This window comes from Mobula birostris, chromosome 5, assembly GCF_030028105.1.
Source record: "Mobula birostris isolate sMobBir1 chromosome 5, sMobBir1.hap1, whole genome shotgun sequence".
NCBI classification, from domain to species: domain Eukaryota; kingdom Metazoa; phylum Chordata; class Chondrichthyes; order Myliobatiformes; family Myliobatidae; genus Mobula; species Mobula birostris.
Genome location: NC_092374.1, coordinates 97,941,448 through 98,229,805, shown reverse-complemented (window position 1 = coordinate 98,229,805; position 288,358 = coordinate 97,941,448). Strand labels below are relative to the sequence as shown.

Sequence of the window (288,358 nt, the reverse complement as noted above, 5' to 3'; positions counted from 1 at the left end):
TGTACAGGGACTGCAGTGTGTGTGTGTTTGTAGTGTGCACAGGGACTGTGGTGTGTGTGAGTGTTTGTAGTGTTGTGCACAGGGACTGTGGTGTGTGTGTGTTTGTAGTGTTGTTCAGAGACTGTGGTGTGTGTTTGTGTGTGTGTGTTTGTAGTGGTGTGTACAGGGACTGTGCTTTGTGTGTGTGTTTGTAGTGTTGTGTACAGGAACTGTGGTGTGTGAGTGTTTTTGTAGTGTTGTGTACAGGGACTGTGGTGCATGTGTGTTTGCTGTGTTGTGTACAGGGACTGTGGAGTGTATGTGGTGTGTACAAAGACTGTGGTGTGTGTGTGTTGTGTGCAGAGACTGTGGTGTGTGTGTGTCTGTAGTGGTGTGCACAGGGACTGTGGTGTGTGTGTGTGTTTGTAGTGTTGTGTACAGGGACTGTGGTGTGTGTGTGTTTGTAGTGTTGTGTACAGAGACTGTAGTGTGTGTGTGTTTGTAGTAGTGTGTTCAGAGTCAGTGATGTGTATTTGTGTGTGTGTGTTTGTAGTATTATTTACAGGGACAGATCTCTGTGTGTGTGTTTGTAGTGTTGTGTACAGGGACTGTGGTGTGTGTGTGTTTGTAGTGTTATGTACAGGGTCTGTGGGGTGTGTGTGTGTGTGTTTGTAGTGTTGTGTACAGGGAGTGTGGCGTGTTTGTGTTTGTGTTGTGTTCAGGGACTGTGTGTGTGTGTGTGTGTGTGTGTGTGTGTGTGTGTGTGTGTGTGTGTTTGTAGTGTTGTGTACAGGGACAGTGGTGTGTGTGTGTGTATGTGTGTGTGTGTATGTGTGTGTACAGGGACAGTGGTGCGTTTGTGTGTTTGTAGTGTTGTGTACAGAGACTGTGGTGTGTGTGTCTGTGTGTGTGTGTGTGTGTGTGTGTTTCTGTGTTTGTTGTGTTGTGTACAGGGACTGTAGTGTGTATGTTTCAGTTTGTAGTGTTATGTACAGGCACTCTTGAGTGTGTGTGTGTGTGTGTGTGTGTGTATTTGTGTAGTGTTGTGTACAGGGAATGTGGTGTGTGTGTGTGTGTTTTTAGAGTTGCGTGCAGAGACTATTGTGTGTATGTGGTGTGTAGAGAGACTGTGCTGTGTGTGGGTTGGGTTGTGTGCAGAGACTGTGGTGTGTGTGTGTGTGTGTTTGTGGTGTGTTCAGTTACTGTGTGTTTGTGTGTGTGTGTGTGTTTGTAGTGTTGTGTACAGGGACTTTGGTGTGTTTGTGTTTGTGGTGTTTTGCAGGGACTGTGTGTGTGTGTGTGTGTGTCTGTAGTTTTGTGTACCTGGATGGTGTTGTGTGTGTGTGTGTGTTGTGTACAGAGACTGTGATTTATGTGTGTGTTTGTAGTGGTGTGTACAAGACCTGTGGTTCATGAGTGTTTTTGTAGTGTTGTGTACAGGGACTGTGGTGCATGTGTGTTTGCTGTGTTGTGTACAGGGACTGTGGTGTGTATGTGGTGTGTACAGAGACTGTGGTGTGTGTGCTGTGTGCAGAGACTGTGGTGTGTGTGTGTGTGTTTGTGGTGTGTTCAGGGACTCTGTGTGTGTGTGTGTGTGTGTGTGTGTGTGTGTGTGTTTGTAGTTTTGTGTACAGGGACCGTGGTGTGTGTGTGTTTGTTGTGATGTGTACAGGGACTGTGCTGTGTGTATGTGTTTGTAGTGTTGTGTACAGGGACTGCAGTGTGTGTGTGTTTGTAGTGTGCACAGGGACAGTGGTGTGTGTGAGTGTTTGTAGTGTTGTGCACAGGGACTGTGGAGTGTATGTGGTGTGTACAGAGACTGTGGTGTGTGTGTGTTGTGTGCAGAGACTGTGGTGTGTGTGTGTTTGTATTGGTGTGCACAGGGACTGTGGTGTGTGTGTGTGTTTGTAGTGTTGTGTACAGAGACTGTAGTGTGTGTGTCTTTGTAGTAGTGTGTTCAGAGACAGTGATGTGTATTTGTCTGTGTGTGTTTGTAGTATTATTTACAGGGACAGTTCTGTGTGTGTGTGTTTGTAGTGTTGTGTACAGGGACTGTGGTGTGTTTGTGTTTGTGTTGTGTTCAGGGACTGTGTGTGTGTGTGTGTGTGTGTGTGTGTGTGTGTCTGTCTGTGTGTGTGTGTGTGTGTGTGTATGTGTTTGTAGTATTGTGTACTGGGACTGTGTTGTGTGTGTGTGTGTGTGTGTGTGTGTGTGTGTGTGTGTGTGCGTGTGTCTATGTAGATTGTGCAGGGTCTGTGGTGTGTGTGTTTGTGGTGTTTTCAGGGACTCTGTGTGTGTGTGTGTGTGTGTTTGTAGTGTTGTGTACAAGGACTGTGGTGTGTGTGTTTGTGCATGTGTGTGTGTTTGTAGTGTGGTGAACAGAGACTGTGGTGTGTGTGTGTGTGTTTGTAGTGGTGTGTACAGGGACTGTGGTATGTGTGTGTGTTTGTAGTGTTGTGCACAGGGACTGTGTGTGAGTGTGTGTGTGTGTGTGTACAGGGACTGTGGTGCGTGTGTGTATTTGTAGTGTTCTGTACGGAGACTGCTGTGTGTGTGTGTGTGTGTGTTTCTAGTGGTTTGTACAGGGACTGTGGCAAGTGTGTGTGTTTGTATTGTTGTGTACAGAGACTGTGGTGTGTGTGTGTGTTTGTAGTGTGTACAAGGACTGTGGTGTGTGTGTGTGTTTGTAGTGTTGTGTACAGAGACTGTGGTGTACGTGTGTGTTTGCTGTGTTGTGTACAGGGACTGTGGTGTGTAAGTGGTGTGTACAGAGACTCTAGTGTGTGTGTTGTGTGCAGAGACTGTGGTGTGTGTGTGTGTGTGTGTTTGTGGTGTGTTCAGGGACTCTGTGTGTGTGTGTGTGTGTGTGTGTGTGTGTTTGTAGTGTTGTGTACAGGGACTGTGGTGCGTGAGTGTGTTTGTAGTGTTGTGTACAGGGACTGTGGTGTGTATTTGGTGTGTACAGAGACTGTGGTGTGTGTGTTGTGTGCAGAGACTATGGTGTGTGTGTGTGTGTTTGTGGTGTGTTCAGGGACTCTGTGTGTGTGTGTGTTTGTAGTTTTGTGTACAGAGACTGTGGTGTGTGTGTGTGTGTGTTTGTAATGGTGTGTACAGGGACCGTGGTGTGTGTGTGTGTTTGTTGTGATGTGTACAGGGACTGTGCTGTGTGTATGTGTTTGTAGTGTTGTGTACAGGGACTCTGGTGTGTGTGTGTTTGTACTGTTATGTACGGGATCTGTGGGGTGTGTGTGTGTGTGTGTGTGTGTTTGTAGTGTCGTTTACAAGGACTGTGCTGTGTGTGTGTTTGTAGTGTGGTGTACAGAGACTGTGGTGTGTGTGTGTGTGTTTGTAATGGTGTGTACAGGGTCTGTGGTGTGTGTGTGTTTGTTGTGTTGTGTACAGGGACCCTGCTGTGTGCGTGCATTTGTAGGTTTGTGTACAGGGACCGTGGTGTGTGTGTGTGTTTGTTGTGATGTGTACAGGGACTGTGCTGTGTGTATGTGTTTGTAGTGCTGTGTACAGGGACTGTGGTGTGTGTGTGTTTGTAGTGTTATGTACAGGTCTGTGGGGTGTGTGTGTGTGTGTGTGTATGTGCGTGTGTGTAAGTGCGTGTGTGTTTGTAGTGTTGTGTACAGGGACTGCAGTGTGTGTGTGTTTGAGTGTGCACAGGGACTGTGGTGTGTGTGTGTGTTTGTAGTGTTGTGCACAGGGACTGTGGTGCATGTGTGTTTGCTGTGTTATGTACAGGGACTGTGGTGTGTGTTTGTGTGTCTGTGTTTGTAGTGGTGTGTGTTTGTGTGTGTGTGTTTGTAGTGTTGTGTACAGAGATTGTGGTGTGTGTGTGTTTGTAGTGGTGTGTACAGGGACTGCAGTGTGTGTGTGTTTGTAGTGTGCACAGGGACTGTGGTGTGTGTGTGTGTCTGTAGTGTGCACAGGGACTGTGGTGTGTGTGTTTGTAGTGTTGTGTTCAGAGACTGTGGTGTGTGTTTGTGTGTGTGTGTTTGTAGTGGTGCGTACAGGGACTGTGCTTTGTGCGTGTGTTTGTAGTGTTTTTTACAGGAACTGTGGTGCGTGAGTGTTTTTGTAGTGTTGTGTACAGGGACTGTGGTGCATGTGTGTTTGCTGTGTTGTGTACAGGGACTGTGGTGTGTATGTGGTGTGTACAGAGACTGTGGTGTGTGTGTTGTGTGCAGAGACTGTTGTGCGTGTGTGTGTTTGTGGTGTGTACAGGGACTGTGGTACGTGTGTGTGTTTGTAGTCTTGTGTACAGGGACTGTAGTGTGTGTGTGTGTGTGTATGTGTGTGTGTGTTTGTAGTGTTGTGTGCAGAGACTGTGGTGTGTGTGTGTGTTTGTGGTGTGTTCAGGGACTCTGTGTGTGTGTGTGTGTGTGTGTGTTTGTAGTGTTGTGTACAGGGACTGTGGTGCGTGAGTGTGTTTGTAGTGTTGTGTACAGGGACTGTGGTGCGTGCGTGTGTTTGTAGTGTTTTTTACAGGAACTGTGGTGCGTGAGTGTTTTTGTAGTGTTGTGTACAGGGACTGTGGTGCATGTGTGTTTGCTGTGTTGTGTACAGGGACTGTGGTGTGTATGTGGTGTGTACAGAGACTGTGGTGTGTGTGTTGTGTGCAGAGACTGTGGTGCGTGTGTGTGTTTGTGGTGTGTACAGGGACTGTGGTACGTGTGTGTGTTTGTAGTGTTGTGTACAGGGACTGTAGTGTGTGTGTGTGTGTGTATGTGTGTGTGTGTTTGTAGTGTTGTGTGCAGAGACTGTGGTGTGTGTGTGTGTTTGTGGTGTGTTCAGGGACTCTGTGTGTGTGTGTGTGTGTGTGTGTGTTTGTAGTGTTGTGTACAGGGACTGTGGTGCGTGAGTGTGTTTGTAGTGTTGTGTACAGGGACTGTGGTGCATGTGTGTTTGCTGTGTTGTGTACAGGGACTGTGGTGTGTATGTGGTGTGCACAGAGACTGTGGTGTGTGTGTTGTGTGCAGAGACTGTGGTGTGTGTGTGTTTCTGGTGTGTTCAGTGACTCTGTGTGTGTGTGTATGTGTGTGTGTGTGTGTGTTTCCTGCGTTGTGTACAAGGACTGTGGTGTGTGTGTGTGTTTCTAGTGTTGTGTACAGGGACTGTGGTGTGTGTGTCTTTGTTGTGATGTGTACAGTGACTGTGCCTTGTGCGTGTGTTTGTAGTGTTGTGTACACAGACTGTGGTGTGTGTGTGTGTTTGTAGTGGTGTATACAGGGACTATGGTGTGTGTGTGTGTTTGTTGTGTGGTGTACAGGGACTGTGGTGTGTGTGTGTGTTTGTAGTATTGTGTTCAGAGACTGTGATGTGTGTTTGTGTGTGTGTGTTTGTAGTGGTGTGTACAGGGACTGTTTTGTGTGTGTGTGTTTGTAGTGTTATGTACAGGGTCTGTGTGTGTGTGTGTGTGTGTGTGTTTACAGGGACTGTGGTGCGTGTGTGTGTTTGTAGTGTTGTGTACAGAGACTGTGGTGTGTGTGTGTGTGTGTGTGTGTGTGAGCGCGCGCGTGTGTGTGTGTGTTTGCAGTGGTTTGTACAGGGACTGTGGCGCGTGTGTGTATTTACGTTGTTGTGTACAGAAACTGTGGGGTGTGTGTGTGTTTCGAGTGTTGTGTACAGGGACTGTGGTGTGTGTGTGTGTGTATGTGTGTGTGTGTGTGTGTGTTTGCAGTGGTTTGTACAGAGACTGTGGCGCGTGTGTGTGGTTGTGTTGTTGTGTACAGAAACTGTGGGGTGTGTGTGTGTTTGTAGTGTTATGTACAGGGACGGTGGTGTGTGTGTGTGTGTGTTTGTAGTGTTGTGTACAGAGACTATGGTGTGTGGGTGTGTTTGTAGTTGTGTGTACAGGGACTGTGGTGCGTGAGTGTGTTTGTAGTGTTGTGTACAGGCACTGTGGTGCATGTGTGTTTGCTGTGTTGTGTACAGGGACTGTGATGTGTATGTGGTGTGTAAAGAGACTTTGGTGTGTGTGTTGTGTGCAGAGACTGTGGTGTGTGTGTGTGTTTGTGGTGTGTTCAGGGACTCTGTGTGTGTGTGTGTGTGTGTGTGTTTGTAGTGTTGTGTACAGGGACTGCAATGTGTCTGTGTTTGTAGTGTGCACAGGGACTGTGGTGTGTGTGTGTGTTTGTAGTGATGTGCACAGGGACTGTGGTATGTGTATGTGTTTGTAAGGTTGTGTTCAGAGACTGTGGTGTGTGTTTGTGTGTGTGTGTTTGTATTGGTGTGTACAGGGACTGTGCTTTGTGTGTGTGTTTGTAGTGTTGTGTACAGGGACTGTGGTGCATGTGTGTTTGCTGTGTTGTGTACAGGGACTGTGGTGTGTATGTGGTGTGTACAGAGACTGTGGTGTGTGTGTTGTGTGCAGAGACTGTGGTGTGTGTGTGTATGTGTGTGTCTGTTTGTAGTGTTATGTACAGAGACTGTGGTGTGTGTGTGTTTGTATTGTTGTGTACAAGGACCGTGGTGTGTGTGTGTTTGTAGTGTTGTGTTCAGAGACAGTGTTGTGTGTTTGTGTGTGTGTGTTTGTAGTGCTGTGTACAGGGACTGTGCCTTGTGTCTGTGTTTGTAGTGTTGTGTACAGGAACTGTGGTGCGTGAGTGTTTTTGTAGTGTTGTGTACAGGGACTGTGGTGTGTGTGTGTTTGTAGTTTTGTGTTCAGAGACTGTGGTGTGTGCTTGTGTGTGTGTGTTTGTAGTGGTGTGTACAGGGACTGTGCTTCGTGTGTGTGTTTGTAGTGTTGTTTACAGGAACTGTGGTGCGTGAGTGTTTTTGTAGTGTTGTGTACAGGGACTGTGGTGCATGTGTGTTTGCTGTGTTGTGTACAGGGACTGTGGTGTGTATGTGGTGTGTACAGAGACTGTGGTGTGTAAGTTGTGTGCAGAGACTGTGGTGTGTGTGTGTGTTTGTGGTGTGTACAGGGACTGTGGTACGTGTGTGTGTTTGTAGTGTTGTGTACAGGGACTGTAGTGTGTGTGTATGTGTGTGTGTGTTTGTAGTGTTGTGTACAGAGACTGTGGTGTGTGTGTGTGTTTGTAGTGGTGTGTACAGGGACTGTGGTGTGTGTGTTTGTAGTGTTGTGTACAGGGACTGTGGTGCGTGAGTGTGTTTGTAGTGTTGTGTACAGGGACTGTGATGTGTATGTGGTGTGTAAAGAGACTTTGGTGTGTGTGTTGTGTGCAGATACTGTGGTGTGTGTGTGTGTTTGTGGTGTGTTCAGGGACTCTGTGTGTGTGTGTGTGTGTGTTTGTAGTGTTGTGTACAGGGACTGCAATGTGTCTGTGTTTGTAGTGTGCACAGGGACTGTGGTGTGTGTGTGTGTGTTTGTAGTGATGTGCACAGGGACTGTGGTATGTGTATGTGTTTGTAAGGTTGTGTTCAGTGACTGTGGTGTGTGTTTGTGTGTGTGTGTTTGTAGTGGTGTGTACAGGGACTGTGCTTTGTGTGTGTGTTTGTAGTGTTGTGTACAGGGACTGTGGTGCATGTGTGTTTGCTGTGTTGTGTACAGGGACTGTGGTGTGTATGTGGTGTGTACAGAGACTGTGGTGTGTGTGTTGTGTGCAGAGACTGTGGTGTGTGTGTGTATGTGTGTGTCTGTTTGTAGTGTTATGTACAGAGACTGTGGTGTGTGTGTGTTTGTATTGTTGTGTACAAGGACCGTGGTGTGTGTGTGTTTGTAGTGTTGTGTTCAGAGACAGTGTTGTGTGTTTGTGTGTGTGTGTTTGTAGTGCTGTGTACAGGGACTGTGCCTTGTGTCTGTGTTTGTAGTGTTGTGTACAGGAACTGTGGTGCGTGAGTGTTTTTGTAGTGTTGTGTACAGGGACTGTGGTGTGTGTGTGTTTGTAATTTTGTGTTCAGAGACTGTGGTGTGTGCTTGTGTGTGTGTGTTTGTAGTGGTGTGTACAGGGACTGTGCTTCGTGTGTGTGTTTGTAGTGTTGTTTACAGGAACTGTGGTGCATGAGTGTTTTTGTAGTGTTGTGTACAGGGACTGTGGTGCATGTGTGTTTGCTGTGTTGTGTACAGGGACTGTGGTGTGTATGTGGTGTGTACAGAGACTGTGGTGTGTGAGTTGTGTGCAGAGACTGTGGTGTGTGTGTGTGTTTGTGGTGTGTACAGGGACTGTGGTACGTGTGTGTGTTTGTAGTGTTGTGTACAGGGACTGTAGTGTGTGTGTATGTGTGTGTGTGTTTGTAGTGTTGTGTACAGAGACTGTGGTGTGTGTGTGTGTTTGTAGTGGTGTGTACAGGGACTGTGGTGTGTGTGTTTGTAGTGTTGTGTACAGGGACTGTGGTGCGTGAGTGTGTTTGTAGTGTTGTGTACAGGGACTGTGGTGCATGTGTGCTTGCTGTGTTGTGTACAGGGACTGTGGTGTGTATGTGGTGTGTACAGAGACTGTGGTGTGTGTGTTGTGTGCAGAGACTGTGGTGTGTGTGTGTTTGTGGTGTGTTCAGTGACTCTGTGAGTGTGTGTGTATGTGTGTGTGTGTGTGTGTTTGCTGTGTTGTGTACAAGGACTGTGGTGTGTGTGTGTGTTTCTAGTGTTCTGTACAGGGATGTGGTGTGTGTGTCTTTGTTGTGATGTGTACAGGGACTGTGCCTTGTGCGTGTGTTTGTAGTGTTGTGTACACAGACTGTGGTGTGTGTGTGTGTTTGTAGTGGTGTGTACAGGGACTATGGTGTGTGTGTGTGTTTGTTGTGTGGTGTACAGGGACTGTACTGTGTGCGTGTGTTAGTAGTTTTGTCTACAGGGACCGTGGTGTCTGTGTGTGTGTTTGTTGTGATGTGTACAGGGACTGTGCTTTGTGCATGTATTTGTTGTTTTGTGTACAGGGACCATGGTGTGTGTGTGTTTGTAGTGTGTACAGGGACTGTGGTGTGTGTGTGTATTTGTAGTGTTGTGTTCAGAGACTGTGATGTGTGTTTGTGTGTGTGTGTTTGTAGTGGTGTGTACAGGGACTGTTTTGTGTGTGTGTGTTTGTAGTGTTATGTACAGGGTCTGTGGGTGTGTGTGTGTGTGTGTGTTTACAGGGACTGTGGTGCGTGTGTGTGTTTGTAGTGTTGTGTACAGAGACTGTGGTGTGTGTGTGTGTGTGTGTGTGTGTGTGTGTGTGCGCGCGCGCGTGTTTGTGTGTTTGCAGTGGTTTGTACAGGGACTGTGGCGCGTGTGTGTATTTACGTTTTTGTGTACAGAAACTGTGGGGTGTGTGTGTGTTTCTAGTGTTGTGTACAGGGACTGTGGTGTGTGTGTGTGTGTGTGTGTGTGTGTGTTTGCAGTGGTTTGTACAGGGACTGTGGTGCGTGTGTGTGGTTGTGTTGTTGTGTACAGAAACTGTGGGGTGTGTGTGTGTTTGTAGTGTTATGTACAGGGACAGTGGTGTTTGTGTGTGTGTGTTTGTAGTGTTGACTACAGAGACTGTGGTTCGTGAGTGTTTTTGTAGTGTTGTGTACAGGGACTGTGGTGCATGTGTGTTTGCTGTGTTGTGTACAGGGACTGTGGTGTGTATGTGATGTGTACAGAGACTGTGGTGTGTGTGTTGTGTGCAGAGACTGTGGTGTGTGTGTGTGTTTGTGGAGTGTTCAGGGACTCTGTGCTGTGTGTGTGTGTTTGTTGTGATGTGTACAGCGACTGTGCTGTGTGCGTGTTTTTGTAGTTTTCTGTACAGGGACCGTGGTGTCTGTGTGTTTGTAGTGTGTACAGGGACTGTGCTGTGTGTGTGTGTTTGTAGTGCTGTGTTCAGAGACAGTGATGTGTGTTAGTGTGTGTGTGTTTGTAGTAGTGTGTACAGGGACAGTTCTGTGTGTGGTGTTTGTAGTGTTGTGTACAGGGACTGTGGTGTGTGTGTGTTTGTAGTGTTATGTACAAGGTCTGTGGGGTGTGTGTGTGTGTGTATGTGTGTGTGTGTTTGTAGTGTTGTGTACAGGGATTGCAGTTCGTGTGTGTTTGTATTGTGTACAGGGACTGTGGTGCGTATGTGTGTCTGTTTGTAGCATTGTGCACAGGGACTGTGGTGTGTGTGTGTTTGTATTGTTGTGTACAAGGACCGTGGTGTGTGTGTGTTTGTAGTGTTGTGTTCAGAGACAGTGTTGTGTGTTTGTGTGTGTGTGTTTGTAGTACTGTGTACAGGGACTGTGCCTTGTGTCTGTGTTTGTAGTGTTGTGTACAGGAACTGTGGAGCGTGAGTGTTTTTGTAGTGTTGTGTACAGGGACTGTGGTGCATGAGTGTTTGCAGTATTGTGTACAGGGACTGTGGTGTGTATGTGGTGTGTACAGAGACTGTGGTGTGTGTGTTGTGTTGTGTGCAGAGACTATGGTGTGTGTGTGTTTGTGGTGTATTCAGGGACTGTGTGTGTGTGTGTCTGTGTGCGTGTGTGTTTGTAGTGTTGTGTACAGGGACTGCAATGTGTCTGTGTTTGTAGTGTGCATAGGGACTGTGGTGTGTGTGTGTGTTTGTAGTGTTGTGCACAGGGACTGTGGTATGTGTGTGTGTTTGTAGTGTTGTGTTCAGAGACTGTGGTGTGTGTTTGTGTGTGTGTGTTTGTAGTGGTGTGTACAGGGACTGTGCTTTGTGTGTGTGTTTGTAGTGTTGTGTACAGGAACTGTGGTGCATGAGTGTTTTTGTAGTGTTGTGTACAGGGACTGTGGTGCATGTGTGTTTGCTGTGTTGTGTACAGGGACTGTGGTGTGTATGTGGTGTGCACAGAGACTGTGGTGTGTGTGTGTATGTGTGTGTCTGTTTGTAGTGTTGTGTACAGAGACTGTGGTGTGTGTGTGTTTGTAGTGGTGTGTACAGGGACTGTGGTACGTGTGTGTGTTTGTAGTGTTGTGCACAGGGACTGTGTGTGAGTGTGTGTGTGTGTACAGGGACTGTGGTGTGTATGTGTGTCCGTTTATACCATCGTGCACAGGGACTGTGGTGTGTGTGTATTTGTATTGTTGTGTACAAGACCGTGGTGTGTGTGTGTTTGTAGTGTTGTGTTCAGAGACAGTGTTGTGTGTTTGTGTGTGTGCGTGTTTGTAGTGCTGTGTACAGGGGCTGTGCCTTGTGTCTGTGTTTGTAGTGTTGTGTACAGGAACTGTGGTGCGTGAGTGTTTTTGTAGTGTTCTGTACAGGGACTGTGGTGCATGAGTGTTTGCAGTATTGTGTACAGGGACTGTGGTGTGTATGTGGTGTGTACAGAGACTGTGGTGTGTGTGTTGTGTTGTGTGCAGAGACTATTGTGTGTGTGTGTTTGTGGTGTATTCAGGGACTGTGTGTGTGTGTGTGTGTGTGTATGTGTTTGTAGTGTTGTGTACAGGGACTGTGGTGTGTGTGTGTGTTTGTAGTGTTGTGCACAGGGACTGTGGTGTGTGTGTGTGTTTGTAGTGTTGTGTTCTGAGACTGTGGTGTGTGTTTGTGTGTGTGTTTGTAGTGGTGTGTACACGGACTGTGCTTTGTGTGTGTGTTTGTAGTGTTGTGTACAGGAACTGTGGTGCATGAGTGTTTTGTAGTGTTGTGTACAGGGACTGTGGTGCATGTGTGTTTGCTGTTTTGTGTACAGGGACTGTGTTGTATATGTGGTGTGTACAGAGACTGTGGTGTGTGTGTTGTGTGCAGAGACTGTGGTGTGTGTGTGTATGTGTGTGTGTGTTTGTAGTGTTGTGTACAGAGACTGTGGTGTTTGTGTGTTTGTAGTGGTGTGTACAGGGACTGCAGTGTGTGTGTGTTTGTAGTTTTGTGTACAGGGACCGTGGTGTGTGTGTGTGTTTGTTGTGATGTGTACAGGGACTGTGCTTTGTGCATGTGTTTGTAGTTTTGTGTACAGGGACCGTGGTGTGTGTGTGTTTGCAGTGTGTACAGGGACTGTGGTGTGTGTGTGTGTTTGTAGTGTTGTGTTCAGAGACTGTGATGTGTGTTTGAGTGTGTGTGTTTGTAGTGGTGTGTACAGGGACTGTTTTGTGTGTGTGTGTTTGTAGTGTTGTGTACAGGGACTGTGGTGTGTGTGTTTCAGTTTGTAGTGTTATGTACAGGCACTCTGGTGTGTGTGTGTATGTGTGTGTGTGTGTGTCTGTGTGTGTGTGTGTGTGTTTGTAGTGTTGTGTACAGGGACTGTGGTGTGTGTGTGTATGTGCGTGTGTGTTTGTAGTGTTGTGTACAGATACTGTGGTGTGTGTGTGTGTTTGTAGTTGTGTGTACAGGGACTGTGGTGTGTGTGTTTGTATGTGGGTGTGTGTTTGTAGTGTTCTGTACAGAGACTGTGGTGTTTGTGTGTGTTTGTAGTGGTGTGTACAGGGACTGTGGTGCATGTGTTTGTAGTGTTGTGTACAGGGACTGTGGTGCGTGAGTGTGTTTCTAGTGTTGTGTACAGGGACTGTGGTGCATGTGTGTTTGCTGTGTTGTGTACAGGGACTGTGGTGTGTATGTGGTGTGTACAGAGACTGTGGTGTGTGTGTGTTGTGTGCAGAGACTGTGATGTGTGTGTGTGTTTCTGGTGTGTTCAGGGACTCTGTGTGAGTGTTGCGGTGTGTGTGTGTGTGTGTGTGTGTGTGTGTGTGTGTGTGTGTGTGTGTGTGTGTGTGTGTGTTTGTAGTGTGGTTTACAGAGATTGTGGTGTGTGTGTGTGTTTGTAGTGGTGTGTACAGGGACTGTGGTGTGTGTGTGTTTGTTGTGTTGTGTACAGGGACTGTGCTGTGTGCATGTGTTTGTAGTTTTGTGTACAGGGACCGTTGTGTGTGTGTGTGTTTGTTGTGATGTGACAGGGACTGTGCTTTGTGCATGTGTTTGTAGTTTTCTGTACAGGGACCGTGGTGTGTGTGTGTTTGTAGTGTGTACAGGGACTGTGGTGTGTGTGTGTGTTTGTAGTGTTGTGTTCAGAGACTGTGATGTGTGTTTGTGTGTGTGTGTGTTTGTAGTGTTGTGTACAGGGACTGTGGTGTGTGTGTGTTTGTAGTGTTATGTACAGGGTCTGTGGGTGTGTGTGTGTGTGTGTGTGTGTACAGGGTCTGTGGTGTGTGTGTGTGTTTGTAGTGTTGCGTACAGAGACTGTGGTGTGTGTGTGTGTGTGTGTTTTTTTCAGTGCTTTGTACAGGGACTGTGGCACGTGTGTGTGTTTGTAGCGTTGTGCACAGGGACTGTGGTGTGTGTGTGTGTTTGTAGTGTTGTGTACAGGGACTGTGGTTGGTGTGTGTGTGTGTGTGTGTGTGTGTGTTTGTAGTGTTGTGTACAGAGACTGTGGTGTGTGGTTCTGTTTGTAGTCGTGTGTACAGGGACTGTGGTGCATGTGTTTGTAGTGTTGTGTACAGGGACTGTGGTGTGTATGTGGTGTGTACAGAGACAGTGGTGTGTGTGTTGTGTGCAGAGACTGTGGTGTGTGTGTGTGTTTGTGGTGTGTTCAGGGACTCTGTGTGTGTATGTGTGTGTGTTTGTAGTGTTGTGTACAGGGACTGTGGTGCATGAGTGTGTTTGTAGTGTTGTATACAGGGACTGTGGTGTATGTGTGTTTGCTGTGTTGTGTTCAGGGACTGTGATGTGTATGTGGTGTGTACAGAGACTGTGGTGTGTGTGTTGTGTCCTGAGACTGTGGTGTGTGTGTGTGTTTGTGGTGTGTTCAGGGACTGTGTGTTTATGTGTGTGTGTGTGTGTGTGTGTGTGTGTGTGTGTGTGTGTGTGTGTGTGTTTGTAGTGTTGTGTACAAGGACTGTGGTGTGTAACTGTGTACATGTGTGTGTGTGTTTGTAGTGTTGTGTACAGAGACTGTGGTGTTTGTGTGTGTTTGTAGTGATGTCTACAGGGACTGTGGTGTGTGTGTGTGTTTGTTGTGTTGTGTACAGGGACTGTGCTGTGTGCGTGTTTTTGTAGTTTTCTGTACAGGGACCGTGGTGTGTGTCTGTGTTTGTAGTTTTGTGTACAGGGAACGTGGTGTGTGTGTGTTTGTAGTGTGTACAGGGACTGTGGTGTGTGTGTGTGATTGTAGTGTTGTGTTCAGAGACTGTGATGTGTGTTTGTGTGTGTGTGTTTGTAGTGGTGTGTACAGGGACTGTTCTGTGTGTGTGTGTTTGTAGTGTTGTGAACAGGGACTGTGGTGTGTGTTTGTTTGTAGTATGTACAGGGACTATGGTGTGTGTGAGTGTTTGTACTGTTGTGCACAGGGACTGTGGTGTGTGTGTGTTTGTATTGTTGTGTACAAGGACTGTGGTGTCTGTGTGTTTGTGTTTGTAGTGTTGTATTCAGAGACTGTGGTGTGTGTTTGTTTTTAGTTTTGTGTACAGGGACTGTGGTACGTGAGTGTTTTTGTAGTGTTGTGTACAGGGACTGTGGTACGTGTGTACGTGTGTGTGTTTGTTGTGTTGGGTACAGGGACTGTGTGTGTGTGTGTGTTTGTAGTGGTGTGTACAGAGTCTGTGGTGTGTGTGTGTTTGTTGTGTTGTGTACAGGGACTGTGCTGTGTGCGTGTGTTTGTAGTGTTGTGTACAGGGACTGTGGTGTATGTGTGTTTGTAGTGTTATGTACGGGGTCTGTGGGGTGTGTGTGTGTGTGTTTGTAGTGTTGTGTTCAAGGACTGTGGTGTGTGTGTGTTTGTAGTGTGGTGTACAGAGACTGTGGTGTGTGTGTGTGTTTGTAATGGTGTGTACAGGGACTGTGGTGTGTGTGTGTTTGTTGTGTTGTGTACAGGGACTCTGCTGTGTGCGTGTGTTTGTAGTTTTTTGTGTACAGGGACCGTGGTGTGTGTGTGTGTTTGTTGTGATGTGTACAGGGACTGTGCTGTGTGTATGTGTTTGTAGTGTTGTGTACAGGGACTGTGGTGTGTGTGTGTTTGTAGTGTTATGTACAGGTCTGTGCGTTGTGTGTGTGTGTGTGTGTGTGTGTGTGTGTGTGTGTGTATGTGTGTTTGTAGTGTTGTGTACAGGGACTGCAGTGTGTGTGTGTTTGTAGTGTGTACAGGGACTGTGGTGTGTGTGTGTGTCTGTGTGTTTGTAGTGGTGTGTACAGGGACTGTGGTACGTGTGTGTGTTTGTAGTGTTGTGTACAGGGACTGTGGTGCATGTGTGTTTGTTGTGTTGTGTACAGGGACTGTGGTGTGTATGTGGTGTGTACAGAGACTGTGGTGTGTGTGTTGTGTGCAGAGACTGTGGTGTGTGTGTGTGTTTGTGGTGTGTTCAGGGACTCTGTGTGTGTTTGTGTGTGTGTTTGTCATGTTGTGTACAAGACCTGTGGTGTGTGTGTGTTTGCAGTGTGGTGTACAGAGACTGTGGTGTGTGTGTGTGTTTGTAGTGGTGTGTACAGGGACTGTGGTGTGTGTGTGTGTTTGTTGTGTTGTGTACAGGGACTGTGCTGTGTGCGTGTGTTTGTAGTTTTGTGTTCAGGGACCGTGCTGTGTGTGTGTGTGTTTGTTGTGATGTGTACAGGGACTGTGCCTTGTGCGTGTGTTTGTAGTTTTGTGTACAGAGACTGTGGTGTGTGTGTGTGTTTGTAGTGGTGTGTACAGGGACTGTGGTGCGTGCGTTTGTAGTGTTGTGTACAGGGACTGTGGTGTGTGAGTGTGTTTGTAGTGTTGTTTACAGGGACTGTGGTGCATGTGTGTTTGCTGTGTTGTGTACAGGGACTGTGGTGTGTATGTGGTGTGTACAGAGACTGTGGTGTGTGTGTTGTGTGCAGAGACTGTGGTGTGTGTGTGTGTTTGTGGTGTGTTCAGGGACTCTGTGTGTGTGTGCGTGTGTGTGTGTGTGTGTGTGTGTGTGTGTGTTTGTCGTGTTGTGTACAAGGACTGTGGTGTGTGTGTGTGTTTGTAGTGTGGTGTACAGAGATTGTGGTGGGTGGGTGTGTTTGTAGTGGTGTGTACAGGGACTGTGGTGTGTGTGTGTGTGTTTGTTGTGATGTGTACAGTGACTGTGCTGTGTGTATGTGTTTGTAGTGTTGTGTACAGGGACTGTGGTGTGTGTGTGTTTGTAGTGTTATGTACAGGTCTGTGCGTTGTGTGTGTGTGTGTGTGTGTGTGTGTGTGTGTGTGTGTGTGTGTTTGTAGTGTTGTGTACAGGGACTGCAGTGTGTGTGTGTTTGTAGTGTGTACAGGGACTGTGGTGTGTGTGTGTGTTTTTTAGTGTTGTGCACAGGGACTGTGGTGTGTGAGTGTTTGTAGTTTTGTGTTCAGAGACTGTGGTGTGTGCTTGTGTGTGTGTGTTTGTAGTGGTGTGTACAGGGACTGTGCTTTGTGTGTGTGTTTGTAGTGTTGTGTACAGGAACTGTGGTGCATGAGTGTTTTTGTAGTGTTGTGTACAGGGACTGTGGTGCATGTGTGTTTGCTGTGTTGTGTACAGGGACTGTGGTGTGTATGTGGTGTGTACAGAGACTGTGGTGTGTGTGTTGTGTGCAGAGACTGTGGTGTGTGTGTGTATGTGTGTGTTTGTTTGTAGTGATGTGTACAGAGACTGTGGTGTGTGTGTGTTTGTAGTGGTGTGTACAGGGACTGTGGTACGTGTGTGTGTTTGTAGTGTTGTGCACAGGGACTGTGTGTGAGTGTGTGTGTGTGTACAGGGACTGTGGTGTGTATGTGTGTCTGTTTGTAGCATCGTGCACAGGGACTGTGGTGTGTGTGTGTTTGTATTGTTGTGTACAAGGACCGTGGTGTGTGTGTGTTTGTAGTGTTGTGTTCAGAGACAGTGTTGTGTGTTTGTGTGTGTGTGTTTGTAGTGCTGTGTACAGGGACTGTGCCTTGTGTCTGTGTTTGTAGTGTTGTGTACAGGAACTGTGGTGCGTGAGTGTTTTTGTAGTGTTCTGTACAGGGACTGTGGTGCATGAGTGTTTGCAGTATTGTGTACAGGGACTGTGGTGTGTATGTGGTGTGTACAGAGACTGTGGTGTGTGTGTTGTGTTGTGTGCAGAGACTATGGTGTGTGTGTGTTTGTGGTGTATTCAGGGACTGTGTGTGTGTGTGTGTGTGTGTGTGTGTGTGTGTGTTTGTAGTGTTGTGTACAGGGACTGTGGTGTGTGTGTGTGTGTTTGTAGTGTTGTGCACAGGGACTGCGGTGTGTGTGTGTGTTTGTAGTGTTGTGTTCTGAGACTGTGGTGTGTGTTTGTGTGTGTGCGTTTGTAGTGGTGTGTACACAGACTGTGCTTTGTGTGTGTGTTTGTAGTGTTGTGTACAGGAACTGTGGTGCATGTGTGTTTTGTAGTGTTGTGTACAGGGACTCTGGTGCATGTGTGTTTGCTGTGTTGTGTACAGGGACTGTGTTGTATATGTGGTGTGTACAGAGACTGTGGTGTGTGTGTTGTGTGCAGAGACTGTGGTGTGTGTGTGTATGTGTGTGTGTGTTTGTAGTGTTGTGTACAGAGACTGTGGTGTTTGTGTGTTTGTAGTGGTGTGTACAGGGACTGCAGTGTGTGTGTGTTTGTAGTTTTGTGTACAGGGACCGTGGTGTGTGTGTGTGTGTTTGTTGTGATGTGTACAGGGACTGTGCTTTGTGCATGTGTTTGTAGTTTTGTGTACAGGGACCGTGGTGTGTGTGTGTGTTTGTAGTGTTGTGTTCAGAGACTGTGATGTGTGTTTGAGTGTGCGTGTTTGTAGTGGTGTGTACAGGGACTGTTTTGTGTGTGTGTGTTTGTAGTGTTGTGTACAGGGACTGTGGTGTGTGTGTTTCAGTTTGTAGTTTTATGTACAGGCACTCTGGCGTGTGTGTGTATGTGTGTGTGTGTCTGTGTCTGTGTGTGTGTGTGTGTGTGTTTGTAGTGTTGTGTACAGGGACTGTGGTGTGTGTGTGTATGTGCGTGTGTGTTTGTAGTGTTGTGTACAGATACTGTGGTGTGTGTGTGTGTTTGTAGTGGTGTGTAAAGTTACTGTGGTGTGTGTGTTTGTATGTGTGTGTGTGTTTGTAGTGTTGTGTACAGAGACTGTGGTGTTTGTGTGTGTTTGTAGTGGTGTGTACAGGGACTGTGGTGCATGTGTTTGTAGTGTTGTGTACAGGGACTGTGGTTCGTGACTGTGTTTGTACTGTTGTGTACAGGGACTGTGGTGCATGTGTGTTTGCTGTGTTGTGTACAGGGACTGAGGTGTGTATGTGGTGTGTACAGAGACTGTGGTGTGTGTGTTGTGTGCAGAGACTGTGGTGTGTGTGTGTTTGTGGTGTGTTCAGGGACTCTGTGTGTGTTTGTGTGTGTGTTGTCATGTTGTGTACAAGACCTGTGGTGTGTGTGTGTTTGCAGTGTGGTGTACAGAGACTGTGGTGTGTGTGTGTGTTTGTAGTTTTGTGTACAGGGACTGAGGTGTGTGTGTGTGTTTGTTGTGATGTGTACAGGGACTGTGCCTTGTGCGTGTGTTTGTAGTTTTGTGTACAGAGACTGTGGTGTGTGTGTGTTTGTAGTGGTGTGTACAGGGACTGTGGTGGGTGTGTGTGTTTGTAGTGGTGTGTACAGGGACTGTGGTGTGTGTGTGTGTTTATTGTGATGTGTACAGGGACTGTGGTGTGTGTGTGTTTGTAGTGGTGTGTACAGGGACTGTGGTGGGTGTGTGTGTTTGTAGTGGTGTGTACAGGGACTGTGGTGTGTGTGTGTGTTTATTGTGATGTGTACAGGGACTGTGCTGTGTGTATGTGTTCGTAGTGTTGTGTACAGGGACTGTGGTGTGTGTGTGTTTGTAGTGTTATGTACAGGTCTGTGCGTTGTGTGTGTGTGTGTGTGTGTGTGTGTGTGTGTGTGTGTGTGTATGTGTGTTTGTAGTGTTGTGTACAGGGACTGCAGTGTGTGTGTGTTTGTAGTGTGTACAGGGACTGTGGTGTGTGTGTGTGTGTTTGTAGTGCTGTGCACAGGGACTGTGGTGTGTGTGTGTTTGTATTTTTGAGTTCAGAGACTGTGGTGTGTGCTTGAGTGTGTGTGTTTGTAGTGGTGTGTACAGGGACTGTGCTTTGTGTGTGTATTTGTAGTGTTGTGTACAGGAACTGTGGTGCGTGAGTGTTTTTGTAGTGTTGTGTACAGGGACTGTGGTGCATGTGTGTTTTCTGTGTTGTGTACAGGGACTGTGGTGTGTATGTGGTGTGTACAGAAACTGTGGTGTGTGTGTTGTGCAGAGACTGTGGTGAGTGTGTTTTTGTAGTGGTGTGTACAGGGACTGTGGTACGTGTGTGTGTTTGTAGTGTTTTGTTCAGGGACTGTGGTGTGTGTGTGTGTATGCGTGTGTGTTTGTAGTGTTGTGTACAGAGACTGTGGTGGGTGTGTGTGTTTGTAGTGGTGTGTACAGGGACTGTGGTGTGTGTGTGTGTTTATTGTGATGTGTACAGGGACTGTGCTGTGTGTATGTGTTTGTAGTGTTGTGTACAGGGACTGTGGTGTGTGTGTGTTTGTAGTGTTATGTACAGGTCTGTGCGTTGTGTGTGTGTGTGTGTGTGTGTGTGTGTGTTTGTAGTGTTGTGTACAGGGACTGCAGTGTGTGTGTGTTTGTAGTGTGTACAGGGACTGTGGTGTGCGTGTGTGTTTTTTAGTATTGTGCACAGGGACTGTGGTGTGTGTGTGTTTGTAGTTTTGTGTTCTGAGACTGTGGTGTGTGCTTGTGTGTGTTTGTTTGTAGTGGTGTGTACAGGGACTGTGCTTTGTGTGTGTATTTGTAGTGTTGTGTACAGGAACTGTGGTGCGTGAGTGTTTATGTAGTGTTGTGTACAGGGACTGTGGTGCATGTGTGTTTGCTGTGTTGTGTACAGGGACTGTGGTGTGTATGTGGTGTGTACAGAGACTGTGGTGTGTGTGTTGTGTGCAGAGACTGTGGTGTGTGTGTGTTTGTAGTGGTGTGTACAGGGACTGTGGTACGTGTGTGTTTGTTTGTAGTGTTGTGTTCAGGGACTGTGGTGTGTGTGTGTGTATGTGTGTTTGTTTGCAGTGTTGTGTACAGAGCCTGTGGTGGGTGTGTTTGTTTGTAGTGGTGTGTACAGGGACTGTGGTGCGTGTGTTTGTAATGTTGTGTACAGGGACTGTGGTTCGTGAGTGTGTTTGTAGTGTTGTGTACAGGGACTGTGGTGCATGTGTGTTTGTAGTGTTTTGTTCAGGGACTGTGGTGTGTGTGTGTGTATGCGTGTGTGTTTGTAGTGTTGTGTACAGAGACTGTGGTGGGTGTGTGTGTTTGTAGTGGTGTGTACAGGGACTGTGGTGTGTGTGTGTGTTTATTGTGATGTGTACAGGGACTGTGCTGTGTGTATGTGTTTGTAGTGTTGTGTACAGGGACTGTGGTGTGTGTGTGTTTGTAGTGTTATGTACAGGTCTGTGCGTTGTGTGTGTGTGTGTGTGTGTGTGTGTGTGTGTGTGTGTTTGTAGTGTTGTGTACAGGGACTGCAGTGTGTGTGTGTTTGTAGTGTGTACAGGGACTGTGGTGTGCGTGTGTGTTTTTTAGTATTGTGCACAGGGACTGTGGTGTGTGTGTGTTTGTAGTTTTGTGTTCTGAGACTGTGGTGTGTGCTTGTGTGTGTGTGTTTGTAGTGGTGTGTACAGGGACTGTGCTTTGTGTGTGTATTTGTAGTGTTGTGTACAGGAACTGTGGTGCGTGAGTGTTTATGTAGTGTTGTGTACAGGGACTGTGGTGTTTGTGTGTTTGTAGTGGTGTGTACAGGGACTGCAGTGTGTGTGTGTTTGTAGTTTTGTGTACAGGGACCGTGGTGTGTGTGTGTGTGTTTGTTGTGATGTGTACAGGGACTGTGCTTTGTGCATGTGTTTGTAGTTTTGTGTACAGGGACCGTGGTGTGTGTGTGTGTTTGTAGTGTTGTGTTCAGAGACTGTGATGTGTGTTTGAGTGTGCGTGTTTGTAGTGGTGTGTACAGGGACTGTTTTGTGTGTGTGTGTTTGTAGTGTTGTGTACAGGGACTGTGGTGTGTGTGTTTCAGTTTGTAGTTTTATGTACAGGCACTCTGGCGTGTGTGTGTATGTGTGTGTGTGTCTGTGTCTGTGTGTGTGTGTGTGTGTGTTTGTAGTGTTGTGTACAGGGACTGTGGTGTGTGTGTGTATGTGCGTGTGTGTTTGTAGTGTTGTGTACAGATACTGTGGTGTGTGTGTGTGTTTGTAGTGGTGTGTAAAGTTACTGTGGTGTGTGTGTTTGTATGTGTGTGTGTGTTTGTAGTGTTGTGTACAGAGACTGTGGTGTTTGTGTGTGTTTGTAGTGGTGTGTACAGGGACTGTGGTGCATGTGTTTGTAGTGTTGTGTACAGGGACTGTGGTTCGTGAGTGTGTTTGTACTGTTGTGTACAGGGACTGTGGTGCATGTGTGTTTGCTGTGTTGTGTACAGGGACTGTGGTGTGTATGTGGTGTGTACAGAGACTGTGGTGTGTGTGTTGTGTGCAGAGACTGTGGTGTGTGTGTGTTTGTGGTGTGTTCAGGGACTCTGTGTGTGTTTGTGTGTGTGTTGTCATGTTGTGTACAAGACCTGTGGTGTGTGTGTGTTTGCAGTGTGGTGTACAGAGACTGTGGTGTGTGTGTGTGTTTGTAGTTTTGTGTACAGGGACTGAGGTGTGTGTGTGTGTTTGTTGTGATGTGTACAGGGACTGTGCCTTGTGCGTGTGTTTGTAGTTTTGTGTACAGAGACTGTGGTGTGTGTGTGTTTGTAGTGGTGTGTACAGGGACTGTGGTGGGTGTGTGTGTTTGTAGTGGTGTGTACAGGGACTGTGGTGTGTGTGTGTGTTTATTGTGATGTGTACAGGGACTGTGGTGTGTGTGTGTTTGTAGTGGTGTGTACAGGGACTGTGGTGGGTGTGTGTGTTTGTAGTGGTGTGTACAGGGACTGTGGTGTGTGTGTGTGTTTATTGTGATGTGTACAGGGACTGTGCTGTGTGTATGTGTTCGTAGTGTTGTGTACAGGGACTGTGGTGTGTGTGTGTTTGTAGTGTTATGTACAGGTCTGTGCGTTGTGTGTGTGTGTGTGTGTGTGTGTGTGTATGTGTGTTTGTAGTGTTGTGTACAGGGACTGCAGTGTGTGTGTGTTTGTAGTGTGTACAGGGACTGTGGTGTGTGTGTGTGTGTTTGTAGTGCTGTGCACAGGGACTGTGGTGTGTGTGTGTTTGTATTTTTGAGTTCAGAGACTGTGGTGTGTGCTTGAGTGTGTGTGTTTGTAGTGGTGTGTACAGGGACTGTGCTTTGTGTGTGTATTTGTAGTGTTGTGTACAGGAACTGTGGTGCGTGAGTGTTTTTGTAGTGTTGTGTACAGGGACTGTGGTGCATGTGTGTTTTCTGTGTTGTGTACAGGGACTGTGGTGTGTATGTGGTGTGTACAGAAACTGTGGTGTGTGTGTTGTGCAGAGACTGTGGTGAGTGTGTTTTTGTAGTGGTGTGTACAGGGACTGTGGTACGTGTGTGTGTTTGTAGTGTTTTGTTCAGGGACTGTGGTGTGTGTGTGTGTATGCGTGTGTGTTTGTAGTGTTGTGTACAGAGACTGTGGTGGGTGTGTGTGTTTGTAGTGGTGTGTACAGGGACTGTGGTGTGTGTGTGTGTTTATTGTGATGTGTACAGGGACTGTGCTGTGTGTATGTGTTTGTAGTGTTGTGTACAGGGACTGTGGTGTGTGTGTGTTTGTAGTGTTATGTACAGGTCTGTGCGTTGTGTGTGTGTGTGTGTGTGTGTGTGTGTGTGTTTGTAGTGTTGTGTACAGGGACTGCAGTGTGTGTGTGTTTGTAGTGTGTACAGGGACTGTGGTGTGCGTGTGTGTTTTTTAGTATTGTGCACAGGGACTGTGGTGTGTGTGTGTTTGTAGTTTTGTGTTCTGAGACTGTGGTGTGTGCTTGTGTGTGTTTGTTTGTAGTGGTGTGTACAGGGACTGTGCTTTGTGTGTGTATTTGTAGTGTTGTGTACAGGAACTGTGGTGCGTGAGTGTTTATGTAGTGTTGTGTACAGGGACTGTGGTGCATGTGTGTTTGCTGTGTTGTGTACAGGGACTGTGGTGTGTATGTGGTGTGTACAGAGACTGTGGTGTGTGTGTTGTGTGCAGAGACTGTGGTGTGTGTGTGTTTGTAGTGGTGTGTACAGGGACTGTGGTACGTGTGTGTTTGTTTGTAGTGTTGTGTTCAGGGACTGTGGTGTGTGTGTGTGTATGTGTGTTTGTTTGCAGTGTTGTGTACAGAGCCTGTGGTGGGTGTGTTTGTTTGTAGTGGTGTGTACAGGGACTGTGGTGCGTGTGTTTGTAATGTTGTGTACAGGGACTGTGGTTCGTGAGTGTGTTTGTAGTGTTGTGCACAGGGACTGTGGTGCATGTGTGTTTGTAGTGTTTTGTTCAGGGACTGTGGTGTGTGTGTGTGTATGCGTGTGTGTTTGTAGTGTTGTGTACAGAGACTGTGGTGGGTGTGTGTGTTTGTAGTGGTGTGTACAGGGACTGTGGTGTGTGTGTGTGTTTATTGTGATGTGTACAGGGACTGTGCTGTGTGTATGTGTTTGTAGTGTTGTGTACAGGGACTGTGGTGTGTGTGTGTTTGTAGTGTTATGTACAGGTCTGTGCGTTGTGTGTGTGTGTGTGTGTGTGTGTGTGTGTGTGTGTGTGTTTGTAGTGTTGTGTACAGGGACTGCAGTGTGTGTGTGTTTGTAGTGTGTACAGGGACTGTGGTGTGCGTGTGTGTTTTTTAGTATTGTGCACAGGGACTGTGGTGTGTGTGTGTTTGTAGTTTTGTGTTCTGAGACTGTGGTGTGTGCTTGTGTGTGTGTGTTTGTAGTGGTGTGTACAGGGACTGTGCTTTGTGTGTGTATTTGTAGTGTTGTGTACAGGAACTGTGGTGCGTGAGTGTTTATGTAGTGTTGTGTACAGGGACTGTGGTGTTTGTGTGTTTGTAGTGGTGTGTACAGGGACTGCAGTGTGTGTGTGTTTGTAGTTTTGTGTACAGGGACCGTGGTGTGTGTGTGTGTGTTTGTTGTGATGTGTACAGGGACTGTGCTTTGTGCATGTGTTTGTAGTTTTGTGTACAGGGACCGTGGTGTGTGTGTGTGTTTGTAGTGTTGTGTTCAGAGACTGTGATGTGTGTTTGAGTGTGCGTGTTTGTAGTGGTGTGTACAGGGACTGTTTTGTGTGTGTGTGTTTGTAGTGTTGTGTACAGGGACTGTGGTGTGTGTGTTTCAGTTTGTAGTTTTATGTACAGGCACTCTGGCGTGTGTGTGTATGTGTGTGTGTGTCTGTGTCTGTGTGTGTGTGTGTGTGTGTGTTTGTAGTGTTGTGTACAGGGACTGTGGTGTGTGTGTGTATGTGCGTGTGTGTTTGTAGTGTTGTGTACAGATACTGTGGTGTGTGTGTGTGTTTGTAGTGGTGTGTAAAGTTACTGTGGTGTGTGTGTTTGTATGTGTGTGTGTGTTTGTAGTGTTGTGTACAGAGACTGTGGTGTTTGTGTGTGTTTGTAGTGGTGTGTACAGGGACTGTGGTGCATGTGTTTGTAGTGTTGTGTACAGGGACTGTGGTTCGTGAGTGTGTTTGTACTGTTGTGTACAGGGACTGTGGTGCATGTGTGTTTGCTGTGTTGTGTACAGGGACTGTGGTGTGTATGTGGTGTGTACAGAGACTGTGGTGTGTGTGTTGTGTGCAGAGACTGTGGTGTGTGTGTGTTTGTGGTGTGTTCAGGGACTCTGTGTGTGTTTGTGTGTGTGTTGTCATGTTGTGTACAAGACCTGTGGTGTGTGTGTGTTTGCAGTGTGGTGTACAGAGACTGTGGTGTGTGTGTGTGTTTGTAGTTTTGTGTACAGTGACTGAGGTGTGTGTGTGTGTTTGTTGTGATGTGTACAGGGACTGTGCCTTGTGCGTGTGTTTGTAGTTTTGTGTACAGAGACTGTGGTGTGTGTGTGTTTGTAGTGGTGTGTACAGGGACTGTGGTGGGTGTGTGTGTTTGTAGTGGTGTGTACAGGGACTGTGGTGTGTGTGTGTGTTTATTGTGATGTGTACAGGGACTGTGGTGTGTGTGTGTTTGTAGTGGTGTGTACAGGGACTGTGGTGGGTGTGTGTGTTTGTAGTGGTGTGTACAGGGACTGTGGTGTGTGTGTGTGTTTATTGTGATGTGTACAGGGACTGTGCTGTGTGTATGTGTTCGTAGTGTTGTGTACAGGGACTGTGGTGTGTGTGTGTTTGTAGTGTTATGTACAGGTCTGTGCGTTGTGTGTGTGTGTGTGTGTGTGTGTGTGTGTATGTGTGTTTGTAGTGTTGTGTACAGGGACTGCAGTGTGTGTGTGTTTGTAGTGTGTACAGGGACTGTGGTGTGTGTGTGTGTGTTTGTAGTGCTGTGCACAGGGACTGTGGTGTGTGTGTGTTTGTATTTTTGAGTTCAGAGACTGTGGTGTGTGCTTGAGTGTGTGTGTTTGTAGTGGTGTGTACAGGGACTGTGCTTTGTGTGTGTATTTGTAGTGTTGTGTACAGGAACTGTGGTGCGTGAGTGTTTTTGTAGTGTTGTGTACAGGGACTGTGGTGCATGTGTGTTTTCTGTGTTGTGTACAGGGACTGTGGTGTGTATGTGGTGTGTACAGAAACTGTGGTGTGTGTGTTGTGCAGAGACTGTGGTGTGTGTGTGTTTGTAGTGGTGTGTACAGGGACTGTGGTACGTGTGTGTGTTTGTAGTGTTTTGTTCAGGGACTGTGGTGTGTGTGTGTGTATGCGTGTGTGTTTGTAGTGTTGTGTACAGAGACTGTGGTGGGTGTGTGTGTTTGTAGTGGTGTGTACAGGGACTGTGGTGTGTGTGTGTGTTTATTGTGATGTGTACAGGGACTGTGCTGTGTGTATGTGTTTGTAGTGTTGTGTACAGGGACTGTGGTGTGTGTGTGTTTGTAGTGTTATGTACAGGTCTGTGCGTTGTGTGTGTGTGTGTGTGTGTGTGTGTGTGTGTTTGTAGTGTTGTGTACAGGGACTGCAGTGTGTGTGTGTTTGTAGTGTGTACAGGGACTGTGGTGTGCGTGTGTGTTTTTTAGTATTGTGCACAGGGACTGTGGTGTGTGTGTGTTTGTAGTTTTGTGTTCTGAGACTGTGGTGTGTGCTTGTGTGTGTTTGTTTGTAGTGGTGTGTACAGGGACTGTGCTTTGTGTGTGTATTTGTAGTGTTGTGTACAGGAACTGTGGTGCGTGAGTGTTTATGTAGTGTTGTGTACAGGGACTGTGGTGCATGTGTGTTTGCTGTGTTGTGTACAGGGACTGTGGTGTGTATGTGGTGTGTACAGAGACTGTGGTGTGTGTGTTGTGTGCAGAGACTGTGGTGTGTGTGTGTTTGTAGTGGTGTGTACAGGGACTGTGGTACGTGTGTGTTTGTTTGTAGTGTTGTGTTCAGGGACTGTGGTGTGTGTGTGTGTATGTGTGTTTGTTTGCAGTGTTGTGTACAGAGCCTGTGGTGGGTGTGTTTGTTTGTAGTGGTGTGTACAGGGACTGTGGTGCGTGTGTTTGTAATGTTGTGTACAGGGACTGTGGTTCGTGAGTGTGTTTGTAGTGTTGTGCACAGGGACTGTGGTGCATGTGTGTTTGTAGTGTTTTGTTCAGGGACTGTGGTGTGTGTGTGTGTATGCGTGTGTGTTTGTAGTGTTGTGTACAGAGACTGTGGTGGGTGTGTGTGTTTGTAGTGGTGTGTACAGGGACTGTGGTGTGTGTGTGTGTTTATTGTGATGTGTACAGGGACTGTGCTGTGTGTATGTGTTTCTAGTGTTGTGTACAGGGACTGTGGTGTGTGTGTGTTTGTAGTGTTATGTACAGGTCTGTGCGTTGTGTGTGTGTGTGTGTGTGTGTGTGTGTGTGTGTTTGTAGTGTTGTGTACAGGGACTGCAGTGTGTGTGTGTTTGTAGTGTGTACAGGGACTGTGGTGTGCGTGTGTGTTTTTTAGTATTGTGCACAGGGACTGTGGTGTGTGTGTGTTTGTAGTTTTGTGTTCTGAGACTGTGGTGTGTGCTTGTGTGTGTGTGTTTGTAGTGGTGTGTACAGGGACTGTGCTTTGTGTGTGTATTTGTAGTGTTGTGTACAGGAACTGTGGTGCGTGAGTGTTTATGTAGTGTTGTGTACAGGGACTGTGGTGCATGTGTGTTTGCTGTGTTGTGTACAGGGACTGTGGTGTGTATGTGGTGTGTACAGAGACTGTGGTGTGTGTGTTGTGTGCAGAGACTGTGGTGTGTGTGTGTTTGTAGTGGTGTGTACAGGGACTGTGGTACGTGTGTGTGTTTGTAGTGTTGTGTTCAGGGACTGTGGTGTGTGTGTGTATGCGTGTGTGTTTGTAGTGTTGTGTACAGAGACTGTGGTGGGTGTGTGTGTTTGTAGTGGTGTGTACAGGGACTGTGGTGTGTGTGTGTGTTTATTGTGATGTGTACAGGGACTGTGCTGTGTGTATGTGTTTGTAGTGTTGTGTACAGGGACTGTGGTGTGTGTGTGTTTGTAGTGTTATGTACAGGTCTGTGCGTTGTGTGTGTGTGTGTGTGTGTGTGTGTGTGTGTGTTTGTAGTGTTGTGTACAGGGACTGCAGTGTGTGTGTGTTTGTAGTGTGTACAGGGACTGTGGTGTGCGTGTGTGTTTTTTAGTATTGTGCACAGGGACTGTGGTGTGTGTGTGTTTGTAGTTTTGTGTTCTGAGACTGTGGTGTGTGCTTGTGTGTGTTTGTTTGTAGTGGTGTGTACAGGGACTGTGCTTTGTGTGTGTATTTGTAGTGTTGTGTACAGGAACTGTGGTGCGTGAGTGTTTATGTAGTGTTGTGTACAGGGACTGTGGTGCATGTGTGTTTGCTGTGTTGTGTACAGGGACTGTGGTGTGTATGTGGTGTGTACAGAGACTGTGGTGTGTGTGTTGTGTGCAGAGACTGTGGTGTGTGTGTGTTTGTAGTGGTGTGTACAGGGACTGTGGTACGTGTGTGTTTGTTTGTAGTGTTGTGTTCAGGGACTGTGGTGTGTGTGTGTGTATGTGTGTTTGTTTGCAGTGTTGTGTACAGAGCCTGTGGTGGGTGTGTTTGTTTGTAGTGGTGTGTACAGGGACTGTGGTGCGTGTGTTTGTAATGTTGTGTACAGGGACTGTGGTTCGTGAGTGTGTTTGTAGTGTTGTGTACAGGGACTGTGGTGCATGTGTGTTTGCTGTGTTGTGTACAGGGACTGTGGTGTGTATGTGGTGTGTACAGAGACTGTGGTGTGTGTGTTGTGTGCAGAGACTGTGGTGTGTGTGTGTTTGTGGTGTGTTCAGGGACTCTGTGTGTGTTTGTGTGTGTGTTTGTCATGTTGTGTACAAGACCTGTGGTGTGTGTGTGTTTGCAGTGTGGTGTACAGAGACTGTGGTGTGTGTGTGTGTTTGTTGTGTTGTGTACAGGGACTGTGCTGTGTGCGTGTGTTTGTAGTTTTGTGTACAGGGACCGTGGTGTGTGTGTGTGTTTGTTGTGATGTGTACAGGGACTGTGCCTTGTGCGTGTGTTTGTAGTTTTGTGTACAGAGACTGTGGTGTGTGTGTGTGTTTGTAGTGGTGTGTACAGGGACTGTGGTGGGTGTGTGTGTTTGTAGTGGTGTGTACAGGGACAGTGGTGTGTGTGTGTTTATTGTGATGTGTACAGAGACTGTGCTGTGTGTATGTGTTTATAGTGTTGTGTACAGGGACTGTGGTGTGTGTGTGTTTGTAGTGTTATGTACAGGTTTGTGTGAGTGTGTGTGTGTGTGTGTGTTTGTAGTGTTGTGTACAGGGACTGCAGTGTGTGTGTGTTTGTAGTGTGTACAGGGACTGTGGTGTGCGTGTGTGTTTTTTAGTATTGTGCACAGGGACTCTGGTGTGTGTGTGTTCGTAGTTTTGTGTTCTGAGACTGTGGTGTGTGCTTGTGTGTGTGTGTTTGTAGTGGTGTGTACAGGGACTGTGCTTTGTGTGTGTATTTGTAGTGTTGTGTACAGGAACTGTGGTGCGTGAGTGTTTATGTAGTGTTGTGTACAGGGACTGTGGTGCATGTGTGTTTGCTGTGTTGTGTACAGGGACTGTGGTGTGTATGTGGTGTGTACAGAGACTGTGGTGTGTGTGTTGTGTGCAGAGACTGTGGTGTGTGTGTGTTTGTAGTGGTGTGTACAGGGACTCTGGTACGTGTGTGTGTTTGTAGTGTTGTGTTCAGGGACTGTGGTGTGTGTGTGTGTATGTGTGTGTGTTTGCAGTGTTGTGTACAGAGACTGTGGTGGGTGTGTGTGTTTGTAGTGGTGTGTACAGGGACTGTGGTGCGTGTGTTTGTAGTGTTGTGTACAGGGACTGTGGTTCGTGAGTGTGTTTGTAGTGTTGTGTACAGGGACTGTGGTGCATGTGTGTTTGTTGTGTTGTGTACAGGGACTGTGGTGTGTATGTGGTGTGTACAGAGACTGTGGTGTGTGTGTTGTGTGCAGAGACTGTGGTGTGTGTGTGTTTGTGGTGTGTTCAGGGACTCTGTGTGTGTTTGTGTGTGTGTTTGTCATGTTGTGTACAAGACCTGTGGTGTGTGTGTGTTTGCAGTGTGGTGTACAGAGACTGTGGTGTGTGTGTGTGTTTGTAGTGGTGTGTACAGGGACTGTGGTGTGTGTGTGTGTTTGTTGTGTTGTGTACAGGGACTGTGCTGTGTGCGTGTGTTTGTAGTTTTGTGTTCAGGGACCATGCTGTGTGTGTGTGTGTTTGTTGTGATGTGTACAGGGACTGTGCCTTGTGCGTGTGTTTGTAGTTTTGTGTACAGAGACTGTGGTGTGTGTGTGTGTTTGTAGTGGTGTGTACAGGGACTGTGGTGCGTGTGTTTGTAGTGTTGTGTACAGGGACTGTGGTGTGTGAGTGTGTTTGTAGTGTTGTTTACAGGGACTGTGGTGCATGTGTGTTTGCTGTGTTGTGTACAGGGACTGTGGTGTGTGAGTGTGTTTGTAGTGTTGTTTACAGGGACTGTGGTGCATGTGTGTTTGCTGTGTTGTGTACAGGGACTGTGGTGTGTATGTGGTGTGTACAGAGACTGTGGTGTGTGTGTTGTGTGCAGAGACTGTGGTGTGTGTGTGTGTTTGTGGTGTGTTCAGGGACTCTGTGTGTGTGTGCGTGTGTGTGTGTGTGTGTGTGATTGTCGTGTTGTGTACAAGGACTGTGGTGTGTGTGTGTGTTTGTAGTGTGGTGTGCAGAGACTGTGGTGGGTGTGTGTGTTTGTAGTGGTGTGTACAGGGACTGTGGTGTGTGTGTGTGTGTGTTTGTTGTGATGTGTACAGGGACTGTGCCTTGTGCGTGTGTTTGTAGTTTTGTGTACAGAGACTGTGGTGTGTGTGTGTGTTTGTAGTGGTGTGTACAGGGACTGTGGTGGGTGTGTGTGTTTGTAGTGGTGTGTACAGGGACAGTGGTGTGTGTGTGTTTATTGTGATGTGTACAGAGACTGTGCTGTGTGTATGTGTTTATAGTGTTGTGTACAGGGACTGTGGTGTGTGTGTGTTTGTAGTGTTATGTACAGGTCTGTGCGTTGTGTGTGTGTGTGTGTGTGTGTGTGTGTGTGTGTGTGTGTGTGTGTGTTTGTAGTGTTGTGTACAGGGACTGCAGTGTGTGTGTGTTTGTAGTGTGTACAGGGACTGTGGTGTGCGTGTGTGTTTTTTAGTATTGTGCACAGGGACTCTGGTGTGTGTGTGTTCGTAGTTTTGTGTTCTGAGACTGTGGTGTGTGCTTGTGTGTGTGTGTTTGTAGTGGTGTGTACAGGGACTGTGCTTTGTGTGTGTATTTGTAGTGTTGTGTACAGGAACTGTGGTGCGTGAGTGTTTATGTAGTGTTGTGTACAGGGACTGTGGTGCATGTGTGTTTGCTGTGTTGTGTACAGGGACTGTGGTGTGTATGTGGTGTGTACAGAGACTGTGGTGTGTGTGTTGTGTGCAGAGACTGTGGTGTGTGTGTGTTTGTAGTGGTGTGTACAGGGACTGTGGTACGTGTGTGTGTTTGTAGTGTTGTGTTCAGGGACTGTGTTGTGTGTGTGTGTATGTGTGTGTGTTTGCAGTGTTGTGTACAGAGACTGTGGTGGGTGTGTGTGTTTGTAGTGGTGTGTACAGGGACTGTGGTGCGTGTGTTTGTAGTGTTGTGTACAGGGACTGTGGTTCGTGAGTGTGTTTGTAGTGTTGTGTACAGGGACTGTGGTGCATGTGTGTTTGTTGTGTTGTGTACAGGGACTGTGGTGTGTATGTGGTGTGTACAGAGACTGTGGTGTGTGTGTTGTGTGCAGAGACTGTGGTGTGTGTGTGTTTGTGGTGTGTTCAGGGACTCTGTGTGTGTTTGTGTGTGTGTTTGTCATGTTGTGTACAAGACCTGTGGTGTGTGTGTTTGCAGTGTGGTGTACAGAGACTGTGGTGTGTGTGTGTGTTTGTAGTGGTGTGTACAGGGACTGTGGTGTGTGTGTGTGTTTGTTGTGTTGTGTACAGGGACTGTGCTGTGTGCGTGTGTTTGTAGTTTTGTGTTCAGGGACCGTGCTGTGTGTGTGTGTGTTTTTTGTGATGTGTACAGGGACTGTGCCTTGTGCGTGTGTTTGTAGTTTTGTGTACAGAGACTGTGGTGTGTGTGTGTGTTTGTAGTGGTGTGTACAGGGACTGTGGTGCGTGTGTTTGTAGTGTTGTGTACAGGGACTGTGGTGTGTGAGTGTGTTTGTAGTGTTGTTTACAGGGACTGTGGTGCATGTGTGTTTGCTGTGTTGTGTACAGGGACTGTGGTGTGTATGTGGTGTGTACAGAGACTGTGGTGTGTGTGTTGTGTGCAGAGACTGTGGTGTGTGTGTGTGTTTGTGGTGTGTTCAGGGACTCTGTGTGTGTGTGCGTGTGTGTGTGTGTGTGTGTGTGTTTGTCGTGTTGTGTACAAGGACTGTGGTGTGTGTGTGTGTTTGTAGTGTGGTGTGCAGAGACTGTGGTGGGTGTGTGTGTTTGTAGTGGTGTGTACAGGGACTGTGGTGTGTGTGTGTGTGTTTGTTGTGATGTGTACAGTGACTGTGCTGTGTGTATGTGTTTGTAGTGTTGTGTACAGGGACTGTGGTGTGTGTGTGTTTGTAGTGTTATGTACAGGTCTGTGCGTTGTGTGTGTGTGTGTGTGTGTGTGTGTGTGTGTGTGTGTGTGTTTGTAGTGTTGTGTACAGGGACTGCAGTGTGTGTGTGTTTGTAGTGTGTACAGGGACTGTGGTGTGTGTGTGTGTTTTTTAGTGTTGTGCACAGGGACTGTGGTGTGTGTGTGTTTGTAGTTTTGTGTTCAGAGACTGTGGTGTGTGCTTGTGTGTGTGTGTTTGTAGTGGTGTGTACAGGGACTGTGCTTTGTGTGTGTATTTGTAGTGTTGTGTACAGGAACTGTGGTGTGTGAGTGTTTTTGTAGTGTTGTGTACAGGGACTGTGGTGCATGTGTGTTTGTAGTGGTGTGTACAGGGACTGTGGTACGTGTGTGTGTTTGTAGTGCTGTGTTCAGGGACTGTGGTGTGTGTGTGTGTATGTGTGTGTGTTTGTAGTGTTGTGTACAGAGACTGCGGTGGGTGTGTGTGTTTGCAGTGGTGTGTACAGCGACTGTGGTGTGTGTGTGTGTTTGTTGTGATGTGTACAGGGACTGTGCTGTGTGTATGTGTTTGTAGTTTTGTGTACAGGGACTGTGGTGTGTGTGTGTTTGTAGTGTTATGTACAGGTCTGTGCGTTGTGTGTTTGTGTGTGTGTGTGTGTGTGTTTGTAGTGTTGTGTACAGGGACTGCAGTGTGTGTGTGTTTGTAGTGTGTACAGGGACTGCAGTGTGTGTGTGTTTGTAGTGTGTACAGGGACTGTGGTGTGTGTGTGTGTGTTTGTAGTGTTGTGCACAGGGACTGTGGTGTGTGTGTGTTTGTAGTTTTGTGTTCAGAGACTGTGATGTGTGCTTGTGTGTGTGTGTTTGTAGTGGTGTGTACAGGGACTGTGCTTTGTGTGTGTATTTGTAGTGTTGTGTACAGGAACTGTGGTGCGTGAGTGTTTTTGTAGTGTTGTGTACAGGGACTGTGGTGCATGTGTTTTTGCTATGTTGTGTACAGGGACTGTGGTGTGTATGTGGTGTGTACAGAGACTGTGGTGTGTGTGTTGTGTGCAGAGACTGTGGTGTGTGTGTGTTTGTAGTGGTGTGTACAGGGACTGTGGTACGTGTGTGTGTTTGTAGTGTTGTGTTCAGGGACTGTGGTGTGTGTGTGTGTATGTGTGTGTGTTTGTAGTATTGTGTACAGAGACTGTGGTGGGTGTGTGTGTTTGTAGTGGTGTGTACAGGGACTGTGGTGCGTGTGTTTCTGGTGTTGTGTACAGGGACTGTGGTTCGTGAGTGTGTTTGTAGTGTTGTGTACAGGGACTGTGGTGCATGTGTGTTTGCTGTGTTGTGTACAGGGACTGTGGTGTGTACAGAGACTGTGGTGTCTGTGTTGTGTGCAGAGACTGTGGTGTGTGTGTGTTTGTGGTGTGTTCAGGGACTCTGTGTGTGTTTGTGTGTGTGTTTGTCGTGTTGTGTACAAGACCTGTGGTGTGTGTGTGTTTGCAGTGTGGTGTACAGAGACTGTGGTGTGTGTGTGTGTTTGTAGTGGTGTGTACAGGGACTGTGGTGTGTGTGTGTGTTTGTTGTGTTGTGTACAGGGACTGTGCTGTGTGCGTGTGTTTGTAGTTTTGTGCACAGGGACCGTGGTGTGTGTGTGTGTTTGTTGTGATGTGTACAGGGACTGTGCCTTGTGCGTGTGTTTGTAGTTTTGTGTACAGAGACTGTGGTGTGTGTGTGTGTTTGTAGTGGTGTGTTCAGGGACTGTGGTGCGTGTGTTTGTAGTGTTGTGTACAGGGACTGTGGTGTGTGAGTGTGTTTGTAGTGTTGTTTACAGGGACTGTGGTGCATGTGTGTTTGCTGTGTTGTGTACAGGGACTGTGGTGTGTATGTGGTGTGTACAGAGACTGTGGTGTGTGTGTTGTGTGCAGAGACTGTGGTGTGTGTGTTTGTTTGTGGTGTGTTCAGGGACTCTGTGTGTGTGTGTGTGTGTGTGTGTGTGTGTGTGTGTGTGTGTTTGTCGTGTTGTGTACAAGGACTGTGGTGTGTGTGTGTGTGTTTGGAGTGTGGTGTACAGAGACTGTGGTGTGTGTGTGTTTGTAGTGGTGTGTACAGGGACTGTGGTGTGTGTGTGTGTTTGTAGTTTTGTGTACAGGGACCGAGGTGTGTGTGTGTGTTTGTTGTGATGTGTACAGGGACTGTGCTTTGTGCGTGTGTTTGTAGTTTTGTGTACAGGGACCATGGTGTGTGTGTGTTTGTAGTGTGTACAGGGACTGTGGTGTGTGTGTGTGTTTGTAGTGTTGTGTTCAGAGACTGTGATGTGTGGTTGTGTGTGTGTGTTTGTAGTGGTGTGTACAGGGACTGTGGTGTGTGTGTGTTTGTAGTGTTATGTACAGGGTCTGTGGTGTGTGTGTGTGTGTGTATGTGTTTGTGTGTATGTGTGTGTGTGTTTGTAGTGTGTACAGGGACTGTGGTGTGTGTGTGTGTTTGTATTGTTGTGCACAGGGACTGTGGTGTGTGTGTGTTTGTATTGTTGTGTACAAGGACTGTGGTGTGTGTATGTGTGTTTGTAGTGTTGTGTTCAGAGACTGTGGTGTGTGTGTGTTTGTAGTGGTGTGTACAGGGACTGTGCTTTGTGTATGTGTTTGTAGTGTAGTGTACAGGGACTGTGGTGTGTGTGTGTGTTTGTAGTCTGGTGTACAGAGACTGTGGTGTGTGTGTGTTTGTAGTGGTGTGTACAGGGACTGTGGTGTGTGTGTGTTTGTAGTTTTGTGTACAGAGTCCGAGGTGTGTGTGTGTTTGTTGTGATGTGTACAGGGACTGTGCTTTGTGCGTGTGTTTGTAGTTTTGTGTACAGGGACCGTGGTGTGTGTGTTTTTGTAGTGTGTACAGGGACTGTGGTGTGTGTGTGTTTGTAGTGTGTACAGGGACTGTGGTGTTTGTGTGTGTTTGTAGTGTTGTGTACGGGGACTGTGGTGTGTGAGTGTTTGTAGTGTGAACAGGGACTGTGGTGTGTGTGTGTGTGTGCATTTGTAGTGTCGTGTAGAGGGACTGTGTTGTGTGAGTGTTTGTAGTGTGTACAGGGACTGTGGTGTGTGTGTGTGTTAGTAGTGTTTTGTACAGGGACTGTGGTGTGTATGTGTGTGTGTGTGTTTTAGTGTTGTGTATAGGGGCTGTGGTGTGTGTGTCTGGTGTTGTGTACCAGGACTGTGATACGTTTAGTGTGTACCGGGACCATGGTGCGTGTATGGTGATAGTGATGTGAGTGTTGTTTACAGGACTGTGATGTGTGTTGTTGTGTACAGATACTGTGATGTGTGTGTGCAGTGTTGTGTACATACGATATGTTTGTGTGCTGTGTAAAGAGACTGTGATTTGTCTGTGGAGATGGTGATGTGTATGTGGTTTTGTGCACAGGTTTGTGATGTGAGTGTGTGGGGTTGTATAGAGGGACTGTGACGTGTGTTTTTGTCTCTTTGTGTTGTTGTGTATGGAGACTGTGGTGTGTGTGGTGTTGTGGACAGGGACTGTGATATGTTTGTGTAGGGATTGTGTGCAGAAATTGTGATGTGTCTGTGTGGAGATTGTGTGTGTGTGTGTGGTGTTGTATATAGGGACTGGATAGGTGTGTGTGTCGTTGTAGTGTTGTGTACAGGGACTATGATGATCGTGTGAACGGTGTTGTGGACAGGGACTGTGGTGTGTCCCTCTTTCCCCTCCTCAGCCCTACTCGCCGTAACCTTTGATGCCATGTCCAATCAATCTCTGCCTTAAATAGACCCAGCATCCAGGCCTCCACAGCTGCATGTGGCATCAAATGCCACAAATTCACCACCCTTTGGCTAAAGGAATTTCTCCACGCCTCTTAAATAGCTGCCCCGCTATCCTGAGGCTGTGTCCTTTTGTCCTAGACTCCCCCACCATGGGAAACATCCTTTCCACATCTCCTCTGTCTAGGCCTTTCAACTTTCGAAAGGTTTCAATGTGATCCCCCTCATCCTTTTAAATTCTTGTGAATACAGGCCCAGAGCTATCAAATGTTCCTCTTAAGATAATCTTTACATTCCTCGAATCATCTTTGTGAATCTCCTCTGAACCATATATAACCATATAACAATTACAGCACGGAAACAAGCCATCTCGGCCCTTCTAGTCCCTGCCGAACTCTTACTCTCACCGAGTCCCACCGACTTGCACTCAGTCCATAACCCTCCATTCCTTTCCTGTCCATATAGCTGTCCAATTTAACTTTAAATGATGACTTCGAACCTGCCTCAACCACTTCTGCTGGAAGCTCGTTCCACACAGATACCACTCTCTGAGTAAAGAAGTTCCCCCTCATGTTACCCCTAAACTTTTGTCCTTTAACTCTGAACTCATGTCCTCTTGTTTGAATCTCCCCCACTCTCAATGGAAAAAGCCTATCCACGTCAACTCTAACCCTGTCCAATGCCAGCACAACTTTTCTAAGATGAGGAGCCCAAAACTGTTTACAATACTCAAGGTGAGGCCTCACCATCACATCCCTGCACTTGTAATCTGGACACTGACTCTACCTGCAAGTCAACCTTTAGGGTGTTTTGAACAAGACCCTTTGCATCTCAGATTTTCTCCCTGTTTAGAAAATAGTCTGCACATTTATTTCTACCACCAAAGTGAATAACCATGCATTTTCCAACATTGTATTTCATTTGCCTGTTTCTTGCCATTTTCTCCTAATCTGCTTCAGTCCTTCTGCAGCTTTCCTGTTTCCTCAACACTACCTGCCCTTCCACCAATCTTTGTATCATCTGCAAACTTGGCAACAAAGCCATCTATTCCAGCATTTAAATCATTGATATACAGCATAAAAAGAAGCAGTCCCAACACCAACCCCTGCAGAACACAACTAGTCACTAGCATTCAACCAGAAAAGGATCCTTTTATTCCCACTCACTGCCTCCTACCAATCTGTCAATGCTCTAATCATGCCAGTAGCTTTCCTGCATTACCAATGTCTCTTAACTTGGTAAGCAGCCTCATGTGTGGCACCTTATCAAAGGCCTTCTGAAAATCCAAATATACAACATCTACTGCATTCTCTTTATCTGTTCTATCACCCCTCCCACAGAGTGACCCTCCCTCAGTACCACCCCTCCTAGTGTGACCTTCCCTCAGTACCACCCCTGCCACAGTGTGACTATTCCTCAGTACCACCCCTCCCACAGTGTGACCCTCCCTCAGTACCACCCCTCCCTCAGTGTGACTATTCCTCAGTGCCACCCCTCCCACAGTGTGATCCTCCCACAGTACCACCCCTCCTAGTGTGACTATTCCTCAGTACCACCCCTCCCACAGAGTGACCCTCCCTCAGTACCACCCCTCCTAGTGTGACCTTCCCTCAGTACCACCCCTCCTAGTGTGACTTTCCCTCAGTACCACCCCTCCCACAGCGCGACTCTCCCTCAGTATCACCCCTCCCACAGTGCCACCCCTCCCTCAGTAACACCTCTCCCACAGTGCGACTCTCCCTCAGTACCACCCCTCCCACAGTGTGATCCACCCTCAGTACCACCCCTCCCACAATATAACACTCCCTCAGTACCACCCCTCCCACTATGTGACCCTCCCACAATACTCACCATTCCACAGTGGAGCCCACCCTTTGTACTGCCCCTTGTTTTTAACAAACATGCAAAAGTTTATTTACATAAAAATTTATAAAGTACAAACAATTAGTATTTACAAGATGGTGAATAAATTCAAGTTAAAATATGATTACTACTGTCTATAAGACAGTCAATTCCCTTGGCAGGGCTCACTGCCCCCAGAAATCCCCCACTGTATCCATTGTGACCACGTGCTCCCTCTCCAAGGACAGCTGGGCACGAACATATCCTCGGAAGAGGGGCAGGCAGTCAGCCTGGGCACAGCCCTCCACTTTCCGCCAACTAGACCCGTGAATGGCCATCTGAGCCGGGCCCAGGAGCAAGCCCACCGGTAGATCCTCCTCGCCACCTACCCCCTTCCGTACTGGGTGCCCGTATATGAGGAGCGTGGGGCTGAAGTGATCCAGAACCTGAGTAGCAGCAGCCCCTTCAGACACTCAAACAGGGACTGCAACCTCTCACACTCTGTATATGTGTGGTACACTGACTACCCCCCGCCAGCCACAGAATGGACAGGTGGGTGGGGTGTCAGTGAACCTGCTTAAAGACCTGTTGTACAGTACAGCCCTATTCAACACCTTCCACCACAGATCCCTAACGGGCAGCGGACCGAACCGACATTCCTACAGCGTGGCCCTCTATAACACCCCAAAGAGCTGCGGTGTTTGGCTCATTCATTTCTCTCCTCTCGGACAAAAGTGGCTTCAAGTTCAAGTTTAATGATCATTTAACCGTACATGAATCCCATGAATGCAGCCGAAGGGAAAAGCGTTACTCCGGTAGCAACAGTCACACACAACACAAAGTACATAAAAGATAACAAGCAGACATAAGGTATCAGTAAAATATGGTCACACACGCTAAACAATTCAAGATTCTGAGCCCATGAATGTTGCGAAAATCCGCGGCAGTCAAACACAATTCGCTTGTCTTCTGCCGAGGTAACACTGGGGATCGTCACTGACACCAGCTTGGATACTGCCCCACATAGCCTTGAAAGAGCATACCGACTCCCACACATTTCTCCTGGGCGGTTGTAAACAAGCGATACTGTGATTTGAGGCCTAGGCCTCTTTACGACTGAGGTCACGCAGTCTCCACCCCCCATCCTCCCGCCGTTCGCCAATAAATCAGTGAATCGGACCTCCACATTTCACTGGTGAACGCAGCAGGCCAAGCAGCAACTTTGATGTGTGTTGCTTGAATTTCCAGCATCTGCAGAATTCCTCACGTCCACATTTCACTGATGTCCAACAGGGCTCTGTGATTACAAGAAAAGTGGCTCAGAAGATCTCTGCCTGTTCGAATGCACATCGCCTTCACGCAGCGACACCTCCCTGTCGCAGGCAGGAGGACTATCTGCACCAAGTCCAGCTCCTCCAGTTTCTTGGCCAATCAGCAACTCGTTGATGCGGTAGACCTGCACTACTTTAAGTTCTTAATATCCAGCAGGATCTTGCACTGGGCCTCTGTCGCAAAGGAGTGGTTTGTACTTTGTACACCATGCCTGCAGTTCCACTGTAACACGATCCCTTCACATGTATAGGCCTCGGCCAAGGATCACCCACTCTGCCAAATCCCTGTGGACCCCGCACAACTCCATCCCAGGAACCCCAGTCTGAGTCTGTCCTCCAGAACTGACCGTCTGTGTAGAGTCTGCACGCTTTTCCTGCGGGTTTCTCCCACAGTGCTCCCATTTCCCCCCCCCATCCCAAAAACAGCCAGGCTGGAGAATTAATTGACTGATGTAAATTGCCCCAAGTGGAGAGAATGTACAAAGTCAAGTGGTAGCGTATCGGTTAGCATAGAACCTTACAGCAGATGTAAGATTGGGGGTTCAATCCCTGCTGCTGTTCCCCCTGTAACAGTGTGGACTTCCTCCGGTTGCTTTGCCTACCTCTCAGATCCCAGAGATGTACTGGTTAGGGTTAGCAAGTTGGAAGCATGGTGATGCTTGTAGGCTGTGTTGGTCATTGACGCAAACAATGCATTTCACCGTGCATTTTGGTGTACATGTGACAAGCAAAGCTTCAGTGTGTGGGTGGGTGGTTAGGGAGGTGAGCTTGTTACTGGGCATATGCGAGAGAACAGGTGAAATACACAAGGGGATGGCAGAATCTGAAAGGGTCAAAGGGCCTCCTGTCCAAAGGAAAAGAGAGATGGTGGGCTTTGCAAGGAATTGGGTTGTTATTGTCACATGTACAGTGAAATGTTTGTAGACTGTTGACTGTTGAAGACTGTTCATACAGATCTGATCATTATACAGTGTGTTGAGCTAGATTAAGTTCAAACTATAATAATAGACAATAGGTGCAGGAGTAGGCCATTCGGCCCCTCGAGCAAGCACCACCATTCACTGTGATCATGGCTGATCATGCACTATCAGTACCCTGTTCCTGCCTTCTCCCCATATCCCTTGACTCCGCTATCTTTAAGAGCTCTATCTAACTCTTTCTTGAAAGAATCCAGAGAATTGGCCTCCACTGCCTTCTGAGGCAGAGCATTCCACAGAACCACGACCCTCTGTGTGAAAAAGTTTTTCCTCAACTCCGTTCTAAATTGTCTACCCCTTCTTATTCTTAAACTGTGGCCTCTGGTTCTGGACTCCCCCAACATCAGGAACATGTTTCCTGCCTGTAGCGTGTCCAATCCCTTAATAATCTTATATGTTTCAATCAGATCCCCTCTCATCCTTCTAAATTCCAGTGTATACAAGCCCAGTCGCTCCAATCTTTCAACATATGACAGTCCCGCCATCCCTGGAATTAACCTCGTGAATCTACGCTGTACTCCCTCCACAGCAAGAATGTCCTTCCTCAAATTTGGAGACCAAAACTGCACACAATACTCCAGGTGGGGCCTCACCAGGGCCTTGTACAACTGCTGAAGGACCTCTTTGCTCCTATACTCAACTCCCCTTGTTATGAAGGCTAGCATGCCATTAGCTTTCTTCACTGCCTGCTGTACCTGCATGCTTACTTTCAGTGACTGATGAACAAGGACACCCAGATCTCGTTGTTCTTCCACTTTTCCTAACTTGACATCATTCAGATAGTAATCTGCCTTCCTGTTCTTGCCACCAAACCGGATAACCTCACATTTATCCATATTAAACTGCATCTGCCATGCATCTGACCTCTCACCCAACCTGTCCAAGTCACCCTGCATTCTCATAACATCCTCCTCACATTTCACACTGCCACCCAGCTTTGTGTCCTCGGCAAATTTGCTAATGTTACTTTTAATCCCTTCATCTAAATCATTAATGTATATTGTAAATAGCTGCGATCCCAGCACAGAGCCTTGCGGTACCCCACTAGTCACTGCCTGCCATTCTGAAAAGGACCCGTTAATCCCTACTCTTTGTTTCCTGTCTGCCAACCAATTTTCTATCCGTGCCAGTACCCTACCCCCAATACCATGTGCTCTAATTTTGCCCACTAACCTCCTATGTGAGACCTTATCAAAGGCTTTCTGAAAGTTTGTTGAGAATAATGCAGAATGAAGTATAAAAGCTACGGTAAGAGTGTTGTGCAGGTAAACATTAAAGTGTGAATTTAAGGTGCCACGGTACTGTAGTGGTTAGCACAATCCTATTACAAAGGGGCATCAGAGTTCAGAGTTCAATTCTGGTGCAGTCTGTAAGACGTTTGTACGCCCTTCCTGTGAGTGCGTGGATTTCCATCCAGTGCTCTGCTTTCCTCCCACAGGTTAGTAGGTTCATTAGTCATTGTAAATTGTCCTGTGATTGGGCTGGGGTTAAACCGGTGGGTTGCTGGGTGGTGTGGCTTGTTGAGTCAGAAGGGCCTGTACCACAGGATAAAAAAAGAAATCAAAATGAGGTGGATTGTGAAGCCAGAGTCCATCTTGTAGTACCGGAGGTCCATTCACAAGTCTGATAACAGCTGTCCTTGAGCCTGGTGGGACGTGCTTTCAGACTTCTTCATCTTCTGCCTGATGGAAGAGGGGAGGAGAGAGTGTCCGGGGTGGGTGGGGTCTTTGATTGTGCTGGCTGCTTTACCGAGGCAGTGGGAAGAATAGACACTGTCCATGGAGGTGGTACTGGTGTTGGTTTATCATTGTCGCATGTACCAAGATACAGTGAAAACATGTCTTGCACACTCTCTGTGCAGATCAATTCATTACACAGTGCATTGAGATGGAATAAGACTTAATCGTCCCTCAGCCTCGCCCACTGTCTAACGTGTTTCCACAGAGCAGGTTCAAAATGGAAGCTGCATTGAACACTGAAGGTTGAAGCCTTGGTCTTCCAAACTACCTCATCGTGGTGCTTGTGTTTATCGACACGCTTTGTATCTGTAACACTATATCCTGCATTCCTTCCTTTTTACTGCCTCAATGTACGGAATGATCTGCATGGGTGGCATGTAGATCTGTTTCACTGTACCACAGTACACGTGACCATAACAAACTGATCCGATTACCATTTGGCCTTTTCTGTGCTCGATGGACTCACAAATCTGTTGTGGTAACCCAGTCAGTCTAAATAGTGCAAAAATCAAATGACCATTCAGAAATCTGATGACAGAGGGGCAAAAGCCATTCCTGAAACAGTAAGTGCTGTGCGTTCAGGCTCCTGTACCTGCTCCCTGATGGTAGTAATGAGAAGACAGCATGTCTTGGTGGTGCAGGTCCTTCATGATGGATGCCTCCTGCTTGGGACGCTGCCCTGATACTTAGGAGGCGAGTGCCCACAATGTTGCTGACTGAGTTTACAAGCCTCTGCATCTTTTTCCCAATCCTGTGCATTACTGCCTCTATACCAGGGGGCGATGCAACCAGTTAGAATGTTTTCTACAGTGCCAGTTGCCTGTCATATCCAACGATGACAGGAAACCTGTGTGGGAGAATTTTTAAAGTGGAAAAGCCATTGCAGCGGGGCAGTTCCACAGTCTTGACCTCAGAAGTCTGAGTCCATTGGTATGAACAAGCACCACAATCTGGGGTCTTCCTTCGTTGCAGTGGATGACCATGGCATCTTCTGTGCTTTGTCATGCCCTTCGCTCTCCAGAGTGATACAGTACCACCTTTCTGGCCAATGGATCTGATTTTGTATGCTGGGACAGGCATGTCTCTAACTCACTGGGCTATGAGGGTGTTGGCTCCCCTCAGCTGCTTTGGCTCACCTGCCGAAGTAGTGTACCTGGATGTGGTGGCTGTCATGTGCAAACAGCTACCTGGAGCCCCAGGTGAGAGCTGAGTGTCCTGTAGGGTGAGTGAGCTGCCCCACAATGGACACGACAAGCCACCTTCAACAGAGGCACTACCCCTCCCTGGACAGCCCCTACACCCCATCTCTATGGCACATCTGTAGAAATTTGCTAGTCTTTTATGCCACTGCCATGTCTTCTTTGTGATTGCATCAATGTTGGGCTGAAATCAGATAAATCATTGCGGAGGTTCACCACCCTCGGGGAGGCATTCCAACACACCTCAGGTTTAAATGAGCAGCCCATTATCTTGAAGTAATTTCCCTTTGTTTGAGACTCTCCCACTAGTGAGAGCATCCTGACATCCATCCTGTCAAACACCCTTTGGATCTCATATGTTCAAATAAGACCATAATACACAGGAGCAGAATTAGGCCATTTGGCCCATTGAGTCTGCTCATCAAATAACGTCACCTCTCATTCTCCTAAACTCCAAGGAATATATACCCAAACATCTCATTCCAAGAATTAGCTCATTGATCTGGTAAGGGGGCTAAAACCATGTTTGAATTCCAATATCCCACTAATACTCAGCACATTCCAAAAAAAACACTCCAAACCAGCAGAAAGTACAGAACCCTTAGGTCCAACAACACCAGAATTAGGAACAGTTATTACCCTTCAACCATCAGCTACTGAACCAGCATAGGTAACTTCACTCACCTCAACTCTGAACTGATTCCACAACCTTTGGACTCATTCTACAACTCCTGTTCTCCTTATTATTTATTTATTTGCACAATTTGTCTTCTTTTGCACACTGATTGCTTGCCAGTTTTTGTTTATTTATAGTTTTTCATAAATTCTATTGAATTTCTTTACTTTCCTGTGAATGCCTGCAAGAAAATGAATCTCAGGGTAGTACATGGTAACACATATTGTACATACTTTATATAATAAATTTACTTCGGCTTTGCATTTTTTAGCTCAGCATTTAATATTTCATTCCCTCAATCCTGATTGAGAAGTTGCAGAACCTGGGCCTCTGTGCCTCCCTTTGCAATTGGATCCACGACTTCCTAGCCAGAAGACCACAGTCTGTGTGGATTGGTGATGACATATCCTCCTCGGTGACGATCAACACTGGGGTATCTCAGGGGTGTGCTTAGCCCATTGCTCTATTCTCCATGACTGCGTGGCTAGGCACAGCTCAAAGACCATCTATAAATTTGCTGACGATACAACTATTGTTGGTAGAATCTCAGGTGCTGATGAGGGGGCGTACAGGAGTGAGATATGACAACTAGTGGAGTGGTACTGCAGCAACAAATTGGCACTCAATAAGATGAAAGAACTAATTGTGGACTTCCAGAAGGGAAAGGTGAAGGTACACATACCAATCCTCATAGAGGGATCAGGAGTGGAGAGAGTGAACAGTTTCATATTCCTGGATGTCGAGATCTCTGAGGATTTAATCTGGTCCCAACACATCGATGCAGTTATAAAGAAGGCAAGACAGCGGCTATACTTTATTAAGAGTTTGAAGAGTTTTGGTTGGTGGCATCCGTTAATCTCGCGAGACTATGGATCTCCGCCTGGAAAGTCTTGCTTCAGTCTGTGGTAGAGCAGTGTCTGTTGTGGCTGTAGAGTCCCACACGGGAATGACGGTCTCGGCCCTGTCCCCCAGTGTTGTCTTGGTGCTGTTTTTCCGATGAGTGCGCTTTTCTTCAGCAGCAAGCCTTAGCTTCTCTCCTCCTCTTTTTAGACCTCTGCGTAGTTCCAGCCTCCAACAAGAGTGATCACTTGCAAAGTCTTCTCAACTCTTGACATTCATGTTCAGTGACTTCATGTCTCTCTTGCAGACAGCTTTGAAACGAAGATGGGGCTACCCTTGTGCTCTCTTGCTGGAGGCCAGTTCCCCGTACAGCAGGTCTTTCGGGATCATCTCGTCTGACATGCGGTGTACGTGGCCCAGTCAGCGGAGACGGCATTGTTGGAGCAGGGTGAAGAGGCTGGGTATCTGGGCGTGGGCCAGGACTTCATTGTTGGTGACTCGGTCAGTCCACGTGATGTCCAGGATGCGTCTCAGGCTGCGAAGGTGGAAGGCGTTGAGACGCCGCTCTTGTCTGGAGTAGAGGCTCCAGGTCTCGCTGCCGTAAAGCAGTGTGCCGAGGACACAGGCCCTGTAGACTGCAACCTTGGTGTGTGTCGTCAGCTTTCTATTCTCCCAGACTCTCTTTGTCAGCCTGGCAAATGCTGAGGCTGCTCGTCCGATCCGTCTGTTGATCTCGGGCTCTAGGGAGAGACTGTCCGTGATGGTGGAGCCAAAGTACATAAACTCGTGAACTACCTCCAGCTCGCAGTTGTTGATGGTACCCACTACATCATCATGTGCCAATTTCCAACCACCTAAAATCAAGGAAAAGGTTTGCTACAGTGGAGGAACTTCAGCACGGAACATCTCCCCAAACATACAGGATTGACCTCTGACAACAAACAGCAGCCAGAACCTCAATCAGTACAGTGCAAGACCCCACAGAAATGTTACCAGACAGGGCACTGCTTGACAGACGGAAGTGGTGCACTCTCAACAGAGCGAGAGCAGGAGTTTGTAGGACGGGAGACAATATGGTGAAGTGGGGTTTAAAGACCAGCGAATCCTGTGAGTGCGGCGAAAGGGTGCAGAACATTGAACACGTTCTGTGCAACTGCCCACTCTCACCTGATTTAGCTGACACTGACCTGCTCAACGTCAACCAAACAACACTAGAGTGGCTGGCTGTCTGGTGTGTTAAGCTATGATGAGTTGTTGATGGTAATGGCAGAGGTGTACTCAACACCTTGGCCCAACACATTGGTCTTCTTCAGGCTGATGGTGAAGCTGAAGCCCTGGCAGGCTCTTGAGAAGCTGTCTGTGAGGTGTTGCAGTTGCTCTTCAGAGTGTGTTGCCAGTGCCGCGTCATCTGCAAACAACTATCCCTGATGAATACTTCACGAACCTTGGTTTTCGCCCTCAGCCGGGACAGACTGAACAGCCTCCCGTCTGATCTAGTGTGGCAGTAGACACCATCAGTTGATGTTCCAAATGGTGTGCTTCAGCATGACGGCGAAGAAGATGCTGAACAGGGTGAGGGCAAGCACACAGCCCTGCTTCACACTGCTGCGGATGTTGAAGAGATTTGGTATGTCAACAAATACACTCAAAAACTTCTAAAGATGTACCGTGGAGAGCATTCCAACAGGCTGCATCACTTTTTGTATGGGGGGGCAGGGGGGTGCTACTACACAGGACCAAAAGAAGCTGCAGAGGGTTGTAAATTTAGTCAGCTTCATCTTGGGTACTAGCTTACAAAGTACCCAGGACATCTTCAAGGAGCGGTGTCTCAGAAAGGTAGTGTCCATTATATTAAGCACCTCCAGCACCCAGGGCATGCCCTTTTCTCACTGTTACCATCAGGTAGGGGATACAGAAGCCTGAAGGCACACACTCTGCGATTCAGAAACAGCTTCTTCCCTTCTGCCATCCGATTCCCGAATGGACATTAAACCCTTGGACATGACCTCACTTTATTTTAATACATAGTATTTTTGGTTTTTGCACGATTTTTAATCTATTCAATATATGTATGCTGTATAAAGTATACTGAATAAGACTTTTTTTTCTAGATCATGCGTTGTATTGAACTGTTGCTATTAAGTTAACAAATTTCATGTCACATGCCGGTGATAATAAACCCGATTCTGATTCTGATTCTGAACTCTTCTGTAAACTCTTTGCTGCCCAATAGAGGTGTAATTCAGAATTAGGCTGACACATGCTCCTACACCACTTGCCACAAGCTTGGCAAGACTCTGCAGGTCCCGCATTGGAGGTACACCTCCCTCCACTACCTCAGACCCTACTGAGGATCAGAGGTGGAGAGAGGTAGCAACATTAAATCATTTTGGAGGACCTGTAAGTGCAATTATCAAGAAAGCATGCCAGCATCTCCTTCCTTAGGAGGTTGCGAAGTTTTGGCATGACAAGTATAACTTTGACAAACTTCTATAGGAGTGTGGTGGAGAGTATATTGACTGGTTGCATCACAGCCTGGTATGGACCAGTCTGTCACAGGTAAAGCCCTCCCCAACCAATTGAGAATATCTACATGAAATGCTGTCGTAGGAAAGTAGCATCCATCATCAGGGACCCCCACCATCCAGACCATGCTCTCTTTTCACTGCAGCCATCAGGAAGATGGTACAGGAGCCTCAAGACCCACGCTACCAGTTTCAGGAACAGTTACTACCCCACAACCATCAGGCTCTTAAACTATAGAGAATAGCTTCACTTGTCCCATCACTGAACTGTTCCCACAACCAATGAACTCACTTTTTGGGACTTCATCTCATGTTTTTGATATTTATTGCTTATTTATTTATTTTTTATCTTTTTGTATTTGCAGTTGTTATCTTCTGCTCTCTGGTTGAATGCCCTAGTTGGGTAGTCTTTTATTGATTCTGTTCTGGTTATTATTTTACAGATTTATTGAGTAATGTCCGCAAGAAAATGACTCTTAGGACTGTATATGGTGTCATATATGTACTTTGATAATAAATTTACTTTGAACTTTGAATGGGAAGAGTCATTGTTGATTTCATGGGACAGCCTGAAGATCTTTTCTTTTGTACAGTATAAAAATCATATAACCATATAACAATTACAGCACGGAAACAGGCCATCTCGGCCCTTCTAGTCTGTGCCGAACTCTTACTCTCACCTAGTCCCACCGACCTGCACTCTGCCTATAACCCTCCATTCCTTTCCTGTCCATATAGCTGTCCAATTTAACTTTAAATGACAACATCGAACCTGCCTCAACCACTTCTGCTGGAAGCTCGTTCCACACAGATACCACTCTCTGAGTAAAGAAGTTCCCCCTAATGCTACCCCTAAACTTTTGCCCTTTAACTCTCAACTCATGTCCTCTTGTTTGAATCTCCCCCACTCTCAATGGAAAAAGCCTATCTACGTCTACTCTATCTATCCCCCTCATAATTTTAAATACCTTTATCAAGTCCTCTCTCAACCTCCTATGTTCCAAAGAATAAAGACCCAGCTTGTTCAACCTTTCTCTGTAACCTAGGTGATGAAACCCAGGTAACATTCTAGTAAATCTTCTCTGTACTCTCTCTATTTTGTTGACATCCTTCCTATAATGCGGTGACCAAAACTGTACACAATACTCCAAATTTGGCCTTACCAATGCCTTATACAATTTCAACATTACATCCCAACTCCTATACTCAATGCTCTGATTTATAATGGCCAGCATACCAAAAGCTTTCTTCACCACCCCATCCACATGAGATTCCACCTTCAGTGAACTATGCACAATTATTCCTAGATCCCTCTGTTCTACTGCATTCTTCAATGCCCTACCATTTACCATGTATGTCCTATTTTGATTAGTCCTACCAAAATGTATCACCTCACATTTATCAGCATTGAGCTCCATCTGCCATCTTTCAGCCCACTCTTCTAACTGGCCTAAATCTCTCTACAAGCTTTGAAAACCTACTTCATTATCCGCAACTCCACCTATCTTAGTATTATCTGCATACTTACTCATCCAATTTACCACCCCATCATCCAGATCATTAATGTATATGACAAACAACATTGGACCCAGTACAGATCCCTGAGGCACACCACTAGTCACCGTCCTCCAATCTGACAAACAGTTATCCACCACTACTCTCTGGCGTCTCCCATCCAGCCACTGCTGAATCCATTTTACTACTTCAATATTAATACCTAATGATTGAACCTTCCTAACTAACCTTCCGTGTGGAACCTTGTCAAAAGCCTTACTGAAGTCCATCTAGACAACATCCACCGCTTTACCCTCGTCAATTTTCCTAGTAATCGCTTCAAAAAATTCAATAAGATTTGTCAAACATGACCTTCCACGCACAAGTCCATGTTGACTGTTCCTAATCAGACCCTGTCTATCCAGATAGTTATATATACCATCTCCAAGAATACTATCCAATTTATCCACCACTGACGTCAAACTCACTAATTGCTAGGTTTACCCTTAGAACCCTTTTTAAACAATGGAACAACATGAGTAATACGCCAGTCCTCTGGCACTATCCCCGTTTCTAATGACATTTGAAATATTTCTGTCAGAGCCCCTGCTATTTCCACACTAACTTCCCTCAAGGTCCTAGGGAATATCCTGTCAGGACCCGGAGACTTATCCACATTTATATTCCTTAAAAGCGCCAGTACTTCCTCTTCTTTAATCATCATAGTTTCCATAACTTCCCTACCTGTTTCTCTTATCTTACACAATTCAATATCCTTCTCCTTCGTGAATACTGAAGAAAAGAAATTGTTCAGAATCTCCCCCATCTCTTTTGGCTCCACACATAGCTGTCACTCTGATTCTCTCAGGGACCAATTTTATCCCTCAATATCCTTTTGCTATTAATATAACTGCAGAAACCCTTTGGAATTATTTTCACCTTACTTGCCAAAGCAACCTCATATCTTCTTTTAGCTTTTCTAATTTCTTTCTTAAGATTCTTTTTACATTCTTTATATTCCTCAATCACCTCATTTACTCCATGCTGCCTATATTTATTGTAGATATCTCTCGTTTTTCAAACCAAGTTTCCAATATCCCTTGAAAACCATGGCTCTCTCAAACTTTTAACCTTTCCTTTCAACCTAACAGAAACATAAAGATTCTGTACCCTCAAAATTTCTCCTTTAAATGACCTCCATTTCTCTATTACATTCTTCCCATAAAACAAATTGTCCCAATCCACTCCTTCTAAAACCTTTCACATCTCCTCAAAGTTAGCCTTTATCCAATCAAAAATCTCAACCCTGGGTCCAGACCTGTCCTTCTCCATAATTATATTGAAACTAATAGCATTGTGATCACTGGACCCGAAGTGCCCCCCCAACACAAACCTCTGTCACCTGACCTATCTCATTCCCTAACAGGAGATCCAACACTGCCTCTTCTCTAGTTAGAACCTCTATGTATTGCTGCAAAAAACTATCCTGCACACATTTTACAAACTCAAAACCACTAGTCCCTTTACAATATGGGCTTCCCAGTCTGTGTGTGGAAAATTAAAATCTCCCACAATCACAACCTTGTGCTTACTACAAATATCTGCTATCTCCTTACAAATTTGCTCCTCCAATGCTCGCTCCCCATTTGGTGGTCTATAATACACCCCCATAAGTGTTACTACACCCTTCCCATTCCTCAGTTCCACCCAAATAGCCTCCCTAGACGAGCCCTCTAATCTATCCTGCCAGAACACCACTGTAATATTTTCTCTGACAAGCAACGTAACACCTCCCCCTCTTGTCCCTCCGATTCTATCATACCTGAAGCAATTAAATCCAGGAATATTTAGTTGCCAATCACACCCCTCCTATAACCATGTTTCACTAATAGCTACCACAGCATCCTCCCAGGTATCAATCCATGCTTTAAGCTCATCCACCTTTCTTATAAAGCTCCTAGCATTCAAATAAATGCATTTAAGAAAATTTCCACCTCTTACTCTCTGCTTATCACTAACGATGCAAACAACTTTACTATTTTCTTTTTCTTCCTTCTCCCCTACATCTGTTCCTGCACTCTGGTTCCCCTCCCCCCTTGTATCTAGTTTAAATCCACCAGAGCCTCTCTAGCAAACCTACCTGCAAGAATATTTGTCCCCCTCCAGTTCAGATGTAAACCGTCCCACCGGAACAGGTCTCACCTTCCCTGGAAAACTGCTCGAGACAAAAAAACTCGGCCAAGTGGTTAAGGTGTTCGTCTGGTGATCTGAAGGTCGCTAGTTCGAGTCTTGGCTGAGGCAGCATGTTGTGTCCTTGAGCAAGGCACTTAATCACACGTTGCTCTGCAACGGCACCGGTGCCAAGCTGTATGGATCCTAATGTCCTTCCCTTGGACAACATCATTGGTGTGGAGAGGGGAGACTTGCAGCATGGGCAACTGCCGGTCTTCCATACAACCTTGCCCAGACCTGCACCCTGGAAATCTTCTAAGGCGCAAATCCATGGTCTCACGAGACTAATGGATGCCTATAAAAAATCCTTGAGACAAAAAAAAACTTGTGTGCAAAGATTTCCACTCCCTCTCACCACCAATATTACCCGATCAGATCACTAGTGTTCACAAAACACCTGTTTCTTTGACCAAGGAGATAATCTCACACTCTCCCACACTCTGAACCTACGAGGTTACACTCAGTAGGTTTCCCCAGATCCCTGTCACTAGTCATATTCCCAAAGATTCGTGTCGCTAGAGTGATAGTTATGACGCTTCAGTTAAGTTGTGATCTAGAAGTGATGATTAAGGTCAAGTTTATTGTGATATGCACAAGTACAAACCAGAAAAATGTGAATTGATTCACTTTGGAAGGTTGAATTTGAAGGGAGAATACTGGGTTAATAACAGGATTCTTTGCAGTATGGATCTTGGGATCCACATCCATAGATCCTTCAAAGTTGCCTGGCAAATTGGCAGGGTGGTTAAGAAGGTATATCAAATCAAATTAAATCAATTTTAATTATCATTTAAACCATACATAGATACAGCTGAATGAGACAGCATTCCTCTGGGGCCAGGGTGCAAAACATTCCATATAGCAAGCAAACATTCAAAAATCATGAATAATTCAAAATACTGAGCAAACAAGCATATTCACTCAAAAAAAATCATATATCTGGTCCAGGATCCTGAGTGACAATGTCTAGCAATCAATTGTACAATCACCCTGCAGTGTGCAGACACACACAATCCAGCCTGTCATTCCACCACTCAAACACGGGAGGACCCCACCAATAAATGAGGCCAGGCCCCAGCAGAGCTCAACTACGCTGAAGCACTTCTGGATCTCTCACCTGGTCTGCAGTAGCAGGCAAGCCCAAGGCTTGAGGCCTAGTTCTTAGTACAACAGAGGCCACACAGCTCCCATGTCATCTGTCCCCACCCCCACCCCACCAGACAAAGGTAATCTTCCATAGTTATACTGCACCAACTCTGATGCTTCTGAGTAGCAGGCAGCATGGACTGCAGCCAGGTCAGCTCCTCTGCATCCAAACTGGTTTCTTTGATACCTCGGCGGGCTCTTCCGATAACCCAATCAGCTCTATAACACCCTGGTTAGACCTCATTCGGAGTATTGAGTTCAATTCTAAGCACCTCATAGTAAGGATGTGGAAGCTTTAGAGAGGATGCAGAGAAGATATAGCAGGATGCTGCCTGGACTAGAGGGCATGTCTTATGAAGATAGGATGAACAAGCTAATATTTTTCTCTTTGCAAAGAAGGATGAAATGTGACTTTATAGAAGTTCAAGATGATAAGAGGCATAGACAGAGTGGCTTACCAGAGACTTTTTCCTAGGGCAGAAATGGCTAATACAAGGGAGCATAATTTTATTTTAGAGTTCAGTTTTTACAGAGTGGTGGGGGTGGTGCGTGAAACGTCCTGCTGGGGGTGGTGGTAGAGGCAGATACATTAGGGACATTTAAGAAACTCTTGGATAGGCAAACTAATGATAGAAAAAAGGATGGTTATGTAGGAGGGATATGTTAAATTGATCTTAGAATAGGTTAAAAGGTTGTCACAACATTGTGGGCTGAAGTGCCTGTACTGTGCAGTAATGTTCTATGTTCCAAGAAACGTCAACTGTTTATCCGCAGATGCTCCTGACCTGCTGACCCTCCAGCATTTTGTGTGTATTACTCTGTATTTATGGCATCTGCAGAATCTCCTGCGCTTATGACTCACTCAGAATCTTTGGAAATTCTCTTCCTCAGAGGATGTGGAGCTCAGTCACTTAGGAAACTATGTACCTTCTGTCACAACCACGGACTCAGCTTGCAGTTGGGCAGCTGAAAGGGGTTGGCCATCATGCTTGTGAGAATACACATTCCAGCCAATATGGTTTTCTCTGTGGTTGCATTTACCTCCCTTCCTTTCATTTCAGTCTTGTCCAGTCAGAATCAGGTTTATTATCACCGGCATGTGACGTGAAATTTGTTAACTTAGCAGCAGCAGTTCAATGCAATACATATGTAAGGGGGTTTCGATTTTTATGTTACTGCGGAGGCGAATTAAAATGGCGTCTTTGTTATGTTAATCTGGGGAATGCGGCTTTGTTGTCTTAAACGCTGAGAAAGTTTGCGCTAGCAGCTTGTTGTGGTTTAGAGGGTGATAAGAAATACGTTATTAACCAATTGGGATAGTTGTTATGGTTTTGGTGTATTTGAAGATACTGTTTGCGAGGGGTTTTGGGGCAGAAGGCGGGAGAGCGAGACAGAGGATGGACGAGGTTCTGTGAGTCCGCTAACGGGGTCGGACCCCGAGCGGGACGTTCGGCGAGGAGACGGAGATGGACTCGTGTGGAGCGTCTGGTTGACCACCGTTGTTGGTCCCAGGCGGCCGGTCGAGGTGGTCCGGGGGAGTCGCAGGGTGAAGAAGAAGGTCCTTGAGCTCCAACTGTTTGTGCACGAAGAGATTGAACTTTGATAAGTGTGGCGCCTTTTATTTTCCTTTTATATTTTAATATCTATTAATTATATAGTTCCAGTAATGTCTATAAACTGTAAATCATTTAATTGTATCTGGTGTAATGTCTGTTATTTGGGTGGGGTGGGGTACCTCACACAGCATCCACACAAACTAATTACCCAGTTTGCCGGGGCTGAGGCTGTTTCCCTAGGCGACAGCGAGCCGAATGACCCTGAGGGTGGCCAGGGGGGCTACACATAATATAAAAAAAATGAAATAATATCAATCATAAGTAAATCAATTACAGTATACGTATGTTGAATAGATTAAAAAAGTGCAAAAAAACAGAAATACTGTATATTAAAAAAAAAGTGAGGTAGTGTCCAAGGGTTCAATGTCCATTCAGAAACTGAATGGCAGAGGGGAAGAAGCTGTTCCTGAATCGCTGAGTGTGTACCTTCGGGCTCCTGTACCTTCTACCTGGTGGTAACAGTGAGAAAAGGGCATGTCCTGGGTGCTGGAGGTTCTTAATAATGGACACTGCCTTTCTGAGACATCGCTCTCTGAGGATGTCCTGGGTACTTTGTAGCCTCGTACCCAAGATGGAACTAATTAAATTTACAACTCTCTGCAGTTTCTTTTGGTCCTGTGCAGTAGCCCACCCCCCTACCAGACAGTGATACAGCCTGTCAGAATGCTCTCCACGGTACATCTTTAGAAGTTTTTAAGTGTATTTGTTGACATGCCAAATCTCTTCAAACTCCTAATAAAGTACAGCCACTGTCTTGCCTTCTTTATAACTACATTGATATGTTGGGACCAGAACTTGAAACTGCTCATTCTCTCCACTTCTGATCCCTCTATGAGGATTCAGGAAGGGCGTTCCTTCGTCTTACCCTTCCTGAAGTCCACAATTAGCTCTTTTGTCTTACTGACATTGAGTGCCAGATTGTTGCTGCGGCACCACTCCACTAGTTGGCATATCTCACTCCTGTACACCCCCTCGTCACCACCTGAGATTCTACCAACAATGGTTGTATCATCAGCAAATTTATAGATGGTATTTGAGCTATGCCTGGCCACATAGTCATGTGTATATAGAGAGTAGAGCAGTGGGCTAAGCACACACTCCTGAGGTGCACCAGTGTTGATCGTCAGTGAGGAAGATATATTATCACCAATCTGCACAGATTGTGGTCTTCTGGTTAGGAAGTCGAGGATCCAATTGCAGAGGGAGGTACAGAGGCTCAGGTTCTGCAACTTCTCAGTCAGGATTGTGGGAATGATGGTGTTAAATGCTGAGCTAGAGTTGATGAACAGCATCCTGACATAGGTGTTTGTGTTGTCCAGGTGGTCTAAAGCCGTGTGGAGAGCCATTGGGATTGCTGTGGATCTATTGTGGCGATAGGTGAATTGCAATGGTTCCAGCTCCTTGCTGAAGCAGGAGTTCAGTCTAGTCATAACCAACCTCTCAAAACATTTCATCACTGTCGATGTGAGTGCTACTGGGCAATAGTCATTAAGGCAGCCCACATTATTCCTCTTTGGCACTGGTATAATTATTGCCTTTTTGAAGCAAGTGGTAACTTCCGCCCATAGCAGTGAGAGGTTGAAAATGTCCTTGAATACTCCCGCTAGTTGGTTGGCACAGGTTTTCAGAGCCTCACCAGTTACTCCCCTCACTGGGAAGGTCAGATCACAACCTGGTGCATCTAAAACCCTGCTACGTGCCTCTGGTGAAGATTAAACCTGCAACCTCGAGGACAGTGAGGAAATGGTCAGAGGAGGCTTTTGAGTCGCTCCAGGGTTGTTTTGAGGTGACAGACTGGCAGATACTCTGTGAGCCACATGGAGAGGATATTGATGGGTTCACAGAATGCATCACTGATTACATCAACTTCTGTGTGGACTGCAATGTTCCGACAAGAACTGTCCTTTGTTATTCAAATAACAAGCCATGGGTGACAAAGGACATTAAGGACATCCTGAACGCTAAAAAGAGGGCGTTTAGAGATGGAAATAGGGAGGAGCTGAGGGCAATACAGAGGGACCTGAAAGCCAGGATCAGGGAGGCTAAAGACAGGTACAGGAGGAAGTTTGAGTGGAAACTCCAGCAGAACAACATGAGAGGGGTCTGGAGGGGGATGAGGACCATCACTGGGTTCCGGCAAACTAGCAACAGAGGAGCTGAAGGCAGTGTGGACAGGGCCAACGAATTTAACCTGTTCTTTAACAGATTTGACATTGTGGGCCCTGCCCATCCCCCACGAGTCATCTGTTGTCGGCCCCCAATCAACACATATTCCACTCTCCCCTCCTACTCCTCCTCACAGTCCCCCACCCTGCTCTCATGACTATACCCCTTCCCCACACAAAACCACCACGGTGGGCTTCACGGCTGAACAGGTGAGAAGACAGCTGAAATGTCTCAACCCAAGCAAGGCTGCTGGACCGGATGGTGTCAATACCAGGGTGCTCAAAGCCTGTGCCCCTCAGCTATGTGGAGTACTTCGCCATGTATTCAACCTGAGCCTGAGGCTCCGGAGGGTTCCTGTGCTGTGGAAGACGTCCTGCCTCGTCTCTGTGCCGAAGACGCCGCGCCCCAGTGGCCTCAATGACTACAGACCGGTGGCATTGACTTCCCACATCATGAAGACCCTGGAGAGACTTGTTCTGGAGCTGCTCCGGCCTATGGTTAGGCCACACTTAGATCCCCTCCAGTTCGCCTACCAGCCCTGACTAGGAGTTGAGGATGCCATCGTCTACCTGCTGAACCGTGCCTACGCCCACCTGGACAAGCCAGCGAGCACTGTGAGGGTCATGTTTTTTGACTTCTCCAGTGCGTTCAACACCATTCGCCCTGCTCTGCTGGGGGAGAAGCTGACAGCGATGCAGGTGGATGCTTCCCTGGTGTCATGGATTCTTGATTACCTGACTGGCAGACCACAGTATGTGTGCTTGCAACGCTGTGTGTCCGACAGAGTGATCAGCAGCACTGGGGCTCCACAGAGGACTGTCTTGTCTCCCTTTCTCTTCACCATTTACACCTCGGACTTCAACTACTGCACAGAGTCTTGTCATCTTCAGAAGTTTTCAGATGACTCTGCCATAGTTGGATGCATCAGCAAGGGAGATGAGGTTGAGTACAGGGCTACGGTAGGAAACTTTGTCACATGGTCTGAGCAGAATTATTTGCAGCTTAATGTGAAAAAGACTAAGGAGCTGGTGGTAGACCTGAGGAGAGCTAAGGTACCGGTGACCCCTGTTTCCATCCAGGGGGTCAGTGTGGACATGGTGGAGGATTACAAATACCTGGGGATACAAATTGACAATAAACTGGACTGGTCAAAGAACACTGAGGCTGTCTACAAGAAGGGTCAGAGCCGTCTCTACTTCCTGAGGAGACTGAGGTCCTTTAACATCTGTCAGACGATGCTGAGGATGTTCTACGAGTCTGTGGTGGCCAGTGCTATCAAGTTTGCTGTTGTGTGCTGGGGCAGCAGGCTGAGGGTAGCAGACACTAAAAGAATCAACAAACTCATTTGTAAGGCCAGTGATGTTGTGGGGATGGAACTGGACTCTTTCACGTTGGTGTCTGAAAAGTGGATGCTGTCTAAGTTGCATGCCATCTTGGTCAATGTCTCCCACCCACTACATAATGTACTGGGTGGGCAGAGGAGTACAATCAGCCAGAGACTCATTCCTCCGAGATGCAGCACAGAGCGTCATAGGAAGTCATTCTTGCCTGTGGCCATCATACTTTACAACTCCTCCCTTGGAGGGTCAGACACCCTGAGTCGATAGGCTGGTCCTGGACTTATTTCATAATTTACTGGCATAATTTACATATTACTATTTAACTATTTATGGTTCTATTACTATTTATTATTTATGGTGCAACTGTCACGAAAACCAATTTCCCCCGGGATTAATAAAGTATGACTATGACTATTCATTGGGACCTTCTGCCCTGTGAGGGTTCACCCTCTTTAAAGACAGTCTAACATCGGCCTCTGAGAGAGAGATCACAGGGTCATCAGGTGCAGCAAGGATCTTCACAGCTGTAGATGTGTTTTCCCTTTCAAAGCGGGCATAGAAGACGTTGAGTTCATCTGGTAGTGAAGCATCGCTGCCATTCATGATATTGGGTTTCGCTTTGTCAGAAGTAATGTCTTGCAAACCCTGCCAGAGTTGCCACACATCCGATATCGCCTCCAACCTCGTTCGAAATTGTCTCTTCGCCTGTGAAATAGACCTCCCACAAATCATACCTGGTTTGTTGGTATAGGCCTTGAACGCCACAGATCTAGCCTTCAGCAGATGATGTACCTCCTGGTATATCCATGGCTTTTCGTTTGGGAATGTACAGTAAGTCTTTGTAGGCACACATTCATCCACACAGGTTTTAATGAAGTCGGTAACAACTACAGCATACTCATTGAGGTTCAGAGATGAATCCCTGAATATAGTCCAGTCCACCGATTCAAAGCAGTCCTGTAGGTGCTCCTGTGCTTCCCTTGTCCATACCTTCTTGGTCCTCACTACTGGCGCTGCAGTCTTCAGTCTCTGCCTATACTCAGGGAGTCTTGACCGAACACTGCAACAGCAAGTCTCCCTCCTTACCTTAGTCCGCGTTCTGGGAAGGGTGGCTATAATTTAGATTGATACTGTAAAAGTAATAATTTAATATTAAATTACATCTTTTGAGCTGCAGTGTCGGTGTTATATTTTAGGTTGAGAGTTTTAGTTAGTAGCCCTGTTGGCTTAGTGCTTATTATTTTCCTTTACTTCTGTATGGTTCTTATTATAACTCAGTGAACTGTTGAATCTGCTTCAGTCTCTCTCTCTCTCCCTCCCTCCCTCCACTTGGGTCATTACCTTGTCAGCCAGACTCGACCATCAAAATGGACTCAGCAGAGAGAGAACTGCTGACTATGGCCCTCAAATTCATTGGTCAGGTAGGAGAGAAGTTAAAGTCGGTGGAGCTTAGGTTGGCAAAAGTGGCTCATACATTGCAACAGCTACTCTCAGAGCAGCAAGCCCAGCCCAAACCAAAACTCGATGGTCAGATGGAGAAGTTAAAAGTCATTGGAGACTGGGTTGGCAGAAATGGTTCATGTAGTGTGACAACTACTTTCAGATTGGCAACCCAATCCAAGCAGGAAGAACATGTGTCAGCACTCTCAATAATGTTTCAGGAACTCATTGCAGACAGTTGGAATCAGGTGGCAGCCATCCCTGCTCTCACTGCCAGAATCCGGTCACTGTTTTCCAGCGTGGTTGAGCAGAGGGCTCTGGCAGGAGATTGCAATGCCTAATGAACAGGATAGCTTGGACGATCTGATAAACCTGGCCATTCGAATAGACAACTGGGCAACCAATGCAGAAAGAGAGAACACCATGAGTCTTCTACTCTTTAGATCACCATCTGTTTTCACCAGTGACCAGTACACAGCCCATGAAGGAGGCCATACAGTTGAAGGACCTGCACCTATCTCAGGAGGAACAAGATCGGTGTTCACATTGCTGTCTCTACTGTGGCTCTCCAGGGCACTTCCAGGCATCACGTTCCAAGCACCCAGTAAAAAAGGATACTCATCAGCAAGAAGGAGAATTCTGATGAGTTGATTCTTCCTGCAAGCAACTTACCCTAAATGAGTAATACTCTCAGCTTCCCTGGCTTGTGGGTCCTAGATCCATGAGCTTCAGGCATTTATTGACTCAGGTACATACGGGAACCTCATGGATATCTCTCTGGCTCGAAGGTGGGAAGTTTCCACTCAATAATTGAGAGAGGATATTGACATCGGGGCTCTGGATGGTTGGTATCTGGGCACTGTCAGGATCCTCTTTTCCACAGTATCCTCCAACTTGTGCTAGAGGCAACCATAGGGAACAGCTCTCCTTGTGCCTTGTTGATTCATCTTAACTGACATAACCCATGGATCGATTGGTCCCTGAGGGTGCTCCAAGAATGGGGATCTGAAATGTCTGTCTACCTGTCTGGATCCAGCTCAAGTCCATGTCAACATATCTCCTTCAGAGTCAATTGCTAGTGTGGACCTATCTGGTGTTCCAGCTGAGTATGCTGGCCTTCTTGAGGTCTTCAGTAGAAGAAGACTACCTCCCTGCTTCCACACCGGCCATACAACTGAGCTATTTATCTCATACCCAGTTCTAGTCCTCCCTGGGGCTGACTCTTTCAACTCTCTCATCTTGAAATGGTGTCCATGGAAGAATACATCATGGCGACATTGGCCTTGGGGTTTACCTCACCAGCAGGATTCTTTTTTATGAGCAAGAAGGATTGCAAGCTCCATCCTTGCATTGATTATTGGCCCTAAACAACATCACAGTGAAGAACTGCTACCCTCTTCCCATGCTTGCCTCTGTGTTTGAACATTTCCAGGGAGCAACTATATAATCCAAGACAGATCTTGCCCAATGCTGGTTTGCATCATAGAAGAGGACAAGCAGAAGACAGCTTTCAACTCTTCCACTGACCACTATGTGTGCTCTGTGATGCCCTTTGGTCTGGCCAATGCCCCAACTGCTTTTCAAGTCCTGGTCAATGATGTCCTACAGGACATGTTGAATCAGTTTGTTGTAGTGTATTTGGATGAAGTTCTGATCTATTCCCGGTCTTGCCAGGAACATGTCCAGCAAGGTTCTGAGAAGGCTCATTGAGAACAACCTTGAAGTCAAGTGAGTTCCACAAAGAGCAGGGTGTTGTTCTTGAGCTATATCTTTACCCCTTCCAAATATGTTCAAATATACCCATGTAAAGTTCAGGCAGCCACAGAGTGGTCCAAACCATCAACGGTCAAACCATGTATGGCGAGGTGTTTTATGGGGTTTGCAAACTTTTATCACCACTTTATCTGAAACCTCAATTTCACCGCAGCTCCCGTAAGTGCATTCACCAAGAAGACCTCTGCAGGATCCTATGGACCAGTGACGCAGACCAAACATTCTCAGAGCTAAAGTAATGCTTCACCACAGCCCCAGTGCTGCAACATGCAGACCCATCCTGTGCATCCACCGTCCAGGTTGATGCATCAGATGTCAGCAGTGGAGCTGTACTGTCCCAGCACTCTTCTGTAGCTAATCAGCTGCACCTCTGTGCTTTTCTTTCCTGTCACTTGACTCCTGCAGAATGTAACTATTATTTCAGGAACTAAGAACGTCTGACTGTTATAGAGAAGAGCTTGAAGCATGGCAACACTGGCTGGAGGGGGCAGAGCACCCTTTTCTGCTACAGGCAGAACAAAAAAACCTTTTCTATATTTGTGATGCCAAGAGACTCAACTGCCATCAAGCCCCTTGAACACCCTTCTTCACCTGGTTTAATTTCACCCTCACTTCCTGTTCTGGCAGCAAGAATACCAAGGCCTCTCTCCCACCAGTTTGACATCTGAGGACAACACCAGTCCAGAGCCCATCCTTCCTCACTTCTGCATAGCTCTTCTAGTGATTTTGGGAATTGAGACGGAGGTGAGGGCTGCTCAACTGTTGGATCCAGACCTGGGTGGGGGACCTTCCAACCAGCTGTTTTCCCCTGCCACTATTTACCCCAGGCTGTTGGTGTGGGGTCACTCTTTCTGTCTAGTTGGCCATCCTGGGATCAATGGACTCTGGAATTTATAGGTACAACTTTGGTGGTCGACCACATTCCAAGATGTCCTTGACTCCATATATGCCTGTCCCAGGGGGATGGGGGTGGGGGAGAGAGGGGTGGAGGGGGAATGGTGATGAAGGTTGGGGGGTGGCTGGGTTAAACGGTCAAATGTAATTGGCAATTGGTTGTATTACTACCTCAGCTATACCTCTTCCCACCCTGCATCATGCAAAAATGCCATTCCCTATTCCCAGTTCCTGTCTCCACCACATCTGTTCCCAGGATGAGGTTGTCCATTCCAGGACATCTCAAATGTCCTCTTTCTTTAAGGATCGTGGTTTCCCTTCTGCCGTCATCAATGATGCCCTCACCCGCATCTCCTCCATTTCCCACACTTCAGCCTTCACCCAATCCTCCCATCACAACAACAGGAACAGACTTCCCCTTGTCCTCACCTACCACCCCACCAGCCTCTGGATCCAGCACATTATCCTCCGCAACTTCCACCACCTTCAACAGGACCCCACTACTAAGCACATCTTTCCCTCTCCACCCCTCTCCGCTTTCTGCAGGGATCATTCCCTCCGCGACTTCCTGGTCCACATGTCCCTCCCACGGATCTCCCACCTGGTACTTATCCCTGTAAGCGTAAGTTCTATACCTGTCCCTACACCTCCTCTCTTGCCAGCATTCAGGGCCCCAAACAGTCATTCCAGGTGAGGCAACACTTCACTTGTGAGTCTGTTGGGGTCATCTACTGCATCCGGTACTCCCGGTGCAGCCTCCTCTACATCTACATCGGTGAAACCCGATGCAGATTGGGGGACCGCTTCGTCGAAAACCTCCGCTCCGTCCGCCACAACAGACAGGGTCTCCTAGTAGCCACCCACTTCAACTCTGCTTCACATTCCCATTCGGATATGCCCATACATACCCTCCTCTACTGTCATAATGAGGTTGGAGTAGCAACACCTCATATACCATCTGGGTAGTCTCCAGCCCCTTGGTATGAACAATGAATTCTCCAACTTCCGGTAATTACCCCCCATCATCCCAGTTTCACGCTGCCCCCTCCCCCAGCTGCCTATCACCTCCCTCATGGTTCCCCCTCCTACTACCCATTGTGCTTTCCCCTATTCCTTCTTCACCTTTCCTGCCTATCCCCTCCCCCACCCCTTTCTCTTTCCCCTTACTGGTTTTTCACCCGGCACCTACCGGCCTTCTCCTTCCCACCCTCCTCCCACCCTCTTTATAGGGACTCTGCCCCCTCCCTCCTCAGTCCTGACAAAGGGTTCCGACTCAATACGTTGACTGATTGCTTCCATGGATGCTGCCTGACCTGCTGAGTTTCTCCAGCGTGTTGTGAGGGTTGTATTGAATGTAATTTGTTGGTGTTGCAATAAAAAAATCAGCAATAAAAAATATATATGCCTGTCCCACTTGCGTCCAGAATAAGATGTCATGTTAGCACCCTGCTGGCCTGCTCTGCTGCTGCCTGTGGCTCATCAACCTTGATCACACATCTCAGTGGATTTCATCACAAGTCTACCTCTGTCAGATGGAAACACTACCATTCAGGTAATAGTGGACCGGTTCTCTAAAGCAGGCCATTTCATTGCTCTCCCCAAACTCCCATCTTCCACCCTTATAGTTCAGCAAGTGTTCAGGCTGCAAGGCTTCCCTCAGGACATAGTGTCTGATCAAGGGCCACAGTTCATGTCCCATTTTTAGAAGGCTTTTTGTTTTCTTTTGGGAGCCAGAGTCAGCCTTTCATCAGGTTTCCACCCCAAACTAAAGACCAGACTGAGAGAGTGAATCAGGAACTGGAAACAACCCAGTGCAGCCAACCCCATGACCTGGATTGGTTTGGGCAGAGACTACCCACAATAACCTCCAGTTGTCCTCCACTGGCATATCCCCCTTTGCATGCCAAAATGACTTCCAGCCACCACTCTTTTCTGACGTTGGAGCTCCTGCCACTGAACAGTTGATCCAATTTACCTACAATAGACCAGGCAGTATACACTAATTTTTGTCGGTTCTGTCACAACCACGGAGTTGGCAGCGCAGCAGATTTGGCAAATGTGCTCGTGAATATGCACATGTCAGCTAATTATTATTTCTTTCTGATAGTATTTAACTCCATTCATTCCGTCATAGTATTTGTCGAAACTTGGACACAGCAACGCTTCACTGCCTGCTTGCGTTCCACCTTGCCTGAGAACTTGGACTGTCGAGTCAACTGACTCTAAAGACTAGCGCTATTCATTTTATTCATAGTTCTTTTCAGCTTCAGCGTAGGCTTCATTTTCCATTTGAGAGTTTCAGTTAACGGCCCTGTTCAGCCTAGCATTTTTTTGTTTTCTTTTCCCTTTAACACTGTTCTCATTAAAGTCTATGAACTATCGACCTGCTTCATTGTCTCTCACTCCGCACTTGGGGCCATATCAGAATTTGGTGACATTTTCCATTCAGGGGTGTTGGTGTTTCCTTACCAGTCAATATACTCTCCACCAAACATCTACAGAAGTAGATCAGTTTTAGATGACATGCCGAATCTTTGCAAACCACCAAGTAGATGCGCTGTTATGCTTTCTTCATAATTGCATTTATTCACTAGGCCCAAAATAGTACAATAATATCCCCTCCCCCTCTGATCCTTCGATGAGGACTGGCTCATGGAACTCTGGTTTCCTTCTGAAGTGAATCATCAGCTCCTTGATCTTGTTGACATTGAGTGAGAGGTTGTTGTTGTGGCACCACTCAGCCAGATTTTCAATCTCCCTCTTATAAGGTAGAGATAGACCATTGAACGGCAGAACAGGCGGGAGCCGCTTCTGCTCTCCTGCCAGGGCTCCCTGTGGGAATCCCACTGGAAGTCCTTTACTAGCATTAGCTGCGGTGGGACGCCTCTAAGCGTGGGTCCTGGGAGTTGACAGTGAACAGGGTCCGGTGGTAATGATAGGCAGTGAAGGTGCACTGGGTAGATGCATCTGAGTGCGAGCAAAATGAGTGTCTGAGTCACTGAGGCTACAGCGCTCCGAGTCCAAGGAAGAGGCCGATACTGCCGGGTCTCTGCCCGCTCGGTGTTGAGTCAATCTCTGCACGGTGACGGAGCGCCTGCCGGCGGGAAACAACAAGTCCTACAGCCGGCAGTCACTCCTCCCGTCAGCCGGCAGTCACCCCTCCCGACCGCCCGCAGTCACCCCTCCCGTCAGCCGGCAGTCACTCCTCCCGACCGCCCGCAGTCACTCCTCCCGACCGCCCGCAGTCACCCCTCCCGACCGCCCGCAGTCACCCCTCCCGACCGCCCGCAGTCACCCCTCCCGTCAGCCGGCAGTCACTCCTCCCGTCAGCCGGCAGTCACTCCTCCCGACCGCCCGCAGTCACCCCTCCCGACCGCCCGCAGTCACCCCTCCCGTCAGCCGGCAGTCACTCCTCCCGTCAGCCGGCAGTCACTCCTCCCGACCGCCCGCAGTCACCCCTCCCGACCGCCCGCAGTCACCCCTCCCGACCGCCCGCAGTCACCCCTCCCGTCAGCCGGCAGTCACTCCTCCCGACCGCCCGCAGTCACCCCTCCCGTCAGCCCGCAGTCACCCCTCCCGTCAGCCGGCAGTCACCCCTCCCGTCAGCCGGCAGTCACTCCTCCCGTCAGCCGGCAGTCACTCCTCCCGTCAGCCGGCAGTCACTCCTCCCGACCGCCCGCAGTCACTCCTCCCGTCAGCCCGCAGTCACCCCTCCCGTCAGCCGGCAGTCACCCCTCCCGACCGCCCGCAGTCACCCCTCCCGTCAGCCGGCAGTCACTCCTCCCGACCGCCCGCAGTCACTCCTCCCGACCGCCCGCAGTCACTCCTCCCGACCGCCCGCAGTCACTCCTCCCGACCGCCCGCAGTCACCCCTCCCGTCAGCCGGCAGTCACCCCTCCCGACCGCCCGCAGTCACCCCTCCCGACCGCCCGCAGTCACTCCTCCCGACCGCCCGCAGTCACCCCTCCCGACCGCCCGCAGTCACCCCTCCCGACCGCCCGCAGTCACTCCTCCCGACCGCCCGCAGTCACCCCTCCCGTCAGCCGGCAGTCACCCCTCCCGACCGCCCGCAGTCACTCCTCCCGACCGCCCGCAGTCACCCCTCCCGACCGCCCGCAGTCACTCCTCCCGACCGCCCGCAGTCACCCCTCCCGACCGCCCGCAGTCACTCCTCCCGTCAGCCCGCAGTCACCCCTCCCGTCAGCCGGCAGTCACCCCTCCCGTCAGCCGGCAGTCACTCCTCCCGACCGCCCGCAGTCACTCCTCCCGACCGCCCGCAGTCACCCCTCCCGACCGCCCGCAGTCACTCCTCCCGACCGCCCGCAGTCACCCCTCCTGTCAGCCGGCAGTCACTCCTCCCGACCGCCCGCAGTCACCCCTCCCGACCGCCCGCAGTCACTCCTCCCGACCGCCCGCAGTCACCCCTCCCGACCGCCCGCAGTCACTCCTCCCGACCGCCCGCAGTCACCCCTCCCGACCGCCCGCAGTCACCCCTCCCGACCGCCCGCAGTCACCCCTCCTGTCAGCCGGCAGTCACTCCTCCCGACCGCCCGCAGTCACTCCTCCCGACCGCCCGCAGTCACCCCTCCCGTCAGCCGGCAGTCACTCCTCCCGACCGCCCGCAGTCACTCCTCCCGACCGCCCGCAGTCACCCCTCCCGACCGCCCGCAGTCACCCCTCCCGACCGCCCGCAGTCACCCCTCCCGTCAGCCGGCAGTCACTCCTCCCGACCGCCCGCAGTCACCCCTCCCGACCGCCCGCAGTCACTCCTCCCGACCGCCCGCAGTCACCCCTCCCGACCGCCCGCAGTCACCCCTCCCGACCGCCCGCAGTCACCCCTCCCGACCGCCCGCAGTCACTCCTCCCGACCGCCCGCAGTCACCCCTCCCGTCAGCCGGCAGTCACTCCTCCCGACCGCCCGCAGTCACTCCTCCCGACAAAGACGATGACGTGAAGCCAATTCCGGCCGCGTGATGAGCGGAAAATCGTGATGTGAACGTCGACGTCACCCGAGTCCTCAGAGGGACCGGTAGGTGGCGCCGGCAGTGGAAAGGGGAGGGTGTGAGGGGGAGGAGGATGTGAGAGGGTGAGGGTGGTGAATAAGGAGTGGGGTGAGGGAGGGGGAGTGTGGTGAGGGAGGGAGAGAGGGTGAGTGAGAGGGAGGTAGTGAGTAAAGGGTGAGGGGAAGTGGTGAGTAACAGGTGAGGGAAGGAGAGGGGGTGAGTAAGGACTGAGGGAGGGGGAGGTGGTGAGTGAGGGGTGAGAGGAACGTTGTGAGTAAGGGGTGAGGGAGGGGGAGGTGGTGAGTGAGGGGTGAGAGGAAGGTGGTGAATAAGGGGTGAGGGAGGGGGAAGGTGGTGAGTAAGGGGTGAGGAAGAGGAAGGTGGTGAGTGAGGGGTGAGGGAGGGGGAGTGTGGTGAGTGAGGGGTGAGTGAGGGGGAGTGTGGTGAGTGAGGGGTGAGGGAGGGGGAAGGTAGTGAGAAACGGGTGAAAAGAAGGTGGTGAGTAAGGGGTGAGGAAGGTGGTGAGGGAGGGGGAGGCAGTGAGTAAGTGGTGAGGGAGGGGGAATGTGGTGAGTGAGGGGTGAGGGAGGGGGAGGTGGTGAGGGAGGGGGAGGTGGTGAGTAAGGGGTGAGGGAGGGGGAAGGTGGTGAGTAAGGGGGAAGGTGGTGAGTGAGGGGTGAGGGAGGGGGAGGTGGTGAGTAAGGGGTGAGGGAGGGGGAAGGTGGTGAGTAAGGGGGAAGGTGGTGAGTGAGGGGTGAGGGAGGGGGAGGTGGTGAGTAAGGGGTGAGGGAGGGGGAAGGTGGTGAGTAAGGGGTGAGGGAGGGGGAGGTGGTGTGTAAGGGGTGAGGGAGGGGGAAGGTGGTGAGTAAGGGGTGAGGGAGGGGGAGGTGCTGAGTAAGGGGTGAGGGAGGGGGAGGTAGTGAGTTAGGGGTGAGGGAGGGGGAGGTAGTGAGTGAGGGCAGAGGGGGAGGTAGTGGGTGAGGGAGGAGGAGATGGTGAGTAAGGGGTGAGGGAGGGGAAGGTGGTGAGTAAGGGGTGAGGGAGGGGGAGGTAGTGAGTAAGGGGTGAGTGAGGGGTGAGGGAGGGGAAGTGTGGTGAGTAAGGGGTGAGGGAGGGCGAGGTGGTGAGTAAGGGAGAGGTAATAAGGGGTGAGGGAGGTGGAGTGTGGTGAGTAAGGGGTGAGGGAGGGGGAAGGTGGTGAGTGAGGGGTGAGGGAGGGGGAAGATGGTGAGTAAGGGGTGAGGGAGGGGGAAGGTGGTGAGTAAGGGGTGAGGGAGGGGAAGGTGGTGAGTAAGGGGTGAGGGAGGGGGAGGTGGTGAGTAAGGGGTGAGGGAGGGGGAGGTGGTGTGTAAGGGGTGAGGGAGGGGGAAGGTGGTGAGTAAGGGGTGAGGGAGGGGGAGGTGCTGAGTAAGGGGTGAGGGAGGGGGAGGTAGTGAGTTAGGGGTGAGGGAGGGGGAGGTAGTGAGTGAGGGCAGAGGGGGAGGTAGTGAGTGAGGGGTGAGGGAGGAGGAGGTGGTGAGTAAGGGGTGAGGGAGGGGTAGGTGGTGAGTAAGGGGTGAGGGAGGGGGAGGTAGTGAGTAAGGGATGAGTGAGGGGTGAGGGAGGGGAAGTGTGGTGAGTAAGGGATGAGAGAGGGCGAGGTGGTGAGTAAGGGAGAGGTAATAAGGCATGAGGGAGGTGGAGTGTGGTGAGTAAGGGGTGAGGGAGGGGGAGGTGGTGAGTAAGAGGTGAGGGAGGGGAAGGTGGTGATTGAGGGGTGAGGGGGGAGGTAGTCAGTAAGGGGTGAGGGAAGGGGAAGGCAGTGTGCAGGGGGTGAGGGAAGGGGAGTTAGTGAGTAATGGGTGAGGGGGGGAGGTGCTGAGTGAGGGGTGAGAGGAGGGTGGTGAATAAAGGGTGAGGGGGGTAGGGTGATGAGTAAGGGTGAGGGGGGGAAGGTGGTGAGTAAGGGGTGAGGGAGGGGAAGGTGGTGAGTGAGGGGTGAGAGGAAGGTGGTGAACAAGGTGTGAGGGATTGGAGGTGGTGAGTGAGGGGTGAGGGACGGGGAGGTGGTGAGTGAGGGGTGAGGGACGGGGAGGTGGTGAGTAAGGGGTGAGGGAGGGGGTGTGTGGTGAGTAAGGGGTGAGGGAGGGGGAAGGTGGTGAGTAAGGGGTGAGGGACGGGGAGGTGGTGAGTGAGGGGTGAGGGACGGGGAGGTGGTGAGTAAGGGGTGAGGGAGGGGGTGTGTGGTGAGTAAGGGGTGAGGGAGGGGGAAGGTGGTGAGTAAGGGGTGAGGGAGGGAGAGCTGGTGAGTGAGGGGTGAGAGGAAGGTGGTGAATAAGGGGTGAGGGAGGGGGAAGGTGGTGAGTAAGGGGTGAGGAAGAGGAAGGTGGTGAGTGAGGGGTGAGGGAGGGGGAGTGTGGTGAGTGAGGGGTGAGGGAGGGGGAAGGTGGTGAGTAAGGAGTGAGGAAGAGGAAGGTGGTGAGTGAGGGGTGAGGGACGGGGAGGTGGTGAGTGAGGGGTGAGGGACGGGGAGGTGGTGAGTAAGGTGTGAGGGAGGGGGTGTGTGGTGAGTAAGGGGTGAGGGAGGGGGAAGGTGGTGAGTAAGGGGTGAGGGACGGGGAGGTGGTGAGTGAGGGGTGAGGGACGGGGAGGTGGTGAGTAAGGGGTGAGGGAGGGGGTGTGTGGTGAGTAAGGGGTGAGGGAGGGGGAAGGTGGTGAGTGAGGGGTGAGGGAGGGGGAGTGTGGTGAGTGAGGGGTGAGGGAGGGGGAAGGTGGTGAGTAAGGAGTGAGGAAGAGGAAGGTGGTGAGTGAGGGGTGAGGGAGGGGGAGTGTGGTGAGTGAGGGGTGAGGGAGGGGGAAGGTAGTGAGTAACGGGTGAAAAGAAGGTGGTGAGTAAGGGGTGAGGAAGGTGGTGAGTGAGGGGTGAGGGAGGGGGAGGCAGTGAGTAAGTGGTGAGGGAGGGGGAGGTGGTGAGTAAGGGGTGAGGGAGGGGGAAGGTGGTGAGTGAGGGGTGAGGGAGGGGGAAGGTGGTGAGTGAGGGGTGAGGGAGGGGGAGGTGGTGAGTAAGGGGTGAGGGAGGGAGAGGTGCTGAGTAAGGGGTGAGGGAGGGGGAGGCAGTGAGTGAGGGGTGAGAGGAAGGTGGTGAGTAAGGGGTGAGGGAGGGGGAAGGTGGTGAGTGAGGGGTGAGGGAGGGGGAAGGTGGTGAGTGAGGGGTGAGGGAGGGGGAGGAGGTGAGAAGAGGGTGAGGAAGGGGGAATGTGGTGAGTAAAGGGTGAGGGAGGGAGAGGTGCTGAGTAAGGGGTGAGGGAGGGGGAGGCAGTGAGTGAGGGGTGAGAGGAAGGTGGTGAGTGAGGGGTGAGGGACGGGGAGGTGGTGAGTGAGGGGTGAGGGACGGGGAGGTGGTGAGTGAAGGGTGAGGGAGGGGGAAGGTGGTGAGTAAGGGCTGAGAGGAGGGTAGTGAATAAGGGGTGAGGGAGGGGAAGGTGGTGAGAGAGGGGTGAAAGGAAACTGGTGAGCAAGGGGTGAGGGAGAGGGAGCTGCTGAGTAAGGAGTGAGGGAGGGGGAGGTAGTGAGGGAGGGGGAGGTGGTGAGTAAGGGGTGAGGGAGGGAGAGCTGGTGAGTAAGGGGTGAGAGAAGGGGAGGTGGTGAGTAACGGGTGAGTGAGGGGTGAGGGAGGGGAGGTGGTGTGTAAGGGGTGAAGGAGGGGAAGGTGGTGAGTAACGGGTGAGTGAGGGGTGAGGGAGGGGAGGTGGTGTGTAAGGGGTGAAGGAGGGGAAGGTGGTGAGTAACGGGTGAGTAAGGGGTGAGGGAGGGGTCAGGTGGTAAGGGGAGGGGGAGTGTGCTGAGTAAGGGGTGAGGGAGGGGGAGGTGGTGAGTAAGAGGTGAGGGACAGGGAGGTGGTGTGTCAGGGGTGAGGGAGGGGGAGGTGGTGAGTGAGGGGTGAGGGAGGGGGAGGTGGTGAGTAATGGGTGAGGGGGAAGGTGGTGAGTAAGGGGTGAGTGAGGGGTGAGGGAGGGGAGGTGGTGAGTGAGGGGTGAGGGAGGGGGAAGGTTGTGAGTGAGGGGTGAGGGAGGGGAGTTGGTGAGTAAGGGGTGAGGGAGGGTATGAGTAAGGGGTGAGGGAGGGGAGGTGGTGAGTGAGGGGAGGTAGTGAGAAAGGAGTGAGAGGAAGGTGGTGAGTGAGGTGTGAGGGAGGGGGAAGGTGGTGAGTGAGGGGTGAGGGAGGGGAAGGTGGTGAGTGAGGGGTGAGGGAGGGGAGGTGGTGAGTGAGGGGTGAGGGAAGGGAAGGTGGTGAGTGAAGGGTGAAGGAGCGGAGGTGGTGAGTAAGGGGTGAGGGAGGGGAGGTGGTGAGTAAGGGAGAGGTAATAAGGGGTGAGGGAGGTGGAGTGTGGTGAGTAAGGGGTGAGGGAGGGGGAGGTGGTGAGTAAGAGGTGAGGGAGGGGAAGGTGGTGATTGAGGGGTGAGGGGGGGAGGTAGTCAGTAAGGGGTGAGGGAAGGGGAAGGCAGTGTGCAGGGGGTGAGGGAAGGGGAGTTAGTGAGTAATGGGTGAGGGGGGGGAGGTGCTGAGTGAGGGGTGAGAGGAAGGTGGTGAACAAGGTGTGAGGGATTGGAGGTGGTGAGTGAGGGGTGAGGGACGGGGAGGTGGTGAGTGAAGGGTGAGGGAGGGGGAAGGTGGTGAGTAAGGGCTGAGAGGAGGGTAGTGAATAAGGGGTGAGGGAGGGGAAGGTGGTGAGAGAGGGGTGAAAGGAAACTGGTGAGCAAGGGGTGAGGGAGAGGGAGCTGCTGAGTAAGGAGTGAGGGAGGGGGAGGTAGTGAGGGAGGGGAAGGTGGTGAGTAAGGGGTGAGGGAGGGGGAGGTGGTGAGTAAGGGGTGAGAGAAGGGGAGGTGGTGAGTAACGGGTGAGTGAGGGGTGAGGGAGGGGAGGTGGTGTGTAAGGGGTGAAGGAGGGGAAGGTGGTGAGTAACGGGTGAGTGAGGGGTGAGGGAGGGGAGGTGGTGTGTAAGGGGTGAGGGAGGGGGAGGTAGTGAGTAAGGGGTGAGGGAGAGGGAAGGTGGTGAGTAAGGGGTGAAGGAGCGGAAGGTGGTGAGTAAGGGGTGAGGGAGGGGGAGGTAGTGAGCGAGGGATGAGGGAGTGGAAGGTGGTGAGTAAGGGGTGAGGGAGGGGAAGTGTGGTGAGTAAGGGGTGAGGGAGGGGGAGGTAGTGAGTAAGGGGTGAGTGAGGGGTGAGGGAGGGGAAGTGTGGTGAGTAAGGGGTGAGGGAGGGGAAGTGTGGTGAGTGAGGGGTGAGGGAGGGGGAGGTGGTGAGCGAGGGATGAGGGAGTGGAAGGTGGTGAGTAAGGGGTGAGGGAGGGGAAGTGTGGTGAGTAAGGGGTGAGGGAGGGGGAGGTAGTGAGTAAGGGGTGAGTGAGGGGTGAGGGAGGGGAAGTGTGGTGAGTAAGGGGTGAGGGAGGTGGAGGTGGTGAGTAAGGGGTGAAGGAGCGGAGGTGGTGAGTAAGGGGTGAGGGAGGGGGAAGGTAGTGAGTAAGGTGTGAGGGAGGGGGAAGGTGGTGAGTGAAGGGTGAAGGAGGGGAGGTGGTGAGTAAGGGGTGAGGGAGGGGAAAGGTGGTGAGTGAGGGGGAAGGTGGTGAGTGAGGGGTGAGGGAGGGGAGGTGGTGAGTTAGGAGGAGGTAGTGAGTAAGGGGTGAGAGGAACGTGGTGAGTAAGGTGTGAGGGAGGTGGAAGGTGGTGAGTAAGGGGTGAGGGAGGGGGTGGTGGTGAGTGAGGGGTGAGGGAGGGGAGGTGGTGTGTAATGGGTGAGGGAGGGGAGGTGGTGAGTGAGGGGTGAGGGCGGGGGAAGGTGGTGAGTGAGGGGTGAGGGAGGGAAGGTGGTGTGTAAGGGGTGAGGGAGGGGAGGTGGTGTGTAAGGGGTGAGGGAGGGGAGGTGGTGAGTAAGGGGTGAGGGAGGGGAGGTGGTGAGTAAGGGCTGAGGGAGGGGGAGGTAGTGAGTGAGGGGTGAGGGAGGGGAGATGGTGAGTAAGGGCTGAGGGAGGGGGAAGGTTGTGAGTAAGGGCTGAGGGAGGGGGAAGGTAGTGAGTAAGGGATGAGGGAGGGGGAGTGTGGTGAGTAAGGGGTGAGTGAGGGGGAGGTAGTGAGTAAGGGGTGAGGGAGGGGGAAGGTGGTGAGTGAGGGGTGAGGGAGGGGAGGTGGTGTGTAAGGGGTGAGGGAGGGGAGGTGGTGAGTAAGGGGTGAGGGAGAGAGAGTTAGTGTGTGAGGGGTGAGTAAGGGGTGACGGAGCGGCGGTGTTGAGTAAGGGGTGAGGGAGGGGAGGTAGTGAGTAAGGGGTGAGGGTGGGTGACGGTGGTGAGGAAGGGGGAGGTAGTGAGTAAGGGGTGGGGGAGGGGGAGTGTACTGAGTAAGGGGTGAGGGAGGGGGAGGTGGTGAGTAAGAGGTGAGGGGGTGAGGGACAGGGAGGTGGTGTGTCAGGGGTGAGGGAGGGGGAGGTGGTGAGTGAGGGGTGAGGGAGGGGGAGGGGGTGAGTAAGGGGTGAGGGGGAAGGTGGTGAGTAAGGGGTGAGTGAGGGGTGAGGGAGGGGAGGTGATGAGTGAGGGGTGAGGGAGGGGGAAGGTTGTGACTGAGGGGTGAGGGAGGGGGAGGTGGTGAGTAAGGGGTGAGGGAGGTGGAAGGTGGTGAGTGAGGTGTGAGGGAGGTGGAAGGTGGTGAGTGAGGGGTGAGGGAGGGGAGGTGGTGAGTGAGGGGTGAGGGAAGGGAAGGTGGTGAGTGAAGGGTGAAGGAGCGGAGGTGGTGAGTAAGGGGTGAGGGAGGGGAGGTGGTGAGTAAGGGAGAGGTAATAAGGGGTGAGGGAGGTGGAGTGTGGTGAGTAAGGGGTGAGGGAGGGGGAGGTGGTGAGTAAGAGGTGAGGGAGGGGAAGGTGGTGATTGAGGGGTGAGGGGGGGAGGTAGTCAGTAAGGGGTGAGGGAAGGGGAAGGCAGTGTGCAGGGGGTGAGGGAAGGGGAGTTAGTGAGTAATGGGTGAGGGGGGGAGGTGCTGAGTGAGGGGTGAGAGGAAGGTGGTGAACAAGGTGTGAGGGATTGGAGGTGGTGAGTGAGGGGTGAGGGACGGGGAGGTGGTGAGTGAAGGGTGAGGGAGGGGGAAGGTGGTGAGTAAGGGCTGAGAGGAGGGTAGTGAATAAGGGGTGAGGGAGGGGAAGGTGGTGAGAGAGGGGTGAAAGGAAACTGGTGAGCAAGGGGTGAGGGAGAGGGAGCTGCTGAGTAAGGAGTGAGGGAGGGGGAGGTAGTGAGGGAGGGGAAGGTGGTGAGTAAGGGGTGAGGGAGGGGGAGGTGGTGAGTAAGGGGTGAGAGAAGGGGAGGTGGTGAGTAACGGGTGAGTGAGGGGTGAGGGAGGGGAGGTGGTGTGTAAGGGGTGAAGGAGGGGAAGGTGGTGAGTAACGGGTGAGTGAGGGGTGAGGGAGGGGAGGTGGTGTGTAAGGGGTGAGGGAGGGGGAGGTAGTGAGTAAGGGGTGAGGGAGAGGGAAGGTGGTGAGTAAGGGGTGAAGGAGCGGAAGGTGGTGAGTAAGGGGTGAGGGAGGGGGAGGTAGTGAGCGAGGGATGAGGGAGTGGAAGGTGGTGAGTAAGGGGTGAGGGAGGGGAAGTGTGGTGAGTAAGGGGTGAGGGAGGGGGAGGTAGTGAGTAAGGGGTGAGTGAGGGGTGAGGGAGGGGAAGTGTGGTGAGTAAGGGGTGAGGGAGGGGAAGTGTGGTGAGTGAGGGGTGAGGGAGGGGGAGGTGGTGAGCGAGGGATGAGGGAGTGGAAGGTGGTGAGTAAGGGGTGAGGGAGGGGAAGTGTGGTGAGTAAGGGGTGAGGGAGGGGGAGGTAGTGAGTAAGGGGTGAGTGAGGGGTGAGGGAGGGGAAGTGTGGTGAGTAAGGGGTGAGGGAGGTGGAGGTGGTGAGTAAGGGGTGAAGGAGCGGAGGTGGTGAGTAAGGGGTGAGGGAGGGGGAAGGTAGTGAGTAAGGTGTGAGGGAGGGGGAAGGTGGTGAGTGAGGGGTGAGGGAGGGGAAGGTGGTGTGTGATGGGTGAGGGAGGGGAAGGTGGTGAGTGAAGGGTGAAGGAGGGGAGGTGGTGAGTAAGGGGTGAGGGAGGGGAAAGGTGGTGAGTGAGGGGGAAGGTGGTGAGTGAGGGGTGATTGAGGGGTGAGGGAGGGGAGGTGGTGAGTTAGGAGGAGGTAGTGAGTAAGGGGTGAGAGGAACGTGGTGAGTAAGGTGTGAGGGAGGTGGAAGGTGGTGAGTAAGGGGTGAGGGAGGGGGTGGTGGTGAGTGAGGGGTGAGGGAGGGGAGGTGGTGTGTAATGGGTGAGGGAGGGGAGGTGGTGAGTGAGGGGTGAGGGCGGGGGAAGGTGGTGAGTGAGGGGTGAGGGAGGGAAGGTGGTGTGTAAGGGGTGAGGGAGGGGAGGTGGTGTGTAAGGGGTGAGGGAGGGGAGGTGGTGAGTAAGGGGTGAGGGAGGGGAGGTGGTGAGTAAGGGCTGAGGGAGGGGGAGGTAGTGAGTGAGGGGTGAGGGAGGGGAGATGGTGAGTAAGGGCTGAGGGAGGGGGAAGGTTGTGAGTAAGGGCTGAGGGAGGGGGAAGGTAGTGAGTAAGGGATGAGGGAGGGGGAGTGTGGTGAGTAAGGGGTGAGTGAGGGGGAGGTAGTGAGTAAGGGGTGAGGGAGAGGGAAGGTGGTGAGTGAGGGGTGAGGGAGGGGAGGTGGTGTGTAAGGGGTGAGGGAGGGGAGGTGGTGAGTAAGGGGTGAGGGAGAGAGAGTTAGTGTGTGAGGGGTGAGTAAGGGGTGACGGAGCGGCGGTGTTGAGTAAGGGGTGAGGGAGGGGAGGTAGTGAGTAAGGGGTGAGGGTGGGTGACGGTGGTGAGTAAGAGGTGAGGGGGTGAGGGACAGGGAGGTGGTGTGTCAGGGGTGAGGGAGGGGGAGGTGGTGAGTGAGGGGTGAGGGAGGGGGAGGGGGTGAGTAAGGGGTGAGGGGGAAGGTGGTGAGTAAGGGGTGAGTGAGGGGTGAGGGAGGGGAGGTGATGAGTGAGGGGTGAGGGAGGGGGAAGGTTGTGACTGAGGGGTGAGGGAGGGGGAGGTGGTGAGTAAGGGGTGAGGGAGGTGGAAGGTGGTGAGTGAGGTGTGAGGGAGGTGGAAGGTGGTGAGTAAGGGGTGAGGGAGGGGGTGGTGGTGAGTGAGGGGTGAGGGAGGGGAGGTGGTGTGTAATGGGTGAGGGAGGGGAGGTGGTGAGTGAGGGGTGAGGGCGGGGGAAGGTGGTGAGGGAGGGGAGGTGGTGTGTAAGGGGTGAGGGAGGGGAGGTGGTGTGCAAGGGGTGAGGGAGGGGAGGTGGTGTGTAAGGGGTGAGGGAGGGGAGGTGGTGAGTAAGGGGTGAGGGAAGGGGAGGTGGTGAGTAAGGGCTGAGGGAGGGGGAGGTAGTGAGGGAGGGGAGGTGGTGAGTAAGGGCTGAGGGAGGGGGAAGGTAGTGAGTAAGGGATGAGGGAGGGGGAGTGTGGTGAGTAAGGGGTGAGTGAGGGGGAGGTAGTGAGTATGTGGTGAGGGAGGGGGAGGTAGTGAGTAAGGGGTGAGGGAGGGGGAAGGTGGTGAGTGAGGGGTGAGGGAGGGGAGGTGGTGTGTAAGGGGTGAAGGAGGGGAGGTGGTGAGTAAGGGGTGAGGGAGAGGGAGTTAGTGAGTGAGGGGTGAGTAAGGGGTGACGGAGCAGAGGTGTTGAGTAAGGGGTGAGGGAGGGGAGGTAGTGAGTAAGGGGTGAGGGTGGGGGACGGTGGTGAGGAAGGGGGAGGTAGTGAGTAAGGGGTGAGGGAGGGGTCAGGTGGTAAGGGGAGGGGGAGTGTACTGAGTAAGGGGTGAGGGAGGGGGAGGTGGTGAGTAAGAGGTGAGGGAGGTGGAGGGGGTGAGGGACAGGGAGGTGGTGTGTCAGGGGTGAGGGAGGGGGAGGTGGTGAGTGAGGGGTGAGGGAGGGGGAGGTGGTGTGTAAGGGGTGAAGGAGGGGAAGGTGGTGAGTAACGGGTGAGTGAGGGGTGAGGGAGGGGAGGTGGTGTGTAAGGGGTGAGGGAGGGGGAGGTAGTGAGTAAGGGGTGAGGGAGGGGGAAGGTGGTGAGTAAGGGGTGAGGGGGAAGGTGGTGAGTAAGGGGTGAGTGAGGGGTGAGGGAGGGGAGGTGGTGAGTGAGGGGTGAGGGAGGGGGAAGGTTGTGAGTGAGGGGTGAGGGAGGGGAGGTGGTGAGTAAGGGGTGAGGGAGGGTATGAGTAAGGGGTGAGGGAGGGGAGGTGGTGAGTGAGGGGAGGTAGTGAGAAAGGGGTGAGAGGAAGGTGGTGAGTGAGGTGTGAGGGAGGGGGAAGGTGGTGAGTGAGGGGTGAGGGAGGGGAAGGTGGTGAGTGAGGGGTGAAGGAGGGGAGGTGGTGAGTGAGGGGTGAGGGAGGGGAGGTGGTGTGTAAGGGGTGAGGGAGGGGAGGTGGTGAGTAAGGGGTGAGGGAGGGGGAAGGTGGTGAGTGAGGGGTGAGGGAGGGGAGGTGGTGTGTAAGGGGTGAGGGAGGGGAGGTGGTGAGTAAGGGGTGAGGGAGGGGGAATGTTGTGAGTAAGGGGTGAGGGAGGGGGAGGTAGTGAGTAAGGGGTGAGGAAGGGGGAGGTAGTGAGTAAGGGGTGAGGGAGGGGGAAGGTGGTGAATAAGGGGTGAGGGAGGGGTGTGAGGGGGAGGTAGTGAGTAAGTGGTGAGGGAAGTGTAGGTAGTGAGTAAGGGGTGAGGGAGGGGGTAAGTGGTGAGTAACGGGTGAGGGAGGGGTAAGGTGGTGAGTAAGGGGTGAGAGGAGAGTGGTTAAGGGGTGAAGGAGGGGGAAAGTGGTCAGTAAGGTGAGGGGGTGAGGGACAGGGAGGTGGTGTGTAAGGGGTGAGGGAAGGAGAGTGTGGTGAGTGAGGGGTGAGGGAGGGGAGGTGGTGAGTAAGGGGTGAGTGAGGGCGTGCGTGGTGAGTAAGGGGTGAGAGGGGGGGAATGTTGTGAGTAAGGGGTGAGGGAGGGGGAGGTAGTGAGTAAGGGGTGAGGAAGGGGGAGGTAGTGAGTAAGGGGTGAGGGAGGGGGAAGGTGGTGAATAAGGGGTGAGGGAGGGGTGTGAGGGGGAGGTAGTGAGTAAGTGGTGAGGGAAGTGTAGGTAGTGAGTAAGGGGTGAGGGAGGGGGTAAGTGGTGAGTAACGGGTGAGGGAGGGGTAAGGTGGTGAGTAAGGGGTGAGAGGAGAGTGGTTAAGGGGTGAAGGAGGGGGAAAGTGGTCAGTAAGGTGAGGGGGTGAGGGACAGGGAGGTGGTGTGTAAGGGGTGAGGGAAGGAGAGTGTGGTGAGTGAGGGGTGAGGGAGGGGAGGTGGTGAGTAAGGGGTGAGTGAGGGCGTGCGTGGTGAGTAAGGGGTGAGAGGGGGAGAGTGTGGTGAGTAAGGGGTGAGGCAAAGGGAGCGTGGTGAGTAGCAGGTGACGGACGAAAAGGGGGGTTGGGATGAGGCGAAGGGTAGGGTAGAAAAAAATAGAAGGAGGGGAGAGGATGCGAAGGGGAAGGAGAGGAGGGAGATGTGGAGGGAGAGAACGGAATATGGAGAAGGATGGGAAGAGGGAGGGAGGGGAGGGGATGTGGAGAAGGATGGGAAGAGGGAGGGGAGGGGATGTGGAGAAGGATGGAAAGAAGTCGGAAGCGAAGGAGAGGAGGGGTTGTGGAGAGGGATGGGAAGGGGAGGGGGATGTGGAGAAGGGGGAGGATGGGAGAGGGAGGAGGGGGATGTGGAAAAGGATGGGAAGGGGAGGAAGAGAAGGAGAGGAGGGGGATGTGGAAAAGGATGGGAAGGGGAGGAAGAGAAGGAGAGGAGGGGATGTGGAGAAGGATACAGTCCATGCTGACTTAGTAAGTGTCTTTCCTGCCCTTTCACCCTCAGGAGTCAAGAGCAGACTGGAGATTTGGGTGTTGAGTGAGGGAAGTAGGAGCAGGGTGTTGCTGAAGGAGATGGGGGAGGATGGGCTTCACTGACCCTTTCAGGGTACTGCCTCGTCACTCATCATCTCCTATGTCTGCCCACCTTCACTGGTTCGTTGACTTCTGCAGGGAGGGCGAGACAGAGACTCACATGTTGGGAAACCTGTGTGATCACTGAAGGTCTGGTGGCTGGAGTCAGAGGGGTCATAGAGTATAGAAACAGGTCCCTATTATGTCACTTCGTCCCATCGACCTGCACGTCGATTGTAGCCTTCTCATTCATGTACTTACACAAACTTCTCTTAAATGTTGAACCACATCCACCACTTCCACTGGCAGCTTGTTCCACACTATCACCACTCTCTGAGTGAAGGAGTTCCCACTCATGCTTCCCTTAAACCTCTTGTTCTACCTCACCAACCTCAGAGGAAAAAAAACCCGCTTGCACTTACCCTATCTATACCCCTCATAATTTTCTATGCCTCTATCAAATATCCCTTTCTTCTCCTTTCATAGTCATAGTCATACTTTATTAATCCCGGGGGAAATTGGTTTTCATTACAGTTGCTCCATAAATAATAAATAGTAATAGAACCATAAATAGTTAAGTAGTTATATGTAAATTATGCCAGTAAATTATGAAATAAGTCCAGGACCAGTCTATTGGCTCAGGGTGTCTGACCCTCCAAGGGAGGGGTTGTAAAGTTTGATGGCCACAGGCAGGAATGACTTCCTATGACGCTCAGTGCTGCATCTCGGTGGAATGAGTCTCTGGCTGAATGTACTCCTGTGCCCACTCAGTACATTATGTAGTGAATGGGAGACATTGTCCAAGATGGCATGCAACTTAGACAGCATCCTCTTTTCAGACACCAGTGTGAGAGAGTCCAGTTCTATCCCCACAACATCACTGGCCTTACGAATGAGTTTGTTGATCCTGCTGGTGTCTGCCACCCTCAGCCTGCTGCCCCAGCACACAACAGCAAACATGATAGCACTGGCCATCACAGACTCGTAGAACATCCTCAGCATCGTCCGGCAGATGTTAAAGGACCTCAGTCTCCTCAGGAAATAGAGACGGCTCTGGCCCTTCTTGCAGACAGCCTCCGTGTTCTTTGACCAGTCCAGTTTATTGTCAATTCGTATCCCCAGGTATTCTACCACCAGCTCCTTAGTCTTTTTCACATTAAGCTGCAGATAATTCTGCTCACACCATGTGTCAAAGTTTCCTACCGTAGCCCTGTACTCAGCCTCCCTTGCTGATGCATTCAACTATGGCAGAGTCATCCGAAAACTTCTGAAGATGACAAGACTCTGTGCAGTAGTTGAAGTTCGAGGTGTTAATGGTGAAGAGAAAGGGAGACAAGACAGTCTCCTGTGGAGCCCCAGTGCTGCTGATCACTCTGTCGGACACACACTGTTGCAAGCACACGTACTGTGGTCTGCCAGTCAGGTAATCAAGAATCCATGATACCAGGGAAGCATCCACCTGCATCGCTGTCAGCTTCTCCCCCAGCAGAGCAGGGCGAATGGTGTTGAACGCACTGGAGAAGTCAAAAAACATGACCCTCACAGTGCTCGCTGGCTTGTCCAGGTGGACGTAGATACGGTTCAGCAGGAAGACGATGGCATCCTCAACTCCTAGTCGGGGCTGGTAGGTGAACTGGAGGGGATCTAAATGTGGCCTGACCATAGGCCGGAGCAGCTCCAGAACAAGTCTCTCCAGGGTCGTCATGATGTGGGAGGTCAATGCCACATGCCTATGCCTTTGCCTATGCTTGAGCAAATAAAGTCCTAACCTATTTGAACTTTCCCTATAACTCAGGTCCTCAAAAAAGACCTGGCAACGTCCTTGTAATTTTCTCTGTTCTCTTTCAATCTTATAGATATATTTCCTGTAGTTAGGTGACTAAAACTGCACACAATATTCTAAATTAGGCCTCATCAACATCTTGTACAACTTCAGTATACCATTTGCCTGATGCCGGCCTCCGAGACCTGAGTTGACGTAGTAGTAGCAGTAGTAGTATAACATCCTATCACCTGTTCTGAATACTTTGATTTATGAAGGTCAATGTGCCAAAACCTTTCCTTACTGCTCTATATAACTGTGTACACAACTTTCAATAACTTATGGACCTGTAGTCCTGGATCCCTTTGTTTGCCACACTCCTCAGTGCCCTACTGGTCACTATGTAAGGCTGACCCTGGCTGGTCCTACCAAGGGCAACATCTCACACTTGTCTTCATCGCCATTTTTCAGCCCATTTTTTCCAGCTGGTCCAGATCCTGCTGCAAGCTTTGATAGCCTTCCTCCCTGTCCACCTTTCTCCTCAATCTTGGTGTCATCCGCAAATTGGTCGTGGTCAATGGACTAGTTTGGTCAGCTGGTGTGACCCCTGACTGTATTTGCTGAAGGCAATTGCTGGAGATGTGTGGTAGGGCCTGGCTGATGTCTGGCTGTTGTGATTAATGCCCTTCTCGGGGACTGAGGAGAGTCAGGGCCTCAGACCTTTCCGCACACCTCGGCCTCACTGCTTACTCAGTCGCCAAGCTTTGTTTTGTCTCGAATTAAGATTGAAGGAAGATTACTTTTATTTGCCATATTTACATCGAACCGTGCAGTGAAATGTGTCGTCTGCATCAACCTTTGACATAGTCACAGTGCTGCAGGCAGCCCACCAGTGCTGCCACACTTTCAGCACCAACATAACATGCCCACAGCTCACTCACCCTAACCCATGTGGGAGGAAACCAGAGCACCCAGAGAAAACCTACCTGATCATGGGGAGATTGTACAAACTCCTTACGGACAGCGGGGGGAATTGAACCCCAGTCTTAGGGCTGGCACTGTAAAGACACCATGCCAGCCTATGCCCTGTCCCCATGTCGCCCCACTCCATGCCTGATAACAAGATTCCCAGGAGCTCAGCTTGACCCACTAAATATATTTTGATACTAAATTAGGGGTTCTTGTTGATAGTGAAGCAGGTTACAATGAATTGCAAATAGATCTTGATCAGTTAGGGAGATGGCTGAGGAACGACAAATGGATTTCAACTGAGAAAAGTATGAGGTGATGACCTTGGACTGTCAAACCAGGGTTGGACCTGTACAGTGAACGAGTGTTGTGGATCAGAAGGGCCTGGGAGTACAAGTTCTCTGTTCCCAACAAGCAGTTGTTCAAGTAGACAGGATGGTGAAGAGGGCATTTCGTATGCTGGCCTTCATTAGTCGGAACATCAAGGAATAGAGACATTATGTTACAGTTATGTAAGTTGTCAGTGAGACTGCACTTGGAGTATCTTGTACAGTTTTGGTCCCCTGTTATTGGAAAGACATTGTCAAGCCGAAGAAGATGCAGAACAGATGCTGCCTGAACTAGAGAGCCTGAGATATAGGGAGAGGTTGGCCACGCTGGATCTTTATTCCCTGGAGTGCAGGAGAATGGAGGGTGACTTCAAAGTTCAAAGTACATTTATTATCACAGTACATACAGTATATGTCACTGTACAATCCGGAGATTCATTTCCTTGCAGGCGTACTCATTAAATCTAAAATAGAATAATAATCATATTAGAGTCAATAAAAGACCGCACGAACTTGGGTGTTCAACCACTGAACAAAAGACAACTAACTGCAAATACAAAAATAAATAATAATAAATAAATAAGCAATAACTATCAATAACATGAGATAAAAAGTCCTAGAACTTTACGAAATCATGAAAGGGTATGGATAAGGTGAACAGTCATAGTCTTTTTCTTGGGGTTGGAAAGTTCATGCACAGATACAAGACAAGAGGGGAGAGATTTAAGAGAGACCCGAGAGGTAACTTTACAAAAAGGGTAGTGATCTGGAATAAGCTGCCAGAAGAAGTGTTTGAGTTAGTACAAATGCAACGTTTGAGCAGCGTTTGGATAGATAAGTGATGGCAAGGGGCTTGGATGACAACTGGGAGGATGGTGTGGTTGGCATGGAAGAACTAGGTGTTTTCATGCTCTATTACTGTATGCTTCTCTGACACTCAGTTCAAATCTTTCCTTTTCCTGTTACTGCACTCAGTTACATCAATGCTACAGCATCCCTTTCATGCCATGTTCTCAGTCTGTGTGACAAAGCCTTTCATTCGGCCAATCTGTCTCTTTCATTTCCTGGCCTTCTCCCCCTTCCTCCACCTCACCCTGTTGAGCATCCCACCTCTCTTGGGCTTTGCCCTCTGATTCCACCCACTCTCCATTGCAGTCTATCTCTGTTACACTGTTTCTTCCCCTTGGTATCTACTTCTCAGAATCCTGTCTTTCATTTCTTTCCCCTCTTCCCTCCTCCCTCTCCCTTCCTCCCTCCCTAACCTCTCCCCTTTTATGTGTCCGTTCTATTGTGATAATTTCTCTCCCTTTTGTTTCCTGCAGCTCCAATGAGTCAGCAGTTCTGGACGCCGTGGAGCCTCCAGGAGAACTGTGGAGAGGGGGATGATTTCATTCCATTTGTGACGTATGTTGTTGTACGCTTCCTAAGAAAGTGGAAGAATTTGGGCCTTCAGTTAATACTGCTGCCCAGTGGATGAGACACTGAGCACGATTTAGGCTCCCCAATGCTGTGTTGGGTGGGGAATCAGCCAGGTTTCCTACCCCCCCCCCCCCGCCCCAGCTCATTCTCAGAGGCAGTGTGGAGGGAGTGCTGTATTGTCAGAAATGCCAGCCTGTGGCTATGGCTTTTCTCTTTACATTATTCTCAAGTGTACCAAGGTACAGTAAAAAAAAATTGGGAAGTATTCACAGAACGTTGAATGGAATCAGAATCAGGTTTAATATCACCAGCATATGTTGTACAATACATGATCATAGATTTAAAAAACTGAATTGCGGTAAATATCTACATATGAAAAAATTAAAAAGTAGTGAGGTAGTGTTCATGAGTTGAACGTTCATTTAAAAATCTGATGGCAGAGGGGAAGAAGCTGTTCCTGAATTGTTGAGTGTGTCTTTGGGCTCCTGTACCTCCTTCCTGAAGGAGTTAACAGTGAGAAGGATGCATGACCTGGGTGATAGGGGTCCTTAATGATGGATGTCATCATTTTGAAACATTGCTCCTTGACGATGTCCTGGATTCTATGGAGGCTAGTGCCTTTGATGGAGCAGACTAATTTAACAACTCTCTACAGCTTACTTCGATCCTGTGCTGTGCACACCTCCCCACCCCCGTACCAGACGATGATACACCTGTACACTTTGTGAGTGTTTTAGGTGACCTCCTCTCTCCCCCCTCCCTGTCCCCCTCTCCCCCCCCCGTCCCCCTCTCTCATGTGTAGGCGTTCCAGGACGGTGAGCCGGTGCAGATCCTCATCTGCCTCTGTGTGGTGGTGTTCTTCCCCTATGGGGGCCTGGAGTGATGGGACGGAGGTGGAGGACCTGACCCAGCGTGGGAGGTGAGTTCAGGAGTTGGGGGCATGAGGGCTGAGACGCAAGGCCATGAACCAATCTATCTACCCACCTGCGGTGGGGGTGGAGGCTCAGAGAGAGATGGGGTAGGGTATCAGGGAGGGATGGGGAGGGGGTCAGGGTCAAGGAGAGACAAAGGGGTCACTATGCTTTTCCAGGACACAGTCCCAAGGATATGGGCTTCCCCTGACCAGGACCAGGGTGTATTGATATTGGAGGTGCAATGAGGTGGGGTAATGAGGCCAGGAGTGTAATGAAGATGAGGGGGTGAGTGGCTGATAATACTAGGGGTGTAATGGGGTCGGTGTTGAGACGGGTTAATGGGAAGGACCTTCCCGAAACAGCTGCTCCCTGCCCTGCGATGTTTGGAGGGATTGTGCTGTTCCTGCACCTTGAGATGGCGGGGGGAAGGAGTGGTGAGTGTGTCTCCGTGCAGAGGTGCACAGGGGTAGTAGGAGGGGTGAGAGGGTGTTACTGTACTGGGATGGGAAGAATAGGAGGGTGTTTCTGTGCTGGGTTGGGAGTGTCTCATCCTGTGGGTATAACCTGCCTCTGCTTCCATCCCCTTGTGTTTTGCAGTGCTGGTTGGATGGAGGTGTACGAGGAGGCTTCCCCCTGGCTGGTAGGTGAGATGTGTGGATCTCATTCCCAACTCGGAGTGTGGGTGCTGTGGGAGGAGTGGCGTTCAGCTGAGGGCTGCGATTGGCAGGGAACAGGGCTCGGTGTGTGGGGAGGGTGGGCTGAGCCGTTGCTTTATACTTTTAATTGTGAGGACCTTGTGCCTGATCTGTTGGACAATTCACCGGAAGACACCTACGGGATCACCAGCTCCCCCTATGGGGAATGGTTCTGAGGTGTCAGGATGGCTGTTTCTGAGGTGGACACCAGGGGGCAGTGCTGACCATGTTTACAACATACAACATACCTCACTGGAACAGGCCCTTCAGCTCAGCATGTCTGTGCTGAACACAATGTCAAATTAAACTAAATCCCTCCTGCCTGTACATTATCCATATCCCATTTTTCCCTGAGTATTCACGTACCTGTCTAACATCCTCTTAGATACTTCCATGTTGTATAATCCCCTCCCCCACTGGACTTTGCAGGCACCCACCGCTCGGTGTCAAAAAAAAACTGCCCTATACAAAAACCTTTAAACTTTAACCCTGTCTCTTTAACTGTCAGGTGTTAGTTCCACCCTGAGAGAAAGATACTGAAGGTCCTCTCTCTCCCTCCCGTAATTTGTTAAATGATATTTCATGAGCTTTATCAACCTGCTCATGGCCGCAGGGTTCCAGCCCAGGGGCTCCAGCAACTCAGCTTCACTTGATCCGTCCACCCCGCACCCGCATGTTTCTCCCTCTGCTTCCAGCTGCACCATCCTCCCCTGCTCCAGACACTCACTCCTGACCCCTCGCCTCCCCCAGCCCCCTTCACCCTCCTCCCATCCCTTACCTCACCTGCCCCAGTCCCCCATTCACACCTCTGTCACCCTCAGTAATCTTTCCCCACCCCCCTTTAGTGCCAGCTCCCCACCACCCTCTCACATTCTCCCCCTGCCCCAGTAGCAGCTAGCTGACTCCTCGCTCTTCTCTCTGCTGCAGCTGAGCGGTCAGGCAGTGGAGAGAATGAAACCTACATCACCCTCAGGTCTGGGGCTGGACAGGCTGCCCTCCCCCAGAGAACTGTACGGCCGGAGGAAGGGCCAAAATCGGAGACGGAGACGGCCACGGGTACACAGCCCCAGCACGGCTGTCCTCGCGCACCTCGAGGAGCTGAAGAAGAGACAGAACTGCATCAATCAGTAGGGAGTGACAAACCCTCAGAGTTGCCCTAGCCTCACTGTTCCCAACTGTCCCTGTCCCCCCTCTATCTCCCAAGCTATCGCTCACTATCTGTTCTCTCTCCCCCCTCTCTCCCTCCCAAATCTGTCTCTCCACCAGTCTCTCTCCCTCCCTCACAAACTCTCACTCTCTTCCTCGCTCTCTCCCTCCCAAACTCTCTCACTCTTTCTCCCTCTCTCTGCTCTCCTTGTCCCCTCCCTCTCATTATCTCCCCCCTTCCCTCCTTCCCCTTCCCTCTCCCCCACTTCCTCTCCTGCTTCCCTGACCTTCCCCCCGGGGAAGGTGATGAACTGCAGATCTGGGGGTGGGTGGGGTATGGGTGGTATCTGAAACCTGGGTGAACGCACTGTGAGTGCGGGATTTGGCCCCTGGGTGCCTCCTTTCACACAGGGAAGGGTGGGGGAAGCTTCCCATCCCCTCATTTAGAGCCCATCTGTGTTCAGGCTCCCGTTACCATAGGGCTCTGCATGTTGTGATCCCTGCAACTGAGGTGCTTGTCAGCCCAGGGCACTGTGGAGAAGGTGAACTGTGTGGGATGGGAATCACAGGCAGCTCCTGTTCAGGTCATGGTGGGCATGGGGAAGAGGGTGAACTGTGTGGGATGGGGATCACAGGCAGCTCCTGTTCAGGTCACGGTAGGCATGGGGAAGGGGGTGAACTGTGTGGGATGGGGATCACAGGCAGCTCCTGTTCAGGTACATGGTGGGCATGGGGAAGAGGGTGAACCATCCGCAACGGGAATCACAGACAGCATGGGTTCAGGCATGTGGTGACATGGGTTTCCTGTGTTCAGACTGAAGGGTCCAAAATGGGGCAGCAGCAGATCTCAAGGCTCGGCATTGGACACAGACGAGAGCCTGATAGATCAGGAATGGCAGCCGGTCGAGTGTTCTAGCAACACAACGGAGACATACAGCTCCAATACGGAGGCCCAAGAACCGGTAATGTCCATCAGGTCAGCCATCACGGCTTGGGAGCAGTCTATAGTGGAGGGACCTACACTCTGTGTCTGACCCCGGGAGTGTGTGATGCAGACATCCCACCTCTCCCGGAAGTTCCGGGAGTCTCCCGCATATGAATAGTGGCTCCCTGATGCCAGCAAATTATATACAATGTCACGGAAATCAATTTTTTTGAGAGCGAGCGAGAGAAAGCAAGAGAGAGCCCGAGAGAGAGAACAAGCGAGAGCGCGAGAGAGAGAGAGCGCGCGAGAGAACGAGAGAAAGCAAGCGCGAGCAAGAGAGAGAGAGCGCGAGAGCAAGCAAGCGAGAGCGCGCCATGGCAGTGTTCCAAAAAAATATAAAACGTACGTCACCCCTGACTACACTAAAGTGTACCCCTGCCTAATAGGGGTCAAAAATAATGACAGTGTTGCTCGCTGCACTGTTTGCAACAGTGACTTTTCTATTGCCCATGGCAGGTTAAGACTGTAAAAGACATGTTGAGGTGTCATTCGTTCATTAGCATAGCTAACGTTATTTCAACTAGCTGGCTAGCTGCTAAGGAGCTACTCTATTGCAGACATCCCACCTCTCCTGGAAGTCTCCCGCAAATTGATGGTGCTACCTCCCTGAAATGAGTTTTTGCAGGGTGGGATGTCTGGTGATGAGATGATGTGGAGGGAACTTCACTCTGTGTCTGACCCTGGGAGTGTGTGATGGGACAATATAACATAGAAACGTAGAAAACTTACAGCACAATACAGATCCTTCGGCCCACAAAGTTGTACCGAACATGTCCCTACCTTAGAAATTACTAGACTTCCCCATAGCCCTCTATTTTTCTAAGATCCATGTACCTATCCAAAAGTCTCTTAAAAGACCCTATCGTATCCGCCTCCACCATCGTTGCCGGCAGCACATTCCACACACTCACACTCTGAGTAAAAAAAACTTACCCCTGATATCACCTAAAACCTATGTCCTCTTGTGACAACCATTTCAGCCCAGGGAAAAAGCCTCTGACTATCCACACGATCAATACCTCTCATCATCTTATACACCTCTATCAGGTCACCTCTTATCCTCTGTCGCTCCAAGGAGAAAAGGCCGAGTTCACTCAACCTATTTTCATAAGGCATGCTCCCCAATCCAGGCAACATCCTTGTAAATCTCCTCTGCACCTTTTCTATGGCTTCCACATCTTTCCTATAGTGAGGTGGCCAGAACTGAGCACAGTACTCCCAAGTGGGGTCTAACCAGGGTCCTATATAGTAGAGGGAACTTCGCTCTGTCTCTGACCCCAGGAATGTGTGATGGGATGATGTAGAGGGAACTTCACTCTGTGTCTGACCCCGGGAGTGTGTGATGGGACGATGTAGAGGGAGCTTCACTCTGTGTCTGACCCTGGAAGTGCGTGGTGGGACGGTGTTGGCCTTGTGTCTGATGCACGGAGTGTGTGATAGAATGGTTTAGAGGGAGCTGCACTCTGTAACTGACCCCAAGGGTATGCAATACTGCCTGTGGTTATGTTGCGTGTTCATTCTGTGTTAATCCATCTCTTGGGTCTAATCTCTTTTTGAAGCTTTGAGCAATGTCTTGTGTGTGGAATATTCTGGGTTTTGAAGGGGAGTTTGAACCTGGACTGGAACTGCAATGCTCTGTGAATAAGAAGAAAGAACATCACAGCATAGTACTTGGCCCTTCAGCTCACGATGTTGTGCTGATGTTTTAACCTATTCCATGGTCAATCTAATCCTTCCCTCCTGCAAAATCCTCCATTTTTCTATCATCCAAGAGCACAAGAGTCTCTTAAATATCCCTAATGTATCCACCTCCATCACCATGCCTGGCAGTGCATTCCACACAATGATCGCTGTTTCTGACATCCCCCCCCCTATACTTTCTGCCAATAACCTTAAAAATATGGCCCCTGGTATTAGCCATTTCTGCCTTGGGAAAAAGTCTCTGGTCCACTCAATTTATGCCTCATCATCTTGTACACCTCTAGCAAGATGCCTTTCATCCTCTTCTTCAAAGAGAAAAGCCCTAGCTCACTCAATTGATCCTATAAGATATGCATCCTGGTAAATCTCCTCTACACCCTCTCTAAAGCTTTCACATCCTTCCTATAATGAGGTGCCTAGAACTGAACCCTTCTTTGTTACCAGTTCTGATGAAGGTCTCAGCCCGAAATGTTGACTGTTTGCTCTTTTCCATAGATGCTACCTGACCTGCCTGGTTCCTCCAGCATTTTGTGTGTGTTGCTTTGGGTTTCCAACATCTGCAGATTTTCTCATGTTAGTGACAGTACTTCAAGTGTGGTGTAACCAGAATTTGATCGAGTATTGTCATCAATTTGTTTTGTCACATCCTAATGGGGTAATTCTATGTGCGTCTGTCTGTAGCTGTTCCGGCCACGGTGGAGTTTCGGGATGCAGGAGCAGTGCCCAGTTTTTCCTCACACCAGCGACCCAGAGAAATCAGCTGGGGAGAAGCTTGGTCACCGGGAATCCGGGACAGATCCGATCCGGGGTGGATGTGTCCTGTGGGGAGTGGGACACCTGGCCAAGGAGTGAGTGACCGGCAGGTCGTGACACCATGGATAATTGTTATTGAGTGTGCATTTTTATTGACTATTTATTGCTGGGGCTGTGGGGCTGGAGGTGAGTGAGTGAGTCTCTCAGACTGTGTGTTCTCCCTCTGACGTACTGGGCAGTGTGGGATCAAATCTCTGGAACGGACCTATCGTCTCTGTGGCCACTGTCCCTCTGCATATTGCGGTGGGATGGAAGGGTCTCTGCTGTCTGATGGGCAGCGTCGTGGAAGGCAGAATGCTGGGCCACTGAGGGACAGGAAGAGTGTTTCTGTAAGCCTGGGGGTGGCCACACTCTCCTTAGGTCTGCCTACCTCAGGGCAGGCAGAGGTTGGGACAAGCTGACTGCACAGCACCCAGTATGTCCCTGTAGAATGGGTGATTATCACTCACACCTCATCCTGTGGCCAGGATGGTTGATGCCCCTCTCCGACCTCATGCTGGGTGTCTGAAAAACTCCCCCCCACTCCCACAACCCCCGTCTGCTTCGATATTCTTATTGTTAGAATTCAATTTCTTTGACCAGTGTTGGTTGGGTGTATGGTTTATGGTCTTCTTGCTAACAAGTGCGTGTTCCCAGATGACCCATCCCCAGCCTGTTGGCGTCAGTGTGTGTGGGGGGTGGAGATGAACTGGGTGTGACATAGGGGAGGTGGTCAGGGGTTTTGAGACAAACCTTAGCCTCCATTCAGCACCTCTGTCCTGACCCACATACCTAACCCGAGCCTCCACTGCCAGGCTTGGCTCGTGTTCCCACAGGCTTCAACTGTTTCATGGTCCGCCTTGTCCCCGCCACTCCCCGTCTTGTCCTCACCTTGTCCCCTCCACTCCGCACCTCATCCTCACCTCTTCTCTTCCACTCCCCACCTTATCCTCACCTCCTCTCTTCTCCACGCCACTACTTGTCACCCCTCCACACCCCACCTCGTCCTCCCCTCCACTGTCCAATGCCGTTGGTGATGTGCACTGGGTGACAGTCTGTGATGATCCTCAGGCAGCTGAGAGTTTATGCCTTTTAAGTTGTTACTGTCCTGAGGTTCTGCATTTTCCTGGCAATGTTCCTGAGCAGCAATGGGCTGCTTTAACCACTTAATCTGTTATCGCATTGACTGCCATCTGTGGCCATCATTCCAGAGGAAAATAAACCTGGGTGTAAATTGATTGTCCTGGCTGGTCTTGTTGTGTGATCAGAGTAACTAGCCAATCACAAAGTGCATCACACACAGCCCTGGAAAACCAATGCAAACTTTCGGTAACTTGCAGGGTAAAAAGTGAATGCTATCTGTAGAAATTTGCTGGAATGGGAACAGTCTGTGAGTTATCAGAAATTGTTCAACGATGTGGGATGAATGATGCATGGAGAGATGTTAGACACTGTACTGGGATGTGAATTGGATGCTTGAAGTCCAGTCACCTAAAATCAGAACAGAAAAGACAACCTGCAGTTTCCATCTGCACGTACTCCGGCACCCAATAATGACCTGCAGCAGTACATATTCCCACACTCCCACAGCCTGTCGTGTCCCTCAGTACGTACTCCCGCACCCTGTGGTGTCCCTCAGTACGTACTCCCGCACCCCGTGGTGTCCCTCAGTACGTACTCCCACACCCCGTGGTGTCCCTCATTACGTACTCCCGCGGTGTCCCTCAGTACGTACTCCCGTACCCACAGTGACCCTCGGTACGTACTCCCGTACCCACAGTGACCCTCGGTACGTACTCCCGCACCCTGCGGTGTCCCTCAGTATGTACTCTCGCGGTGTCCCTCAGTACATACTCCCGCACCCTGCGGTGTCCCTCAGTACGTACTCCCGCGGTGTCCCTCAGTACGTACTCCCGCACCCCGCGGTGTCCCTCAGTACGTACTCCCGCACCCCGCGGTGTTCCTCAGTACGTACTCCCACGGTGTCCCTCAGTACGTACTCCCGCACCCTGCGGTGTCCCTCAGTACGTACTCCCGCACCCACACTGTCCCTCAGTACATACTCCCGCGGTGTCCCTCAGTACGTACTCCCGCACCCCGCGGTGTCCTTCAGTACGTACTCCCACACCTCGCGGTGTTCCTCAGTACGTACTCCCGCACTCCCGCGGTGTCCCTCAGTATGTAGTCCTGCACCCCGTGGTGTCCCTCAGTACGTACTCCCGCGGTGTCCCTCAGTACCTACTCCCGCACCCCGCGGTGTCCCTCAGTACGTAGAATCATAGAACACTACAGCACAGAAAACAGGCCATTCAGCCCTTCTAGTCTGTGCCGAAACTTTATCCCGCGAGTCCCATTGACCTGCACCCAGTCCATAACCCTCCAGACCTCTCCTATCCATGTATCTATCCAATTTATTTTTAAAACCTAAGAATGAGCCCGCATTTACCACGTCAGATGGCAGCTCGTTCCACACTCTCACGACTCTCTGAGTGAAGGAGTTCTCCCTAAACCTTTTCCCCTTCACCCTAAAGCCATGTCCTCTTGCATTTATCTCTCCTAATCTAAGTGGAAAGAGCCTACTCGCATTTACTCTGTCTATACCCCTCATAATTTTGTAAACCTCTGTCAAATACCCCCTCATTCTTCTACGCTCCAAGGAATTAAGTCCTAACCTGTTCAATCTTCCCCTGTAACTGAACTCCTGAAGACCCGGCAACATCCTAGTAAATCTCCTCTGCATTCTTTCAATCTTACTGATATCCCTCCTATAGTTAGGTGACCAGAACCACACACAATACTCCAAATTTGGCCTCACCAATGTCTTATACAACCTCACCATAACATTCTAACTCCTATACTCAATACTTTGATTTATGAATGCCAGGATGCCAGAAGCCTTCTTTACAACCCTGTCCACCTGTGACGCCACTTTCAGGGAATTATGTATCTGAACTCCCAGATCCCTTTGTTCCTCGCACTCCTCAGCACCCTACTATTTACTGTGTATGTCCTACCTTGATTTGTCCATCCAAAATGCAACACCTCACACTTGTCTGCATTAAGTTCCATCTGCCATTTTCTGGCCCATTTTTCCAGTTGGTCCAGATCCTTCTGCAAGCTTGGAAAGCCTTCCACGCTGTCCACAACCCCCCCAATCTTAGTGTCATCAGCAAACTTGTTGATCCAATTTTCCGCATTATCATCTAGATCATTGATATAGACATCAAACAACAATGGTCCCAGCACAGATCCCTGAGGCACACCACTAGTCACAGGCCTCCAGTCTGAGAAGCAATCATCCACCACCACTCTGTCTTCTCCCACACAGCCAATTTCGTATCCAGTTTACAACCTCTCCATGGATACCTAGAGTCTGAACCTTCTGAACTAACCTCCCATGTGGGATCTTGTCAAAGGCCTTACTGAGGTCCATGTAGACAACATCCACAGCCTTTCCTTCATCTAGTTTCTTGGTAACCTCCTCGAAAAACTCTACAAGATTTGTTAAGCAAGATCTACTGTGCACAAAGCCATGCTGACTATCTTTAATCAGCCCTCAGCTGTCCAAATACATGTATATCCGATCTCTCAGAACACCTTCCAATAATTTACCTACTACTGATGTCAGGCTCACCGGCCTGTAATTACCTGGTTTACTTTTGGAGCCTTTTTTAAACAATGGAACAAGATGAGCGACCCTCCAATCCTCCGGCACCACACCCGTGGCTAAGGACATTTTAAATGTTTCTGCCAGGGCCCCTGCAATTTCTACGCTAGTCTCTCTCAAGATCTGAGGAAATAGCATGTCAGGCCCGGGGGATTTATCTACCTTTATTCGCTGTAAGGCAGCAAGCACCTCCTCCTTTTTAATCTCTATATGTTCCATGACACTACTGCTTGTTTCCCTTCCTTCCATATGCGCTATGGCAGTTTCCTGAGTAAATACTGATGCAAAAAAAACTGTTTAAAATCTCCCCCATCTCATGAGGCTCCACTTATAGACAACCACTCTGAACTTCTAGGGGACCAATTTTGTCCCTTACTATCCTTTTACTTTTTTCTTTCTTTTTAAATCTTTTTATTAATTTTTCCAAAGTTATAAACAAAATAACAATGTTGATACAAAGAGATTGGAATAATCTTATTATTAATAAACATATACAGAAAAGATTTCTGATAACACAGGTATAATAGACTTCCAAACTCATGATGTAATTAATCGTAGAACCCTTTACTCTTAATATACTTGTAGAAACCCTTTGGGTTTACCTTCACATTATCTGCCAGAGCAACCTCATGTCTTCTTTTTCCCTTCCTGATTTCCTTCTTCAGTATTTTCTTACATTTTCTATACTCTTCAAGTACCTCATTTGTTCTTTGTTGCCTTTTTTTAAAATCGGAGCAAGAGGCTGAGAGTGAAGGAGTAAAGGAATCTCGGAGAGAAGTCTTTTTTTTAAACACTGCCCAGGGAAAATAGGCTAGACAACGCAGGCGCATGACGTAGAGCGCCAAAGGTTAAAAAAAACACCATATACAGCGGGCAGCAGAGTGAGGGGGAGCAGAGTGGGATGGCTTTGACTCAACAGGCTTCAGCGTGAACAGGTAGAAGCGAGGGTAGGTTTCAGTAAGTTTTGTCTTGTTTGTTTAGAGTAGAGAGAATGCCAGGCAGGATGTTGGAACGCTTCTCTTGCAGGATGTGGGAAGTCAGGGAGGCCTCCAGTCCCCCCCATCCCTCCCCACTGATCTCCCTCCTGGCACTTACCCTTATAAGCGGAACAAGTTCTACACATGCCCTTACACTTCCTCCCTTACCACCATTCAGGGCCCCAGACAGTCCTTCCAGGTGAGGCGACACTTCACCTGTTGAGTCGACTGGGGTGATATACTGCGTCCGGTGCTCCCGATGTGGCCTTCTATATATTGGCGAGACCCGACGCAGACTGGGAGATCGTTTTGCTGAACACCTACGCTCTGTCCGCCAGAGAAAGCAGGATCTCCCAGTGGCCACACATTTTAATTCCACATCCCATTCCCATTCTGATATGTCTTATCCACGGCCTCCTCTACTGTAAAGATGAAGCCACACTCAGGTTGGAGGAACAACACCTTATGTTCCGTCTGGGTAGCCTCCAACCTGATGGTGTGAACATTGACTTCTCTAACTTCCTCTAATGCCCCACCTCCCCCTCGTACCCCATCCGTTATTTATTTTTCTACACACTTTCTTTCTCTCACTCTCCTTTTTCTCCCTCTGTCCCTCTGACTATACCCCTTGCCCATCCTCTAGGTTCCCCCCCGCTTCCTTCTCCCTGGGCCTCCTGTCCCATGATCCTCTCATATCCCCTTTGCCAATCACCTGTCCAGCTCTTGGCTCCATCCCTCCCCCTCCTGTCTTCTCCTATCATTTTGGATCTCCACCTCCCCCTCCCACTTTCAAATCTGTTACTAAATCTTCCTTCAGTTAGTCTTGACGAAGGGTCTCTGCCTGAAACGTCGACTGTACCTCTTCCTAGAGATGCTGCCTGGCCTGCTGCGTTCACCAACAACTTGGATGTGTGTTGCTTGAATTTCCAGCATCTGCAGAATTCCTCTCGTTTGCCTTACCTACAATCCTCCTTGCATTGAAATAGATACACCTGAGAATATTTCTATCATGTGCAAAACCTTTGATTTCTGTCTATACATGCAGTCGTCACATGACCTTTATTCTCCTCCACCTCACTATCTGCTCTAACACTCTGGTTCCCCTCCCCCTGCAAATCTAGTTTAAACCAACGGAGCAGCACTAGAAAATCTACCCGCAAGGATGTTAGTCCCCCTCCAGTTCAGGTGCAAACTGTCCCATCGGAACTGGTCCCACCTTCCCTGGAACAAAACCCAATTGTCCAGAAACATGAAGCCCTCCCTCCTGCACCATCTCTTTAGCCACGTATTTAGCTGCATTATCTTCCTATTTCTAGCCTCGCTAGCACGTGGCACGGGTAACAATCCTGAGGTTGCAACCTTGGAGGTCTTGTCCTTCAACTTTGCACCTAACTCCCTAAACTCTCTTTGCAGGACCTCCTCCTCCTTCCTATCCACATCATTGGTCCCTACATGAACCACGACATCTGGCTGCTCACCCTCCCTCCTGAGAATACCGAGAACTCGATCCGAGATATCACGGACCCTGGCACCAGGGAGGCAACAGACCATCTGGGATTCTCGATCTCTCCCACAGAACCTCTATTCTGTCCCCCTAACTATCGAATCCCCTATCACTACTTCTCTCCTCTTTTCCGTCCTTCCTTTCTGAGTTGGGGGTCCAGTCTCGGTGCCAGAGACGCAACCACTACAACTTGTCCCCGGTAGGTTGTCCCCACCAACAATATCCAAAACGGTATACTTATTGTTGATGGGAACGGCCACAGAGGTGCTCTGCTCTTTCTGTCTGTTGCCCTTCCCTGTCCTGACAGTCACCCAGCTACCTGCCTCCTGACTTTTAGGGGTGACCGTCTCCCTGAAACTCCTGTCTATTTCTGCCTCTGCCTCACGAATGATCTGAAGTTTATCCAGCCCCAGCTCCAGTTCCCTAACTCGGTTTGTCAGGAGCTACAGCTGGATGCACCTTTTACGGGTGTAGTCATCAGGGACAATTGTGCTGTCTCTGACTTCCCACATACTGCATACGGAGCACTCAACTGCTCTAACTGCTTTCTCCATTATCTACTCCTAAGTTAATTAAATTAATTAAAGGAACTTACCGGGCATCACATCACTGGGAGCAAGCTCGTCCTCAGCCTCTGCTCACCGAAGCCTCTCGACCCAAAGCCTCAAAGCTCCACTCCAACCCCAAGCCATTCACACACCAACCTTCAGTTACCCCTCCTTTTATTTGTCCCTGTCAATTATCTCAAGTACTCATTCCCTCTGATCAACTAATCAACACTCAGTTTAACCCTTCGGTTGCCCTCCATGCTTCTATTAAAGCACACTCCCCTCAGCTCCTCAGCTGCTTCCCAGCACTCAGTGCTCTCCCGAGCCCCTTGCTCCTCTTCCTGTGATGGTCCCGCGATCACACTGCCCGATCCCCGCTCCGCGCTGCTTTCAAAGCACACTCATCTCAGCTCCTTACCTGCTTCCCAGCACTCAGTCCTCTCCCGAGCCTCTTGCTCCTCCTCCTGTGATGGTCCCGCGATCACACTGTCCCTGAGTACGTACACCCACACCCCGCACTGTCCCTCAGTACGTACTCCTGCACCCCATAGTCTCCCTCAGTACGTGCTCCCGTACCCACAGTGTCCCACAGTACATACTCCCACACACCGCACTGTCCCTCAGTACGTACTCCCACACCCCACAGTGTCCCTCAGTACATACTCCCGTACCCACAATGTTCCTCAGTACGTACTCCCGTACCCACAGTGTCCCTCAGTACGTACTCCCACACCCGACACTGCCCCTCAGTACATACCCCCGTACCCACAGTGTCCCTCAGTACGTACTCCCGTGCCCCACACTGTCCCTCAGTACGTACTCCCACACCCCACACTGTCCCTCAGTACATACTCCCGAACCCACAGTGTCCCTCAGTACATACTCCCGCACCCCACATTGTCCCTCAGTACGTACCCCATACCCCACACTGTCCCTCAGTACGTACCCCGTACCCCACACTGTCCCTCAGTACGTACCCCCGTACCCCACACTGTACCTCAGTACGTACTCCCGCACTCCATACTCTCCCTCAGTACGTACTCCCACACCCCACACTGTCCCTCAGTATGTACTCCCACACCCCATAGTCTCCCTCAGTACGTACTCCCACACCCCACAGTGTCCCTCAGTACGTACTCCCGTACCCACACTGTCCCTCAGTACGTACTCCCGCACCCCACACAGTCCCTCAGTACGTACTCCCGCACCCCATACTGCCCTCAGTACGTACTCTCGTACCCACAGTGTCCCTCAGTACGTACTCACACACCCCACACTGTCCCTCAGTACGTACTCCCGCACCCCATAGTACCCTCAGTACGTACTCCCTCACCCCATAGTCTCCCTCAGTACATACTCCTGCACCCCATAGTCTCCCTCAGTATGTACTCCCAGACCCCACACTGTCCTTCAGTACGTACTCTCGTACCCACAGTGTCCCTCAGTACGTACTTCCACACACCACACTGTCCCTCAGTACGTACTCCTGGACCCCACACTGTCCGTCAGTACGTACTCCCACACCCCACACTGTCCCTCAGTACGTACTCCCACACACCACACTGTCCTTCAGTATGTACTCCCGTACCCACAGTGTCCCTCAGTACGTACTCCCACACCGCACACTGTCCCACAGTACGTACTCCCACACCCCACAGTGTCCCTCAGTACGTACTCCCATACCCCACAGTGTCCCTCAGTACATACCCCCGTACCACACACTGTCCCTCAGTACGTAATCCCGCGTCCCACAGTGTCCCTCAGTACGTACTCCCGAACTCACAGTGTCCCTCAGTACGTACTCCCGCACCCAACAGTGTCCCTCAGTACGTACTCCCACACACCACAGTGTTCCTCAGTACGTACTCCCACACCCCATAATCTCCCTCAGTATGTACTCCCACACACCTCACTGTCCCTCAGTAAGTACTCCCACACCCCATAGTCTCCCTCAGAACGTACTCCCACACCCCAGACTGTCCCTCAGTACGTACTCCCGCACCCCACACTATCCCTCAGTACGTACTCCCACACACCACAGTGTCCCTTAGTACGTACTCCCGCACCCCATAGTCTCCCTCAGTACGTACTCCCGTACCCACAGTGTCCCTCAGTACGTACTCCCACACCCCACACTGTCCCTCAGTACGTACCCCACACTGTCCCTCAGTACGTACCCCCGTACCCACAGTTTCCCTCAGTACGTACTCCCGTACCCACAGTGTCCCTCAGTACGTAATCCCGCACACCATAGTCTCCCTCAGTACGTACTCCCGTACCCATACTGTCCCTCACTATGTACTCCTGTACCCACAGTGTCCCTCAGTACGTACTCCCACACCGCACACTGTCCCACAGTACGTACTCCCACACCCCACAGTGTCCCTCAGTACGTACTCCCATACCCCACAGAGTCCCTCAGTACAGACCCCCATACCGCACACTGTCCCTCAGTACGTAATCCTGCATCGCACAGTGTCCCTCAGTACGTACTCCCGAACTCACAGTGTCCCTCAGTACGTACTCCCGTACCCACAGTGTGCCTCAGTACGTACACCCACACCCTATAGTCTCCCTCAGTACGTACTCCCACACCCCACACTGTCCCTCAGTATGGACTCCCGTACCCCACACTGTCCCTCAGTAAGTACTCCCACACCCCATAGTCTCCCTCAGAACGTACTCCCACACCCCACACTGTCCCTCAGTACGTACTCCCGCACCCCACACTGTCCCTTAGTACGTACTCCTACACCCCACAGCGTCCCTCAGTACGTACTCCCACACCCCATGGTCTCCCTCAGTACGTACTCCTACACCCCACACTGTCCCTCAGTACGTACACCTGTACCCCACAGTGTCCCTCAGTACGTACTCCCGTGGCCCACAGTGTCCCTCAGAATGTACTCCAACACCCCACACTGTCCCTCAGTACGTACTCCCGCACCCCACACTGTCCCTCAGTACGTACTTCCACACCACACACTGTCCCTCAGTATGTACTCCCACACCCAATAGTCTCCCTCAGTATGTACTCCCACACCCCATAGTCTCCCTCAGTAAGTACTCCCACACCCCACACTGTCCCTCAGTACGTACACCTGTACCCCACAGTGTCCCTCAGTACGTACTCCCGTGGCCCACATTGTCCCTCAGAATGTACTCCAACACCCCACACTGTCCCTCAGTACGTACTCCCGCACTCCACACTGTCCCTCAGTACGTACTCCCGCACCCCACACTGTCCCTCAGTACGTACTTCCACACCCCACACTGTCCCTCAGTATGTACTCCCACACCCAATAGTCTCCCTCAGTATGTACTCCCACACCCCATAGTCTCCCTCAGTAAGTACTCCCACACCCCACACTGTCCTTCAGTATGTACGCCCGTACCCCACATTGTCCCTCAGTACGTGCTCCCACACACCACACTGTCCCTCAGTACGTACTCCCTTACCCACAGTGTCCCTCAGTATGTACTCCCACACACCATAGTCTCCCTCAGTACATACTCCCACACCCCACACTGTCCCTCAGTACATACTCCCGCACCCCATAGTCTCCCTCAGTTCGTACTCCCACACCCCACAGTGTCCCTCAGTACGTACTCCCGTACACACAGTGTCCCTCAGTACATACTCTCGCACCCCATAGTCTCCCTCCGTATGTACTCCCGTACCCACAATGTCCCTCACTATGTACTCCTGTACCCACGGTGTCCCTCAGTACGTACTCCCGCACCCCACACTGTCCCTCAGTATGTACTCCCGTACCCACAGTGTCCCTCAGTACGTATTCCCGCACCCCACACTGTCCCTCAGTACGTACTCCCGTACCCACAGTGCCCCTCAGTACGTACTCCCGTACCCACAGTGCCCCTCAGTACGTACTCCCGTACCCACAGTGCCCCTCAGTACGTACTCCTGCACCCCACACTGCCCCTCAGTACGTACTCCCACACCCCATAGTCTCCCTCAGTACGTACTCCCGTACCCAGTGTCCCTCAGTACGTACTCCCACACCCCACACTGTCCCTCAGTACGTACTCCCGCACCCCATTGTGCCCTCAGTACGTACTCCCTCACTCCATAGTCTCCCTCAGTACGTACTCCCGCACCCCATAGTCTCCCTCAGTACGTACTCTCGCACCCCATAGTCTCCCTCAGTACGTACTACCGTACCCACAGTGTCCCTCACTATGTACTCCCGTACCCACAGTGTCCCTCAGTACGTACTCCCACACACCGCACTGTCCCTCAGTATTGACACCTGTCCCCCACAGTGTCCCTCAGTACGTACTCCCACACCCTATAGTCTCCCTCAGAACGTACTCCCACATACCACACTGTCCCTCAGTACGTACTCCCACACCCTATAGTCTCCCTCAGAACGTACTCCCACACACCGCACTGTCCCTCAGTATGGACTCCCGTCCCCCACAGTGTCCCTCAGTACGTACTCCCACACCGCATAGTCTCCCTCAGTACGTACTCCCACACCCCACACTGTCCCTCAGTACGTACTCCCGTACCCCATAGTCTCCCTCAGTACGTACTCCCGTACACCACACTGTCCCTCAGTACGTACTCCCGTACCCACAGTGTCCCTCAGTACGTACTCCCGTACCCACAGTGCCCCTCAGTACGCCCTGCACCCCACACTGTCCCTCAGTACGTACTCCCGTACCCACAGTGTCCCTCAGTACATACTCCCACACCCTATAGTCTCCCTCAGTACGTACTCCCACACACCGCACTGTCCCTCAGTATGGACTCCCGTCCCCCACAGTGTCCCTCAGTACGTACTCCCACATCGCATAGTCTCCCTCAGTACGTACTCCCACACCCCACACTGTCCCTCAGTACGTACTCCCGTACCCCACACTTTCCCTCAGTACGTACTCCCTCACCCCATAGTCTCCCTCAATACGTACTCCCGCACCCCATAATCTCCCTCAGTACGTACTCCCGCACCCCACAGTGTCCCTCAGTACGTACTCCCACACACCACACTGTCCCTCAGTACGTACTCCTAGACCCCACACTGTCCCTCAATTCATACTCCCACACCCCACAGTGTCCCTCAGTACGTACTCCCGTACCCACAGTGCCCCTCAGTACGTACTCCCACACAGCACACTGTCCCACAGTACATACTCCCGTACCCACAGTGTCCCTCAGTACGTACTACCGTACCCACAGTGTCCCTCAATACGTACTATCGCACCCCATAGTCTCCCTCACTATGTACTCCCGTACCCACAGTGTCCCTCACTATGTACTCCCGTACCCACAGTGTCCCTCAGTACGTACTCCCGTACCCACAGTGTCCCTCAGTACGTACTCCCGTACCCGACACAGTCCCTCAGTACGTACTTCCACACCCCACACTGTCCCTCACTACGTACCCCCGTACCCACAGTGTCCCTCAGTACGTACTCCCGTACCCCACACAGTCCCTCAGTATGTACTCCCGTACCCACAGTGTCCCTCAGTACGTGCTCCCACACAGCACACTGTCCCTCAGGTTGTACTCCCGCATCCCATAGTCTCCCTCAGTATGTACTCCCGTACTCCACACTGTCCCTCAGTACGTACTCCCGCACCCCACACTGTCCCTCAGTATGTACTTCCACACCCCACACTGTCCCTCAGTACGTACTCCCACACCCAATAGTCTCCCTCAGTATGTACTCCCGTACCCACAGTGTCCCTGAGTACGTACTCCCACACCCCAAACTGTTCCTCAGTACATACTCCCACACCCCACACTGTCCCTCAGTACGTAATCCCACACCCCACACTGTCCCTCAGTACGTACTCCCACACCCCACACTGTCCCTCAGTATGTACCCCCGTAACCACAGTGTCCCTCAGTACGTACTCCCGTTCCCACAGTATCCCTCAGTACGTACTCCCACACACCGCACTGTCCCTCAGTACGTACTCCCGTACCCACAGTGCCCCTCAGTACGTCCTGCACCCCACACTGTCCCTCAGTACGTACTCCCGTACCCAAAGTGTCCCTCAGTACATACTCCCACACCCTATAGTCTCCCTCAGTACGTACTCCCACACACCGCACTGTCCCTCAGTATGGACTCCCGTCCCCCACAGTGTGCCTCAGTACGTACTCCCACACCGCATAGTCTCCCTCAGTACGTACTCCCACACCGCACACTGTCCCACAGTAGGTACTCCCACACCCCACAGTGTCCCTCAGTACGTACTCCCACACCCCACAGTGTCCCTCAGTACATACCCCCGTACCGCAGACTGTCCCTCAGTACGTACTCCCACACACCGCACTGTCCCTCAGTATGGACTCCCGTCCCCCACAGTGTGCCTCAGTACGTACTCCCACACCGCATAGTCTCCCTCAGTACGTACTCCCACACCGCACACTGTCCCACAGTAGGTACTCCCACACCCCACAGTGTCCCTCAGTACGTACTCCCACACCCCACAGTGTCCCTCAGTACATACCCCCGTACCGCAGACTGTCCCTCAGTACGTACTCCCACACCCCATAATCTCCTTCAGTATGTACTCCCGCACCCCATAGTCTCCCTCAGTACGTACTCCCGTACCCACAGTGTCCCTCAGTACGTACTCCCACACCCCACACTATCCCTCAGTACGTACCTCCGTATCCACAGTGTCCGTCAGTACATACTCTCGTACCCACAGTGTCCCTCAGTACGTACTCCTGCACCCCAGAGTGTCCCTCAGTACATACTCCCGCACCCCACACTCTCCCTCAGTACGTACTCCCACACCCCACACTGTCCCTCAGAACGTACTCCCACACCAAACAGTGTCCCTTAGTAATGACTCCCCCACCCCATAGTCTCCATCAGTACGTACCCCCGTACCTCAGTACCCCACACTGTCCCTTAGTACGTACTCCCGCACCCCATAGTCTCCCTCAGTACGTACTCCCGTACACCACACTGTCCCTCAGTACGTACTCCCGTACCCACAGTGCCCCTCAGTAGGCCCTGCACCCCACACTGTCCCTCAGTACGTACTCCCGTACCCACTGTGACCGTCAGTACATACTCCCACACCCTATAGGCTCCCTCAGGACGTACTCCCACACACCGCACTGTCCCTCAGTATTGACTCCCGTCCCCCACAGTGTCCCTCAGTACGTACTCCCACACCCTATAGTCTCCCTCAGAACGTACTCCCACACACCGCACTGTCCCTCAGTATGGACTCCCGTCCCCCACAGTGTCCCTCAGTACGTACTCCCACACCCCACACTGTCCCTCAGTATGTACCCCCGTAACCACAGTGTCCCTCAGTACGTACTCCCGTTCCCACAGTATTCCTCAGTACGTACTCCCACACACCGCACTGTCCCTCAGTACGTACTCCCGTACCCACAGTGCCCCTCAGTGCGTCCTGCACCCCACACTGTCCCTCAGTACGTACTCCCGTACCCAAAGTGTCCCTCAGTACATACTCCCACACCCTATAGTCTCCCTCAGTACGTACTCCCACACACCGCACTGTCCCTCAGTACGTACTCCCGTACCCACAATGTCCCTCACCATATACTCCCGTACCCACAATATCCCTCAGTACGTACTCCCACACTCCTCACTGTCCCACAGTACGTACTCCCGTACCGACAGTGTCCCTCAGTACGTGCTCCCACACACCACACTGTCCCTCTGTACGTACTCCCGCACCCCACACTGTCCCTCAGTATGTACTCCCGCACCCCATATTCTCCCTCAGTACGTACTCCCACACCCCACACTGTCCCTCTGTACGTACTCCGGCACCCCATAGTGCACTCAGTACGTACTCCCTCACCCCATAGTCTCCCTCAATACGTACTCCCGCACCCCATAATCTCCCTCAGTACGTACTCCCGCACCCCACACTGTCCCTCAGTACGTACTCTCATATCCACAGTGTCCCTCAGTACGTACTCCTGCACCCCACACTGCCCCTCAGTACGTACTCCCACACACCACACTGTCCCACAGTACATACTCCCGTACCCACAGTGTCCCTCAGTACGTACTACCGTACCCACAGTGTCCCTCAATACGTACTCTTGCACCCCATAGTCTCCCTCAGTACGTACTACCGTACCCACAGTGTCCCTTACTATGTACTCCTGTACCCACAGTGTCCCTCAGTACGTACTCCCGTACCCACAGTGTCCCTCAGTACGTACTCCCGTACCCACAGTGTCCCTCAGTACGTACTCCCGTACCCGACACAGTCCCTCAGTACGTACTTCCACACCCCACACTGTCCCTCACTACGTACCCCCGTACCCATAGTGTCCCTCAGTACGTACTCCCGTACCCGACACAGTCCCTCAGTACGTACTTCCACACCCCACACTGTCCCTCACTACGTACCCCCGTACCCACAGTGTCCCTCAGTACGTACTCCCGTACCCCACACAGTCCCTCAGTATGTACTCCCGTACCCACAGTGTCCCTCAGTACGTGCTCCCACACAGCACACTGTCCCTCAGTACGTACTCCCACACCCCACACTGTCCCTCAGGTTGTACTCCCGCATCCCATAGTCTCCCTCAGTATGTACTCCCGTACTCCACACTGTCCCTCAGTACGTACTCCAGCACCCCACACTGTCCCTCAGTATGTACTTCCACACCCCACACTGTCCCTCAGTACGTACTCCCACACCCAATAGTCTCCCTCAGTATGTACTCCCGTACCCACAGTGTCCCTGAGTACGTACTCCCACACCCCAAACTGTTCCTCAGTACATACTCCCACACCCCACACTGTCCCTCAGTACGTAATCCCACACCCCACACTGTCCCTCAGTACGTACTCCTACACCCCACAGTGTCCCTCAGTACGTACTCCCACACCACGCACTGTCCCTCAGTACGTACCCCCGTACCCACAGTGTCCCTCAGTACGTACTCCCGTTCCCACAGTATTCCTCAGTACGTACTCCCACACACCGCACTGTCCCTCAGTACGTACTCCCGTACCCACAGTGCCCCTCAGTGCGTCCTGCACCCCACACTGTCCCTCAGTACGTACTCCCGTACCCACAGTGTCCCTCAGTACGTACTCCCACACCGCATAGTCTCCCTCAGTACGTACTCCCACACCGCACACTGTCCCACAGTAGGTACTCCCACACCCCACAGTGTCCCTCAGTACGTACTCCCACACCCCATAATCTCCTTCAGTATGTACTCCCGCACCCCATAGTCTCCCTCAGTACGTACTCCCGTAACCACAGTGTCCCTCAGTACGTACTCCCACACCCCACACTATCCCTCAGTACGTACCTCCGTATCCACAGTGTCCCTCAGTACATACTCTCGTACCCACAGTGTCCCTCAGTACGTACTCCTGCACCCCAGAGTGTCCCTCAGTACATACTCCCGCACCCCACACTCTCCCTCAGTACGTACTCCCACACCCCACACTGTCCCTCAGTACGTACTCCCACACACCACAGTGTTCCTCAGTACATACTCCCGTATCCCACACTGTCCCTCAGTACGTACACCCACACACCACACTGTCCCTCAGAACGTACTCCCACACCAAACAGTGTCCCTTAGTACGTACTCCCCCACCCCATAGTCTCCATCAGTACGTACCCCCGTACCTCAGTACCCCACACTGTCCCTTAGTACGTACTCCCGCACCCCATAGTGTCCCTCAGTACGTATTCCCGTACACCACACTGTCCCTCAGTACGTACTCCCGTACCCACAGTGCCCCTCAGTACGCCCTGCACCCCACACTGTCCCTCAGTACGTACTCCCGTGCCCACAGTGTCCCTCAGTACATACTCCCACACCCTATAGTCTCCCTCAGTACGTACTCCCACACACCGCACTGTCCCTCAGTATGGACTCCCGTCCCCCACAGTGTCCCTCAGTACGTACTCCCACACCCCACACTGTCCCTCAGTACGTACTCCCGTACCCCACACTTTCCCTCAGTACGTACTCCCGCACCCCAGTCTCCCGCAGTATGTACTCCCGGACCCACAATGTCCCTCACCATATACTCCCGTACCCACAATATCCCTCAGTACGTACTCCCACACCCCACACTGTCCCACAGTACGTACTCCCGTACCGACAGTGTCCCTCAGTACGTGCTCCCACACACCACACTGTCCCTCTGTACGTACTCCCGCACCCCACACTGTCCCTCAGTATGTACTCCCGCACCCCATATTCTCCCTCAGTACGTACTCCCACACCCCACACTGTCCCTCTGTACGTACTCCGGCACCCCATAGTGCACTCAGTACGTACTCCCTCACCCCATAGTCTCCCTCAATACGTACTCCCGCACCCCACACTGTCCCTCAGTACGTACTCTCATACCCACAGTGTCCCTCAGTACGTACTCCCACACACCACACTGTCCCTCAGTACGTACTCCTAGACCCCACACTGTCCCTCAATTCATACTCCCACACCCCACAGTGTCCCTCAGTACATACTCCCGTACCCACACTGCCCCTCAGTACGTACTCCCACACACCACACTGTCCCACAGTACATACTCCCGTACCCACAGTGTCCCTCAGTACGTACTACCGTACCCACAGTGTCCCTCAGTACGTACTCCCGTACCCACAGTGTCCCTCAGTACGTACTACCGTACCCACAGTGTCCCTCAATACGTACTCTCGCACCCCATAGTCTCCCTCAGTACGTACTACCGTACCCACAGTGTCCCTCACTATGTACTCCTGTACCCACAGTGTCCCTCAGTACGTACTACCGTACCCACAGTGTCCCTCACTATGTACTCCTGTACCCACAGTGTCCCTCAGTACGTACTCCCGTACCCACAGTGTCCCTCAGTACGTACTCCCATACCCACAGTGTCCCTCAGTACGTACTCCCGTGCCCACAGTGTCCCTCAGTACGTACTCCCGTACCCACAGTGTCCCTCAGTACGTACTCCCGTACCCGACACAGTCCCTCAGTACGTACTTCCACACCCCACACTGTCCCTCACTACGTACCCCCGTACCCACAGTGTCCCTCAGTACGTACTCCCGTACCCCACACAGTCCCTCAGTATGTACTCCCGTACCCACAGTGTCCCTCAGTACGTGCTCCCACACAGCACACTGTCCCTCAGTACGTACTCCCACACCCCACACTGTCCCTCAGGTTGTACTCCCGCATCCCATAGTCTCCCTCAGTATGTACTCCCGTACTCCACACTGTCCCTCAGTACGTACTCCCGCACCCCACACTGTCCCTCAGTACATACTCCCACACCCAGTAGTCTCCCTCAGTATGTACTCCCGTACCCACAGTATCCCTGAGTACGTACTCCCACACCCCAAACTGTTCCTCAGTACATACTCCCACACCCCACACTGTCCCTCAGTACGTAATCCCACACCCCACACTGTCCCTCAGTATGTACTCCTACACCCCACAGTGTCCCTCAGTACGTACTCCCACACCCCACACTGTCCCTCAGTATGTACCCCCGTAACCACAGTGTCCCTCAGTACGTACTCCTACACCCCACAGTGTCCCTCAGTACGTACTCCCACACCCCACACTGTCCCTCAGTATGTACCCCCGTAACCACAGTGTCCCTCAGTACGTACTCCCACACACCGCACTGTCCCTCAGTACGTACTCCCGTACCCAAAGTGTCCCTCAGTACATACTCCCACACCCTATAGTCTCCCTCAGTACGTACTCCCACACACCGTACTGTCCCTCAGTATGGACTCCCGTCCCCCACAGTGTCCCTTAGTACGTACTCCCACACCCCACAGTGTCCCTCAGTACGTACTCCCACACCCCACAGTGTCCCTCAGTACATACCCCCGTACCGCAGACTGTCCCTCAGTACGTACTCCCACACCCCATAATCTCCTTCAGTATGTACTCCCGCACCCCATAGTCTCCCTCAGTACGAACTCCCGTACCCACAGTGTCCCTCAGTACGTACTCCCACACCCCACACTATCCCTCAGTACGTACCTCCGTATCCACAGTGTCCCTCAGTACATACTCTCGTACCCACAGTGTCCCTCAGTACGTACTCCTGCACCCCACAGTGTCCCTCAGTACATACTCCCGCACCCCACACTCTCCCTCAGTACGTACTCCCACACCCCACACTGTCCCTCAGTACGTACTCCCACACACCACAGTGTTCCTCAGTACGTACTCCCGTATCCCACACTGTCCCTCAGTACGTACACCCACACACCACACTGTCCCTCAGAACGTACTCCCACACCAAACAGTGTCCCTTAGTACGTACTCCCCCACCCCATAGTCTCCATCAGTACGTACCCCCGTACCCAGTACCCCACACTGTCCCTTAGTACGTACTCCCGCACCCCATAGTCTCCCTGAGTACGTACTCCCGCACCCCACAGTGTCCCTCAGTACGTACTCCCACACCCCACACTGTCCCTCAGTATGTACCCCCGTAACCACAGTGTCCCTCAGTACGTACTCCCGTTCCCACAGTATCCCTCAGTACGTACTCCCACACACCGCACTGTCCCTCAGTACGTACTCCCGTACCCACAGTGCCCCTCAGTACGTCCTGCACCCCACACTGTCCCTCAGTACGTACTCCCGTACCCAAAGTGTCCCTCAGTACATACTCCCACACCCTGTAGTCTCCCTCAGTACGTACTCCCACACACCGCACTGTCCCTCAGTATGGACTCCCGTACCCAAAGTGTCCCTCAGTACATACTCCCACACCCTATAGTCTCCCTCAGTACGTACTCCCACACACCGCACTGTCCCTCAGTATGGACTCCCGTCCCCCACAGTGTCCCTCAGTACGTACTCCCACACCGCATAGTCTCTCTCAGTACGTACTCCCACACCGCACACTGTCCCACGGTAGGTACTCCCACACCCCACAGTGTCCCTCAGTACGTACTCCCACACCCCACAGTGTCCCTCAGTACATACCCCCGTACCGCAGACTGTCCCTCAGTCCGTACTCCCACACCCCATAATCTCCTTCAGTATGTACTCCCGCACCCCACACTGTCCCTCAGTACGTACTCCCATACCCACAGTGCCCTTCAGTACGTCCTGCACCCCACACTGTCCCTCAGTACGTACTCTCGTACCCACAGTGTCCCTTAGTACATACTCCCACACCCTATAGTCTCCCTCAGTACGTACTCCCACACACCACAGTGTCCCTCAGTACGTACTCCCACACCGCATAGTCTCCCTCAGTACGTACTCCCACACCCCACACTGTCCCTCAGTACGTACTCCCGTACCCCACACTTTCCCTCAGTACGTACTCCCGTACCCACAATGTCCCTCACCATATACTCCCGTACCCACAATATCCCTCAGTACGTACTCCCACACCCCACACTGTCCCACAGTACGTACTCCCGTACCCACAGTGTCCCTCAGTACGTGCTCCCACACACCACACTGTCCCTCTGTACGTACTCCCGCACACCACACTGTCCCTCAGTATGTACTCCCGCACCCCACAGTCTCCCTCAGTACGTACACCCATACCCACAGTGTCCCTCAGTACGTACTCCCACACCCCACACTGTCCCTCTGTACGTACTCCGGCACCCCATAGTGCACTCAGTATGTACTCCCTCACCCCATAGTCTCCCTCAATACGTACTCCCGCACCCCATAATCTCCCTCAGTACGTGCTCCCACACACCACACTGTCCCTCAGTACGTACTCTCATACCCACAGTGTCCCTCAGTACGTACTCCCACACACCACACTGTCCCTCAGTACGTACTCCTAGACCCCACACTGTCCCTCAATTCATACTCCCACACCCCACAGTGTCCCTCAGTACGTACTCCCGTACCCACAGTGTCCCTCACTATGTACTCCTGTACCCACAGTGTCCCTCAGTACGTATTCCCGTACCCACAGCTTCCCTCAGAACGTACTCCCACACCCCACAGTGTCCCTCAGTACATACTCCCACACCCCACAGTATCCCTCAGTACGTACTCCCGTACCCACAGTGTCCCTCAGTACGTACTCCCTTACCCACAGTGTCCCTCAATACGTACTCTCGCACCCCATAGTCTCCCTCAGTACGTACTACCGTACCCACAGTGTCCCTCACTATGTACTCCTGTACCCACAGTGTCCCTCAGTACGTACTGCCGTACCCACAGTGTCCCTCAGTACGTACTCCCACACCCCACACTGCCCCTCAGTACGTACTCCCGTACCCTACACTTTCCCTCAGTACGTACTCCCACACCCCATAATCTCCCTCAGTATGTACTCCCACACCCCATAGTCTCCCTCAGTACGTACTCCCATACCCACACTGTCCCTCAGTACGTACTCCCACACCCCACAGTGTCCCTCAGTACGTACTCCCACACCCAATAGTCTCCCTCAGTATGTACTCCCGTACCCACAGTGTTCCTCAGTACATACTCCCACACCCCACACTGTCCCTCAGTACGTAATCCCACACCCCACACTGTCCCTCAGTATGTACTCCTACACCCCACAGTGTCCCTCAGTACGTACTCCCACACCCCACACTGTCCCTCAGTACGTACTCCCGTGCCCACAGTGTCCCTCAGTATGTACTCCTACACCCCACAGTGTCCCTCAGTACGTACTCCCATACCCATAGTGTCCCTCAGTACGTACTCCCGTACCCACAGTGTCCCTCAGTACGTACTCCCACACCACGCACTGTCCCTCAGTACGTACCCCTGTACCCACACTGTCCCTCAGTATGTACTCCTACACCCCACAGTGTCCCTCAGTACGTACTCCCACACACCACATTGTCCCTCAGTACGTACTCCCACACCCCACAGTGTCCCTCAGTACGTACTCCCATACCCATAGTGTCCCTCAGTACGTACTCCCGTACCCACAGTGTCCCTCAGTACGTACTCCCGTACCCACAGTGTCCCTCAGTACGTACTCCCGTACCCCACACAGTCCCTCAGTACGTACTCCCGTACCCACAGTGTCCCTCAGTACGTGCTCCCACACATCACACTGTCCCTCAGTACGTACTCCCGCACCCCACACTGTCCCTCAGTATGTACTCCCGCACCCCACACTGTCCCTCAGTACGTACTCCCGCACCCCACACTGTCCCTCAGTACATACTCCCGCACCCCATAGTCTCCCTCAGTTCGTACTCCCACGCCCCACAGTGTCCCTCAGTACGTACTCCCGTACCCACAGTGTCCCTCAGTACATACTCTCGCACCCCATAGTCTCCCTCCGTACGTACTCCCGTACCCACAATGTCCCTCACTATGTACTCCTGTACCCACAGTGTCCCTCAGTACGTACTCCCGCACCCCACACTGTCCCTCAGTACGTACTCCCGCACCCCACACTCTCCCTCAGTACGTACTCCTAGACCCCACACTGTCCCTCAATTCATACTCCCACACCCCACAGTGTCCCTCAGTACATACTCCCGTACCCACACTGCCCCTCAGTACGTACTCCCACACACCACACTGTCCCACAGTACATACTCCCGTACCCACAGTGTCCCTCAGTACGTACTACCGTACCCACAGTGTCCCTCAGTACGTACTCTCGCACCCCATAGTCTCCCTCAGTACGTACTACCGTACCCACAGTGTCCCTCACTATGTACTCCTGTACCCACAGTGTCCCTCAGTACGTACTCCCGTACCCACAGTGTCCCTCAGTACGTACTCCCGTGCCCACAGTGTCCCTCAGTACGTACTCCCATACCCACAGTGTCCCTCAGTACGTACTCCCGTGCCCACAGTGTCCCTCAGTACGTACTCCCGTACCCACAGTGTCCCTCAGTACGTACTCCCGTACCCGACACAGTCCCTCAGTACGTACTTCCACACCCCACACTGTCCCTCACTACGTACCCCCGTACCCACAGTGTCCCTCAGTACGTACTCCCGTACCCCACACAGTCCCTCAGTATGTACTCCCGTACCCACAGTGTCCCTCAGTACGTGCTCCCACACAGCACACTGTCCCTCAGTACGTACTCCCACACCCCACACTGTCCCTCAGGTTGTACTCCCGCATCCCATAGTCTCCCTCAGTATGTACTCCCGTACTCCACACTGTCCCTCAGTACGTACTCCCGCACCCCACACTGTCCCTCAGTACATACTCCCACACCCAGTAGTCTCCCTCAGTATGTACTCCCGTACCCACAGTATCCCTGAGTACGTACTCCCACACCCCAAACTGTTCCTCAGTACATACTCCCACACCCCACACTGTCCCTCAGTACGTAATCCCACACCCCACACTGTCCCTCAGTATGTACTCCTACACCCCACAGTGTCCCTCAGTACGTACTCCCACACCCCACACTGTCCCTCAGTATGTACCCCCGTAACCACAGTGTCCCTCAGTACGTACTCCCACACACCGCACTGTCCCTCAGTACGTACTCCCGTACCCAAAGTGTCCCTCAGTACATACTCCCACACCCTATAGTCTCCCTCAGTACGTACTCCCACACACCGTACTGTCCCTCAGTATGGACTCCCGTCCCCCACAGTGTCCCTTAGTACGTACTCCCACACCGCATAGTCTCCCTCAGTACGTACTCCCACACCGCACACTGTCCCACAGTAGGTACTCCCACACCCCACAGTGTCCCTCAGTACATACCCCCGTACCGCAGACTGTCCCTCAGTACGTACTCCCACACCCCATAATCTCCTTCAGTATGTACTCCCGCACCCCATAGTCTCCCTCAGTACGTACTCCCACACCCCACACTGTCCCTCAGTACGTACTCCCACACACCACAGTGTTCCTCAGTACGTACTCCCGTATCCCACACTGTCCCTCAGTACGTACACCCACACACCACACTGTCCCTCAGAACGTACTCCCACACCAAACAGTGTCCCTTAGTACGTACTCCCCCACCCCATAGTCTCCATCAGTACGTACCCCCGTACCCAGTACCCCACACTGTCCCTTAGTACGTACTCCCGCACCCCATAGTCTCCCTGAGTACGTACTCCCGCACCCCACAGTGTCCCTCAGTACGTACTCCCACACCCCACACTGTCCCTCAGTATGTACCCCCGTAACCACAGTGTCCCTCAGTACGTACTCCCGTTCCCACAGTATCCCTCAGTACGTACTCCCACACACCGCACTGTCCCTCAGTACGTACTCCCGTACCCACAGTGCCCCTCAGTACGTCCTGCACCCCACACTGTCCCTCAGTACGTACTCCCGTACCCAAAGTGTCCCTCAGTACATACTCCCACACCCTGTAGTCTCCCTCAGTACGTACTCCCACACACCGCACTGTCCCTCAGTATGGACTCCCGTCCCCCACAGTGTCCCTCAGTACGTACTCCCACACCGCATAGTCTCTCTCAGTACGTACTCCCACACCGCACACTGTCCCACGGTAGGTACTCCCACACCCCACAGTGTCCCTCAGTACGTACTCCCACACCCCACAGTGTCCCTCAGTACATACCCCCGTACCGCAGACTGTCCCTCAGTCCGTACTCCCACACCCCATAATCTCCTTCAGTATGTACTCCCGCACCCCATAGTCTCCCTCAGTACGTACTCCCGTACCCACAGTGTCCCTCAGTACGTACTCCCACACCCCACACTATCCCTCAGTACGTACCTCCGTATCCACAGTGTCCCTCAGTACATACTCTCGTACCCACAGTGTCCCTCAGTACGTACTCCTGCACCCCACAGTGTCCCTCAGTACATACTCCCGCACCCCACACTCTCCCTCAGTACGTACTCCCACACCCCACACTGTCCCTCAGTACGTACACCCACACACCACACTGTCCCTCAGAACGTACTCCCACACCAAACAGTGTCCCTTAGTACGTACTCCCCCACCCCATAGTCTCCATCAGTACGTACCTCCGTACCTCAGTACCCCACACTGTCCCTTAGTACGTACTCCTGCACCCCATAGTCTCCCTGAGTACGTACTCCCGCACCCCACAGTGTCCTTCAGTACGTACTCCCGCACCCCACGCTGTCCCACAGTACGTACTCCCACACCCCACACTGCCCCTCAGTACGTACTCCCGTACCCCACACTTTCCCTCAGTACGTACTCCCACACCCCATAATCTCCCTCAGTATGTACTCCCACACCCCATAGTCTCCCTCAGTACGTACTCCCATACCCACAGTGTCCCTCAGTACGTACTCCCACACACCACACTTTTCCTCAGTACATACTCCCACACACCACACTATCCCTCAGTACATACTCCCACACCCCACACTGTCCCTCAGTATGTACCCCCGTAACCACAGTGTCCCTCAGTACGTACTCCCGTTCCCACAGTATCCCTCAGTACATACTCCCACACACTACACTGTCCCTCAGTACGTACTCCCACACCCCACAGTGTCCCTCAGTACATACTCCCACACCCCACACTGTCCCTCAGTATGTACTCCTACACCCCACAGTGTCCCTCAGTACGTACTCCCACACCACGCACTGTCCCTCAGTACGTACCCCCGTACCCACACTGTCCCTCAGTATGTACTCCCACACACCACATTGTCCCTCAGTACGTACTCCCACACCACGCACTGTCCCTCAGTACGTACCCCCGTACCCACAGTGTCCCTCAGTACGTACTCCCACACACCACATTGTCCCTCAGTACGTACTCCCACACCCCACAGTGTCCCTCAGTACGTACTCCCGTACCCATAGTGTCCCTCAGTACGTACTCCCGTACCCACAGTGTCCCTCAGTACGTACTCCCGTACCCACAGTGTCCCTCAGTACGTACTCCCGTACCCCACACAGTCCCTCAGTACGTACTCCCGTACCCACAGTGTCCCTCAGTACGTGCTCCCACACATCACACTGCCCCTCAGTACGTACTCCCGCACCCCACACTGTCCCTCAGTACGTACTCCCGCACCCCACACTGTCCCTCAGTACGTACTCCCGCACCCCACACTGTCCCTCAGTACATACTCCCGCACCCCATAGTCTCCCTCAGTTCGTACTCCCACACCCCACAGTGTCCCTCAGTACGTACTCCCGTACCCACAGTGTCCCTCAGTACATACTCTCGCACCCCATAGTCTCCCTCCGTACGTACTCCCGTACCCACAATGTCCCTCACTATGTACTCCCGCACCCCACACTGTCCCTCTGTATGTACTCCCGCACCCCATAGTCTCCCTCAGTACGTACTCCCGTACCCAGTGTCCCTCAGTACGTACTCCCACACCCCACACTGTCCCTCAGTACGTACTCCCGCACCCCATTGTGCCCTCAGTACGTACTCCCTCACCCCATAGTCTCCCTCAGTACGTGCTCCCGCACCCCATAGTCTCCCTCAGTACGTATTCCCGCACCCCACACTGTCCCTCAGTACGTACTCCCATACCCACAGTGCCCTTCAGTACGTCCTGCACCCCACACTGTCCCTCAGTACGTACTCTCGTACCCACAGTGTCCCTTAGTACATACTCCCACACCCTATAGTCTCCCTCAGTACGTACTCCCACACACCACAGTGTCCCTCAGTACGTACTCCCACACCGCATAGTCTCCCTCAGTACGTACTCCCACACCCCACACTGTCCCTCAGTACGTACTCCCGTACCCCACACTTTCCCTCAGTACGTACTCCCGTACCTACAATGTCCCTCACCATATACTCCCGTACCCACAATATCCCTCAGTACGTACTCCCACACCCCACACTGTCCCACAGTACGTACTCCCGTACCCACAGTGTCCCTCAGTACGTGCTCCCACACACCACACTGTCCCTCTGTACGTACTCCCGCACACCACACTGTCCCTCAGTATGTACTCCCGCACCCCACAGTCTCCCTCAGTACGTACACCCATACCCACAGTGTCCCTCAGTACGTACTCCCACACCCCACACTGTCCCTCTGTACGTACTCCCGCACACCACACTGTCCCTCAGTATGTACTCCCGCACCCCACAGTCTCCCTCAGTACGTACACCCATACCCACAGTGTCCCTCAGTACGTACTCCCACACCCCACACTGTCCCTCTGTACGTACTCCGGCACCCCATAGTGCACTCAGTATGTACTCCCTCACCCCATAGTCTCCCTCAATACGTACTCCCGCACCCCATAATCTCCCTCAGTACGTGCTCCCACACCCCACACTGTCCCTCAGTACGTACTCTCATACCCACAGTGTCCCTCAGTACGTACTCCCACACACCACACTGTCCCTCAGTACGTACTCCTAGACCCCACACTGTCCCTCAATTCGTACTCCCACACCCCACAGTGTCCCTCAGTACGTACTCCCGTACCCACAGTGTCCCTCACTATGTACTCCTGTACCCACAGTGTCCCTCAGTACGTATTCCCGTACCCACAGCTTCCCTCAGTACGTACTCCCACACCCCACAGTGTCCCTCAGTACATACTCCCACACCCCACAGTATCCCTCAGTACGTACTCCCGTACCCACAGTGTCCCTCAGTACGTACTCCCTTACCCACAGTGTCCCTCAATACGTACTCTCGCACCCCATAGTCTCCCTCAGTACGTACTCCCGTACCCACAGTGTCCCTCACTATGTACTCCTGTACCCACAGTGTCCCTCAGTACGTATTCCCGTACCCACAGCTTCCCTCAGTACGTACTCCCACACCCCACAGTGTCCCTCAGTACATACTCCCACACCCCACAGTATCCCTCAGTACGTACTCCCGTACCCACAGTGTCCCTCAGTACGTACTCCCTTACCCACAGTGTCCCTCAGTACGTACTCCCACACCCCACAGTGTCCCTCAGTACGTACTCCCGTACCCACAGTGTCCCTCAGTACGTACTCCCGTACCCCACACAGTCCCTCAGTACGTACTCCCACACCCCACACTGTCCCTCACTACGTACCCCCGTACCCACAGTGTCCCTCAGTATGTACTCCCGTACCCCACACAGTCCCTCAGTATGTACTCCCGTACCCACAGTGTCCCTCAGTATGTGCTCCCACACAGCACACTGTCCCTCAGTACGTACTCCCACACCCAATAGTCTCCCTCAGTATGTACTCCCGTACCCACAGTGTCCCTCAGTACGTACTCCCACACCCCAAACTGTTCCTCAGTACATACTCCCACACCCCACACTGTCCCTCAGTACGTAATCCCACACCCCACACTGTCCCTCAGTATGTACTCCTACACCCCACAGTGTCCCTCAGTACGTACTCCCACACCACACACTGTCCCTCAGTACGTACTCCCGTACCCACAGTGTCCCTCAGTACGTACTCCCATACCACACACAGTCCCTCAGTACGTACTCCCGTACCCACAGTGTCCCTCAGTACGTGCTCCCACACATCACACTGTCCCTCAGTACGTACTCCCGCACCCCACACTGTCCCTCAGTATGTACTCCCGCACCCCACACTGTCCCTCAGTACGTACTCCCGCACCCGACACTGTCCCTCAGTACATACTCCCGCACCCCATAGTCTCCCTCAGTTCGTACTCCCACACCCCACAGTGTCCCTCAGTACGTACTCCTGTACCCACAGTGTCCCTCAGTACATACTCTCGCACCCCATAGTCTCCCTCCGTACGTACTCCCGTACCCACAATGTCCCTCACTATGTACTCCTGTACCCACAGTGTCCCTCAGTACGTACTCCCGCACCCCACACTGTCCCTCAGTACGTACTCCCGCACCCCATTGTGCCCTCAGTACGTACTCCCTCACCCCATAGTCTCCCTCAGTACGTACTCCCGCACCCCATAGTCTCCCTCAGTACGTATTCCCGCACCCCACACTGTCCCTCAGTACGTACTCCCATACCCACAGTGCCCTTCAGTGCGTCCTGCACCCCACACTGTCCCTCAGTACGTACTCTCGTACCCACAGTGTCCCTTAGTGCATACTCCCACACCCTATAGTCTCCCTCAGTACGTACTCCCACACACCACAGTGTCCCTCAGTACGTACTCCCACACCGCATAGTCTCCCTCAGTACGTACTCCCGTACCCACAATGTCCCTCACCATATACTCCCGTACCCACAATATCCCTCAGTACGTACTCCCACACCCCACAATATCCCTCTGTACGTACTCCCGCACACCACACTGTCCCTCAGTATGTACTCCCGCACCCCACAGTCTCCCTCAGTACGTACACCCATACCCACAGTGTCCCTCAGTACGTACTCCCACACCCCACACTGTCCCTCTGTACGTACTCCGGCACCCCATAGTGCACTCAGTATGTACTCCCTCACCCCATAGTCTCCCTCAATACGTACTCCCGCACCCCATAATCTCCCTCAGTACGTGCTCCCACACCCCACACTGTCCCTCAGTACGTACTCTCATACCCACAGTGTCCCTCAGTACGTACTCCCACACACCACACTGTCCCTCAGTACGTACTCCTAGACCCCACACTGTCCCTCAATTCATACTCCCACACCCCACAGTGTCCCTCAGTACGTACTCCCGTACCCACAGTGTCCCTCACTATGTACTCCTGTACCCACAGTGTCCCTCAGTACGTACTCCCGTACCCACAGCTTCCCTCAGTACGTACTCCCACACCCCACAGTGTCCCTCAGTACATACTCCCACACCCCACAGTATCCCTCAGTACGTACTCCCGTACCCACAGTGTCCCTCAGTACGTACTCCCTTACCCACAGTGTCCCTCAATACGTACTCTCGCACCCCATAGTCTCCCTCAGTACGTACTACCGTACCCACAGTGTCCCTCACTATGTACTCCTGTACCCACAGTGTCCCTCAGTACGTACTGCCGTACCCACAGTGTCCCTCAGTACGTACTCCCACACCCCACACTGCCCCTCAGTACGTACTCCCGTACCCCACACTTTCCCTCAGTACGTACTCCCACACCCCATAATCTCCCTCAGTATGTACTCCCACACCCCATAGTCTCCCTCAGTACGTACTCCCATACCCACAGTGTCCCTCAGTACGTACTCCCACACACCACACTGTTCCTCAGTACATACTCCCACACACCACACTATCCCTCAGTACATACTCCCACACCCCACACTGTCCCTCAGTATGTACCCCCGTAACCACAGTGTCCCTCAGTACGTACTCCCGTTCCCACAGTATCCCTCAGTACGTACTCCCACACACTACACTGTCCCTCAGTACGTACTCCCACACCCCACAGTGTCCCTCAGTACGTACTCCCACACCCAATAGTCTCCCTCAGTATGTACTCCCGTACCCACAGTGTTCCTCAGTACATACTCCCACACCCCACACTGTCCCTCAGTACGTAATCCCACACCCCACACTGTCCCTCAGTATGTACTCCTACACCCCACAGTGTCCCTCAGTACGTACTCCCACACCATGCACTGTCCCTCAGTACGTACCCCCGTACCCACACTGTCCCTCAGTATGTACTCCTACACCCCACAGTGTCCCTCAGTACGTACTCCCACACCACGCACTGTCCCTCAGTACGTACCCCCGTACCCACAGTGTCCCTCAGTACGTACTCCCACACACCACATTGTCCCTCAGTACGTACTCCCACACCCATAGTGTCCCTCAGTACGTACTTCCGTACCCACAGTGTCCCTCAGTACGTACTCCCGTACCCACAGTGTCCCTCAGTACGTACTCCCGTACCCCACACAGTCCCTCAGTACGTACTCCCGTACCCACAGTGTCCCTCAGTACGTGCTCCCACACATCACACTGTCCCTCAGTACGTACTCCCGCACCCCACACTGTCCCTCAGTATGTACTCCCGCACCCCACACTGTCCCTCAGTACGTACTCCCGCACCCCACACTGTCCCTCAGTACATACTCCCGCACCCCATAGTCTCCCTCAGTTCGTACTCCCACACCCCACAGTGTCCCTCAGTACGTACTCCCGTACCCACAGTGTCCCTCAGTACATACTCTCGCACCCCATAGTCTCCCTCCGTACGTACTCCCGTACCCACAATGTCCCTCACTATGTACTCCTGTACCCACAGTGTCCCTCAGTACGTACTCCCGCACCCCACACTGTCCCTCAGTACGTACTCCCGCACCCCATTGTGCCCTCAGTACGTACTCCCTCACCCCATAGTCTCCCTCAGTACGTACTCCCGCACTCCATAGTCTCCCTCAGTACGTATTCCCGCACCCCACACTGTCCCTCAGTACGTACTCCCATACCCACAGTGCCCTTCAGTACGTCCTGCACCCCAGACTGTCCCTCAGTACGTACTCTCGTACCCACAGTGTCCCTTAGTACATACTCCCACACCCTATAGTCTCCCTCAGTACGTACTCCCACACACCACAGTGTCCCTCAGTACATACCCCCGTACCGCAGACTGTCCCTCAGTCCGTACTCCCACACCCCATAATCTCCTTCAGTATGTACTCCCGAACCCCACACTGTCCCTCAGTACGTACTCCCATACCCACAGTGCCCTTCAGTACGTCCTGCACCCCACACTGTCCCTCAGTACGTACTCTCGTACCCACAGTGTCCCTTAGTACATACTCCCACACCCTATAGTCTCCCTCAGTACGTACTCCCACACACCACAGTGTCCCTCAGTACGTACTCCCACACCGCATAGTCTCCCTCAGTACGTACTCCCACACCCCACACTGTCCCTCAGTACGTACTCCCGTACCCCACACTTTCCCTCAGTACGTACTCCCGTACCCACAATGTCCCTCACCATATACTCCCGTACCCACAATATCCCTCAGTACGTACTCCCACACCCCACACTGTCCCACAGTACGTACACCCATACCCACAGTGTCCCTCAGTACGTACTCCCACACCCCACACTGTCCCTCTGTACGTACTCCGGCACCCCATAGTGCACTCAGTATGTACTCCCTCACCCCATAGTCTCCCTCAATACGTACTCCCGCACCCCATAATCTCCCTCAGTACGTGCTCCCACACCCCACACTGTCCCTCAGTACGTACTCTCATACCCACAGTGTCCCTCAGTACGTACTCCCACACACCACACTGTCCCTCAGTACGTACTCCTAGACCCCACACTGTCCCTCAATTCATACTCCCACACCCCACAGTGTCCCTCAGTACGTACTCCCGTACCCACAGTATCCCTCACTATGTACTCCTGTACCCACAGTGTCCCTCAGTACGTATTCCCGTACCCACAGCTTCCCTCAGTACGTACTCCCACACCCCACAGTGTCCCTCAGTACATACTCCCACACCCCACAGTATCCCTCAGTACGTACTCCCGTGCCCACAGTGTCCCTCAGTACGTACTCCCTTACCCACAGTGTCCCTCAATACGTACTCTTGCACCCCATAGTCTCCCTCAGTACGTACTACCGTACCCACAGTGTCCCTCACTATGTACTCCTGTACCCACAGTGTCCCTCAGTACGTACTCCCGTACCCACAGTGTCCCGCAGTACGTACTCCCACACCCCACACTGCCCCTCAGTACGTACTCCCACACCCCACAGTGTCCCTCAGTACGTACTCCCGTACCCACAGTGTCCCTCAGTACGTACTCCCTTACCCACAGTGTCCCTCAATACGTACTCTCGCACCCCATAGTCTCCCTCAGTACGTACTACCGTACCCACAGTGTCCCTCACTATGTACTCCTGTACCCACAGTGTCCCTCAGTACGTACTCCCGTACCCACAGTGTCCCTCAGTACGTACTCCCACACCCCACAGTGTCCCTCAGTACGTACTCCCACACCCCACAGTGTCCCTCAGTACGTACTCCCGTACCCACAGTGTCCCTCAGTACGTACTCCCGTATCCCACACAGTCCCTCAGTACGTACTCCCACACCCCACACTGTCCCTCACTACGTACCCCCGTACCCACAGTGTCCCTCAGTATGTACTCCCGTACCCCACACAGTCCCTCAGTATGTACTCCCGTACCCACAGTGTCCCTCAGTATGTGCTCCCACACAGCACACTGTCCCTCAGTACGTACTCCCACACCCCACACTGTCCCTCAGTACGTACTCCCGTACCCCATAGTCTCCCTCAGTATGTACTCCCGTACTCCACACTGTCCCTCAGTACGTACTCCCGCACCCCACACTGTCCCTCAGTATGTACTTCCACACCCCACACTGTCCCTCAGTACGTACTCCCGCACCCCACACTGTCCCTCAGTATGTACTCCCGTACCCACAGTGTCCCTCAGTACGTACTCCCACACCCCAAACTGTTCCTCAGTACATACTCCCACACCCCACACTGTCCCTCAGTACGTAATCCCACACCCCACACTGTCCCTCAGTATGTACTCCTATACGTACTCCCGCACCCCATAGTCTTCCTCAGTACGTACTCCCGTACCCACAATGTCCCTCACCATATACTCCTGTACCCACAATATCCCTCAGTACATACTCCCACACACCGCAATGTCCCTCTGTACGTACTCCCGCACCCCACAGTGTCCCTCAGTACTTACTCCCACACTCCACACTCTACCTCTGTACGTACTCCGGCACCCCATAGTGCACTCAGTACGTACTCCCGCACCCCACACTGTCCCTCAGTACGTACTCTCATACCCACAGTGTCCCTCAGTACGTTATCCCACACACCACACTGTCCCTCAGTACGTACTCCCGTACCCACAGTATCCCTCAGTACATACTCTCTCACCCCATAGTCTCCCTCCGTACGTACTCCCGTACCCACAATGTCCCTCACTATGTACTCCTGTACCCACAGTGTCCCTCAGTACGTACTCCCGTACCCCACACTGTCCCTCAGTACGTACTCCCGCACCCCACACTGTCCCTCAGTACGTACTCCCATACCCACAGTGCCCTTCAGTACGTCCTGCACCCCACACTGTCCCTCAGTACGTACTCCCGCACCCCACACTGTCCCTCAGTACGTACTCCCGCACCCCATTGTGCCCTCAGTACGTACTCCCTCACCCCATAGTCTCCCTCAGTACGTACTCCCGCACCCCATAGTCTCCCTCAGTACGTATTCCCGCACCCCACACTGTCCCTCCGTACGTACTCCCGTACCCACAGTGCCCCTCAGTACATCCTGCACCCCACACTGTCCCTCAGTACGTACTCCCGTACCCACAGTGTCCCTCAGTACATACTCCCACACCCTATAGTGCCCCTCAGTACGTACTCCCACACACCGCACTGTCCCTCAGTATGGACTCCCGTCCCCCACAGTGTCCCTCAGTAGGTACTCCCACACCCTATAGTCTCCCTCAGAACGTACTCCCACACACCACACTGTCCCTAAGTACGTACTCCCACACCCTATAGTCTCCCTCGGAACGTACTCCTACAAAAAGGAACGGTCCCTCAGTATGGACTCCCGTCCCCCACAGTGTCCCTCAGTACGTACTCCCACACCGCATAGTCTCCCTCAGTACGTACTCCCACACCCCACACTGTCCCTCAGTACGTACTCACGTACCCCACACTTTCCCTCAGTACGTACTCCCGCACCCCATAGTCTCCCTCAGTACGTACTCCCGTACCCACAATGTCCCTCACCATATACTCCTGTACCCACAATATCCCTCAGTACGTACTCCCACACCCCACACTCTCCCTCTGTACGTACTCCGGCACCCCATAGTGCACTCAGTACGTACTCCCGCACCCCACACTGTCCCTCAGTATGTACTCTCACACCCACAGTGTCCCTCAGTACGTTATCCCACACACCACACTGTCCCTCAGTACGTACTCCTAGACCCCACACTGTCCCTCAATTCATACTCCCACACCCCACAGTGTCCCTCAGTACGTACTCCTGCACCCCACACTGTCCCTCAGTACATACTCCCGTACCCCACACTGTCCCTAAGTACGTACTCCCACACCCCACTGTGTCCTTCAATACATACTCCCACACCCCACACTGTCCCTCAGTACGTACTCCCACACCCCACAGTGTCCCTGAGCACATATCACCATACACTACACTGTCCCTCAGTACGTAATCCCGTATCCCACAGTGTCCCTCAGTACGTACTCCCGAACCCACAGTGTCCCTCAGTACGTACTCCCACACCCCACACTGTCCCTCAGTACATACTTCCACGCCCCACACTGTCCCTCAGTACGTACTCCCATAGCCCATAGTCTCTCTCAGTACGTAGCCCCGTACCCCACACTGTCCCTCAGTACGTGCTCCCACACACCACACTGTCCCTCTGTACGTACTCCCGCACCCCACACTGTCCCTCAGTATGTACTCCCGCACCCCATAGTCTCCCTCAGTACGTACACCCATACCCACAGTGTCCCTCAATACGTACTCCCGCACCCCATAATCTCCCTCAGTACGTACTCCCGCACCCCACTCTGTCCCTCAGTACGTACTCTCATACCCAGAGTGTCCCTCACTACGTTATCCCACACACCACACTGTCCCTCAGTACGTACTCCTAGACCCCACACTGTCCCTCAATTCATACTCCCACACCCCACAGTGTCCCTCAGTACTTACTCCCGTACCCACAGTGCCCCTCAGTACGTACTCCTGCACCCCACACTGCCCCTCAGTACGTACTCCCACACACCACACTGTCCCACAGTACATACTCCCGTACCCACAGTGTCCCTCAGTACGTACTCCCGTACCCACAGTGTCCCTCAATACGTACTCTCGCACCCCATAGTCTCCCTCAGTACGTACTACCGTACCCACAGTGTCCCTCACTATGTACTCCTGTACCCACAGTGTCCCTCAGTACGTACTCCCGTACCCACAGTGTCCCGCAGTACGTACTCCCGTACCCACAGTGTCCCTCAGTACGTACTCCCGTACCCACAGTGTCCCTCACTATGTACTCCTGTACCCACAGTGTCCCTCAGTACGTACTCTCGCACCCCATAGTCTCCCTCAGTACGTACTCCTGTACCCACAGTGTCCCTCACTATGTACTCCTGTACCCACAGTGTCCCTCAGTACGTACTCCCGTACCCACAGTGTCCCTCAGTTAGTACTCCTGCAACCCACACTGTCCCCCAGTACGTACTCCCACACCCCATACTGTCCCTCAGTACGTACTCCCGTACCCAGAGTGTCCCTCAGTAGTAGTCCCACACCGCACACTGTCCCTCAGTACGTACTCCCGCACCCCACACTGTTGCTCAGTACGTACTCCCGCACCCCACATTGTCCCTCGGTGCGTACTCCCACACCCCACACTGTCCCTCGGTGCGTACTCCCACACCCCACACTGTCCCTCAGTACGTACTCCCGTACCCACAGTGTCCCTCAGTACGTACTCCTGCACCGCACAATGTCCCTCAGTACGTGGTCCCGTACCCCACACTGTCCCTCAGTACGTACTCCCACACACCACTGTGTCACTCAGTACGTATTCCCACACCCCACACTGTCCCTCACTACGTAATCCCACACCCCACACTGTCCCTCAGTACGTACTCCCGCACCCCACACTGTCCCTCATTATGTACTCTCGCACCGCATACTCTCCCTTGGTAGGAACTCCCGTACCCACAGTGTCCTTCAGTACATACTCCCACACACCACAGTGTCCCTCAGTACGTACTCCTGCACCCGACACTGTCCCTCAGTACGTACTCCCGTACCCACAGTGACCCTCAGTACGTACTCCTGCACCCCATACTGTCCCTCAGTACGTACTCCCACACACCACACTGTCCCTCAGTACGTACTCCCACACCCCCGTACCCACAGTGTCCTTCAGTACATACTCCCACACCCCATAGTCTCCCTCAGTACGTACTCCCACACAGCAGACTGTCCCTCAATATGTACTCCCACACCCCACAGTGTCCCTCAGTACGTTCTCCCGTACCCCACAGTGTCCCTCAGTACATGCTCCCGCACCCCACACTGTTCCTCAGTACGTACTCCCGCACCCCACACTGTCCCTCGGTGCGTACTCCCACAGCCCACACTGTCCCTCAGTACGTACTCCCACACCCCACACTGTCCCTCAGTACGTAGTCCCGTACTCCACACTGTCCCTGAGTACGTACTCCCACACCCCACTGTGTCCCTCAGTAGGTACTCCCGCACCCCACAGTGTCCCTCAGTACGTACTCCTGCACCCCACACTGTCCCTCAGTACGTACTCCCGTACCCACAATGACCCTCAGTACGTACTCCTGCACCCCACACTGTCCCTCAGTACGTACTCCCGTACCCCACACTGTCCCTCAGTACGTACTCCCACACACCACACTGTCCCTCAGTAAGTACACCCGTACCCACAGTGTCCCTCAGTACATACTCCCACACCCCATAGTCTTCCTCAGTACGTACTCCCACACACCACACTGTCCCTCAGTACGTACTCCCACACCCCCGTTCCCACAATGTCCCTCAGTACATACTCCCACACCCCATAGTCTCCCTCAGTACGTACTCCCACACACCACACTGTCCCTCAGTACGTACTCCCACACCCCACAGTGTCCCTCTGTATGTTCTCCCATACCCCACAGTGTCCCTCAGTACGTGCTCCCACACCCCACACTGTCCCTCAGTACGTGCTCCCACACCCCACACTGTCCCTCTATACGTAGTCCCGTACTCCACACTGTCCCTCAGTACGTACTCCCACACCCCACTGTGTCCCTCACTACGTACTCCCACACCCCACACTGTCCCTCAGTACATACTCCCACACCCCACAGTGTTCCTCAGTACGTACTCCCACACCTCACAGTGTCCCTCAGTACATATCCCCGTACCCCTCACTGACCCTCTCTACGTATTCCCGCATCCCACAGTGTCCCTCAGTACGTACTCCCACACCCCATAGTCTCCCTCAGTACGTACTCCCACACCCGACACTGTCCCTCAGTACGTACTCCCACACCCCACATTCTCCCTCAGTACGTACTCCCACACCACATAGTCTCCCTCAGTACGTACCGCCGTACCCCACACTGTCCCTCAGTACGTACTCCCGCACCCCAGACTGTGCCTCATTACGTACTCTCGTACCAACAGTGTCCCTCAGTACGTACTCCTGCACCCCACAGTCTCCCTCAGTACGTACCCCCGTACCGCACACTGTCCCTCAGTACATACTCCCGTACCCACAGTGTCCCTCAGTACGTACTCTTGCATCCCACACTGTCCCTCAGTACATACTCCCGTACCCCACACTGTCCCTCAGTACGTATTCCCACACCCCATAGTCTCCCTCAGTGCGTACTCCCACACACCACAGTGTCCCTCAGTACGTAGTCCCACACCCCATAGTCTCCTTCAGTACGTACTCCCACACCCCATTGTCTCCCTCAATACATACACCCCCACCCCACACTGCCCCTCAGTACGTACCCCAGTACCCCACACTGTCCCTCATTACGTACTCTCGTACCAACAGTGTCCCTCAGTACGTACTCCCGCACCCCACAGTCTCCCTCAGTACGTACCCCTGTACTGCACACTGTCCCTCAGTACGTACTCCCGTACCAACACTGTCCCTCAGTACGTACTCCCACACCGCACAGTCTCCCTCAGTACGTACTCCCACACCCCACGGTGTCCCTTAGTATGTACTCCCACACCCCATAGTCTCCCTCAGTACATACCCCAGTACCCCACACTGTCCCTCAGTACGTACTCCCACACCCTACAGTGTCCCTCAGTACGTACTCCTGCACCCCATAGTCTCCCTCAGTACGTACTCCCACACCCCACACTGTCCCTCAGTATGTACAGCCACACCCCATAGTCTCCCTCAGTACGTACTCCCACACCCCACACTGTCCCTGAGTACGTACTCCTGTACCCCACACTGTCCATCAGTACGTACTGCCACACCCCATAGTCTCCCTTAGTATGTACTCCCGCACCCCATAGTCTCCCTCCGTACGTACTCCCGTACCCACAGTGTCCCTCACTATGTACTCACGTACCCACAATGTCCCTCAGTACGTACTCCCGTACCCCATACTGTCCCTCAGTACGTACCCCCGTACCCCACACTGTCCCTCAGTACGCATTCCCGTACCCACAGTGTCCCTCAGTATGTACTCTTGCACCCCACACTGTCCCTCAGTACGTACTCCCACACCCCACACTGTCCCCCAGTACATACTCCCACACCGCATACTGTCCCTCATTACGTACTCCCGTACCCACAGTGTCCCTCAGTACGTACTCCTGCACCGCACAATGTCCCTCAGTACGTGGTCCCGTACCCCACACTGTCCCTCAGTACGTACTCCCACACACCACTGTGTCACTCAGTACGTATTCCCACACCCCACACTGTCCCTCACTACGTAATCCCACACCCCACACTGTCCCTCAGTACGTACTCCCGCACCCCACACTGTCCCTCATTATGTACTCTCGCACCGCATAGTCTCCCTTGGTAGGAACTCCCGTACCCACAGTGTCCCTCAGTAGGTACTCCCACACCCCATAGTCTCCCTCAGTACGTACTCCCACACCCCACACTGTTCCTCAGTATGTACTCTCGTACCCACAGTGTCCTTCAGTACATACTCCCACACACCACAGTGTCCCTCAGTACGTACTCCTGCACCCGACACTGTCCCTCAGTACGTACTCCCGTACCCACAGTGACCCTCAGTACGTACTCCTGCACCCCATACTGTCCCTCAGTACGTACTCCCACACACCACACTGTCCCTCAGTACGTACTCCCACACCCCCGTACCCACAGTGTCCTTCAGTACATACTCCCACACCCCATAGTCTCCCTCAGTACGTACTCCCACACAGCAGACTGTCCCTCAATATGTACTCCCACACCCCACAGTGTCCCTCAGTACGTTCTCCCGTACCCCACAGTGTCCCTCAGTACATGCTCCCGCACCCCACACTGTTCCTCAGTACGTACTCCCGCACCCCACACTGTCCCTCGGTGCGTACTCCCACAGCCCACACTGTCCCTCAGTACGTAATCCCACACCCCACACTGTCCCTCAGTACGTAGTCCCGTACTCCACACTGTCCCTGAGTACGTACTCCCACACCCCACTGTGTCCCTCAGTAGGTACTCCCGCACCCCACAGTGTCCCTCAGTACGTACTCCTGCACCCCACACTGTCCCTCAGTACGTACTCCCGTACCCACAATGACCCTCAGTACGTACTCCTGCACCCCACACTGTCCCTCAGTACGTACTCCCGTACCCCACACTGTCCCTCAGTACGTACTCCCACACACCACACTGTCCCTCAGTAAGTACACCCGTACCCACAGTGTCCCTCAGTACATACTCCCACACCCCATAGTCTTCCTCAGTACGTACTCCCACACACCACACTGTCCCTCAGTATGTACTCCCACACCCCCGTTCCCACAATGTCCCTCAGTACATACTCCAACACCCCATAGTCTCCCTCAGTACGTACTCCCACACACCACACTGTCCCTCAGTACGTACTCCCACACCCCACAGTGTCCCTCAGTATGTTCTCCCATACCCCACAGTGTCCCTCAGTACGTGCTCCCACACCCCACACTGTCCCTCAGTACGTGCTCCCACACCCCACACTGTCCCTCTATACGTAGTCCCGTACTCCACACTGTCCCTCAGTATGTACTCCCACACCCCACTGTGTCCCTCACTACGTACTCCCACACCCCACACTGTCCCTCAGTACATACTCCCACACCCCACAGTGTTCCTCAGTACGTACTCCCACACCTCACAGTGTCCCTCAGTACATATCCCCGTACCCCTCACTGACCCTCTCTACGTATTCCCGCATCCCACAGTGTCCCTCAGTACGTACTCCCACACCCCATAGTCTCCCTCAGTACGTACTCCCACACCCGACACTGTCCCTCAGTACGTACTCCCACACCCCACACTGTCCCTCAGTACGTACTCCCGCACCCCAGAGTGTGCCTCATTACGTACTCTCGTACCAACAGTGTCCCTCAGTACGTACTCCTGCACCCCACAGTCTCCCTCAGTACGTACCCCCGTACCGCACACTGTCCCTCAGTACATACTCCCGTACCCACAGTGTCCCTCAGTACGTACTCTTGCATCCCACACTGTCCCTCAGTACATACTCCCGTACCCCACAATGTCCCTCAGTACGTATTCCCACACCCCATAGTCTCCCTCAGTGCGTACTCCCTCACACCACAGTGTCCCTCAGTACGTAGTCCCACACCCCATAGTCTCCTTCAGTACGTACTCCCACACCCCATTGTCTCCCTCAATACATACTCCCCCACCCCACACTGCCCCTCAGTACGTACCCCCGTACCCCAGTACCCCACACTGTCCCTCATTACGTACTCTCGTACCAACAGTGTCCCTCAGTATGTACTCCCGCACCCCACAGTCTCCCTCAGTACGTACCCCTGTACTGCACACTGTCCCTCAGTACGTACTCCCGTACCGACAGTGTCCCTCAGTACGTACTCCTGCACCCCACACTGTCCCTCAGTACGTACTCCCACACCGCACAGTCTCCCTCAGTACGTACTCCCACACCCCACGGTGTCCCTTAGTATGTACTCCCACACCCCATAGTCTCCCTCAGTACATACCCCAGTACCCCACACTGTCCCTCAGTACGTACTCCCACACCCTACAGTGTCCCTCAGTACGTACTCCCACACCCCACACTGTCCCTCAGTATGTACAGCCACACCCCATAGTCTCCCTCAGTACGTACTCCCACACCCCACACTGTCCCTGAGTACGTACTCCTGTACCCCACACTGTCCATCAGTACGTACTGCCACACCCCATAGTCTCCCTTAGTATGTACTCCCGCACCCCATAGTCTCCCTCCGTACGTACTCCCGTACCCACAGTGTCCCTCACTATGTACTCACGTACCCACAATGTCCCTCAGTACGTACTCCCGTACCCCACAGTGTCCCTCAGTACGTACTCCCACACACCACTGTGTCCCTCAGTACGTATTCCCACACCCCACACTGTCTGTCAGTATGTAATCCCACACCCCACACTGTCCCTCAGTACGTACTCCCGCACCCCACACTGTCCCTCATTATGTACTCTCGCACCGCATAGTCTCCCTTGGTAGGAACTCCCGTACCCACAGTGTCCCTCAGTAGGTACTCCCACACCCCATAGTCTCCCTCAGTACGTACTCCCACACCCCATAGTCTCCCTCAGTACGTATTCCCACACCCCACACTGTTCCTCAGTATGTACTCTCGTACCCACAGTGTCCTTCAGTACATACTCCCACACACCACAGTGTCCCTCAGTACGTACTCCTGCACCCCACACTGTCCCTCAGTACGTACTCCCGTACCCACAGTGACCCTCAGTACGTACTCCTGCACCCCACACTGTCCCTCAGTACGTACTCCCGCACCCCACAGTGTCCCTCAATATGTACTCCTGCACCCGACACTGTCCCTCAGTACGTACTCCCGTACCCACAGTGACCCTCAGTACGTACTCCTGCACCCCAAACTGTCCCTCAGTACGTACTCCCGTACCCCATACTGTCCCTCAGTACGTACTCCCACACCCCCGTACCCAACAGTGTCCTTCAGTACATACTCCCACACCCCATAGTCTCCCTCAGTACGTACTCCCACACAGCACACTGTCCCTCAGTATGTACTCCCACACCCCACAGTGTCCCTCAATACGTTCTCCCGTACCCCACAGTGTCCCTCAGTACGTGCTCCAGCACCCCACACTGTCCCTCAGTACGTACTCTCGCACCCCACACTGTCCCTCGGTGCGTACTCCCACACCCCACACTGTCCCTCAGTACGTACTCCCACACCCCACACTGTCCCTCAGTACGTAGTCCCGTACTCCACACTGTCCCTCAGTACGTACTCCCACACCCCACTGTGTCCCTCAGTACGTACTCCCACACCCCACACTGTCCCTCAGTACGTACTCCCACACCCCACAGTGTTCCTCAGTACGTACTCCCACATCCCACCGTGTCCCTCAGTACATATTCCCGTACCCCACACTGTCCCTCAGTATGTAATCCTGCATCCCACAGTGTCCCTCAGTACGTACTCCCACGCCCCATAGTCTCCTTCAGTACGTACTCCCACACCCCATTGTCTCCCTCAATACATACTCGCCCACCCCACACTGCCCCTCAGTACGTATTCCCACACCCCATAGTCTCCCTCAGTGCGTACTCCCTCACACCACAGTGTCCCTCAGTACGTAGTCCCACACCCCATAGTCTCCTTCAGTACGTACTCCCACACCCCATTGTCTCCCTCAATACATACTCCCCCACCCCACACTGCCCCTCAGTACGTACCCCCGTACCCCAGTACCCCACACTGTCCCTCATTACGTACTCTCGTACCAACAGTGTCCCTCAGTATGTACTCCCGCACCCCACAGTCTCCCTCAGTACGTACCCCTGTACTGCACACTGTCCCTCAGTACGTACTCCCGTACCGACAGTGTCCCTCAGTACGTACTCCCGTACCCACAGTGACCCTCAGTACGTACTCCTGCACCCCATACTGTCCCTCAGTACGTACTCCCACACACCACACTGTCCCTCAGTACGTACTCCCACACCCCCGTACCCACAGTGTCCTTCAGTACATACTCCCACACCCCATAGTCTCCCTCAGTACGTACTCCCACACAGCAGACTGTCCCTCAATATGTACTCCCACACCCCACAGTGTCCCTCAGTACGTTCTCCCGTACCCCACAGTGTCCCTCGGTGCGTACTCCCACAGCCCACACTGTCCCTCAGTACGTAATCCCACACCCCACACTGTCCCTCAGTACGTAGTCCCGTACTCCACACTGTCCCTGAGTACGTACTCCCACACCCCACTGTGTCCCTCAGTAGGTACTCCCGCACCCCACAGTGTCCCTCAGTACGTACTCCTGCACCCCACACTGTCCCTCAGTACGTACTCCCGTACCCACAATGACCCTCAGTACGTACTCCTGCACCCCACACTGTCCCTCAGTACGTACTCCCGTACCCCACACTGTCCCTCAGTACGTACTCCCACACACCACACTGTCCCTCAGTAAGTACACCCGTACCCACAGTGTCCCTCAGTACATACTCCCACACCCCATAGTCTTCCTCAGTACGTACTCCCACACACCACACTGTCCCTCAGTATGTACTCCCACACCCCCGTTCCCACAATGTCCCTCAGTACATACTCCAACACCCCATAGTCTCCCTCAGTACGTACTCCCACACACCACACTGTCCCTCAGTACGTACTCCCACACCCCACAGTGTCCCTCAGTATGTTCTCCCATACCCCACAGTGTCCCTCAGTACGTGCTCCCACACCCCACACTGTCCCTCAGTACGTGCTCCCACACCCCACACTGTCCCTCTATACGTAGTCCCGTACTCCACACTGTCCCTCAGTACGTACTCCCACACCCCACTGTGTCCCTCACTACGTACTCCCACACCCCACACTGTCCCTCAGTACATACTCCCACACCCCACAGTGTTCCTCAGTACGTACTCCCACACCTCACAGTGTCCCTCAGTACATATCCCCGTACCCCTCACTGACCCTCTCTACGTATTCCCGCATCCCACAGTGTCCCTCAGTACGTACTCCCACACCCCATAGTCTCCCTCAGTACGTACTCCCACACCCGACACTGTCCCTCAGTACGTACTCCCACACCCCACATTCTCCCTCAGTACGTACTCCCACACCACATAGTCTCCCTCAGTACGTACCGCCGTACCCCACACTGTCCCTCAGTACGTACTCCCGCACCCCAGAGTGTGCCTCATTACGTACTCTCGTACCAACAGTGTCCCTCAGTACGTACTCCTGCACCCCACAGTCTCCCTCAGTACGTACCCCCGTACCGCACACTGTCCCTCAGTACATACTCCCGTACCCACAGTGTCCCTCAGTACGTACTCTTGCATCCCACACTGTCCCTCAGTACATACTCCCGTACCCCACAATGTCCCTCAGTACGTATTCCCACACCCCATAGTCTCCCTCAGTGCGTACTCCCTCACACCACAGTGTCCCTCAGTACGTAGTCCCACACCCCATAGTCTCCTTCAGTACGTACTCCCACACCCCATTGTCTCCCTCAATACATACTCCCCCACCCCACACTGCCCCTCAGTACGTACCCCCGTACCCCAGTACCCCACACTGTCCCTCATTACGTACTCTCGTACCAACAGTGTCCCTCAGTATGTACTCCCGCACCCCACAGTCTCCCTCAGTACGTACCCCTGTACTGCACACTGTCCCTCAGTACGTACTCCCGTACCGACAGTGTCCCTCAGTACGTACTCCTGCACCCCACACTGTCCCTCAGTACGTACTCCCACACCGCACAGTCTCCCTCAGTACGTACTCCCACACCCCACGGTGTCCCTTAGTATGTACTCCCACACCCCATAGTCTCCCTCAGTACATACCCCAGTACCCCACACTGTCCCTCAGTACGTACTCCCACACCCTACAGTGTCCCTCAGTACGTACTCCCACACCCCACACTGTCCCTCAGTATGTACAGCCACACCCCATAGTCTCCCTCAGTACGTACTCCCACACCCCACACTGTCCCTGAGTACGTACTCCTGTACCCCACACTGTCCATCAGTACGTACTGCCACACCCCATAGTCTCCCTTAGTATGTACTCCCGCACCCCATAGTCTCCCTCCGTACGTACTCCCGTACCCACAGTGTCCCTCACTATGTACTCACGTACCCACAATGTCCCTCAGTACGTACTCCCGTACCCCACAGTGTCCCTCAGTACGTACTCCCACACACCACTGTGTCCCTCAGTACGTATTCCCACACCCCACACTGTCTGTCAGTATGTAATCCCACACCCCACACTGTCCCTCAGTACGTACTCCCGCACCCCACACTGTCCCTCATTATGTACTCTCGCACCGCATAGTCTCCCTTGGTAGGAACTCCCGTACCCACAGTGTCCCTCAGTAGGTACTCCCACACCCCATAGTCTCCCTCAGTACGTACTCCCACACCCCATAGTCTCCCTCAGTACGTATTCCCACACCCCACACTGTTCCTCAGTATGTACTCTCGTACCCACAGTGTCCTTCAGTACATACTCCCACACACCACAGTGTCCCTCAGTACGTACTCCTGCACCCCACACTGTCCCTCAGTACGTACTCCCGTACCCACAGTGACCCTCAGTACGTACTCCTGCACCCCACACTGTCCCTCAGTACGTACTCCCGCACCCCACAGTGTCCCTCAATATGTACTCCTGCACCCGACACTGTCCCTCAGTACGTACTCCCGTACCCACAGTGACCCTCAGTACGTACTCCTGCACCCCAAACTGTCCCTCAGTACGTACTCCCGTACCCCATACTGTCCCTCAGTACGTACTCCCACACCCCCGTACCCAACAGTGTCCTTCAGTACATACTCCCACACCCCATAGTCTCCCTCAGTACGTACTCCCACACAGCACACTGTCCCTCAGTATGTACTCCCACACCCCACAGTGTCCCTCAATACGTTCTCCCGTACCCCACAGTGTCCCTCAGTACGTGCTCCAGCACCCCACACTGTCCCTCAGTACGTACTCTCGCACCCCACACTGTCCCTCGGTGCGTACTCCCACACCCCACACTGTCCCTCAGTACGTACTCCCACACCCCACACTGTCCCTCAGTACGTAGTCCCGTACTCCACACTGTCCCTCAGTACGTACTCCCACACCCCACTGTGTCCCTCAGTACGTACTCCCACACCCCACACTGTCCCTCAGTACGTACTCCCACACCCCACAGTGTTCCTCAGTACGTACTCCCACATCCCACCGTGTCCCTCAGTACATATTCCCGTACCCCACACTGTCCCTCAGTATGTAATCCTGCATCCCACAGTGTCCCTCAGTACGTACTCCCACGCCCCATAGTCTCCTTCAGTACGTACTCCCACACCCCATTGTCTCCCTCAATACATACTCGCCCACCCCACACTGCCCCTCAGTACGTATTCCCACACCCCATAGTCTCCCTCAGTGCGTACTCCCTCACACCACAGTGTCCCTCAGTACGTAGTCCCACACCCCATAGTCTCCTTCAGTACGTACTCCCACACCCCATTGTCTCCCTCAATACATACTCCCCCACCCCACACTGCCCCTCAGTACGTACCCCCGTACCCCAGTACCCCACACTGTCCCTCATTACGTACTCTCGTACCAACAGTGTCCCTCAGTATGTACTCCCGCACCCCACAGTCTCCCTCAGTACGTACCCCTGTACTGCACACTGTCCCTCAGTACGTACTCCCGTACCGACAGTGTCCCTCAGTACGTACTCCTGCACCCCACACTGTCCCTCAGTACGTACTCCCACACCGCACAGTCTCCCTCAGTACGTACTCCCACACCCCACGGTGTCCCTTAGTATGTACTCCCACACCCCATAGTCTCCCTCAGTACATACCCCAGTACCCCACACTGTCCCTCAGTACGTACTCCCACACCCTACAGTGTCCCTCAGTACGTACTCCCACACCCCACACTGTCCCTCAGTATGTACAGCCACACCCCATAGTCTCCCTCAGTACGTACTCCCACACCCCACACTGTCCCTGAGTACGTACTCCTGTACCCCACACTGTCCATCAGTACGTACTGCCACACCCCATAGTCTCCCTTAGTATGTACTCCCGCACCCCATAGTCTCCCTCCGTACGTACTCCCGTACCCACAGTGTCCCTCACTATGTACTCACGTACCCACAATGTCCCTCAGTACGTACTCCCGTACCCCACAGTGTCCCTCAGTACGTACTCCCACACACCACTGTGTCCCTCAGTACGTATTCCCACACCCCACACTGTCTGTCAGTACGTAATCCCACACCCCACACTGTCCCTCAGTACGTACTCCCGCACCCCACACTGTCCCTCATTATGTACTCTCGCACCGCATAGTCTCCCTTGGTAGGAACTCCCGTACCCACAGTGTCCCTCAGTAGGTACTCCCACACCCCATAGTCTCCCTCAGTACGTACTCCCACACCCCATAGTCTCCCTCAGTACGTATTCCCACACCCCACACTGTTCCTCAGTATGTACTCTCGTACCCACAGTGTCCTTCAGTACATACTCCCACACACCACAGTGTCCCTCAGTACGCACTCCTGCACCCCACACTGTCCCTCAGTACGTACTCCCGTACCCACAGTGACCCTCAGTACGTACTCCTGCACCCCACACTGTCCCTCAGTACGTACTCCCACACCCCACAGCGTTCCTCAGTACGTACTCCCACATCCCACCGTGTCCCTCAGTACATATCCCCGTACCCCACACTGTCCCTCAGTATGTAATCCTGCATCCCACAGTGTCCCTCAGTACGTACTCCCGAACCCACAGTGTACCTCAGTACGTACTCCGACACCCCATAGTCTCCCTCAGTACGTACTCCCACACCCCATAGTCTCCCTGAGTACGTACTCCCACACCCCACACTGTCCCTCAGTACGTACTCCCACACCCCAGTCTCCCTCTGTACATACTACCACACACCACACTGTCCCTCAGTACGTACTCCCACACCCCACAATGTCCCTCAGTACGTACTCCCACACCCCATAGTCTCCCTCAGTACGTACCCCCGTACCCCACACTGTCCCTCAGTACGTACCCCCGTACCCCACACTGTGCCTCATTACGTATTCTCATACCAACAGTGTCCCTCAGTACGTACTCCCGCACCCCACAGTCTCCCTCAGTATGTACCCCCGTACCGCACACTGTCCCTCAATACATACTCCCGTACCCACAGTGTCCCTCAGTACGTACTCTTGCACCCCACACTGTCCCTCATTTCATACTCCCGTACCCCACACTGTCCTTCAGTACGTATTCCCACACCCCATAGTCTCCCTCAGTGCGTACTCCCACACACCACAGTGTCCCTCAGTACGTACTCCCACACCCCATAGTCTCCTTCAGTACGTACTCCCACACCCCATTGTCTCCCTCAATACATACTCGCCCACCCCACACTGTCCCTCAGTACGTACTCCCGTACCGACAGTGTCCCTCAGTACGTACTCCTGCACCCCACACTGTCCCTCAGTACGTACTCCCATACACCACACTGTCCGTCAGTACGTACTCCCACACCCCACGGTGTCCCTTAGTATGTACTCCCACACTCCATAGTCTCCCTCAGTACGTACTCCCACACCCCACAGTGTCCCTCAGTTCGTACTCCCGCACCCCATAGTTTTCCTCAGTACGTACTCCTACACCCCACACTGTCTCTCAGTACGTACCCCCGTACCCCACACTGTCCCTCAGTACGCATTCCCGTACCCACAGTGTCCCTCAGTATGTACTCTTGCACCCCACACTGTCCCTCAGTACGTACTCCCACACACCACTGTGTCACTCAGTACGTACTCCCGCACCCCACACTGTCCCTCATTATGTACTCTCGCACCGCATAGTCTCCCTTGGTAGGAACTCCCGTACCCACAGTGTCCCTCAGTACGTACTCCCACACCCCATAGTCTCCCTCAGTACGTACTCCCATACACCGCACTGTTCCTCAGTATGTACTCTTGTACCCACAGTGTCCTTCAGTACATACTCCCACACACCACAGTGTCCCTCAGTACGTACTCCTGCACCCGACACTGTCCCTCAGTACGTACTTCCACAGCCCCGTTCCCACAATGTCCCTCAGTACATACTCCCACACCCCATAGTCTCCCTCAGTACGTACTCCCACACACCACACTGTCCCTCAGTACGTACTCCCACACCCCACAGTGTCCCTCAGTATGTTCTCCCATACCCCACAGTGTCCCTCAGTACGTGCTCCCACACCCCACACTGTCCCTCAGTACGTGCTCCCACACCCCACACTGTCCCTCTATACGTAGTCCCGTACTCCACACTGTCCCTCAGTACGTACTCCCACACCCCACTGTGTCCCTCACTACGTACTCCCACACCCCACACTGTCCCTCAGTACATACTCCCACACCCCACAGTGTTCCTCAGTACGTACTCCCACACCTCACAGTGTCCCTCAGTACATATCCCCGTACCCCTCACTGACCCTCTCTACGTATTCCCGCATCCCACAGTGTCCCTCAGTACGTACTCCCACACCCCACATTCTCCCTCAGTACGTACTTCCACACCACATAGTCTCCCTCAGTACGTACCGCCGTACCCCACACTGTCCCTCAGTACGTACTCCCGCACCCCAGACTGTGCCTCATTACGTACTCTCGTACCAACAGTGTCCCTCAGTACGTACTCCTGCACCCCACAGTCTCCCTCAGTACGTACCCCCGTACCGCACACTGTCCCTCAGTACATACTCCCGTACCCACAGTGTCCCTCAGTATGTACTCTTGCATCCCACACTGTCCCTCAGTACATACTCCCGTACCCCACACTGTCCCTCAGTACGTATTCCCACACCCCATAGTCTCCCTCAGTGCGTACTCCCTCACACCACAGTGTCCCTCAGTACGTAGTCCCACACCCCATAGTCTCCTTCAGTACGTACTCCCACACCCCATTGTCTCCCTCAATACATACTCCCCCACCCCACACTGCCCCTCAGTACATACCCCCGTACCCCAGTACCCCACACTGTCCCTCATTACGTACTCTCGTACCAACAGTGTCCCTCAGTATGTACTCCCGCACCCCACAGTCTCCCTCAGTACGTACCCCTGTACTGCACACTGTCCCTCAGTACGTACTCCCGTACCGACAGTGTCCCTCAGTACGTACTCCTGCACCCCACACTGTCCCTCAGTACGTACTCCCACACCGCACAGTCTCCCTCAGTACGTACTCCCACACCCCACGGTGTCCCTTAGTATGTACTCCCACACCCCATAGTCTCCCTCAGTACATACCCCAGTACCCCACACTGTCCCTCAGTACGTACTCCCACACCCTACAGTGTCCCTCAGTACGTACTCCCACACCCCACACTGTCCCTCAGTATGTACAGCCACACCCCATAGTCTCCCTCAGTACGTACTCCCACACCCCACACTGTCCCTGAGTACGTACTCCTGTACCCCACACTGTCCATCAGTACGTACTGCCACACCCCATAGTCTCCCTTAGTATGTACTCCCGCACCCCATAGTCTCCCTCCGTACGTACTCCCGTACCCACAGTGTCCCTCACTATGTACTCACGTACCCACAATGTCCCTCAGTACGTACTCCCGTACCCCACAGTGTCCCTCAGTACGTACTCCCACACACCACTGTGTCCCTCAGTACGTATTCCCACACCCCACACTGTCTGTCAGTACGTAATCCCACACCCCACACTGTCCCTCAGTACGTACTCCCGCACCCCACACTGTCCCTCATTATGTACTCTCGCACCGCATAGTCTCCCTTGGTAGGAACTCCCGTACCCACAGTGTCCCTCAGTAGGTACTCCCACACCCCATAGTCTCCCTCAGTACGTACTCCCACACCCCATAGTCTCCCTCAGTACGTATTCCCACACCCCACACTGTTCCTCAGTATGTACTCTCGTACCCACAGTGTCCTTCAGTACATACTCCCACACACCACAGTGTCCCTCAGTACGTACTCCTGCACCCCACACTGTCCCTCAGTACGTACTCCCGTACCCACAGTGACCCTCAGTACGTACTCCTGCACCCCACACTGTCCCTCAGTACGTACTCCCACACCCCACAGCGTTCCTCAGTACGTACTCCCACATCCCACCGTGTCCCTCAGTACATATCCCCGTACCCCACACTGTCCCTCAGTATGTAATCCTGCATCCCACAGTGTCCCTCAGTACGTACTCCCGAACCCACAGTGTACCTCAGTACGTACTCCGACACCCCATAGTCTCCCTCAGTACGTACTCCCACACCCCATAGTCTCCCTGAGTACGTACTCCCACACCCCACACTGTCCCTCAGTACGTACTCCCACACCCCAGTCTCCCTCTGTACATACTACCACACACCACACTGTCCCTCAGTACGTACTCCCACACCCCACAATGTCCCTCAGTACGTACTCCCACACCCCATAGTCTCCCTCAGTACGTACCCCCGTACCCCACACTGTCCCTCAGTACGTACCCCCGTACCCCACACTGTCCCTCATTACGTATTCTCATACCAACAGTGTCCCTCAGTACGTACTCCCGCACCCCACAGTCTCCCTCAGTATGTACCCCCGTACCGCACACTGTCCCTCAATACATACTCCCGTACCCACAGTGTCCCTCAGTACGTACTCTTGCACCCCACACTGTCCCTCATTTCATACTCCCGTACCCCACACTGTCCTTCAGTACGTATTCCCACACCCCATAGTCTCCCTCAGTGCGTACTCCCACACACCACAGTGTCCCTCAGTACGTACTCCCACACCCCATAGTCTCCTTCAGTACGTACTCCCACACCCCATTGTCTCCCTCAATACATACTCGCCCACCCCACACTGTCCCTCAGTACGTACTCCCGTACCGACAGTGTCCCTCAGTACGTACTCCTGCACCCCACACTGTCCCTCAGTACGTACTCCCATACACCACACTGTCCGTCAGTACGTACTCCCACACCCCACGGTGTCCCTTAGTATGTACTCCCACACTCCATAGTCTCCCTCAGTACGTACTCCCACACCCCACAGTGTCCCTCAGTTCGTACTCCCGCACCCCATAGTCTCCCTCAGTACGTACTCCTACACCCCACACTGTCTCTCAGTACGTACCCCCGTACCCCACACTGTCCCTCAGTACGCATTCCCGTACCCACAGTGTCCCTCAGTACGTACTCCCACACCCCACACTGTCCCTCAGTACGTACTCCCACACACCAATGTGTCACTCAGTACGTACTCCCGCACCCCACACTGTCCCTCATTATGTACTCTCGCACCGCATAGTCTCCCTTGGTAGGAACTCCCGTACCCACAGTGTCCCTCAGTACGTACTCCCACACCCCATAGTCTCCCTCAGTACGTACTCCCACACCCCATAGTCTCCCTCAGTACGTACTCCCACACACCGCACTGTTCCTCAGTATGTACTCCCGTACCCACAGTGTCCTTCAGTACATACTCCCACACACCACAGTGTCCTTCAATACATACTCCCACACACCACAGTGTCCCTCAGTACGTACTCCCACACACCACACTGTCCCTCAGTACGTACTCCCACACCCCCGTACCCACAGTGTCCTTCAGTACATACTCCCACACCCCATAGTCTCCCTCAGTACGTACTCCCACACAGCAGACTGTCCCTCAATATGTACTCCCACACCCCACAGTGTCCCTCAGTACGTTCTCCCGTACCCCACAGTGTCCCTCAGTACGTGCTCCCGCACCCCACACTGTCCCTCAGTACGTACTCCCACACACCACACTGTCCCTCAGTAAGTACACCCGTACCCACAGTGTCCCTCAGTACATACTCCCACACCCCATAGTCTTCCTCAGTACGTACTCCCACACACCACACTGTCCCTCAGTACGTACTCCCACAGCCCCGTTCCCACAATGTCCCTCAGTACATACTCCCACACCCCATAGTCTCCCTCAGTACGTACTCCCACACACCACACTGTCCCTCAGTACGTACTCCCACACCCCACAGTGTCCCTCAGTATGTTCTCCCATACCCCACAGTGTCCCTCAGTACGTGCTCCCACACCCCACACTGTCCCTCAGTACGTGCTCCCACACCCCACACTGTCCCTCTATACGTAGTCCCGTACTCCACACTGTCCCTCAGTACGTACTCCCACACCCCACTGTGTCCCTCACTACGTACTCCCACACCCCACACTGTCCCTCAGTACATACTCCCACACCCCACAGTGTTCCTCAGTACGTACTCCCACACCTCACAGTGTCCCTCAGTACATATCCCCGTACCCCTCACTGACCCTCTCTACGTATTCCCGCATCCCACAGTGTCCCTCAGTACGTACTCCCACACCCCACATTCTCCCTCAGTACGTACTTCCACACCACATAGTCTCCCTCAGTACGTACCGCCGTACCCCACACTGTCCCTCAGTACGTACTCCCGCACCCCAGACTGTGCCTCATTACGTACTCTCGTACCAACAGTGTCCCTCAGTACGTACTCCTGCACCCCACAGTCTCCCTCAGTACGTACCCCCGTACCGCACACTGTCCCTCAGTACATACTCCCGTACCCACAGTGTCCCTCAGTATGTACTCTTGCATCCCACACTGTCCCTCAGTACATACTCCCGTACCCCACACTGTCCCTCAGTACGTATTCCCACACCCCATAGTCTCCCTCAGTGCGTACTCCCTCACACCACTGTGTCACTCAGTACGTACTCCCGCACCCCACACTGTCCCTCATTATGTACTCTCGCACCGCATAGTCTCCCTTGGTAGGAACTCCCGTACCCACAGTGTCCCTCACTATGTACTCACGTACCCACAGTGTCCCTCAGTAGGTACTCCCACACCCCATAGTCTCCCTCAGTACGTACTCCCACACCCCATAGTCTCCCTCAGTACGTATTCCCACACCCCACACTGTTCCTCAGTATGTACTCTCGTACCCACAGTGTCCTTCAGTACATACTCCCACACACCACAGTGTCCCTCAGTACGTACTCCTGCACCCCACACTGTCCCTCAGTACGTACTCCCGTACCCACAGTGACCCTCAGTACGTACTCCTGCACCCCACACTGTCCCTCAGTATGTACTCCCGCACCCCACAGTGTCCCTCAATATGTACTCCTGCACCCGACACTGTCCCTCAGTACGTACTCCCGTACCCACAGTGACCCTCAGTACGTACTCCTGCACCCCAAACTGTCCCTCAGTACGTACTCCCGTACCCCATACTGTCCCTCAGTACGTACTCCCACACCCCCGTACCCAACAGTGTCCTTCAGTACATACTCCCACACCCCATAGTCTCCCTCAGTACGTACTCCCACACAGCACACTGTCCCTCAGTATGTACTCCCACACCCCACAGTGTCCCTCAATACGTTCTCCCGTACCCCACAGTGTCCCTCAGTACGTGCTCCAGCACCCCACACTGTCCCTCAGTACGTACTCCCGCACCCCACACTGTCCTTCGGTGCGTACTCCCACACCCCACACTTTCCCTCAGTACGTACTCCCACACCCCACACTGTCCCTCAGTACGTAGTCCCGTACTCCACACTGTCCCTCGGTACGTACTCCCACACCCCACTGTGTCCCTCAGTACGTACTCCCACACCCCACACTGTCCCTCAGTACGTACTCCCGCACCCCATACTGTCCCTCGGTGCGTACTCCCACACCCCACACTGTCCCTCAGTACGTACTCCCGCACCCCACACTGTCCCTCAGTACGTAGTCCCGTACTCCACACTGTCCCTCAGTACGTACTCCCACACCCCACTGTGTCCCTCAGTACGTACTCCCACACCCCACACTGTCCCTCAGTACGTACTCCCACACCCCACAGCGTTCCTCAGTACGTACTCCCACATCCCACCGTGTCCCTCAGTACATATCCCCGTACCCCACACTGTCCCTCAGTATGTAATCCTGCATCCCACAGTGTCCCTCAGTACGTACTCCCGAACCCACAGTGTACCTCAGTACGTACTCCGACACCCCATAGTCTCCCTCAGTACGTACTCCCACACCTCATAGTCTCCCTGAGTACGTACTCCCACACCCCACACTGTCCCTCAGTACGTACTCCCACACCCCAGTCTCCCTCTGTACATACTACCACACACCACACTGTCCCTCAGTACGTACTCCCACACCCCACAATGTCCCTCAGTACGTACTCCCACACCCCATAGTCTCCCTCAGTACGTACCCCCGTACCCCACACTGTCCCTCAGTACGTACCCCCGTACCCCACACTGTCCCTCATTACGTATTCTCATACCAACAGTGTCCCTCAGTACGTACTCCCGCACCCCACAGTCTCCCTCAGTATGTACCCCCGTACCGCACACTGTCCCTCAATACATACTCCCGTACCCACAGTGTCCCTCAGTACGTACTCTTGCACCCCACACTGTCCCTCATTTCATACTCCCGTACCCCACACTGTCCTTCAGTACGTATTCCCACACCCCATAGTCTCCCTCAGTGCGTACTCCCACACACCACAGTGTCCCTCAGTACGTACTCCCACACCCCATAGTCTCCTTCAGTACGTACTCCCACACCCCATTGTCTCCCTCAATACATACTCGCCCACCCCACACTGCCCCTCAGTACGTACCCCCGTACCCCAGTACCCTACACTGTCCCTCATTACGTACTCTCGTACCAACAGTGTCCCTCAGTACGTACTCCCGCACCCCACAGTCTCCCTCAGTACGTACCCCTGTACTGCACACTGTCCCTCAGTACGTACTCCCGTACCGACAGTGTCCCTCAGTACGTACTCCTGCACCCCACACTGTCCCTCAGTACGTACTCCCATACACCACACTGTCCGTCAGTACGTACTCCCACACCCCACGGTGTCCCTTAGTATGTACTCCCACACTCCATAGTCTCCCTCAGTACGTACTCCCACACCCCACAGTGTCCCTCAGTTCGTACTCCCACACCCCATAGTCTCCCTCAGTACGTACTCCTACACCCCACACTGTCTCTCAGTACGTACTCCCGTACCCACAGTGTCCCTCAGTACATACTCCCACACCCCACACTGTCCCTCAGTATGTACAGCCCCACCCCATAGTCTCCCTCAGTACGTACTCCCACACCCCACACTGTCCCTGAGTACGTACTCCTGTACCCCAGACTGTCCATCAGTACGTACTGCCACACCCTATAGTCTCCCTTAGCATGTACTCCTGCATCCCATAGTCTCCCTCCGTACGTACTCCCGTACCCACAGTGTCCATCACTATGTATTCATGTACCCACAATGTCCCTCAGTACGTACTCCCGTACCCCATACTGTCCCTCAGTACGTACTCCCAGATACCACACTGTCTCTCAGTACGTACTCTCGTACCCACAATATCCCTCAGTACGTACTCCCACACCCCATAGTCTCCCTCAGTACGTACTCCCACAGACCACACTGTCTCTCAGTACGTATTCCCACACCCCACACTGTCTCTCAGTACGTACTCTCGTACCCACAATATCCCTCAGTACGTACTCCCACACCCCATAGTCTCCCTCAGTGCGTACTCCCACACACCACAGTGTCCCTCAGTATGTACTCCCACACCCCATGGTCTCCCTCTGTACGTACTCCCACACCCCATAGTTTCCCTCAGTACGTACTCCCCCACCCCACACTGCCCCCAGTATGTACTCCCGTACCCCATACTGTCCCTCAGTACTACTCCCACACCCCACAGTCTCCCTCAGTACGTACTCCCACATACCACACTGTCCCTCAGTACGTACTCCCGCACCCCACACTGTCCCTCAGTACGTACTCCCACACCCCATAGTCTCCCTCAGTACGTACCCCCGTACCCCACACTGTCCCTCAGTACGTACCCCCGTACCCCATTACCCCACACTGTCCTTCAGTACCTACTCCCGCACCCCACACTCCCTCAGTACTTACCCCCGTACCCCACACTGTCCCTCAGTACGTACTCCCATACTCCATACTGTCCCTCAGTACGCACTCCCACATACCACACTCTCTCAGTACATTCTCCCGTACCCACAATATCCCTCAGTACGTACTTCCACACCCCATAGTCTCCCTCAGTGCGTACTCCCACACACCACAATGTCCCTCAGTATGTACTCCCACACCCCATAGTCTCCCTCAGTACGTACTCCCACACCCCATAGTTTCCCTCAGTACGTACTCCCCCACCCGACACTGCCCCTCAGTACGTACTCCCGTACCCCATACTGTTCCTCAGTACGTACTCTCACATACCACACTGTCCCTCAGTACGTACTCCCGTACCCACAATGTCCCTCAGTACGTACTCCCGCACCCCACAGTCTACCTCAGTACGTACCCCGTACCCCACACTGTCCCTCAGTACGTACTCCCGCACCGCACACCGTCCCTTAGGACGTACTCCCGTACCCCACACTGTCCCTCAGTATGTACTCCCACACCCCACAGCAATGAGAAGACGGCATGGTCTTGGTGATTGGGACCCTTAGTGATGGACGCTGTCTTTTTGAGTCATCATTCCTTGCAGAGGTCTTCGAAGATGGGAGGCCAGTGCCCATGATGGAATTGACTAAGTTTACAACTCTCTGCAGCTTTACTTTGTTACTGTGCAGTCGATCCCCCCCCACCCATACCAGACAGTGATGCAATCAGTTAGAATGCTCTCCATGGTACGTCTGTAGAAATTTGGGAGTGTCTTTGATGACATACCGAATCTCTTCAAACTCCTCATGAAATATAGCTGCTGTCTTGCCTTCTTTGTAGCTGCATGGACATGTTGGGCACAGGATAGATCTCACCTTTTCCGCTTCTGATCCTTGTATGAGGATTGTTGTATGTTCCCTGATCTTACCCTTTCCGAAGTCCACAATCAGTACTTTGGTCTTACTGATGTTGCTGTGACACCACTCAATTCACTCATATTCTACACCACCTTGTCACAGTCTGAAAATCTGTCAACAATAGTTGTGTTGTCACAACTTGGGAACCATCCATTCTTTGTCCTAAATAATCAAGAAGACTTCCCACCCCAGACATTCTTTTTTTCTCCCTATTTACATTGGGCAGAAGATACAAAGCGTGAAAGCACAGAACCGGACTGAAGGACAGCTCCTGTCCCACTGTCACCAGACTACTGAATGGACCTCTTGTGCAGTACCACGGACTCTTGGCCTCACAATCTACTTCATTATGATCTTGCACTTTAGAGTTTTTTTGGTAGTTTTTACACTTTATTCCGCGGTGTTATTGTTTTACTTTATTCTATTTCAATACACTGAGAATACACCTATTCTGTGTAAAGTGTGCAAGACAAGATTTCACTGTATCTCGGTACACGTGATAGAAATAAACGTATACAAAATATTCATAATATACAGTATTTAGGAAACAGCGCAAAACTCCTTAGAACATACAAAATACAAGCAAATGCTAGGGGAGCTCAGCAGATCAAGAAGTATCTATGGAAATTAATAAACAGTCGACGTCTTGAACAGATACCCTTTAGGACTCATCCTTGGTGTCGTCTTGTTCATACGTTCAGTGCTTTTACGCGACACCATTGCCGCTCGTGTGTCCCGGGAGTGAAACAACCTTCCGTTGTTCCAATTTCGCCCACTCAGTGTCCAGTGGTGGAACAAGCCCAGACTGTGGTCCTTCCTCATAGAATCTCTTGCGTAGGGTGCCCCCCACCACCACATCCTCCTGCATCTCCGACTATGGCAGTCGGCAGCGTTCCCTTACAGACGTCTCGCTTCGCTGGGTGACCCAACAGGGTTGGTGCAGACCTTTACCGTGCTGATGACCCAATCGCAACTCTGGACCTGGGTTTCGTTGTGTATCCCCGGCAACAACCTGTTGATCAGAGTCCGATGTCGCGCAGCAGCTGGGTAGTGAACGAGGACATTGACCTTTGTCTGCGTAGGTGGGTGACCGTCTCTTCCCCACCGCACCCTACAGTGGGATAGCAGCCGTTTGGCCCATCGTGCGTGGCCGCGCCCGACACAGACTGTATCTCAGCTGAGAAACTTCTCTCTCGTTCCCGGGCCCCGGGCTGACAGCAGACTGATGGTCTCCCATTTGTCCCGCCTACTGTGCCCTAAATGGGCGGAATGTATGATTGAGAGAACCTTTGTTCAATGACAATGCAAACACAGAGTCCGCTGTCTTTGATTGGGTCACGTATTGATCAATAGCGTCGTCAGCTTGCTTTGATCGATCGCTTATCCTACCAATGAGGGTACAGCCAGTGTTGGGTGCGGCGACGGGCGTGGCCTAGAGCCAATGGGAGTCGGAAGTAAAATGGCGGCCATCATGAAGCCGGAAGGTGGGTACGCGGCGCGGGGCCTGGGAGGGGGAGAGCTGGTCCAGGTTACCGGGGAGTCCCCGAGCACCAGGATCGAGTATCGGGAGGACAGCGTCTACCTGAGTTCGGTTATCAGGAGCGCGGGGGCCATGCTTCACTTCCTGACATCCTGGGGGCAGCCGAGAGACCCGCCCCCCTCCGCGGTCCCTGGTCCCGCCCTCTGCCCCCACCCTCCTCATCCTAAACTCTCACCTCCTACCCTCCTCACCTTCTCCCCCCACCCCATCCTCATTCCAACTTTCCCTTCGCTTGTCTTTCTTCACGCCTCTGACCCTCAACTCTCACCTTCTCTCTCACCTCTCATCCTCCTCACCCTCATTCCACCTGCCCATTGCCCCTCATCCCTCATGCTTCTCACCCGCAAATCTCAACATTCTCACCTCTCATCGTCCTCACCCTCACCTTCTCCATCACCCTTCCTTCCTCACTGCCCCTCAGCCTCACTCTGCTCCTCCCCTCAACTCCTACTCTCCTTGCCGTATTGTCCCTCACCCTCCCACAGTCCTGTTCCTCTCCTGCTTCTACCCTTCTCATCCTCTATCTCACCCCTTTCCTCATCCTCCTAACTAACTCATCTTCACTGCTATTTCTCTCCCCCCGGGCACTGCCTTTGCTTTCTCACCTCCCTGCACACATCCAACACCTTTCCACAGAACCCTCTTGATGTTGTTGTTTGCCTGTTCCAGCACTCCTGGTAGCTTGCCTCTCCTATTTCTAGTGCAGCATCCTCTTCAATCTGTCCCTTGATGATCACCAGCCTCTAGTGTCCTGCTGATGCTGCTACCTCAGCGTGAAACACCCAGTTTCAATCCTCACCTCTGGTGTGGTCTGTGTGGAGCTTACTTGTTTCCCCGTGATCATGTTGGCTTACTCCCATATCTTGAAGGGGTATAGATGGGTAAATGCCATTGTAAATTGTCCCGTGCAGATATTGTGATACAGTCTGGGGTTGTCCCGTGCAGATGTGATACAGTATGGGGGTGGTGTTAATTATTACAACCAATGGAAACACACTGCTCAGTGTGGAAATTCACCAGGATCAGTAAGGATTGGTTGAACTGGCCGGTAGCATAAACTCAATGGGCTGAAGGGCCTGTTATTTGTGCTCTGGGGCGCTGTGTCAAATGGTTGTTGTGCTGCGTGCTGTGGCAGTGTAGTGGGTAGTGCTTGTCGCTGTCTACTGCTGGCTAGCAGTCTCACGAAAAGGAGAGCTGAATGTGCAAGTCTCTCCCTGCCAGTACATAGCCTCTCCAACAGCAAGCCTCACGTAGTGCCTCTTTGCCAGTGACACACGGAAACTGAACTCCTTTCGGACTCGGGCTGAACTACAGAGGACAGGGAGGAGGTCTGGCCCTTGCCCATGTAGCATGCAGGCCCACTAGGGTGTGGACACGCCCAGGTGCTCGTAGAACCAAATACCTAGCCTTGGATAAATAGTTCTGCCACCATGTGGACAGCCTTGGGAGAGATGAAGGCTATGGGAGTAAACCCAGACAGCAAATCCGGAGTGGAGCCCCTAGGGCGGCTGGTCGTCACTGAACTGCTTTCCGGCAGCTCCTGCAGCCAAGCTGGTTTCAAACGTATTGGTTCATAAGCTTTCCTTTGGACTACACCGGTCAGGTCGAGAGGGCGATCTTGATCACTGGGCATCCGAGGATTTCCATACCTTCCGCCCAGGTGCACGTAGCACCCACTCCATTGTCCTTCAAGACAGACGGATGCCATCATTGTGGTTTGTTGTGATATTCATCAACTCCCCTGCTGCAGTGGTCACCATGTCCTTGCCCCACCCAGACACTTGCTCATGTCTGACATCCCCCCCGGGTGCACTTAGTTCTTCGGTGTGGCACACTCTCCAATGCCAAGCCTGCCCCATGTTGATGCACACCATCCAGTTTTTCCACTCAGCTGACAATTGTGGCTCCCCCCCCACCCTTGATGTCTGACTGTACCCTAAGCTCCAGTTTCCTTCCCAACATCCACTCCTCCCCGCCCCCCCACCCCAATCCCATGCCATGTCATGGAGCTTTCCAGTTGGACTCTGGTTGTTTACTCATTTACCGGTAGGTGCTGACATCAGCAATCCAACTAGTGGGTCTGGGTGTGATGGACTGTGCCAGTGCAAAGTACCAGTCTCTGTCAGTGGTCCCACCTCTGGAAGAGGGGCAGTATAGGGGGAGCGTCACACTGTTGGAGAGGTGGTACTGAGGGATGGTCACACTGGGCGAGGTGGTACTGAGGGAGGGTCACACTGGGAGAGATGGTACTGAGGGAAGGTCACACTGGGAGAGGTGGTACTAAGGGAGGGTCACACTGGGAGGGGTGGTACTGAGGGAAGGTCACACTGGGAGGGGTGGTACTGAGGGAGGGTCACTGGGAGAGGTGGTACTGAGGGAAGGTCACACTAGGAGGGGTGGTACTGAGGAAGGGTCACATTGGGAGAGGTACTGAGGGAGGATCACACTGGGAGAGGCGGTACTGAGGAAGGGTCACACTGGGAGGGGCAGTACTGAGGGAGGGTCACACTGGGAGAGGTGGTACTGAGGGAGGGTCACACTGTGGGAGGGGTGGTACTGAGGGACGGTCACACTGGGAGAGGTGGTACTGAGAGAACGTCAATGTAGAAGGGTGGGGGTGTGACAGAATTTTTGTGTGTTGTGCAATTTGCCAGAAAAAGTGCTTCACGTGTGCCCCTGAAACCTGGAAGCTGAGGAAGAGATACTGGATGTACTCAGCAGACCAGGCAGCATGTGTGTATGAGAGAGAGGGAAATGGGGAGGGGGAGAGAGAGAGTGAGTGAGTTGATGTTTCAGTTCCAAGCCTATGTCAGAATGGACACATTAACTGTTGTTCCCTGATCCCAGTACGTATTTTCCATTATAGCCCGTACCTCTCTCCTGTCCATCTCTCCCCTTCCTTCGCACATTATCCCTATCCTTGCCTGGATCCCCAGTCCTGAGCGATCCCCCAAGTTCTTCTGTCTGTGAAGAGGGTGTTTAGGCAGTGTTGTGGATTTCTAGGAGTGCAGGAGGCAGGATGTGCTGCTGAGCCTGTGGTGATGTGTCCCTCTGGGAGCCGGGCAGGGTGGAGCTGTTGTTTATTTGTGTGTCACTCTGTCAGCCGTGTTTGCATGTATAACAGAGGCAGCTTGGCACCCAGCATGAACTGAATCGCTCTGGATCGTACAGTGGCACTGTGCAGGTGCGGGCTTCTCCTGATGGTGTCGGATCGTGGAGGCTTAACCTCTGACCTGTCCATACGGTGGAGTCCGCAGTCCTTCGTGTGCTGTATGGGCAGAGAGCGCTTGGTGCTCTCCAACCCCTCCCCCATGGCACAGGGACAGTGCACTGGTACCCACTCTGACTGCAGGGAGTGGGTCTACATGAGGCCTGTGGCACTGCGTGACCCCATGAGAAGTACTCTGATCAGCCTTCTCAAGGTTGTAAAGTAGCTGTGTAATGAGAGCTTGTCAGGATGATGCCTTGTCGAGCAGTGCTTCCCTGCAGGTGATGCTGCTGCCTTAGCTCCTTGGCATGAGAGTGTGGCAGCAAGGGCCAGCGTGTCAGAGCAGAGCTCAATGGATGAACACCACAAGCACCGTCCAGTAAGTCAGGACAGTTTCGTCGTTCACAGTCTGAGAGCCACATGTACAGCAGGGTACAGTACTGGTGGGAATGGCTCTGTCACGGTATAACACTGGAGTAAAGTACTGGTGGAGACAGTTCTGTCACTGTATAACAGGAGTATGTTACTGGTGGCGATAGGAATGTCACTACGGCATTGGTTGGGATGGGTTTGTTGCTGGGGTACAGTACTGGTGAGGACGGATCTGTTGCTGGGGTACGGTACCAGTAGGGATTGGTCTGTCACAGGTACAGTACTGGTGGGGACGTGTCTGCCCCTGGGGTACAGTACTGGTAGGGATGGGTCTGTCGCTGAATGGTGCTGGTGAGGATGGCTCTGTCCCTGGGGCACGATACCGGTGGGGACGGGTCTGTCTCTAGGGTACAGTACTATTGGGGACAAGTTTCTCACTAAACAGTACTGGTGGGGATGGGTCTGTCACTGGGTTACAGTACTGGTGGGGAGGGGTCTGTCCCTGGGGTACGGTACCGGTGGGGACGGGTCTATCCCTGGGGTACAGTACGGGTGGGGATGGGTCTGTCTCTGGGGCACGGTACCGGTGGGGACGGGTCTGTCCCTGGGGTATGGTACGGGTGGGGACGGGTCTGTCCCTGGGGTATGGTACCGGTGGGGTGGGTCTGTCCCTGGGGTACAGTATTGATGGGGACGGGTTTGTCCCTGGGGTACGATACTGGTGAGGATGGATCTGTCCCTGGGGTACAGTACCGGTGGGGTTGGGAGTGTCACGGGTAGGGTATGTGGGGACAGGTGTCACTGAGGTACACTACGCGTGGGGATGGGTCTGTCATTGTATAACACCCGATTAGACAGGTCTGTCACTGTACAACGCTGGGTGAGACTGGTTAGTCACTGTACTTCACTGTATGGGACAGGTCTGCTGAACGACAACACTGGATTCGATGGGCCTGTCACTGTATAAGCGCTGGACGAGGCAGGGCTACTACTGTATAACACTGGATGAGACCGGTCTACCACTGTACAGCACTGGATGAGACTGGTCTACCCCTGTGTAACACTGGATCAGTCTGGTCTACCACTGTATAACACTGGATGAGGCAAGTGTGTCACAGCGTAACCCTGGATGAGACAGGTCTGCCACTGTATAACACTGGATGAGACTGGTCTGTCACTGCATATCACTGGACGAGACGGGTCTGTCACTGTTGTATTCAGTACGCTGCATCATTAAGACAACATGAAAATGACTGCTTCAGCACATCGTCTATCTGTGTTGTCACTCTCAGGGATTGGTGTACTATTTGCGCTTGTGTTCTCCAAACCAGCCCAACGCCTTCCTGTGTGAGTTCTGCCCTGGATGAACTCTGTGACTCTGGTCACATAGAGCTGGTGATGTCTGTGTTACTTTGCATCTGATTTGCGAGTAGTGCTGTGTTGTAGTGGAGCTGGGAGGGGCATTTGAACTCAGGCAGAGCAGTCACCAGCTGGAATTTGACTATTAGTGATTATGCACTGTGTCACAAGGTGTTGTAAACCTGGTGTGTTTCTGTGTTTGGGTGTGACTGGGTAATGTTGGTTAATTGGGTACTGTTGTTGGACTTTTCCAGAGTGGATGGGTTGGGTCTACATTTGATCTCTTCAGCATTTCCCAAAGGTGTTGGGCTGCAAATGATCTGGCCCATCCATTCCTGGTTGTTGTTTTCTCAAATGCCATCTGTTGCTTGGTTCAGTCTTCAGTTGGTCTCCAGCTAGCAGCAGATCTGCATAGTTGAGTGGAGAATGAAGCCAGGCTCTTCTGGAAGTGGCTGGGATATGGCTGTCTTTAAAAAGCATCTCACAGCACCCCATCCATAACCTCAGTATCACCTCAACCTAGCAACCAATGTCTGAGGTTTGGTTTGTAACCTAAAACACTCAAACCTTCAATAGAAGTACTCTGGAGAGCATTCTGACAGGCCACATCATTGGTATGGTGGCGGGGGTGGGGGGGTGTGCAGGACCGAAAGGAGCTACAGAAAATTGTAAAATTAGTCAGCTCCATCTTGGGTACTAGCCTCTTTAGTTTCCATGACATCTTCAAGGAGCGGAGCCACAGAAAGGTGACATCCATTATTAAGTACCAGGACATGCCCTCTTCTCATTGTTACCATCAGGAAGGAGACACAGAAGCCCAAAGGCACACACTCAGTGATTCAGGAACAGCTTCTTCCCCTCTGCCATCCGATTCCTAAATGGACATTCAACCCATGAACACTACCTCACTTTTTTAATATACTATTTCTGTTTTGGATTATTTTTGATCTAACTGTCATTGATTTACTTATTCATTTTTTCTTTCTATACTATGTATTGCAATGTACTGCTGTTGCTAAGTTAACAAATTTCACAACGTGTGCTGGTGATAATAAACCTGTTTCTGACTCTGAAACAAGGCTTCTGGAACGTGAGTTTGAAACACGTCAGAAAAATATTTCTGGCTCAAGTTTACAACCTGATCTCCTTTGCTTGGAGGTTCTTGGAGCCACCTGATATGTAACTTGCTTCAGGAAAGGGAACTCTGGTTCCCATCATTACAGAAGGTTGTCCTCCTGTCTGCCACAGGGGAAAACCAGTGCCCAGGCCATCTGTGTTTCCTGCAAGAGTGGTGGTGCAAATGCCTTTCATCAGGAAGTACTGGATGGTTACATTTCTAGTCCTTCCAGTGGATGTGGAGGGCTTTGCTGAGGTGGGTGGGTCTCCCCCCAGTGCCCTGAGCTTCTTGTTGTTTGCTGAACCCAGGGGTTGAGTCGGGTGTCAGGCACTGATCTTCGGGCATCCCTTTCCTAAGTTAGCCACAGATCATGCTGCTGAATTTTGTCATGGGTGTCCATCTTCCGAGTCTGATCAGTGGTCCCGTTATCTGGGATGCCACTGTGAGTTGTTGTATGTTTGTAAGAAAAATAACATTTATTGTAAATTCAAACTACTACGGGACTATAGTATAATCATATTACCAACAAAACCAGACAAATGATGACTAACACAGACTTAACTATCACATTCCTCAGCAAGGATGGCATTTTATGCCCTGTGGTACCCAATGGTCTCAAAACACCTCTATATTATCAGTGGACATTGTTCTGGGCACGAAGATGCCTCCAAATATTGCCAGGTAGTCAGCCTGGGCAGAGCCCTGTGCAGCCCATCTCCATGAAGACAGGCAGACTTAGGAGCAGATTGACTAGGACATCCTCCTCCCTCTCTACTGGATGACCAAAGATGAAGAGGACTGGGCTAAAATGTAGCCACAGGTGACAGCAACCCCCTCAGATATCTGAATAGCAGCTGCAGCCTCACACACTCCATGCATATTTGATACGTGGTCTCTTCTAGCCAGCAGAAGCAGCAGACGTTGTATGGCTGGTGGCAGTGGATAGGTACGGTGTAAGATTTGTCATTCTGTGGCTTCAGTGAATGCCGGTGGTGTTTCAGCCTCTGAGAATACACTGGTGTCAGCGTCCTCTGCATTTGACAGCTTGACAACCTATTTCCGGAGTCACCGTAGCTTGGGCAGTCCCCAGTAGTTGCAAAGATCAGCCACTGTCATGCAGGAAGTCTGCAGCTGCATCGTCGTTGCGGGAAAGATTGAGAAGAGTCTGGGCTGCAATGCAGCTTTCTGTGTCAGGCAGAGCCATCGAGGCAATTGGACAGTTGATCTTTTAGATCCAGCTGCAGCAACTCAGTGAAGGATCCTAACCAGAACTGTTACTCCACAGTCCAACATCTGCGGTCTCTCAAGCTTCCTCAGTGATATGGCTCCTTTGAGCCTGGTCTTCACTGACAGATGTTTGTTACAGCAAACACAGCGTGGAGACCGTCACGTTTTGTAACTCCAGAACATAAAACTAATTGAAAGAAGACCTCGGAGCCATGTACGTTCTTACTTCAGTGAGGCGTGCACGTGGAATGACATACCCATGTACGTTCTTACTTCAGTGAGGCGTGCACGTGGAATGACATACCCATGTACGTTCTTACTTCAGTAGGCGTGCACTTGTGACATACGCCATTCACATACAGTTACATGTTTAGACTTTTTTTATTGAGGTACAGCACAGAACAGGCTCTTCCTGCCCTTCAGGACACACTGCCTGGCAACTCCCGATTTAACCCTAGTCTAATCTCAGGACAACCTACCAACCAGTACATCTTTGGAGTGTGGGAGGAAACCAGAGCATTCGAAGGAAACCCACGCGATCATGGGGAGAACATACAAGCTCCTCGCAGACAGCGATAGGAATTGAACCCATGTTGCTGGTATTGTAAAGCGTTGTGCTATGCTACCGTGCCGCCCGAACCCAGAATGAATTATGTAAGCATCAAAGAATGCTTAATAAAAGCATTATGTTTACAATATTGCTCAAATATGATAGAAATATTAAATGTACTATACTCCCCTACATTGTAGTTGTATTCTATAGTATACTGTGTATGTATCTATATATCTATGTGAAACAGTATATTATATAATACAACTATTATATACAGACATTCACAACATAGAAAATTTTAAATTGTCCCATTCAGGCCTAAAGATTTAATTGCTGTGGAGAATCTCTTACTGTTGTGGGATAATGTCTTTCCTGACAAGGGGTCTCTCCGCTTGACAGCTGAGACTTGTGGCTGTGAAACAATCTCAGGTTCTGGGGCCGCCTCCGTGGTGGTTGTAGGAGTTGACTCTGGGACTGAAGGAAGTGGTTCTGACAGCTCTGGATACCTCTCGCAAGTGACTCTGCTCCGAACTGTTCGATGTGTCGTCTCCAAATGATACCAGATGCAATCTCCACTGTGCAGGAGAGTGGTCCAGTTCTGTCCTTAATCTTTCCAAGTACCCACTTTTGATCACCTCTGTAGTCCCTCTCTAGGACTGCTTGACCAGGAGTAAAACATCGAAGCTCCTTGTTTGAGAAGCCCTCAATTTGTCTCAGCTGTTTGTCCTTCATACTGCTTCTGTGACTGGGTTTGAGGAGATCCAAGCATGAGCACAAGGGTTGACCCTGGAACTGCGTAACTGGTGAGTTGTTGGTTGTGGACTGTGTTGCAAGGAGGAGCTTCTGAATTGGTGTCAGTGTAGTGTGTTCCACTGGCATCGCTCACACTGTGTTCTTTAGACTGGACAAACCTTTCTGCCAAGTCATTTGTTGCTGGGTGGTATGGTGCAGGTAAAATGTGTCTTTTTTCATTCATTTTCAGGAATGATTGAAACTGTTCCACAACAATCTGTTGCAATATCACTGACTAAGTGTTCTGGAACATCGGTCCTTGAGAAGAGGCTTCTCAGCACATCAACATTCTGCAAGGCTGTAGTGGATGCTATTGGGAACACTTTTGGCCTCTTTGTAGCTGCATCCACCAAGAAATTTGTGCCTACGAGTGGTCCAGCAAAATCCACACACACCTTCTGCCAGGGCAATGCAGGCCATTTCCCAGAGGTGGAGAGGTGCTGCCTTTGGCATCTGGATGTGTTGGCATCCTGAACTGTGCATGACCAGCTGCTCAATCTGCTGATCTCTCCCAGGCCATCAGACAAAGCTTCAAGCCAATGCTTTTCATCTTGATGACTCCTAGATGAGTACTGGCATGTAGCTTCCCCAACACTTTAGCTGTCAGCTTGGATCCTGATTGTACGTCTCTCAATCCCACACAAGGCAACCTCTGTCAAGGGCAAGTTCATCCTGGCACTGATAAACATGTGGGAAACTGGAACTTCTGCTACACATTCCAGCCATTTTGTAGACCCGAGACAGTGTGGCGTCTTTTCTTGTTTCTCTTTGGATCATCTCTGGCGTAATAGGGAGAATTTCGATTTGCATTAGGGAGAATATGTCAAGAGGAGTGCCCTCTTCTGGAAATATTTCAGATATTTCTTCTTCCAAGGATAAACGGGACAATTCATCAACATTTTCAAGATTCCAGCATGTTCTTTTGAAACAGGGCCCATTTCTGCATTCCTGCTGCTGTTAGTGGAACACTCTTCTGCGGGTTGAAAATGGACACTTGTGGTTGATGATCAGGAATGAGGGTAAACTCTCTCCCATACAAGCACTGTTTGAAATGTTTTACATCTAAAACCAGACTCAAGGCCTCTCTGTCAATCTATAAGTAAGTTTTCTCTGCAGCGGTAAGGGAATGGGTGCAAAGGCTACGGAGTATTCACTTCCATCACTCATACCAAACAGCAAGGCGTCACTGGCAAGATTCACTGTATGATGTGGATCGTAATGTTTCAGTACGCTGTTAGACATAATCATTTCCTTTGGCTAGTGGACAGCCATTTCACACTGATTTGTCTATTGCCATATCTTGCTGCACTGTAGTCATGAGTTCAAGGGGTGGAGCTCAGTAGCCAGGTTTGGCAGGAACTAGTTATAGTAATCAACAAATCCTAAAAAGGAGCAAAGCTGTAGGGCATCCACCACTGCTTGAATTTTCTCAGCGCACTTGTGTAAGTGATGATTGGTTTAAAGAATTCATACTTGTGTTGTGCTGTGAGCCTGTAATCTAATCTTCTAATCTGTTTAACACTTGAGATTTTGGAAATATTCTTAGTCATCTTCACTGCTAGCAACGATGTCATCCAGGTAACACTGAGGCCTGGGCAGCTTTGCAGCGCCTGGTCTATAGCTTTCTGCCAGAGTGCAGGTGCAGATGCTACTCCAAAAATATACCTATTATAGCGATAAAGCCCTTTGTGAGTGTTTATGGTGAGAAACACTTTGAACTCTTCTTCCATCTCCATCTGTAGGTAGGCCTCAGCTAAGCATACTTTGCTGAATGGTTTCTCCCCAGGAAGGTTTGCAAAAAATTCCTCTATCCTGGCCAGAGTGTATTGATCTACTTTCAGTACTGGGTTGATGGTGACCTTAAAATCACTACAGATCCTGACAGACCCATCCTTGGCTACTGGGACTACTGGCATTGCCCGTAGGCTCCACTTAACCTTGGTAAGAATTCCTTCAGCCTCCATGTGATCTAGCTCACTGGCTACTTTAACATGGTTGGTATAAGGAACTGGATGGGTTTTGTAAAACTTGTATGTGGCATTTTCATTTAACACCTTTTTACCCTTGATATGTTTGAGTTTTCCAAGGCCATTCTTACACACTGCTGTGGCATCATCCAGTACCTTTCTGAATTCACTTTCAGTCAATTCTTGCGGGGAATGAGGCATGCAAATGACGGATGGATCTCCAGTCAAGTTGTAGTTACCTCAGCCAATCACAACCTGACAATGCCAGCCCTTGTGTTCTTACCAATGTGGCTTGTTGGTTGTTGTATTTTGATGATACAAATGCCATTCCCACAGGAGTTGTCTTTTCTCTAGTATAACTTAGTGGATATCTGCAGGCTTTAGTTCAGTATCTTTGAAATACTGTTCAAACTCAGTTTGTGGAATGACTGAAGCAGCAAACCAGTGTCCAATTTCATTTTAATTAATTTGCCATACCCTTCTGGTGTAAGCCATATTGCTTGTGTTTTGTTTGTTTTTATATTGTAAATTTGAAGGCTATGCAGTCCTTTGTCACTCTCATCATTATCAGATTTTTCATTAACTGCATGCAGATTAGTGCTCTTTTTGAAACTGAAACTTGACTTTATCTTTTTCTCTTCCATGTGCAGTCGATATATTTTTGTCTGCCTGACATGCTGTTTGTATGTGTCCTACTTTGTTTCATTTTCTGCAAATTTTGCCTGTAAACCTGCATTAGTCTGATGTATCTGAGCCCCTGCCACAATGATAACGTAATTTGTTCAGTCAGGTGGATTTCTGTTTAGACATTGCAATTTTGTTCACGTTTATTTTCATTCCTGACTACAACTCATTTGTGTCTCTGGCTGCTGGCCATTGATACAGTGATTTCAACTGCCCTTTTAAATTTAAGTTGTGATTCACTTAGGAGCCATTTTTAAATGCTTTCTTGTAAGATTCCACAAACTAAATGATCTCTGTGCATCGTTAAGCCCATCACTGAACAGACAATGCTCAGATAGCTTAAATTCAGCTATGTAAATGGGCTCCCCTTCTTTTTGATTCTGCTTATGAAACCTAAAGAGTTCTACAATCAACAATGGGTTTGGTTCTACATGTTCCTGTATTACTTTAATGATATCAATAAAGCTAATTTCAACTGGTTTGATTGGGGCAGTTAAACTTCTAACCAAACTGTATGCTCTTTTAACAGTTGTACTTATTTCTCATTGGCTATTTAATTTGCTTCAAAATACTGTTCATTATACCGGTTATCCCTTGTGCAATTGGATGCATCTATCTTTTCCATGTAGCAAGCCATTTCTGCTTTTTTAAAATTTATGATTATTATTACCCGGTGCTCACTGTTTACAAACCCATGAACTTAGTCCATTTTCTGCCTTTTTTTTTTTACCTTGACCATCTTTCTCTCCCCTCATTAAAAAAAGTGCTGTTTTTAAACTTGATTTTTGCTGCACTTCAACAAATAAGTAGTCATCATGGATTTATTTAAAAGGTCCTTGTCACCACTACTATGCTTTGTAACTAACTGAATGAAAAACACTGAGCCAGGGATAACTCATGTAGGTTCTTACTTTGATGAGGCGTGCACTTATGACATAGTGGCATAATAACGTATGTCATTCACATACCTTTACATAAACCTGTAATGATCAGGTTTATTATCACTGGCACGTGTCGTGAAATTTGTTAACTTAGCAGCAGCAGTTCAATGCAATACATAATCTAGCAGGGAGGGGGAAAAAAAATAAAAATAATAATAAATAAACAAGTAAATCAATTATGTATATTGAATAGATTTTTAAAAAGCATACGAAAACAGAAATACTGTATATTTTTAAAAAAGTGAGGTAGTGTCCAAAGCTTCAAAGTCCATTCGGGAATCGGATGGCAGAGGGGAAGAAGCTGTTCCTGAATCGCTGAGTGTGTGCCTTCAGGCTTCTGTATCTCCTACCTGATGGTAACAGTGAGAAAAGGGCATGCCCTGGGTGCTGGAGGTCCTTAAAATTAAATGCTGCCTTTCTGTGACACCGCTCCTTGAAGATGTCCTGGGTATTTTGTAGGCTAGCGCCCAAGATGGATCTGACTAGATTTACAACCTTCTGCAGCTACTTTCGGTCCTGTGCAGTAGTCCCTCCGTACCAGACAGTGATACAAGTGATGCAGCCTGTCAGAATGCTCTCCATGGTACAACTGTAGAAGTTTTTGAGTGTATTTGTTGACATGCCAAATCTCTTCAAACTCCTAATGAAGTACATCAGCTGTCTTGCCTTCTTTATAACTACATCGATATGTTGGTACCAGCTTAGATCCTCCGAGATCTTGACACCCAGGAACTTGAAACTGCTCACTCTCTCCACTTCTGATCCCTCTGTGAAGATTGGTATGTGCTCCTTCGTCTTACTCTTCCTGAAGTCCACAATCAGCTCTTTCATCTTATTGATATTGAGTGCCAGGTTGTTCCTGCAGCACCACTCCACTAGTTGGCATATCTCGCTCCTGTACGTCCTCTCGTCACCACCTGAGATTCTATTAACAATGGTTGTATCGTCAGCAAATTTATAGATGGTATTTGAGCTATGCCTAGCCATACAGTCATAGAGAGTAGAGCAATGGGCTAAGCACACACCCCTGAATCAAACAATACATTTACAATATTACTCAAATATTTCTGAAATATTAAATACACAACAGAGATGGACTCTCATGAACAGCCAAATTAGAGGAGGGTGTTCCATGATAGATTGTGAGGGGAAGGGTTAAGAGACTGATAAAAGCAGGATGGAAGCTATTCCTGAGCGTGGTGGTACCTGCTTTCAACCTTCTCTCTAACAGGAGGGGGAGAAGAGAGAACGTCTGGGGTGGGTAGTGTCTTTGATAATGCTGACTGATTTTCCAAGGCAGCGACAAGTGTAGGCAGAGTTGTTGGATGGGCGGCTGGTTTGTTTGATGTGCTGAGCTGTGTTCTTGCAGACACGAGTGGAGCAATTGTCATACCAAGCCATGATGTACCTGGATTTTATGGTGCACTTGCAAAACTTGGTAAGGATAATTGGGACATGTTAAATTTCCTTAGTGCAACCGAGGAAGCAGAAATGCTGATGAGTTTACTGGGCAGTTAGATCCACATGATTGGGCCAGGACAACTGTTGCTTTCAGAACTCCAGTTGGTTTACTGAACCTTCTTATGTTTTAGATGCTTTATGGTCTCAGTGGTTCTTGTGGCCAACAGTGATGCGATCGAATCAGTTGCAGCATAGAGTCGAGAGTGTACACTCGAGACTAATCATTATCAGTTTGGGAGGCTGTGAGCGTTGGGACAGGCAGCTACCCTGCTGGCCCTGCAGCAGATAGATGGAGCTGCAAGTTCTGCCACTGGCACTTCTGTGTGGAATGTCTCCAGGAGTACTGATGTAGCTGGAGGCTGTATGGTAGTTTCTACTGGTATTCTCAACCTAACCACTCCTCATAAACACTAGACATTTGGCAGATGCTGGAAATCCAGAGTAACACATGCAAAACACTGGAGGAACTCAGCATGTCAAGCAGCATCTATGGAGAGAAATATGCTGCTTGACCTGCTGAGTTCCTCCAGCATTTTGTGTGTTACCAACCATGGCTCAGCTAAGGCTGTGTCTGCCTATGGCATTACTCTTGACCCCTCTTCCAGTGGCCTGAGGGATTGTGGGGAAATCTAGAGCCAAGGTGCATAAGATACAGGAACAGAATTGGATTATTCAGCCCATTGAGTCTGTTTTGTGATCAATCATGACTGATTTATTCTTCCCTCTCAACCCCATGCTCCTGCCTTTCCCTGTAACCTTTGACTCCTTTACTAACTAAGAGAAACAACGCCTCGTTCCGCCTGGTAGCCTCCAACCTGACAGCATGAATATTGATTTCTCCACCTCCTGGTAATTTCTCCCTCCTCCTTCTCTTTTTGTCCATTTCCCATTTTGGCAGTCCTCTCACCCCTGCTCTTTACCTGCCCAACACCTCCCTTTAGTGCCCCTCATTCCCTTTCTCCCATAGTCCACTCTCTTCCATCAGATCCTTTCTTCTTCAGCCCTTCACCTCTTCCACCCATCACCTGCCAGCTTCTCACTTCATCCCCCTACTTCACCCACCCACCTTCCTCCTTGCTTAGTCTCATCAATCACCTGCCAGCTTCTCACTTCATCCCCCTACTTCACCCACCTCCCCACTTACCTAGTCCCACCTTTCACCTGCCAGCTACTATTTCTTCCCTTCCTCCCACCTCCGTATTTTGGTTTCTGCCCTCTTCCTTTCCAGTGTCGACTATTTATTCCCCTAGATGCTGCTTGACCTGCTAAGCTCCTCCTGCATTTTGTGTGTGTTGCTCTGGATTTCCAGCACCTGCAGAATCAAGAACCTATCAGCCTTCAATTTGATTGTACCCAGTGAGTGGGCCTCCACACCCATCCGTGGCAGTGAATTCCACAGATTCACCACCCTCTGGCTAAAGAAATTCCTCCCCATCTCTGTTCTAAAGGGACGTCCCTTTATTCTGAGGCTTACAGTGATGCATTGACTGCTGAGATGAGGAAAAGTTACTCCCCAAAAGTCTAAGGGTCTTTTAAGAGACTCTTAGATAGGTACCTGGAGCTTAGAAAGAGAGCAGGCTGTGCTTTAGGGAAATTCTAGGCAGCTTCTAGAGTAGATTACAAGGTTGTCACAATATTGTGAGCCGAAGGGTCTGTAATGTGCTGTAGATTTCTCTGTTTCAAAGTGTGGTGAAGCACTTAGATAGGTTAAATAGGGTCAAGAGGGCTTGTGTATTGTTCCTGTTCCTGAAGAGACAAGAGATGAGGGACAAAGCTGGGATGAAGGACTGAGTTCAGCAAGTCAGCACCAAGATAAAGTGTCCAGCTGCTGAACCAGGGTGGTGATAAGAGGCAGATACATTAGGGACATTAAGAAACTCAGATAGACACAGGAACAAAAGAAAAATGTGGGACTATGTAGGAGGGAAGGGTTAATTTAGGTGACAGAGCAGCCAGTCTATACATAGAACATCAAACAGTTAGACAGTTAAGGCCCTTCAGCCGACAATGAATTTTAACCTACTCGAAGATGAATGCAACCCTTCCCTCCTACATTGTCCCCTATTTTTCTTTCATTTCTGTGTCTATCTTAAGCGTTTCTTAATATCCCTAATGTATTTGCCTCTTATGACCACCCTGGTACAGTCTGTCCCTCAGTGTGATCCTCCCTCAGTACTGTCCCTCCCAAAGTGTAACCCTACCTCAGTACCAATCTCCCACCGTGTGACCCTCCCTCAGTATCAAACTCCCACAGTGTGACCCTCTGTCAGTTCAGCCCTTCCTACAGTGCAACCCTCCCCTTCTAATGTACTGCCTCTCTCACAGAATGACCCTCCCTCATACCTCCGCTTTTTCCCTCAAAAACTACGAATGTTTATTCACACAAAAGTCCGTGAAATATAAACATCATATATTAACAAGACAGTGAGCAAATTCAGATTAAAATAGGATCATTAATGTATATTAAATAGTCAATTCCCTGGGGGTGGCACCATTCATGGAAATCCCCTACTGTACCCATACTGTTTGTATACTCCCTCTTCGAGGACAACCTGGCACAAATGTAGCCCTGGAAGAGGGGCAGACGGTTGGCTCAGGCAGAGCCCGTGACAGCCCACTGTCCAGACCTGTGAATGGCCACCTTGGCCAGGCTCAGGATCAATCCTGCCAGGATATCCTTTGAGTGACCCTGTTGCCCTGTGCAACACCCTCCACCCCAGGCCCCCAATGTACAGAGTCAAAACCCCGCATAGAGAGACGTTCACTGAGGCTCCCTTTCACCGCCTGATGGTAAGATGTATTTGAATGGCAGGTGAGGGCAATGGAGTGAAAATTGTGCAAGAACAGCCCGTATAGGAACCATCTCAGTGCGATACAGAATGGCACAGTGGTGGCTCATGTGTGGCACTGTGTAGGATCTCAGGGTTCGGGTCTCATGGGCATCTCCAGCTGAGTAGGATTTGCTGCAGCTGGAGGCATACCACAGCCTCGATTCACCCGCACGCCCACTGTGAAGGGATGGAGAACAACCTCCCCTGCAGCCCGAGGAGTATTCTGACCGGAGAAGGTCCAAAGGCTAGACCTGGAATAGCTCCTGGTAAAAACCTGGCAAATCCCGCATAGTGGTGTAGCTGATGCTTGCCGCTATGAGCTGTGTGCCCTCCTGAAGGCAGTGCCCATGGCGAAGAAAGTGTGTCGCCAGCGTGAGCTACTTTGGAGGGTGCTCAGTGTTAATGTAGTTCTGCAGGGTCCTGAGGTGTAGAGCCATCACCTGGGTACGTACGTACACCAGTGACTGACATCCCTTAGCGATCGGAATATTCAGGACTGCAGCAGAGACCCAATGCTTCCTGGTGCCCCAGAAGTCCACCAGCTTCCTCTGGGTCCTGACGACAAATGCAGTGGGTGGGACTAGCAAAGCATGGAGGCTTCCAGTGGTTAATGATCAACGTCCTGACCCGGTACAAGATTGCGTGGAGTAGACCTGACCAGCGTCCCAGCCTGGCAGAGACCTTTGTCTCTAAGTCCCGCCAGTTTGCCAGCCACATCTCTGTAATGAAGTTTAGGTAGACTCCCAGATAGAGGCGGTGGGTGGTGCTCTACACAAGTGGTCTTAGCTCCTCTGACAGGGAGTCCAACCCCCACTGACCCACTGAAAGACCAGAGCACTTTCCCCAGTTGACTCTGGCAGAGGATGTGGCTGGCAGTTTCACATCCTCAGGGTGGATCACAAGGAGGATATCATCAGCAGAAGCCGAAAGGACTGCCTTCATCTGCGGCTCGTGCAGAACCAGACCTGCCAACCACTTCTGGCGAAGGCACGGGAAAGGCTCTGTGTAGACAGAATACATTTGCTCCGACGCTGGGCAGCTCTGCTGTAACCCTCCCCTCCCGAAGCAAAAAGATCCATTAACCCCCGTCAGTAGTGTACATCAAATGGACATGGGTACCAAAATGGGTCCGAGTCTGAGCATACACAGAATACCGAGAAGGTAGTTATGATCCACCCTGCCAAATGCCTTCTCCTGATCGAGAGAGAGAAAGGCGACTAACAGCCCAGCCTTAGGGGATAGATGGATCAGGTCTTAGAGGAGGTGGATATTGTTTTGAATGGACTGGCCTGGGACCGCGCAGGACTGGTCTGGGTGGATCATTTGGGACAGCATGGAACCCAGGCGAGTAGCCATTGCCCAGGCAAAGATCTTGTATGTGGTGCACAGGAGAGACACTGGGTGCCAGTTCCTCAGATGGCAAAGATCTGCCCCTCTTTGGTAGCAGGACCATGACCGTCCTATGCCAAGAGAGGGGCATCTTGTCTCTCGCCAGGCTTTCGCTCAAGACCCTTGTGTGGTCAGCACCCAGTATGTTCCAGAAGACCCAAAAGAATTCCACAGTCAAGTCGTCCAATCCCGATCAACCTGCCTCCCCGTAGTTGGTTGAGGGCGCTGGTCAGTGCAGGGTCTCAGGATTAACCTTTGGCAGGTCCTCCCACAACACTCCCTGTGCCTCCTCACTTAACTGGTCCAGCGAGAACAAGGTCACATAAAATGAGCAAACTTTGTGAGTGGTTCTTGTGGGATTCCTGATGGAGGAGCCATCTCTATCAGTAGCTCCACAAGTTGCCTGTGCACACCCTTCCCTTTCTCCAGAGAGTAAAAGAAAGGTGAGGCATTGTGCAGATCTTGTAATAGCTGGATCTGTGACCTCACAAACACACCTTGGGACACCTCGTGTTGCAGGTTCCTCCATGCTTCCTTCATCTCCTGGTACCTCTGCCAAAGGAGCGCGTCCCCCTTGTTGGGTTCAGCTGAGACTCCAGATTGAATGGCTCTTTCTCGAGCCACTCCATCTTGGACTGCAGCTTCTTGGTTGCCCCTTGAGCGTATTCCTTGCAAAAGGTTCACCCACGTCCCACCACGCCTCAGTCGCTCTGCTCTCCCTGCCACGTTTCCCAGAACAGGTGGAACATGACCTGCAATCGGCCATCCTCTGGCAACCAGTTGTTAAAATGCCATTATGCAGGCACTGCCCAGGTAGCAGACAGTTAAGCTCTACTCACACCAGGCAGTGGTCCACGAGTGGCACTGGCCCCATGGAGGTTGATGACACGCGGGAGATCTGCGCCCGAAAAATGTACATTACTTTTGTCGCGAATCTCCTTCTCCTCCTGTCATCCTGGAGAAGGCACAGGAGTCAGGACGGAGGTTCCACTAGACATCAACCAAATCGCAAGACCTAACCAGCTCCCTCAACAGTTGCACTGATGTTCCACTGCCCTGAAGACCAGAGTGATCCCGCTCCTCGAGGGTTCCGTTGAAACTACCCCTGAGGACAACGCACTAGCCTCTGTCAATGAAGCCAACAGTGCATCTGTCTCATGAAACAAGCCTGCATTGGGCCGGGCTTGGGGGCATTCATTTTAGCGAAGAGTGGCAGTACCCCATCCAAGTGCCTGGCAAGATGTTGCAAACAGCCTGGCTCAAGCTCGTTTACATTCAATATTTCCAACTGAATCACCTTCCTACTTCAACTGGAGCTGAGATGACTCATGTAGACCCTCCCACATCCCTCCAGGAGCCAGGTGGATTCATCTCCCAGAACGAGATGGGTTTCCTGCAGGAAGCTCGCTGAATATCTCCATTCCCTGATGACCGAGAGATGATGGAACCTGTAGTAAGACTCCCTACAACCACTGGCAGTAATATTCACTACTATCACCTTTATGATAGTGCTGCATCTTAGAAACATAGAAAACCTACAGCACAATACAGGCCCTTTGGCCCACAAAGTTGTGCCAAACATGTTCCTACCTTAGAAACTACCAGATTTCCCCATAGCCCTCTATTTTTCTAAGCTACATGTACGTATCCAGGAGTCTCTTAAAAGACCCTATCGTATCCGCCTCCACCACTGTTGCTAGCAGCCCATTCCATGCACTCACTACTCTCTGACTAAAAAACTTTCCCCTGACATCACCTCTGTACCTACTCCCCAGCACCTTAAACCTGTGTCCTCTTGTGGCAACCATTTCAGCCCTGGGAAAAAGCATCTGACTATCCACACGATCAATGCAAGATCTCATCATCTTATACACCTCTATCAGGTCACCTCTCGTCCTTCGTCGCTCCAAGGAGAAAAGGCTGAGTTCACTCAACCTGTTTTCATAAGGCATGCTCCCCAATCCAGCCAACGTCCTTGTAAATCTCCTCTGCACCCTTTCTATGGCTTCCATATCCTTCCTGTAGTGAGGCGACCAGAACTGAGCACAGTACTCCAAGTGGGGTCTGACCAGGGTCCTGTACAGCTGCAACATTACCTCTCGGCTCCTATATTCAATTCCACAATTAATGAAGGCCAATACACCATATGCCTTCCTACCTACAGTGTCAACCTGCGCAGCTGCTTTGAGCGTCTGATGGACTCGGACCCTAAGATCCCTCTGATCCTTCACACTGCCAAGAGTGTTACCGTTAATACTATATTCTGCCATCATATTTGACCTACCAAAATGAACCACTTCACACTTATCTGGGTTGAACTCCATAAGCCACTTCTCAGCCCAGTTTTGCATCCTAACAATGTCCCGCTGTAACCTATGACAGCCCTCCACACTATCCACAACATCTCCAACCTTCGTGTCATCAGCGCAAACTTATTAACCCATCCATCCACTTACTCATCTAGGTCATTTATAAAAATCGTGAAGAGTAGGGGTCCCGGAACAGATCCCTGAGGCACACCACTGTTCACCAACCTCCATGCAGAATATGACATAAGCTGTAATAAATCTAGTCATGAAGAGAAGTAAAGCTTACAAAAGGTTCAGAGAGTTAGGTAATGTTAGGGATCTAGAAGATTATAAGGCTAACAGGAAGGAGCTTAAAAAAGAAATTTGGAGAGCCAGAAGGGGCCATGAGAAGGCCTTGGCGGGCAGGATGAAGAAAAACTCCAAGGCATTCTACAAGTATGTGAAGAGCAAAAGGATAAGACGTGAAAGAATAGGACCTATCAAGTGTGACAGTGGGAAAGTGTTTATGGAACCGGAAGAAATGGCTGGGGTAGTTAATGAATACTTTACTTTATGACCCGTCTACAACCACTCTTTGCCAGTTCTGGATCCACAAAGCAATGTCCCCTTGAATTCCATGCCTCCTTACTTTCTCAATAAGCCTGGCATGAGGTACCTTATCAAATGCCTTGCTGAAATCCATATATACTACATCGACTGCTCTTCCTTCATCAAAAAATTCAATCTGGCTCGTAAGGCATGACCTGCCCTTGACAAAGCCATGCTGACTATTCCTAATCATATTATACCTCTTCAAATGTTCATAAATCCTGCCTCTCAGGATCTTCTCCATCAACTTACCAACCACTGAAGTAAGACTCACTGATCTATAATTTCCTGGGCTATCTCTACTCCCTTTCTTGAATAAAGGAACAATATTTGCAACCCTCCAATCCTCCGGAACCTCTCCCGTCCCCATTAATGATTCAAAGATCATTGCCAGAGGCTCAGCAATCTCCTCTCTCGCCTCCCACAGTAGCCTGGGGTACATGTCATCCGGTCCCAGCGACTTACCCAATTTGATGCTTTCCAAAAGCACCAGCACATCCTCTTTCTTAATATCTACATGCTCAAGCTTTTCAGTCTGCTCCAAGCCATCACTACAATCACCAAGATCCTTTTCCATAGTGAATACTGAAGTAAAGTATTCATTAAGTACCCCTGCTATTTCTTCCGGTTCCATAAACACTTTCCCACTGTCACACTTGATAGGTCCTATTCTTTCACGTCTTATCCTGTTGCTCTTCACATACTTGTAGAATGCCTTGGGGTTTTCCTTCATTCTGCCTGCCAAGGCCTTCTGATGGCCCCTTCTGGCTCTCCTAATTTCTTTTTTAAGCTCCTTCCTGTTAGCCTTATAATCTTCTAGATCCCTAACATTACCTAACTCTCTGAACCTGTTGTAAGCTTTTCTTCCTGACTAGATTTATTACAGCCTTTGTATACCACCGTTTCTGTACCCTACCATAACTTCCCAGTCTCATTGGAACGTACCTATGCAGAACTCCACACAAGTATCCCCTGAACATTTGCCACATTTCTTCTTGATGAAGATGTTCTTTTCCCTGAGAACATCTGTTCCCAATTTAAGCATCCAATTTCCTGACTGATAGCCTCATAATTCCCCTTACTCCAATTAAACGCTTTTCCAACTTGTCTGTTCCTATCTCTCTCCAATGCTATTGTAAAGGAGATAGAATTCTGATCACTGTCTCCAAAATGCTCTCCCACTGTGAGATCTGACACCTGACCAGGTTCATTTCCCAATACCAAATCAAGTACTGTCTCGCCTCTTGTAGGCTTATCTTCATGTTCTGTCAAGAAACCTTCCTGAACAAACCCAACAAACTCCACCCCATCTAAACCCCTTGCTCTAGGGAGATGCCAATCGATATTTGGGAAATTAAAATCTCCCATCACGACAACTCTGTTATTATTACACCTTTCCAGGATCTGTTTCCCTATCTGCTCCTCAATATCCCTGTTACTATTGGGCAGCCTATAAAAAACACCTAGTAAAGTTATTGACCCCTTCCTGTTCCTAACCTCCACCCACAGAGACTCTGTAGACAATCCCTCCATGACGTCCACCTTTCCTGCAGCCGTGACACTATCTCTGATCAACACTGCCACACCCCTACCTCTTTTGCCTCCCTCCTTGCCTTTTCTGAAGTGTCTAAAACCCAGCACTTGAAGTAACCATTCCTGTCCCTGAGCCATCCAAGTCTCTGTAATGGCTACCACATTATATCTCCAAGTACTGATCCATGCTCTGAGCTCATCCACTTTGTTCACAACGCTCCTTGCATTAAAATAGATGCGCATCTAACCGTCCATCTGAGCGCGTCCTTTCTCTATCACCTGCCTATCCTCCCTCACATGCTGTTTCCAAGCTTTCTCTACGTGTGAGCCAACCACCTCTTCCCCAGTCTTTTCAGTTCGGTTCCCACCCCCGAACAATTCTAGTTTAAACTCTCCCCTGTAGCCTTATCAAACCTCCCCGCCAGGGTATTGGTCCCCCGGGATTCAAGTGCAACCCGTCCTTTTTGTATAGGTCACACCTGCCCCAAAAGAGGTCCCAATGATCCAGAAATCTGAATCCCTGCCCCCTGCTCCAATCCCTCAGCCACACATTTATCCTTCACCTCATTCTATTCCTATACTCACTGTCGCGTGGCACAGGCAGTAATCCCGGAATTACTACCTTCGCGGTCCTCCTTCTCAACTTCCTTCCTTAACTCCCTGGAATCTTTTTTTCAGGACTTCTTCCCTTTTCCTACCTATGTCATTGGTACCAATGCTCTGGCCAGTCGGAGCAGGCTTCCTTTCCGAGTGCCTCTGCACCCTTAACACAGCTTTCAGGGGCTCCTGAAACAAAGTAGCTCCCCCAAACCACTTCCAAAACTTTTGGAGGATGCTGTAGACGGATTGCATAATTCCAGGGGGGTCGATCTGCTGCTCAGCGGCTAGTTGGGGTTTATGTTCTCTGTACCGACAGTCAGATAAGGACTCCCGAATTTCATTTCAATAAGCGCGTTTCAATTCAATTCTTGCACAGTAACAGTCCAAGGTGTGGGCACGTGGCCAAGTGGTTAAGGCATTGGACTACCGACCTGAAGTTTGTGAGTTTGAGCCCCAGCCAAGGCAGCGTGTTGTGTCCTTGAGCAAGGCACTTAACCACACAGTGCACTGCTCTGCGACGACACTGGTGCCAAGCTGTATCGACCCTTGCCCTTCCCTTGGACAACATCAGTGTTGCGGAGAGGGGCGACTTGCAACATGGGCAACTGCTTGTCTTCCATACAACCTTGCCCAGGCCTGTGCCCTGGAGAGTGAAGACTTCCCAGGCGCAGATCCATGGTCTCGCAAGACTAACGGATGCCTTAACAGTCCAAGACTCACTGCCGGGATGAGCTCCTCTGCCATCTTGGCATTAGAAGCATCCTCCTAGTCCCCGTCACTTCATCCCAAATCATCCTCACTGTCCCGTTCCCACTTGCTACCTCCACACCTGAAACATCCTCATCCTCACTTTCCCAAAGTCCACCACCGAAAATATCCTCATCCTGACTATCCCATTTCCACACCCTCACCCCACTGCCGGAAACATCCTCATCCTGACTGTCCTGCACCCACATGCACACCCCACTACTGGAGTCAGCATAGTCGAGCAGCCTCACCGTGGACCTGGTACCAAGCTCATGAGCAGTCCTAGGGGCAGACACACTATCCCTGGATCGTCAGTAGTACCCACGGCCTGTTCCGGGGGAGGGGAAGGCTGGCCACCTACTTGCCACTACTGATCTCTACCATGCCTTATCCCATTAGCCTCCTTGGTCTGAAAGAAGGGCTTGACCCTCCTTGGCTTGCCTACCTCCACACCTGGGTGGCCTTGATCACCCATCCTCGAGTAATACATGCAGCACTCTCGATCTCCTCACCTATCACGACCCAGGCACTCCGCTCCTTCGGGGAGGACGGTGATGCAGTTCTCCGGATCCCATCAGACCCCGGGGACCGATGACCTCCAGAAGGGCAATTTGCTTCTGTGGACTCTACAGTCCAAGAGATAAACCCCATGGACTACCCCCTTGCCACAAGCAAGTGCTGTTCACCAGCATCAGTCCCCTTCCCAGTGGACGTGTGGTCCAAGCACACTACTCCATGCGATGACAAATCAGCCCCTTGTGCAAGCCCCTGTTTGGTAGGGGTACCCATCAAACTAGAGGTTGCAAGCTCAGGTGAGTCAGCCACAGCAGAGAGTGAGTCCCTTTCCACCGATATCCCCTGAGTACTGGGACCATCCTTTGCTCCAGGGAGACGTGCCCCCTAGCATCCAGCCTTTTTCATGGGTAAATCTTCCCCCTTAGTCAGTTCCCTATCTTCAGATTCAGGGGCACGTACTGCCTTTTCCTTCTGCCAATGTGGGGGGGTGGGGGAGACTGTGACCTCCATTTTGGAGGAGGTTTCGGTCCTCAGCACCAAATCCTTCCTCATGGCTTCTCCAGACCCTTGCTGAGCCACAGAGATATCTGCACCTTCCTGTCTAGATCTCTGGAAAATCCCTGGCTCCTTCTCCTGTGGCAGAGAGGCCTGGAAATGTTTGTTCTTCCCCTTTTCCTTTTCCTGTCCTTTACCTCAACCCACCCCTACTTGCTATTCGTGGCGTGTTTGTCCCTGCCACCCTCTGCTGCAGGATCAGGAAGGACCACGGATGCAGGCGGTAAAGGGTAATGGGGAAAGGCCTTGAGGTGACCCCCTTTGCTGCCATGATGGAGTTACTGGCCTTCTTACGAAACTCCTCGCAGGCGTGGCACCGCGGCTGGCCCGTTGCTTAGCAGATCTCGTAATGCTCCTTTCCATGCCTTCTGTGAAAGTTCTCCCCGCATCCCCTGGCCGTTGCTGCTCCGTAAATACCTCAGGGTGGAGGGTAAGCATTTGTCTCAGATGACCTCTCTGGCTTGAGGAGTATATGGGTGACCAGCAACTTCACCTCTCCCTGAGAACGCAGCTGAGGAAGGAGGTCCACTTCATGGGAGGTGAAACTGCACTTTATAGAGAGGGTCACTTTCTGTATGGGGTCTGTCACTGTCTCTACCGGCACGAAGACCCCTTCCACTTTTAAATGCCCCCCCCCCACCCCATCATGCCAGAGACACCTCTCTAACAGACCGTAGGTAGAAATGGGACTTTTAGTTCATTTTACCAATCTCCACCCACAGATACACCCGTAGTGACTAGCTTCTTCTCAAAAAAAAAAAGCGCTTTTTTTAAGAATTATCAGTCTTGAAAGGAGGTGGCTCTACAGGATTCTTCCCACCACAAGCTATGGCTCCTGTGTATGAACTAGGTCCCACCATTTTGGAGCTGCAGCCCACCATGTTAAAGCCCCACAGTCTGAAATCAAAACGTCACTGAATTAACACAGTCACAGTACTTAGCAGACTTTCAAAGAGCAGTTCTGAGAAGAGAGAAAGGATAGGAGTCTCCTCCAGACAGGCAGGACAGTCTGTGCGATGAAACTTCAGACAGGCAGGACAGTCTGTGCGATTAAACTTCAGCGCTGACCCTGCCATTGTGCAGCTGGGCCACTCCAAAATTCCTCTGTCCAGGTGAAAGTGCCCTTCACGCAGTCATCCCGGGCTGAGTACTCCAGGTGGGGGAGGGTTTACCGATGTTAACAGTGGGAGAAATCCATCCCAGCTTCCAGTAAAAGTTGCAGGACCGAACTGTGGGAAGCTGCCAGGCACCGTTCATTCCGCAGCCTGAACACGGACTCAACAAACTCGGGAAAACAGCTTTTCTTCGAGAAGAAAACTGCTGCAGTCCACTTCCAAAGATGAATCACCTCTCTCCTACCCCTTCATCATTGTTCTTCAGGGTTTATTCCCAAAATAAATTGACTTTTTTCTGAAAGCTCACACACAGTACAAACCCCCACTACCCACAGTGTGACCCTACCTCAGTACCAACCCGCCCCAGAATGTGAGTCTACCTCAGTATCACCCCCTCCCACATTGTGACCATACCTCAGTCGCACCCCTCTCTCAGTGTGAGCCTCCACGTTTTTTATAACAAATTTACAAAATATTTATTCTCTCACAGTACACATTTAATAATCGGGAATTCACAAAACTGTCAGTGACATCAGATTAAATTACGATTACCATTATTGATAAAATATTTAATTCTCTGATGAGTCCACTGTGCCTAGGAATCCCCCACTGTACCCAGAGTGACCGCATGCTCCCTTTCCATGAACGCCTGGGAATGGGCATAACTGTGGAAGAGGGGCAGAGAGCTCAGCTGCCTTCCACCTGACCCTGTGAATGGCCATCTTGACCAGGCCCTTGAGCAAGCCCACCAGTCGATCCCCTGAGCAACCCAGACTGTCAGACTGAGCGGAGAAAAGGAGCTGCTTCTCCCCCACCCTGCCACCAACCCTCATTCGTCCTGGGACACGCTAGGAAGCTTGCGGTGTTTCCAAACTTGGTAGCTTGGTGTTGACACAGTTGCCTGGGAGACGCTGCTTGTGTTGACCTGCGGAACCCGATATGTGGTCCCTGCTGGAGTCCCTCCTACCGCAGTAACCCTGTCCTTCCCACCCTTACTAAACTACCTCTCACGCTCCACAAAGACCCCCACTCTCTCTTTCTCCCACCTCCCCACTTCCTCTCCCAGCTGACCAACTATTGCACCCACCCCCCAACTCATCCTATCCTCCATCCCTCCCATCTCAGCTCATTTCCTCCACATCCTTCTCCTCACCATCAACCTCCCCTCTCTGCCCCTGCCCGCAGCTGCCTGTCAGTGGGGTAAGAGGTGTGCAGGATGGGAGATGGGGTTACTGGGAGGCTGTGGAGGAACAAGCTGCCATGTGGAGGGGCAGCACGGCAGTAGGGATGTACTGTGGCTCTTGGTGGGTCAGTCCTCCCCAGCTGTAGGCGCAGGCACCTCTGTCTGCGTTACACAGCGTGGGAATGCAGTGGTGATGGTGGAGGGGCAGGCTTCTAGGACTGGTGGTGGGGGAGAGAGAGAAGGAGAGGGAGACATAGAGGGATGTAGGGTGACAGAGGGGGAGGGAGAGCAAGATACTGAAGAGAGTGAGGGTGGGGGGTGGGCGGAACAGAGGGAAGGAAGGATTCAGTGGGTACCCAGTACTCAGTGAATTTCATTACACCAGTAGCATTTGAAGATTGTCCTGCGGTTGGTCAGGGAGTGTGCCTGCCTCAGGCACAGGTTGGGTGAAAGCACTGAGACTGAGCTGAGGTGCCGATTGGCTATAATCTTATTGAATGGGGTATCAGACTAGAGAGACAGAATAGCCTGTCCTGCCTGCTGCTCTGAGACTGGGTACAGTCAGGGAGCATGTTCCCATAACCTGTCGGGGTCCTGTTCCCTGTCGCCACGGTGGTTCAGGGCTGTCTTGTAAGCCCAATCCTTGTCAAGCTGACTGTACGTTCCTTCCCTTTCAGAAAACAACAACCACCTCAAAGTTTTCCTGCCCCACAAACTCATCGACAGTTTACCCAAGTGTGCAGCCCTGCCCAAGGAGAGACAACGGTGGAACACCAATGAGGCAAGTATCAGAACAGGGTGGTGTCCAGAAAGGTGGCAGTCCCACTAGACACTCCCCCCCCCCCGCCATCACCCCCATCCCTCGCCTCCCCGTCCCCCACCTCCTTTAACCCTCCACATTTCTACACCCACTCACATCACCCTTCCCCAACACCCCACCTCCCCTGTCCTCTCCCCCGTCCTCTCCCCCAGTCCTCTCTCTCCCACCACTCCCTCCCCCCCCCCCACACAGGTCCCTCCTCTCTGCTGTCTCACTGGGGTCAGTCTGTTAATGATCCGTCTCACCCAGGTCCCTCCTCTCTGCTCTCTCTACAGCTGCACCAACCTGTACACCTTCTGCTGCCACCCTGTGTCACTTCACTTGGCCTATGTCTAGTCTGCTTTAATCCGAGATGCCTTGCACTGGGACCTCACTGGGACAGGCTATGTCTGTCTGGTGCTGCTTGGCATGGCAGCCTTGTTGTTCTCCCCCAGTACAGTTTGACTCTGTCACAGCTCTGGGCCTAGTCACGGCTGGAGCTGTCAATGTATGTCAGGCTCCCAGCCTCAGCCCTTTCAGTGCTGTGACCACCTATCCAATGCCTATTTACTGCCGCGGTCCACGGGGTCACTGCTAACTGAATGGATGGAGGTTTTAAATAAACTTGTATTTTAATCTGAATTGGATCAATGTCTCTTGGAGCAAAGGAAACAAAAGAACGTTGAAGTTTAATGTACCTACCTACAGAAACCGGAGCTCCAACCTGGAGCCTCCTTTTCAAACAAAGACTCCCTGTCTGTCACAGATACACAATTAAATCTTGTTGAAATAATTCTCCAGTGCTTTGTAAATCAGGAGGTTTTCCCAAGTTCTGTGCTCCAGTGAGGACCCGGCAGCCAAATTCATGCTTTCACCCCGCTGCGTGATGAATGTTCACGTCCTATTCCCAACATGTGAACTGAAGCTATTAGTACAGAGTACATCGAAACTGAAGGCTTCGGGGACTGCGTGTGAATGATCTTGATATTGGTTTAATACATTTAACGAGATACAATTAAAAGCTTTCTTATATACTGTTCATACAGATCAAATTATTACACAGTACATTGAGGTAAAACAGTAATAGAACACAGAATAAAATGTTTCAGTTACTGAGAAAGTGTAGTGCAGGCAGACAATAAGGTGCAAGGCCGTGACAACTGGATGAGGTCAAGAGTTCATCTTATCATCCAGGGGACAGTTTAATAGTCTAATAACAGCAGAGCAGAAACTTTCCTTGATGGGAGAGGGAAGAAGAGAGAATGTCCAGGGCGGTTGGGATGTTTGGTTATGCTGGTTGCTTGGCTGAGGTAGTGGGACGTTTAAGACAGAGTCTGTGTAGGGGACGCTGGTTCCGGAAAAGTGCAAGATCATAACAAGGTAGATTGTGAGGCCATCTACTGTACACGATGTCTGTTCCAAACAGCAGGATGGAAGCTGTCCTTGTGCCTGGTGGTATGTGCTTTCAAGCTTTTGTATCTTCTGTCCAATGGGAGAGGGAAGAATAGATAATGATGGAGATGGAGTTAGCAAGATTTGAGAACTGCCCTTGGAGGCACAGGAGACTACAGATGCTGGAATTAGAACATAGAAGAGTACAACACAGGAAAAGGACCTTCGGCCCATAATGTTGTTCCGGATCAGCTTAAAAGCAAATCAAAAACACTAGAAGCTAATCCCTCCTACCTACAAAATGTCCATTTCTCTCCATCTTTCTCACATTCAGGTGCCTATCTAAATGTCTCTTAAAAGCCTCTAACGTATTTGCCTCTACTACCACACCAGGCAGCACAATCCAAGCATCCACCACTCTCTTAGTAAAGAATCTTACCCCTCCCTCACATTCCCTTTGAACCTACCCCCTCTCACCTTCAGTGCATGCCCTCTGGTAGTAGACATTTTCACTCTGGGTAACAGATACCCTGTCTACTCAATCTATGCCTCTCATAATCTTAAAAACCCCTCAGCCTCTGTTGCTCCAGAGTTTGTTCGGCCTCTCATGATAGCACGTCCCCTTTAATCCAGGCAACATCCTGGTAAATCTCTTCTTCACCCTCTCCAAAGCCTGGACGTCCTTCCTGTAGTAGAGTGACCAGAACTGTATGGAGCAATGCACAATCTGCTGGAGGAACTCAGCAGGTCAAGCAACATCTTTGGGGCTTGGGAGGGTTTTTCAATGTTTCAAGTTGTTCCAAAAGGTCGAACTTTCTTTCTTCCTCTACAGACCCAGCAGATGGCTTGTTGCTCAAGGGTCAGCCAGGGACTACACACTGTTGCTACTTCCATCGTTGTTTGTTACATCACGTGGAAGAGTTTTAAATGGGGCACAAGTTTAGAACAAAACTTTGGCCAGTGAAACAGTGGCAGGGGTTGGAAGTGGTGAGTGAGGAGGAGGTGTAGGTGGGTGGGTTGGGAGGTTGATGAGATCTATCCCTGAGCTATCCAGGCTCCCCCAGTTTGGACTGGGCTGTCCCATAGTGGAACGGCCTGCTCCCTCCCCCGCCCCAATGCGGACTGATCTCTCCCCCAACTCAGACTGGGTCCCACCTCCCCCGGCGGAGCGGAGCCCCCATGGAGTGGACCAAGTTGGTTGGACCCCCATCTTCCCCAACTGGAGTGGCTGTGTACCAGCTGTATTGTGCTTTGTGAGTTGCTGCCGTTGTATGCTTGCGGGGAGGTGGGCTAGCTCTGGCCCTGATGGGGCAGCTCCCTCTCTCTGGGAATCGACCGTGTATGTCAAGCTGATCACTGGGCTGTGCTTTGTGCTTTGTGCTTTCAGGAGATTGTGTCGTACCTGACCAGCTTCGAGAAGCATGAGGAGTGGTTGTCAGGCTCTCCCCGCACCAGGTGAGCACGTGCAGTATGGCTGGGAGAGGATCTGCTGGGAGGTACTTTCTCCACCACACACACAGGGATTGTGTTTGAGTCTGATAACTGGCCTGAGGCTGTTCCCCTCAATAATAAGTGTACAACTATTTGGGGTTGGAAAAGTCACAGCAACTGGGTCTCTAGCACTAAGTCTGGCCCTGTGACTCAGAACGGAAGGGGGGAGACTTCCCATCCATTCTGTCTCTGCTTCTTATCATCTTGTACACCTCTGTCAAGTCTCCTCTCATCCTCCTTTGCTCCAAAGAGAAAAGCCCTAGCTCACTCAACCTAATTGAGGCAGCATCTTGGTAAGTATTTTCTGCACCCTCTCTAAGGCTTCCACATCCTTCCTATAATGAGGTGACTAGAACTGTATTCCAGTGTAGTCTAACCAGAGTTTCATTGAGCTGCGCATTACCTCTGATGCCAAGAGCTGAGTTATGGAAATTTGGGTAGTTGGATATTGATAGACACAAGAGGTACTGCAGATGCTGGAAATCTAGAGCAATGCAGAAAATGTGCTGCTCAGGCAGCATCTGTGGATGGGAATAAACTGTTGATGTTTTGGACAGAGACCCTACATTGTGAGTTGGATATTAAGTCTGGAAGTTTGCCATGTGCAGCAAGAGTTGTACAGCACAGAAACAGGCCCTTCAGCCCATCACATCTCTGCCAACCTTTCAGCCTGTCTACGCTGATCCTATTTGCCCAGCTGTTCTTCAAGCGCACTCAGTTTCAGTGTAGCACAGGGGTGATGGCCTGAAGGGCCTGTTGTTCTGTACTGCCCTCCCCATGTAGGAAGATGCAGGCAGGTGGATCGAGGTGGGATGGAGGATTCACAGCTCAGGCAGCCAGAGGTCGGGATGGGAACTCCACAGCAAAGTCCAAAGTTTGTCCTGGCACCTGCACTCCACTGTCCCGTCCTGATCTGTCTCTGACCTCCCCATCATCGCAGTGGAGTCCCAACACAAGCTCGAGGAACCACTCCTCATTTTACGTCTAATCACGTTGTTATCCGGAGGTCTCAAGCAAATGCACCCATCACAATAGCACACACAAAATGTTGGAGGAACTGAACAGGTCAGGCAACATCTGTGGAGATATATCTGATGAAGGGTCTCAGCTTGAAACTTTTCTGTTTATTCCTCTTCATAGATGCTACCTGAGTTCCTCCAGCATTCTGTGTGTGTTGCTCTGGGTCTCCAGCATCTGCAGAATCACTTGTGTTTATGGTGGGCCACCCATCTCAATAACTCAGAACTCAACCCATTTCTGCAGTGTTATCCACCTGTCCTTCTCCTCTCCAAAGGCAGCTATGACCTGCTATTTGCAACATGAAGCACCATTGACCCTCTGCAACCTACCCATTACTGACCCACCTGTTCAGAGTGAGATCAACGGCCAAGAAGGTGGTTCTGCAGCGTTTTGTGGCAAGCTAGGGACATGATAAGGCACAGGAGTTACAGTTTGCAGCATAACTTCTCCCTGCCATATCTCCCCAGGAGGGAGCCACAGATCTGCTTTAGGTGGGAGACATGCCTGTCCATACCTGTAGGTGAAGCCATGTCGTTAATGGATTGTTACCTTGCTCCTGCACAGGCCACTGAACGGCTCGATCATCCTCTACAACAGGAAGAAGGTGAAGTATCGGAAAGATGGGTACTGCTGGAAGAAGAGGAAAGACGGCAAAACAACGAGAGAGGATCACATGAAGCTGAAGGTGCAGGGGATGGAGGTGCGTGCAGATGTCAGTGCTGGAGTCTGGCAGATGGTGGTGCACTGAATCCAGAAGTTGGAGACGTGGAGATTGGTGCAGGGGTCCAGGGGTTGGGGGTGTGTGGAGATGACAGGGGTCCAGGGATTGGGTGTGTGTGGAGATAAGTGCAGGGCTCCAGGGGTTGGAGACGTGTGGAGATACGTGCAGGGCTCCAGGGGTTGGATACGTGTGGAGATCAGTGCTGGGGTCCAGGGGATGGAAGTGTGTGGAGATGACAGAGTGGTCCAGGGGTTGGGGGTGTGTGGAGATGACAGAGGGGTCCAGGGGTTGGGGGTGTGTGGAGATCGGTGCTGGGATCCAGGGGTTGGATATGTGTGGAGGTCAGTGCTGGGCTCCAGGGGTTGGGGTGTGTGGAGATCAGTGCTGGGGTCCAGGGGTTGGGGGTGTGTGGAGATCGGTGCTGGGGTCCAGGGGTTGGGGGCGTGTGGAGATCAGTGCTGGGTTCCAGGGGTTGGGGGTGTGTGGAGATGACAGGGGTCCAGGAGTTGGTGATGTATGGAGATCAGTGCTGGGGTCTAGGGATTGGGGGTGTGTGGAGATGATGGGGGTCCAGGGGTTGGGGATGTGTGGAGATCGGTGTTGGGGTCCAGGGGTTGGAGACGTGTGGAGATAAGTGCAGGGCTTCAGGGGTTGGATACGTGTGGAGATCAGTGCTGGGGTCCAGGGGATGGAGGTGTGTGGAGATGACAGAGGGGTCCAGGAGTTGGGGGTGTGTGGAGATGACAGAGGGGTCCAGGGGTTGGGGGTGTGTGGAGATGACAAATGGGTCCAGGGGTTGGAGGTATGTGGAGATCAGTACTGGGGTCCAGGGGTGGGGGGTGTGTGGAGATCAGTGCAGAGCTCCAGGGGTTGTGGGTGTGTGGAGATGACAGGAGTCCAGCGGTTGGGGGTGTGTGGAGATCAGTGCTGGGGTCCAGGGGTTGGAGATGGGTGGAGATAAGTGCAGGGCTCCAGGGGTTGGATACGTGTGGAGATCAGTGCTGGGCTCCAGGGGTTGGGGGTGTGTAGATTTCAGTGCTGGGGTCTACGGGTTGGGGGCGTGTGGAGATGACAGAGGGGTCCAGAGGTTGGGGGTGTGTGGAGATCGGTGCTGGGGTCCAGGGGTTGGGGATGTGTGGAGGTCAGTGCTGGGCTGCAGGGGTTGGGGGTGTGTGGAGTTGACAGGGGTCCAGGGGTTCGGGGTGTGTGGAGATCGGTGCTGGGGTCTAGGGGTTGGGGGTGTGTGGAGATGACAGAGGGGTCCAGAGGTTGGGGGTGTGTGGAGATCGGTGCTGGGGTCCAGGGGTTGGGGATGTGTGGAGGTCAGTGCTGGGCTGCAGGGGTTGGGGGTGTGTGGAGTTGACAGGGGTCCAGGGGTTGGGGGTGTGTGGAGATCGGTGCTGGGGTCTAGGGGTTGGGGGTGTGTGGAGATGACAGAGGGGTCCAGGGGATGGAGGTGTGTGGAGATGACAGAGGGGTCCAGGGGATGGAGGTGTGTGGAGATAAATGCTGGGGTCCAGGGGATGGAGGTGTGTGGAGATGACATAGGGGTCCAGGGGTTGGAGACGTGTGGAGATTGGTGCAGTGGTCCAGGGATTGGGGTGTGTGGAGATCAGTGCTGCGCTCCAGAGGTTGGGGGTATGTGGAGATCAGTGCTGGGCTCCAGGGGTTGGGAGTGTGTGGAGATCAGTGCAGGGCTCCAGGGGTTGGGGGTGTGTGGAGATCGGTGCTGGGGTCCAGAGGTTGGAGATGTGTGGAGATAAGTGCAGGGTTCCAGGGGTTGGATACATATGGAGTTCTGTGGTGGGGCCCAGGGGATGGAGGTGTGTGGAGATGACAGAGGTGTCCAGGGGATGGAGGTGTGTGCAGATGACAGAGAGGTCCGGGGGTTGGGGGTGTGTGGAGATGACAGAGGGGTCCAGGGGATGGAGGTGTGTGGAGATGACAGAGGGGTCCAGGGGATGGAGGTGTGTGGAGATAAATGCTGGGGTCCAGGGGATGGAGGTGTGTGGAGATGACATAGGGGTCCAGGGGTTGGAGACGTGTGGAGATTGGTGCAGGGGTCCAGGGATTGGGGTGTGTGGAGATCAGTGCTGCGCTCCAGAGGTTAGGGGTATGTGGAGATCAGTGCTGGGCTCCAGGGGTTGGGAGTGTGTGGAGATCAGTGCAGGGCTCCAGGGGTTGGGGGTGTGTGGAGATCGGTGCTGGGGTCCAGAGGTTGGAGATGTGTGGAGATAAGTGCAGGGTTCCAGGGGTTGGATACATGTGGAGTTCTGTGGTGGGGCCCAGGGGATGGAGGTGTGTGGAGATGACAGAGGTGTCCAGGGAATGGAGGTGTGTGCAGATGACAGAGGGGTCCGGGGGTTGGGGGTGTGTGGAGATGACAGAGGGGTTCAGGGTTTGGGGGTGTGTGGTGATGACAGGGGTCTAGGGATTGGGGATGTGTGGAGATCAGTGCAGGGCTCCAGGGTTGGATACGTGTGGAGATCAGTGCTGGGCTCCAGGGGTTGGGGGTGTGTAGATTTCAGTGCTGAGTTCTAGGGGTTGGGGGTGTGTGGAGATGACAGAGGGGTCCAGGGGTTGGAGGTGTGTGGAGATGACAGAGGGATCCAGGAGTTGGGGGTTTGTGGAGAATGGTGCTGGGCGTCCAGGGGTTGGAGACGTGTGGAGATAAGTGCTGGGCTCCAGACGTTGGATAAGTGTGGATATCAGTGCTGGGGTCCAGGGGATGGGGGTGTGTGGAGATGACAGAGGGGTCCAGGGGATGGAGGTGTGTGGAGATGACATAGAGGTTCAGGGGTTGGGGGTCTGTGGAGATGACAGAGGGGTTCAGGGGTTGGGGGTGTGTGGAGATCAGTGCAGGGCTCCAGGGGTTGGGGGTGTGTGGAGATGCCAGGGGTCCAGGGGTTGGGGGCGTGTGGAGATGACAGAGGGGTCCAGAGGTTGGGGGTGTGTGGAGATCGGTGCTGGGATCCAGGGGTTAGATATGTGTGGAGGTCAGTGCTGGGCTCCAGGGGTTGGGTTGTGTGGAGATCAGTGCTGCGCTCCAGAGGTTGGGGGTATGTGGAGATCAGTGCTGGGCTCCAGGGGTTAGGGGTGTGTGGAGATCGGTGCTGGGGTCGAGAGGTTGGAGATGTGTGGAGATAAGTGCAGGGTTCCAGGGGTTGGATACATGTGGAGTTCTGTGGTGGGGCCCAGGGGATGGAGGTGTGTGGAGATGACAGAGGGGTCCAGGGGATGGAGGTGTGTGCAGATGACAGAGGGGTCCGAGGGTTGGGGGTGTGTGGAGATGACAGAGGGGTCCAGGGGATGGAGGTGTGTGGAGATGACAGAGGGGTCCAGGGGATGGAGGTGTGTGGAGATAAATGCTGGGGTCTAGGGGATGGAGGTGTGTGGAGGTGACATAGGGGTCCAGGGGTTGGAGACGTGTGGAGATTGGTGCAGGGGTCCAGGGATTGGGGTGTGTGGAGATCAGTGCTGCGCTCCAGAGGTTGGGGGTATGTGGAGATCAGCGCTGGGCTCCAGGGGTTGGGAGTGTGTGGAGATCAGTGCAGGGCTCCAGGGGTTGGGGGTGTGTGGAGATCGGTGCTGGGGTCCAGAGGTTGGAGATGTGTGGAGATAAGTGCAGGGTTCCAGGGGTTGGATACATGTGGGGTTCTGTGGTGGGGCCCAGGGGATGGAGGTGTGTGGAGATGACAGAGGGGTCCAGGGGATGGAGGTGTGTGTAGATGACAGAGGGGTCCGGGGGTTGGGGGTGTGTGGAGATGTCAGAGGGGTTCAGGGTTTGGGGGTGTGTGGTGATGACAGGGGTCTAGGGATTGGGGATGTGTGGAGATCAGTGCAGGGCTCCAGGGTTTGGAGACGTGTGGAGATAAGTGCAGGGCTCCAGGGGTTGGATACGTGTGGAGATCAGTGCTGGGCTCCAGGGGTTGGGGGTGTGTAGATTTCAGTGCTGAGTTCTAGGGGTTGGGGGTGTGTGGAGATGACAGAGGGGTCCAGGGGTTGGAGGTGTGTGGAGATGACAGAGGGATCCAGGAGTTGGGGGATTGTGGAGAATGGTGCTGGGCGTCCAGGGGTTGGAGACGTGTGGAGATAAGTGCTGGGCTCCAGACGTTGGATAAGTGTGGATATCAGTGCTGGGGTCCAGGGGATGGAGGTGTGTGGAGATGACAGAGGGGTCCAGGGGATGGAGGTGTGTGGAGATAAATGCTGGGGTCTAGGGGATGGAGGTGTGTGGAGATGACATAGGGGTCCAGGGGTTGGAGACGTGTGGAGATTGGTGCAGGGGTCCAGGGATTGGGGTGTGTGGAGATCAGTGCTGCGCTCCAGAGGTTGGGGGTATGTGGAGATCAGCGCTGGGCTCCAGGGGTTGGGAGTGTGTGGAGATCAGTGCAGGGCTCCAGGGGTTGGGGGTGTGTGGAGATCGGTGCTGGGGTCCAGAGGTTGGAGTTGTGTGGAGATAAGTGCAGGGTTCCAGGGGTTGGATACATGTGGGGTTCTGTGGTGGGGCCCAGGGGATGGAGGTGTGTGGAGATGACAGAGGGGTCCAGGGGATGGAGGTGTGTGCAGATGACAGAGGGGTCCGGGGGTTGGGGGTGTGTGGAGATGACAGAGGGGTTCAGGGTTTGGGGGTGTGTGGTGATGACAGGGGTCTAGGGATTGGGGATGTGTGGAGATCAGTGCAGGGCTCCAGGGTTTGGAGACGTGTGGAGATAAGTGCAGGGCTCCAGGGGTTGGATACGTGTGGAGATCAGTGCTGGGCTCCAGGGGTTGGGGGTGTGTAGATTTCAGTGCTGAGTTCTTGGGGTTGGAGGTGTGTGGAGATGACAGAGGGATCCAGGAGTTGGGGGTTTGTGGAGAATGGTGCTGGGCGTCCAGGGGTTGGAGACGTGTGGAGATAAGTGCTGGGCTCCAGAGGTTGGATAAGTGTGGATATCAGTGCTGGGGTCCAGGGGATGGGGGTGTGTGGAGATGACAGAGGGGTCCAGGGGATGGAGGTGTGTGGAGATGACATAGGGGTTCAGGGGTTGGGGGTGTGTGGAGATGACAGAGGGGTTCAGGGGTTGGGGGTGTGTGGAGATCAGTGCAGGGCTCCAGGGGTTGGGGGTGTGTGGAGATGCCAGGGGTCCAGGGGTTGGGGGCGTGTGGAGATGACAGAGGGGTCCAGAGGTTGGGGGTGTGTGGAGATCGGTGCTGGGATCCAGGGGTTAGATATGTGTGGAGGTTAGTGCTGGGCTCCAGGGGTTGGGTTGTGTGGAGATCAGTGCTGCGCTCCAGAGGTTGGGGGTATGTGGAGATCAGTGCTGGGCTCCAGGGGTTGGGAGTGTGTGGAGATCAGTGCAGGGCTCCAGGGGTTGGGGGTGTGTGGAGATCGGTGCTGGGGTCCAGAGGTTGGAGATGTGTGGAGATAAGTGCAGGGTTCCAGGGGTTGGATACATGTGGAGTTCTGTGGTGGGGCCCAGGGGATGGAGGTGTGTGGAGATGACAGAGGGGTCCAGGGGATGGAGGTGTGTGCAGATGACAGAGGGGTCCAGGGGTTGGTGATGTGTGGAGGTCAGTGCTGGGCTTCAGGGGTTGGGGGTGTGTGGAGTTGACAGGGGTCCAGGGGTTGGGGGTGTGTGGAGATTGGTGCTGGGGTCCAGGGGTTGGGGGTGTGTGGAGATGACAGAGGGGTCCAGGGGTTGGAGGTGTGTGGAGATGACAGAAGCGTCCAGGGGTTGGGGGTGTGTGGAGATGACAGAGGTCCAGGGGTTGGGGGTATGTGGAGATCAGTGCAGGGCTCCAGGGGTTGGGCATGTGTGGAGATCAGTGCAGGGCTCCAGGGGTTGGGGGTGTGTGTAGATGACAGGGGTCCAGGGGTTGTGGGTGTGTGGAGATCAGTGCTGGGGTCCAGGGGTTGGGGGTGTGTGGAGATCAGTGCTGGGGTCCAGGGGTTGGAGACGTGTGGAGATCAGTGCTGGGGTCCAGGGGTTGGGTGTGTGTGGAGATCGGTGCTGGGGTCCAGGGGTTGGGGGTGTGTGGAGATGACATAGGGGTCCAGGGGTTGGGGGTGTGTTGAGATGACAGAGGGGTCCAGGGGATGGAGGTGTGTGGAGATGACAGAGGGGTCCAGGGGTTGGGTGTGTGTGGAGATCAGTGCTGGGGTCAGGGGTTGGGGGTGTGTGGAGATCAGTGAAGGGCTCCAGGGTTTGGGGGTGTGTGGAGATGACAGGAGTCCAGCGGTTGGGGGTGTGTGGAGATCGGTGCCGGGGTCCAGGGGTTGGAGACGTGTGGAGATAAATGCAGGGCTCCAGGGGTTGGATACGTGTGGGATCAGTGCTGGGGTCCAGGGGATGGAGGTGTGTGGAGATGACAGAGCGGCCCAGGGGTTGGGGGTGTGTGGAGATGATAGAGGGGTCCAGGGGTTGGGGGTGTGTGGAGATCGGTGCTGGGATCCAGGGGTTAGATATGTGTGGAGGTCAGTGCTGGGCTCCAGGGGTTGGGGTGTGTGGAGATCAGTGCTGGGGTCCAGGGGTTAGGGTGTGTGGAGACCAGTGCTGGGCTCCAGGGGTTGGGGGTGTGTGGAGATCGGTGCTGGGGTCCAGGGTTTGGGGATGTGTGGAGATCAGTGCTGGGCTCCAGGGGTTGGGGGTGTGTGGAGATGACAGGGGTCCAGGGGTTGGGGTGTGTGGAGACCAGTGCTGGGCTCCAGGGGTTGGGGGTGTGTGGAGATCGGTGCTGGGGTCCAGGGGTTGGGGATGTGTGGAGGTCAGTGCTGGGCTGCAGGGGTTGGGGGTGTGTGGAGTTGACAGGGGTCCAGGGGTTGGGGGTGTGTGGAGATCGGTGCTGGGGTCTAGGGGTTGGGGGTGTGTGGAGATGACAGAGGGGTCCAGGGGATGGAGGTGTGTGGAGATGACAGAGGGGTCCAGGGGATGGAGGTGTGTGGAGATAAATGCTGGGGTCCAGGGGATGGAGGTGTGTGGAGATGACATAGGGGTCCAGGGGTTGGAGACGTGTGGAGATTGGTGCAGGGGTCCAGGGATTGGGGTGTGTGGAGATCAGTGCTGCGCTCCAGAGGTTGGGGGTATGTGGAGATCAGTGCTGGGCTCCAGGGGTTGGGAGTGTGTGGAGATCAGTGCAGGGCTCCAGGGGTTGGGGGTGTGTGGAGATCGGTGCTGGGGTCCAGAGGTTGGAGATGTGTGGAGATAAGTGCAGGGTTCCAGGGGTTGGATACATATGGAGTTCTGTGGTGGGGCCCAGGGGATGGAGGTGTGTGGAGATGACAGAGGGGTCCAGGGGATGGAGGTGTGTGCAGATGACAGAGGGGTCCGGGGGTTGGGGGTGTGTGGAGATGACAGAGGGGTCCAGGGGATGGAGGTGTGTGGAGATGACAGAGGGGTCCAGGGGATGGAGGTGTGTGGAGATAAATGCTGGGGTCCAGGGGATGGAGGTGTGTGGAGATGACATAGGGGTCCAGGGGTTGGAGACGTGTGGAGATTGGTGCAGGGGTCCAGGGATTGGGGTGTGTGGAGATCAGTGCTGCGCTCCAGAGGTTGGGGGTATGTGGAGATCAGTGCTGGGCTCCAGGGGTTGGGAGTGTGTGGAGATCAGTGCAGGGCTCCAGGGGTTGGGGGTGTGTGGAGATCGGTGCTGGGGTCCAGAGGTTGGAGATGTGTGGAGATAAGTGCAGGGTTCCAGGGGTTGGATACATGTGGAGTTCTGTGGTGGGGCCCAGGGGATGGAGGTGTGTGGAGATGACAGAGGGGTCCAGGGGATGGAGGTGTGTGCAGATGACAGAGGGGTCCGGGGGTTGGGGGTGTGTGGAGATGACAGAGGGGTTCAGGGTTTGGGGGTGTGTGGTGATGACAGGGGTCTAGGGATTGGGGATGTGTGGAGATCAGTGCAGGGCTCCAGGGGTTGGAGACGTGTGGAGATAAGTGCAGGGCTCCAGGGGTTGGATACGTGTGGAGATCAGTGCTGGGCTCCAGGGGTTGGGGGTTTGTAGATTTCAGTGCTGAGTTCTAGGGGTTGGGGGTGTGTGGAGATGACAGAGGGGTCCAGGGGTTGGAGGTGTGTGGAGATGACAGAGGGATCCAGGAGTTGGGGGTTTGTGGAGAATGGTGCTGGGCGTCCAGGGGTTGGAGATGTGTGGAGATAAGTGCTGGGCTCCAGACGTTGGATAAGTGTGGATATCAGTGCTGGGGTCCAGGGGATGGGGGTGTGTGGAGATGACAGAGGGGTCCAGGGGATGGAGGTGTGTGGAGATGACATAGGGGTTCAGGGGTTGGGGGTGTGTGGAGGTGACAGAGGGGTTCAGGGGTTGGGGGTGTGTGGAGATCAGTGCAGGGCTCCAGGGGTTGGGGGTGTGTGGAGATGCCAGGGGTCCAGGGGTTGGGGGCGTGTGGAGATGACAGAGGGGTCCAGAGGTTGGGGGTGTGTGGAGATCGGTGCTGGGATCCAGGGGTTAGATATGTGTGGAGGTCAGTGCTGGGCTCCAGGGGTTGGGGTGTGTGGAGATCAGTGCTGCGCTCCAGAGGTTGGGGGTATGTGGAGATCAGTGCTGGGCTCCAGGGGTTGGGAGTGTGTGGAGATCAGTGCAGGGCTCCAGAGGTTGGAGATGTGTGGAGATAAGTGCAGGGTTCCAGGGGTTGGATACATGTGGAGTTCTGTGGTGGGGCCCAGGGGATGGAGGTGTGTGGAGATGACAGAGGGGTCCAGGGGATGGAGGTGTGTGCAGATGACAGAGGGGTCCGGGGGTTGGGGGTGTGTGGAGATGTCAGAGGGGTCCAGGGGATGGAGGTGTGTGGAGATGACATAGGGGTCCAGGGGTTGGAGACGTGTGGAGATTGGTGCAGGGGTCCAGGGATTGGGGTGTGTGGAGATCAGTGCTGCGCTCCAGAGGTTGGGGGTATGTGGAGATCGGTGCTGGGGTCCAGGAGTTGGGGGTGTGTGGACTTGACAGGGGTCCAGGGGTTGGGGTGTGTGGAGACCAGTGCTGGGCTCCAATGGTTGGGGGTGTGTGGAGATCGGTGCTGGGGTCCAGGGGTTGGGGATGTGTGGAGGTCAGTGCTGGGCTCCAGGGGTTGGGGGTGTGTGGAGTTGACAGGGGTCCAGGGGTTGGGGGTGTGTGGAGATGACAGAAGTGTCCAGGGGTTGGGGGTGTGTGGAGATGACAAAGGTCCAGGGGTTGGGGGTATGTGGAGATCAGTGCAGGGCTCCAGGGGTTGGGCATGTGTGGAGATCAGTGCAGGGCTCCAGGGGTTGGTGGTGTGTGTAGATGACAGGGGTCCAGCGGTTGGGGGTGTGTGGAGATCAGTGCTGGGGTCCAGGGGTTGGGGGTGTGTGGAGATCAGTGCTGGGGTCCAGGGGTTGGAGACGTGTGGAGATCAGTGCTGGGGTCCAGGGGTTGGGCATGTGTGGAGATCGGTGCTGGGGTCCAGGGGTTGGGGGTGTGTAGATTTCAGTGCTGGGGTCCAGGGGTTGGGGGTGTGTTGAGATGACAGAGGGGTCCAGGGGATGGAGGTGTGTGGAGATGACAGAGGGGTCCAGGGTTTGGGGGTGTGTCGAGATGACATAGGGGTCCAGGGGATGGAGGTGTGTGGAGATGACAGAGGGGTCCAGGGGTTGGAGACGTGTGGAGATTGGTGCAGGGGTCCAGGGATTGGGGTATGTGGAGATCAGTGCTGGGCTCCAGGGGTTGGGGGTATGTGGAGATCAGTGCTGGGCTCCAGGGTTGGGGGTGTGTGGAGATCAGTGCAGGGCTCCAGGGGTTGGGGGTGTGTGGAGATCGGTGCTGGGGTCCAGGGGTTGGAGATGTGTGGAGATAAGTGCAGGGCTCCAGGGGTTGGATACATGTGGAGATCTGTGGTGGGTTCCAGGGGATGGAGGTGTGTGGGGATGATAGAGGGGTCCAGGGGATGGAGGTGTGTGCAGATGACAGAGGGGTCCAGGGGATGGAGGTGTGTGGAGATGACAGAGAGGTCCAGGGGATGGAGGTGGGTGGAGATGACATAGGGGTTCAGGGGTTGGGGGTGTGTGGAGTTGACATGGGTCCAGGGGTTGGGGGTGTGTGGAGATGACAGAAGCGTCCAGGGGTTGGGGGTGTGTGGAGATGACAGAGGTCCAGGGGTTGGGGGTATGTGGAGATCAGTGCAGGGCTCCAGGGGTTGGGCATGTGTGGAGATCAGTGCAGGGCTCCAGGGGTTGGGGGTGTGTGTAGATGACAGGGGTCCAGGGGTTGGGGGTGTGTGGAGATCAGTGCTGGGGTCCAGGGGTTGGGGGTGTGTGGAGATCAGTGCTGGGGTCCAGGGGTTGGAGACGTGTGGAGATCAGTGCTGGGGTCCAGGGGTTGGGCGTGTGTGGAGATCGGTGCTGGGGTCCAGGGGTTGGGGGTGTGTGGAGATGACATAGGGGTCCAGGGGTTGGGGGTGTGTTGAGATGACAGAGGGGTCCAGGGGATGGAGGTGTGTGGAGATGACAGAGGGGTCCAGGGTTTGGGGGTGTGTGGAGATGACATAGGGGTCCAGGGGATGGAGGTATGTGGAGATCAGTACTGGGGTCCAGGGGTTGGGGTGTGTGGAGATCGGTGCTGGGGTCCAGGGGTTGGGGGTGTGTGGAGATCAGTGCAGGGCTCCAGGGGTTGGGGGTGTGTGGAGATCGGTGCTGGGGTCCAGAGGTTGGAGATGTGTGGAGATAAGTGCAGGGTTCCAGGGGTTGGATACATGTGGAGTTCTGTAATGGGTTACTAACCTATTAAACCCCCAATTTGTCTTCTGATGTACGCTACAGTAACTAACTAACCCATTAGACCAGAATTTGACTCCCCGTGCGCACCAGTGTGACTAACTAACTGGCTAAACCCCAATTCGACTCTCCTTATGCACAAAAGTGACAAGCTAACCCATTGATCCTACATATTGTTGCAATGTGGTAGAATACCTGAACCCTGGAACAAACCCACACTTGCAAACTCCACACAGACAGGTCTGGAGTTTGGGATCGAACCTGGGTCACTCGAGCTGTGAGCACTACTGTGCCTTCGTTCAGGATGTGAATGTTGCTGGGGCATTCGGTGTCTGTGGTCAGCCACATCTGCCCTGAAAAGGGTCAGACGATGCCATCCACCAGCACATTCTCAGCAAGTAAATCTCAGACAGTTGTGGTGCTTCTCTGCAGCACGTCCGATGAGGTAAACGTCCCAAGGCTTGTTATAAGAACATAAGAAATAGGAGCAGGAGTATCTGGTCCTCTGGCCCATTGAGCCCGCTCCACCATTCAATAAGATCATGGCTGACCTGAAATACGTGTGGCTAGATGTTGTCCATTCCTCCCTGTCCCTGAGGCAGTATGATGGACTGTGAACTGTCGATCATCTGGTGAAGGTTCTTGCACTGCTGTGCCCTGGGAACTGGACATGGCACCATCTAAAGAAAACCAAGAGGATACCCACTCGGCCTTGTGAGAGACATGCTGGGGTGGGGGTGTTTACAAGGATTGCTGGGGTTACAGATGGAGTTGTGGAAAGTCTGGAACATCTGAAGAGACTGTCTCCACACCATGGCCATGGCCATGGCAAAACCTTCAGCTTGCGCCTCTTGTGGTAGCCCTCACAGTCCCCTGACCTAAACATCATCGGGAATCTGTGGATAGACCCCAAAAGGGCAGTGCATACAAGACGGCCCAAGAATCTCACAGAACTAGAAGCCTTTTGCAAGGAAGAATGGGCGAAAATCCCCCAAACAAGAATTGAAAGACTCTTAGCTGGCTACAAAAAGCATTTACAAGCTGTGATACTTACCAAGGAGGTGTTACTAAGTATTGACCATGCAGGGTGCCCAAACTTTTGCTTAGGGCCTTTTCCTTTTTTGTTGCTTTGAAACTGTAAAAGATGGAAATAAAGACGTTTTCTTGCTTAAAATATTAAAGAAATGTGTCATCTTTAACATTATGCCTTTGGAAATCAGGTCATCTTTTACTTGCTTAGCTATTCACAGTAACAGAAATATTGACCGGGTTGCCCAAACTTTTGCATGCCTATGTGTGTATGTACACACACACACACACACACACACACACACACACACACACACACACACAGACACACACACTTACTTGTGGCCTCAGGTAGAAGGAGTCAATTTTAGAAAGCCTAGCACATTTATTTTTCCAACATTTACTTACACACTTAGTCCAGCCGTTGTGGAGCATATGGATCTCTTCTTTGTAGAAGCCGGCATCTTGGACCTCCAGAAGTGGTCCACAGCATAGGTGATTGACAAGTTCGTGGCAAGGTAGAAGGCGATGAGTTATTAACTTCAAGCTTTCTTCATTTTCACTCAAAGAGTTGAACTGCACGTGCATGTAACGAGAGCCGTATAATTCATCTCCTTCTACCTTAGGCCACGCATTTATCAATCACCCCTTCTGTGGACCATTAGTACAAAGAAGGGATTGGTATGCTCCACAACCGCTGGACTAAGTGTCTAAATGTAAGAGGAGACGATGTTGAAAAATGAATGTGCTAGGTTTTCTAAAATTGACTCCTACCTTAGGCGACGAACTTATCAATCATCCCTTTTGTGTGTGTATGTGTATGTGTGTATATTTACTGCAGTTCATAGGTTTTATTATAATGTATTGCAATATACTGCTGCCACATAACAAATTTCACAAAATATGCCAGTGATATTAAACCTGATTCTCCTACTGGTTCCTTCCTCTCCTGGGAATGAGGTCTTTTGAGCTTCCTTTGGCTTTTCTGTAGCTCTGGGCTTTTATTGGATGGGGTTGCTTGCCCCTGTCCATAGCTGCCTCTCCTTTCTAAGCTCGGCTTGGGACCATCCATGATGGAGTTAGGCAGCATCGAGGGAGCAGCCCTTGTTTCGGGCAAGGCCATTTGTATTCATCTGAGGTTCAGGAGAACAAGAGATATCTGACTGAAACTTCCAGATCCTGGCTGGCTTCAATAGATTCACTGCTTCCCTGACCAGCCACTTTCTCTGCATCCAGGATGAGCCGTGTAGGACTGAGGTGTGGAGAGATGTCTTTTGACTCTGTAGAGGACAAGTCATGGAACATTTGTGAGAGGAGATTGACCAATTTCTGGATAGGAAAGGCCACGTTGTGGGGGGAGGGGAGGTGGTAGTGGTGATAGGAGCTGCTGTCCTTGGATCTCTGGACTGAGCAGAGGCAGGGCTGGGAGTTGAGAGAGGACCCTTGATCCTGGTTTCTGTGCTCGACACCAGAAGGTGCCGGACAAGTGTGCTTGAGACGGTGTGTCTGACCCCTTGCTGTTCTCTCCACAGTGTCTGTATGGCTGTTACGTGCATTCTTCCATCATTCCAACATTCCACCGTAGGTGTTACTGGCTTCTCCAGGTAGGAACAAAAAGCTCTGTTCACTCCATGGCCTGTGAACCCAAGGGGTGGGGGACAGGCGCATTGGGTCCCATGTTCCGTGGTGGGGGGCTCACAGGGTACAGTATACCCGTGGGGCAGGCACATGGGGTTCCGTGTAACGGGGGGAAGGGGAGAACAGCTGCATAGTGTTCTGTGCTCATGGGGCAGGTGCACAGGGCACTGTGTACCTGGGGGGGGGGTCACACAGGGGCATGATGTGGTGTCCCGTGTACCCAGGGTGGCAGACACACTGGTCCCACATACCCAGGGGACGGGTGCATGGTGTTTCGGGTACCCTGTGCAGGTGCATGGGTTTGATGTGGGGGTGGGTTCACTGAGAGAGTATGGGGACAGCATAGGTGTGGGTTCAGTGGTTTGCTTTGGGGATATGGGAGTGGTGGGTTCAGTGTGGGATTTTGAGTTTGGTGTTAGGGTACGAGATGTGTATGGGTGTAGGCATCCTCCTCCCCTGTGACTCCCTAACTCTGGTCTCCGGCAGAACCCCGACATCGTACTGGTTCACTACCTGAACGTGCCAGTCACTGAGGACTGTGGCAAGATCTGTGGGCCCATGCTCAGCCCCAGCAGCAGCGACCGCAAGGAGTGGCTCAGGTGGTCCAAAGAGGAGCTCATCTGTCAGCTCAAGCCCATGTGTGAGTTGTACTGGCGCTTTCGGAGACCCCGTCGATCCCGGTGTACCCTGTCACCACCCCACCATCAGTCCCTGTCACTGACTGTCACCATTACAGACTGTCAGCTCAAGTTCATTTGCGAGTTGTACAGACTCTCGCGGGGACTCCCGTTGATCCCAGTGTACCCTGTCATACCCCTGTCACTGCTCCCCCATCAGTCCCTGTCACTGACTGTCACTGTTACACACTGTTAGCTCAAGTTCATCTGCGATTTGTACAGGCTGTCGCGGAGACTCCCATCGATCCTGGTGTAGCCTGCCATACAACCCCCCACCCCGTCAGTCCAAACCTACGTGAGACCATAAGGCCACTTGGTCCTTTGTGTCCGCTCCGACATTTTCCTCTCAGCCCAAATCTGCCTTCACCCTGTATCCCTTCATGCCCTGACTAATCAGGAATCCATCATCCTCTGCCTTAAATATACATGCAGACTTGGCCTCCACAGCTGTCTGTGGCAACGAATTCCACAGATTCACACTCTGCCTAAAGAAAATCCTTCGCATCTGCATTCCAAAAAGGCACCCCTCTATTCTGACGCTGTGTCCTCTGGTCTTAAGACGCTCCCACCACAGGAAACATCCTCTCTACATCCACTCTATCAAGGCCTTTCACCATTTGATAGGTTTCAATGAGGTCAGTACTCATTCTCCTGAATTCGAGTGAATAGAGGCCCAGAGCCATCAAAGACTCTTCGTATGACAAGCCTTTCAATTCTGGAATCATTTTTGTGAACCTCCTTTGAACCCTATCCAGTTTCTGCACATTCCTGTCGATCCCTGTCATCTCCAACTCTCCTTGTCGATCCCTATTGTCTCTACCTCTCCCCATTGATTTGATTCGATCCCTGTCACTCCCTGTCGATCCCCCCATCTCCACCTCTCCCAATCAATTCTCTTCACTCTCCGTTGACCCCTGCCCCCTCCACCTCTCCCCGTTGATCCCTGTCACTCATCTTGATCTCTGTCATTCTCTGCCACTTCCTGTCAGTTGCATGATTGCCATCCGCCCACACTGCTGTCCAATTCTCCCTGCTGGATATGGAGAGGGGTTGCAGGGTGCTTGTTTAAGGGCAGCTTGCACCTTGACTGGGTGATTAGGAGGTGGTCTCTGGGCAATATCAGCCTCGCTTGGAGCGCAGACAAGCTTACCAGAGTCTAGCCTTGCCTGGTAGTTGACGGCGATGCCCTCAGGACAATCGCTTTTCAATGAGGGTGGTACTATGATGGGGGGAGCAGGGCCTGTCACTCAGTATAACTCACCCCCACCATACGAGGGTGGTACCGGATATCTGCAGCATTCCAGATGTTCCCTCTCGTTGCGGTGCAGCTGGAGGTTTGGGTCCAGTTTGGTGCCCCACGCTTGGTGAGGGAAATCAGGGGTTTGGGGGCAGATCTAGGGCTTTCTCAGGGATGGATGAAATGGGGAGCCGGGTGGGAAGAGGGGCCCGTAAAGGGGTCAGACAGGAGTGATCAAGCTAAAACCACCATGGCTGGCAGAAGTGTTGCAGGTAACGTTTGTGAGGAACGTGGGGGAACGGGCTCCTTGATGACCCTCAGTTGGAGGGTCCATTCAAAATGTGCAGGGCCGAGCCAGAGCAATGGGATTAGCTCAGGGAGGCTGAGGCTGGGGCTGGGGCTGCAGCCTGCCCCTGTCCCACCAGGGGCAGAGGTTGTCTGTCACTGACTAAACACGAGACTGTCTCACTCACTGTTTGTCTCTCCATTGAAGTCCACTGCATCAAGTGGACATGTAGCAATGGCAATGGGTCCGTGGAGTTCTCAGTCGAACAACTGGTCCATCAGGTTCTGGAGAGTCAGCCCCCGCCCCGCACTCACATGTGCCTCTTCAACAGTGGCCTCGGTAAGTACATGACCCCACCCATTCGTGGCCGTTGGTTTTTCAGCATCGAGCTGACTGCTGCCCCACAGTGGTTTCCCCCAAGGACTAGCATATATTCACTGGCTCAGTGAGTTCAGTCCTGACCTCCATGTGGAGTTTGCATGTGCCCACGTGCTTTTCCCTGGGGGGAGGGGAGAGTGCCCCAGTTTTTTGCCACATCCTGACGCACAAGGTCGGTGGGTAATTGGCGCTAAAAGTTGCCCTGCCACCCCTGAATGTGAGGGTGGAGATGGAGTTAGATGATGGAAATGTGTGGGTGGAGGGGCGGGGAATGGATACAGGAAACAGGCCCTTTGATCCACTGCCTCCATACTGACCACCAGCACCCAGCTATAACAACTCAATTTCCCAGCTCTTGGCCCATAACCCCTATATGTTAGCTATTCAAGTGCCTTAATGTAGTTAGAGTCTCTGCTCCCAACACCACCTCCGGCTGTGTGCTGAGATCCCACCTCTCCTCAGGGGAAAATTTTCCTCCTCAGGTATTTAAGCCTCACCTTAAATCCATACCCTCTTGGTTTAGACCCCTCTGCCGTGAGGATGAGTCCTACCCATGTCTCCCATGTTGGTGTACACTTCCAACAGGTCCCTCTGCTCCAGCTTCTCTGCATACACAATGAACATTCGGGCACTGAGGAGTGCAGCAGAACAGAGGGGCTTGGTAATACAGGTACATAATTCCTTAAAAATGGTGTCACAGGTAGATAGGGTTGTAAAGAGAGTTTTTGGTATATTGTTTTCATGAATCAAGGTATTCAGTACAGCAGTTGGGATGTTATGTTGGAGTTGAATAAGATGTTGGTGAAGCCTGGTTTAGAGTATTGTGTGCAGTTCTGGTCACCTACATACAGAAAAGATGTAAATAGGACTGAAAAAGTAAAGAGAAAATTTACAAGGACGTTACCGGGTCTTAAGGACTTGAGTTAAAAGGCAAGGTTGAATAGGTTAGGAGTTATTTACCTAGAGAATGAGGGGGGTTTGAGAAAGATATACAAAATTATGAGGGGTATAGATAGGGCTTATGAGTGGCAGGGTGAAGATACGTTGCTACCAAAGGAGGTGTATGCACTCCTTCCCTCCGCTAGCCTGCAGGTCACCCTTGGGCAAGGTGTAGCACCTGCTCAGACCCCTGATCAGGGTCACGTGAAGCCATGAGAACAGAAGGAGGATAGTCATATGAGCTGCTGATCACATCACAAGTCCTGGTTATGTGACCACTGACGCCAGGCAGACAATATCTGAAGTGTATTGATAATGGCTGGGGTCACCTGTCATATAAAGACACTGCCCAGAAGAGGGCAATGGCAAACCACTTCTGTAGGAAAATTCGCCAAGAGCAATCATGGTCATTGAAAGACCACGATCGTCCATGTCATATGACACGGCACGTAACGTACATGTGAATAGATAGGGTTAATGCAAGCCGGCTTGTTCCATTGAGGTTGATTTGAGACTAGATTTAGAGCTCATAGGTTAAGGGTGAAAGGTGAAATATTTAAGGGGCTCCTGAGTGGAATCTTCAGTCAGAGGGTGCTGCAAGTGTGGAACAAGCTGCCAGTGGAAGTGGTGGATGTGGGTTCAGTTTCAACATTTAAGAAAAGTTGGGATAGGTACATGGATGGGAGGGATACGGAGGGCTATGTTCAAGGTGCAGGTCGATGGGACTGGATATGATAACAATTTGGCACAGACTAGATAGGCCAAATAGCCTGTTTTTCGTGCTGTGGTGCTATCACTCTAACTGAAACACTACATCCAGGGAACATCCTCTGCACCCTCTCCAGCATAGTCACAGGCGCACAGTTGTTCACCTCTGAAGCAGGCAATGGTCTTTAACCTTCCTGCTGATATGTTCTACTCCCTGGCTAGTGAAAGCAGGCAACCTGTTTGCCTTCACTGACTTACAGGGACTGTTGGACTCTGTATGTGAAGGCCTTCCCATTACTCAGCATTCATTGCATTATGTCCTTATTGCCACCCTTGCTTGCTGGCTGATGCCATTCTGTGGCTCGAGATCGCTCCTCACGGTCAACAGCACCACCAGATTTCATGTCACTTGCCAATTCGCTAATCTCTCTGCTGTTTGGACACCTGAGTCATTCACATGTCCGACACATTGCCTGTAAACTGCCCCCCTGCTGTATGGGTGGGGGCCAGAAATGATGGTGGGCGGGAATTGATGGGAACATGGGGAGATTGGTTATGGGACTCAGAAATGTGATTGGGTCACGATGTGGTGCACCACTGGTCACAGGCTTCCAATTAGAACAGTACCCCTCCACCATCACTTACCAGTCAGTGTTGCACCCAGTTTTTTTTTAAAAGGTTCTTCGATACCATGCGCTCTGACCTTTATGACCAGTCTTCCATATGGGGTGGGAGTGGGAGGGAATGAATTGTTCTCAGCCAACATTGGCTCGATGTTGAATGATATGATCCCCCTGTCCATTGGCTGGAGTTGTGGATTCCCCTCTGGGGTTGGGGCTGCATTCCCCGGGGATATGGCTGCGCTGATGTTCCTGGCTGTCTGTGTTGTGCAGGGAGCCGAGGAAACATACCTCACAAGTGTAACAGTACCAAGCACCGGATCATCTCGCCCAAGGTGGACTTCGGTCTGGCTCCCTGTTCTGCCTTAACGGAAGTGCAAAACCTCTCAGCGGCCAACAGCAGCGGCAATGTGGTCAATCAGGACAAGAAGCTGGTGAAACTGCCCAAGTCTGTGCCTCGGGTTAAGGGGGGCAGAGAGGCCTCACCCTTGGGCACGTCGGACAATGTGGATCCCACCGATCGCACCCCGGGAGCGCGGAGTAACGGCAGTTATGGCAACCGGGAGCTCACCACCATTGCCTGTGTCACCAATGTGCCAAATCTCAGCATTGCCACAGTGACCTGCAGCATTCCCCGCAATGCCCTCATCCTGATGACGGGCGTCGGTGACAAGCCAGTGTCCTTGGCCGGCCCGGGGCTAGCCCTCGGCAGTCAGCAGCTGGCGGTCAGTGGCCAGGCCGCTGGTCTGGGCAGCCGAGACCTGACCTTGGCCCTGGCACATAGCACTGGGAGTGGACTGGTGCTGTCCGAGACCAGCATGGACACCTCCGAGACCAGCACCACTTTCGACCCTGATTCCTTCCTCAACAGCCCCAAGCAAGGTCAGACGTACGGGGGTGGAGGGGGCGCCAGGGAGGGGGGCAGCATTGCCCCAGCCTACCCTGTGCTCAGCCTGGGAGACTCCCTGGAGAGGGAGGCGGACCTGGAGAGCGTGGGACCAGAAAGAGAGTCCCGACTCCCCGACTGTGGGATGCCTCCCGTCTCCTCCGCTTCCGTCTTCCCACAGACACCAGGCCTGATGACAGTGAGACGGGAACCAACTGCAGCCACAGTGTGCGTGGAGTCGCCTGCCCTGGCCACTGTGCTGGATTACAACGACAGGGGCTCCCCCAAACCCTATGCCGGCACCTTCCCCCAGCCCTCCCCCATGGGAGCCCCTCTCCCTTCACCATGCAGCTCATTCTTCCACGGAGACGCAGGGGGCCACGGCAGCGGGTCCGATCCTTCAGCCCCGGTGATCCTGGGGACTGAGCCCCTCTGCCAGTTCTCACAGGAGGCCACTGACAACAGAGGCGAGAGGAACAAGCTGGGGGTTGGGGGTCTGCAGGCGGTGGGTCCTGAGGCTGAGACCCCGATGGACACGTCCCAGGGGACAGGTCTGCAGAAAGGGGCGGAGAAGGTGGAGCCAGATTATGGGGCGCTGCCCACAGGGAATAGCAGCAACCTGTACTCCATTATACAGAGTGAGATGCCCCCCACCCAGCACCCCCCTGCCAGCCTCGAGCTGGACATCGACCACTTTGACATCTCCTTTGACAGCCAATTCCCTGACCTGATCCCGGACTTCATGGCAGAGGGTGGAGGTGAGGGAGGAACGGCGTACCCCTCAGCCGAGTCATCGGACCACACCATCTCTCCAACCTACCCCGAGACATTGGCCTCACGGTCAGGATACAGCTCACCCCAGCAGCCCATGGGAACAGACAGAGCCGCAGTCTTCTCCGAGGTTCCTGCAGCTCCAGCAGACCTGCCCAGCCTCTCTCCCAGTACCGCCCCAGAGGGACCCTCTGTCAGCATCACGGACTTCTCCCCGGAGTGGTCCTATCCTGAGGTAAGATGCCCATTTCCCTGTGGAATGATACTGTTCAGTCCCAGCACTAACTCCTCCCCCCTTCTCCCTCTATGCACCTTCGATTTCTGAATTTGCTCCCTGTCTACGCCTTTATTCCTTTTATGCAAGTGCATGACCAGTATTTCCCTAATTGTATTCCATCTGCCAGTTCTTTGCCCATTCTCTGCGTCTGTCCAACTCCCTGCTTCTGCAACACAACCTCTTCCTCACCTATCTTTGTTTTGTCCGCAAACTTAGCCACAAAGACAAAAATTCCATCATCCAAATCATTGACATCTAGCATGAAAAATAGCGGTCCCAACAATGACCCATGTGGAACACTACTAGTTGCCGGCAGCCAACCAGAAAAGGACCTCTTTATTCCTGTTCCTTGCTTCCCATCAGTCAACCAATCTTCTAATCTTGTTAAGACCCTCATTGGCAGCACCTTGTCAAAGGCCTTCTGAAAATCCAAGTAAACATCATCTACTGACTCTCCTTTGACTAGTCTGCTTGCTATTTCCTCAAATAATTCCAACAATTTGTCAGGTAAGATTTCCCTACAAGGAAACAATGCTGACTTTGGCCTACTTTATCATGTGCCTTCAAGTACCCTGAAACCTCATCGTTAATAATGGACACCAACATCTTCCCAACCACTGAGGTCAGACAAACAGACCCATAATTTCCTGTCTTTTGCCATTCTCCCTTCTTAAAAAGTGGAGTGACATTTGGCATTTGCAATTTTCCAGTCCTCTGGATCCATTCCAGAAGCTAGTGATTCTTGAGAGATCATTACCAATGCCTCCACGATCTCCTAAGCTACCTCTTTCAGAACCCTGAGGTATAGTCCATCTAGTTCACGTGACTTACCTACCTTCAAACTTGGCAGCTTCCCAAGCACCTTCTCCTTAGCAATAGTGACTTCTGTCCCCTGGCACTCGAGTATTTCTGGCATACTGCTGGTGTAACCATAGTGAAGACAAATGCAAAATACTTACTGAATTAGTCTGCAATTTCTTTGTCCTCTGGTATTACCTCTTTAGCATCATTTTCCAGTGGTCTTGTATCTACTTCTGCCTCTTTATTTTTGCTCTTTATTTATCTGAAAAATCTTCTGGTATCCTCTTTGATATTATTGGCTCCGTTAGTCTTGCGAGACCATGGATCTGTGCCTGGAAAGTCTTCACTCTCCAGGGCGCAGGCCTGGGCAAGGTTGTATGGAAGACCAGCTGTTGCCCATGCTGCAAGTCTGCCCTCTCCATGACACCAATGTTGTCCAAGGGAAGGGCATTAGGACTCATACAGCTTGGCACCAGTGTTTTCGCAGAGCAATGCGTGATTAAGTGCCTTGTTTAAGGACACAACACGTTCCCCCGGCTGGGGCTCGAACTCATGACCTTTAGGTCGCTAGGCCAATGCCTTAACCACTTGGCCACGTGCCCACTATTGGCTATCTGACCTTCATATGACATCTTTTCCTTCACTGTTTTTAATTGTCTTCTGTTGGTTTTTAAAAGTTTCCCAATTCTCCAGCTTCCCACTAATTTTTGCTATATTATGTGGCCTCTCTTTTACTTTTATGCTGTCTTTGACTTCTCTTGTCAACCACAGTTGCTTCATCTACCCTTTAAAATACTTCATTTTTTTGATTAATCGACCGTGTTCCCTGAATGACTCCCAGAAACTCGAGCCATTACTGCTCTACCATCGTCCCTGCTAGTGTCCCCTTCTGATTAACTTTAGCCAGCTCCTCTCTCGTGTCTCTGTAATTCCCTTTACTCCACTGCAATACTGATTTATTTGATTTTAGCTTCTCCTTTTCAAACTGCAAAGTGAATTCTATCATATTATGATCATTGCTCCTAATGTTCCTTTACCTTGAGCTCCCTTATTAAATCCAGAATTATCTTATCCTTAGTAGGCTCAACCAGAAGCTGCAGTAAAAAGCCATCCTTAGGCATTCTAGAAATTCCCTCTCTTGGGATCCAGCACCAACTTGATTTTCCCAATCTCCCTGCATATTGAAATCCCACATGACAATTGTAACCTTGTCCTTTTTACATGACTTTTCTATCCCCTATTGTAATTTGTATCCCACAACCTAGTTACTGTTCGAAGCCCAGTATATAATTTCCATTAGGATCTTTTTACCTTTGAAGTTTGGAAACTCTACCCACAGGAATTCCACATCTTCTAATCCTGTGTCACTTCTTTCAAAGAATTTGATTTCACTTTTTACCAACAGAGCCACCCTCCCCTTTGTCTACCTGCCTGTACTTACGATATAATGTGTGTCCTTGGGTGTTAAGCTCCCAAGTATGATTTTCTTTCAGCCACAACTCAGTGATATCCACAACACTGTACCTGCCAATCTCTAGTCATAGTCATAGAAAAGTACAGCACAGAAACAGACCCTTTGGACCATCTAGTCTGTGCTGAACCATTTAAACAACCTAGCCCCATTGACCTGCACCCAGACATAGCCATCCATACCGCTTCTATCCATGTACCTGTCCAGACTTCTCTTAAATATTGGAATCAAACTGGCATGCACCATAGCTCTAATGGCTCTGCAAGATCATCTACCTTTTTCATATGCTGTGTACGTTCACATATAACACCGACAATCCTGTATTCATCACCCTTTTCGATGTTAAGTTAAATCATTTCTTTCTAAACTTCCTGTCTATACTTTATTCTGGAGACTTTCATATCTTCTCTTGCACTCTTCTTCCCTTTTACTTATCTTCACTTTTACCTTACCTTCGCTTTTTCAAACTGTTGAACCCAGCACCCACCTCCCCACTATTTAGCTTTAAGCTCTACCCACAACCTTAGTTATGTGATTTGCCGGTACCATCAGTGCAGCTCTCTTCCCCAATACTGGTGCCAATGTCTTACAAATTCAAACCCACTTCTCCCACACCAATCTTTGAGCCACACCTTTATTTCTCTGATCTTAATTGCCTGTGTCAGTTTACCCGTGACCAATGTAACAGTCCAGCGGTTATTACCTTTTTGGCTGTGCAATTTAATTTAGTCCTTGGCTGCTGAAATTTCCTCAGCAGGACCTCTTTCCTAGTTCTTCCTATGTTGTTAGTCAAGTCAAGTTGCTTTTATTGTCATTTCAACCATAACTGCTGATACAGTACACAGTAAAAATGAAACAACGATACTCCAGGACCATGGTGGTATTCATGTGGACCATGACAACTGGATTTTTCCTGTCCCACTTCAAATTCTTCTGCGGGTCAGATGAGGTGTCTCAAACCCAGCCACCAGGCAGACAACAGAGAGGATTCTCCATCCTCGTGACAGAGAATTGTGTCTTATTTTCCCTGAAGATACTATCCCCAAATGCATCTGCATTTCTCTTCTGTCCTTGCTTTTGAATGGCTCCCTGAACCATGGTGTCCGTGGCATGGTAGCTCATTTCTTCTACAGCCTCCACTTCGTCCTTACAGGAGCAACAATCTCAGGCTTTTTGAGGAAGTTTCTCCAGCACTATCTCTTGGCTCCCACACCTGCCTCACTCAGTCACATCTTCTTGTTCCTGCCACAGACTGAATATGAAGTAGATAATCTTCTCGGTGTGACAACCTTCTGAAATACTTCCCTTCACTAATGCATTGCAGGGATTGAAGCTGAGATCCCAGGTCATAAACTCTGAGCTCAATTTATCCCGTCTTTTCCTCACTGCTCTGTATATATGTATATGTACATGTATATACACACACACACACACACACACACACACACACGCACACACACAGACGTACACATACGCACGTACACGCGCGCACACACACTCTCTCTCCTTCTCCCCCATCTCCCCCATCATCCCCCTCTCCCCCTCTCCCTCTCCCCTCTCCCTCTCCCCTCTCCCTCTCCCCTCTCCCTCTCCCCTCTCCCTCTCCCCTCTCCCTCTCCCTCTCCCTCTCCCTCTCCCTCTCCCTCTCCCCCTCACCCCTCTCCCCCCTCACCCTCACCCTCACCCCTCTCCCCCTCTCCCCCTCTCCCCCTCCCCCACCTCCACCTCTCCCCTTCCCCTCTCCCCCTCCCCCACCCCCTCACCCTCTCACCTCCCACCCCCTCTCACCTCCCACCCCCTCACCTTCTCTCTCACACCCACCCCCCCACCCCCTCTCTCACTCCCCCTCTCTCACCCCCCTCACACCCCACACCCCTCTCTCACCTCCCTCCCCCTCATACTTCACCCCCCACCCCCACCTCACCCCCCCTCACCCCCCCCTCACCCCCCTCTCCCACCCCTCTCCCACCTCCCCTCTGTCACTCCCCCCTCTCTCCCACCAACCCTCCTTCTCTCCACCCCTCTCTCTCCCCACTTCACAACTCTTCCGTTTCCATTGTCTGATGTTCACATCCCAAACTTGGACATTTGGTACATGATCTGACCTAGCACAATCGGACTGATGTCCTGTTGTTAATAGGGAGCCACATGGGGTCGAGAAGGAGTTGTGTGCTGGGCAGGGAGGAGGGTAGGCCCATGCTTGATGGGCTTTGAGTCCTCTCCGATTTTTTTTGGGCAAAAGTGTCTTGTTTTGTCACTGTGGGGTAGAGCAATACTGCTGTGGGGATGTATGCGGAGCTTGTGAGGGTAAGGTGTTGGGGATGGAATGGGTTGGGGTGGTGTTTGGGTGATACTCCTTCACACCTGCCCAGGGCGAGTGATGTTGGGAGTGTCGGGCGAGTGTGTGTGCCATCCCTCCAAGTCAGGATGGGGTGCTGGGGTTGTTGGTGAGGAGGGTTGTGTGCAGCGTTGGGGCAGTTGAAGGTCTGACACCTCATCCTCCTGTCCAGGATGGGGCGAAGATGAGGAGGGTCGGAGTATGGGTATTTGAGTGGTGTGCCAGGCCTCCCTCCTGTCAGGGTCGGGTGGTCAGTGCTGTGTCTGATGCTTCTCCCCTCTAGCACTAGGTGAGCGAGGCACATGCTGATGGAGGGGGCGGTGTATGCAGGCGAGGCGGTTTGTGCGGGTATGGGGAAGTTGTTGGGGGTGGTGTGTGTTTGGGAGGGGTGGGGTCAATGCAGGCTCTGATGCTCCCTCCCTCATGCCAGGGCGGAGTGAAGGTGTTGATCACGGGGCAGTGGGGAGACGGCGCTGACGGATACTCCTGCGTTTTCGATCACATCACTGTACCAGCTGCACTCATCCAGTCTGGGGTCCTTCGCTGCTACTGCCCAGGTTTGTGACCACCTCACCTCCATCACGACCTGGCGTCCCTAGGTACATGACCCCTCAACCCAGTTCACAAACCCCGTCCCCAGGTATGTGACCCATCTTTCCAGGTCATCACCCCCCACGCTTCGGATCATGATTCCCACATCCCCAGGTTATGCTCGCTCACATGAATCATAATCCCGTTCTCCCTTGGATCATAAATTCCTCACCCAAGGTTGTGACGTATCCCCAGGTTATGACCCCTCACTCCAAATCCAACCTGGCGCCATCCACAGGTCAGAGGTTCCAGTGTCCGTACCATCTGGACCCAATAGGCTCCTGACTTTCGGAATGTACAGTGAGCTCTCTCTTCCTACCCCCTCCCCTGCCTCCACCTCTGCACCTTCTTCCCTCTATCCCCTCCCTAACCCACTTCCCTCTGTTCCAGCAGGAATGGCTGCTGAGGACATTTGACTATCTTCACTGTGTCATTTCCCTACCCTTCTGCAACCCTGCATCCTACCCTCTGCCTTCCTTGTCTTGTGCCCGGCGGGCACTGACTGCTGTTTGTTCTGTTGCAGCCCATGAGGCTGGTGTGGTAAAGCTACACGTGACTCGGGAGAAACCCCCCCTCGTCTCCAACACGGTGATGTTTGAATACAGAGCACGCAACAGCCTGGCCCTGCCCAGCTCCCAGCTCGACTGGTTGTCTCTGGACGGTAGGTGTGGGGACCTTGCTGGTGCAGTCAGGGAGGGGAGTTGGCTGCTCTCTGAACTGCTCAATATTGGGGCGGGAGTGGGCTGGATGTGTTTTATCCATTAGGCAGTGAGACATTATTTTATTCTGGTCACTGAAACGTTCGTCTGAAAGCCCCCAGACAGCACATCCCATATACAGAGGTATTAGAGACGGGACAGAGCAATTCAGACCGTGGTGTTACAGAGTAAACTTAGTGTGGGCAAGGCAGACTGGGAGATCAAGGGTTTATCTCTCTTGTGCAAGATGTTTATTTGGGAGACTTACATCAGCAGAGTGAGCCTGGTGATAGGTGATTTTTTTGTAACTTCTGCCTGATGGGAGTGGGGAGAAGAGAGACTGGCCAGGGTGGGAGGGGTCCTTAATTATGTTGGAACATAGAACAACAGGAACAGGCCCTTCAGCCCACAGTGTTGTGCTGAACTAATTAAATTGGTAATCATTATCATCATTATGTGCCATGTTGTATGATGTAGGCAATCATGGTCTAAGACCATGAGTGTTCCTGGCAAATTTTTCTACAGAAGTGGTTTGCCATTGCCTTCTTCTGGGCAGTATTTTTACAAGACGGGTGACCCTAGCATTATCAATACTCTTTAGAGATTGTCTGCGTGGTGCCAGTGGTTGTATAACCAGGACTTGTGATCTGCACCAGCTGCTCATATGACCATCCACCACCTGCTCCCATGGCTTTACGTGACCCTGATCAGGGGGCTAAGCAGGTGCCACATCTTGCCCAAGGGTGACCTGCAGGCTAGCGGAGGGGAGGAGCATCTGACACCTCCTTTGGTAGAGACTTCCTGTTTCCCCACCCTGCCACCCAATTAGTAATCAAATGCCCAATTAAAAACACTTTCTTGCTACACAATGTCCATATCCTCCCATTTCCTGCATATACATGTGCCTATCTAAGAGCACCTTAGACAGCTCTGTTGTATCTGCCTCCTCCATCACACCTCACAGTATATTCCAGGCACCCACCGCTCTCTGTGTAAAAAAGAAAAGTCCCACATTTCTCCTTTGAACTCCCCCTCTCACCTTAAATGCATTCCTTTTGGTATGAGACATCTCAACTCTGGCAAATAAATACTCGCTAACTACTCTATCTATGCCTCTCATAATTTCATAAAGCTCTATCAGGTCTCCACTCCAGAGAAAACAACCCAAGTTTGTTCAAACTCCCCTTGGAGCTTATACTCTCTAATCTAGTCAGCATCATAATGAAACTCTTCTGTGCCCTCTCCAAAGCCCCTGCTTGCTACCTGTAATGGGGCAACGGTTCTCGGAGCAGGTTCTGCTCTTGTCCTTCTAACCGGCAGAGGTGTTGAATTTGGAAGTTGCTATCTGAGAAGTCTTGGTGCGTTGTTGCAGTGTGTTCTGTAGCTGCAACACTCTTCTTACTGTGTATGTCAGTGGTGATGTGTGACGGGCTGCCAAGCCTGTGTGTGTCAGTGGTGATGTGTGTGAGGGGCTTCCAAGCCTGTGTGTGTCAGTGATGATGTGTGAGGGGATGCCAAGCCTGTGTGTGTCAGTGATGATGTGTGTGAGGGGCTGCCAAGCCTGTGTGTGTCAGTGATGATGTGTGAGGGGATGCCAAGCCTGTGTGTGTCAGTGATGATGTGTGAGGGGCTGCCAAGCCTGTGTGTGTCAGTGATGATGTGTGAGGGGATGCCAAGCCTGTGTGTGTCAGTGATGATGTGTGAGGGGATGCCAAGCCTGTGTGTGTCAGTGATGATGTGTGAGGGGTTGCCAAGCCTGTGTGTGTCAGTGCTGAGGTGTGTGAGGGGCTGCCAAGCCTGTGTGTGTCAGTGGTGAGGTGTCTGAGGGGCTGACAAGCCTATGTGTGCCAGTGGTGATGGGTGAGGGGTTGCCAAGCCTGTGTGTGTCAGTGATGATGTGTGAGGGGTTGCCAAGCCTGTGTGTGTCAGTGATGATGGGTGAGGGGCTGCCAAGCCTGTGTGTGTCAGTGCTGAGGTGTGTGAGGGGCTGCCAAGCCTGTGTGTGTCAGTGGTGATGGGTGAGGTGCTGCCAAGCCTGTGTGTGTCAGTGGTGATGTGTGAGGGGCTGCCAAGCCTGTGTGTGTCAGTGGTGATGGGTGAGGGGCTGCCAAGCCTGTATGTGTCAGTGGTGATGGGTGAGGGGCTGCCAAGCCTGTGTGTGTGTCAGTGGTGAGGTGTGTGAGGGGCTGCCAAGCCTGTGTGTGTCACTGGTGATCGGTGAGGGGTTGCCAAGCCTGTGTGTGTAAGTGGTGATGGGTGAGGGGTTGCCAAGCCTGTGTGTGTCAGTGGTGAGGTGTGTGAGGTGCTCCCAAGCCTGTGTGTGTCAGTGGTGAGGAGTGTAAGGAGTTGCCAAGCCTCTGTGTGTCAGTAGTGAGGTGTATGAGGGGCTACCAGCCTGTGTGTGTTAGTGGTGATGGCTGAGGGGTTGCCAAGCCTGTGTGTGTCAGTGGTGTTGCGTGTGAGGGGCTGCCAAGCCTGTGTCTGTCAGTGGTGAGGTGTGTGAGGGGCTGCCAAGCCTGTGTGTGTCAGTGATGACGGGTGAGGACCTGCCAAGCCTGTGTATGTCAGTGGTGATGGGTGAGGTGTTGCCAAGCCTGTGTGTGTCACTGGTGAGGTGTCTGAGGGGCTGACAAGCCTATGTGTGCCAGTGGTGATGGGTGAGGGGTTGCCAAGCCTGTGTGTGTCAGTGGTGATGGGTGAGGGGTTACCAATTCTGTGTGTGTCAGTGATGATGGGAGAGGTGTTGCCAAGACTGTGTATGTCAGTGGTGATGGGTGAGGGTCTGCCACGCCTGTATGTGTCAGTGATGATGTGTGAGGGGTTGCCAAGCCTGTGTGTGACAGTGGTGAGGTGTGTGAGGGGCTGCCAAGCCTGTATGTGTCAGTGATGATGTGTGAGGGGTTGCCAAGCCTGTGTGTGACAGTGGTGAGGTGTGTGAGGGGCTGCCAAGCCTGTGTGTGTCAGTGGTGATGGGTGAGGGGCTGCCAAGCCTGTGTCTGTCAGTGGTGAGGTGTGTGAGGGGCTGCCAAGCCTGTGTGTGTCAGTGGTGATGGGTGAGGGGTTGCCAAGCCTGTGTGTGTCATTGGTGAGGTGTGTGAGAGGCTACCAACCCTGTGTGTGTCAGTGGTGAGGTGTGTGAGGGGCTGCCAAGCCTATGTGTGTCAGTTGTGACGGGTGAGGGGTTGCCAAGCCTGTGTGTGTCAGTGGTGAGGTGTGTGAGGGGCTGCCAAGCCTGTGTGTGACAGTGTTGATCGGTGAGGGATTGCCAAGCCTGTGTGTGTCAGTGATGACGGGTGAGGACCTGCCAAGCCCGTGTATGTCAGTGGTGATGGGTGAGGTGTTGCCAAGCCTGTGTGTGTCAGTGGTGAGGTGTCTGAGGGGCTGACAAGCCTATGTGTGCCAGTGGTGATGGGTGAGGGGTTGCCAAGCCTGTGTGTGTCAGTGGTGATGGGTGAGGGGTTACCAATCCTGTGTGTGTCAGTGATGATGGGAGAGGTGTTGCCAAGCCTGTGTATGTCAGTGGTGATGTGTGAGGGTCTGCCACGCCTGTATGTGTCAGTGATGATGGGTGAGGGGTTGCCAAGTCTGTGTATGTCAGTGGTGATGAGTGAGCGGCTGCGAAGCCTATGTGTGTCAGTGGTGATGGGTGAGGTGTTGCAAAGTCTGTGTATGTCAGTGGTGATGTGTGAGGGGCTGCCAAGCCTGTGTGTGTCAGTGGTGAGGTGTGTGAGGGGCTGCCAAGCCTATGTGTGTCAGTTGTGACGGGTGAGGGGTTGCCAAGCCTGTGTGTGTCAGTGGTGAGGTGTGTGAGGGGCTGCCAAGCCTGTGTGTGACAGTGTTGATGTGTGAGGGGTTGCCAAGCCTGTGTATGTCAGTGGAGATAGGTGAGCGGATGCCAAGACACTGTATGTCAGTGGTGATGGGTGAGGGGCTGCCAAGCCTGTGTATGTCAGTGGTGATGGGTGAGGCGTTGCCAAGCCTGTGTGTGACAGTGTTGATCGGTGAGGGGTTGCCAAGCCTGTGTGTGTCAGTGATGATGGGTGAGGACCTGCCAAGCCTGTGTATGTCAGTGGTGGTGGGTGAGGTGTTGCCAAGCCTGTGTGTGTCAGTGGTGAGGTGTCTGAGGGGCTGACAAGCCTATGTGTGCCAGTGGTGATGGGTGAGGGGTTACCAAGCCTGTGTGTGTCAGTGGTGAGGTGAGTGAGGAGTTGCCAAGCCTGTGTGTGTCAGTGGTGAGGTGTTTGAGGGGTTGCCAAGCCTGTGTGTGTCAGTGATGACGGGTGAGGACCTGCCAAGCCTGTGTATGTCAGTGGTGATGGGTGAGCGGATGCCAAGACAATGTATGTCAGTGGTGATGGGTGAGGGGCTGCCAAGCCTGTGTGTGTCAATGGTGAGGTGTGTGAGGGGCTGCCAAGCCTGTGTGTGTCAGTGGTGAGGTGTGTGAGGGGCTGCCAAGCCTATGTGTATCAGTTGTGACGGGTGAGGGGCTGCCAAGCCTGTGTATGTCAGTGGTGATGTGTGAGGTTCTGCCACGCCTGTGTGTGTCAGTGATGATGGGTGAGCGGATGCCAAGACACTGTATGTCAGTGGTGATGAGTGAGCGGCTGCCAAACCTATGTGTGTCAGTGGTGATGGGTGAGGGGTTGCCAAGCCTGTGTGTGTCAGTGGTGAGGTGTGTGAGGGGCGGCCAAGCCTGTGTGTGTCAGTGGTGAGCTGTGTGAGGGGTTGCCAAGGCTGTGTATGTCAGTGGTGAGGTCTGTGAGGGGCAGCCAAGCCTGTATGTGTCAGTGGTGAGGTGTGTGAGGGGCTGCCAAGCCTGTGTATGTCAGTGGTGATGGGTGAATTGCTGCCAAGCCTGTGTGTGTCAGTGGTGATGGGTGAGCGGATGCCAAGACATTGTATGTCAGTGCTGATGGGTGAGAGGCTGCCAAGCCTGTGCATGTTAGTGGTGATAGGTGTGGGGTTGACAAGCCTGTGTGTGTCAGTGGTGAGGTGTATGAGGGGCTGCCAAGCCTGTGTGTGACAGTGTTGATGGGTGAGGGGTTGCCAAGCCTGTGTGTGTCAGTGGTGATGTGTGAGGGGCTGCCAAGCCTATGTTTGTCAGTTGTGATGGGTGAGGGGTTGCCAAGCCTGTGTGTGTCAGTAGTGATATATGTGAGGGGTTGCCAGGCCTGTGTGTGTCAGTGGTTAGGTGTGTGAGGGGCTGACAAGCCTGTGTGTGTCAGTGCTGAGGTGTGTGAGGGGCTGCCAAGCCTGTGTGTGTCAGTGGTGATGGGTGAGGTGCTGCCAAGCCTGTGTGTGTCAGTGGTGATGTGTGAGGGGCTGCCAAGCCTGTGTGTGTCAGTGGTGATGGGTGAGGGGCTGCCAAGCCTGTATGTGTCAGTGGTGATGGGTGAGGGGCTGCCAAGCCTGTGTGTGTGTCAGTGGTGAGGTGTGTGAGGGGCTGCCAAGCCTGTGTGTGTCACTGGTGATCGGTGAGGGGTTGCCAAGCCTGTGTGTGTAAGTGGTGATGGGTGAGGGGTTGCCAAGCCTGTGTGTGTCAGTGGTGAGGTGTGTGAGGTGCTCCCAAGCCTGTGTGTGTCAGTGGTGAGGAGTGTAAGGAGTTGCCAAGCCTCTGTGTGTCAGTAGTGAGGTGTATGAGGGGCTACCAGCCTGTGTGTGTTAGTGGTGATGGCTGAGGGGTTGCCAAGCCTGTGTGTGTCAGTGGTGTTGCGTGTGAGGGGCTGCCAAGCCTGTGTCTGTCAGTGGTGAGGTGTGTGAGGGGCTGCCAAGCCTGTGTGTGTCAGTGATGACGGGTGAGGACCTGCCAAGCCTGTGTATGTCAGTGGTGATGGGTGAGGTGTTGCCAAGCCTGTGTGTGTCACTGGTGAGGTGTCTGAGGGGCTGACAAGCCTATGTGTGCCAGTGGTGATGGGTGAGGGGTTGCCAAGCCTGTGTGTGTCAGTGGTGATGGGTGAGGGGTTACCAATTCTGTGTGTGTCAGTGATGATGGGAGAGGTGTTGCCAAGACTGTGTATGTCAGTGGTGATGTGTGAGGGTCTGCCACGCCTGTATGTGTCAGTGATGATGTGTGAGGGGTTGCCAAGCCTGTGTGTGACAGTGGTGAGGTGTGTGAGGGGCTGCCAAGCCTGTGTGTGTCAGTGGTGATGGGTGAGGGGCTGCCAAGCCTGTGTCTGTCAGTGGTGAGGTGTGTGAGGGGCTGCCAAGCCTGTGTGTGTCAGTGGTGATGGGTGAGGGGTTGCCAAGCCTGTGTGTGTCATTGGTGAGGTGTGTGAGAGGCTACCAACCCTGTGTGTGTCAGTGGTGAGGTGTGTGAGGGGCTGCCAAGCCTATGTGTGTCAGTTGTGACGGGTGAGGGGTTGCCAAGCCTGTGTGTGTCAGTGGTGAGGTGTGTGAGGGGCTGCCAAGCCTGTGTGTGACAGTGTTGATCGGTGAGGGATTGCCAAGCCTGTGTGTGTCAGTGATGACGGGTGAGGACCTGCCAAGCCCGTGTATGTCAGTGGTGATGGGTGAGGTGTTGCCAAGCCTGTGTGTGTCAGTGGTGAGGTGTCTGAGGGGCTGACAAGCCTATGTGTGCCAGTGGTGATGGGTGAGGGGTTGCCAAGCCTGTGTGTGTCAGTGGTGATGGGTGAGGGGTTACCAATCCTGTGTGTGTCAGTGATGATGGGAGAGGTGTTGCCAAGCCTGTGTATGTCAGTGGTGATGTGTGAGGGTCTGCCACGCCTGTATGTGTCAGTGATGATGGGTGAGGGGTTGCCAAGTCTGTGTATGTCAGTGGTGATGAGTGAGCGGCTGCGAAGCCTATGTGTGTCAGTGGTGATGGGTGAGGTGTTGCAAAGTCTGTGTATGTCAGTGGTGATGTGTGAGGGGCTGCCAAGCCTGTGTGTGTCAGTGGTGAGGTGTGTGAGGGGCTGCCAAGCCTATGTGTGTCAGTTGTGACGGGTGAGGGGTTGCCAAGCCTGTGTGTGTCAGTGGTGAGGTGTGTGAGGGGCTGCCAAGCCTGTGTGTGACAGTGTTGATGTGTGAGGGGTTGCCAAGCCTGTGTATGTCAGTGGAGATAGGTGAGCGGATGCCAAGACACTGTATGTCAGTGGTGATGGGTGAGGGGCTGCCAAGCCTGTGTATGTCAGTGGTGATGGGTGAGGCGTTGCCAAGCCTGTGTGTGACAGTGTTGATCGGTGAGGGGTTGCCAAGCCTGTGTGTGTCAGTGATGATGGGTGAGGACCTGCCAAGCCTGTGTATGTCAGTGGTGGTGGGTGAGGTGTTGCCAAGCCTGTGTGTGTCAGTGGTGAGGTGTCTGAGGGGCTGACAAGCCTATGTGTGCCAGTGGTGATGGGTGAGGGGTTACCAAGCCTGTGTGTGTCAGTGGTGAGGTGAGTGAGGAGTTGCCAAGCCTGTGTGTGTCAGTGGTGAGGTGTTTGAGGGGTTGCCAAGCCTGTGTGTGTCAGTGATGACGGGTGAGGACCTGCCAAGCCTGTGTATGTCAGTGGTGATGGGTGAGCGGATGCCAAGACAATGTATGTCAGTGGTGATGGGTGAGGGGCTGCCAAGCCTGTGTGTGTCAATGGTGAGGTGTGTGAGGGGCTGCCAAGCCTGTGTGTGTCAGTGGTGAGGTGTGTGAGGGGCTGCCAAGCCTATGTGTATCAGTTGTGACGGGTGAGGGGCTGCCAAGCCTGTGTATGTCAGTGGTGATGTGTGAGGTTCTGCCACGCCTGTGTGTGTCAGTGATGATGGGTGAGCGGATGCCAAGACACTGTATGTCAGTGGTGATGAGTGAGCGGCTGCCAAACCTATGTGTGTCAGTGGTGATGGGTGAGGGGTTGCCAAGCCTGTGTGTGTCAGTGGTGAGGTGTGTGAGGGGCGGCCAAGCCTGTGTGTGTCAGTGGTGAGCTGTGTGAGGGGTTGCCAAGGCTGTGTATGTCAGTGGTGAGGTCTGTGAGGGGCAGCCAAGCCTGTATGTGTCAGTGGTGAGGTGTGTGAGGGGCTGCCAAGCCTGTGTATGTCAGTGGTGATGGGTGAATTGCTGCCAAGCCTGTGTGTGTCAGTGGTGATGGGTGAGCGGATGCCAAGACATTGTATGTCAGTGCTGATGGGTGAGAGGCTGCCAAGCCTGTGCATGTTAGTGGTGATAGGTGTGGGGTTGACAAGCCTGTGTGTGTCAGTGGTGAGGTGTATGAGGGGCTGCCAAGCCTGTGTGTGACAGTGTTGATGGGTGAGGGGTTGCCAAGCCTGTGTGTGTCAGTGGTGATGTGTGAGGGGCTGCCAAGCCTATGTTTGTCAGTTGTGATGGGTGAGGGGTTGCCAAGCCTGTGTGTGTCAGTAGTGATATATGTGAGGGGTTGCCAGGCCTGTGTGTGTCAGTGGTTAGGTGTGTGAGGGGCTGACAAGCCTGTGTGTGTCAGTGGTGATGTGTGAGGGGCTGCCAAGGCTGTGTGTGTCAGTTGTGATGGGTGAGGGGTTGCCAAGCCTGTGTGTGTCAGTGGTGATGGGTGAGGGGCTGCCAGTCCTATGTGTGTCAGTGGTGATGGGTGAGGGGTTCCCAAAGCTGTGTGTGTCAGTAGTGAGCTGTGTGAGGGGTTGCCAAGGCTGTGTATGTCAGTGGTGAGGTCTGTGAGGGGCAGCCAAGCCTGTATGTGTCAGTGGTGAGGTGTGTGAGGGGCTGCCAAGTCTGTGTATGTCAGTGGTGATGGGTGAATTGCTGCCAAGCCTGTGTGTGTCAGTGGTGATGGGTGAGCGGATGCCAAGACATTGTATGTCAGTGCTGATGGGTGAGGGGCTGCCAAGCCTGTGCATGTTAGTGGTGATAGGTGTGGGGTTGCCAAGCCTGTGTGTGTCAGTGGTGAGGTGTATGAGGGGCTGCCAAGCCTGTGTGTGACAGTGTTGATGGGTGAGGGGTTGCCAAGCCTGTGTGTGTCAGTGGTGATGTGTGAGGGGCTGCCAAGCCTATGTTTGTCAGTTGTGATGGGTGAGGGGTTGCCAAGCCTGTGTGTGTCAGTAGTGATATATGTGATGGGTTGCCAGGCCTGTGTGTGTCAGTGGTTAGGTGTGTGAGGGGCTGACAAGCCTGTGTGTGTCAGTGGTGATGTGTGAGGGGCTGCCAAGGCTGTGTGTGTCAGTTGTGATGGGTGAGGGGTTGCCAAGCCTGTGTGTGTCAGTGGTGATGGGTGAGGGGCTGCCAGTCCTATGTGTGTCAGTGGTGATGGGTGAGGGGTTCCCAAAGCTGTGTGTGTCAGTAGTGAGGTGTGCGAGGGGATGCCAAGCCTGTGTGTGTCAGTGATGATGTGTGAGGGGTTGCCAAGCCTGTGTGTGACAGTGGTGAGGTGTGTGAGGGGCTGCCAAGCCTGTGTGTGTCAGTGGTGATGGGTGAGGGGCTGCCAAGCCTGTGTGTGTCAGTGGTGAGGTGTGTGAGTGGCTGCCAAGCCTGTGTGTGTCAGTGGTGATGGGTGAGGGGTTGCCAAGCCTGTGTGTGTCAGTAGTGATGTGTGAGGGGTTGCCAATCCTGTGTGAGTCAGTGGAGAGGTGTGTGAGGGGCTGCCAAGCCTATGTGTCTCAGTTGTGACAGGTGAGGACCTGCCAAGCCTGTGTGTGTCAGTGGTGATAGGTGAGGGGCTGCCAAGCCTGTGTGTGTTATTGGTGAGGTGTGTGAGGGGCTACCAACACTGTGTCTGTCTGTGGTGAGGTGTGTGAGGGGCTGCCAAGCCTGTGTGTGACAGTGTTGATCGGTGAGGGGTTGCCAAGCCTGTGTGTGTCAGAGATGACGGATGAGGACCTGCCAAGCCTGTGTATGTCAGTGGTGATGGGTGAGGTGTTGCCAAGCCTGTGTGTGTCAGTGGTGAGGTGTCTGAGGGGCTGACAAGCCTATGTGTGCCAGTGGTGATGGGTGAGGGGTTGCCAAGCCTGTGTGTGTCAGTGGTGATGGGTGAAGGGTTACCAATCCTGTGTGTGTCAGTGATGATGGGAGAGGTGTTGCCAAGACTGTGCATGTCAGTGGTGATGTGTGAGGGTCTGCCAAGCCTGTATGTGTCAGTGATGATGGGTGAGGGGTTGCCAAGTCTGTGTATGTCAGTGGTGATGAGTGAGCGGCTGCGAAGCCTATGTGTGTCAGTGGTGATGTGTGAGGGGCTGCCAAGCCTGTGTGTGTCAGTGGTGAGGTGTGTGAGGGGCTGCGAAGCCTGTGTGTGTCAGTGGTGATTGGTGAGGGGTTGCCAAGCCTGTGTGTGTCAGTGGTGATGTGTGAGGGGCTGCCAAGCCTGTGTATGTCAGTGGTGATGGGTGAGCGGATGCCAAGACAATGTATGTCAGTGGTGATGGGTGAGGGGCTGCCAAGCCTGTGTATGTCAGTGGTGATGGGTGAGGCGTTGCCAAGCCTGTATGTGTCAGTGGTGATGGGTGAGGGCCTGCCAAGCCTGTGTGTGTCAGTGGTGATGGGTGAGGGGTTGCCAAGCCTGTGTGTGTCAGTGGTGATGGGTGAGGGGTTACCAATCCTGTGTGTGTCAGTGATGATGGGAGAGGTGTTGCCAAGACTGTGTATGTCAGTGGTGATGTGTGAGGGTCTGCCACGCCTGTATGTGTCAGTGATGATGGGTGAGGGGTTGCCAAGTCTGTGTATGTCAGTGGTGATGAGTGAGCGGCTGCCAAACCTATGTGTGTCAGTGGTGATGGGTGAGGGGTTGCCAAGCCTGTGTGTGTCAGTGGTGAGGTGTGTGAGGGATTGCCAAGACTGTGTGTGTCAGTGGTGATGTGTGAGGGGCTGCCAAGCCTGTGTATGTCAGTGGTGATGGGTGAGCGGATGCCAAGACATTGTATGTCAGTGGTGATGGGTGAGGGGCTGCCAAGCCTGTGCATGTCAGTGGTGATGGGTGAGGGGCTGCCAAGCCTGTGTGTGTCAGTGGTGAGGTGTTTGAGGGGTTGCCAAGCCTGTGTGTGTCAGTGATGACGGGTGAGGACCTGCCAAGCCTGTGTGTGTCAGTGGTGATGGGTGAGGGGCTGCCAAGCCTGTGTGTGTCATTGGTGAGGTGTGTGATGGGCTACCAACACTGTGTCTGTCTGTGGTGAGGAGTGTGAGGGGCTGCCAAGCCTGTGTGTGACAGTGTTGATCGGTGAGGGGTTGCCAAGCCTGTGTGTGTCAGTGATGACGGGTGAGGACCTGCCAAGCCTGTGTATGTCAGTGGTGATGGGTGAGGTGTTGCCAAGCCTGTTTGTGTCACTGGTGAGGTGTCTGAGGGGCTGACAAGCCTGTGTGTGACAGTGTTGATGGGTGAGGGGTTGCCAAGCCTGTGTGTGTCAGTGGTGATGTGTGAGGGGCTGCCAAGCCTATGTTTGTCAGTTGTGATGGGTGAGGGGTTGCCAAGCCTGTGTGTGTCAGTAGTGATATATGTGATGGGTTGCCAGGCCTGTGTGTGTCAGTGGTTAGGTGTGTGAGGGGCTGACAAGCCTGTGTGTGTCAGTGGTGATGTGTGAGGGGCTGCCAAGGCTGTGTGTGTCAGTTGTGATGGGTGAGGGGTTGCCAAGCCTGTGTGTGTCAGTGGTGATGGGTGAGGGGTTACCAATTCTGTGTGTGTCAGTGATGATGGGAGAGGTGTTGCCAAGACTGTGTATGTCAGTGGTGATGTGTGAGGGTCTGCCACGCCTGTATGTGTCAGTGATGATGTGTGAGGGGTTGCCAAGCCTGTGTGTGACAGTGGTGAGGTGTGTGAGGGGCTGCCAAGCCTGTGTGTGTCAGTGGTGATGGGTGAGGGGCTGCCAAGCCTGTGTGTGTCAGTGGTGATGTGTGAGGGGTTGCCAAGCCTGTGTGTGTCAGTGGTGAGGTGTGTGAGGAGCTGCCAAGCCTTTGTGTGTCAGTGGTGAGGTGTGTGAGGGGTTGCCAAGCCTGTGTATGTCAGTGGTGATGGGTGAGGTGTTGCCAAGCCTGTGTATGTCAGTGGTGATGGGTGAGGCATTGCCAAGCATGTGCATGTCAGTGGTGATGGGTGAGGGGCTGCCAAGCCTGTGTGTGTCATTGGTGAGGTGTGTGAGGGGCTGCCAAGCCTGTGTGTGACAGTGATGACGGGTGAGGACCTGCCAAGCCTGTGTGTGTCAGTGGTGATGGGTGAGCGGTTGCCAAGCCCGTGTATGTCAGTGGTGATGGGTGAAGCGTTGCCAAGCCTGTGCATGTCAGTGGTGATGGGTGAGGGGCTGCCAAGCCTGTGTGTGTCAGTGGTGAGGTGTGTGAGGGGCTGCCAAGCCTGTGTGTGACAGTGATGACGGGTGAGGACCTGCCAAGCCTGTGTGTGTCAGTGGTGATGGGTGAGCGGTTGCCAAGCCTGTGTGTGTCAGTGGTGATGTGTGAGGGGCTGCCAACCCTGTGTGTGTCAGTGGTGAGGTGACTGAGGGGCTGACAAGCCTATGTGTGCCAGTGGTGATGGGTGAGGGGTTACCAATCCTGTGTGTGTCAGTGATGATGGGAGAGGTGTTGCCAAGACTGTGTATGTCAGTGGTGATGTGTGAGGGTCTGCCACACCTGTATGTGTCTGTGGTGATGTGTGAGGGGTTGCCAAGTCTGTATGTCACTGGTGATGGGTGAGCGGCTGCCAAGCCTATGTGTGTTAGTGGTGATGGGTGAGGTGTTGCAAAGCCTGTGTATGTCAGTAGTGATGGGTGAGGGGCTGCCAGGCCTGTGTGTGTCACTGGAGAGGTGTGTGAGGGGCTGCCAAGCCTGTGTGTGTCAGTGGTGATGGGTGAGGGGCTGCCAAGCATGTGTGTGTCAGTGGTGAGGTGTGTGAGAGGTTGCCAAGTCTGTGTGTGTCAGTGGTGAGGTGTGTGAGGGGCTGCCAAGACTGTGTGTGTCAGTGGTGATGGCTGAGGAGCTGCCAAGCCTGTGTATGTCAGTGGTGATGGGTGAGCGGATGCCAAGACATTATATGTCAGTGGTGATGGGTGAGGGGCTGCCAAGCCTGTGTATGTCAATGGTGATGGGTGAGGCGTTGCCAAGCCTGTGTATCTCAGTGGTGATGGGTGAGGGGCTGCCAAGCCTGTGTATGTCAATGGTGATGGGTGAGCGGATGCCAAGACATTATATATCAGTGGTGATGGGTGAGGGGCTGCCAAGCTTGTGTATGTCAGTGGTGATGGGTGAGGCGTTGCCAAGCCTGTGTATGTCAGTGGTGATGGGTGAGGGGCTGCCAAGCCTGTGTATGTCAGTGGTGATGGGTGAGCGGATGCCAAGACATTATATATCAGTGGTGATGGGTGAGGGGCTGCCAAGCTTGTGTATGTCAGTGGTGATGGGTGAGGCGTTGCCAAGCCTGTGTATGTCAGTGGTGATGGGTGAGGGGCTGCCAAGCCTGTGTGTGTCAGTGGTGAGGTGTGTGAGGGGCTGCCAAGCCTATGTGTGTCAGTTGTGACGGGTGAGGGGTTGCCAAGCCTGTGTGTGTCAGTGGTGAGGTGTGTGAGGGGCTGCGAAGCCTGTGTGTGTCAGTGGTGATTGGTGAGGGGTTGCCAAGCCTGTGTGTGTCAGTGGTGATGTGTGAGGGGCTGCCAAGCCTGTGTATGTCAGTGGAGATAGGTGAGCGGATGCCAAGACAATGTATGTCAGTGGTGATGGGTGAGGGGCTGCCAAGCCTGTGTATGTCAGTGGTGATGGGTGAGGCGTTGCCAAGCCTGTGTGTGACAGTGTTGATGGGTGAGGGGTTGCCAAGCCTGTGTGTGTCTGTGGTGATGAGTGAGGGGCTGCCAGGCCTGTGTGTGTCAGTGGTGATGGGTGAGGGGTTACCAATCCTGTGTGTGTCAGTGATGATGGGAGAGGTGTTGCCAAGCCTGTGTATGTCAGTGGTGATGTGTGAGGGTCTGCCACGCCTGTGTGTGTCAGTGATGATGGGTGAGGGGTTGCCAAGTCTGTGTATGTCAGTGGTGATAAGTGAGCGGCTGCCAAACCTATGTGTGTCAGTGGTGATGGGTGAGGGGTTGCCAAGCCTGTGTGTGTTAGTGGTGAGGTGTGTGAGGGGCTGCCAAGCCTGTGTGTGTCAGTGGTGATGGGTGAGGGGTTGCCAAGACTGTGTGTGTCAGTGGTGATGTGTGAGGGGCTGCCAAGCCTGTGTATGTCAGTGGTGATGGGTGAGCGGATGCCAAGACATTGTATGTCAGTGGTGATGGGTGAGGGGCTGCCAAGCCTGTGCATGTCAGTGGTGATGGGTGAGGGGCTGCCAAGCCTGTGTGTGTCAGTGATGACGGGTGAGGACCTGCCAAGCCTGTGTGTGTCAGTGGTGATGGGTGAGGGGCTGCCAAGCCTGTGTGTGTCATTGGTGAGGTGTGTGATGGGCTACCAACACTGTGTCTGTCTGTGGTGAGGAGTGTGAGGGGCTGCCAAGCCTGTGTGTGACAGTGTTGATCGGTGAGGGGTTGCCAAGCCTGTGTGTGTCAGTGATGACGGGTGAGGACCTGCCAAGCCTGTGTATGTCAGTGGTGATGGGTGAGGTGTTGCCAAGCCTGTGTGTGTCACTGGTGAGGTGTCTGAGGGGCTGACAAGCCTATGTGTGCCAGTGGTGATGGGTGAGGGGTTGCCAAGCCTGTGTGTGTCAGTGGTGATGGGTGAGGGGTTACCAATTCTGTGTGTGTCAGTGATGATGGGAGAGGTGTTGCCAAGACTGTGTATGTCAGTGGTGATGTGTGAGGGTCTGCCACGCCTGTATGTGTCAGTGATGATGTGTGAGGGGTTGCCAAGCCTGTGTGTGACAGTGGTGAGGTGTGTGAGGGGCTGCCAAGCCTGTGTGTGTCAGTGGTGATGGGTGAGGGGCTGCCAAGCCTGTGTGTGTCAGTGGTGATGAGTGAGGGGCTGCCAAGCCTGTGTGTGTCATTGGTGAGGTGTGTGAGGGGCTGCCAAGCCTGTGTGTGACAGTGATGACGGGTGAGGACCTGCCAAGCCTGTGTGTGTCAGTGGTGATGGGTGAGCGGTTGCCAAGCCCGTGTATGTCAGTAGTGATGGGTGAAGCGTTGCCAAGCCTGTGCATGTCAGTGGTGATGGGTGAGGGGCTGCCAAGCCTGTGTGTGTCAGTGGTGAGGTGTGTGAGGGGCTGCCAAGCCTGTGTGTGACAGTGATGACGGGTGAGGACCTGCCAAGCCTGTGTGTGTCAGTGGTGATGGGTGAGCGGTTGCCAAGCCCGTGTATGTCAGTAGTGATGGGTGAAGCGTTGCCAAGCCTGTGCATGTCAGTGGTGATGGGTGAGGGGCTGCCAAGCCTGTGTGTGTCAGTGGTGAGGTGTGTGAGGGGCTGCCAAGCCTGTGTGTGACAGTGATGACGGGTGAGGACCTGCCAAGCCTGTGTGTGTCAGTGGTGATGTGTGAGGGGCTGCCAACCCTGTGTGTGTCAGTGGTGAGGTGACTGAGGGGCTGACAAGCCTATGTGTGCCAGTGGTGATGGGTGAGGGGTTACCAATCCTGTGTGTGTCAGTGATGATGGGAGAGGTGTTGCCAAGACTGTGTATGTCAGTGGTGCTGTGTGAGGGTCTGCCACACCTGTATGTGTCTGTGGTGATGTGTGAGGGGTTGCCAAGTCTGTATGTCACTGGTGATGGGTGAGGCGTTGCCAAGCCTGTGTGTGACAGTGTTGATGGGTGAGGGGTTGCCAAGCCTGTGTGTGTAAGGGGCGATGGGTGAGGGGTTGCCAAGCCTGTCTGTGTCAGTGGTGATGGGTGAGGGGCTGCCAAGCCTGTGTGTGTCAGTGGTGATGTGTGAGGGCTGCCAAGCATCTGTCTGTCAGTGGTGATGTGTGAGGGGCTGCCAAGCCTGTGTATGTCAGTGGTGAGGTGTGTGAGGGGTTGCCAAGCCTGTGTGTGTCAGTGGTGCGGTGTGTGAGGGGCTGCCATGCCTTTGTGTGTCAGTGGTGATGGGTGAGGGGCTGCCAAGCCTGTGTGTGTCAGTGGTGAGGTGTGTCAGGGGTTTCTAGGCCTGTGTGTGTTAGTGGTGACGTGTGTGAGGGGCTGCCGAGCTTGTGTCTGTCAGTGGTGAGGTGTGTGAGGGGCTGCCAAGACTGTGTGTGTCAGTGGTGATGTGTGAGGGGCTGCCAAGCCTGTGTGTGTTAGTGGTGATGGGTGAGGGGCTGCCAAGCCTGTGTGTGTCAGTGGTGATGGGTGAGGGGCTGCCAAGCCTGTGTGTGTCAGTGGTGAGGTGTGTGAGGGGCTGCCAAGCCTGTGTGTGTCAGTGGTGATGGGTGAGGTGCTGCCAAGTCTGTATGTGTGTGTCAGTGGTGATGTGTGAGAGGCTGCCAAGCCTGTGCGTATCAGTGGTGATGTGGGAGGTGCTGCCAAGCCTGTGTGTGTCAGTGGTGATGGGTGAGGGGTTGCCAAGCATGTGTGTGTCATTGGTGAGGTGTGTGAGGAGTTGCCAGTCTGTGTGTGTTAGTGGTGAGGTGTGTGAGGCTCTGCGAAGCCTGTGTGTACGTCAGTGGCAATGGATGAGGGGCTGCCAAGCCTATGTCTGTTAGTGGTCATGGGTGAGGGGTTGCCAAGCCTATGTGTGTCAGTGGTGATGGGTGAGGGGTTGCCAAGCCTGTGTGTGTCAGCTGTGATGTGTGAGGGGCTGTCAGGCCTGTGTATTGTTGAGTGTTGTTCAGACTGCAGTCATTCAGGCATGTGGAGCATGTTCTGTCACGCTCCTGACCTCTGCACAGGCTTTGGGTAAATGGACAGGTGCTGGGAGTTAGGTGGTGTGTATGCTGCTGCCTGGGTTTTACCTTAATGGTGTAAGCAATACTGTCTGGGGTGTATCGTACCGTGTTTAGCTGTAGGATGTGTACAGTGCTGCCTGGGGCTTACCTATATCGTGTGTACCTGTATCCTGTATACAGTGCTACTTGGTGGGTGTCTGTATTGTGTTTACAGTGTGGCCTTGTGTGTATGTGTAATGTGTGTACCTGTATCGTGTGTACAGTGCTGCCTGGCGTGTACCTATATCGTGTGTATTTGTATCCTGTATACAGTGCTGCCATGTGTGTACCTGTATCCTGTATACAGTGTGGCCTGGTGTGCCTGTATTGTGTGTACCTGTATCCTGTATACAGTGCGGCCTAGTGTGTATCTGTATCGTGTGTACCTGTTCCGTGAGTGCTTATACCATCCCTATATTTCTGTCTGTGGGTCTACACTGCTGCAGCCCCCACTCCCACCCCTGGCTAGGTGGGGCAGGGGACAATGTATCGTCCCTGGGCTCATAGAAGAAGGGCTCAGCTCATCTAGGGCAGGCAGTTGGAGGAATGGGATAATTGAATGTAAGTTCCTGCTTTCCTCGTCCCTCATCCCTCCCACCCACCAGGTGTCTGCAGAAGACCTTTACCTGTTGTCCTTGCCCTGACGGAGGCTAGGGAACCGCTCTCCTCCCCACCGGATCCGCTTGATTCCCCTTTCGTTCGCTGGATCCACTCCCTAGGCTGTTCCGCAGCACCACCTGTTGGTCTTCAGCATGTGCTACTTGTGAAGGCCTTCACCTTCCAAGGCCTGACCAGGTCTTGCATTGGAGTGGTCCCTTTTTGCTGCACCTTGGGCAGGATCCTGAGGAACTGGACTGTAGCACAAGGGAAGTAACTCTGGTTATGGAGTACCCGGAGCTGCCCAAGGGGGTGAGGGTTGGCACTAACTTTAGTCATTCTTTCTGAACACACCAGGAGTGGGTCTCTCAGTGCTCCGGTCTGCTATGCAGTACAGTACGCTCAGCAAACCAACCTCTGTGATGTTCCCTATACACTCCCCAAATCTATGGTTCCCATAGTACTCAGAAATCCCTGTTTCCCCACAGCCCCTGACCCCTGAGGTGAGGAATTCTATCTTGAAGTAATTCTTGGCTGGAGCGATTCTAGGGTTGGATGGGAATGGCTGGGTTTGCCCCCACACATGGTCACATGATGAGAATTCAACCTATTCCACCCTTTGTGTGTGTGGCGTTACTCATCTGCCTGTCTCTACTGACTAATCCACTGTCTTGGTGATTCTGATTCTTGCGTGAGTCTCTACCCCCACCAGCCCTCAGGTAGTGAGTCCCTCTTGGGGAAACAATTCTTCAAATTCCTTTAAAATCTTTTACATCTTTGAGTGAACTCTCTCTGGTTTCTCTCTGTCCGCCAGAGAAAGCAGGATCTCCCAATGGCCACACATTTTAATTCCAAGTCCCATTCCCATTCTCATATATCTATGCACAGCCTCCTCTACTGTCAAGATGAAGCCACACTCAGGTTGGAGGAACAACACCTTATATTCCATCGGGGTAGCCTCCAACCTGATAGCATGAACATTGACTTCTCTAACTTCCATTAATGCCCCACCTCTCCCTCGTACCCAATCTGTTATTTATTTGTTTTTTCTCTCTCTTTTTCTCCCTCTGTCCCTCTGACTATACCCCTTGCCCATCCTCCCGAGTTTTTCTCCCTCCCCCTTTTCCTTCTCCCTGGGCCTCCTGTCCCATGATCCTCTCATATCCCTTTTACAATCACCTGTCCAGCTCTTGGCTCCATCCCTCCCCCTCCTGTCTTCTCCTATCATTTTGGATCTCCCCCTCCCCCTCCCCCTCCCACTTTCAAATCTCTTACTAGCTCTTCCTTCAGTTAGTCCTGACGAAGGGTCTCAGCCTGAAACGTCGACTGTACCTCTCCCTAGAGATGCTGCCTGGCCTGTTGCGTTCACCAGCAACTTTGATGTGTGTTGCTTGAAATTCCAGCATCTGCAGAATTCCTCGTGTTTGCGTCTCTCTGGTTTTAGATGCCTTTCCTTTTGGCAAAAGCTTCCTTCTATCGTGCTTATCTATGCCTCCACATAGCACGTGCACCTCAGTCAGGTCTTCTGTCAGTCTCCTCCACTCCACCCCATCCGACCTCCCTTTCCATAAATGAACCACCCCATCCCAGGACCATCCTGGGGAATTGCCCCTGTACTCTGGTGAACAAAATTCACACTGGGCTCCTTCTGTGGTCTAACCCACACTTTATAAAGCACTTCCGAACAGTCCTGTTCTCTCTCCTTCATGATTAGGATCCTGGGATTACATTTCCACTCTCTGGGATGTCAGCAGCATATGTACCTTTGACGTTTGCTGGCATCTTATACATATCCCTGACCATGGAACTCGTAGAGCTCAGTGTGTTATGCTTGGGGCAGACGTTGTAGCAGATGGAGTTCAACTCCCACTGCCGGATCTGCCACCCTCTGTACTGCCTCTCCCACAGTGCTGTCCTTTCTTGGACAGTTTGGGGAGCTGTCAGCCTGTGTAGGACACCCTCTGCCAGTGTGGGATGCTGTTTGTCACTGCCAGACTAGTGCCGGGTGCTCTCTGTCAGTGTGGGCAATACAGGCACTTTGGCGCCACAGAGCACTCTCTGCCTGTGCCTGGCTAGTATGGGGCAATATGGAGAACTTCCTGCCAGTTCAGACTGCCCTCTGCCAGTGCTTGGCCAGTGTGAGGTCCTGTCTGAAAGTATGGCCGATACAGGGCACTCTGTCACCACAGAGTGCTCTCCGCCAGCCGGCCGGTGTGTGTGTGTGTGTGTAGGGGGGGCTCCGCCAGGGAGGTGATATCTGCCAGTGGGGTGTGAAGCACCCTCTGCCAGTGCTGGGCCCATGCTGGCTACTCTGTGCAAGTGTGGGACACTCTGGCAGTGTGATGTGTTGTTTGTCAGTGACGGGTCCGTGCTGGCCGCTCTTTGTCAGTGCGGGCCAGTGCCCTGAACGGCTCTAGCAGCTGGCGGTTGAGGGATTTGATTAGCCTGTGTCCGCCAGCAGCTGTGGGGCCAGCCCCTGACTGAGCTCATTAAGTGATTGACTGATAGGCTGTGGCAGAGAGGGTGGAGGCTGGGCTGCAGACTGTCTGGCGTGTGTGTGGGGAGGAGGGGGTCGAGCAAGGGCTACTTGACACAGCTGCGGGCTCCTGGCCAGCCCCAGGTTATTTTGGTCTGGGTGGGGGGGCGGGGAGTCATTTAGATATGTCATAATGCAGGAGTTAAGAGCTGCACTCTGTGCTGGACACCAGACACCATTCGCTGCCTTCCATGGAAAAGAACTTTGGAGGTCGGGGACTTGGCCTGAAGTGGATTGGCTAGGCTGACAAGGTGGATGAGGCAGCTGGTTCGACTACACGTGTGACATTTACAGGGACAGCAAGCTTGGGCTACCCTCAGTTGCTGTTTACTGGTGGCCTGACCAACTCTGGCAGTGCCTGGCGAGGCTCTCTCCGTCCTGCCTGCCATCCGTCCACTGGTAAATGCAGTATCCCACTCCCCCTCCCCCTCCCCAGCCCTTTATAGAAAGATGCCCTGGCGGACCCAGGCTGACGTCCTGTCAACGTGAGCTCGCCCCTGACTGCTCAGTAAGAGGGAAACACCTGGGGATGTGGAGCATCTCTGGGGAGTGAGGGAGAAGTTACTGGAGTTGAGCGCTCTGTCCTAGTCCATGGGAGATGGATCATGGGGAGGAAGGTACGTCACGCAGGGTGCTGCCTCAGTGGAGGGTAAGCATACCCACTCTGTGGGATGCGCAGGGAGCGTGGCGGTCATGGCTGCAGCTGCTCAGCACTCAGTTGAGTGTTGGGTGATTTCTTGTGGCTGGATAAACGAAAACAGACTGGTACCTCTGAGGTATTGAGGAATAGGCACTGTTACCAACACGAGGCATTCAGCATCCCACCTGTGGTGAGTGGGTTCGCAATGTGTGGGTCAGTGGTGAGTGGGTCCAAGGTGCCTGGGTATGTGAGTCTGCGGTGCCTGGGTCGGCAGTGCGTGGGTATGTGGGTATGTGGGTCCGCAGTGCGTGGGTATATGGGTCTGCAGTGCGTGAGTATGTGGGTATGTGGGTCCGCAGTGCGTGGGTATGTGAGTCCGCAGTGCGTGGGTATGTGAGTCCGCAGTGCGTGGGTATGTGGGTCCGCAGTGCGTGGGTATGTGAGTCCGCAGTGCGTGAGTATGTGAGTCCGCAGTGCGTGAGTATGTGGGTATGTGGGTCCGCAGTGCGTGGGTATATGGGTCTGCAGTGCGTGAGTATGTGGGTATGTGGGTCCGCAGTGCGTGAGTATGTGAGTCCGCAGTGCGTGAGTATGTGGGTATGTGGGTCCGCAGTGCGTGGGTATGTGGGTCCGCAGTGCGTGGGTATGTGAGTCCGCAGTGCGTGAGTATGTGGGTATGTGGGTCCGCAGCGCGTGGGTATGTGGGTCCGCAGTGCGTGGGTATGTGGGTCCGCAGTGCGTGGGTATGTGAGTCCGCAGTGCGTGGGTATGTGAGTCCGCAGTGCGTGGGTATGTGGGTCCGCAGTGCGTGGGTCTGTGAGTCCGCAGTGCGTGAGTATGTGAGTCCGCAGTGCGTGAGTATGTGGGTATGTGGGTCCGCAGCGCGTGGGTATGTGGGTCCGCAGCGCGTGGGTATGTGGGTCCGCAGTGCGTGGGTATGTGAGTCCGCAGTGCGTGGGTATGTGAGTCCTCTGAGTGGGTATGTGGGTCCACAGTGCGTGGGTATGTGGGTCCGCAGTGCGTGAGTATGTGAGTATGTGGGTATGTGGGTCCGCAGCACGTGGGTATGTGAGTCCTCTGAGTGGGTATGTGGGTCCGCAGTGCGTGGGTATGTGAGTCCGCAATGCGTGGGTATGTGAGTCCGCAGTGCGTGGGTATGTGGGTCCGCAGCGCGTGGGTATGTGAGTCCTCTGAGTGGGTATGTGGGTCCGCAATGCGTGGGTATATGGGTATGTGAGTCTGCAGTGCGTGGGTATGTGAGTCCGCAGTGCGTGGGTATGTGAGTCCGCAGTGCGTGGGTATGTGGGTCCGCAGTGCGTGGGTATGTGAGTCTGCAGTGCATGGGTATGTGAGTCCGCAGTGCGTGGGTATGTGGGTCCGCAGTGCGTGGGTATGTGAGTCCGCAGTGCGTGAGTATGTGGGTATGTGAGTCCGCAGTGCGTGGGTATGTGAGTCCGCAGTGCGTGGGTATGTGGGTCCGCAGTGCGTGGGTATGTGGGTCCGCAGTGCGTGGGTATGTGGGTCCGCAGTGCGTGGGTATGTGAGTCCGCAGTGCGTGGGTATGTGGGTCCGCAGTGTGTGAGTATGTGAGTCCTCTGAGTGGGTATGTGGGTCCGCAGTGCGTGGGTATATGGGTCCGCAGTGAGTGGGTATGTGAGTCCGCAGCGCGTGGGTATGTGGGTCCGCAGCGCGTGGGTATGTGGGTCTGCAGCGCGTGGGTATGTGGGTCCTCTGAGTGGGTATGTGGGTCCGCAATGCGTGGGTATGTGAGTCCTCTGAGTGGGTATGTGGGTCCACAGTGCGTGGGTATGTGGGTCTGCAGCGCGTGGGTATGTGGGTCTGCAGCGCGTGGGTATGTGAGTCCGCAGCGCGTGGGTATGTGGGTCCGCAGCGCGTGGGTATGTGGGTCCGCAGCGCGTGGGTATGTGGATCCGCAGCGCGTGGGTATGTGGGTCCTTAGCGCGTGGGTATGTGAGTCCTCTGAGTGGGTATGTGGGTCCGCAGTGCGTGGGTATGTGAGTCCTCTGAGTGGGTATGTGGGTCCGCAATGCGTGGGTATGTGAGTCCTCTGAGTGGGTATGTGGGTCCGCAGTGCGTGGGTATGTGAGTCCTCTGAGTGGGTATGTGAGTACGCAGTGCGTGGGTATGTTAGTCCACAGTGCCTGGGTAAGTGGGTCCGTAGTGTGTGAATCCGCAGTGCATGTGTGTGTAGGTTCATGATGTGTTGGTTTGTGGTTTGTCAGGTAGAGGTTACATGGGGTAAACGTGTCACAGGACATGGGGTATTGCTGGGGAGCATGACCTTTGCCAGTTACTGCATCCCACCTGTGGTGGGAGTTGAGGTGTGTGTGTCTGTGGTGGGGAAGGAGCAGGTACATGGGTAAACATGACACAGGGCATAAGGCAGTGCTGGGCTGTAGGTGTTTAGACAGGGTGGCTGTAAGTGGGCAGGAGTGTGGAATGCAGCAAGTGTTCCCGCAGTATGGACTGCACAGTGCACTGATAACCTCACTGGTGTGTGTGTGTGTGTGTGTGTGTGTGTGTGTGGGGTCAACAGGGGCAGGGTGTGTCCTACAGACTGTATACACTCTAGCTGTTGCTGGAGCATGGACACAGCCACCCCGCTGTGCTTATTGGAATGGAATCTGTCACTGACAGTCTGCCTCTGATGGACAATGCCAGGGCTGCCTTACTGCGGATCAGAAATCTGGTCTGCCCTGTTCTCCAGCGGGGACAAACACTCTGAGTGGACAGAAAGCCACTGGGACAGGAGCCAGGGAGACAGTGGACAGTGTGGTGTCAGTCTGATCAAACAGCTGATGGCAGTGACGTAAGCTGGGGTCTGAAAGCGTTGCTGGTGATTGCCAGCCAGGTAGAGTGGTGAGCTGTAGTGTCCAGGGCTGCCATCCGGGCGGGACGGAGTGGTGTGACCATTGATAGGGGGTGAGCAGGCTGCAGTGGGTGTGGGTGGCGACTGGAGGGTCATGCACCCTGAAGGCCATTGGTATGTTTTATAGTAACTGGTACCTCATTAGGAGAGGCAGAGGCCCTGACAGACCCAACATGGAGATCAGAAGGGAGCAGATCGTTTGTGGAATGGATTTTGATCAGGTCTCCCCTGGAGCTTCATCCAGAAGATTAAGATGCATGGAATTCACAATGACTTGGCCGTTTGAATTCAGAAATGGCTTGTCCATGGAAGATAGAGGGTAGTGGGTGATGGGACTGATACTGCCTGGTGTTCTGCAGGGATCCCTATTGGGGCCTCTCCTGTTTGTGATGGATATAAATGGCCTAGATGAAAATGTCGATGTAAGGTTACAGACTTTATGACAATTGGTGAAGGATACAATTGCGGATATGAATGGGAAAATGGCAGATGGAGTTTAACCTGGGCAAAGATGGAGTGTTGCACTTTCGGGGGGTCAAATGTAAAGGGATGGTACACAGTTAATGTTAAGTGTTGATGCACCAAGGGATCTTGGGGTTAAAGTCCACAGCTCCCTGAAGTTGCCACAGAACTCAGTATGTAAGGAAGTCATACAGCATGCTTGCCTTTATTAATTAAGGAATTAAGTTCAAAGCTTGGGAAGTTGTTGTTACATAAAATTCTAGTGAAGTGGTATCTGGAGAATCACATTCACTTCTGGTTGCCCCATTACAGAAAGAATGTGGAGGTTTTGCAGAGAGTGCAGAAGAGGCTTACCAGAATGCTGCATGGATTAGAGATCATGAGCTAGATAGAACGGGAAGCTGCACAAACTTGCGCTATTTTTTCTGGAACGGAGAACTGACAGAGCTTATAAAATTATAAGATGTAAGGACAGAATTTGTTTCCCCAAATTTAAAACACCTAATCCTAGAAGCTTGCACCTAAGCTGAGAGGGGATAAGTTCAAAGGTGTGTTGGGCACAGAGTGGTGGGTGCCTGGAAGGTGCTGCTGAAGGGTGGTGGAGGAGGCAGATATGACAAAGGTTAAGGAGGCTGTTAGACAAATGCATGAATGTACTGGGAATGAGGGATAGACATGTTGTGCAGACAGATGAGATTAGTTTTAGGATGAATGCAGCTATTATTATCTGAATGATCTTGGCCAAACGGCCTGACCTGTGGGTACTGTTCCAAAATCAACGTTCAGTGAATCGCAGACATCAGAACATCAGAGTAATGGTCTCATTAACAATCAGTTCAAATTGCATCCCCACTGCTACTGTACCCCAGTGTTACCTGGTAAAGGACATGTCTGCACTGGTACTGTACTCCAGTGTTATAGAATGGCAGACCCATTCACACTGGTACTGCACCCTAGTGTTGTACAGTGACAAACCCCGTCCCCACTGGTACTGTATCCCAGTGTTATACGGTTACAACCCCATCCCCACTGGTACTGTACCCGTGTTATACAGTAACAACCCCCATCCCCACTGGTACTGTACCCCAGTGTTATACAGTGGCAAGCCTGTCCCCACTGGTACTGTACCCTGGTGTTGTGCAGAGACAGACCCATCCCCACTGGTACTGTACCCCGGTGTTATACAGTGACAGACCCATCTCTACCGGTACTGTACCCTGGTGTTATACAGTGACAGATCCATCCCCACTGGTACTGTACCCCAGTGTTATACAGTGACAAACCCATCCCCACTGGTACTGTACCCCAGTGTAATACCAAGATGGTCCTGTCCCCTCTGGTACTGAACCTGTATGGTTCCATAAGACATAGGAGCAGAATTAGGCCATTTGGCCCATCAGGTCTACTCCACCACTTCATCATGGCTGATCCTCCCCCCCCGCCCCCCAGTCCCACTCCCCAGCCTTCTCCCCATAACCTTTGATGCCATGCCCAATCAAGAACCTATCAAGCTCTGCCTTAAATACACCCAACAACTTGGCCTCCACAGCTGCCTGTGGTAATAATTTCCACAAATTCACCGCACTCTGGTTAAAGAAATTTCTCTGCATCTCTGTTTTAGATGGATGCCCCTCTATTCTGAGGCTGTGCCGTCTTGTTCTAGACTCCCCCACCATGGGAAACATCATTTCCACAGCTACTCTGTCTAGGCCTTTCAGCATTCAAAAGGTTTCAATGAGATTTCCCCTCATCCTTCTAAATTCCAGCAAGTACAGACCCAGAGCCATCAAACGTCCCTCGTATAATAACCTCTTCATTCTCGGAATCATCCTTGTGAACCTCCTCTGAACCCTCTCCATCTTTTCTTATATGAGGACCCAAAACTGTTCACAGTATTCAAAGTGTGGCCTCACCAGTGCCCTGTAAAGCCTCAGCATCACATCCCTGCTCTTGTATTTGAGACCTCTTGAAATGAATGCTAACACTACATTTGCCTTCCTCACCACCAACTCTACTACTGCGGTGTTGCACAGTGCCAGAGCCATCCCGAGTGGTACTGTACCCTGGTTCTGTACAGTGAAATACCATCCCCACTGCTACTGTGCCCCAGTATTATACAGTGACAGATCTGTCCCTACTGCTATAGCACCCAGTGACAAACTAGTCCCCACCGGTACTATACCCCAATGTTATGCAGTGACAGACCCATCCCCACCAGTAATGTACCCCAGTGTTATACAGTGACTGACCCATCCCCACTGGTACCATAAATCTTGCAAGACCATGGATCTGCCCCTGGAAAGTCTTCACTCTCCAGGGCGTAGGCTTGGGCAAGGTTGTATGGAAGACCAGCAGTTGCCCATGCTGCAAGTCTCCCCTCTCCACGATACCAGTGTTGTCCAAGGGAAGGGCATTAGGACTCATACAGCTTGGCACCAGTGTCGTCACAGAGCAATGTGTGATTAAGTGCCTTGCTGAAGGACACAACATGTGCCCTCGGCTGGGGCTCGAACTCACGACCTTCAGGCAGCTAGTCCAATGCCTTAACCACTTGGCCACGTGCCCACACACTGGTACCATATCCCAATGTTATTGAGAGATGAACCTGTCCCCCCTGGTACTGGTACTGACGGAACAGTCCCCACTGGTATGGTACTCCAATGTCATACAGTGACAGACCCATCCCCACCACTGCTGTACATCAATGTTATACAGTGATAGACCTGCTCCCCACCATTACTATACCCCAGTGGTTATACAATGACAGACCCGTCCCCACAGGTACTATGCCCCTGTGTTATACAGTGACAGACACCTCCCCATGGTACTGCACCCAGTGTTACACAATGACAAACTCATCCTCACTAGTACTGTACCTCAGTGTTATACAGTGACAAACCTGTCCCCACCAGTACTGTACCCTGGTGTTATACGGTGACATACACATCCCAACCGGTACTGTACCCCAGTATTATACAAAGACAGACCAATCCCCACTGCCACTATACCCAAGTGTTATATAGAGGCAGACCTGTCCCCACTGGTACTGTACCCTGGTGTTACAAAGTGACAGATCCATCCCCACTGGCACTGTACCCCAGTGTTGTACAGAGACAGACCCGTCCCCACTGCCACTGTATACAAGTGTAATACAGAGGCAGACATGTCCCCTCTGGTTTTGTACCCTGGTGTTATACAGAGAAAGACCCATCCCAGCTAGTGCTGCATCCAGCATTATACAATAACAGATGCGCCCCCACTGGTACTCTACCCCAGTGTTATACAGTGACAGACCCGTACACACTGGTACGGTACCCTGGTGTTACAAAATGACAGACCCGGTCCCACCAGTACTGCACCCCAGTGTTATACAGTGACAGACCAGACCTCACCAGTACTGCACCCCAGTGTTTTCCAGTGACAGACCCGTCCCCACCAGTACTGCACCCCAGTGTTATACAGTGACAGACCAGAGCTCACTGGTACTGTACCCAGTGTTGTATGCAGTGACAGACCAGACCTCACTAGCACTGTACCCCTGTGTTATACAGTGACAGACCAGACCTCACCAGCACTGTACCTCCGTGTTATACGGTGACAGACCAGACCTCACCAGCACTGTACCCCTGTGCTATATGGTGACAGACCAGACCAGACCTCACCAGCACTGTACCCCTGTGTTATACAGTGACAGACCAAACCTCACCAGCACTGTACCCCCGTGTTATATGGTGACAGACCAGACCTCACCAGCACTGTACCCCTGTGTTATACGGTGACAGACCAAACCTCACCAGCACTGTACCCCCGTGTTATATGGTGACAGACCAGACTTCACTATCACTGTACCCCTGTGTTATGCAGTGACAGACCAGACCTCACCAGCACTGTACCCCTGTGCTATATGGTGACAGACCAGACCTCACCAGCACTGTACCCCTGTGTTATACAGTGACAGACCAAACCTCACCAGCACTGTACCCCCGTGTTATATGGTGACAGACCAGACCTCACCAGCACTGTACCCCTGTGTTATACGGTGACAGACCAAACCTCACCAGCACTGTACCCCCGTGTTATATGGTGACAGACCAGACCTCACCAGCACTGTACCCCTGTGTTATATGGTGACAGACCAAACCTCACCAGCACTGTACCCCCGTGTTATATGGTGACAGACCAGACCTCACCAGCACTGTACCCCTGTGTTATATACAGTGACAGACCAGACCTCACTGGTACTGTACCCAGTGTTGTATACAGTGACAGACCAGACCTCACTAGCACTGTACCCCCGTGTTATACAGTGACAGACCAGACCTCACCAGCACTGTACCTCCGTGTTATACGGTGACAGACCAGACCTCACCAGCACTGTACCCCTGTGTTATACAGTGACAGACCAGACCTCACCAGTACTGCACCCCAGTGTTATACGGTGACAGACCCATCCCCAAGAGTACTGCATCCCAGTGTTATACAGTGACAGACCAGACCTCACTGGTACTGTACCCAGTGTTGTATACAGTGACAGACCAGACCTCGCCAGCACTGTACCCTGTGTTATACGGTGACAGACCAGACCTCACCAGCACTGTACCCCTGTGCTATACAGTGACAGACCAGACCTCACCAGCACTGTATCCCTGTGTTATACAGTGACAGACCAGACCTCACTGGTACTGTACCCAGTGTTGTATACAGTGACAGACCAGACCTCACCAGCACTGTACCCCTGTGTTATACGGTGACAGACCAAACCTCACCAGCACTGTACCCCCGTGTTATATGGTGACAGACCAGACCTCACCAGCACTGTACCCCTGTGTTATATACAGTGAAAGACCAGACCTCACTGGTACTGTACCCAGTGTTATATACAGTGACAGACCAGACCTCACCAGCACTGTACCCCCGTGTTACACAGTGACAGACCAGACCTCACCAGCACTGTACCCCAGTGTTATACAGTGACAGACCAGACCTCTCTGGTACTGTACCCAGTGTTATATACAGTGATACCCATCCCTACCAGTATGGTACCCCAGTGTTATCGTGACAGACCCATTCCCACCAGTACTGTGCCCCAGTGTTAAACTGAGACAGACTTATCCTCTCTGGTACTGCACTCAGTATTATACAGTGATGGACCTGTCCCTGCTAGTACCATATCCCAGTGACATACTAGTCCCCACCGGCACTGTACCTCAGTGTTATACTGAGACAGACCTATCCCCTCTGGAACTACACCCGCCATTATACGGTGATGGACCTGTCCCTATCAGTACTCCACAGTGACAGACTCATCCCCACCAGGACTGTACTCCAGTGACAAACCCATCCCCACCAGTACTGTGCCCCAGTGTTATACTGTGATAGACCTGTCCCCACTGTTACTGTACCCCAATATTGTACAAAGACAGACCTGACCCACTGCCACTGTACCCAAGTGTTATACAGAGGCAGACCTGTCCCCTCTGGTATTGTACTCCGGTGTTACACAGGGAAAGACCCATCCCAACTAGTGCTGTACCCAGCATTATAAGTAACAGATATGTACCCCAATCATACACAGTAACAGACCCAGTGTGATCAGTGAAGGACCTGTCCACAGTGGTGCTGTACCCTGGTGTTACACAGTGACAGACTCACCCTCACTGGTGCTTTACTCCAGCATTATACACTGTCACCCCATCACACCAGTACTGTATCCCAGTGTTATACAGTGACAGCCCCAACCCCATCAGTACTATACCCAAGTGTTATACAATGACAGACCCATCCCCACTAGTACCATACCCCAGCATCATACACTGACAGACCCATCACCACCTGTACTGTACTCCAGTGTTATACAGTGACAGAATGGCCCCTACCAGTACTGTAGCCCACTGTTATGCAGCGACAGAACTCTCTCTACCAGTACTGTACCCCAGTGATACATAGTGACAGACTGGTCCCACTGGTACTCTACCCCAGTGTTATAGTGTCAGACCAGTCCCCACGGGTACTGTACCCCAGTGTTATACAGTGATGGACCCACCCCCATGGGTACTGTACCCCAGTGTTATACAGTGATGGACCAACCCCCTCTGGTACTGTACCCCACTGATACATAGTGACAGACCTGTCCCCACTGGTACTCTACCCCAGTGTTATGCAGTATCAGACCAGTCCCCAGTGGTACTGAACCCCAGTGTTATACAGTGACAGACGGGTCCCACTGGTACTGTACCCCAGTGTTATACAGTGACAGCCCGCCCCCTCTGCTGTACCCCAGTGTTGTACAGTGACAGACCCGTCCCACTGGTACGCCACCCCAGTGTTATACAGTGCCAGACCCACCCCCACTGGTACTGTACCCCAGTGTTATACAGTGACAGACCCGTCCCCTCTGGTACTATACCCTGCTGTTATATAGAGACAAACTCATCTATACCAGCACCGTACATGTTAGTTACTTAGTGCAGACCTGTCCGTATAGGCACTGTACTCTAGTTTTGTATCGCAGGGCTGTATTGTGGGCCTTTTAGTGTTTGTTGAATGATGTGCTGATCTGAGTACCGATGGTGTCCCTCAGATAACCAGTTCCGCATGTCGATCCTCGAGCGTCTGGAGCAGATGGAGAAGCGAATGGCTGAGATGGCAGCTTCGGGTCACTGTCAGAGTGTGCGCACAGGAGGCAGGATGCAGATTCAGGTACCGTGTGGGCAGGGGGGACCTTCCTGTTGCCTTTCTTCAGGGTGAATGTGGCTCAGTGTCTGAATGCCTGGCTCCTGCTCGCTGTCTGTGTTCCCATCCCTCCACATTCAATGCTGCCAGTGCCTGCTCTTTCCCTCATTAACACAGGAGATTCCACAGTCGCTGGAAATCCGGAGCAACACCGACACAGTGCTGGAAGAACTCAGCAGTCAGAATGCATAGAGTGTACTGTAGAACAGTACAGGCCCTTTGGCCCACAATGTTGTGTTGACATTTTAACCTACTCTAAGATCAATCTAACCCTTCCCTCCCACAAAGCCCTCTATATTTCTATCATCTATGAGCCTATCTATGTCTCTTAAATGACCCTAATGTATCAGCCTATGCCACCACCACCACCACTGGCAGTGCGTTTCACACACCCACCACTTTGTGTTTAAAAAAAAAACAACTACCTCTGATAACCCTCCAATTACCTTAAAATTATGCCCCCTTGTATTGGACATTTCCACACTGGGAAAAAGTCTTTGGCTGACTCTCAACCTGCTTCTCTCTGATGAGGAAAGCCCTAGCTTGCTCAGCCTTTTGTCATAAGACATGCTTCTAATCCAGGCACCATCCTGGATGCACCTTCTCTAGAGCTGCCACATCTTTCCTATAATGAGGCGACTGGAACTGAACACAATATTCCAAATGTGGCCTAACCAGGGTTTAATAATAGCTACAACATTACCTCGTGGCTCTTGAACTCAATACCCAATTAATGAAGGCCAACACACCACACGCCTCTTAACTTGTGTGGTAACTTTGAGAGACCAATGGACGTGGACCCCAATCGCTCTGTCCCTCCACGCTGCTAAGGATCCTGCCATTAACCCTGTAATTTGTCTTCAAATTCAACCTTCCAAAATGAATCACCTCACACTTTTATGGGTTGAAGCATCTGTGGAATGGAATAAACATGAATGATGCTGGACTGTTCATTCTCCTCCGTAGATGCTGCCTGACCTGCTGAGCTCCTCCTGCAGCTTATGTGTGTTCCTCCTTTCAAAGTTCAAAGTAAAACTAAACAAATGCATGTATCCATCCATACATAAGCAATAAATAATGAAAACGTGAGATGAAGAGTTCTGGATATGGGTCGGTATGTTGTGGGAACTGTTCAGTGTTGGGCTGACTGAAGTTAGGAGACCGTTCCTGAAGCTGGTGGTGTGAGGCCTGAGACTCATGCACCTCATCCTGATGGCAGCAGGAAGGAGAGAGCATGACCTGGGTGGTGGGGGTCCTGCTTCCTTGTGACATGGCTCCTTGTAGATGTGATCAATGGTTGGGAGGGCTTTACCCAAAGACCAAAGAGTGGATTATTGAGTGCAGGAGGAGGAAACGAGAGGTCCATGAACCAGTCCTCTTCAGGGCATCAAAGCGTCAGCAACTTTAAATTCGTTGGTGTTATCAATTCAGATGATCTGACCTGGGTCCAGCATGTAAGTGTCATTACAAAGAAAGCACAGCAGTGAATTTACTTTCTTAGAAGTTTGTGAAAGATTTAGCATGTTACCTAAAACTTTGACAAACTTCCTCATTGTGAGTCCCTTCTGCTGTGACAGATGATCTGGTACTTCTTACAGCCACCCTACCGGCAAGTTCAGCAGTGTGGGAGGGAGTCCGCTCAGTGTTGCCAGGGGCTGTGCCCTGTGGACTCGGTAATGGGGACATATTTACGCTTCCTGCTCTTGTGGAATTATCCATTTGGTGAGGTGCCTCTCTCTGGATTACCCATGACGTTAATCAGGGGTGTGATGGGATTACTGTTACCTGGAATTAATGCCGTAAGCCATTTAGTGATCAGATTCCGCTCTGCGCTCTCCTGTTTCCGTTGGAGAGGGTGGCTGTAGACGTCAGCCAGTGATTCCCCACCTCTTTGTCCTCCTCAAATTACCAGCTGACGACTGGGCTGCAAGTTCAGGAGGTGGTTTCTCTGACCCTTCCTGGTCTGCATTTGTATTAGAGCCCAGTGAAAACCCCTCCCACCACCTTTCCTGTCTGAAGACACCCCTCACTGTCACAACCCCTCTCACTCCCTTCACCATGATTCCTGACTCCGTCCTGTCCTCACCCCCTCTAGGGTACAGGCAGATGGGTGATGGGTACGTGAGAGTGGCCTCTAGCATCTAGGCCGTTGGGGTGATCGGTGTGTCAGGATGGAATGTAGTATATCGGTGGACAGGGTGTAGGATACAGGCGGATGGGGTGATGAGCGTGTGAGGGTAACGTGTAGAATACAAGAAGATGGGTAAATGCATGTGTTGGACTGGATTGGGGAAGGTTGGGCTGGAAGTTTCAGCAGCAGAGGGAGAGGCAGTTATTTGGCACTGGGTGAGTGACAAAGTGCGAGGGGCAAGTGTCATGGGGTGGGGGTGTAGGAGGGCTGGAATCCAATGCAGAGACAAATTTAAAGTAACCTGGAAGTGTGTGGAGCGTGGACGAGTGAGGGTTACTGATGCCAAATCCCTCCTATCATTCTATTTTTGCATTTGGGGAGGGCAGAGTCTCTGCAGCGCAGAGACCCACATTCTGGCTAATTTTAACCATGAGCAGAGAGCTCCGGCAGTTATAGATTAGCTGGGATATTTCTGGCCAGCTGCTTTTGAAGCAAGTGGATTAAAGCCAGAGTTTGTGGAGCAGGATTAAAGAGCCTGTTCCGCTCCAGCCCATACTGAGCCAGGACAGGTCAGCTGTCAGTGGAAAGTATGTCTGTGAGGCAGCGGCTTTCCGTCTGAGGCTAGTGGAAACTTCAGAACTGTCCCAAGACTCAGATAACCTCCCCGCCCCCAACTTTCATCTCCCCTTCCCACCCCCAACTTTCCTCTCCCCTCCCTGCCCCAACTTCCCCTCCCCTCCCTGTCCAACACCTCCCCAACTGTCCCCTTCCCATCCCATCTCCACTGTTCCCATACTTCCCCTCCCCTGCTCTGCTCTCCTCGCCCCTCCTCACCATTTCCCTGCCCACCCTAATTCCCCCACACTTCCCTCCCTTTCCCAACACTCCCCTCCCCTCCCCAACACAGCCCTACTCCCCCAACAATCGCCTCCCCTTCTTTCCCCTCCTTCTCCTCCCTTCACTTCCCTTCCATTCCCCTCTCATCTCCAACTCTCCCCTCCCCTCCTCACATCTCTTTTCCCCAGCTCTCCCATCCTCTCTCCAACAGTCCCCACATGTCCCCTCCTTAATCCTCCCCTCCCTCTCCACTGCTCACCTCCCCCCGCCTCACCCTCCCCCCCAACTCTGCCCCCCCTCCTGCCTCTCCCCCCTCCCCTGCACATCTCCCCCGTACCTCTCCCAACTCTCCCTTCCCCACACCCCGTCCCCACTCCTCCCCACCCCTCCCCTGTTTGTCCCCTTCTCGCCCCTCCTCTATCCTGTCTCCCATCACCTCGTCACCCTTCCCCGCTCATTCTGCCACCCTGCTGCGTGTTAGTGACTCACTGCCAACCTACTGCTGTCCCTGGCATGTTCTTATCCATTACTAACTTGTTCCTACACGCAGCCCCCTCGCTCCTGCCTCCCTCGCTGAACTCCAAGAATGGCGTAGATGAAATGCATAGCTGTCTGCTCACATCACCGGTCGCCGGTCACCACTTCTCACGTCACTGACCTTCTGCTATCCTGGACATTGTTCACTCTCCAACCAGTGTTACCTCGTTGATAAGCATTTTCCCTTATTGGGAGCTTACCGTGCACAGGCAGCCTTCCCACAAGGCTTCCATTACACAGTATAGAACCAGGCCCTTCAGTCCAACTGTTCGTGCTGACCAAGTTGTCTGTTTGAACTTGTCCCATGTACCAGTCTTTGTCCCATGTCCTTCTAAACCTCTTATCCATGTATCTGTCTTTTAAATGTTGTTAATATTTGCAATCACCTCTTCTGGCAGCTAGTTTTGTGTATAGACCACCCTCTGGTGAAAATGTTGCCCCTCAAGGGGTTCCTATTAAATCTCTCCCCCCCCCCCCCCCCCAAAATTTTGGTCCTCTAGTTGGTGATTTCCTAACCCTGGGGTAAAAGACTGAGCACATTCACTTTACGTGTGCCCCTCGTGATTCTCAGATAACTTTATAAGGTCATCCCTCGTTCTCCTGCACTCCAATCAAGAAAGTCCAAACCTCTCTCCATCACTCAGTCCCTCGAGTGCTGGCAAATAACATCCTCGCAAATCTCTCTCTGCATTCTTTCCAGCTTAACGGCGTCTTTCTTGTGCAAGGCGAGCAGAATTGAACACTGTACTTGAAGTGTGGCCTCACCAGTGCGTGGTACAAACAGACTGTGTGTGGAGTTCTCAGCCAGAGTGTAGTGGGGAGGGGAAATGGTGGGGCAGTGAGGCACTGTGTGAGGTTAGATGGGAATGAGCTGGTTACTGCTTTTCTACTGCATCTGCTGGTTCATCATACTCCATGTCTAACCCCAGTCACTGAGGCTGTTCGGCCCCTCATGTCATGACTTACTGTAAATGATCGCAGTGTGACCACGGAACGAGTCTCCGTGCATATTCCGTGCTGCTGAGGCATCGGTAAACGTGGAACGAATGGCCATGTGTGTGCCATGACTGCTCTCTCTCTTGTCCAGGCCTCATCAGACTCCTTCGAGGAACGGATCATCGCTCTGTGCCTCACCATGATGTCCCGGTCGTGCTGGCTGTCTTCTGAGCGCCTGGTTCACAGTGTCACTTTCCGGGGGATGACACTGCTGCACCTTGCAGCCGCTCAGGGCTACTCCCGACTCATAGAGACCCTCATCAAATGGAGGCAAGAACAATACCCTCCTTGGTAACGTCATCCTGTTACACACTGCACAGTACCCTGTGACGTCAGCCTGTCACACACAACACAGTACCCTGTAACGTCAACCTATTACACACAAAAATACCCTGTAATGTCAGCCTGTAATACACCACACAGTACACTGTAACATCAGCCCGTTATACACTACACAGTACCCTGTAATATCAGCCTGTTACTGCACAGTACCCTGTAATGTCAGCCTGTTACTGCACAGTAGCCTGTAACGTCAGCCCATTACACACCCCACAATACCCTGTAATGTCAGCATGTTACTGCACAGTATCCTGTAACATCAGCCTGTTATACATCACACAGTACCCTGTAACGTCAGCCCATTACACACCACAAAATTCCCTGTAATGTCAGTCTGTTACCGCACAGTACCCTGTAACATCAGCCTGTAACACACCACACAGTATCCTGTAACATCAGCCTGTGATACACCATACAGTATCCTGTAACGTCAGCCTGTAAGACACCACAGAGTACCCTGTAACGTCAGCCCGTTATACACCACACAATACCCTGCAATGTCAGTCTGTTACCACACAGTACCCTGTAACGTCAGCCTGTAACACACCACAAAGTAACCTGTAATGTCAGCCCCTTATACACTACACAGTACCCTGTAACGTCAGCCTGTAACACACCACACAGTACCCTGTAACATCAGCTTGTAACACACCACACAGTACCCTGTAACATCAGTCTGTTACACACCGCACAGTACCTTGTAATGTCAGCCCGTTACACACCCGACAGTACCCTGTAACGTCAGTCTGTTACACACCACACAGAACCCTGTAACATTAGCCTGTTACCACACAGTACCTTGTAATTTGCGGAAGGCCTTTGACAAGGTGCCACACATGAGGCTGCTTAACAAGAGAAGAGCCCATGGAATTACAGGAAAGTTACATACGTGGATAGAGCGTTGACTGATTGGCAGGAAACAGAGAGTGGGAATAAGGGGATCCTATTCTGGTTGGCTGCCGGTTACCAGTGGTCCACAGGGGTCGGTGTTGGGGCCGCTTCTTTTTACGTTGTACATCAACGATTTGGATTATGGAATAGATGGCTTTGTGGCTAAGTTTGCTGACGATACAAAGATAGGTGGAGGGGCCGGTAGTGCTGAGGAAACTGCGAGTCTGCAGAGAGACTTGGATAGATTGGGAGAATGGGCAAAGAAGTGGCAAATGAAATACAATGTTAGAAAGTGTATGGTTATGCACTTTGGCAGAAGAAATAAACAGGCAGACTATTATTTAAATGGGGAGAGAATTCAAAGTTCTGAGATGCAACAGGACTTGGGAGTCCTTGTGCAGGATACCCTTAAAGTTAACCTCCAGGTTGAGTCGGTAGTGAAGAAGGCGAATGCAATGTTGGCATTCACTTCTAGAGGAATAGAGTATAGGAGTAGGGATGTGATGTTGAGGCTCTATAAGGCACTGGTAAGACCTCACTTGGAGTACTGTGGGCAGATTTGGGCTCCTTATTGAAGAAAGGATGTGCTGACGTTGGAGAGGGTTCAGAGAAGATTCACTAGGATGATTCCGGGAATGAGAGGGTTAACATATGAGGAACGTTTGTCCGCTCTTAGACTGTATTCTTTGCAGTTTAGAAGAATGAGGGGGGCCTCATAGAAGCATTTCGAATGTTGAAAGGCATGGACAGAGTAGATGTGGCAAAGTTGTTTCCCATGATGGGGGAGTCTAGTACGAGAGGGCATGACTTAAGGATTGAAGGGCGCCCATTCAGAACAGAGATGTGAAGAAATTTTTTTAGCCAGAGTGTGGTGAATCTGTGGAACTTGTTGCCACGGGCGGCAGTGGAGGCCAAGTCATTGGGTGTATTTAAGGCAGAGATTGATAGGTATCTGAGTAGCCAGGGCATCAAAGGTTATGGTGAGAAGGCGGGGGAGTGGGACAAAATGGGAGAATGGATCAGCTCGTGATAAAATGGCAGACTCGATGGGCTGAGTGGCCGACTTCTGCTCCTTTGTCTTATGGTCTTATGGTAATCTCAGCCCATTACATACCACACAGTACCCTGTAACGTCAGCCCTTTACACACCCCACAATACCCTGTAATGTCAGCCTGTTACACACCACACAGTACCCAATAATGTCAGCCCGTTACACACCACACAATACCCTGTAATGTCAGCCTGTTACTGCACAGTACCCTGTAACGACAGCCTGTTACACACCAAACAGAGCCCCGTAACATCAGCCTGTTATACACCACACAGTACCCTGTAACACACCACAAAGTACCCTGTAAGATCAGCCCGTTGCACACCACACAGTATGCTGTAATGTCAGCCTGTTACACACCACGCAATTCCATATAATGTCAGCCCATTACCCCACAGTACACTGTAACGTCAACCTGTAACGTACCACACAGTACCCTATAATGTCAACCCGTTATACACCACACAGTACCCTGTAACATCAGACTGTTACCATATAGTACCATGTAACGTCAGTCCATTATACACCATACAGTACCCTGTACATCAACCCGTTACATTCCACACAGTACACTGTAATATCAGCCCGCTATACACCACACAGTACCCTGTAACGTCAGACTGTTATACACTACACAGTATCCTGTAACATCAGCCTGTTACTGCACAGTACCCTGTAATGTCAGCCCATTACATACCACATAGTAGCCTGTAATGTCACCCCGTTATACACCATACAGTACCTGGTAACGTCAGCCTGTTACTGCACAGTACCCTGTAACGTCAGCCTGTAACACATCACACAGTACCCTGTAATATCAGCCTGTTACCACACAGTATCCTGTAATGTCAGCCCATTATATACCACACAGTACGCTGTAACGTCAGCCCATTATACACCCCACAATACCCTGTAACATCAGCCTGTTATACACCACACAATACCTTATAATGTCAGCCCATTACACACCTGACAGTACCCTGTAATGTCAGTCCGTTACATACCACACATTACCCTGTAACATCAGCCCATTACCGCATAGTAACCTGTAACATCAGCCTGTTACCACACAGTATCCTGTAATGTCAACCCATTATATACCATACAGTATGCTGTAACGTCAGCCCACTATACACCCCACAATACCTTGTAACATTAACCTGTTACACACCGCTCAATACCTTGTAATGTCAGCCCATTACACACCTGACAGTACCCTGTAATGTCAGCCTGTTACCACACAGTACCCTGTAACGTCAGCCCGTTATACACCGCACAGTACCCTGTAACGTCAGCCTGTTACCGCATAGTACCCTGTAACATTAGTCTGAAACACACCATACAGTACCCTGTAACGTCAGCCTGTTACACACCACATAGTACCCTGTAACGTCAGCCTGTTACCGTACAGTACCCTGTAACATTAGTCTGTAACACACTATACAGCACCCTGTAACGTCAGCCTGTTACACACCACATAGTACACTGTAACGTCAGCCCGTTACATACCACACAGTACCCGGTAATGTCAGCCCGTTACATACCACACAGTACCCTGTAATGTCAGCCCGTTACAACACCACACAGTACCCTGTAATGGCAGCCATTACACACTGAACATTACCCAGTAATGTCAGAGCATTACATAGCATAGAATATGGTGTAATGTTCACGCTGTTTAAGAGAAACATCCTGTCATTGTTGTATAACTGTGCAGGTCTCTGAGTGCCGACAGTTTGGACCTGGAGCAGGAGGTCGATCCCCTGAACGTCGATCATTTCTCCTGCACTCCTCTGGTGAGTCACAAATCCCCAAATCTGGGTCTTTTAGCTGAGTGTCAGACACTGAGTGGAGACCTAGTGGCACAGATAGGGTGGGCAGTCAGAACCCTTATCCCAGAGTAGAAATGTCAAACACTTGTACTTCAGGTGAGAGGGGAATGGTTTAGAAGAGATGTGCAAGTTTATTTTACAGAAAGTGGTGAATGCTAGGGGTGGTGGTACAATAGTGAACTTTAAGCAGCTGTTGGACAGATACACAATTCAGCACAGTGTTCAGCACAGACATGGTGGGTTGAAGGACTTGTTCCTTTGCACATCTGTTCTCTTTTATAATGACATGTCCTTTCTACAGTGCACACTCCGTTATTGGCAGAGGGACATAGAGAGGAAGGTGGGGAAGATGAAGAGGTACCCAGAGGAATGGAGGAGAATAAAAGTGGATTGAGGGACCTGGGAGAATGGTAGGAGCTTGAGGGGGTAAGATGCAGGGGTCAGAGGCACTGATTTGACATCTGATGGACGTGAGTGGGCCAATGATGCTGAGGAAGAGAGAAGGGCAGGGAGGGAGGAGAGAGGACGTGAAGTAAGGAGGGAGTTACATTGGGAAGGAGAGGTCGTGCGGAGGAAGGAGAGAGGACATGGAATCTGTGGTGGGTAAGATACGGGGTGACGATGTAGAGAGAGGTGGAGGAGAACGAGCAGGTAGGGGGAGGGTGTGTATTCGGGCTGGGGTATGACCATGACTGCTGCCCTCAGTCACCCACTGCTGTTCTCTCTCCAGATGTGGGCTTGTGCCCTGGGACATGTTGATGCAGCTGTCACCCTATATGGGTGGAACCAGCGAGCTCTCCTCATCCCCGACTCCCTGGGGCGGTTGCCCTTGCACGTGGCTCGGGCCCGCGGCCACGTCCGGCTTGCAACTCGCTTGGAGGAGCTGCAGGGTCAGGGTGAGAGCAGCTCGTTGACGATACGCGTGCCCGAGGGAGACACAACTGATGGGCAGTGGCCGTTGTCTACAAGCGATGCTCCAGACACACCCAGGGGTCCACTGTCCTCATTGGCCAGCCCGGACACAGGTAGCCGGACACATTTCCCTCTCCCTCACTGTCCAAACAGCCCCAACTCTCCCACTCTCCTGTCCGCCCGCTCCCTCACCATCCCAACTACCTACCCCTCCGTCCCATTTTTTCCACCCCCTCCTCACCCTTCCCCTCCCTTCCCTCACTTCCCCACCCTGCCCCCCCTCCTTTCCTCGCCATCCTCTCCTCAACCACTACTCCCCACCGTTCACTCCTTTCCTCTTTCTACATCTCCCCCTCTGTTCTACGACGTTCAACCCATGTGTGATGTCCATAGGCCGTTCGACCTGAAGTTCTCTTGTCTCTGACTGTGAGACATTCGACCTGGAGTTGTGTTGTGCCGTCTGTTGGACATTCGATCTGGTGTTGTGTTGTCTCTGTCTGTGTGATGTCCATAGGCCATTTGCCCTGGAGTTGTGTTGCTCTGTCTGTGGGACATTTGCCATGGAGATGTGTTGTCCCTGTCTGTGTGATGTCCATAGGCCGTTCGACCTGGATTTGTGTTGTCTCTGTGTGACATTCACCCTGGATTTGTGTTGTCTCTGTGTGACATTCACCCTGGAATCGTGTTGTCTCTGTGTGACATTCACCCTGGAATTGTGTTGTCTCTGTGGGACATTCGACCTGGAGTTGTGTTGTATCTGTGGGACATTCACCCTGGAATTATGTTGTCTCTGTCTGTGTGACATTCACCCTGGAATTGTGTTGTTTCTGTCTGTGGGACATTCGACCTGGAGTTGTGTTGTCTCTGTGGGACATTCGACCTGGAGTTGTGTTGTCTCTGTCTGTGGGACACTCGACCTGGAGTTGTGTTGTCTCTGTCTGTGGGACATTCACCCTGGAATTGTGTTGTCTCTGTGGGACATTCACCCTGGAATTGTGTATTCTCTGTCTGTCTGACATTCACCCTGGAATTGTGTTATCTCTGTCTATGTCATATCCATAGGCGATTCAACCTGGAGTTGTGTTGTCTGTGCCAGTGGGGCATTTGACCTGAAGTTGTGTTGTCTCCATCTGTGGGACATTTGACCTGGAGTTGTGTTGTCTCCGTCTGTGGGACATTTGACCTGGAGTTGTGTTGTCTCTGTCTGTCTGACATTCACCCTGGAATTGTGTTATCTCTGTCTATGTGATGTCCATAGGTGATTCAACATGGAGTTCTGTTGTCTCTGTCTGTGGGACATTTGACCTGGAGTTGTGTTGTCTCCATCTGTGGGACATTCGACCTGGAGTTGTGTTGTCTCCGTCTGTGGGACACTTCACCTGGAGTTGTGTTGTCTCTGTCTGTGGGACATTTGACCTGGAGTTGTGTTGTCTCTGTCTGTGTGACATTCGACCTGGAGTTGTGTTGTCTCCATCTGTGGGACATTTGACCTGGAGTTGTGTTGTCTCTGTCTGTGGGACATTTCACCTGGAGTTGTGTTGTCTCTGTCTGTCTGACATTCGACCTTGAGTTGTGTTGTCTCCGTCTGTGGGACACTTCACCTGGAGTTGTGTTGTCTCTGTCTGTGTGACATTCACCCTGGAATTGTGTTATCTCTGTCTGTGTGATGTCCATAGGCGATTCAACCTGGAGTTGTGTTGTCTCTGTCTCTGGGACATTTGACCTGGAGTTGTGTTGTCTCTGTCTGTGGGGCATTCGACCTGGAGTTGTGTTGTCTCCATCTGTGGGACATTCGACCTGGAGTTGTGTTGTCTCCGTCTGTGGGACATTTCACCTGGAGTTGTGTTGTCTCTGTCTGTGTGACATTCACCCTGGAATTGTGTTATCTCTGTATGTGTGTTGTCCATAGGCGATTCAACATAGAGTTCTGTTGTGTCTGTCTGTGGGACATTTGACCTGGAGTTGTGTTGTCTCCATCTGTGGGACATTCAACCTGGATTTGTGTTGTCTCCGTCTGTGGGACATTTGACCTGGAGTTGTGTTGTCTCTGTCTGTGGGACATTTGACCTGGAGTTGTGCTGTCTCTGTCTGTGTGACATTCACCCTGGAATTGTGTTATCTCTGTGTGATGTCCGTAGGCGATTTAACCTGGAGTTGTGTTGTCTGTGTCTGTGGGGCATTCGACCTGGAGTTGTGTTGTCTCTGGTCTGTGGGACATTTGACCTGGAGTTGTGTTGTCTCTGTCTGTGGGACATTTGACCTGGAGTTGTGTTGGCTCTCTCTTTGTGATATCCATGGGCCATGTTACCTGGTGTCTCAGTGCTATCTGTCTCCTCTGGAGACCTGTGTCCTGCGAATTTTGGTCCCTCTGTTTGCCACATTCCAGCCCCACAGAGATTGATCCTGGAGGATGGGTGGGACTGAGCTCCTATCGGTGCCAACACATTGATTCACTTGGGTGACCCCTGGGGCCAGGCAGCCTCTGTGGAGGAAGCTGGAAAGTCCTGACGATGGGTCATGGCCTGAAACAGCCACTGTCCATTCAGCCCTAGGGATCCTGCCTGACCCACTCAGATCCATTTATCAGTTGTTCGTAGATAGTACCAAGCCATGAGATGTAGAGGCAGAATTAGGCCATTCAGCTCATGGAGCCTGCTCCACCATACTATCATAGGTGATTTGACTCTTGAACCCCACTTTCCTCGCTTCTCCATATAACCATAACCCCCCTGTCCATCAAGAATCTATTAACCTCCACTTTGTGTAAGCCAGTGACTTGGCTTACACAGCCGTCTGTGGCAATGAATTCCACAGATTCACCACCTTCTGGCTAAAGGAATTCCTCCTCATCTGTGTTGTAAAGCTACGACTGGTGCTGGGGACAGAGGACTGTTATGTGCATTGACTGTGAAGAACAGGGCTTGTTTTGCTGTCGTTATATTCTGTGTTGTAAAGCTATGCCTGGTGCTGGGGACAGAGGACTGTTATGTGCATTGATTGTGAGGAACAGGGCTTGTTTTGCTGTCGTTGTGTTCTGTGTTGCTCTGCCGAGCGTTGTGGACGTGCTGTCTGGGTGCAGATTGTGGGCCACACTTGCAGTCTGCCTGCAGCACATCCTTGGGTATGCTGGTTGTTCACTCAAACAACCCAGTTCACTGTATGTTTCGATGTACACGTGATGAATAAATAAACCTGAATCTGAATTCTGAGGCTATTCACTCTGGTCCTACACTCTCCCGCTATTGGAAACATATCAGATATCAGAGCAGAATTAGGCCATCTGGCCCATCGAGTCTGCTCTGCTATCTCATCACTGCTGATCCAATTCCCTCTCAGCCCCAGTCTCCTGCCTTCTCCCTGTAGCCCTTCATACCCCGACTGATCAATAATCTATCAACCTCTGCCTTAAATATACTCAAAGACTTGGCCTCCACAGCCACCCACAGCAACAAATTCCACAGATTCACCACTTTCTGGCTAAAGAAATTCCTTCTTATTTCCATTCTGAATGGAATCTATTTTGAGTCTTTGTCTTCTGTTCTTAGACATCCACATCCTTGCCACGTCCAATCTATTTCAGCCTTTCAACATTTGAAAGGTTTCAATGAGATCCCCTTTCATTCTTCTGATCTCCAGTGAATATAGGCACAGGCTCCTCACCCCTGAATCCTTCTCGTGAGCCTTCTCTGCAGTCTCCGCAATCTCCTTCTCGTCAGCACAGTAGTCTGCTAAACATATCCTGTCCTGAGCTCAGTTAGACAGTGGGCTCCCACCAGACTGGGTCCCTGTAGCGTTTTCCTATGCCCAGGTGGGGCAGGTTGACCTCCAGCGTGTTTCCATGTTGCTGTGCAGAACTGTGCGGTCCTGTGTTGGTTTGGATCTGCACTCACCCTTCTCTCCCACAGGTCTGAGCGTGGCCACCAGCCCGTCCTCTCCCTCCTCGCTGCCTGAGGGCTTGGGAGCCAACTCCGTGAGCTCAGCGTACTCCAGCGCATCGGTGAGTGGGGAGAGCGCTACCTACAGCCCTGAGCTTGGTGCCCATGGGGACCCGGACATTGCCATGGAGGTCTGTGAGTCTCAGCAGATGGTGGGGCCAGCCAGCCCTGGGGGGAAGGGGGACTCACTGTGGCCCCTCCCCTCACAGCAGGAGTCTCGGCAACGAGGGACCCCCAGCCCCACTCCCCAGTCCCGCTACTTCATTGACTACGGGCTGACGCATGGCAACGGGCAGTTCTCTGTGACGATTGGTCGGGATTCCATTGAGACCGGCCTCCTGCGGTTTAACGAGAATGAGGAAAATGAGGAGTTCCTGCCGCCTGTCGACGTGTTACAGGTACGAACCAGACCCCGTCCTCCCCACGCACCCTCGTACATACTCTGCCACTTGCTCCTCTCAGAATCCAATCCTACACCGGGATCCCCGAGTCCCAATTTCCAACCCGGGATCATTAGAGTCTACGTCCACATTAGAGTCGGGTCCCCATGTCCCACTCTGGGTCCCCAATTCCCTTCTCAGGAGGTACAGTTGTTATTCCCACGCCAAGTGATACAGTTGTTATACAGTTGCACCACCTGTGCTAAGCAGGCCTGACCAATGATGCTCCTGCTGCCCTCACAGGTGGACATGATGGCCCTGGCTGAGCAGATCATCGAGGCCACTCCAGAACGAATTAAACAGGAAGACTTTAACTCAGTCGAGGCTCCTCTCAAAGAACGCCAGGACAGCTCGAGTATCAGCAACACCATGACATGGCTTGCCACCTACCTGGAGAACGTGGACCAGCTGCCCAACTTCTCCCAGCACAGGTGGGTCTAGACTCGGCACATGCACACCCAACGCCATCTAACATTGGGGTACAGTACTGGTCAGGGCGGTTCTGTCACTGCGCAATATGGGTACAGTACCATTGGGGATGGGTCTGTCACTGTATAACACTGGGGTTCGGTACTGGACAGGATGGGTCTGTCACTGTATAAGTCTGGGGTACAGTACCAGTGGGAATGGGTCTGTCCTTGTATAACACTGGGGTATAGTACCGTGGGTATGAATCTGTCACTGTATAACACCAGGGTACAGTACCACTGGGGTTGGCTGTGTCACTGTATAACACTGGGGTTATGTACTGATGTAGATGAGTCTGTCACAATATAACACTGAAGTACGATATTAGTGGGGATGGATCTGTGTGTGACCCACGGATGATGGTAATGATAAGGTGGGGAGTATGTGCTGGTTTGTTTGGGGTAAAGTTGAGGCTGAACAGAGCGAATGCCCTCCCCCTCCCTGGATAGTCATGGGCTGCATCCTTGCCACCTCCAGGGCCTGTCATTTGGTGTCGGGTTCCCTGCTGACGCACGAGGCGACTGCTTCAATGATCCAGCAAATGCCAATGCAGCACAGATATACGTGGGCATAGAGCACAAGTTCACACAGGCTGGGGGCACAGTGAGACCTGTCCCAGTGGACAGAAGGACAGATTTATCCTGTCGGACTGGGGGCACAGAGAGCCTTGACCCAGTGGACAGGAGGACAGATTTATGCCGTCGGACTGGGGGCACAGAGAGCCCTGACCCAGTGGACAGGAGGACAGATTTATGCCGTCGGACTGGGGGCACAGAGAGCCCTGACCCAGTGGACTGGAGGACAGATGGACAGATTTATGCTGTTGGACTGGGGGCACAGAGAGCCCTGACCCAGTGGACAGGAGGACAGATTTATGCCGTCGGACTGGGGGCACAGAGAGCCCTGACCCAGTGGACTGGAGGACAGATGGACAGATTTATGCTGTTGGACTGGGGGCACAGAGAGCCCTGACCCAGTGGACAGGAGGACAGATTTATGCCGTCGGACTGGGAGCACAGAGAGCCCTGACCCAGTGGACAGGAGGACAGATTTATGCCGTCGGACTGGGGGCAGAGAGAGCCCTGACCCAGTGGACTGGAGGACAGATGGACAGATTTATGCTGTTGGACTGGGGGCACAGAGAGCCCTGACCCAGTGGACAGGAGGACAGATTTATGCCATCGGACTGGGAGCACAGAGAGCCTTGACCCAGTGGACAGGAGGACAGATTTATCCTGTTGGACTGGGGGCACAGAGACCCCTGACCCAGTGGACAGGAGGACAGATTTATGCCATCGGACTGGGGGCACAGAGACCCCTGACCCAGTGGACTGGACAGATTTATGCCGTCGGACTGGGGGCACAGAGAGCCCTGACCCAGTGGACTGGACAGATTTATGCCGTCGGACTGGGGGCACAGAGAGCCCTGACCCAGTGGACAGGAGGACAGATTTATGCCATCGGACTGGGGGCACAGAGACCCCTGACCCAGTGGACTGGACAGATTTATGCCGTCGGACTGGGGGCACAGAGAGCCCTGACCCAGTGGACTGGACAGATTTATGCCGTCGGACTGGGGGCACAGAGAGCCCTGACCCAGTGGACTGGACAGATTTATGCCATCGGACTGGGGGCACAGAGAGCCCTGACCCAGTGGACTGGAGGACAGATGGACAGATTTATGCTGTTGGACTGGGGGCACAGAGAGCCCTGACCCAGTGGACTGGACAGATTTATGCCATCGGACTGGGGGCACAGAGAGCCCTGACCCAGTGGACTGGAGGACAGATGGACAGATTTATGCTGTTGGACTGGGGGCACAGAGAGCCCTGACCCAGTGGACAGGAGGACAGATTTATGCCGTCGGACTGGGAGCACAGAGAGCCCTGACCCAGTGGACAGGAGGACAGATTTATCCTGTCGGACTGGGGGCAGAGAGAGCCCTGACCCAGTGGACTGGAGGACAGATGGACAGATTTATGCCATCGGACTGGGAGCACAGAGAGCCTTGACCCAGTGGACAGGAGGACAGATTTATCCTGTTGGACTGGGGGCACAGAGACCCCTGACCCAGTGGACAGGAGGACAGATTTATGCCATCGGACTGGGATCACAGAGAGCCCTGACCCAGTGGACTGGACAGATTTATGCCGTCGGACTGGGGGCACAGAGAGCCCTGACCCAGTGGACTGGACAGATTTATGCCGTCGGACTGGGGGCACAGAGAGCCCTGACCCAGTGGACTGGACAGATTTATGCCGTCGGACTGGGGGCACAGAGAGCCCTGACCCAGTGGACTGGAGGACAGATGGACAGATTTATGCTGTTGGACTGGGGGCACAGAGAGCCCTGACCCAGTGGACAGGAGGACAGATTTATGCCGTCGGACTGGGAGCACAGAGAGCCCTGACCCAGTGGACAGGAGGACAGATTTATGCCGTCGGACTGGGGGCAGAGAGAGCCCTGACCCAGTGGACTGGAGGACAGATTTATGCCATCGGACTGGGAGCACAGAGAGCCCTGACCCAGTGGACTGGAGGACAGATTTATGCCATCGGACTGGGGGCACAGAGACCCCTGACCCAGTGGACTGGAGGACAGATTTATGCCGTCAGACTGGGGGCAGAGAGAGCCCTGACCCAGTGGACTGGAGGACAGATGGACAGATTTATGCCGTCGGACTGGGGGCACAGAGAGCCCTGACCCAGTGGACTGGAGGACAGATTTATGCCATCGGACTGGGGGCACAGAGACCCCTGACCCAGTGGACTGGAGGACAGATTTATGCCGTCAGACTGGGGGCAGAGAGAGCCCTGACCCAGTGGACTGGAGGACAGATGGACAGATTTATGCCGTCGGACTGGGGGCACAGAGAGCCCTGACCCAGTGGACTGGAGGACAGATTTATACCATCGGACTGGGGGCACAGAGAGCCCTGACCCAGTGGACTGGAGGACAGATGGACAGATTTATGCTGTTGGACTGGGAGCACAGAGAGCCCTGACCCAGTGGACTGGAGGACAGATTTATGCCATCGGACTGGGGGCACAGAGACCCCTGACGCAGTGGACTGGAGGACAGATTTATGCCGTCAGACTGGGGGCAGAGAGAGCCCTGACCCAGTGGACTGGAGGACAGATGGACAGATTTATGCTGTTGGACTGGGGGCACAGAGAGCCCTGACCCAGTGGACAGGAGGACAGATTTATGCCGTCGGACTGGGGGCAGAGAGAGCCCTGACCCAGTGGACTGGAGGACAGATTTATGCCATCGGACTGGGAGCACAGAGAGCCCTGACCCAGTGGACTGGAGGACAGATTTATGCCATCGGACTGGGGGCACAGAGACCCCTGACCCAGTGGACTGGAGGACAGATTTATGCCGTCAGACTGGGGGCAGAGAGAGCCCTGACCCAGTGGACTGGAGGACAGATGGACAGATTTATGCCGTCGGACTGGGGGCACAGAGAGCCCTGACCCAGTGGACTGGAGGACAGATTTATGCCATCGGACTGGGGGCACAGAGACCCCTGACCCAGTGGACTGGAGGACAGATTTATGCCGTCAGACTGGGGGCAGAGAGAGCCCTGACCCAGTGGACTGGAGGACAGATGGACAGATTTATGCCGTCGGACTGGGGGCACAGAGAGCCCTGACCCAGTGGACTGGAGGACAGATTTATACCATCGGACTGGGGGCACAGAGAGCCCTGACCCAGTGGACTGGAGGACAGATGGACAGATTTATGCTGTTGGACTGGGAGCACAGAGAGCCCTGACCCAGTGGACTGGAGGACAGATTTATGCCATCGGACTGGGGGCACAGAGACCCCTGACGCAGTGGACTGGAGGACAGATTTATGCCGTCAGACTGGGGGCAGAGAGAGCCCTGACCCAGTGGACTGGAGGACAGATGGACAGATTTATGCTGTTGGACTGGGGGCACAGAGAGCCCTGACCCAGTGGACAGGAGGACAGATTTATGCCGTCGGACTGGGAGCACAGAGAGCCCTGACCCAGTGGACAGGAGGACAGATTTATGCCGTCGGACTGGGGGCAGAGAGAGCCCTGACCCAGTGGACTGGAGGACAGATTTATGCCGTCGGACTGGGGGCAGAGAGAGCCCTGACCCAGTGGACTGGAGGACAGATTTATGCCATCGGACTGGGAGCACAGAGAGCCCTGACCCAGTGGACTGGAGGACAGATTTATGCCATCGGACTGGGGGCACAGAGACCCCTGACCCAATGGACTGGAGGACAGATTTATGCCATCAGACTGGGGGCAGAGAGAGCCCTGACCCAGTGGACTGGAGGACAGATGGACAGATTTATGCCGTCGGACTGGGGGCACAGAGAGCCCTGACCCAGTGGACTGGAGGACAGATTTATACCGTCGGACTGGGGGCACAGAGAGCCCTGACCCAGTGGACTGGAGGACAGATGGACAGATTTATGCTGTTGGACTGGGAGCACAGAGAGCCCTGACCCAGTGGACTGGAGGACAGATTTATGCCATCGGACTGGGGGCACAGAGACCCCTGACGCAGTGGACTGGAGGACAGATTTATGCCGTCAGACTGGGGGCAGAGAGAGCCCTGACCCAGTGGACTGGAGGACAGATGGACAGATTTATGCCGTCGGACTGGGGGCACAGAGAGCCCTGACCCAGTGGACTGGAGGACAGATTTATACCATCGGACGGGGGGCACAGAGAGCCCTGACCCAGTGGACTGGAGGACAGATGGACAGATTTATGCCGGCCGGCTGGGGGCACAGAGATCCCTGACCCAGTGGACTGGAGGACAGATTTATGCCATCGGACTGGGGGCACGGAGACCCCTGATCCAGCGGACTGGAGGACAGATTTATCCTGTCGGACTGGGGGCACAGAGAGCCCTGACCCAGTGGACTGGAGGACAGATGGACAGATTTATGCCATCGGACTGGGGGCAGAGAGAGCCCTGAGCCAGTGGACTGGAGGACAGATGGACAGATTTATTCCATCGGACTGGGGGCAGAGAGAGCCCTGAGCCAGTGGACTGGAGGACAGATGGACAGATTTATTCCGTCGGACTGGGGGCAGAGAGAGCCCTGAGCCAGTGGACTGGAGGACTGATGGACAGATTTATTCCGTCGGACTGGGGGCACAGAGAGCCCTGACCCAGTGGACTGGAGGACAGATTTATGCCATCGGACTGGGGGCACAGAGACCCCTGACCCAGTGGACTGGAGGACAGATTTATGCCAGCCGGCTGGGGATGCAGTCTTTGTGAGCAGCAGTTACCCTGAGAGTGGGTCCTGCAATATTTCACTATGTAATGAGCAGCGCTGAGTTCTGCTGCAGAGTCACTGACATCCTGTCCTACTCCTTTCACCTCACACCAGGCTTGAACAGCCTCAGGGCATGTGGAGTGTCCAAAGTGTCTGGGGGCAGACACAGAGGAGGGGTTCCACCATGGGGCACAGACCTGCTGAACCACACCGGCAGTAGGGCTTGACCCTCTCCTCCTCCCAACTGTCTGCCTCTGTACACATCAGTCTCTGCCGGCACCTCCCTTGCTACTGACTGTCGGGAGCTGGTTGAATGTAGAACAGCACAGGAACAGGCCTTCTGTTGAACCTGCTGGAAAATTAATCTAAATCCCTTCTGTACCTGACCCACAGTGAATCAGGCATCAGCCTGGTATTTCCCTCCCCCTCACTTCCCACCACCCCTTCACCCAGGTACCGGTCCAAATCTGAACACTAATCCCTCCTACACCCAACAAACAGAGGGTAGGCCATTCAGCTTATTCGGTCTGTGTTTCCTCCCAATCTCAGTTTTCCACTCCCCCCTTCCCTATTCCTTTCTCGATTCCAGATTCCCTCTCACTCCCCAATATCTTAATCCCTAATACCCACTTCCTTCCTATCCTCCCCCTTGCTCCCAGATTCCCCCCTTTGCTCCCCATTCCTCCTCTTTATCCCAGATTCTCTCCACAGACCATGTTGCAGGAGACCCTTTTGACTCTGCTTTAGAAGCAGGGATGAGCTGCCCCCTGCTGGTGGAGAGTTGTTTCCCTGCACCATTGGATCATTGTACTCAATATTTGAGTAATATTGTAAATATTGCTTGGTGAAGCATGCCTTATTGTTTAAGTAATTTTTTATGGTTATACATACGAAATATGTGAATGGCTTACTTCATCACACCACCGTGACGTACATAAAGTTAAATCAAACATACACGAGTTATCTCCAGGCTGCCTTGCTTCCCTTTCAATTAGTTTTTATATTTTGGAGTTACAAAACATAACATCCATCAAGCCCCTCCTTCACTCCTGTGCACTGCCGAGGTTCTCTCCTTCACTGTCTCGTACACTCCATGTTCTGTATGTTCTCTGTGTCTGTGATCTGACTGCAATGCCGTGTGTGGCAGTGAACCTGAGCTGAAGGTGCTCCCCCAGTGGTCAGGGATGGGGGAGGGGGAGGAGGAGGATCAGTGGTACCCATGACCTTGAACCTGACAGAAGGTTGTGGCTTTGGGACATGCCCTTGGGGTAGCTGGGATGAGAAACTCTCTGTCTGACAAAGAATGACGTTCATTTACATAACTTTCGATTAGAATATTGATATAATTGGTAAATTGAAACCTTTCCATCCTTGCCTAGGATGGTGTGGTGCCCACTATTCCTGGAAATCCACTGGAGAACCAGTGTCCGTGACACTCAGGCACAAACGTGTCCTCGGAGAGGGGCTGGGAGTTCCTGCTTGGACCTGGGAATGGCCAGGAATAGCAGGTTCCCCTGAGTGATTCACCCCCTCTGCACCAGGTGACCAAAGATTTGAACTTGGGGCTTAGGTCTCACCAGTCTTGTGGGCAAGTACTCAAAGGGGGAAAGAGAGAACTTGCATCAGACCCTGAGTACCTTCAGCAGCCTGGCAGAGGACCCCAACCAAGTCACCCACCATTCTGACATGGGATGTGTTCCTGCCACTGCACTGACTGGCTTCCTTTCTGTGCCAGGGAGTATTTCCAGAACACACATAGCGTAGCTCACAATGAACAGTTCCCTTCTCAGGAACAACTGCATGAGGCCTAGTCTGGTGCTGCTCGATTGCAGCCACATGTATACTCCTCCTTCTGGACAGCAGGCAGATCCCACAACAGTGGTGTCAGTCCTGCCCACAGCTCGCTTGCTAGCTTGGACTTGCAGTCTTCTACCTGGAGATTGATGGGATGGTATGGAGGGAGCTTCACTCTGTGTCTGACCCGGGAGTGTGTGATGGGACGGTGTGGAGGGAGCTTCACTCTGTGTCTAACTCGGGGAGTGTGTGATGGGATAGTGTGGAGCGGACTTCATTCTAATCTAATGCTCTCGTTAATGTTTACCCCTCACAGATCAGCCTGTAACCAACCGCTGACACCACCATCTCACGCCTGCCTCAGTCCTGTGAACTCACCGCTCAGCGACATCACCTTCGAGAGAGTGGACGTGGCAGCCAACACTGGCTGGTCAGATTTCTTCAATGCCTCCACCAATGGCAAGATGGAGAGTGAATTCGCTCTGCTGACATTGTCTGATCACGAACAGCGGGAGCTGTATGAAGCTGCTCGCATCATCCAGACTGCCTTCCGCAAGTACAAGGTGAAGGGCGGCTATGAGGCAGTAGGGTCAGTTTCTTTTCCCCCTCTCTTCCCTGCTACCCCTCACACAGTGGCAACGGTACAGATCTGGCCACCAGCTGTAAGCCGAGGTCCCTCCGAGGAAACCTCCCCTGTGTAACAGAACAGCATCAGGACACGGCAGAGCAAGGGGGGTGGGGAAGGGGCAAGGGAAAGGCTGAGCTTGTGAGAAGGGTGTGGAGAGGACAGTGTGGAGGGGTAGTAAGAGGATGGGGAGGGGAGGGGGTGAGGAGGGGAGGTGGGTGAGGAATGCAGGGCCAGGGGGCCAGGACAGGAGGGGAGGGTGAAGAGGGGGAGAGAGGCGGAGAAGGGGTGAGGAAGGCAAGGTTAGGGGATCTGGTGGAGGTGAGGAGCTGTGGATGGGAGGGTGTTAGGATAAGGAGGAGAGGGGAGGGCAGGGAGAGAGTTCATGGGCTGGGATGGAGAGTGGTGATGGTGACTGTAAGGATGAGGGAGTGGGAGGGTGAGGGGAGGGGAGGATGTGAGAAGAGGAACCATGGGGAAATGGGAGGGGTGACTGTCCGGTTACTGGGGCGGATAGGGGCAACTCTGGGTGGCTGTGACTTTCTCTGTGTATGACAGGGGCGCCGCCTGAAGGAACAACAGGAGGTAGCGGCTGCAGTCATTCAGCGATGCTACAGGAAGTACAAGCAGGTATAGTGTGAATAAATAACCATCACATCCAGCACCGTGGATCATGTTTATAGCATCCATCTTTCCTCACAAATCTGGCATTTCATTCAAAATCCTCCTCCTCCCTACTCACCTCTTCCTCCTCCTCCCTTCTCTCCCCCTCCCTTCTCTCCCCCTCACTACTCACCCCTTCTCTGTTCCCTCCCCGTCCTGTCTCCCCCTTCCTCCTCCCCACCTCCCTCTTTCCCCTTCTCCCCCTCTCCCCCTTCTCCCCGCTCCCTCTCTCTCTTTCTCCTGTCTCCCCTATCTCTCCCCTCCCTTCTCTCCCCCTCCCCTCTCTCCCCCTCCCCTCTCTCCCCCTCCCCTCTCTCCCCCCTCCCCTCTCTCCCCCCTCCCCTCTCTCCCCCCTCCCCTCTCTCCCCCCTCCCCTCTCTCCCCCCTCCCCTCTCTCCCCCCTCCCCTCCCTCTCCCCCCCCTCTCTCTCCCCCCTTCCCTCTCTCTCCCCTCCCTCTTTCTCTTGCCACCCCCTTCTCTCCCAATTAACAACACCAATGGGATTAGGTTGTTTAGTTAATGGAAAAATATTTATACAGAGAGAGAAAGAACCCCACCTTCCTACCCACAGTGTGTGACCCTTACTCAGAACCACCCCTTGTTTTTACAAACATACAAAACTTTATTCAAATACAAAAGACATACAAAGATTAGAGTTTGCAAACAATAGTGAATTCAAATTACAATAGAGTTATTAGCATGTATAACGCACTAATCTCCCAGAGGTGTCCCCATCATTCCCAGCAATCCCCCACTGAAGCCACAGTGGTCGCTAGCTCCCTCTCCAAGAACACCATGGTACAAATGTCGCCCCGGAAAAAGGACAGGCAAAGCCCTCCACGGCCCACTACCTGGACCCTCGAATGCCCATCTTGAACAGGCGCAAGAGCAAGTGCACCAGTCGATCCCCCAAAGACCTCTCCCCCCCCCCTTTACTGGGTGCCCATATTATTATGAGTGGGGGGTTGAAGTGCAGCCAGAACTTGTGGAGCAGCCCCTTCAGATATTCAAACAGGGGCTGCAACCTCTCACACTCCATGTAGATATGACTCTCCCCGTCCACCGAAAGGACAGGTGGACGGGGTATCAGTGAACCTGATCAGGAATCTATAGCCCGGTACCGTCCAATGCAACACTCTCCACTGAGGACCTCCCTCACTGCCTTTTGGTGATACAGACCGTCACAGCGTGTCCAGACAACTGGTGAGGAACGAAGTGAACAGTGTGCAACAGCAGCCCGTCAAGGAATGGCACAGTGGGTATCTCTGCAATGCGGCTCATGCTGTGTGGGACCGGCTCCCAAAGGAGACCTTGGTGTTTGGGTCTGATGACCACCTGGGGTTAACACTCCCTACCCACGGCGATTTGATGGGAGATGAACCCTCTCGCCGCTCTAGCACGCGCAGGAGCCCTCTGACCAGCGGAGAATATACCCCAGACCCTGAATAGCTCCTGGTAAAAGCCTTGCAGCACTGCTGATGCTCATGATCTCTCCTGAAGGCAATGCTCTGTGTATCAGAGCGTGCCACCTCGGAGGGTGCTTGGTGTACATGTATCTCTGCAGGGTCCTGAGGTGGAGAGCCGCCAGCCACCAATGTATGCATACCAGGGACTGACCACCCTCCACTAGCGGAAGATTCAGAACCGTAGCAGAGACCCAATGCCTCCTGTTGCCCCAGAAGTTGTTCACCAGCTTCCTCAGGGTCATTGATCATAAGGAGGACAAATGTAGTGGGTCGAACTAAAGAGACCAGCAGATACCAAAGCCTAGTGGTGACCGGCTGGTTAGTAACCAACGTCCTGCCCTGGTATGAGACCTGACCATCATCACAGCCTGACAGATTCTTTCATCTGTTAAGTCCCACCAGTTCTCTGGCTAAGACTTAACAGTGGAGTTTAGGTAGACCCTCAGATGGAGGAGGTGCTTGGTATTCCACACAAATGGTCTTAGCTGTTCTGGAAAGGAGCCCACCTCCCACTGACCCACTAAAAGACCAGAGCACTTTCCTCAATCGACCCTGCCAGAGGATGCGGCTGAGAAGATCTGTGGTCAGTCTCGCATCCTCTGTAGTGAACAGGGTCGGTGATCATAAGGACATCTTTGGCATTAACATAAAGGGCTACTTTCGTCTCTGGCTCACACCGTACCAGACTCGTCAACCACTTCTGAAGAAGGCAGAGGAAAGGCTCTAGGTCTAGGCAGACTGAGTATAGTTGCCCCAATATCGAGCAGCCCTGATGCACCTGCTCCCAAAGCAAAAGAGAACGGGCACTGTCAGGGATCCATTGACATTTATTAGGCACTCCATAACAGTGTACTGTACAATAGACAGACGCGGACAACGAAGTGCGGTCTGAATCCAAACATGCACAGAATCTTGAGGAGGTAGTCATGATACATTCTGTCAAATACATTCTCCTGATTGAGAGTGCGGTGAAGAACCCCTTCTTTGGAAGCAGGACCTCGACCATCCGACACTTGTCGCCAGTCTTTTACCCAGGACCCTGGTGTAGTCAGCACCCGGTATGTCCTAGAAGGCCCTTATGTATTCCACAGTCAACTCATCCAACCACGAGGACTTACTTCCCCGTACCTGGCTGTGGGTGCTGGCCAGCACCCCCAGCGATAGCCACAGAGTCCTCCCACAGCGCTCGGCCCAGCGAGAACAGGGTCGCATAAAATGAGTGAACTTCAGGAACGATTCTCGTCAGATCTGTAACAGGGGAGCTGTTCTCTATCAGTAGCGCAACAAGTTATTGGCGCACACCCCTCCATTTCTCCAGAGAGTAAAAGAAGGGCCAGATCTTCTAACAGCTAGATTCATAACTTCACCTTGGGACCCCTTGAGCTTTGAGTTCCATAATGCTTCCTCCTTGTCCTGGTAAAAGAATGAGTCTCGTGTGGTTGGGGCCAGCTGGGTCTACAGATCAAGCAATCTGGAACGTGTGCTTCTTGGCAGACCCTTGCAAAAGAGTCTGACATCAGCTTTGACCATGTCCCACCCTAGTGTCAGGGAAGAGAAATTCCTCCGTTCTAACTTCCAAGCTTCCCAGAGCAGACAGAACGAGACCCTGAATCGATCATGTTGTCTAGCAGTGTTTGCTGAAATACCTGTAGGTGGAACACCCCTCTCCACCCCGGTTAGGCAGTATTTGTCAGAGGTAAGCTGGGCTTGATGCTGTCTGTGCCAAGGTCAGATATGAACTCCCTAATTTCCTCCACATACTCACTGCCAGAGAGGAACTTTGCCATGTCAGCTTCAGACTTCGCAAGAGTCCTCCACACCCACTTCATCCCAAGTCATCCACACCCTCACGTTCCCGTTCCCACCCACTCACCCCACTACTGGAAACATCCTCATCCACACTATCTCATTCCCACCCACTCACCCCACTACCGGAAATATCCTCATCCACACTATCTCATTCACACACTCTCACCCCACTACCGGAAACATCCTCATCCTCACTGTCCCATTCCCACAACCTCGCTCCACTACCGGAAACATCCTCACCCTCACTGTCCCGTTCCCACACCCTCACCCTCACTGTCCCGTTCCCACACCCTCACCCCACTAACGGAAATATCCTCACCCTCACTGTCCCGTTCCAACACCCTCCTCCCACTACCGGAAACATCCTCACCCACACTGTCCCATTCCCACACCCACACCCCACTACTGGAAACATCCTCATCCTGACTGTCCCATTAACACACCCATACCCCACTACCGGAAACATCCTCATCCTCACTGTCCCATTCCCACCCACTCACCCCACGACTGGACACATCCTCATCCACACTATCTCATTCCCACCCACTCACCCCACTACCGGAAATATCCTCATCCTCACTGTCCCGTTCCCACACCCTCACCCCACTACCGGAAACATCCTCATCCTCACTGTCCCGTTCCCACCCACTCATCCCACTACCGGAAACATCCTCACCCAACTTGTCCCGTTCCCACACCCTGACCCCCACTACCGGAAACATCCTCATCCTGACTGTCCCATTAACACACCCACACGCCACTACCGGAAACCTCCTCATCCTCACTGTCCCATTCCCACACCCCCACCCACGACCAGCAACATCCTCATCCTCACTGTCTCATTAACACAGCCCCACCCCAGAACCGGAAACAACCTCATCCTGACTGTCCCGTTCCCACCCACTCACCCCACTACCGGAAACATCCTCATCCAGACTGTCCCATTAACACACCCCACACCCCACTACCAGAAACATCCTCATCCTGACTGTCCCATTAAATACCCACACCCCACTACCGGAAACATACTCATCCTCAGTGTCCCGTTCCCACAACCTCACCCCACTACCGGAAACATCCTCATCCTGACTGTCCCATTAACACACCCACACCCCACTGCCGGAAACATCCTCATCCTCACTGTCCCATTCCCACACCCTCACCCCGCTACCGGAAACATACTCATCCTGACTGTCCCATTCCCACACCCTCACCCCACTACGGGAAACATCCTCATCCTCACTATCCCGTTCCCACACCCTCACCCCACTACCGGAAACATCCTCATCCAGACTGTCCCATTAACACACCCACACCCCACTGCCGGAAACATCCTCATCCTCACTGTCCCATTAACACACCCACACCCCACTACCGGAAACATCCTCATCCTGACTGACCCATTAACACACCCACACGCCACTACCAAAAACATCCTCATCCTCACTGTCCCATTCCCACACCACCACCCCACTACCGGAAACATCCTCATCCTCACAGTCCCATTAACACACCCTCACCCCAGAACCGGCAACATCCTAATCCTGACTGTCCCGTTCCCACCCACTCATCCCACTACCGGAAACATCCTCATCCTCACTGTCCCGTTCGCACACCCTCACCCCACGACCGGAATCGTCCTCATTCTCACTGTCCGTTCCCAGACCCTCACCCCACTACCGGAAACATCCTCATCCTCACTGTCCCATTCCCACACCTCCACCCCACTACTGGAAACATCCTGATCCTCACTGTCCCATTCCCACACCTTAATCCCACTACCGGAAACATCCTCATCCTCACTGTCTCATTAACACACCCTCACCCCAGAACCGGAAACATCCTAATCCTGACTGTCCCGTTCCCACCCACTCATCCCACTACCGGAAACATCCTCATCCTCACTGTCCCGTTCGCACACCTTCACCCCACTACTAGACACTTCCTCATCCTCACTGTCCCATTCCCACCCACTCACCCCACGACTGGACACATCCTCATCCACACTATCTCATTCCCACCCACTCACCCCACTACCGGAAATATCCTCATCCTCACTGTCCCGTTCCCACACCCTCACCCCACTACCGGAAACATCCTCATCCTCACTGTCCCGTTCCCACCCACTCATCCCACTACCGGAAACATCCTCACCCACCTTGTCCCGTTCCCACACCCTCACCCCACTACCGGAAACATCCTCATCCTGACTGTCCCATTAACACACCCACACGCCACTACCGGAAACATCCTCATCCTCACTGTCCCATTCCCACACCGCCAGCCCACGACCAGCCACATCCTCATCCTCACTGTCTCATTAATACAGCCCCACCCCAGAACCGGAAACAACCTCATCCTGACTGTCCCATTCCCACCCACTCACCCCACTACAGCAAACATCCTCATCCAGACTGTCCCATTAAAACACCCACACCCCACTGCCGGAAACATCCTCATCTTGACTGTCCCATTAAATACCCGCACCCCACTACCGGAAACATACTCATCCTCACTGTCCCATTCCCACACCCTCACCCCACGACCGGAAACATCCTCATCCTGACTGTCCTATTAACACACCCACAGCCGACTACCGGAAACCACCTCATCCTCACTGTCCCATTCCCACACCCCCACCCTACGACCAGCAAAATCCTCATCCTCCCTGTCTCATTAATACAGCCCCACCCCAGAACCAGAAACAACCTCATCCTGACTGTCCCGTTCCCACCCACTCACCCCACTACCGGAAATATCCTCATCCTCACTGTCCCGTTCCCACACCCTCACCCCACTACCGGAAACATCCTCATCCAGACTGTCCCATTAACACACCCACACCCCACTACAGGAAACATCCTCATCCTGACTGTCCCATTAACACACCCACACCCACTGCCGGAAACATCCTCATCCTCACTGTCCCATTCCACACCCTCACCCCACTACCGGAAACATCCTCATCCTGACTGTCCCATTCCCACACCATCACCCCACTACCGGAAACATCCTCATCCTCACTGTCCCGTTCCCACACCCTCACCCCACTACCGGAAACATCCTCATCCTGACTGACCCATTAACACACCCACATGCCACTACCGGAAACATCCTCATCCTCACTGTCCCATTCCCACACCACCACCCACTACCGGAAACATCCTCATCCTCACTGTCCAATTAACACACCCTCACCCCAGAACCGAAAACATCCTAATCCTGACTGTCCCGTTCCCACCCACTCATCCCACTACCGGAAACATCCTCATCCTCACTGTCCCGTTCGCACACCCTCACCCCACTACCGGAAACGTCCTCATCCTCACTGTCCCGTTCCCACCCACTCATCCCACTACCGGAAACATCCTCACCCAACTTGTCCGTTCCCACACCCTCACCCCACTACCGGAAACATCCTCATCCTGACTGTCCCATTCCCACACCCCACCCACGACCAGCAACATCCTCATCCTCACTGTCTCATTAATACAGCCCCACCCCAGAACCGGAAACAACCTCATCCTGACTGTCCCGTTCCCACCCACTCACCCCACTACACGAAATATCCTCATCCTCACTGTCCATTCCCACACCCTCACCCCACTACCGGAAACATCCTCACCCACACTGTCCATTCCCATACCCTCACCCCACCATCGGAAACATCCTCATCCTGACTGTCACATTAACACACCCACACCCCACTACCGGAAACATCCTCATCCTGACTGTCCATTAACACACCCACACCCCACTACCGGAAACATCCTCATCCTGACTGTCCCATTAACACACCCACACCCCACTACCGGAAACATCCTCATCCTCACTGTCCCGTTCACACACACTCACCCCACTACTGGAAACATCCTCATCCTCACTGTCCCATTCCCACACCTTCACCCCACTACTAGACACTTCCTCATCCTCACTGTCCCATTCCCACCCACTCACCCCACGACTGGACACATCCTCATCCACACAATCTCATTCCCACCCACTCACCCCACTACCAGAAATATGCTCATCCTCAGTGTCCCGTTCCCACACCCTCACCCCACTACCGGAACATCCTCATCCTCACCGTCCCGTTCCCACCCACTCATCCCACTACCGGAAACATCCTCACCCAACTTGTCCCGTTCCCACACCCTCACCCCACTACCGGAAACATCCTCATCCTGACTGTCCCATTAACACACCCACACGCCACTACCGGAAACATCCTCATCCTCACTGTCCCATTCCCACACCCCCTCCCACGACCAGCAACATCCTCATCCTCACTGTCTCATTAATACAGCCCCACCCCAGAACCGGAAACAACCTCATCCTGGACTGTCCCGTTCCCACCCACTCACCCCACTACACGAAATATCCTCATCCTCACTGTCCCATTCCCACACCCTCACACCACTACCGGAAACATCCTCATCCAGACTGTCCCATTAACACACCCACACCCCACTACCGGAAACATCCTCATCCAGACTGTCCCATTAACACACCCACACCCCACTACCGGAAACATCCTCATCCTGACTGTCCCATTAAAATACCCACACCCCACTACCGGAAACAGAATTCATCCTCACTGTCCCGTTCCCACACCCTCACCCCACTACCTGAAATATCCTCACCCACACTGTCCCATTCCCATACCCTCACCCCACTACCGGAAACATACTCATCCTCACTGTCCCGTTCCCACACCCTCACCCCACTACCGGAAACATCCTCATCCTGACTGTCCCATTAACACACCCACACGCCACTACCGGAAACCTCCTCATCCTCACTGTCCCATTCCCACACCCCCAGGCAACAACCAGCAACATCCTCATCCTCACTGTCTCATTAATACAGCCCCACCCCAGAACCTGAAACATACTCATCCTCAGTGTCCGTTCCCACACCCTAACCCCACTACCGAAACATCCTCATCCTGACTGTCCCATTAACACACCCACACCCCACTGCCGGAAACATCCTCATCCTCACTGTCCCATTCCCACACCCTCACCCCACTACCGGAAACATCCTCATCCTGACTGTCCCATTCCCACACCATCACCCCACTACCGGAAACATCCTCATCCTCACTGTCCCGTTCCCACACCCTCACCCCACTACCGGAAACATCCTCATCCTGACTGACCCATTAACACACCCACATGCCACTACCGGAAACATCCTCATCCTCACTGTCCCATTCCCCACACCACCACCCCGACTACCGGAAACATCCTCATCCTCACTGTCCAATTAACACACCCTCACCCAGAACCGAAAACATCCTAATCCTGACTGTCCCGTTCCCACCCACTCATCCCACTACCGGAAACATCCTCATCCTCACTGTCCCGTTCGCACACCCTCACCCCACTACCGGAAACGTCCTCATCCTCACTGTCCCGTTCCCACACCCTCACCCCACTACCGGAAACATCCTCACCCACACTGTCCCATTCCCATACCCTCACCCCACCATCGGAAACATCCTCATCCTGAATGTCACATTAACACACCCACACCCCACTACCGGAAACATCCTCATCCTGATTGTCCCATTAACACACCCTCACCCCACTATGGGAAACATCCTCATCCTGACTGTCTCATTAACACACCCACACCCCACTACCGGAAACATCCTCATCCTCACTGTCCCGTTCACACACCCTCACCCCACTACTGGAAACATCCTCATCTTCACTGTCCCATCCCACACCTTCACCCCACTACTAGACCACTTCCTCATCCTCACTGTCCCATTCCACACCCCCACCCACGACCAGCAACATCCTCATCCTCACTGTCTCATTAATACAGCCCCACCCCAGAACCGGAAACAACCTCATCCTGACTGTCCCGTTCCCACCCACTCACCCCACTACACGAAATATCCTCATCCTCACTGTCCCATTCCCACACCCTCACCCCACTACCGGAAACATCCTCATCCAGACTGTCCCATTAACACACCCACACCCCACTACAGGAAACATCCTCATCCTGACTGTCCCATTAAAATACCCACACCCCACTACCGGAAACATCCTCATCCTCACTGTCCCGTTCACACACCCTCACCCCACTACCGGAAACATCCTCATCCAGACTGTCCCATTAACACACCCACACCCCACTACCGGAAACATCCTCATCCTGACTGTCCCATTAAATACCCACACCCCACTACCGGAAACATCCTCATCCTCACTGTCCGGTTTCCACACCCTCACCCCACTACTGGAAACATCCTCATCCTGACTGTCCCATTAACACACCCACACCCCACTGCCGGAAACATCCTCATCCTCACTGTCCCGTTCCCACACCCTCACCCCACTACCGGAAACGTCCTCACCCTCACTGTCCCGTTCCAGCCACTCACTCCACTACCGGAAACTATTCATCTTCACTGGGCTGTTCTTACCCAATCACCCATTACTGGAAATATCCTCATCCTCACTCCCATTCCCACAACCTCACCCCAGAACTGGAAACATCCTCATCCTCACTGTCCCATTAACACACCCACACCCCACTACCGGAAATATCCTCATCCTCACTGTCCGTTCCCACCCACTCATCCCACTACCGGAAACACCCTCACCCACACTGTCCCGTTCCTACACCCTCACCCCACTATCGGAAACATCTTCATCCTGACTGTCCCATTAAAATACCCACACCCCACTACCGGAAACATCCTCATCCTTACTGTCCCGTTCCCACACCCGCACCCAACTATCGGAAACATCCTCATCCTGACTGTCCCATTAACACACCCACACCCCACTACTGGAAAAATCCTCATCCTGACTGTCCTATTAAAATACCCACACACCACTACTGGAAACATCCTCATCTCACTGCCCGTTTCCACACCCTCACCCCACTACCGGAAACATCCTCATCCTGACTATCCTATTAAAATACCCACACCCCACTACCTGAAATATCCTCATCCTCACTGTCCCGTTCCCACAACCTCACCCCAGAACTGGAAACATCCTCATCCTCACTGTCCCTTTCCCACACCCTCACCCCACTACCGGAAACATCCTCATCCTCACTGTCCCATTCCCATTCCCACACCCTCACCCCACTACCGGAAACATGCTCATCCTGATTGTCCCGTTCCACACCCTCACCCCACTATGGGAAACATCCTCATCCTCACTGTCCCGTTCCCACACCTCACCCCACTACCGGAAACATCCTCATCCACACTGTCCCGTTCCCACACACTCACCTCACTAATAGACACTTCCTCCTCCTCGTTGTCCCGTTCCCACACCCTCACCCCACTACCGGAAACATTCTCATCCAGACTGTCCCATTAACACACCGACACCCCACTGCCGGAAACATCCTCATCCTGACTGTCCCGTTCACACACCGTCACCCCACTACTGGAAACATACTCACCTTCACTGTCCCATTCCACAACCTCACCCCACTACCGGAAACATCCTCATCCTCACTCTCCCAGTAACACACCCACACCCCACTGCCGGAAACATCCTCATCCTCACTGTCCCGTTTCCAGAACCTCACCCCAGAACTGGAAACATCGTCATCCTCACTGTCCCATTAACACACCCACACCCCACTACCGGAAACAGCCTCATCCTCACTGTCCCGTTCCCACACCCCTCACCTCACTACCGGGAACATCCTCATCCACACTGTCCCGTTCCCACACACTCACCCCACTACTAGACACTTCCTCCTCCTCGCTGTCCCGTTCCGACCCACTCACCCCACTACCAGAAATATCCTCATCCTCACTGTCCCGTTCCCACACTCACACCCCACTACCGGAAACATCCTCATCCAGACTGTCCCATTAACACACCCACACCCCACTGCCGGAAACATCCTCATCCTGACTGTCCCGTTCACACACCCTCACCCCACTACTGGAAACATCCTCACCTTCACTGTCCCATTCCCACACCCCCACCCCACTACTGGAAACATCCTCATCCTGACTGTCCCATTAACACAGCCACACCCCACTACCGGAAACATCCTCATCCTGACTGTCCCATTAAAATACCCACACCCCACTACCGGAAACATCCTCATCCACACTGTCCCGTTCACACACCCTCACCCCACTACCGGAAACATCCTCATCCTGACTGACCCATTAACACACCCACACCCCACTGCCGGAAACATCCTCATTCTCACTGTCCCATTCCCACGCCCTCACCCCACTACCGGAAACATCCTCATCCTGACTGTCACGTTCCCACACACTCACCCCAATACCGGAAACATCCTCATCCTGACTGTCCCATTAACACACCCACACCTCACTAACCGGAAACATCCTCATCCTCTCTGTCCCATTCCCACACCCTCACCCCACTACCGGAAACATCCTCATCCTCACTGTCCCGTTCCCACACCCTCACCCCACTACCGGAAACATCCTCATCCTCACTGTCCAGTGCCCACAACCTCACCCCACTACTGGAAATATCCTCACCCTCACTGTCCCGTTCCCACCCACTCACTCCACTACCGGAAACATCCTCCTCCTCGCTGTCCCGTTCCCACACCCTCACCCCACTACCGGAAACATATTCATCTTCACTGGGCTGTTCTTACCCAATCACCCCATCACTGGAAATATCCTCATCCTCACTCCCATTCCCACAACCTCGCCCCAGAACTGGAAACATCCGCATCCTCACTGTCCCGTTCCGACACCCTCACCCCACTGCCGGAAACATCCTCAATCTCACTGTCTCGTTCCCACACCCTCACCCCACTACCGGAAACATCCTGACCCACACTGTCCCGTTCCCACACTCTCACCCCACTACTAGACACTTCCTCCTCTTCGTTCTCCCGTTCCCACCCACTCACCCCACTACCGGAAATATCCTCATCCTCACTGTCCCATTCCCACACCCTCACTCCACTACCGGAAACATCCTCATCCTGACTGTCATGTTCCCACACACTCACCCCACTACCGGAAATATCCTCATCCTGACTGTCCCATTAACACACGCACACTCCACTACCGGAAACATCCTCATCCTGACTGTCATGTTCCCACACACTCACTCCACTACCGGAAATATCCTCATCCTCACTGTCCCATTAACACATCCTCACCCCACTACCGGAAACATCCTCATCCTCACTGTCCCATTCCCACACCCTCACCCCACTACCGGAAACATCCTCATCCTGACTGTCCCGTTCCCACCCACTCACCCCACTACCGGAAATATCCTCATCCTCATTGTCCCGTTCCCACACCGTCACCCCACTACCGGAAATATTCTCATTCTCACTGTCCCGTTCCCACGCCCTCACCCACTACCGGAAACATCCTCATCCTGACTGTCCCATTAACACACCCTCAACCCACTACCGGAAACATCCTCATCCTCACTGTCCCGTTCCCACACCCTCATCCCACTACCGGAAACATCCTCATCCTCACTGTCCCATTCCCACTCACTCACCCCACTACCGGAAGCGTCCTCATCCTCACTGTCCCGTTCCCACACCTTAATCCCACTACCGGAAACATCCTCATCCTCACTGTCCTGTTCCCACACCCTCACCCCACTACTGGAAACATCCTCATCCTGACTGTCCCGTTCCTACACCCTCACCCCACTACAGGAAACATCCTCATCCTCACTGTCCCGTTATTACACCCACACCCCACTACCGGAAACATCCTCCTCCTGACTGTCCCATTAACACACCCACACCCCAGTACCGGAAACATCCTCCTCCTGACTGTCCCATTAAAATACCCACACCCCACTACCGGAAACATCCTCATCCTCACTGTCCCGTTCCCACACCCTCACCCCGCTACCGGAAACATCCTCATCCTGACTGTCCCATTAACACACCCACACCCCACTGCCGGAAACATCCTCATCCTCACTGTCCCGTTCCCACACCCTCATCCCACTACCGGAAACATCCTCATCCTGACTGTCCCATTCCCACACCATCACCCCACTACCGGAAACATCCTCATCCTGACAGTCCCATTAACACACCCACACACCACTGCCGGAAATATCCTCATCCTCACTGTCCCATTCCCACACCCTCACCCCACTACCGGAAACATCCTCATCCTGACTGTCCCATTAACACACCCACACCCCACTGCCGGAAACATCCTCATCCTCACTGTCCCGTTCCCACACCCTCATCCCACTACCGGAAACATCCTCATCCTGACAGTCCCATTAACACACCCACACACCACTGCCGGAAATATCCTCATCCTCACTGTCCCATTCCCACACCCTCACCCCACTACCGGAAACAACCTCATCCTGACTGTCACGTTCCCACACACTCACCCCACTACCGGAAACATCCTCATCCTCACTGTCCTGTTTCCACACCCTCACCCCACTACCGGAAACGTCCTCATCCTCACTGTCCCGTTCCCACAACCTCACCCCCTACCGGAAACATCCTCACCCACACTGTCCCGTTCCCACACCCTCACCGCACTACCGGAAACATATTCATCTTCACTGTCCTGTTCTTACCCAATCACCCCATTACCGGAAATATCCTCATCCTCACTGTCCCATTATCACCCCCACACCCCACTACCGGAAACATCCTCCTCCTGACTGTCCCATTAAAATACCCACACCCCAGTACCGGAAACATCCTCACTGTCCCGTTCCCACACCCTCACCCCACTACCGGAAACATCCTCATCCTGACTGTCCCATTAACACACCCACACCCCACTGCTGGAAACATCCTCATCGTCACTGTCCCATTCCCACACCCTCACCCCACTACCGGAAACATCCTCATCGTGACTGTCACGTTCCCACACACTCACCCCACTACCGGAAACATCCTCATCCTGACTGTCCCATTAACACACCCACACCCCACTGCCGGAAACATCCTCATCCTCACTGTCCCATTCCCACACCCACACCCCACTACCGGAAACATCCTCATCGTGACTGTCACGTTCCCACACACTCACCCCACTACCGGAAACATCCTCATCCTGACTGTCCCATTAACACACCCACACCTCACTACTGGAAACATCCTCATCCTCACTGTCCCATTAACACACCCTCACCCCACTACCGGAAACATCCTCATCCTGACTGTCCTTTTCCCACACCCTCACCCCAGAACTGGAAACATCCTCATCCACTTTGTCCTATTCCCACGCCCTCACCCCACTACTGGAGGCAGCCGCATTGATACCAGCCTCAGGAACAGTGCTGAGGGAGACACTGCTCCCCCGGATAGTCAATGGCACTCGCAGCGTGTTCAGTGCTACTGCTCTTTACGGTGTTTCCTGCCTCCAGTTTGAGCATACCATCAGCCTCCTCAGTCTGAAAGAGTGGCTCATGCCACTTTGGTCTTGCCCATCTCCACAGCTGAGTCGCCATGGTCACTCATCCCTGAGATAACATATGGAGGAGTCACGATATCCCTATTTATCAGAGAGGACAGTGACCCAGGAGTACTCCTGTTCCCATCAGGCCCCAGAGCCTACAACCTGCGGAAGGCTACATTCTGAGAGGCAACCCCACAGTTGAGCCCCTTCCCCCCCACCACAAGTAACCTCCTTTCACCAGCGTCAATTCCCTGCCCGGCGGATGAGAGCTCCAAGCACAGCACTCCACTGGATGACAAATCAGGCCTCTCCTGTTCGGCAGGGGTACATGTCCCTGAGGATGTGGCAGCGCGACTGGCCCGTAGCCCAGTGGATTCGGTAGTGTTCTGTTCCATGCCCCTCAGCAACTCCCAAACATGTCACCTCTACAGTGGTGGGGTAATCATGACCTAAACAACCTCCGTGTGGCTTGAGCAGTATACAGGTGATTGGCAATCTCACCTCACCCAAAAAACGCAAGTGGGGGCAGAGGTGCAGGTACATAATATAGAGGGTCACTTTCTGTATGGGGCCTGTCGCTGGCTCTACCGGCACAAAGACCCCATCCACTTCTACCCCCTACTCAGCTCTCTGGTGGACTGTCGATAGAGAACGGACTCATGGTGCACCTTGCCAATCCCAAGAACACCTTCATCTCCATCCACAGACGCAACCATAATAGCTACCTTCTCCTCAGTACTCAAGGTTGAAGTGATGTCACATTGCACTCTATATTTTAGATTTATTGGTCGACTAGACAACGGGGTGACCCGTTGGGGCACCTTTTGAAAGAAGGGTAGTGCAGTCTGATGTGACCAGAATGAACGTTAAATTTTCCTGAATGCTATTGGTATCGCTTTGCTTCGGAAACTGAAGTAGAAAACCTCTGTTTTTTAAAGAAGGACGATGCGTAGGAAGCAAATATAGCTCCTCATTTAACAAAAGACATTTTGATGGCATTATTTCTGGTTTATCTGCCACCCTTGTGCCTCTTGTTGTCATTCTGGAGACGTGCAGTCCTTTCATCCCCCGTCTCTTCATCTCTTCTGCTGTTTATTGTTTATCTCTGATCCTGGAGACGTGCATGCTTCTCCTCCTCCGCCTCTTCTTCTCTCATCTTTTTTTGTCCTGACTCTTTGATCCTGGAGTTGTGTGGCCCTGGCTTCATCTGATTCTCATTCTCTCCCTCTCCTTGCTGCTTCCTGACGACATTTGGCGTCATCTCTTGACCATAATGTCCCCCTTCCCTTTCCACGCGGCGTAATTAGGCTGACCATTTTTTTTTAACCCTAATGCTGGTTAGAAGATACGAAGCAGTAACACCAAATGATGCTGATTATTCTTGATGATGTGGTTGGCACTCTCCTAAATGGATGTGATATAGCTACCGCTGTCCTTTGACTGCAGCAAACGGTTTTATGGGTGTCTCGAACTACGTCATTACAATAAGATTTAATTATCTCTTATTGATGGGTGGCAGTTAGATCTGTCCCAATTCTGCACATGTTGATGGTGATGAGCAGAATGACACCCCAGGAAATAGAGCTGCCCTGCCCTTTTGCTCTGGTAGGTGTCGCTGCTGAGGCTGACCGTGCGCATGTGTCGGGCTGTCACGTCCCGGTTTCCATGAAGGCCGATGGGCTCTCGGGTCAAAGCCAGCCTGTTGATTTTTGGCAAATGTGCAATTTTATACCAGTATATAACTTTAAACTTTGCTTGCATTCCGTAAGTTAGTGCATTTTAATTCAATTTAGCCAAAAAAAAGTGCTGCTGTAATGCATCATTTGCGCTATTTGGAGGTCACAAACAGACAGACAGAGCATGAGAGTTTTAGTAGTATATAGATAAACTCGCATAGCGGGGTGGAGATATGTTGCTACCAAAGGAGGTGTAAGACACTCCTTCACTCTACTAGCCTTCAGGTCATCGTTGGGTAAGATGCAACACCTGCTTAGCCCTCCCCTCCCTGATAGGGTCCTGTGAAGCCATGGGAGCAGGTGATGGCTGGTCATATGATCAATTGGTGCATATCACAAGACCTGGTTATGCGACCACTGACGCCAGGCAGACAATTTCTGAAGAGCATTGGCAATGGGTGGGGTCACCCACCTTGTAACAACACTGCCCAGAAGCAGGCAATGGCAAACCCCTTTTGCAGAAAAATTTGCCAAAAACAATCATGGTCATGATTCCATGATCACCCATGTCATTCGACATGGCTCATAATGAATGAATGAGTCTAAAAGGTGGTGGCTCTACAGGAGTTTGTTTGCTCCAAGATACACCTCCTGCATAAGAACTAGGTCCCGCCATTTTGGAGCTGCAGCCCAGCATGTTAAAGCCCCACACAGTCTGAAATCAAAACCTCACTGATATAAACTCAGTTACACCACTTTCTCAGTCTTTCGAAGAGCAGTTTAGAAACGAGAGACAGGACAGGTGTCTCCTCCAGACAGGCAGGGAAGTCGTGTGGTGAAATGTCAGCACTGACCACCTTGTTGCGCAGTAAAGCAGTTTCCACCAGGCCGCTCTGATGTTCCTCACATTGGACTTACTGCACGGAAGTCCAGGCGTTCACCGCAAAACACTCCACACTGTCATCCCTGGCAGAGTACTTCAGGTGGGGGAGTAAGAGAAATCCATCCCAGCTCCCAGTAAAAGTTGCAGGACCAAACTGTGGGAAGCTGCCAGGCACCGTTCCTGCCGCGGCCCGAACACGGACTCAACAAACTCGGGAAAACAGCTTTTCTTCGAGAAGAAAACTGCTGCAGTCCACTGCCAAAGATGAATCACCTCTCTCCTACCCCTTCATCATTGTTCTTCAGGGTTTATTCCCAAAATAATTTGACTTTTTCCAGAAAGCTCACATACCACCGCTGCTCTAAGTGTAACACATCCTTAGAGCCCCCCTCCAAGTGTGACACTCCCATAGTGTGAAAAATCCCTCAGTACTGCTCCTCCCTCCCCATGGTGTGATCTTCCATCAGTTACACCCCTCCCACAAGTGTAACCCTCCACAGTATCACTCTCTCCTTGGATATTTCCCTGTGACTGGCCCGCCTCCCTATCTTTTCCTTGGACTTTCAGCCCACTGTTGGTGTCAGGAGGTGGACCCATGTCGTGGGGATGGGTGCGGTGGGGGTGGGTACGTAGACTTGCTTCGGACTGTGGTGTCACTAACTCTGCTCTCTTCATTTCACTAGCTAACATGGATAGCTCTGAAGGTAAAACTAGTTACAGGTTAACTTGGTCTAGTCACTGTTTTTGCCGTGTGACAGACCAACTCGGTCTAGTCCGTTTCCATTGTGTGGCAGGTTATCTTTGTCTAGTTGCTATTTACATCGCGTGCCTGCTTCTGCCTTGCTGTGTATCCTCTGACTCCATTTGTCCCTTGTTCCCACAGCCCAACAGGATGTCATACATCTCGTGTGGGTCAGATTCTGCTTAGATCCTTAGATCCTGCTTGTTGGGCAAGCACGTTCCCTCCCACCTTGCTGATACAGAGCCATCTCCTGTGAGGCTCACCTTTACTAGTTGGCACTGAAAGTCACAGCCCCTGTGTGAATGGTTCCAGGAACCTGCAGTGAACCCCAGCCCAGCAGTTGAGAACACTTAGTTCATAAGACAAAGGAGAAGATTCAGGCCATTTAACTCATCGAGCCTGCTCCACCGTTCCATCATGGCTGATTTAATATCCCTCTCAACTCCATTCTCTTGCTTTCTCCCAGTAAGCGCTCACTAATCAAGAACCATCACTTCCAATATACCCAATGACTTGGCCCTCACAGCAGTCTGTGGCAATGAAATCCACAGATTCACCTCCCTCTGGCTAAAGAAACTCCTCATCTCCATTCTGAATGGCTATCCCTTTTTCTGAGGTTGTGCCCTCTGGTCCTGGGATCCCCCACTATGGGAAACAACCTCTCCATGTCCACTCTATCGAGGCCTTTCAATGTTCAATAGGTTTCAATAAGATCTCCCTCTCATTCTTTTAAACTCCAGGCTCAGAGCCATCAAGCACTCCTCGTATGTCAATTATTTCCTGTGACACCGTACTGGGAAGAGCAGTTCCCACCCACCTCCAGCTCCAATATTCCCCAAGCCCAGGTGTCTGGCTGTTGGAGAGACGTGTCCCTTGTGAGAGGGTGAGGGGTGACTTGTGCTGGATGGTGGGGGGGGGGGGTGACCTTTATTAGTGCTGGAGACACTGGGAAGCAGCCCTGGGGTGAAGATGCCTGCAGTCCTCCTGTGCTGTGAGATCTCAGGTCCATGCATTAGGCGATGACCACAACCCATGCACCCTGTGAGTATTACTGACTCTCACCGCAAAATGGGGGAGGGACGAAACAGAGCTCTAATGGTGCTTCTCCCCTGCCTCCGCAGTATGCGCTTTACAAGAAGATGACGCAGGCAGCCATCCTGATCCAGAGCAAGTTCCGCAGCTACTATGAGCAGAAGCGCTTTCAGCAGAGCCGACGGGCAGCCGTGCTCATCCAGCAGTCGTACCGCAGCTACAAGGAGTACGAGCGGCTGAAACAGGCGCACCGCGGTGCCGGACCCCTACAGCAGAAGATGAAGTGAGTTAGGGTGCCGGGGGTCAGGGGGAGGCTGCAGGCAGCACAATCCCACTTCGTCACAGCCCTCCACTCCTAGGATTACAACTCCCCACCCTTTGGTCCGCATTCCCTCCCCCTCGACCTCAACTCGCTGTGGGAGGGGTGGTACTCTGGGAGAGGTGGTACTGAGGAATCTTTTATCATTCTAGGGCTTCCTTTCTCACCAAGAAGCAGGACCAGGCTGCCCGCAAGATCATGAGGTTCCTGAGACGGTGCCGGCACAGGTAATGAGGGGAGATGGGTCATACACTCTGACCCTCACTGGGGCACAGTCCCACACACACACACTGACCCTCACTGGGGGACAGTCTCTCTCTCTCTCTCTCTCTCACACACACACACACTCTGACCCTCACTGGCGGACGGCCCCACACACACTAACCTGTATAATTTGAGATAGGAATGAAAGCCTTCTGCACCCAAACTGCTCCAGGTGACCCGGGCGAGGAATTGGGGTGTATTTGTATTAAAACGACAAAGCACTGTTCCAGGGTCAGAGTGATGTAACAGTGTAGCTGGAGCCTCTCTCTGTGTCTGACCCTGGGAGTGTGTGATGGGACAGTGTGGAGGGAGCTTCACTCTGTCTGACCCCGGGAGTGTGTGATGGGACGGTGTGGAGGGAGATTCACTCTGTTTCTGACCCCGGGAGTGTGTGATGGGACGGTGTGGAGGGAGCTTCACTCTGTGTCTGACCCCGGGAGTATGTGATGGGACAGTGTGGAGGGAGCTTCACTCTGTTTCTGACCCCGGGAGCGTGTGATGGGACGGTGTGGAGGGAGCTTCACTCTGTGTCTGACCCCGGGAGTGTGTGATGGGACTGTGTGGAGGGAGATTCACTCTGACTGACCCCGGGAGTGTGTGATGGGACAGTAGAGAGAGCTTCACTCTGTGTCTGACCCCGGCATTGTAGTGATGGGACAAAAGAAGGGAATTTTATTTCAACACACATTCTCAATCTGATCCTCACAGTTTGGTCTGTTGGTTTGCAGGATGAGGGAGCTGAGGCAGTCGCAGGAGCTCGAGGCTGTGCCCATCCCTGGGTTGACGACATAACTGGTGTGGTGGTGCTCAGACCGAGAGAGCTACTCTGTGTGTCTGAGGGAGCGGTCACCACGATATCACTGCCTATCACTGCCTTCCATCAATAATTCACCCCCCCCCCATATTCCCCCCTTCACAATGACAATCACCTTTCTCTAGGGTCTCCAGTGCTGCTGCAGATGGGAAGCTCCCCCATGGCAGTCTGGGGAGAGGCTTCCTTACGGCAGCCCAGGAGGAGCTCCCTCATGGTGGCTCATGAGGAATCACTCACGGCAGTCTGGGGGAGGCTCCCTCATGGCAGCACAACGGGAGCTCCCTCGCCGCTCCCGGCCCCTTGGAATTTGTCTATGTTCTGTGCTTGGCTAAGGTCGGGGGCGGTGAGCTGGTTCCAGGGTGGAGGATGAGGGAGGTGAGTTGGGGGCGTCCAGACTGGACCCTAGTGCCTGATCCCCTAAATCCCAAACCCCTGGATGTGATCAGGATTGGGGTCTCTCGCTTGGCTAGAGGGTGGCAGTGGGGTCTGGGATATTCCTGTAGTTCTCCTCTCCCCAAATAATGATGGCTAATCAGACTGACTCCACTCCTGCCTGGATTGGTTTGTGGATGGGATGGTGGGGCAGTATCTCTCCCCACCCCATTCACACATATTCTGATCCCCAGTGGGTGATGGTTGTATCTATTTATTTATTTATTTATTTATTGGGTTGTAGTGCCTGAATCAGTCCCTTGAGCCATTCCGCCCAGCAACCCCCTCGATTTAAACCTTTCTCAATCATGGGGCTGGGACAGAGAGGGGGGAGTCAGAGAGAAAGAGAGAGGAAAAGGGGCAGGAGTGAGTGAGAGAGGGAGTGGTCTGAGAGAAAGAGATGGGGGACGCAGGCAGGAGAGAAAGAGAAAGGGGGGAGCAGGAGCAAGAAGAGAGTGAATGTGGATCTGGGAAAAGAGACTGGGTTGTAAGGCTGGGATTTGGGATGGAGACTGGGGACCCTGTGCAGGAGCTCTGTCTGGGGTCTGGGCGGCTGGTATGATCCCGTCTTGGAACATGAGGGGTTCCGAGGACAGGAGTGGGGAAATGCTGCTCTGGTCCAGGATATGTGGTAAAGCCTGCAGATGTAAATATTGTTTGATTGCACTGACATGTAGCGGTGAGTCACCCTGCACTTGGGTGTTGGGCTGAAAGGGGTGGAGACTCGCGTCGCAGATGCATTGACGCACGGACATGTGGGATGGTGGGATTGGGAGGTGTGGCCAGTTCCTCCTGCAGACCCAGCAGTTGGAATCCCCCTCTGCCTATGTTGGGTGCACGCTTGCTGTGGGAATTCCCCCATCCCGTCTGTAACTAGTCATGGGCTTTCAGATTGTTCATGTACAGGACCATAACTGGGTGTGTCACTGACTCTGCCCATGACTGTACTGATGTAATTGTTGAAATATTTCCTAAATTAAACTTCAGTAGAGAACTTGTGTTTGCTTCACTTATTGAGGACATCACGACTGTCACTGAAACAGTGGTTGGAGGGGTCAAGATTATGCCCATCCTTTCCTTGCAGCCTTTGTCACAATGGGTAACTCACACCAATATTTTAGGCGAACTTCAGATCGGAGCAACCAGGGTAATCCCCACGCGGTCACACTCGTGAAAACCACCCAGACCCATGTATCTCAAACTGTGAGGCAACAGCAGTACCTGCGATAGCCTGCAGATGGAGCTGTACTCCACATCTTTTAAAAGTTATGATCAATTTACAATCTGGAAAACGTAATCAAGCAGTTAAAGTGAATCTTCCCTGTCCAAAGTATACCATATACAGTCTTGAGATTCACCTTCTTGCAGACAGTTTCAAAATAAAGAAACACAAAAGGAACTACGAAAAACCATCCACATCAAAGACTGACAAACATGAAATGTGCGAAAAAGAACATTGGCACAACCAGCGTAAAGGTGAACCAGTAATACATAGACCATGAACTGCAACTTGAACCCACAGACATGGAGCCAGTTCAGTGCTGAGGCAAGTGAAGTCAAAGCACTTGGCTCGCTGTCGGGAAACTCTGGTGAGCCACCGGACACCATGTGCAATTTGTCCAGACAAAGCCGGGCGTGGATGTATGTCGGACAAGGGGGAGCCGCCTCGAGTGCCCAACCATCCCGTTCCGTGAATGACCACTTCACCCACACCTCGCAGCAGCCAACGAGATCGCGAACCACCCCCCCCCCCCACTGAGTGTCCAGACATCTGGACCATGGTGCTGAATTGAGGGCAGTACAAGCCCATCACTCCCTGTAGTAACGTGGGCTTCCTCCTCCCTCCCCAAAGCTCAAAGTAAATTTGGTATCAAAGTGTGTACGTGGCACCATATATAGCCCTGAGATTCATTTGGACCGAGACCCTTCATCAGGACTGAAAGAAAGATGACAAGTCAGAGTAAGAAGGTGGGGGGAGGGGAGGAAGAATTACAAGGTGGTAGGTGATAGTTGAAACTGGGAGAGGCGGAAGTAAAGGGCTGGGAGGTATTGCACGATCGGATAAAGGACTGGAGGAGGGGGGATCTGATAGGAGAGGATAGAAGGCCATGGAACAAAGGGAAGGAGTAATATGAGAGAGAGGTGATAGGCAGGTAAAGTGAGGGAGGGAAACAGGAATGGAGGGCAATTACCTAGAAATCGATGTTCATGCCATCAGGTTGAGGCAGTAGAGGAGGCTATGGGAAGTAGAATTGAAATGGCTAGCTACCCAGAGAAGGATTGAAAATACATTTATTATCAAATTATGTATGCAGTATACAGCCCTGAGATTCGCTTTCCCACAGACAGTCACGAAAGAAAGAAAACCGTGGAACCCTTTCAAAGAAAAAACATCAAATATCACCACCCCCCACACGCAAAATATAAAATCACACAAACAGCAACAAAAAAAACGAGCAAAAACACAGAATATAAAACAAAATCAAAAGACATATATCGGTATAGTTCAGCTCAGTGCTCATTATCTCCAGATAATCTACAATCCATGTTGGTTAGTTCCCATTGGTCAGTGCATCAAAGGATATGGTGAGAAGGCAGGTGGATGGAGTCGCGTGCAGTGGCGGCGCCAGAGATTTTTTCTTGCTGGTGCTACAGTGGGGCTGAATTATTCAGTGATGGTGCTGAGGGATGTACTGTATGGTAATAGGTATTTGTAAGGTCAGATGCATGGCATTCAAAAGTCAGTTTCAAGCATTATGTGCCTACTATAAATGCCTCTGTTGATTCACAAACAACAGCAATTGATAGATATAATATAGAAGTGAACTGTTACAGCGTCAACAGCATCGGAAACAACCCGGGCTACACAGAGCATAAACAAACAAACCAACAGAGCATCCGACCCACAGCGCACAACATGAACCACGCACCAATCCCGCTATCAGCATCAAATGCGTGCTTTTCAACTGAAAAACACAACACTAACCCACAATGTCCACTGCTATTCGCATTACAGAGACAGACAATGCCAAAAGATACACCGTTATTAAAGTCAAATAAGGCAAACAACAGATGCAAGGCTTTACCAGGAGTTGGACAAATCGTACTCTGACCATGCAATACCTCAAATAATTCGGCTACTGAATTTAAAACAAAAATCAACAGAATCACCGCTTGGAAGTCTAAGCAAAACCAGTAGGTTTAATAGCAGTAAATGTAATATTTTAGGATTTGCAGGAAACATAAGGACCATGGGGTATCCACCACAAAGTAATAATAATAATTAGCATTAGTCTTGGCCCAAATTTTTTTAAAAAATCAACTGCACTCACCATTGATGTTTTCAGAGAAGCACAATCCGTCTGTTGTGATTGGTGGTGAAAGTATCAATGATTTTGTGGATGTCAAGTGCTTTGGTCCTCCGGCTGTTTATGGCCAACAGAACCAAGTTGCTGTTCCGAGCATCGCCGCTTCTATTCCTTAAGTAGTTTTTGAGGTGTGTGAGGCAAGAGAAACTCCGTTTGCACGAGGTAAATGTCACAGGTAGAGTCAGTGATATGCAGATTAGTTTGTATAAATCTATAAATGCATTGCGGTAGGGTCTCATTAGAGCTAGAAATTCCACCGTGTCATTCACTGTCTGTCCTCGCTTTTGTTTGTTTCCAGCAGACGCTGAACCTGATGTAGCTCTGCAGTCAGGTTCACTTCAGTCACTCCATAGTATTGGGCCATTGGCCAAAAACAATTCTTGTCTAGGAAGAACTTGTGTTTGGGGCTCAATGCTGAGACTCCAGTCAGGACACCCCCAGTCTCAACTGAGAACCGTCTTTTCATTTCAGTCAGAAGTCTGTCTGTAACTGGATAAAAACAGCGCTTGCGAAGGTCATCAGAGGATGTGACAGCTGTGCGTTCAGTTTGGGCCTCAACAACAAAATCATGTAGGCGGCGGGGTGGCTGGGCCTGTCTCCTTTCATGTGTTCTGCTCTGTATACCGGCCTTGTCGCACAGGTCCCTAGCTCTTGTCTGAATTTCACCCCGTGATTCCTCTCCCTGTTTTGCTGAGAGTGCATTGATAACAGACTGAGCCAAGTCCACAGCAGATGAAAGGTCCAAACTGGGAGATTGTAGCTGGTCTGACATGAACTTGGTGACTCGGAATAAATCCTCAAACAGAGTGAGAAGTAAAGCAAACTGCTCGTCAATCAGTCCATTTACAGTTCTGGCCTCCGTTTTCCTCCATGCATTTGGTTGACCCATAATATCCTGTAGTGTAGCTAGAATGGCAGGGAGTGATTTCCTTATAGCCCACAAAGCTGCATACTGCCATGCCCAGCGTGTATCTGACAATTTCTTCAAGTCCACGGGCTGTGCAGTTGATTCCAGTTCTCTCTGTTTCTTCGTGAAAAGATAGTGGGCAATAGAGTTTGTAAAGAAATTGTAAAGCAGCTGCACAGTTTCAAAAAACTCACCCGCCCGCTTATTATACATTGCTCACAACGTCCACTAAAAGAAGGTTAAGTCTGTGAGCATGGCAGTGTATATATAATGCCTGCGGGACCTCTTTCCTGAATCTCTCTTGTATCCCATTATTGCACCCGGACATCACTGCCGCCCCATCATAACACTGACCTATACACGCTTTCTTATCAATAACACACTGGGCGAGTGTCTGTACAATGCTTTTAAGAAGTGACTCTGTGTCCAACCCTTCTGCTGTAGTGAAGTGCAAGAATTCTTCAAGCACTGTTTCGTTATTCAAATACCGCACCACCACTGATATTTGCTCCTTTTTAACTCAAATCTTTACTTTCACCCACCATGATGGCAAAATGTCCAGCCTCCTTGATTTCTGCATTTATTTGATGTCTGACCATATCTGCCATAATACCCATAATTTCATTTTGGATATCGTGATGGGTGTTTTTTGCATTTCCAGGATTGTCCTCTTTTTTTTTTATCTACAGTCTTATCAAACTGTCCAATTACACTGAGACACTCAACAAAGTTTCCCCTGTTACCAGATCCATCGTTCTCCCGGTGTCCTCGCTGGGCAATGCCTTGGCACGCAGTATAGCGTAGAGACTCAACCACTGCTCTCATATACTCACAATTTTCTTGGACAATCTTTGCATGTCCCTTGTCAAGCATATTTCCCAATCTTGAACCGTCTTGTTTTCTCAATTTGAATTCGGCCCGTGCCTCCATAGCAAGCTTATGAGCTGCTCTTACATGGTGGGTTTTGAAAGCTGTTGTAGCTTTCCGCCAGTTGCGGTAACCGGTGACAGTGAAGGTAGACTCAGAATGGAACCCATGTCCTCCACACAGGAAATGCCTGCATGCGAGCAGAACGTAACATCTTTTGTGATTGATTATTCCAGCCAGTCAAACTGATTGGCAAACTGTTGCGAGCAGTGAAGGGTACTTTTTCAATGCTGGCTGACATTGCTAACAGTATTCCCACTAGCACTGAGAGCAGCTTCATCCACTCCAGAATCCCACTCCATTTCTTGTTCCTCTACTTCATCCTCACACTCCTTCGATGAACTGCTGTCATCCTCATCCCCACTTACTTCTTTCTGCATGTCGCTTTCAATTACGACAGGCTCAGGCTGAGACACCACTGATTCCTCTGGATGAGGTTGTTTTCTCACTGAAGATCGATCCATTTTTCACGCCGGCCAAAATAATGCACGTGCCAGGCCCATGTTAGCTTGTAAAAGCACAATGTGTGTGTGTGTGTGTGTGTGTGTGGGGCATCCGTTAGTCTCGCAAGACCATGGATCTGCGCCTGGATGTATACTATCAATCTCTCACATGAGTGACATCACCACCTTAAGTGATCTTAGATCAGCTTAACTGATCTGAGGACAGCAACGGCAAGACATTGACAACGAATGAATAAGCAGAAGTGTAGAGTGGATCTGACAGAGTTTATAACTTTATTGCTGCGTGGGTGCTATGGTAATTGGGGGTGCTGTTTCACTAGATGAACTGGAGAAACAAGCCGTATTCAAAACTATACAGAGAAAGCAAAGCAGCTGCAATTTGCATGTGAAATTTCAGTTAATTTCTTGATGGTGCTATTGTAATTTCTACTGGGGCTATAGCAGCAGCTAGCACCACCTCAGCGCTGCCCCTGGTTGTGTGAGATCAAGGATCAGCCATGATGGAATGACGGAGCAGACTCGATGGGCTGAATGGCCTAATTTGGTTCCTATATCTTTTGGCCTATGGTCTAATAATCATAACCTTGCTCCAGCGCCATCTGCTGACAGGATTGAGGGAGAGAGAGAGAGAGAGATCACTGAAACACAAGGACTTTCCCTTTGGAGCAGTGAGCTAGACTTCCACACACACACAGACACAGACACTGAACACTCGCTCACTCTCTGCACCTGCGTCGATTATTTCAATCTTCCTCCCTGAATAACAGAATAATAGGTCTGCGAGCCTACAAAGTGCACACCACTGCTCTGCAGCACCCTCTACCCCTGATGTAAAGAAGCCCCTGGGAGCTGCAGAGGCTGGGAGAGGGCAGGGGTTGCGGACGAGGGAAGGTAAATGGACTCGTATTCCCAACAGCACTGTGAACAGGAAGGCTGCAGTGAACTTTCCCCAAAGAGTGTTGGCGAACTCACACTAGTAGGTGGCCATCACGTGGCGAACTCACAGGAGGGAAGGAGGCCTTTCAGCCCAAACCATTCACACAGACAGTGTTGCCCGGTGAACTAGTCCCATCTGCCCGCGTTTGTCCCTGACCCTCTGAACCACACCATGTACTTATCGAGATGGCTTTTAAATGTTGCCTAAACCACTATTTCTGGCAGCTCGTTCCAAATGTGCACCACTCTGTGTGAGGAAGCTGTGTCTGCTGTCCTTTTAAATTTCTTAAACTAGTGCCCTCTTGTTTTTAGCATCTTTAGAAAAAAACCGTATGCTTTCATCCTGAGTATGTCTGTCAGGATCTTGTATCCTTCTGTCAGGTCACCCCTCAATCTCCCATGTTTCAGGGAATTAAGTCCCAGACTTCACAATCTCTCCTTGTATCTGAGGCCTCCAAGTCCGGGCAACATCCAGGGTGGTTTCTGTAGTGACAGCTTTGCTGTATGAAAGGAGAAGGGCCTTTCTGGGCCTACACCATAAAGTTTTCTGGAATGAGATGTAATTTTGTCTGTACTTCATGCGTCCCCTACTGAGGCGTATTGGACTGACGGACTGGTTTCCGGGCCATGAGACTGAGATATCTCGGATCAGGTCTGCATGTCGCATAAAGAGGATTCTAGACTGAGAAGAAAAATATTTTTCATATGATGGTGAATCTTTATTTGAAAATAAAATTAAGGAATTGAAAAACACAGGGAACTGGCACGGGAAATCTTCAAGGCCAGCATACATCAATAAGGTTTAATCTAGTTTGGTGTAGACTATATGGGCCCAAGGGGTATGTTTCTGTACTGTAGTGCTCTATGCCATCAGCCATGATCATAT

General features: G+C 52.2%; 1 protein-coding gene across 5 annotated transcripts; it reads left to right on the top strand.

Annotated features, from left to right (window-relative positions):
- Positions 1–65,734: 65,734 nt before the first annotated feature.
- LOC140197915 (calmodulin-binding transcription activator 2-like) lies at positions 65,735–281,857 on the top strand. 5 transcript variants are annotated; one of them, XM_072258518.1, is made up of 27 exons: positions 65,735–65,871; positions 82,181–82,262; positions 83,080–83,196; positions 83,789–83,831; positions 84,814–85,013; positions 85,847–86,008; positions 88,400–88,566; positions 175,965–176,068; positions 178,866–178,933; positions 180,554–180,689; positions 193,994–194,065; positions 194,586–194,739; positions 196,507–196,638; positions 199,218–200,836; positions 205,919–206,045; positions 206,603–206,740; positions 237,161–237,279; positions 241,905–242,083; positions 245,813–245,891; positions 246,658–246,952; positions 250,745–250,836; positions 251,458–251,645; positions 259,064–259,310; positions 259,931–260,002; positions 279,131–279,324; positions 279,513–279,587; positions 280,353–281,857. In XM_072258518.1, the coding sequence occupies exons 2-27, from the start codon at positions 82,186–82,188 to the stop codon at positions 280,414–280,416; spliced, it is 4,920 nt and encodes a 1,639-aa protein (XP_072114619.1). In that variant the 5' UTR covers positions 65,735–65,871; positions 82,181–82,185; the 3' UTR covers positions 280,417–281,857. The 5 variants fall into 5 exon arrangements, with proteins under 5 accessions (XP_072114619.1, XP_072114616.1, XP_072114617.1 ...); XM_072258515.1 differs by having other exon boundaries at positions 65,737–65,871; positions 250,745–251,172; XM_072258516.1 differs by lacking the exon at positions 85,847–86,008 and having other exon boundaries at positions 65,738–65,871; positions 250,745–251,172.
- The last annotated feature ends 6,501 nt before the right edge of the window (positions 281,858–288,358 follow it).

Coding starts and splice junctions, on each gene's coding strand:
- LOC140197915 (XM_072258515.1), top strand. CDS start 82,186: ATGAGTCAGCAGTTCTGGACGCCGTGGAGCCTCCAGGAGAACTGTGGA. Junction 86,009..88,399: donor GAACCGGTAATGTCCATCAG/GTCAGCCATCAC, acceptor GTCTGTCTGTAG/CTGTTCCGGCCACGGTGGAG. Junction 259,311..259,930: donor CTGCCTTCCGCAAGTACAAG/GTGAAGGGCGGC, acceptor TGTGTATGACAG/GGGCGCCGCCTGAAGGAACA.